Raw genomic sequence first — 288,358 nt, forward strand, 5'->3', positions numbered from 1 at the left:
AGTCGTATCAAAGAGTTCTTCTGAAGATTGTCATGGAAGGTTTGAATATTTGGAGAACACATACACTGAAAATGTTGCAGATGTCAACGGCGGAAAATCTTCTTTTTTTGGGGGGGGGGGGGGAAGTATGTTGTGAAAACTTTTAGACATTGGTTGTGTGATCATCTTCTCTATTTTGTGTCTTCAGTTCCACTGGTTGAAATGACAATATGCAGAATACAAGAGGAGTGTAAAGTATGTTTGCAGTCAATAGTCATTGGATGATATAATTTAATACACTTGTATTATATTGTACACAAAGCCCACAAGCCTTCCCCTGTACTTGCACAGCTCAGCATTGACTCACCCGTGTTTTGCATTGATAGATTCCTGTGTCTATATGAGTAATTAAGACAAGTGAGGTTGATGATAATTCATTAAATATCAATTAATCAACGTGAAGTAGGATCAATGTCCAGTGTTGTAATTTCTACACAAATGATGCACTTATTCAACTGTATGAAAGGTAAAGGTAGTGGTAACAATCGACCATAATTATTCTGCCTTGTTGTGCTTTTTCTGTTATACAGCTGGGCTCAGTATTTTCCTTCAGACTATTGCTAATTATGCTTTATACATATTCATCATAAGTAAAAGTTCTGATTGTTTACACTGATTTTTACCAAAAGAAATATCGTGTAAACCCATATCGTGATTTTTATGTCTGCATATACCCTCCATTGCTACACTGATGAATGTTCAGAGTCTGCATTTCAGTGAGATTATGCCCTTTTGTCACTTTAACGCATGTGCCCAGATTTTTTGTCCATAGTCCACGTTGCATATGGAATTGAAATGTCAGTGTGTATGGCCCCACAAACACCAAGGCCTCAATCTATGTTATTTTAGAACACATACCATTGTAGATATAAACTAATTACTGGAAAAGTGAAAAAGAACAAAGTTGATCCATGACACGATCATGTCTTGCTTGTCGCATGAACCCTCAGCGTTTGTTAAAAGTCCTTCATCTATCACGTTTGGTACTGCTTGCTGGGATTAAATGTACCATTTCTTATGTCATACCCAGTGTTCATAAGATGCAAGCCATGTACATGTGTCTATTAATCTCTTTTATTTTATTCTTCTTGATATTTTTTTTTTGATTTTTTGACATTGAAGTATTACCTAGGGTTTATTTTGATCAGTTTGGTTTCGCGCAATTCAATAGTTGAAAAGCACTGGGATTCTAGAGTCAACGTTCTCAGACTTTGGGGCTGGTTTTCTCTCCAATAACATTATTATGCAAAGCATAAACCTTTTACATTCATAAACAGAAGTGGAAAGTTGTGATGTTCTTAAAAAGCCTTGTGTATTGTTGGCGTAGACTTATGTACATGTATACAATGTATTGTGTAATTGTCAGGGTAAAATTGTTTCCATTCTTCGAATGCAACTTGACCGATGAATTTAAGGTAACGTAATTCAGGTTAAGTTGTATCTATTCCTCGTACAAATGATGTGTAAATTTCTTCAATGAAAGTTCTATGTGTGTATATCAGTGTTTTGCCTGAAAATAGCCAAGGGATAAATAATTTGTTGTGGCATTGTTTTGAGTTAAAAACATACAATGCTTTATTCTTCCAAACTTCTTACCAATGTAGATGGGCGTACCACCATGTGGTTCATATTCAACGTATGTGTTTGTAGCATGCGCTGGCATAAGGCAAGGATATCCTTGCTTTTATATTATCAAGGTAAAACCTAATGAGTTTTGTAATATTATTTTGTTTTCTTCAGATATTTCACGTACCAATTATTTTGTATATTTAGATATTTAGAGTCATTAAATTTATTGATCGGAAAAACAATGTCCATCTCTATGGTGTTGTACAAAGTCATGTGAATGTGTGTCTACTTTTTTTTTCCAGTCCATTTGATTTGCCCTCTGCATGGCTGTGTATAGAGTTTTTGGTATTATACATAAAAAGAGGAAAGTGAAAACAAGAGGAGCATCTGGAAAATTATGTCTCAGTCACTTTGCTGAAGTTATCCCTGTACCTCTGAACTTGGTTTTCTAAATAACAAAATTTACTATTATTCATTTAATGTGTATGGGTTATAATTATTAAATATTTGGATTTTTTTAATCTCTTAAGACGATACAATGGTACAGAAATTGATAAAATTTGATAAAACCATGGGTACATTGCCGCTCAAATAATGACTTATGGTAAAGATATGACTAACATACCACGCAGTGATGGCCATTAAGGTGTTTAATGAACCTAGTTTACCGAACTTTTGTCTAGACATTAAAAAAAAATGAAAGAAGAGAAAATTTCTTTTTTTTTAATTTTCGAAGGCATTTCCATAGGTTTTGTTAGGCCTAACAAATTTTTCATACTTTACTGATGCCACAAGCCGTGTATGCATCATTATCACAGTTGTGGTCATTTCCATTTATCGTATGTTTATTTAATAATCTTGTATTCTGTCCTTCATGTACTGGTTTATTCATTTGGTTATATATAAACATTTTCTCAGGACCTCAGATCAGCGAGTTAATGAATCTGTAAGTCCTATTGGGAAACTACCGTGATAATGATTGTCGCCAAAAGTCACCCAGCGTTGTTTCTCTTTCAGAATCGTACGAAAGGAGGCAACAAACATTGCAACTTTAAGTCAGTAGAGCATGTAAGTAAAAGGGTAAAGCCCACCTGCCCCCCCCCCCAAAAAAAAAAACACGCATTCCTAACATACCCTGCTTTCTTACTTAGCCTCACTTGTAGCCTTGTAGGTGCTTTTTCGTCCTTTACAAAGTTTTATTGAAGTTGTTGCAGTGTAGAAGAATAGAAATTTGTCGAGTTTGTTCCGAAAGTCAGTGTTGGATGTACAGTTACATGTATATTTTTATCATCTGAAAGTAAACTGTACACAGAGAAATATGAATTCATTTATACAAGTGTATAGATAGATAGATAGATAGATAGATAGATAGATAGATAGATCGATCGATCGATTGATTGATTGATTGATTGATTGATTGATTGATTGATTGATTGATTGATTGATTGATTGATTGATTGATTGATTGATTGATTGATTGATTGATTGATTGATTGATTGATTGAGATTGATTGATTGATTGAGAGATTGATTGATTGATTGAGGAGAGAGAGGAAAAGAAGCTATATAGAACTGCTGATACAGTCGGAGAAAATCACATAGAGCGACCTCATGTGACGAGAGGAGGAAAGGATCAACCTGAATAATGTAGAAAAGACCGAATGTTCCGCTGAGGACGGACGATATACAATGTATTGACATAATAATGATAGAGATAAACCAGGACAGAACGTCATGGAGAGCGATGAGGGGGAGACCGTACCACTCGTAAGGGGGGGGGGGGGGGGGGGGGAGGTTGGTCTGGGGATGAGATGACAATGAACGCTGCTCTCAAATCTGTAAAACTTATCAATCAGTTTAACAAAACGCGCATGTTCAGGTCTGAGAATAATATCTGCAGTGCATCATTTAATACTTCAGCCACATGAATACATTTGCAAATAATATATATCGACTGTAATATATGTACAATATACACAACATTAAAATTTTGATCTAGTACATTACACGTTGTTAGGAAGCGCACTCGCTCCTCACAGCTACTACATATTTTACAATAATCTCACAAAGTCAAATCCCTTAAAGAGTCACATTTTTAGTACTTTATAAAATGAAATATAATCATATCGTAATCTGATAGTAGAATCATATTTCAACTGCTTATGGTTATTTCTACCTTGAGATTTTTCGTCGTATTGCAGCCAGCCTCCCTGACGTACATCATACTTTCTTTTGACTTCCTTTAGTAGGTCATTTTATGATGTCAAAAACATTAATAGTAATCAGAATATTTGATCTTGTGGAATATTGCTTGACATATTGCGACATCCGGTTGAATTAGCAGGATTAATTGTCATCTTTATGCCAGAGGCTGCAATACGTTGTTGATGGTAAGCTTGTACAAATTTGTGAAAGTTCGGTCAAATTGATTTCATACTTTATCAACAATATACACCTGTATATTTTATTCTTTCTAATGGCATGCCGAAACTTGCGTGCCGTATTCACATAAGACGGTTTACCTGTCTTTGTTACTTCAGAATGTTCTCCCGCTTTGTAGTCTAAGAAGGAAAGAGAAATGTCTACCACCCCCCATTACAACAACTCTACAAAAATGATAACATTCACAGACTTGCAAAGGTATTTTGCAACTCACATAGTCTAAAAACCTTTCCTTAAAAAACATTTTAGCTATCAAATAGGTTTAACCCATTTCACATAAGAAATCATTAATGATGAATCATCATAACCAGTGGTATTGCCTCCGTCAGCACATGATTACCTTTCACAGTAATACATAATTATGTATTTCGAGTCAATTTGTTAAACTTATTTTCGTCAGAAAATACAGTGATGTCAAAAAACCGGAAGAAGTTAGCGAAAATAAAGATTCATACTTATGAAATCCCAGAATGCACTTGAGTAGTAACAATCATAAAATTCATTTCTCCACTCTGACGGCATATATCTCAAATTTATACAATTGTAATTGTTTTCACTCCTATACGCATTGAAAACACCGACATGCCTGTTTGGTCAAATATCCAACGAGAGAGAGAGAGAGAGAGAGAGAGAGAGAGAGAGAGAGAGAGAAAAGTGTTTTCCTTCTACCAAAATTTATATGTCATTACCAAAGAAGAAGCTTGTAGAACCAGATAGATTATACGAAATTTCTTTTGTCACAGACTTAACGAAAACTCACCGGACAACCTTACACACGAAGAATACTGCAATACATGAATACACCATGAACAGATTAGGTATCAGAACAAGATACACGGATATAAATGATATCTATTTACAAAGCTCATATACATATTACCACTATAAACACAGCTGATGCAGTCACGATTGTTGGTCATTTTCCCCCACAAAGTTCTAATCCATGTCAAGTTCCGTGTGATAGATATGCTTTCAAGCTCGCTGAAGGCCGATTTTCTTGCAAACAAGTCAAATGTCCAGTAAAGGTAGCAGCTCCCGCAGACGAAAAGTGATTCCTTGCGGTTACACAATATTTTCTGTCTGCGCGCAGTGATAGAAAGCATTGCGCATGCTCTGTCGCTATCCAGTGATTGGTTGGAAGAAAGAATTGCATGGATATTCATAATGTTCTGTGAAATGATAACGCGGTGTCATTGGTCCATTTCAGCAGCCCAAGAAATCTGCGGGAAAGCTGCGAGGGTATCCCTCCGCCACTTGACGGCTAAGAGAATCCACTTTGAAATATTCCCTGCCTAAAACGAAATATGAATCACCTGTAAAGAGAGAAAGAGAGGAAAAACGAACAGCAAGAGGGGTTAGAATAATTTTACAATCATTACACAAGTCAACTTCTTCAGGAAAGTGTCTTGAAGACATACGCTCGCATATTACAACAGATCGTAAATATGTACTGGCAAACATGCTGGCAAAATTGATAATGATTTCTTCCTTTTTTCATGATGCCATTGTATCCTTGATATCTAACGGTATTATTTGAATGTTCATCATCTGCTGAAAATACATCTATACACATTCTATTCATTGATGGTAATCTTGTACTCTTGTAGCATAAAAGACCCGGGAAATGTTTGCTCGACAACTTTATTTCCCACAATAACGAGAATTTATCCGGTCAGATCAATACAGCGTCCACTCCTATTTTCTACAATGAAGGATAATATGCACGGTTGCAATAAAAACGCGCCATTATTGTGGCTAATTCTTTGTAAACACTGACGTCACAATGATTCTATTTTTTTTTGTGCAAAAGTTAGCACAATGGTGTTTATGGATGACATTACAGTCAGACAAGTACGATAATACGCCAACGGTGGTCTGCACTTTACTGGAAGAAGAAGACGATTGTCCGTATCTCTCGTTTGTCTTTATTCGTTCGGCAAGCAGTCTTATTGAACAAAATTCTCAAAAATAACTGCAACTGTACAGACGAGAAATCGATCGCCATGACAGGGGTAATTATCTACGAGTTATTTACAGGACAGCCTACCTCTGTACGTGAAGGCAGCATCGAGTCTTTTCGGGAGGCCTTCCCATAGGTCCCGGGCCTGCAGCGGGCCAGGCATGGTCGTCTCGCTCTGGTCGCTGTAGTGCCACACTTTCCCGCGTTTCACCAGGTACGTGGACCCGGGCCATTCTTCGCACGGTAGTGCCACGTCCACGCTGCGCGGCAACCCGAGATCGCGCATTGATATGCGCGAATACGATGCGGTGGTCGATTCTTCGTTGAACTTCGGATGGACATCGTAGACCCACATAGAGCCACCTTCATCATACAAGAAACGAATCGTAGAGGGTAACAATAAAGTGAATTATAGTAGACATGTAAATCACTGCAATCGCCCTAACACTTAACGTCAATACCACGGCAATGATCTGTGATTACGACATATGAATTCAGTCTTTTCTAATATTGATTTCTATCATAATCTGATATAATCGCAAGCAATTACAGCATGACTACTAGTCTGTTTCTATTGTACCTCATGGCATGTAGGCCTATATAGTCTGTAACAGAATAATCCGACAGACGTATACGCCGCGTAAACTCAAAAGGATGATTCTATGTCATTTTCTATATCATATTCAATCAAAATTCGATAAAAAGAGAGAAACTCCAGATTTTCACAACAAACATGTAACGCTATAAGATCATCAGGACTTGTTTGGTTAATTTTTCAATTTTAGATGGTTGGATAGCCCACACTCAGCTACACTAGCTGGTCTTCCATGGGGTCCAGTCGGGTGTGAGGCTGGACCACTTCACCGGGCTATGCACCCTGCTCCTTGCGATGATTTTTGACGCGGGATTCTCCCACACATGGGACCTCCAGTTTTATGTCCTATCCGAGGGACAGAGTGCTTTGCCTCTTACTGGAAGGGACGGTATGATTACACACAACATTGCTGATATTAGTATACATTGATAATATTGTGGAAAATAGGTGATACACACCTTTAATGAAGACTGCCTTATTATCCGTGAGTCTCTGATAGACTGCACTAAGTCCAGACGGTAAATCAGGCCATCTTTGTGATATCGGAGTGCCAGAGACTGGCGATGCCAGACGGTTTGGCGCGCTAAACTGCCAAAATCGATTGCCCTGTGAAACAAACACAAAAGAAAACAAACATAAAAATGACAAGAAATGATGTGGTGGTTATTGTGGCGATCACACACCTCTGTTTGGAAGAATTCACTATTCATCTTCATGTACACTGGATTCTTTAACATCACACAAATAGGCCTACTATGGTTTTGTTGTTGTTGGTGTTGTTTTTTGAGGGGCTGGGGTGGCAAGACAGTCCGACGCTCCTCTCAGAAAGAAAAAAAAAATGATTTGGAGTAAATCTCACCCAAAGATAATCTTTCTCTTTTCATGCGACGCATTTATGTGTTGGGTTAATAATAATGCTTTGTTGACTCCTATTAGCCACCTCTAGGGGTCATTGACCTGTTTCCTGATGTGGGTGTGTGGGACGGAACATGGGGATCGTCGTCCCGAGCCTCTTTTAAGAATGAATATAAAAGACATTAATTTTTGTTGAATAGTCAGTTTTCGCTGAAACTTAACCAAATACCTATATTGTCTGCTGCAGTATCTTTCATCTTCCTGCCATAGTTTGCTCTTCTATCTTTTATCTCTCTATCTTAAAATGTAGGTATCTTAAAATGTAGGAACCCTACATATAATCTCAAGTAGGAGCCCAGTTGTAGAAAAGCCAGTGGCCTCTACTCGCTCCTCCATTTTCTCTCTTAGAATTCCATTGTTTATTTTTCTCTCTCAATGTGTTATATTTTTCTTTTTCTTGTATATTGTAATCCAATGTAATGTTGTTCCCACCTCTTTTTTTTTTTGCACTTTAATGGGAATTGGAAACAAACGAAATGAAATGAAATGAACAATACATCGGGATTGAACCCTGGTGTTGCGAGGAAGAGACGTTGGATGTTTTAGAGTCCCGACTCTCTCACACCCGAGACCTCCATTATACGTTCTTTATCCAAGGGACAGTGTTTTGCCTCTCACACGAGGAGAATGCATGGCTACACAGAAGTGTTCATTTAAACTCATTGTGACTCGAACCCGATCCATAATCCTAATAAATTATTATAATTACGAGGCAGAACGGCTGTCGCGACTAAGCCAGGAAGGACAATCAAGGCGATATTTAACAGTTTTGAATTGAATTAAATTATCTATTTCAATGGACAGGGTGAATAGACTTTTCAGTAAAAGACTGATTTTCAAAGGGGTCCATCAGTCAATGTTGCCATGTACATCATTATGATAAAATCAGATATGGATAAATCAGCTACGTATGATCAAAATATGGCTGTCGATCCACATAATCAGACAACTCACCTTAAAAACGTAGATTTGTCCTGCTAATACTGCCACTGCATCCAGCGGTCTCTCCTCGCAAAGGTACAGGGGTTCGCTGTGCTGGATGGGGCTGGGTGTGCGGAGAGGGCGGCTGGGTGAGGATGGCGGGTTGGGGGAACCTGATCAAAGTAAATATAACATTGAGATAACACATTTTAGTGACACATGGTGTCATTAAAGTACTGGAGAAGATTTATCGCCGGTTAGTCAGGTCTATCTACTCCCCCCCCCCCCCCCCCCCCATCCCCCCCCTCTCTCTCTAGCTATTCATATTTACCATCGCCCGCTAATGTCATGCTGAAGAAGAAATAATAAACTGTCGTTGAAGGTTACTCTATGAAAAGCAGCCACATTTTAAGTGATCTTGCGAACATGAATAATAGAGCGGAGGAATGCCTAACTATTGCAACATTTCCTTTTTTGGTTAAAAAAAAAGGGGGGAGTTATAGGTCACGTGACTCACGTAACACTTTTGATTAAGACAGTGTTGATAACGAGGCGAAAACTTTTGGTATATCACCTTTAGGGAGAAAAAAGAAAAAAATATTGGAGGGTAATCAAATAACAGTATGCCATGTTCATGATATTAATATTTCTAATGCGATTGGAATGTATTTTGAGAAGAACCCGGATTTACACACGAAGAGTGCAGCCAGATCTCATGAACTTACCATACAAGCCTTGTATACCGGAGATATCGGAAGGGGAGAGAGCAAAGTCGGCCATGTAGGGTTTGGTGCAAGGTGACATCACAGAGTCATGAGTGGACGAGTGACCGAGACCCAGGGCGTGGCCAATTTGATGAGCCATGACCTGGTAGAGATTTATGCCTGTAAGAAATACACACAAAAAAGATACGTCATTAAGAACGCAGTGAATTATAGTGCAGATAGCAGAACCGAAAGGCACGCCTAACAACAACAAACGCAGGTATAGAAGGGGATGAGGACAGTTTGCTACTCACTGAGATTTATACCAAGAATGTTGTAATAATATTTAGTAATTTGAGAAACTATCAAAACGAATAGGCCTATATATGTGGATTTTATGCAACGTGTTGATTGTGGTGTGTTCTCAAGAGTAATACAAGCATAAGGCTCTAAGGCTCGGTTTTAAAACGCAACAGCATGTGTCGATCACAACTTGAGGAGGGGGGTCCAAAATACGAAGAAAAGATGATTATAATGGCTTACGCAATGGCGCATCGCTATATCCATGTCAGTCCATAAATCAACTGTTGTTAGTCCTACCTGAAGCCCGCCCAGTTATGGCTGAAATAGATATTAACATAAAACCCAGCCTCTATACCGAACAGGCTTATACCATCATAACATAATAATGGACAGAGGGAATTGGGACGAATTTGAAAGGAATCGAATGTGGTCCATTCAACCATCTAAGTGATGGTACGTGTTTGTGTATGTGTGTGTTCGTTCGTTCGTTTGTTTGTTTGTTTGTATGGATGTCATGTTTCAATCGTAGGCGTGTACGTGACGGTCCAGTTATTCCTCCGATTAGTTTTCATAACTAATTAGACTACTCTACCCATATTTGCCGATGAGGGCATAACGACCTTGATCAATTTATCATTCGCAATTAGAAGTCATTCTGTCGAAAGGACACAAGCTCTGCTGAAATTCAAACACGAGAGCTGAGGATGACAAGAGTTTATGTTCACTAGTGATTACGACGCCCTTGGGGAATATTGCTTTAGGGACGGAAAACAATACCTGGATCAATTTGTCGCGCGAAATTTAAAAAAGTTTCTTTGACATAATAGTTTGGCAGATATTGCACCAGTGCGTCACAGAATACTGCATGAGGTATTGTCCTTCAAGGTGAAAATTTCACATATTCGCAAGAGAACCTATGTGAATGTTGATGGTGTTGCTGTCATCTTCCTAGAACGACAGTGTTTATCTTTACAATTTATTAAAGCGATGTAGGGCGTACAGATGGCTTAATGAAATTTGTGTATTATAGATTATGTGTAATATTAATCCAATTGTCCATGACTTTAGTAGATTGCTTGATACCATCAAATCGGACGAAATACGCGTGTAAATTGATAAATTCGTTATAATACTGACTCACTGCCTATCGTCAATGGGTGTGTTAAAATGCATTCTATGTCCAAACGAGCTTTGTTGAGTATAACATCAAATTAATAATGGAATAGTATCAGTTTGATAAAGTCTGACTTAAATCAGAAAGATATCGAATTCTAAAGTCGCTCAAATTTTCATTTAAAAAATATTACGAGTCACGATCATATTGCTCAGACAAGATTTGGTGACGCTTGATTTTAATTCATTTTCCAATGTTTACTTGAACAGAGAGTTACATTTTGTTCCAAGTGATGTGGGTTCAATGAAGATGAGGACTCTGCACTCAGAAACTGATGATGCTGAATTAGATACTTTCCCGATTCTTTAACCCTTTGAAGACTAGTCCCCGTTATACTCGGGCAGATGTCTATGGGAAATGCGTGTTGTAGCAAAATCAGTCCGTCCTCAACAGCTTAACCTTACATCGACTTCCAAGACCTACCTTCGTCGCTGCCGAAAGAGAAGTTTTCGTCCGCATCGACGTCCAGACGGACAACGTGTCTGCCTCCTTCGTCGGCCTGAACAGGGTGTCCGACCATTCTCCCCTCGTTATCGAACGGCATGGAGTCCATGTGGTATCCCGAGTAGAACCGGATGTCGATATCGGCAGGCGACTTCCGCTTGACCTCCCGGAAGTTCAGTGTGGTGACGTCACTCCAGAGTTGAAAGGCGCGCTCGATTGCAGATCGGAATTTGGTCTTCCTGGCGCCAGACGGAAACTTGAATATTCTGTGTGATTTCAGCAAATCAGAAATAAATATATACAGGTGAGAATGAGCTTAACCAACAAGATAGAGAAGAGAAAAAGGGAGAAAGTAGAGTTTCCATCATTCTATGCCAAAACGACCCCTTAAAAATAGCCCGCTCTCAAATTTCTATAATACGCATGTACCAACCTATTTTCTGACGTCAAGTTTCCTATTTTGGACATTGTCGCCACTGCGTTCATTTCCATCTGACGTCAAACATGAGGTCGAGATTTGAAACAAGTCATGACCGTGAACTCTATACAAAATACTTGCGACTTTGTCATATAATATGACAAATTCTTTCTCCCTACAAGACCGGACACTCGTGTCAAGAAAACACCTAAGATGACACAAGGGAAATCATGGTTCCAGGTTTTACAGTGCGTCGCGTCCAGGGGTAACCCCGATTTTCACCGGAGCTCATCGGAAAGGATCTCATGTCATGACGATGTTCATCATATCGCAGGCAGAAATCTAAATCCCAGTGTTTGTAATAAAGGGCGGATGTTTACAGTGTTATACAAAAATTACATGACAGGGTAAACCACTAGGCCCGAAGGCACACCCCAAAGTAGATGAAGTTTTTCATCTTGTTTTAGACGGGTGTCTTTTGTCAGGTTTATCAATTCCAGTGACAAGTCCTCAGGGGTTGTGACCAAAAGGATGTGGAAGATATCAGAGCGGTGTGTTTTTTCCTCAAAGTCCAGCTATCTTCTGGGGTTAGTGACCTTATTCCGGTATAAATCTTCCTTCTAGTCACGTGACGATGAATAGGAAGTATCAACACTCCGACAAGATGATGTTGCATCAGTAGGTCAAATGACCTTGACAATAACATACGTAAAACGTACCCATGCTATGAAAATGTCGACGGAAGGACAGCATTCAACACTCTTGTCCTGACAACCAGAATGTAATGACACTCCTAATTTCCTTCGCACTATCAAATTAAGTGTAAATTGTATAAATGAACTGTTCAATCAATGAGGGCATCTATATGATTCTGACTCATCTATTTTCCAATCCAAGATCATCACAACGACTCTATAATACCACATATTTTTTACTCACCAGACTGTGAAAACAACAAAACTGTTTTCTTATAATCGGGTGCTCTGTATACACCATCATGTATTTCTGTTCACATGGCAAACTCGAGAATCGACAAACAAATTCAAAACTTATGTGACAATGTACCATTTCGACTTAGTTCACTTTTCTTTCGGATGAATGACCTAGACTGAAGATTACTCCTTCCTTAAAACCAAGATTTCCCCTCAAAACTTTGTACAATAGAAACGAAACGAAAAGAATAGACACCGAACAACCGACCTGTGACGAGAACTAGTGAAGCGTACGGAGAATTATTCTAAAATAGCATCTTACTACGGATCACTGTTTTCTCAGCGTCTTCACAGCAACCACAATTTGCAGCAAATAGGTAGAAAGATTAGCACCTTTCACTGAAAATGGACAGATTATCTAAGAATAGCTGTTTAAAACAGCCAAGTTAAGGAGCTACAGTGGTCTTTTCACAAATAAATCAAGTGAATAATCTCATTCAATTGGGACTTTCGATTTTTCTTGGATGGTTCCGAGATGAGAGTTGGACCATTTCCGCTCCAAAGCTGGAGAGAGAAAAAGCAACGAGTTTGAGGGACATTGATACCCCTCTTTAAGTCAACGTCCATCTATCACATTGTTAGAACTACTATAAAATTTGTCAATCATCGCAATATTGTTGTTGTAATTGGAGTCATTAGGAGCAAAATAATGAACCTCGAAAGATGATGATATTATCATTTTGAGTTTGAGTTGAGATATGTACGAGTGGTGATTCTCTTGCACCCTTTTTGGTGGAAATTATAGGCCTATTTTACTGGCTAAAAGAGAGAAGAAAGAAGAGTTGGAGGAGGAGGAGGAAAAAAGAAGAAGAAGGAGGAGGAGGAGAAGAAGAAGAAGAAGAGATAATAAACAGTGATAAAGGAGGAGAAAGAAAATGCCGAAAGTTGAAAGAGACTTCGAGTCCTTGCAGTAAGCGCTGTATGAATCATGATCAGGATCACTCGGCACGGATAGTTCCATTGATTAAAGGACTTCCGGTTGACTCTCATGTCGCAATGTAGAGATGGATAGACGTGTTCTCGTCACGTGACTCTGAAGGTCTACCACCTGACAGTTGTTAGAGGGGAGACGTCAAAGTGCGGGAAGACCACAAAAATTCGCCGTAATACCATGTGCCATAGATACCTGCTAACGAAATTAAGATGTTCATGGATGCCAAATTTTACGTTAGAGATGATTGGTGAAATAAGCCAGCAATGGTTGGTGATATTATATCACTTCAGTGCGTGTCCACTATATAAAACCGTGCTTGCATCAGTGCAAACGCTTTTATCTTGTTGGAATCCATGACGACAGTGAATGATATTACATCGAGGAAATCAACAGAGCGGCAATTTCTTTCGTATAGCTAGAGGCTTCAAGGTTGAAGAACAGCTTTAAGAGTCTCGACATGAAGGTATGCATCCGCTAAACATTCTAATCTTCAGTGTCTGGCACTAACCACAAATAAGACACGACATTCCACACGATTCTGATATTCATCCTATAAATCCGTCCTGCATTCTATCCGCACCCTGCCTCACCCCTTACCATGAGATGCTCGGAAGATGGAGTTAATCTATGACCTTCGTGTGGGCGTCATGAACCCAGCCTATCACCTAAAGGTGCTGCAAAGTATAATGTCCACAGTCAAAGCGAAATTCGAAAGATATTATTTGGCGTGAGTTATGGCAATCATGTTTGCTTTGGCCGAGCGCAGGTCAGATTCTTTAAGCAAGGAGAGTTACAAACATGGAGTTATAAATCCTGGTATATTAAGGCTAGCATTTTCTCGCACTCCTCAATTTCAATCAAGTTCGTGTCAAAGTGGAATTCCATTTTGAAAGACATCCATGAGCCACATCTCAAAGGAAACTTTCATCTTGAGAATGAGTGGGAAAAAAGAAAAAGAAAAAAAACTATGGGATTTCCCCTCATTCTTATCTCATTCTGAGTATAGTTAGGTAAGAGGACCCTACGTGTTTTCCTGGGTCATAGCCTAAGATCTTGCTACTTCCTTCTTTCAGCCCCGTTGGTCCCTTCTCTTTTTCGAGATATCCCCATCTCATTGAAAGTACGGTGTATGTCCACAGGAAAAACCTGAAAAACACACTTTATAAACAATACTATTACAATCACGAAAGAATACTTTGAAATCAGCCAATGTACAAATACATCAAGTGGACAGTATTCGTTTTTGCCTTCATTTTTCTTGTAAAATGGATTACTGCGCAATGACTGCCTCAAATTAAGAGAAAGCTATTCCTTGTCAGTCCTTGAAGTAGCGAAGGTCGTTGGCCGAGCGGAGACGAACTTGTCATAGCCAGGAAAGTTTGGCGGTAAGCATAAGGCAGGGTTCTGTTAGGGTGGGGGCGGACAGACTACTGTTTATCTGGACATAATACAGAGCAATGGAGTACATTGTATTTCAAACGTAGTAGTAAAAAAAAGTAACAACTGGCCCTCTCCGCCACATAATTAACAGCATTGATTAAGGTTTTTAATTCCCTTGACACCCACACAAGTAATTCAATAGACATGGGATTAGAGAACAGCCAGCGGACCTATAGTTGTTACTTAGAAACAGACTAATCATTCCTCTCTGTATAGTATGTCTTTATATGACAGGTGTATTTATCTTAATTGATATACCAGGAACACTTTAATTCCTGCATCTAAAACTGGTTTCCCCACAAGGTCTGATTTCTGATGTGTGACTCTGTGTTCCATTGAGTGTGCTCGCCGTTTTGCGGGTTGGTGGAGGCAAAACTTTTAAGAAGCTCCATAGACACTGACTCATGTCGTTTTTTGGCTGCTTATCAATGATCTATACATCTTGTATACTTCAGAGCATCACATTAGGACGGATCTAATCATGCATACTGTACAGGTGGACAGCTGTGGTCTAGTGGTTTGCACGCTCGGCTGGTGAAGGCTGTTACCAACCGGGTCCTCGGTTCGAGCCGTAGCATGATTGTGTGACCATATAGCCGAGACACTATCTGCAACACTGCTATCTTGCCATGTGTATCTATCGGTCCTAACGGAAGTGTGAAAGTCTTGTTAAAGTATGGTGACCTAGTCCTCGCAATAATACACCCCCTTGAGTAAAGATATTGCACATTAGCAGTACAATTTTGGTCCATTTACAGTAAACCCCATATCTCACTGAAATATACAATCTTATTTCTTTTAATGTCATTTTCTTTATCTCCATTTCATGCTTTATAGTCACTTATAGACGAATTTCGAAAATTCGGTCGATATTGTTAGTGACACTCGTTGTCATAAAATAAAGTTAGCAGCAACACCTTGGAAAGAATCTAAGAACGTTATAAGGTCACAAACGGCGGGACATCTGAAGCTATAACGTCTTGAAACTTTCTAGATACAATAACTAAAAGAAAACGCCAATAGTCAGCTCTTTAATGAGGTATAACGGGCAATGACCCGGCGAATCGCCTTCTTGGGAAGTCCGGTTTCCATGGATACCGTCTTGAAGATAAGACTGTACATTATAATCAGGTCTGTCTGGTAGGTCTGAAGTAAACGTCATCGAACAATGACAAGACAATGACAGATGAAGCATCTGAGTGTCTTCTCCGCCGAAATGTTTATTTGTTGTTTCTTTTATCGAGGCTATTCCCCTTTGAAGAACTGGGAGGACTCCTGTTGGGCGATTTACGGCTTAGTGTCAGTTGCAATGAATCAGAAAGTACTTTCAATTGATGTTCTTACACAACACATTTCGTTATTTTCAAAAGCCTAGACTATCAAGAATGGGCGGTCCTTGGCCAACGATGTTTGGCTTCAGAAGACAGTTGTTGCTTACTGACTCACCGCAACCCGTGCATCAGTCTGATAAGTACGTCCATATTCCTGTATAACAGGAAGGGGCAACCTATATATTTCTCTTGCACAGTGTGTACCAGTATATTACTGCTTTCATGTACATGTATTTTCTTTTTAAGCACAAAGCTAACACACAAAGTGCTGTGCATTTGTTTCGAGGCTTAATTGATCTGACTCCGTTATGTAGCTACCAAAGTCATGGGAACATAATGCAGAATTTGTTTAGACATTATTGAATGGAGAAACTAGTAAGTTATATCATTCATTTGTTATCATGAAGAGAAAACTCTGAAGGCACTTTCGTTCGCTTGCCAAAAACGCAACTTACTATCGTTCGGTCTTGTACCCTCGCTCTTGTCAGTTTACCCAGTTTCAATGACGTAATAAAGGATTTGGCGTAAAAGCACGAACATGAGCCAAATCTAATGACTCAATGTAGTTTACAGACCACAAAGTTTATCTTGCCTTATCTAAGTTTGCCTTGTTTATTACCATGTATGGCAGACTCTCCGCCAACACTGTGATAGGTAATCTATAATTCGCCATGTACCGAATTCTCTCTGAAATAAATTGGTCCTAATAAGGTCCTATCAACTCAACAATTTTGACCAGCGTGTACTGACCGCCGTCCACGTGAACAATCCAAACAGAACACACTGGAAAGACGGACGACTGAGAACCTCGCTTCCCTATTTGGACCTAAACCCACTCCAGAAACAAATTACTTGCATCATGTTTTAATAATTATCGATCACTTAGCCAGGGTTTCAAACCATGACAACGTTCAGAAAATACTTTCCAAGTAGTGGTAAATGTATCGATAAAACCCAACTGATTACATCAGCTCGTTGAGGCGATTTCTTGTAGAAACAATACTGGTCGAATTATTTGCCCCTCCCCCACTCCCCGTTGAATGGTTGGTATCTTTCCATAAACCTCAAGCACTATAGTACTTCACCATCAGCATTGATCAGTATGCCGCTGTTTTAGCAGATGCGCCTCGGGAAAAGTGCAGAATCCAACCCATATCTGCGGCAAAGAGAAACTTTGAAATGTTTTGGTTGAGGCTTTGTAATGTGAAGTCGAGGCGCCAGGGGGTAGTCCCACCCTTCCAAAACTATAAAACAAATATCACCCAACCGTCACACCTTTGGAGATGCTCGCGTAGACACTTTCCGATTATCGTGCCACAGGACTATGGGGCGCCAGGTGTAGCAAGGTATATTTCGTTACAAGATCAGTCATCTTGTAACGAAATGAACATTTCGTCGCTGAAATGGCTATTTCGTAATGAGGTGACAATATTTCGTAACTAAATGAACATTTTGTCGACGATAGGACTAATTTCGTAACGAAATATACCATGCGACACGTGGTACCTCAGACAGGACCATTTGCTTTGGCAAGGTCGGTCTCCAACAATCTGCACAGTTGGCTGTATCCCGTCTATGAAATCCTCTGATCTTCTGGCTGGTTTCCCCACGGCGGATGTCACGACAATTCAGGTTTGATAAAAATTGTAAGCATGAGCAACACACCTGCGATTGATGGGTAGCGACCATATCACCTACACCCTTACACTCACGTCCCGCCATAATGCTGGTAACGAAGTATCATTAGTTCACTAAATACAACAGTCGTGTCGCTGATTGATATTTTAGTGACAACCTGCTTGCTCATGTTCAAGAGAGTAAACCGCAGTGATTACCACATGGAGTCAACTAATTGACCGACAAATTGGCCGTCCGCCCAAGTTTTGACCACAATAAAGTGTGAACGGCAAGCATATTGTGTATGGAGAACAATTACAATCAACTTGAGAATAGAGAAGCGATCGCCATTTCGAGTGCGTAATAGAAATGAAATCATATTGCGCAAAAATGGATCCACCCACGTGCGTACTGCTCAAGCCATTAGTGGTCTGTTGTTCTAAGCAGGGCAGTAAAACACTTACACGCATTCCTGACGTACTATTACGTATTACTCAGTGGTGTATAGAGGTACATAACTTGAAAAGCTGTTTCATTGAAAACATATGTAGAGAAACGCCCTGACAATTTCCCCATATACGAATTCGACAATGAACGCTTTACATGCTTTTTTTATTACCTTCATTTGAAGAAAACTTCAAAACACTGAACGTGACGCTTTAATTATTTCAAACAGTGATTAAACTGATGCATTCCAATAAAGCACTTATTCCTGTGATCACGGAGCTACAACATAACCCCATGTGATCTTGGGAGTGTGCACATGTGAATATCACTTAAAAAGAATGCTATTTTTTTTTATTTCATTAAAAACGTTTGAATTGGGAGTGGTATGTCGGGCATCACGTATCTCGATGGACACCAACCCTAGCTGACATCAACTCACTTGTAAGTCAAGTCCGTCTTGTTCCACCTGGGACCATAGTGTGTTGTCTCGGCCCCGCCCACCTCGTTGGTCATGCGACTCACTGGGTCCTTAAGGCCACATCGTGGCGTCCGCACCGTGTCCAGAGTCTTCTTGTTGACCACGCCCGTCGGGGCGATGTCCATAAAGGCTTGGAGGTCAGCCACGGCGGTCTGGACGGCCAGGGTGCTCGGGGCCTTGCCAGGACTGACCGATAAGTAGCCATACTTGGCCAGGTACTCCTGCCAGATTGGGAAGACAAATATGAAGTAAGTGACTACAGTGACAATAATAATAGGCCCTACAATGGTAGTACAGTGTACCAGTATCACACTGGCATTAATACTGACACTCGTCCTGCTAACAATATTAAGATAATACTATGTATAATGATAATCATAATGTGTGCATAGTTCGCCACGTACGTCATGATGATGTCACAGTCATGGGAACAGAGTCAGCAACCATCTAAAAGATTATTTGTCCAAATGCAATCGTTATCGAAATTAATAGTTTTTAGTTTGGATGTTATAAAACCGGGTAGTAGGATTTACAGCTTGTACGTAACTTTCTATACATCATTATCATGAAAACATAATTAGTATTATGTTTCGTTTGTCATTCGTATATTGTCGACTATTGACTGGTAGTCTGTTGGGGGGGGGGAGTTAATTGGTTGCTCAATATGGTTCACGACTTGGGTTGTCGAAACTTAGTCAGTTGTGAGTTTATTGGTTGAGATAAACAAGCTGTAGACCCGTCTAACTTGCATTGAATTGATTTTGATTATTTGCAACTTGGCCGTTACGAAAGGAATAATACATGCACCACAGGACAGATCATGGTTTGATATCCCCTCCTAAAGGGCTCGGCAACGAGAACCTAGTGGCCTGTCTGAGGGCAGCTTGGGTAATCGAACCAGGAATCTATTAATTGAGAGACCGTGGTGCTATTCACGGAGCCACAACGACTTTTTTTTTTCTCCATTGCTCAAATTTGATATTCAGTGCTAGCATATCTCAGCTTTGATGTAGCTACGAACCATGAGTAACGGTTAGATAGTGTCATGATAAACCCTGAGCAAACTTTGAAGGATGTAGTGTGCTCTACTAACACGTCGGCAGGATGCTACTGATTAAGCAGCAAATTCTGCTCAACATATAGGGGCAAACGAGTTCTATGAAGAATTATTCATCACTCACATCGATGACAGCTCATACATAAATAGTTCAGACGAGCCAGACACGACCCCCACATCACCCACCCCCTCCCCCCCCCAAAAAAAAAAAAGAAGAGAGAGAGAGAGTCGTTGAACGAGGACACGACAACCACACGTCAGCGTGAGCAAGAATTCGAAGTTGGCGGTTCTCGTTTCGTGAGAATAAAATTGTTCTCGAACGTAGAGGGCCAATCAATTTTGCAATGACTTTTTTGTCTGATGTTCCGTAACATTCAATTTGCGATCCAATGTGACTTTCACGTGATAAACTCGATACCTTTCTAGCCTAGGGGAATGGAATCACATTCGAGCAAAGCGAAATCCAATAAATGTGCTTCAGCAAAATATTGGAGCTTGCGTTTCCGAAATCAAATACCACCTTCAACCGGAAATTGATGAGGACAGCGAGGATTCACCATAACAGAAACTAAAACAACAACATAGTCTTAAGGAGTGAGATGTTTCAGAAGACGCTTCTCACAACACATAATACATTCGAACATAAACCATGATAAAACAGCGGCACAGTGAAAACCTAGTCAAAATACTGCAAGGTAAGCAAGAACAAGCTTTCAGCATCAGTGATGAAAAGATCAAAGTACATCAAGTGGGATGGCATCCCATTTATCATCAATCTATTACATATACACGCCTTCTCGTTACAGTCATTTTGCTGGTTTATTTACTTAATCCTGACCATTAGCTAATTATAATTGCCGAGATAGTATCATTGTGAAAAGGAGTATAGCAATATCGATAAGGATAACGAAAAGGTTGATGATGAAGATGATTACACGGACTTTATCGGATTCTATCGCCAATGAATACGATGATCCGTTGGTACCACTCCCCCGTGGTACCAACGGGTATCAGATAACCGATCTGGCTTCATTTCCGCCCGCGTGGGGGTTGGTCAATTCGAAATCGATTTACGCGATTACGTGTCCGGGTGTGTGGATAATTTCTCTTTTATTTTGGTCTTTATCAAAGGAATACATTTACCACAGGAAACAACCAGCATTAGTTTAACAATGTTGCAATGATCCTTGATATTATATCGTAGAACTGCTATCCAAAACTGCGTATTTTTTAAAGGAACTGTGATGAAAATAAAAAGTACAACGAACCACGCAATTTGTGTTTCTGTCAATCAACGTTCTGTTAAAGTACAAGCGACCTTCCTCCGCGTGTTAGGCGAATTAGCGCGTTGATTAGAATGAGAGTAATTCCATTTGTGCAGCGGCAATGACTTTCAATAAATCAATCTGTTGTACAATACGAAAGGGAACCAATGGTGGTCCTCTTCGTTAGACATCACTGATGGTCGTCATACTATATACAGGTGAGACAGCGAGAAAGTTGTTGACGTTGTTTGAAAATGGTAGATGTGAAAGCGATAATATTGTTTGCATTGTTGCATCGTCTGCGTCATCTCCTGTTGAAAAGGCGGTTACAATCGTGAGGCAGGAAAAGACGGCATTGATAAGTGATGGTGTCCGTTTCAAACATGTTTAATGAATTAACGCACGCATCAGAAGAGGAAGCGGAGACACGTTGTGTGAGCTCATTCCACATTGGCACATCAGCTTTTCCCTCCAATAAAATGACTTCACTTCAGATATTTTTGTGAATGTACAAGCATTGATGTGACGTCATAATAAGAGCTCAAAACACTCGTCATCTGGCTGACGCACATGTTATATACAACACGTGCTTCATGATGCCCTGATCATGTGACCTAATCTCATAGATGCAATACCTCAGTTGTGAGTTAGCATAGCGTGTTATAGAATAAAGTTCTTGACAATTTCAAGGAATTGTGTTTTGTGTTTAATCCTGTAGTTTTTGTAGATTCAAAGTTGAAAGTCTGCTTTTAGATAATGTAATTGTAATATCTCATTTCAACAGAATACCTCTTTCAGCTACTTTAAACTTAACTATGGATAACATCAGGTAAAAAACCCTGAAAACAAAAACAACTATGACAACATAGGCTTATGTGATTCATATTAAAACGCTCGGTTGATAAATTGGTAATGAAACAAATGCAAAGGAATTATTGAAGAGCCTTTCCTGCCATGGAGAGCATTAATTAATTAGAAGAACGGATACGACAGGGAAGGGAAAAGAAAACAGCCAAAGTACAATCACGGTAAAATGATATACACTTCTCACTGCCACGTGTCTTCAGTGATATAACATTCTATTACAGTAACAGCACTGACTTTGCAACTGATTGACAAATTGCCCTACATCGACGTAAATAAGCACTGAATTGATCAGTGTTTTTGGTAGTACCCATGATAATTTTTTTTTTTTTTTATCATGGCTACTACCAAAAACACTGATCAATTCAGTGCTTATTTACGTCGATGTATCAAGGGCAATTTGTCAATCAAAACATCTCGACGGAAGAATTTTCATGAATTTGAACAGCACTGACTTGTCTACCAAAACTGTTCAGAGCACATAACATATCTACATGATTGTACCCTCATGAAATAGGGTTGATCTATACAAGGAAATGCAGAGTTAGTCAACGAGGAAGCGCCGTTCATTCGGCTAAAACAGTCCTAAAAGTCCTTTAAACTACTGTTTATACGGCTCTACAGGGCGGTGGAACTCGAGGCTGGGCGCCACTTCGAGGGGCCTTCTAGCAAGTCAGGGGGTGAGGAGAAGGGTGTGCTGCTGGAATTTTGAGGTGGTTTTAGCGGTTAATCTGAGCCGAATTCCCGGACCGCACCACAGCTGAAGATGGCCTACCTACCTCCCATGTGATGATTGTTCGGACAAATTGCATTAGGGGCGTGGGTTGTTAATAAACTCGTCCCCCCTCAACTCAGGACATTGGGAAACATAGGCAGGTATAAGAGTGTTCAAACGGTCCGGCTGTTCCAGCAGGTGCAAGGCGAGAAAAGTGCTGATACACCTTGGATGTTTGGCGCCATAGTAGTCACGTGGTCTAGACTTTTATCCAATCACAGCCGTCCATTTAGAATGACTTACATTCAGTCATAAGAGTCATTCTGTGACCGACTTCTAGCCGCAACATATTTCCTCCCCACCCTCTCTCTCTCTTTCCACATATTTATTATACATAATTATCTTTCTCTGTCTCTAGTTTTTAGTTTTGATGATAAAAATATACCTTTGTCGTTGGAGGAACTCATAGCATTTTTTGTTTGTTTGGTTAATCTTGTTCATGCAATTCTAATAAATTTATATTTTGTCAAGAGATAGAGTGAAATAATTATCTTTCTTTGGAGCCCTTGTTTTTTTTCGTCGTTTGTTCCTGTTGCAGCAATTTCGCTAAAGTCATAACCGATCCTTATATGGCCAACTTTTTTTTATAAGATCCCGTTTTTATCTCTCAAAATTTGGAACTTCCTTAGATTTCTGTCTGATTCTGTGCAAATTATTCAATTTATCCAAAGAGGTACTAGGTAGTTGCTAGGCGAGCCTAGCACCTCTTTGATTTAACCAGGTCCGACAAAACTTTCTCGAACATGTCCAATGAAAGATATGCATTGACATTCAGAGTTGCCAGTTCGATGATGAGAAGAAGATGATTTGGAGGCAAAATTCTCTCCAGGACCTGGTGGGCTGACTGAAACATGAGTGATATAACAATCTCATTAATGCAAAGGCGTCATTAAGTACTCTTGTTCAGAATATGAAAAGCTCGCTTCCAAAAGGCACTAAATCCACCATTTTTTAATGGATTTAACGCCTTTTCGTTGCAAGCTCTTCATATAATCATCAGCTTCGAAAACGGAGGTCACTGTTGGCTCTCTTGATGATCGGAGAGCGGTTCACCTGTCATTTGGGTTTGGCGCCTTTTTCTCTCGGCTGATTCGTCATGATTGTGGCTTTCTTCTGGCATTCAGGGGAGCACCAAACTTTGTTCGCCTCTACAAAGATGTAGCGTATAATGACTGACCTTAAAACATGTACTCCAAAGGATCCAATGTAATAAAACAGGTGACTTGGCATACTAAATGCAGGCTATAGATTTTGATATGCCATCATCTTACACCGAGAGTCATTCCATTACATTTCGCAATGTAAAACACGTGACATTAATGCTGACACCTTCCCAAATCTCATGTTTTGTCATCATGGTTGAAGACACGGATGAACGTACTCTGTGTGCAAACTATATGTGCAATGACTGATCAACATAATTCTCATAATATTAGAATTGGTCTCATGAATCTTCGCATAAATCGCAATAAGAATCAATTAACAACGCGCAAAATGATGTTTACACAACTTCACCTGTTTTCGAGGATGTTAACGTTTATAGTCGCTTCCGATTTTGAGGAGCACGTACAACTTTATTTTACCGAGCATGCGCTCTTTATACGCATCCGTGTATATTTCTTTAACGCATGGATCATGACACTAAACGTTGACTCTCATAAAAACGGTACTGACCGTGACGCCTCGCAAGTAAACATTCTATTGTTGATTGTTATGATGTCAACAAACGATCTCCGCTCAAAGCTTGTATGAGGCCGTATAGTGTCGAGCTCAGTTTTTTTTTTTTTTTTTTTTTTTTGCTTATGTTCATACAACAAACGTTAATAGACAAACGCGCGGAGTTCACCTTGTCTGTTAAAGCTACCGTAATCCACTCGCGAGACGTGGCAAGGCTCTCACCTGTTCGCACAATATCTAGCTTTATCTGGACTGACACGATTTCTACGGTGTAAATTAGCAGGAAGAGAACTGCAGCTACTAATAATCTTGAGGCCACGGGCAGATGAGGCGCCTGTAGTGCAGTTTGACGCTCTGGTGGTGGAACGAAGCCAATTCAATTTGCATCCTATATGTTTTGTGTTGTACGATTATTGACATTCACCATTGCATTGATGGGTAGACAAAAACACACATAGATACATAATACATACATCTGTCTTTATGATAACCCCTCGCACAATCACACACACACACACACACACACACACACACACACACACACACACACAATCTCTCTCCCTCTCTCTCTATATATATATATATATTCAGTTCAAATTCAGTTCAAATTTATTTCATATTTCCATTTTCTCAATGATGACATTACAAAATTATTGACAACAAAACAAGAGTACAAAATATATACAATCATGTCTTTTGATTGTAGAAGAAAAAGAAAAAGAAAATATACTTGACACAAATGTACATGGTCACATCGTATGAAAATGTCACTAGTAAGTATAAGAAATATGATGGGGCCTACATAAAAGCTTTAAAGCTTGTAAAACTGTAGGTTCCCGAGTTCATAGGCATATAATTTCACACGGAGAACGGATATGTTTGTCTTGACCAACTAAAATTACACCAGTACAAAAAAATAGATGAGTAATAAACTAATGAACCACATAGATATCGCACAAACCAGACTGCATACTAATCTCGCAGTGTTTGAATAACAAAAATGCTGTATTATTAAAAGATGTATCGGTACCATGAAATCACTTAAGTAACTTGGTGCTGCGGACAAGGACAAAAGACTGGGAGCATAAAAAGGTTGCTAAAGGCTTGGTAGTGTGTATCCACTAAGTAATAACTGTTTTAATTTGCGTTTGAAGGTGAATAAAGATAAGGAAGAAGTGATATCTAGAGGGAGATCATTCCAATATCTGGGTCCAGTAAATATAATTGTCTTCTTTGCAAAAATAGTGCGAGTACGGGGAAGGTGATAGGCGTCACTCTGGCGAGTGGGATAACAGTGGACAGAACGATTCCTTTTGAACATGTGGATAAAAACAGATGGTAATTCATTAGTTGTTAGTTTATACATGAAAATTCCGAGATTATAATAAAATAAGTCTGAAATTTTCAGAATTCTGTTTTGATGGAAAAAACAATTGGTATGGGCAAAATATCCGGCGTGGTTTATGATTCTTATTGCACGCTTTTGAATACGGAGAAGGGAATCTAGTAATGAGTGAATTGCATTTCCCCACGCCAAAATTCCATAATTGAAGTGTGGAGATATTAAACAAGAATATATACTCTGCAAAATATGAACAGGAAAGAAATGTTTTAGCTTATTCAAAATCCTAATATTTCTAGACAAAATTTTACTTACAAAATTAACATGAGTTTTCCAGGATAATTCTTGGTCAATCCAAAGCCCTAAAAACTTTGTGTTATTAACCTGCTTTAAACATAAATCATTTATATTGATATCATATGGAACAACATTCAAAGAATTACTAAATACCATATAATGAGTTTTTTCTATGTTCAAGGACAATTTGTTCGCATAAATCCAGGATTGCACCGACCTGAGCTCAGTATTCATCATATTTATTAATGCATTAGGGTCTCGATGTGAAAAAAACAAGCTTGTGTCATCGGCGAAACAAATGAATGACAAAATTTGCGATGATTTTGGAAGATCGTTTATGTATACTATAAATAAAAGTGGGCCCAAGAGGGAGCCCTGCGGGACTCCACATGAAATAGGCTTTAATTGCGAATCATGGCTATTGATATTAACAAATTGCTTTCTTTCTGTTAAACAACTCTTAAACCATTCTAAGGGGGTACCGCGGATTCCATAGTGACACAATTTATAAAACAAGATTTTATATGTACATGTATATTACATATATATATCATAAATTATTACAAATATGAAAATGAATTTAAATTGAAAATCGAATGTAAATATATATATACATATATATATATATATATATATATATATATATATATATATATATATTGATTATGAAATTGATTGACCTATGTATTTATCAATCTATGAATAGATATGATATAGATATAAATAGTATAATTATGCTGATAAGCATCCAGCAATAATTGAGATCTAATGGATTGACAGTGAATCACCGAAATAACAAACCAAAGATTCATCAAAGTGAACAGAACGACTTTGCAACCAATAAAAATGGCCCTATACTTGACACTGAACGACTAAAACTCAAAGAATTTAGCTGATATCGAAAGTAGAGGCGTTGATGATGCATGTATGTATGTGGAAAACGGGTCCACTTGATGAAACTCTTCAAGTTGTCACACGGAAATTCAGGTTGCTCTTTGGATGAGCGGACGGAATTGTGTTAACTGAATAAAGTATACCGTATACAGAGATTTTGAAAAAACAAACAAACAAAAAAAAAGCATAAAACAGAGATTTTCCTCGATAAATGTGGTACCGACCTAGATAAATCAACCCAACATCTTGCTGACGCCAATTGCAATCTGTTGCTGGAAATTCAGGGAAGTTGGAGCAGGTTTCACAGAGGACTCCCAGTGACTTAGCACAAACACCTTGAGTGTGCAAAATTTCAATCCTATTCCTTTACAAAACTCGACAGCAAGCTTTCCGTAGGACGCCAGACAAGACAAAATATTCCAGAGAACAATTGCCCCGGAGGGTAGAATCCGGATATAAAGCACAGATATACCTGTCTTTCTTGGAAGGAGGAAGATAGTTGGGCAACAGGTGCAGCATTGGTTGCTGAAACTGGAAGAGAGTATGAAAGGGCAGATGGCCCTTGAGCTGAACATCACGAGGAACATGGATCGAGATAAACACTGGGATACACAACTAGCAGGTGGATTCTAACATTCTCATGAAAACGACTTCAGAGTGTAAATAAACTGACAGCCAGCGAGCGAAGAAAAGATGTCCAGCATCATCGAAGATGGAAAACAGGTGAGATTCCGGAGGTCCCCGTGATTCATTTATTTTACTTGGCAACGATGGTTGCTCTGCTCCGACACACTCTAATCCCTCATTTCGCACTACCACTGCTATCTGTTTTGGACAGCGCTTCGCTTGATCTTTACTGTCCTTCGGATAATCTGAACGAATTATAGCCGCTCTCGAGTCAGCTCGTGATGACACCTCCATAATTTAGACGAAATATTAAACAGACATTGATGTAGTTACCAGTGACCTTCACCCATTGCACCGCTCCCCTCCACTCGCAACCCCCCCCCCCCCAGAAAACCAAAAACAAATGAGAAAACGCATGGGATAAAAACTGAAACAACAATCTTGATATAATCATCGCCATGGCAACGGCAAATGATTTAACAGGATTTACAATAAGAAACATCTGAGTCTGACGAGGCGTGGCGACAATGGAAACCGGGTGCATATTCCTGAGAAATATAGAAACCACAGCAAAAAAATGAGCTAGAAACTAGCTGAAATTTTTTGTAACATGCAATTCTGAAAAGTGAAATTAAGAAAAGTGAAAAGTGAAACGTGACTCCGTCATTTGAAGAGAGAAAAATGCCAGAAAAGAGGGGAATACACTTTCGACAGACATTCTCGAATAACTCAACAAAACCATTTTTTTGACGGGTTTAAGTTTATTAGATGCCCAAGTTGACGAGAAGCTTAAATCCAACTCGTCTCCTGAATTTGTGACCCGTCTAGACCTAGTTACATATTTGGAAGTGGAGAGGTCAAGAGCTCTGTGATCTACTAATAGTTTGACCCTCCGGTGTATAATACACGGTTTTTATTGGCATCTCATCTTGCATGGTGTTGAAATTTATTTGTGGCTTGTGTTTCCAGATAATTTCTCAGCCAGCCTGACCTGCTAAATCAAGTATTTAGCACTTTCTTCGGATAGAGACAGACAGTGAAAGTTTAAAAGTCGCTGCAATGGCTCGTGCAGACTTGTGATTTTATTGTGCCACTTTCTTTTTTCTTTCAATACGAAAGACCAGGGGGTAAAATACCCCATTGGGGCGACATTGTAAGGTCCAAAGGCGATATTTTGCGGTCGGATGAAAGGTAATTTGGATTGTTGTTTGTGGCTTTCTACCAGAATCCCTCTTTCCTTATATCCCTCGCTCTCTCTTGCTGCTTTCATCGCTCTGCTTTGCGTTCGTTCGTTTATCATTCAGCGTTTCACGGTAAGTAGGCCAACTAAAATCGGAAGCCAGATAGTAGAGGGACGCGGACTTTGTCGACGTTTTTGTATTTTCAATTTCGAAATCAGCTCATTGTCATTCAAGAGAGGTCGAGTGGCATGGGGCTAGGCCTAGGCGGGCTTCAAATCTAAATAGATCATGATATTCTGGGTATCATTACCCAGACATTAGAACACTGAATTGAATAAGAAAAGCGGTGTTCATTCATGCACTTGGCTGTCTGCAAAGTCCTTCTCACACGAATATCATTAGCATCGTTTTTGTTCCTGTTTATATGACTTATTTGTCAGACCTGGATGTTCTGCCTCGTCTCACATTATTTTGACATGTCCTCGCATCGACCCTCTCGAACCCAGCGACTATAGACTACATTTTACAACAGCAGTGAAGTTTTCAATTTTAGTTCAACTTTTTTTTTCAAGAAAACAATTAACAGACAAAAATACAACAGCAACATAGAGATTTAATTCGAACAAGATTTTTTTTTTCCTAAGGAGCTTCAACTTTGACAAGCAAATTCAATAGAAAATGTAGATACAAAATACAGTAAATTGTTGCATTTTCTCTCCCATGATCTGATCCATGTTGCAGGGTTTGTCACAATTAACATATATGTAATGACACTTGATGAGAATACAGCCCTTTCCTCAGGACATAACGACTAAAAATCCATTTTCAAAATTCACTCACTAAGAGGGAGGGGTGGGAGGGATCACGAATGGCCTGGTTTGATTTTGCTTGAAAAAAAAAAATATGATTATGCTGAACGGCACCATGAATTAACATAACTATACAGTTCTGTTAGTTGTGGATATTTCACTATATTATTTCAATATATTTCTACATTTTATACAATCATTCATTGAAAAATAATATTTAGATATCACCATTAACTTCAACTTTTTTTCAAACAAGCTGTTTTTTAAAACCTGTTTTGAAACAGCTGTCCAGAGTTTATGGATATGGCAATACAGGACAGACATCCTCAACCTTCTTCCAGTGAAGGTCCGCTGTATTGTCATGGAAACGGGATAAAAATGGTGACTTTCCAGTTGCTAGACCTGATAACTAATGACCATAAAAAGAATGGCAGTTCTTTGCCTTCTGTTTTATCCCCGTGATATCCTGATTTCATTTGAAAATATAAATAAATCTTTTCTGAACGATAAAGGAGATGCTTGGGACTTTTAATTGGCGTGGAGCTTTGATGACGAAATAACACATCCGCTATTCAAGTCTAAACGTAAAGATATTATTCAAGAACCATGAAGTGGTATACCAATTGTATACGGTGGTATCCATGTATGACACAGTGACCTATGTATACATAACGCTAGTTAAAACAAAATAAGCAAAACAAACAAAAAGCTCAACATGACAAACTCCTCTTTCGGACGCTGAAAGGTAGTTCTTGTTACTGTGTCGCAGAACGTACTTTATCAACGTCATAGTATCTTTGAACAACATTCCGTGGCATGGAGCAACTTTGCGAACATTCTAAGAAACGCACACGAAGTTTCTCGTTATTCATAACAAAACCTTGCACAAACGTGATGGATTAGAAAACGTGAAGTTCCATTGAAAGGAAAACAGGACAGAAATTGGCACAAGAATGTTGATGGAAGTCAAGCAGACAGTAACCTTGTCACATTACTGTTATCCCGGACTTTGTCAACATTCGTAAGCCCTAGGCTACAAAGTGTGCTCCGACATCCAACAACGCATTGGTTACAACTAATAACCTCCATGAGCGGTTTTACACAAAAACTACAGCAGTAGTCTTGCAGCGACATGCAAATGAAGATGTCATGAAAACACTTTCCTGCCAAATCTTCCAGATACCCACATGACATGACAGCCTTCCTGTGGAGTTCACGGTGAATTGACGACGAGTCCAAAATACAACGTAATTTGTCAACGAGTTCATTGAGTGACGTCATAAAAAAGCAGTACCAGTATACTTTCAATACAAAACTTTGTCGCTCTCTTTCTCGTTGACGCACGAACACTTGTAAGTTGTAAGACATGTTTCCATGCGAACTTTTGATAGGTTACCATGGTAACATTTACCAGCTCTAGGTATTCGCCGTGGTGACTGTAGGCACAGGGCGAGTTCTGTTCTTTGGCCAAATCTGATACCACTCCTCTTTTCCTTCCTATGCCGCTCTCAGGTTTCCGTAAATGCACCTCAAAGTGTCACATTTACACTCATAAACCAAACCAGAAAAGTGTCGGATTGGCGATTTAGAGAACGTCTTAATAATCTTTATTGAACAATGCTGCCAAGAAACCTGTCTCATTGTTTATCTGCTGGTATTAAGTACAACATCTTGAGGATGATCCTGGAGAAAAATATCAACATTTCATGACAATCACACTTTCATGACACCTTCTGTAAAACCGTGTAAAATACTAGCACACCCTATTCTTTTTTTTTTTAAGGCACTTGTTTAACCTGGGACATTTCGAGGAAGTCTGAAGTGTGTGGTTGTTTTTTTTTTTTGAAGGAACTACAATTAAGATATAAATCTGGAGGCAAAATGAAATGTTGAACAGCACTATATTCATTTCGAGGTCTTGACCCATTTTTTCACCCCCCCCCCCCCCACAAAAAACAAACATAAGGCAAATTCGAAAATAGGATTTATCACCTTGGTCACGCTGAGCGACCTAACTATAGTCGCAAAAGTATATTATGACAAACGGCTGGGACCATTATTCTCATGAAATGATACAGTTTCCCATTGGTTATCGATACAGTTACTTTTCCGTTCTAATTCTGGACGTCCGACGGTGACTTCTTCTTGTACATGCACCTGTCGTGAGGTGGAATCAACTAGATGGTTGATTGCGTGGTAGAAAGTTCAACGTTAACTACTGGCCTTCATTAGAAATATGTGGGTAAACACAAATAAGCATCACGCACGCGCGCACACACACACAACATACATACACACACGAAAGCATAGTCTATTTACTTTTACTTCTACTGGGATATGAATGACTAGAATGCGGAGGAATCTAGAGAATCATTTGTTATTGTAGTTGCGTGAAAAGGAAATGAGACGTGATTTTCCCACACTTTGCTTGTTGGTGAAGATAAATAGTTATGTTCTTTCTCTCCCTCCCCATCCCACCCCCTCTCTCTCTCTTTAGATAGCACTGGCCTCTGATTTTAAAAAGCAAACAAAAACAAACAAAAACCTGTAAGCCAGCATCATGGACAACATTGCAACCCAACAAATACAGAATTATATTTGTTTGCCATAATCAACAAGAAAAACAGTAATCATAACTTCTATTCACCAATAGCTATAGCGTGTGGGTCACTTTACATTCTCTGAAAGGAAGATTTAAAGGGGATGGCTAGTAACTGATCAGTGGGAATGCTGGAGGGTGATTGTTCCGATCCTTGTGGGATTCATTTAAGAGTACATTATATATCTACTGTTGTGTGAAAGTTATTTGCTTCAGAATGGTCTCATATTCAAGTAATGTGCAGTTTAATGTTTCCAGGTTAGCGTGCCTGGTCAGTGACGGGGCATTAATCTGCACATAACTTGAATATGAGACCGTTCTGAATCAAATAATTTTCACACAACAGTAGATATGTATATGTACTCTTAAATGAATCTCACAAGGATTTGAACAATCATCCCTCAGCATTCCCACTGATTCCCACTGATCGGTTACTAGCCATCCCGAGCATGCCCAGTACCGCGCCCTATAAACCAGTGACAAAGAAAAAGTCGGAGAAACAAACGAATGCGGACCAGTCCTGTATACAATATACTTAGGAATCAGGTAACGAACAAACTCACTGAAAGTTCCCATGGCCGTTACACGTGGCTGCCGTTCCCAAACTAAGCAAGCTAAAACTAACTACCTGAGTATTCCAGACACAATGTAGGCCCTACTTTCGGGAATTTGGTTGCAACTTGGCCATTCAGTTCCCTTGGACACTTTTGTGATGTTAAATTTCGCGGTTACCGTAAGCCAATATAATGACGTTGAGCGTTGAAATTACCGATTCGCATTTGCTATGATTAATCAGTTTTTCACTCCCTTCGGTCGTAATGACTTTGGGCTCGGATAGCTTTCTCATGGTAGTCCCTGTGATATACGAGTCAGTAACAATGAAAACATGTGAAAGGGTGGGAATGCCAGAGCTAAGATCAAACATACTTTGTTGGGACAAATTTTTCCAGTTTGTCCCTTAATAATTCTCCTCGGGAAATTTCTTTCCTTGCAGTGTTTGTGGAAAGAAAAGTGCAGTTGGAGTTTCGTTTTGATTCTCAGTTTCAGCCTCCACCAGACATCGCAGCAGATTCTAATGTAGGCTACCAGATCTCTGTGAGGTGTGGCAAATCCTTACCAATCACTGGTGGATTTAGAAAGTAGGTTGTTTAGGCTTAAAGAGTGACTTTACCAGTTGTCATCTCTCACACCCGGTGAACCTTTTGTACATCGACCGATTACTGTGGAAATACCGGGAAAGAGCAGGGGACCTTTTCCACTGAACCAGGGCGAGATGTTAACTGTGACCAGCGGGCTTTTGTGTTTCTGACCCCGTACATCAACCACTCTTGAGACGCTGGTTTTAGGTTGTAGGTTTTAGGTTTTAGATTTTTTTTTTTTTTTGGCCACGTTTAATCACCTCTTGATAAAGCCTGCAGTGAAACTTGTTTGACGAGGTGACCCGGTGGACGTATTGTGGAGGTCCACGTTGTTGTGACCATTAGTGGCTAATATCATATCGGTATCAAACCTAACAAGTTATTCAAAAGCATGAAAAGAGACATACACATTCAAAAACACAACCTAAAGTTTGATCGAATGAGACTTGACATTATTATTACTGTTGCAATACGTCGGTATGTAGGTATACGGAAACTTCATTAAAATATCGATGTATTCGGATGGCATAAATGAATACAGGATTTATAAAGATGAGAAAACATTATGAACATTGAGGAATGGTCGTTGGTCTTTCGTCATTAGTCGACTCGTCAGCCTTTCCACACCCTTCAGCTGGGACATCACAAGTCCCGCAGCCCCCCCCCCCCCCTCACCCTTGCAGAATGTTGCCAATTTTTCCTATCATACGCTGTTCTGATTCCTACTTTGCTACGGATTTCTCCAAACGTTTAACAAAATCAGCCCCAGTTGTCCGCACGAAGTTCGTGCCGGAATGTTTAAGTCATTGTCAACACATAAAGAGAGACCATTTCACAACGCACAATACAAAACAAAGAGACCTTGGTTCGACCAGACTTGGGCACGTCTGTCTGGCAGAGATGAAAAGAGAGTAATAGTTATTGCTCCTTTGTAAATATTTCGCCCTTGATATGATATTTGCGATTTATGAACGCAGTACAGGTGATACCTTTATCTGGGAAAGTTCACGTTCGTGAGAATGTCTCAGCTGACCCCCTGCTAAGTTAGTGGTTAGGCATCAAGCTGTGATTCAGTGACACGGGACCAGCGAAATTACACCCGCACACTACGATTTCATATAGCCGCTAAACCTGTGTACGCAGTTATGTGTGTGCGTGTTTTTGTGTGCGTATGTGTGTGTGTGTGTGTGTGTGTGTGTGTGTGTGTGTGTGTGTGTGTCGAGGTGGGTGTTAGGAAGTTTCACTTTTTAGCGATTCTACATCCACACCTTCTCATCTTCGATTCCAGGTGAGACAACAAGCCTAAAAATCACAATCCGAAAGAATGACATTTCATTTAAGTTCTTACATCTAACACCACACTATATGGACTAAACCTCAACGTTTTGACAGTGTAGATCAGAAAGTGGAGATGAGTTATTTTCACACTAGGCATTCTAAGGTCTAGAAAAGAAATTGACTGTTTTCATTGTAAAATATGCATTCTTAATCAACGTATCATAACATATTATTGCTTCTCGCAATTGCCATCAACCATCAGAAATATATTAACTTTAGCCATTTTGATGGAAGCTGAAGACACCTTGGGATTTGAAGAAAAATTAAAGTCTAGAGTGCGGAGCAATGCCAATGTTCTAATCTGAACCTGCATCCTACTTCAATAAAACACTAAACAACCACTAATACTCAAATCAGTTGCGGTAACTCTGATGATGGCGCGTTGCTGTTAATCAAAAAGTTGTTGCTGTTTGAATACAAATCACTCATCTCCATTTACAGCTGATTTAAATCTGAAATTACACGCTCCATAATCTGAGAATGACATTCAAATGTGCAATGTTCGGAGAATTCTGAATGTTAGCTAAAGACGCTTACTTCTCTGTAGTCCATACGGAGGGGGGTGTCCAAAAACTTTATAGAAACAAAACAAACAAAACATACAGAGCAGAAACAGAAAAGGAGGAAATTTTTAAAATGCGTTTATTTCGTGATAGCGTGATATCTTTCAAGCAAAGAAAGCCGAGTACTGAGATGAATTTAGGGGAGAAATAGGGAAGAATGAAAAGAGAAAGTTAGAGGAGTGATGATAGTCGTTGTGTGATCTAATGACATCGGTTTAACCCCCCGGACAGTGCGGTTTGAGTCATGGAGCGATGCACCCTTGATCTCGCTGTAGGTAAACAGACGCCAATAAACACAGAAGGGACTATAGCGGGACCCCCTTGCCTATAAAGCACGAGTAACTGCGGCTGGTCCTTTCCTTCGACTTTTACTCTAGATAAACAATCAACTTGCGAGCATTCGACAAGTTCAAGGTTACTCTCTCAAGATGATCATTATCAACAAAGTCTTGAAAACTCTGGCATGCTGCGTAAGAGACAGACCTACCAACATTGCCGTCGCCATTTCAAAGTTTATGACGATTTAGACACACTCTTACGTTTCCTTTTGACGTGTGTTTTTAAACTAGTGGAACCAGAAGTGCAGTCAACATTTCGTGGAGGGGGTGTGACCACCGTTAGTAAAAACCGTAGGGCTCAAAAATACCGGACTTTGAGTCACGTCATGACATAGATCTACATGTACATACCGCAGCTCCAGCATGGTCCTGATTTTAAGGACCTCTTTAGTAACAAATCAACCAAACTGCAATAGATTTTAATAAATGGATGTATTATCATTGTTTTTTTTTCCATTAGCATGACACCATCTACAAGTTCTAAGGATTCTATGAGATCTTCCACTCTTATCATGAGACTCTTCAGTATGCCATTAGGCCTATGTTAGGGACGAGTCCCATTGAGGACGAGACCCAGTATACTGTACTCGGGCAGGGGTCTATGGGAAATGCGTGTTGTAGCAAAATCAGTCCGACCTCAACTGATTTTAAATATGAGATAACTTCATCGATGCTCTATCAATGGTTGCTATGGCACGCGATGAAGATTCGCATGTCGGGACCATTACACCTGTCACTTCTTTGTTTTTGCTGTATTTTTCAGACACCTGTTTGGTATGTCCAGTTTTCTGCCGAGGTGATGCTCGTGTGTTGAGTTCTAACATGGAGCTGCAACACAGAAGTGTGCGATAACTCCTCGGCTGTAATTATAAAGTACAGGTCTTGACCGTTGATGGTTCACATTATACAAAATTCCCGTTTGTGGATGCTCTGTTTAATTTCTTATCCCTGTGTTTGGTATGGATTCATTCTCTTCGTCTCTTTTTCTCCCTCCATCTTCTCTTCTCTCGGAGTCATCCTTCTCTCTCATCTGCAGCGTTTAACTCTCACACTGCCTCTGGTACCCACAGGAAGGACGATCCCGATGGTATTGTCACACAGTGATCTTAAAAAGGTTAAGTTCTGTAGGACTTATATTCCCTCGTGTTCTTGTTTCAAGGATGATCTGCAGCAGCGATGAGAGGACATTGTCATGCCATGAATGTGGACCGACGGAGAAGGGGGATGATTCGCTCTACATAGCATCGGCAACCCCAAGGAGCTATCGCAAACCCCCAAGGAGGTATCACAAACCCCAAGGTTTTCACTTCGTAGGGGGTGAAGCCGTGAAAGAAAATTCTTCACATCACTTTGTGTTTGCAGCCTTATAAAGATATATGCAATGTTTGACAACGCCTTGAAATAGAATTAAACTCATTCAATGAAGAAGCTCTACAAGCTTTCCAAGGTTTATAATAATCTTAACTCTTTTCAGTCATCCTACTCCCTCTAAACCATCTGAAAATAAATAGGTGAATGAGCAAAATCAAAGTGCATCCCCCATGTTCGGTTAACGACATTAAAACAAAGTGGAACAAATAAAACGCACAACGAAGAGTTTAGTCACACCGTGCTATTTCTAAACAGAAAACGAAATCATTGTGAATGACTGAATGAAACTGATGAATTGATTAAGCAATAAATCAATTACTTGGTGGTTTATGCAATCAACAGAATGTCTCTGACAAATCATAATCATTTAAAAAGTGATTCTGACCAACATATGTTTGCCGTATGTAGATCGGAAATGGTGTCACTTCTATATGAGCATGCACCAAAGCATGAAAACCACACTCTTCTGGTGCTAAATCCACTTTCATGGTGTGTGCATCAGTTTCCGGTTTTAATTCACATTACACAATCGTTATCGACCAGAATTTAATCGTAGCTTGATCCCAACAAAGAACAGGTTAACAAAACTGTGATGATTAGCATTCCATTCAATCCCATATACTTTTGAATGATGATTATATTTTGTAAAACCCTTCCAAATGTCATAAACTGTTATCTCTCGATGGCTATGGGTGGAAGGGTGTAGAACAAAGTGAACTTCGTATCCACTGTGGTCGAAATCCATCCGGTTTAGCAATCACAACGGATACATTTTAAAGATATTCATTTCACACATAAACTTGGTTGTATTCTGATGTCATTCTCGCATGCCTTCAGAAACAAATCAAGTGATCTATGTAGCCTAATAACACATGTTTATCTTAAGAAATGACAGTGGCAAGAAAGTTGCACTTTTTGTCTAATGAATGAGCGGACAAGTCACGCTCCAATGAACTCGTTTCCGGTCGGCACCCTCCTCGATGTTCCGCGAAAGAAAGCCGAAATCTTATACCTCATCCCTTGTCTAAATCGATCAAAATCTTCCTAACTGTTCTTTTCTTTTTGCTACTGAACTGAAAGATTCGTCGTCACCCTTGTGGACTATTGATTTTTTAAACTGATGTGACTGCTGTCACAACATGAGTATGTCATAACTTCTCTCGCTGCGGTTGGCTCCACATCACGTTTGAGTAATTAGGCGAGACGACATCTCGAAGTGTTCAAGAAAGTTAAGTTTCGTCTAATGCTGTCTTTAAAAGACCTTTTCCTGCTACAAAATCCATTCCATATCAAAAGGCAAATGTAATTTCAATGTAGTTTACCTTGATCTAGCTGAGAGAGAGAAACTGCTCGCTAAAACCTCTGATAAAATCGCCGAAGAAATTACACTTGTCACTCTCCAAATGCCATGCAGACAATCATGAATGAGCAATCTTGAAAAGCCGCCCGATGTTTGTTTCCATGGCAGCCTGTGTCTAGGTAGTCTCCGACAACTGACAGTAAGAATTTGTTGTTGTTGTTGTTGTTGTTGTTGTTGTTGTTGTTGTTGTTGTTGTTTCTATCGAATTTGGAAAGTTGAAAGACTGTGAAAGAGAAGGAGTCAGTTCCACGAGGAACAGGGACAGTGTAAGGGGAAACTTTTATTATGGAAGACGTCAGCTGACTCAAATGTCGATGTCAAACACGTGAAGTGACGGTGCACACTTCGATGTTACCGATTGCACGGTTAGTGCGGACATATTAGATCGGAATTGATTGCTGGACTACAATCAAAAGTATATGGTGACAAATATTTGCACATAGAATACAATTAATAATGGAGAAAGAATAAAATTATTCGTATGAAAAAGCACCGACACGCACGAACACACGCATCACAACACAACTAAACACATCGCAACTCATCTGAAGACACGTACATTTGTACTATCTAAACGCTAAGAGAACTTATGATGTGTTCTTCTGCATGACTTCAGTAGGATCCCTACATGTTCCCTTTCTCCACTCACGCTACATCAACTTTGTACTGCAAAGCAGTGAGATAAATCCTACAGGCCAGCATGTATGACCTCCTAGGGATGACGAAATGCACGTCCACATTTATTTATTTTTTTCTCCAACTGAGACACGATAAAGGGAAAGCGTAGAAGCACTGTAACCATGGAAACGGAGCCAAGTACGCGGAGTGTCAGTGACTTTTCTCCTTGCACCAAACTCGGCTCGGCGCTCCCGTTGGAGCGACAGAAATCCCCAAATATTCCCCGTTATGAATGCCATAAATCTTATCAAAATAAACATCCGGTTGACTCTAAATATATCAGAATTGTAAACTTACCAAAGTTTCTAGGAAACACTTGCCCTGATCTTCCGTGATCGAGGAGTCAACGGGGAGAACGAAAGCCGCTATCGACTTCAGCATCAACAAGGACAGTAGTAAGGAGATCGCAGTGTTCCTCGTCACTGGACACCTTGGAGCTATCCGGCAGTGAGCTGGTTTTGCAGTCATGGTGACGACTTCACACAAACAGATCACCGACTGAAAGTGCAAAGGGACGCTGAGGGAGAAATCGTCGCGATACGAAACCGAATTCCTCAACCGGTTTTAACTTTCAGATCCCATTAACCACTGCGCAGACGATATGCCACAACAACCGTTTCGCGTGTCGCGTTGGGTGTCTGACAGCCTCGCCTCGGATTCACTCCGCCAGCACACTCGGCACGTCGTCCCCGTTCGCTCGCTTGATGCGACTGACTGGCTGAAAGATCCGGCTTTTACTTTTATATACAACCTTCGTTTTATTGTAAGACGGGGAAAAGTTGTGCTGTATTATGAAATGGAGGGCGGTATATTCGTCACAAACTTACTCTCGCTGTCTCTATCTGCGGACTCTGAATCAAGTTCCGGAGCAGTTTAGAGAATGAAGTACTGTTGCGTCATGCACCCCCGGATATTCTGCTAAAAGCTTCTCATTCTGACAAAGTTGGGTCCATCCATGCAGCAAATACAGTGCTGTACTCGCGTCGATGCGATTGAAATGCGCGCGCATCCACTGGGGAGGGAGCAAAGAGATTTATAATCTCTTTTGGAGGGAGAAACCAGCTGGGCTCACTCGCATTAGTAGTTGCGATCGGTCGTAAATCGTTACGTCACGAAAAGAAATATTTCTCTCAGCCAATCAGAATAATGCGTTCGAATACTTTTTTTAATTCCAACTCGCCAATAATAGCTAATCTTTTGCTTTGGAGTAAACTTTAAAAAAAGGCTGAAGATTAACTTATTTCAATTCGGCACAGTCTTATAATATCAGGTATATAATAAGAAGGACAGCATAAGTTTTTTTTTTAATGTAGCTGCTGATCTTCATTGTTTGTCTATCAATAGATCTAAAAGAGTGTAGTATTAGGACATAGTGCGCATGTGGCCTAATCGCTGTGAAATTGCGAGGGAAACATTAAAGAAGTGTATCATATTGGACAATGGTTTACAAAGAACAAAGGTGTGCGTATTTCCAAAACTGAGTGTGATTAATGTCACGTCTTGACTATTTAAAAGACATTTACGTGTGACCTCGCTGAAAGGGAAGCCTATCATCAGACAATTCATCAAACCCTTGATGATCTCCACAGGAAGACAGCAAGAGGGCGACACAGTAAGACTTCGCGGTTCGAATTGAGTTCATCGTGGCCAGAATGCATGTAATCCTTCCGCAGCTCATAGAATTTACTTGAACTGAATTAAGGACACACTTCTCTTGTCTCAAAATGAGAGACCGATGTGTATATTGATCATATGACTACCAGTGGTTTGACTGCCGCTGCCGTTAACAGACATCTTTTCTTTTCTTCTTAATCAACAACTAGCCTTTCAATAAATTTTGATCAACGGAGATACTCCGCAAAACTAGAGTGGCCGTCTTCATCTAGCCTTTCGGAACCCTGCCACCCACCCTCCCCCGACAAATTGACAAATCAGAAATCAAATTTCCGTCATTTTAGATCAGGAATGTCATAACTGATTGATTTATTAACTCGATTAAATAAGGTGATCTGATTTTTCATCGTTTGCTTGCTTGCGCAATTCTATTCGATTTAATTTGATTTTTGCATTTTCCCCCCTCAAAGTGCAGAGAAAAAAAAGAAAAAAAAACTGACGAAGTGTCAATGCGTTATACATCCAGGCACAACAAAATATAGAGAAAATGGCATTTTGTAACTAATTTGAATGTAAGTCGTAAAACACACAGAGAAAATATGATATTGTAGTTTACTCGACGCCATTATGGTGTGGGAAACAGATGGAGATGACCTGAGCCGAGCTTGAGTATGATGGCAGTCACGGAAAGAAGAGATAAAAAAGTTTATTCACTTACCTATATAATTCATTTGGTAAAGAATAGAGTACATACAACGTATTCAAATATTCATAATTTCATCAATTTCAGTCTTGTTTTGATTTTGTTTTTCTCTTTAGTGACTATGAAAATTATACACTCATGTGCACTTTCCATCGGCAATGATAAAACATAGTAGTGTTGGCGTATTGTGTGTGTGTGTGTGTGTGTGTGTGTGTGTGTGTGTGTGTGTGTGTGTGTGTGTGTGTGTGTGAGTGTGTGTGTGTGTGTGTGTCATGTCATTTACGAACATTGACAAACAAAAACTATTCACACTTTGACGTCTGTCCGAAACCTCGTAATTCTTTGCAGCTACGCCCATAGTTCGTTTATGACGTGGATATAACACAACTTTTTCTTTTCAAATCAATCGGGCTCAATGGGAATTCTTGCCGCATTAAACTACGAGGTATATTCTCCAAGAATTTTTCTTGTGTAAAATTCACCTAGAATTTGCTGGCCATACAATAGGAGGGTACGGTTCGACGAGTCGAAGAAATAACGAGTATTATTTCCTTTCTCCGATTTCACCAAGATTCAAATACCTGTGCATCGCTGAACAGCTTGCATGCACCAATGACCACTCTGTACGGATTCAGTCCGCGCGAGAGAGAAACCCGTCAACCCGTCATGGTATTGGACGATGCGCGCTCAGTCGTTTAATGACGTAATCAAAAATACAAAGATGTTGCAGTTACGTCAAAAATGAGGTATGTAATGAATAGACAGATGTCATATACACCTTAGGAGTTCTCTTAAGTTTTCTTATAATATCAAAGATTTACCAGTTATTGTTCATGAAACTGGACGTTGCCATAGTCATGACCGCATTGAGACCAGGAGTGTGTATATTGATGTTCAGTACTACTAGGTATCTTTATTTTCATGAATGTAATCATTTTTATTTTAATCCATTAAAATGACGAATGAAGTAAATTAATAATCCTCAAATTATGAGAAGTATCTCAACTACACGTAGAGGACTGTTTCTGAACTACAATCATCTAAGATAGTTACTATTATGTCACTACAAACAGCATGATTGAATTACACCACAAAATTTCTTTTCGCTTTATTCAAAAAAAAAAATAGATGAGACCACCAAAGAGTCAGGTAAGAATACAAAGTAGGTCGACACGGCATGAGCTTCTTGAAACGTCTTGCGCATTTTCACCTACGCAGCATCGTAACAACAAACTCAGAACCCTAGTGTAAAGAGCACCCAAATGCTTTTGAATTCTATAGGCCTATGTAATAAACCTGCACCCTGAGTACGAAAGTTTGGTAGGAGTAAGATTCTATACCCATTTATCGCTTCACTGGTGACAAATCACTTGCTACACGAAAGCCAGGGCCCCAAATCCTTTCGACCACGATTTTTTTTTCCGATTTCGATAGAACTGTCTTACAAATTTCCCAGAATAACTATGCTGATCAACATTGAGTCCTGTCGTGTAAACGTAAAGATATCAGAATCTCAATACACGATGCGACGGAGACGAAATTTACTTCTTCTTTTTTTTTAAGTTTTGAAGCGAAATCGAAATGAAGTAGGCAAGTCATGGTTTGGCGGGCGTATCAGTGAAAGGTGTTAAGGTGTTAAACATCCTAGGTGGCGCTATTTATTTACATCAACAATGCGTTTCAGTGAAACTCTCTCTACGGCGTGTTTATCATAAGAAGTGACTGTCCAATGGTGACAGTGACGCAATGGATTTGTGTGTGTGTGTGTGTATGTGTGTGTGTGTGTGCAAACTATCGCTCATGACCTAATAATTCTCTCAATTATTCTCCCTGTGTATGGCCAGGGAGGTGCGAAGAGTCGTGTATACACGCATTGCTTACTTTATTACCTTATCGCCTCACTGGTGCTCACACTGAATGCAAACATTTTCCTTGCACGGGATGGAGCATCAATCCACTCGAGTTTTCTACATCATCATTATCATTTTATCCTAACCTTAAGGTTCACCATTGCAGAATAAATTTTTCGAGATCACAAACACAATATCGATATATATAATAATATAATATGATATAATGATATGATATGATATATATGATATGATATGATATGATATAATATAATATAATATAATATAATATAATATAATATAATATAATATAATATAATATAATATAATATAATATAATATAATATAATATGATATAATTTAATATAATATAATATAATATAATATGATATAATACAACATAATAAAAGGTAATATAATATGATATGATATGATAATAAATATAAATTATGTATATAATGTATGTATATGAAAGAACGTACATAATAATATACGTATATAATATATCTATACACAAGGGAAAAAAATATTGGTTACAGTAGAAATCCTCCAAAAGTATCACAGAGAGAAAAGTTTAACTTCGTGTTTTTCCCCTTCAAATAAGTATTAGAAACATTCTGGTCAATGCAACAAAAACAAATCTGGTATGAATGAAAATCAAATTAAGGGAGTTGCCGATTTCATACGCCTTCTTTTACTGGAGGAATACTAGAGCAAACATAACAGAGTAAGTTGATGTAATACTCTACGGTAAAAATCTACTTAGCCGTTTTTAAAGACCCTCTTCTGAAATAGTTCGAGAGAAGCGAGGCAGAGGGCGTCAGGCGAGAAAGAGTCAAGATACCATCTAGAGACAAGATATGATATCCTTGACTTTTCATAGCAAGCTCGACTTGAGCAGCGCTCTCTTCACCTCAAGTCGTCAGTGATAAAAGCATGAAGGCATTTGAAAAAGGCTAACATCTACACTCTGTTCCTCCCACCTCGCCCACCCTGGGAGAGGAGCAAAAGGTTAATTCGAGTCATGATCTATCGACCTTCCTAATTTTCTCCTTTTTTTTTTTCATTTAGGTACACCATACATTCCTTGAAGTAATGACGTCACGACGTACCCAGCGGAGCGCGCTGAAGCATGTGGATTTATAGCAAAGTAAACTTCCCCTCTGACGTAAACATACTGCAGTGTCGTAATAAGCGAAATTATCATTTGCAAAATCTCTGATTTGATATTATTTTGTATAAAATCAAAACATAGATGGGAGACGGATGAATAAGGATTGAAATATCATTTATCATAACTGACTTACACGAGATGTAGATGCCATTTCTACTCACCTGAAGGCTCGAGATTCGAATCTGCTCCGGTGACCAGGGTAGGGAGGACCAATGAGAAGATGAGGAATTGCCTATTTCCCCCTCACCTTGACCCCACCCTTAAAACTGTACCCCTCTTCACCTCCTCATGAGCGTAGATCCGTCTTGTGAAGAAATTCAGTAATGAAGCAGCAGGACCACTCAAACAACAACGAAATATTATTATTTGATGTTAAACGGTTGTTTTTTAATGAAAGGTTCGTTAAAGTCGTCTTTTGAGTCGGTTCGTGTTGCTTACTTTGCAATTTCGCCTTGGCTTTGTTCCAATGTGCAACAGTCTTCCCCTTCCCTGCTGCGGGCACTCTTAGAATGATTTATGATATTTATATTGATTCATCAGGAAATTCTCTTCTCTCTTTCAATATCGCTTTTTTTTCACACAGGGAATAGTTATCAAACTAATACATACCTTGCGTGAAGATGCAATACAATGTAGAATAAGTGTAAGTATTTCTTTTGTCGTTCAAACTTTAATCATTTCATTGCAGATAGCACCCATCCAATTTAGTGTTACGAAGTCCTTGAAGAGAGTGTATAGTTTTGGATGAGGCCTAACTTCAGGTTTTTAACATCTTTTGGTGAGATAATGAGAAACCTCCTCTGAAATATGAAAGGGCATGTAATTCCATGAAGAATTCAACATTTATTTGAAGAAAGTTGGTTTTAAAATGGCTGAGATATCCAAAACTGAGCGATTCTAATTAAGGCGGGACCCACTTTTATTACCTTCGCTTTGTTTTTCTTTGTTTTTGGATGTTTCAGCCATTCCAAATCTGATTTTCATCTAATAAACTTTGAATTCCTCTTAGAATGGTCTGCTCTGTACTATTTTATAAGTGTTTTCTTAGTATCTCTCAAAAAGTTAAAAGCCCAATTCTCATCTCCACCAATACTGTATAATCTGTCGAAAGCAAGGTGTCTCGCAACATCCTTTCCCATAACATAAATCTTCAATCTTCTTCTACTTTTGCCGAGAGGCAACAGAAATGTTATGATTTATCCCCCGGCGTGTATAAAGGTACTTGGCCGAGATGATACGAAAAACCTCACGGACTTTGCCCCTGACGCTTATGATGCGCTTCTCTGCCTAAAAATCACTGACCCGTTGAGGGCGTTGTTGCGCCATACTGTGCAGTGACGTTGACGATCACACCGGCGCGGCGTCACCCTTTTAGTCCCTGCCCTACTTTTTGAATGAAAAACTACTTGACGAGGGAAATTGCTTTAACTCTTTCGGTCCGTCAGCCACAAATTTAAATACAATGTTAATATGATACAGGGTGTTTGTGGCGAGAGGATGAAAGAGAGATATGAAATTAAAGCTACAACTAAGTGAAATCTTCGCTTAATCTGATCAAAAAGTAAGAGTGTTATCACAACTACCTCACATACACGATCCACTGACAGCCATACGTGTAATTCTGTATCTGGGTAGTCTGATCTTAGCTAGATTTGTGCTGACTATTTGCTGTTGCGTGTTCCTGTCTTTATTCAAAACTGTTACTCTCTTAATGGAGTAAATCAACTTTCAGTAAAATCTCATACCTCACAGTGAATTCAATACAATTCAAATGATTTTATTTCCATATAAAGTGATACAAAGTAATAAACCTAACGCTTACATGAGTACATAATAATTTCAGGAACTCTGAATCATATAAGTTTTAACAAAACATGGATACAATATCATTATAATATCAACTTTGGTTTTTAGATGAATAAACAAGTAAGCAATACAATCTTATTTAGTAACTCTACATGGAAAAGAGGAAATCACAAGAGAAGAATAGTTTGCAGATTTTGTGAAGTACTTTGGGAGATGAGGGCATCTCAAGATCCATCAAGGACTCCATGTATGAACATTTTGATATCATGACGTCAGGCGAAACAAACAGAGAGAAAGGACCATGACAAGGACAAGAACGAAAGAATGACTGATCAGAAAGGACTTTCATTTGCCCCACACACTAATCTTAAAAGATTCCGCAGTATATTATTACAATTTTCTCTCAGCCAGGTGAAAGTTACAAATATGAAATAATATCAGACCATTCTTTACCTTGGCTTTCATTGAAATCTTAGATATCCGGGGAACGAATGTGGAGAAACTAGTTTCCATCTAACGCATACACCTATACATGGGAACATTTGCTCTCAAGTGGTGCGAGACAACCTTTTGACAGTTATCAGCAAGCTACAATCATTCTCGATTTTCCCCGCTGACATTGCAACAGTAAGGTCTTTAAAAACCTGATGCTTTAAACTTCATGGCTGGTATCTTTATAGCCGTTGTCAGAGGAAGTTATGAGAATGATCCGAAAAGATCTTCATATGAAGCCTGACTAAAGTAGAGCTAAACTGGCTATGTCAGAGGTAAGAAGACCGTTCCATGTCCATTTTGTAAGTATCTAGACGTCTACAAACAATATCAATCACCATTCAGTTGTGCGTTTATATATGTAAAAAAAAAAAACCCGAAACGAAACAGAACTATCTGTATGAGTACGCATTAGTGTGAACACGCATGTCTTGATGTTTTGGTTATGGCGTTCGCCTGTGTGCACATGTACACACAGATTTTGTGTAGACTAGCATATCGAATTGTTTAAGAAATAAACATAATTCTCTCCAAAGGTTGAGAGCGCGCTACGTTTTCCTGCGCTGCGGCAGTGCTCAGGTTTAATGTAAGGGGAATTTATTTATGTTATAGCGACCTCTTGCGGGTGATTATTGCCAAGCTCGTCAACCGCACAAGCCAAGAGAGAGCATAGAGTGAGATTTCTGTCTACATGGCAAGCCTGCCTACTAGACATCAAACACGCCTACCGGCCGGACGAGATACACAGATGATGGGCAGTGTCCGTTCTATGTGCTGTTTGCCATCGGTCATTTAGAAGTCCGCAGAGTCTACGGACGGACTGTCTGCTTGTGTAGTGTTTCTCCTGTGTAGATTGTAGTGACTTTCTGTCAACTTTGTGTGTCTCATAAACTCCCTTCATCCTGATGGTTCGGTACTGTGGAATTATCATCTTCGACTGATTTTCATATCGTGCTGTTTACACTACTGCTGGAAACTCGCAGAGTTTGGAGCCGTGTGGTGGCAAGATGTGAGCCTGGCTTGGCAAGGAGCGGCCGTAGGGGTCCCATCTGGAATTGGAGCATAACATATGCACGCTTCATGCTGCATCGGGTGTCTTCATATTTTCCGTCTAGGAGAGGAGAGTTTCGTTCGAGGTAGTGACAGGTTCACCCCTTACTTTACGTGACCCCTCGGGTCATGGTGGCGTGGAGACACGAGAAAATACCAAACTACCAGGTGACATGGCTCTCTCATAAACATCAGTTAAAGGGTTAGAACGAAAATAATATTCAGACATCAGATATAATTAACTTCCATTGATAACAATGATAAATGCTGTAGATTTCTATGTTGATGGAGTGGCGTGTGATTGAGATGTACCTCACCGCATAATCACCGCTTCCTTGTTCAGTGTTATTCTCTGGAGATTTGGACGCGATCCAACGCGAGGTAGAATTGACCAGACCAAACACACTGGCTTGACTCCAAGAGAATTACGAGCTTACTGTGATTGCAGGATACACAGCTCATGTGTCGATTATATTGTCATTTCATATAGGCCTATACCATTTTGACCATACTTGCACGTTAATTAGTGGGAGAGCAAATCCTATATCATATACTACTCCATTCTACTATGTCTGTTATGTGCGAGGGTTGTAGTGGTTTGAAGTGGGAAAACTTACAAAGTCTTTCAAATAAAATGAATTCTTGTGTCGAGTTTTTTTTTTTTAATTGCGAGTGATTGAAAAAGAATCCCTCCATTGATGTACATGAGCATCAATTATTCAGTATTCTATTACTGCAATAGTAGCTGTAAAAAACACACACATGAGAATACATCCAACCTGAGTAAGAATGCCCATGATTTATATCATGAATTTAACTGAATAACCGGTGCTTGCTTGCGTCAATGAAGGGCAATTTGTCACTCTGTTGCCAAAAAAAAAGAGAGAAAAAATACAAAGTCATTGTTTGAACGCTGATTATTATGAGCTACTCAACCCCGTTATTGCGTTAGACTTGGCATTAAATAGTGATTGGCCATCAGAGAAAATTCGTATTCTTCAAACTTCTACCTCGGGATGAAATTCTGCAATCTTTCTGTCTACATAACATTATGTCTATCATGTGCTTTCAAGTGTATTATATCATCATATTTGTATATATGATATTATACACACAATCTACGTTTATATATTGCACCACATAGGCCCTAATGTATTATATGGAACAGCAGAACCTACACTTTTTCTCTCTCCCTGAAGAAATACGTGATGCTATTATAAGTAAAAACGACAACAAAAAGTTTACTCTGGTCTCTATATATCCACATAAATATGCACACATATGATATGAACGTAATCATAAATGAACATTGCGATTATTTTATTTTGCTGCGTTATGAATAGGCCTATACAATTTACATATATTTGTTTGTTATTACTGTATTGCATTGAATATTATTACATATAGGCGTATAATATTGCTTATGTCTACATCCTCGTTTGACATCCGTGAAGTGGTTAACGTGTTATGGTCTCTCTCTTTCCATTGAGCACCATAAAAGGAAATGATTTTCCCTTTGGCACGAAGGAATAAAGTTTGAACGGATCAAAGAGTAAGGCAAGGATGTATCCGGTGAATCCCATCATTGTGGTACCTTTAGAAGGGTTCGTCTCGGGTCATGGCTTTCTTCTTTCAGTCCCACTAATTCATTTCTTCCGCCATTGATTACCTCTTTCTGATCGACCACAATCACTCTCCATACCCAGACTCCACTTCACTGAATCCCAAGATTAAGGTAAATCAGGCGCTACCTATAATCCGGCGGAGAAAAGAAGAAGAGAATTTTATACTTGTCCTCTTTAAGGCGACACTGATAGTCTAAACACTCTTTTGTGACGTCATTAAATTCTTCAGAATGAAACACGGTCCACTAGACAGATAGATTCGACCCCGGGCACAGAGGTCTCTCGATATTCTTCTTCTTCTTTGATTCTTGTTTTGGCCATGAAAAACATTAAGAACTCACAGTAGCCCAAATCACATCTGGAACTCTGCATAAGATGGTGACCAACGTTTAGAAACGGTTTTACAACTCGCCTTTATTTAGGTACGCATAAAATCAGTCAGACGTATTTAAGTTTGGTAGTCCTGAATAAGACACTTTCTCCCCTCTCGAAAAATCCACAAACAAACCCACAATAAGATTTGTCTATTAACAGTCTTCTTCAAATGTAATCTGACCCTGAGGTAATGATATGCGTTTAATAGGACTCAGAATAAGGAGTTTTACAGAAATTTCTTAGGTTTAACGCGGCATCTTTCAGTAATGAAAGCATAAGTAGGTCTTTAGTCCTTTTCCTTCACAAACTGGTATGACCTGCTTTCGATTTCACATGTACATAGGAACGTAGACTCTAGAAGATGTTGTTATTGTTGTCGTTTTTTGTTTGTTCAATGGCATTTTCAGTCATCATTATATGACTATACAAAGGAGGTTCTTACCTCCTTGACTATAAATGCCATAAACGCAAGTAGACAGCTACTGGCTAGTCTTTGAAGTTTAAGCTAGGGAAGGGAGGTGGCTAGGGTATGCTGTCGGTGTACTAAATCCGCTTCTCGTGCCTGTGAAACAGCGATGGATGATGTCTGGCCGAGGGATTTAGATGACCTCTTGTCATAGCTGGCGCTGTGGTCCTCGGCTTGCCTCCCCTCCCCCCCCCAAAAAAAAAAAAAAAAAAAAAAAAACAACAACAACAACAACAACAGCGACAATTACAACTCCACGACAATTCGTGATGCTTTGACATGATGGGGCTACATCCATAGCCAGGGACGGATCCAGGAATTCCGTAAAGAGGGGGCACCTTTACAAAAATCAAAGGGGGGGGGGGGGGGGGGGGGTCATGCACCCCTCCCCACATTTTTTCTTTTTATTTCTTTTGTTTTAACACAAAAAAATAAAATAAAGAGGAGGCGCGCCCGGTGCGCAACCCCTGGATCCGCCAATGATAGCAGACCTATTATTTTCCACTTTATTTTTTTCGGGGTTTTGAAAGAGCCAGTTAAAGGGGGTAGTAATATGCCACTTATCCCTTGTCTCTTCGTCTGATGAATATCCATAGCTTGGGAAATAATTTAAATTTCATTGACAATGTTTCAATACTTACGGTTTATGTTGCGTTAAAATTTATGATTTCCTTCTCTTTTCTTTTACCTGTCCTCATGTGCAAAAAAAAAAAAACCCGCACACTACCAGTCCAGTTACTTTTTTGTTGTTTGTTTTTTCCAAGGAAGATGCGTGATTCGATTTTTATCAGCAGCAGTTGCAGTGATGGTATTGTTTCATCACAGAATTGTTTAGGCTGCAAGAATCAAAGCAATTTTAAAGTAATAGTACTAATAGACCATGTGACACACATAAAGCTTGATAGTGCAATGTACAATACTCTGTGACGTCATCATCGTCTTCTTTTTTTTTCAAGTTATAACATGTGCAAGTGTAGACGTTGGTCTTTTGGTCGAAGATGGCCGTACTAAAGAGGGCAGCACATGAATTAGTACACCAATTTACCCCTCGTTTATCTAAAAAGAAAGAAATATCTGGAGTGAAGATCAAAGTCAATCGAAAAAATTAAGTAGGCCTATTATTGACGATTTCCTTGTCGACAACATGCAGAATTGTCTGAGTCATATTTTCTATAATTTCTATTGTAATATTTGTCGATGGTCACGAAGGCAGATTTGCGTTCGATCCAGGCTTCAAACAAAACAAGTGGCAGAGATTTTTGGGTCGACGGCTCCACCCAAAAACCACCAGATTTGGCAAATCCACTTTCTCGCCAATTCGAGACCTCCGCGGTTGAGGTTTATGTCAAATTATGGGCATAAATCGTTTAAATCTGTTGTCTCTGCAAGGTTGTCGAAAAGCTGAATTTGTCCCCACCCCGAACTGTCGCTTGAACTTAATATAGGTCTATTGATATCTCGTGTGTGAAAACGACGGATGAATAGATTGTATCATACACGATAATGGTAAGGAATACGTGAGACTATAAGGCTTCTTTAATATCATATATTCAGATCCGAGTGAGATTTCAATAAAAGGCTAATATTACTGAATTATGCATGTTTGCCATGTGGTGTAACACGACGAATCTGTACAAATACACGCAACCATTGAGATTGAGTTTTGTCGTTGTTTTGATTGATTAATGTCTTGAATATCGATGCATGAAATACACATTATGATATCACACTCCATTTCGGTAATGGATATCCCATGTATATCATGGGTTCCGTACAATATTCAGCCATGCCTGATTTCATCATTTTATATGTCTAGCCGTTGCTTCAGTAGCATGTAAAGTCTTCTTGCCACTGAGGGAAAGACAGTCCCAGCGTGAAAGAAAGACAGTTGTTCCAATGACTAGGTATGAATCTTCTAAATTTGGCAACATTGTGTTCATGAGGCTTGCAAGTTGTAGTTCCTTACGACAACACGTGACAATGAATTCCAACACGTTTTTACATTTTGCCTCTCTCTCGTTTTTACCCCCAGGAACTTCAGACGATTTTGCCGTCGGACGGGGGAAGCCAAGTTCGCCGCACAATTTGGTTGACTCTGGCGATGATGAGTCGTCGAAAGTTCGTTGGGAAGGCTAGGTGACCATAGCAACCGAACTGAGCTCCGCCCCTTTACGCGACGCACGCTGAGAGCGCGTTCCACGCACAGAGTACCCGGTGAGTTTGCTGGGGGTAGGCTGATGAGTGCCAAGTCTGACTTGTCAACATTTATTGAAGTGTCACGCTCCGAGGTGGGCATAAAATCGTCTTCTTGAACGTTTGTGTGGAAAGGAAGCGCATTCTTCTCGTTCTACGAGATCTCTTCTTGTCAGGAAAGTAAACTTGCAGGAGTGGACAAGAGGCCCTTGGTCTGTGAGGATCTGCTCAAGCCTATTTGCTCAGAGTCTCTTTTGTTTCTATACATTGGTGGACTTAAAGTTTGACGTTGATCTTGGAGACTGTGTAGACGTTTTCATCCTGGAGTATTTGACCAGTTGTTCTCTTTTCGAATTGTTTTCGTTCTAATCCGTTCAGAGAGAAGGGAAACCACATTGAGGCTGCGAAGGGGTTTACTCAGGCCAGAGTGTGCTTTGGGAGCGCTCGTGCGTGGCGCTGGAACGAACCAACAAAAGCCCCATCGAGTCGAAAAAAAAGGGATAAATTCCACATTCCTGCGGGCAGCTGAGTTATTGAATGCTGTATCTATTGTGTCTTTGCTGGAGTTAAGCTGAACGAGGAAAACTCAAATTGAAACCGCCAGTAGCAGCTTTACGCCAGCTGAATAACTTCACACGAAATGCTGCATCCTCCAAACACATAGCTGACACACGCCGCTGACAAACCCACTTCTCGGCCGGGAAAGTATCGATGATCACTCCAGCGCCAAAGAGTTCTTCTTTCCTCGAATCCACCCACTTTATAAGGAATTTACATTGAATTAACGAGGAGCAATTTCATCGATTGACCCCTTTCTCGTGTGATTGATTTGTCTTTGAACGGATTCGATGCTTTGCCAACACATGTCACGCGGTGCTTTGGACTGTCCACATTGTTGTGCAACCAGGACGCAGATATAGTGGTCTTTATGTATACCATGTATACAAAGCACTCGTAATATTGTTATTCTCTTGGAATGATCCGAGTGTACCTGTGTGTGTTGCAGGTCGACCAAGAATGTACCAAAACATTTATTAACAAGTGTGTGTCGAGGAATTGTGGATTTTAATTATACTGTATATTGCTTTCAGAACTTGCGCGGCATATTCAGGATCCTAGTATATTTTTTCCCCGTTGGTACATGGTGCAATTAGACAATTGAGCGGACATGATCGAGAGTGCAGGTTAGGAAAGTTTTCCTATTTTTTTTCACGTAGTCGTGGAAGAAATCTAATTCATTCTCGATGGTAGCCATGGACGGTTTACAGTCCCTACGCGATGAGCGTGCGAGGTACAATGACCCTTACGACCAACGTTACAATTCGACTTGGGAGGGAGCGTCCCTCAAGCCATTTCGGACCAAAGACGAGTACCTCTACGCCATGCGGGAAGATCTGGCAGAGTGGCTGAGTAACCTCTACGATCTCGAGATCCTACCAGAGTCCTTCTTCGACCGACTGGAGAACGGGGCTCTGCTCTGTCAGCACGCCAACAATGTTCGTCGTTTCGCCATCGACTTCAAAGGGAGACATTTCCCCGACAACGGCGACATGGATATCGTGCACGGAATCTTCGTCAATAATGACGATCTCCGCTTCAAACGTGATGCCAAAGCGGGAACGTTCCTTGCCAGGGATAACGTGAGTAACTTTATTCACTGGTGTCGACACTCGTTGCGGATCAACGAAGTCCTCCTCTTCGAGTCCGACGATCTCGTCCTAAGGAAGAACGACAAGAGTTTCATTCTCTGTCTGCTGGAGGTCGCCCGACGAGGAGGTCCAATCGGTATGCCCGTTCCTATGCTTGTACAACTCGAACAGGAGATCGACCGCGAACTCAACGGTGGCACGCCTTCCGAACCGGACTCGTACACCTCGACGGAACCTGCCTCTCCGAGCTCGGCAACCACGACTGACGTCGAGCCCGAGTCGGAAGCCGATTCCGAGGGCAAACCTATGGATTATTCGTCGTCGCCGGAACCATCACCGCAAAGGAAAGGGTCGTTGATCCCAAGGACGATATGCAAACCGAGATCGCGGCATTCGTCATCAAAGAAAAAACAGGAGCCAGATCCTGAGGGGAATGTGGAACCACCAAAGAGGATTATGCTTACTGCTGAAGTTCTGAAGACACTTGACGAACTGGTAAGTCTCTGACATTCATGCTGAATGTATTTTCTTCTCTTTCTGCTTTCACTGAAGTTATGTATGATAATGGCTCGTGCTTGTGTTTATAAGTCATGATGTTTGTTTGATGACGGTGTCGACAGAGTTTGAATGTTTGTTTTTTATTTGATGATGAAACGTGAATTCAGCTTTGTCTTCTTGATTGTTTGTTTGTTTGCTTTTTGCCTGCTTGCTGATGTATGTGATTTATCTCTCGTTAAAACAAAACAACTGTCCTAAAACAATGAAAATGGTAACTGATCTGTCATGGCTAAACCTACGTGCATTTTCACCACATTTCCTAGTCAGTGAATGAAAAAAAAGAATAATATCAACCATATGTATGCCATACTCAACATGAAAATAATCTCTAGAAGATATAGCCTTTTACACGAGAGCAATTTGTCATTTTTGTGATAGATGACACGAGGGAGTGAGGCGAAAATCTCAGCGGGAGAGGAAGAGAATGAATGAAGCTCTTCTCATTGAATAGATTCACCTCAATTAGGTTAGCCTTATGGTTTGTATGATAATACTGGATGGCCAAAAGGCGGGATTGTGGGGGGAACACTCAATCATTTCAAGCAGGGTCAAATGTGGCTTAGGAAAAGCAATTCGCACACAATATGGGCATTATTCAAACAGGAAGCGCTTTGTGGTGAGAAAAGTAAGCAATGTTCAGAGATGCACCAGCATTTAGAAGATTCTTTGCTTATTTGGGCTAACTCCATTATCACTTGATATTGTACTACAAGCATTGATCGCGTAGCCAAACTGCCAGCTCGATCTTCTCTGTGTCGTAATATCAACGATCTTTACGTGCAGACCGTGTTTGTCTACGGTGTGTACATCCATCGAGCTTTGTGAGTACAAATGTATCATGTTTCTCGACCCTTCACGAACTCGGTGCCTCGTAACACCTTGTCTATCATGTTTTTGGCTCAGCATGAGTTATTTTCTTTAAAGAGTTGGGAGGTGTAAGGGTAGGATGACATTCTGGCTCGCATGAGAACATGGCAAAAAACGTACAAGCGACATTCTTTTCTCGGCTCCTTCTCGTGTTGCCGTGACCCAGTTGTGCGTTGTTTACCCTCACTCACTGAGGATAACTCACTGAGGATACGCCATACACCAAGTAACCATAGCAACGAGATGTCCAGTGGAGGGTATACCACCTGTTCGAGGTGTTTGATGACATCTTCGCCATCAAAGAAATGTCATATTCGGCATGTTTACTAGATAGGTTGGTTTAGGTTCAGGAGGAGGATTTCGTGCATCTTTTTGACACTGTCATATCACGAAAGAATACTCGAAAATCATCTCGTCCACCTGTTTTCCATTTCCACTTATATTGATGACTCAACCATAACACGCTCTTCCATTTCATCGTCGATACAATTAATAACAAACGGAGCAAAATATATTGATCTTTCCTCTTTGATGCGCAAATGACCATATAGCGAACATCAACACAAGACCATACAGAACTCGCCAGGCCATAGCACCTGTGAGACCCACTTACCAGTGAACTCTTGTTGGTGTCAAACTACTATTGATTAGACGGTGTTACTTACTTGATCAAGGCTTTTAGATAATTTAATTGACTTGCTCTACCATATAATAGCCGATGTCTTCCGGGAAAAAAAAAAAGATGGGCGTGGCTTGAGACTCCCCCCCCCCCCCCCATAACGGAGAATTTTCAGACTTTTGCGTTTTAGACACCGAATATTCTGATAAAATGATTCAAAGTATGATATCATTTTACACGGGGGATAACAGTACCATCTTGTTTAATATCGTTGTTTCATTCCATGTAATGACATTGTGTAGGCCTATCTATTAATCAAATTCTATTATATATAAAACCCAGAAAACTTAAGACCATTCTGAAATGTTTTGTATATAATAGCCTGAAGTAATAGCTAGTTCATCGTCATAAGTCAGAGACCATGATTTGTCAGTAATCCAAGGGATAGGAGACTTAGAGCAAAACACAAGTAAAGACCACTGTGAAACAAAGAGCATTATATTACAAACAAAACACACCGTAGCAAGTATTTTGTTATCTTGACTACGTAGCAGTCTCATCAAGAAGATAACACGTCCTCTGTTAGCGTTTCTTTCTCTTCTCGTATTTTCTGAACCCTAGTAATTTAGTCAGGGTCGTTCTTTTTTTGTGATGAGGACACGGCGTTAATTGGACATCAGCGGTCGGTGAAATCTAATTAGAGGGTGTTTTGAACACTTCATTAAGGGTTTACCCTGGACTAGCATGAATTTCTACTTCACGCGTCTAGTGAAGCCTCTATCGTGCGCGGCATCTGAGAAAAACAAAACAGACAGGTTGTGGCTGCCAGTTGAGTTGTGGTTCGCTCTCCGTGGAGCCCCCATTGGGTCGAGATTTTCACCGAAATTGGGCAATCCCAATTGTTTATGCCAAGTTTGAATTACCTAGTTGGACTTCAGAGCTATCAATCGTCAAAATGTTATCCCGTTATCACGTTGCCATATGCAATTCTCAGAGTCGTTATCAGTACAAAATCATAATTAATCGTAATGTCAAGGGTTTATAACTTGCTCCCTTTCCTTAACATGTGAACGGTAACTGCTGAAACATAGTTCGTTTGGTACTTTTATCATGTAATGAGAGTTGAAGTAGTTACACTTACTTTCTAAGGACAAAAGGGCGACATTTATTCTGATTGTCAGTGAGCAAAATTCACGGATGTTGTAGACTCGTGACTTCATTTACAGTCACTGTTATTCCGAGATCAGTTCAAAGATATTATATGTGTAATTATGTATGCATAATTATGTATTTATGTATGCATGCATACTAGGATATGGAGAGACAGAAAGACACAGATAAAGTGATGTTGATTCACAGATTAATAAACAACAAGAAGCTACCCTCAGTTAATTCGTTAAACTGAATGTTTATCATAAAATACATAAAACTCGTGCTATACGATAATACTTTGGAGTATAGGCCTATATTCCAAAGGCTATCGACGGAGACAGAACTCAGTCCTACTGTAAAATATTTCTCTCTCTGATAGGATGGCTTATCACGTTGTCAGGATGATCCGCTTTCTTGCTTTGCTCTGACTCGTCTTCTTTTCCAAATTTTTAAGACCTGCGTCATCCTTAAAATATTTTCTGCCCCGTAATGTTGTTTTTTCCTCTACACGTTCAGATTTAACCTTACTACTCCACCCCAAGGTCAACAAGGTGATCATTATTGATGCGATGATATTTAGGGTCAGATGATGAGGTCACTAGCCAAGATAAGTTATGTCTTTTTGAGGAAAGTGTGGAACACGGGCAAGGAAGATGTTTCCTATTTCGTCCAGCCATCACTTCGCGTGTTAATAAATCCTCTTTAAATCTTGGCACGCCGAAGAAGAAGATAAAGAAGAGATAGAAAACAAATATGGCACAAAAATGAATTAATGTGCCTCCTCGTGGAATCCGTGTCCTCTAAAGAGAAGGGGTGAGAAATTTTACCAGTTGGGAAACCAAGGTGATTTTTCATCACATTTTTTATGAAAGAAGTGATACAAGGCAAGAGAACTAGTCAAACTTACAAATATTATGCTTTGAAACTTCTGATCTTTTGGTGGTTGCGTATTTCCAGATGATTGTTTTGTTTATCTTAATGTAATTTAGTTCATCCTCCCCACTTGCTTTTCACACACACAGGAGAAGATGAAAACGTTTAGGAGGAAATTGACATTCGTTGTGTGGGATGTAGTGCCAGAACGTAATGGCTTCGTTATGTCTTGAGTGGAATACTGACGAAAACGGCCATTTCGAGAGAAAGCAAAATTAGTGTGAAGCTTACAGTCGCATCGAGGGACGCCGTCATGGTTGTCGAACCATGTGCTCCTCGTTGGCAGAGCGGGAAGCAGACGACTCCAGTTAAAAAATTTCTGATGGTTGCCAATTTACGCCTCTTCTAATCATCACTGATTACAGAAGTTCATGGCTGAGCCTTGGCTCTGCAATCTTCCTTCCTTTCTTGGTTACGCAGTCTCGGGAGAGACCGGGTACCAGATGCTTTGCTTCAAGAGTGTTTCGGTCGTCCTTTCCTCTTTGCGACGATCTTCCGTTTCTGCGGAGTCATGTGAATCTTGCTTATCATGATTTAAATAAAAGTGAGAAACTAGAGGTCAAAATACAGTAAAATTTTCGAGCTGTATAAGGAGCAAGGTTCCCTGTAAAAAGTTGGGAAACTTAAGAAAAGACCCGCACATATCTTCAGTACAGAGTGTACATCTGTATTGAGAGTCAAATTAAGAAGACATATGACATGACAGTGATGTAAACTGCCTAACAGAAACAATAGAATCCTCACCAAGATATCTGATTAATTATTTCCATACACCTGAAAGACATAGCCTCTACACATAAAACGTCGTATCTCATATCCACATTTGTGTCGGTTGATCATAATTGTTCCTTTTCAAAGAAGTGTCAGTGATGTTGTTGTTGATTGTTTACTTTTAGACGGACATCATAATCTAGAATGTGCATGATATTTGGAGTGTTTTAAAAGTGATTGAGTTAGATTTGGTCAAACATTTGTAGACAGTTTGACTTGACTTTAGAGCATTTCACTCGCACACGCACACACGTATACAGGGAAGAGGGTGCAATGACCGATGATGTTGACAGGCATTGCGAGCAGATGGCGATGACTTAAGATCATGTTGAGCCCCCCTGCGACGGACCGGCAGATGAGAGAGACTTCAAAGATAGCTTCACGAGACGATGACAACGAAGAGAACAAAGGAAGTGTGATCCAACCATCAGATGTCGAACATCCTTTCACAGGGTGGCTCTTGTTTTCTAGAGGAGAGTTTGGAGGTTATAGCTTCTTTCTCGAATGATGACTGGTGACTACATCAAAATAAGTTACGCGCTTCTTTTTTTTTTTTGGTGTATACGTATTTTGTTCCCTATACCTAGGCCTATATAGATCAAGGGATCAATGTAAGGGAGTGTATCCCAGCACAGTCTGTTTGTATACAGTGAGTCAGAAGTGTTGACTTAGATTCGCCCAACAGGATGAATACATCAGATTGAGGGTTACCGTCGAAATTAGCTCTAAATCTCTGACGAATAAAGGTACCTTCATCCCAGCTTATCGCAACTTGAATGGCATTTAATCATTTTACGCATGCAGGGCTGTGAAAGTCGTATTATATCTACTCGCATAGTCGTAATGACAAATCATTTAGCATTATTGTGATGAATTTCGTTGCCAGAATATCTTCACATTTACGACTACTGTTGTTTATATTTTTATCATTTATCATTCAAACATAGTTCTCATCACTAACATAGGAAGTAGAACTTATTTTGGTCGCAATATATTGAAGTCCGTTTATTGTTATTAACATCGCTGTCTTCATTTCCATTGTTATCCAAACTATTTTTTTGCTCAAATGCCGGAGAATGATATCGCTTTGCTCCGAGTAAAGTGAACAGTTATGACGCGAGTCTTTAAGAACCCCATTAATCCCCCGAAGTGGTGGTTATCATTACGGTGTTGTGATGCTGAAATGTGATTTCATGTCGCTGAGTGGATTATACCCCGACACGTGGTCAGAATACCACAAACATGAGAAGATTTCAGTCGTCTGGGAGAAGGGGAAGGTGGTTAAGTGATAAACCCGCTTCATGCTAACCACCGATGAATGCTTTCGTTATAGTTTTTGTCCTTATTCACCTAAAGAGATTCACTCGTCTTGACACAAGTCTAATTCTTGTTATGCTTTGTATTTAACTTCAAAAGTTGCAACATTCATCTTCAACAAGTTGTTGGTATCAACGCGAAATGGGTCTGCGTCAAACTTGAAATCAAGTTGTGAAATGATGGATCAGACTTATAGTTATTTCTACTCGCATTTCATTTCATTCTTGAATCATCGTCCAATCTATCGCAAAACGAAGAAGTCATCAAATGTTGTCAAGTGAAGATGATTGATGATAATGATATAAAAGTGTATGCTGTATAATATTTTCCGGCGATTGTCGTGATGGTAGTACGTAGTGACAATTCTATGGCAGTCATTATAACACCAGTAATAGCACGACAGGTGATTAAGAAAATGTTCGGTGATGACAGGTACTTAATTAATGATCGATGTTATAATTATGAAACTCAATAATGCAATGTTGAGCAAAGTAACATCATTATGGAATTACCAGAAACCGCGGTATCATAGTCAGCCGTAGGCCTATATGATAACAATATCAGAGAAGAGAAGAAGAGTGCGATATGAATACGTGCAGGTTGTGTAGTTTCGATCTGATTCAAGACTTGAGTAGAATGATACTGCTGCCTTTCTCCGATAAAAGGAAGCAAGTAACAGATGCTCCCACTCTGAGTTATTCATGTTTTTCTCTTGGACTTAGATATGCTCATATTCTAAAGTCAGCTTTTGAGCAGAAGCGTCTAGATACATCAGAGCCCAAACGTCGTTATATTGCACTGATTTTGATGATTTGTGACCCAACGGTAAAAAGGTAGATGCATTTAGTCTGATGACGAGAAATGACACTTAAGTCACTTACTTCCCTTTGTCATAGTAGGGCAGATTACCGCGTATCGAAACTAACCCTCGTCTGTTGAGTTCTGTGTACTTGACTGGGTTTGGGGGGAAAAATATGATGATCGTAGTCTAATTACAGCCACGAGTTCGATAAGGCTAAATTTCAGGGAGATTCTGGCCATAAGCAAGACACATTTGAAGACAATTCTATGCAATAACGACTGATGTACAACCTGTGACCATAGAGGTGATGTAACGTCGCTCTCATCATATTAGGCTATGTTCTTTAATGAGAATTTAGTGGCCAGAGCGCATGAAACGCACTTTACAACATGAAAATCAAGCTCATATCTCCACTGTTCCCTTTCTAACTCGCTGGCAGACCAGATTTGTGTGAATTGTATAATGACTTCCCATCACGCTTGCCCTCAAGAGCTGAAATAAGTCATACTGAGATGATTCAATTCTCGTTCAGTTATGAGTGTTAATAACTCTAACCCGGCGCACAGAAAATAAGATCCAGAAGAGGGGTAAGAGGAGCCCCTCTATGGGTTCGGGGGGGGGGGGGGGGGGGGGGGAGGGGGTGTAGACGAGAACCCTCAGGGTCAACTTGACGGTTGTCTGGTGTCGAGAGGGACAAGGGGACGCCTTTGTGACCAACTTGACTTTTGGGGGCTTTGGCATCATGGGAGATTTATGACTTTGATCATTGAATGGAACAAGTGGAATGGCGCAAGGCCAAAGAATAGCGCGTTTTCGATTTCATCAGATGGAGCAGGGAGGTGATACTCCTGTACTTTTCTCCTTTTTGGGGGTGGGGGTGGGTGGATATTTAAACAAACAGGTGGAGAGGTCATCGTTTACCATTCAACAAATAGTGCCTGGGTTCACCTTTTGCTCATAAATTTCCACAGATTGATGCCCGTTTGTGATATGAGGAGTTTATTTCACTGCTTAGCGAAAACTCAAAGCTAAAAATGAATTACATCTTGTTAGTTTGTTCGAATTGTCATAATTCGTCTTCTTCTTCATCATCCTCTTCTTGGTCTTGTCCTCCTCTTCTTTTGATGAACACAAAATGATATGAAGTTGAAAGTATCTGTGATTTGTTGTCTGACGTGGAAATCTTTCTACACTGTCCTTGCTTACTGCCTAGAAACTTGGTCAGTGTAAGTGCGAGTTTTGTTGACATTCTCCTTATTTCCCGCCTCGGAGTAAACAGACAGCCCATCAGCCTCTTTCTGTAAGGCGGTAACCGCGACTTATGGATTTTTGAGACGATAAGTCTTGAGACGATAATACTGATGACTGAAGACTGGCCTTGTTCGTTTGAAGTCTCGTCTGCTTTTTAATCCATGGCGATCTGAATGCTGAACTCACGCAATCACAGTCATAAGTTGTGCTCTATTTCGTATGTTGTCAATGTGTCGGACAGACTTTAGGGTCGTGCGTTAAGGGTATAATTCATAGGAGGGTAAATGAAACTGTAACATACTGTCTGTTCCCTTGCTGGAGTCCTTTCTATCTTTCCTTATCTCAGTCTAGTCCAATTTAGCGTGTAATTTCTTTTTCTTTCTGCCTGCTGATCTTTCGTCCCGTCTTTCACTCCTTTCCTGCTCATTCATTCACCAATTAATGTCTTTACAATCGTAACCCTTGATTGCACCTCACCCCAATACAACATGCATGGTGAACCATGCTTGATATGATATGTGATCATGTGGGTGAATGTAAAAGACTCGCAAGTTATTGCTCTTGTTTGGGAAGAGATGGTTCTAGGCTACGTACAATTGTAGCATTTACTGGACATTGTGTAACATCACGTTGTTATTCCAGATGACTTCTACTGCGAGAAATTGACATTGACATCAAGGAAACGTAGATTCTAAATCCCTTCGTGTTATTGTTCTTTCTTCAAAAGAAAGTGGAATGATCTCCCTATAATACTGGATGCGGAAGGCTACAGTGCATTCAAGATTAGCCCGATTTAACAGACATATATACAAACAACACACTGAAATCGACCTTTAGTTGGTATTGGAACAATAATTTAATGTTCAAAGACCTTATACATTCGCTGAGTCAGAGCCTCATGATACCAATTATAGATACTGTTACAAACAACGGCTAATGCACCGTCATAGTTTGGATGGAAAGTTTGGTTTAAATAAATGCTGGTACTCGAATAGTGTGAGCACACGGAGAGACCTATCATGTAAGTTGTCTTCACTATTAATCAATTTTAGCTCCGAAACTCTGGCTGGCATCAGTTCAAGTTAAACTGAGCACATAACACACGCAACCATACACCCAGACGAAGTGAAAACATTCTGGCAACAGTATGATGTTGTTGATATGTTTATAGGCATATATATATATATGATATATATATGTAAATATATCCGCCTATACATATATATATAATATGCATTATTTTCATCCATTGTGCTCGTGTGTTTCTTGTATTCATGTACATAACGACAATCAAGAGCTACAATTACACTTCTCCATGTAATAATCAGATTATAATACGTCTTATGCTGAATCATGACTGTTACATTCCATCAAATCATTTCACGAGCAGTCAAGTGAGACGTATATAACAAGACATTTTTTTTCAAATGAAAAGTTTAATCCACATCAGCTGCAGGAACCATTTGCTGAATTAATGTGCCCGTAAAGGACGTTTAATCTTTTTTGAAAGTCACCTTTGGGGCTTAATCTGTATGCTGGTTAAAACATACTCAGGACAAAGTTCACCATTGTATACCTTTTGTACCATGATCTGTTATTCTTTAATGGTTGTCAGAGGGGAAAGGTAAATGAGAGATAAGAAAAGATATATATATATATAGTTCATATATATATATTTAATCTTTAAAGCATTCAGTAGCAAGTTTACGACATTTAAAGGTGCAATTTTGTACATTTTGAGAAGAAAGTCCATTTGCGCAGGCTTTATCTCGTAACAATGGAAAATACAAATTAACGTGTTTTAACAAAACTCTCAGCGATGTTTATAGACCACCACAGACTTTTACCCATACTTAAGCTATGCTTCTGGTACCTGGATATCAATTGTCAATAAATTCATTGAACATGCATGTTGATACTATTGATAGTAATAAATGAAATCAAACTAATTAGAACTTTCAAATACTGTGCATGCTGGTCGACACTAAAATGAAGGCGTATGAATATATGCCTACCATGGTTGCTTTTTATGGAAGCTGATGCAGTGCTTCATTGCACGTAGCTGTCAGATAATGTCAATAGTTGTCAAGTTATAATCTAACAAAAGCGATAATAAAAAGATGCCATAATAATGCAGCGGTATATCAGCAATAATCTTAATGGCACACGTGTGTCGATGTCTATGTGTGTATTGTGTATATATGATATTATTTTGTATTGTGTGTGCTCTATGCAGTATGTGTAGTGTGTATGTGTGTGAGTTTACAGCAGCTATGAATTATACGTACGTTATATGATACGCGAATGAAATCAGCTGTCGCTACGCTACGAGGGGACTGAGTCATGCATTAAGAATACGACATTGAACTTTTAAGTAACAGGTGATTTGCTAATGGTGTGAGGGGTGGGTGATGGACTCACGGATTCCCCGGCACTCGTAGAGCTCTATGTACTTGTACAGGACACTGGGAGTGACGATCCTTGAAGCGTGTATACTCGGAATTCTTGCCCAACGACCCGCCGTTTGGTATTTTGAGTACAACCCATGGACCTACAACAATGTAGGTCCATGGTACAACTACATGTATGAATGTCAAGATCGCATTTTAACTCCTACAACTGTTGCGACCAACGCAAATGTTTTTTTTTTCTTCGATCACATTGTGCCCGACGCCTGTCTGAACTAGATGCGTTGTACACAGAAAAGAAGGGATGGGTCTGGAATATATAGGCCTAGCCTAATGATCGAGTATACTGACTATACAGTATGTATGAGGCGTAAATATTCACAACTGAATGACTCGCGCCTTAAAAAAAAATCAAAATAACAATAACAAGAAGAGTGCATGAATCATGCACGTTGCCCACGTGACTGAGGATTTATAGTAACATTACATTACTGTGTGGTCAGTCAGTTTATTGGCACTATACAGGGACATTAACAAATGTGAAACAATGAATCGAAAATGATGTAAAGATACCATGATATTTCAAAGATAAAGAGATATGCGAAGAATGCCGTGTCAGCTATTTGTAGCTTGAATTTGACAGTTGCAGTTCAAATACCAAACACATCTTTCATGATCTTTGGATGGAATTTGAGGGGGATGATTGAGTATAGTGCAAGCTACCAGGACACATCTACAGTATCCAGCTTTAACAAAAGAACATGAAGGACAAGAGATTAGCATTTATGGTAGCCATAGCAACGGAGCCTGGTCCCTTGTTATCCGCTCGTAGCGCTCGACGTTCAAATCGCCACCTTGTAAGATCACAATGGGACATGGAGAATAATAAGTGTATGCTCTAACAGCTAAAACCTGTTCGTTACATATGGCATACACCAGAATCCGATTACCTGGTAAGCCTTCTTGTCGCTATAGCAACGCAGCTTGTTTTTAGAGTGAAAGAGATAATCGTGACAGAAGGACGGATGGTTAGGGAAAGTGAAAGAGAGAGAGAGAGTGAGGGGGGGAAGAAAGAGGGAGGGTATATTTCCGATGATTCTTCCGTATTCATTTTGGCTGTCTTTGGTATACAGTCGTTTGATAATGCCCAGTAAGAGTTGTGACTGTTGTTCACATGGAGCAGAACTCGAACATTCGGCAACCGGTTACTGTGTTGGGTCATGACAGTGTGAAGGGGCTATGGAAAGCTAAACCACCAGGTCCACTGCAACGCTGCTTTTTATTGGACATTAACCCCTACGTTATTGTATTCATAATCGATCTTTTCACTCGTCTGACTGCATTCTAAACATCACGGGGTTCCCCCCTTGTAGCTCTAATTATTATACACGTCATGTTTCAGTAAAATGATTCAGGGCAGTGTTTGAGATGACCCCATTTTATTATCATTATTGTCATTATTATTATTATCTATTTATTTTTTATTCATCATCAATTATCATATAATTATTATTGACAGACGTATGCAGCCATAATCTGGCATATGCCGTCCACGTAGGGCTACACTGACTGTATAAGATAAAGACAGGCATTTTCGAGTCACATACTCTACATCGATATGAAAGAACCCGCATTTTAAGTCTTCAACAGATGATAAGTAAGTGAAAAATTTGAAATGCAGGCACATTCATCAGGAGTGAAATCGCATGCCTTTGTCAATTGTTTGTGTATAGGTTATATGGCGTTCACTAAGCAAAGCTTTTGTTAAAAATGATACACATGCGTGCATTCCCATCTTAGCGAGACCAAGCCATGTACAATTAATGCCAGTACACTGCATTGTGACCACGAGGACATCAAAAGAAGGTAAAATCTGAGAATTCGCAGGCTGATCTAGGCAATTAAGCACCTTTAGTTTCGCTTTTGAACTTACTTGTGGATGATATCCTCAAAGATGTGTGCTTTTTCGTGGTGCAAGCCGTGTCTAACTATTTAGTTGTATTGCAGGCTTTTTGTTTTTATCAAACAAGTTTGCACTGGTGGAGCGTGATTTATAACATCCCGTTTTCTCGTAGGCGTTGTGTCACAATGGTATTTGTTCTTTCTGTCAATGGAAGAGTGATTTCTCATTGAATGCAACCGTGATGTGGCCAAATCATGATGACTGATGAAATATGCGGAATTAGTTCAACCAGACTACATCCATGACGACACCACATTTACCAGACCATTTCCAGTTCAGTTTGCGAGTAACAATACCCGCTCATATGACAGACATTCTAACCTCACAATAGTTAATATCAAAGTGTCATTTTTCTTCCGGTCGTCACTCTTCGAGCACACCAAACCATGCTAAAACGATAGACTTGCAATATCGTATGCCAGCTATAAACTATGAATTGTCTGCGGAAGGAGCGAGCCACATTCTCATAAAATTAACACTGTAACAAAGTGATGGCAGGAGCAATTTTGACCTCTGTTCACAAACTTATTTGACTGAGGGTTGAGATAGCTTAAAACTATGTAAACTGTTCTGTTTTGATACACAGGGACAGCTAAGTTATTTTGATAACACCAAATATTTTATTGACTCTCAGGACACCAATAACGACCTCTGCTTGTCCAAATATTTGATCGCGGTAAAATGTAATTTTGTTTTTGAAAATATGCGTCAACATTGCCGAAGCTCTTGAAATTAGAAAACACAATGCCCCAGTTGCTTGGCGGTCATACAGTCCCTCCGTGTCGGCGCGCAAATATTTCCAAAGTATGTCGATTATCGATCTCAGTATCGCGATTGTAAAGCAGGTTGCGTCGCTGATAGTCTGCGCGGGGCGGCGATATTGTAATATCGATCAGCTGACCGTGAGTTCGGAGGTCTCCCTAAAGGCTAAATATTTAGATTACTGGAGGTAAACATCTTGTGGTCCTATCGTTGTGATCACAGCGTATTGTGACGGTCAATGCATGTCCGAGGTGCCCTGTTAGATTGTAAACGTTTCGAAGTGAAGTTGTAGGTCTAAGAATACTCCGGATTTCAAAGCTATAGATATGCGGAATCGATACACAGTTTTTTTTTTTAAAGAATAAACTTCAATCAATGGATATTGATATTCAAAGTTGGTTTAAATGAATGGTGAAAAGAAAGTGTTTTCGGGTTAGTGATTTAGATAGTAAATTCGTAATGTAATGAAGGAATAAAATTAAAAAGAGAATAAGGGGTTAATAGTATAAAAATAGTAAAAAAAAAAAAGAGGTGTGTATATGGATTGTGAAAAAATGTATCAGAGTGTATGAAAATGTATCAAATTGATGTTAAGTCTCGGTGTAAATTTTGTTTCCATTGATGAAAATGATTATGAAATTGATGTAAAGAGTTTTGTATAAATTTGTTTGTACATTGTGTTTCCCATTGATGAAGAATAAAATATTCTTTGAGACAAAAAAAAAAGTTAGCACAACAACTGTTAGCATAGCGAATGTTATGTTTTGGATCGTTCTAAGAATCGTGCTGTACTGGATACTCTGCCGTAAAGCGAGAATCCGGCTGTAAGCGTTGCTCTTTGTGTCGACAGTGAAAGCTCAATTAAAGGGATAGTACAGTATTGGTGGAGATGAGAATTGGGCTTTTAACTTTTTTGCAAGATACCAAGAAAACACATATGATACAGTACATATCATACCATTTTAAGAGGAATTCAAAGTTTATTTGATGAAAATCGGGTTTGGAATGACTGAAACATTCAAAAACAAAGTAAAAGAAAGCAATCGTAATAAAGTGTGGGTCCCACACTTTATTAGAATCGCTCTTTTTTGGATATCTCCGCCATTTCAAAACCAATTTTCATCAAATAAACGTTGAATTCCTCATAGAATTACATACTCTTTCATATTTCATAAGATGTTTCTCATGATCTCACCAAATAATGTTAGAACCTGAAATTAGGTCTCAAGCAAAACTATACGTTCCCTTTCAGTTTTGAAAGCTCATCAATGTGTCATATCAGTATATATCATTCTTCATCTGGGTGACATGCACTACGGGTGAGAAATATAAGAGAAGACAAATTTCCATTAAGGACATAATCACGTGTACATCAACGGTGAAAGCTACAAACAAAATCTGTTTTCAACATTCATTCTTCGAGGTCACCAAAGGTAAATGTCGACCATTATGGTCATTATTTGTAAGTTTGATACTTTCCCCGGACCAAAAGTTGACCCATGGCTTACATGCGGAAGGAACTTGTCAAACTAAGGGCCGAAAACTACACAAGATTGCGGATGATAGACAGTGATAGAGGTTGACAGATAGATAAGATTAGAAAGATGGATAGCCTGAAGGTAATGGGTCAATGAATATTCGATGCATAAATAGATTGGAATAGATGAGGATTGAATAATTAAATAAGATATAAAATGATTAATTGTGTGCGATTTGACCAAACAGTCAATAACTCATGTGATTAAGTAGTACAGTGTACTTGTATATTGATTTGATACACAAAACAAAATACGTCACAACAGAAAATCACGTTGTTCTATACTTCATTTTGGAGTTTATATTGTGACCTTATATGACCCAAGCAAGCATAGAATGGCACCATCACGAATAGACAGACAACTTTGGCTAGAGAGATGGTTCTACATTGGTGTGACCGACTATCTTATAAGTGTATGGTGTCCATTATGTGAAAATACATGAAGGCAAGCAAGGATATAAACTTATCCGTCTGGTGTAGAGCAAACCGGTGCCTATAAACGTTTAGGATGTATGGTTCTCTTTTATACGTTTGCGTCTTGCGAGCAGCCACCAAGTGGACTTTGGACAATGATTGTTTTAGCTGTGGACCTGCCGAGAGACCAAAACTACTGGTTCCGGGCTAATGAAATCAGGACGAATGTTTTACCAGCTCAACTCAGAGCTAGAGGGAGAAGAAACCGGAAGGAAGGACAAGAAGGATGAAACGTGCCGTGTTAACTTCCTTAACCAGACGTCCATGGTCCATTTAAGGCCGTTTACAAGTGTCTCCCATACACACGACAATTGCACGAAGAGTGTTTTGTCATTTTGTCCTATGTGTCACCAAATGTATGTTATAATCATTCTCATCTTTCTCAAGTCCATAATCAATACTGAAGGCAGCTCCACTGAGTAAAGTAAACTGGTCTGTTCAAAGCGCACACACATTGTGTATAAAAAATGTGCTATGTATCAACATTACGTGGCACATCATTTATTCTTGAACCTGCGTTAACGTTGTACATATACGCCGTCTGCCCTATCTGTATCTAGATTAGATCTGCTAGAGTAACACTGAATACAGAGCACAAACGAGGTTTAAAAATCAGAGTTAGAAATCAAAGCCCAAAAGAAATAGCCAAATATAGTTATATCTATAGTACCTGAACAATGTGCATTTTATTCACGGTAAGAAATAGTGTGTTGACTATCAGAGTCTTTGTGTACAACCACAATACTGCGTGCAATATTCCATCTATATTTTGATAGCCATCAACAGAACTGACCGTAAAAATTCAGTCAACGAGAGTGTTATTGTCTGCATTTGGTGAGGACGTAATCATTGTTTTGTCCTCTGTTTTTGTTCGTCACTGTAAAATATGCTCGATTACCCTCCAAGTCCTTCACCGTGTCCCTTTTAGCTTACCCTCAAAAATAATAAAACGTGCATATAACGTGATATTCAGGCCTGTGTACTTGAGGGTATGTGTGTACGGTGTACATGCCGTATAGTATCAGTAAGGACGAATAGGGAGCTTCCACCTGTATGATAACTCATTTATGCTGGTAGGTTATAGGCGCCACGGATTTTACTCTTGCGAGGATTGCTATTGTTACGTATTTATACGTAATTTGTCCATGGGCGATCAATAATGTTTACGTCGGTATCAGCTGGGGGATACACGTAGATGGCACAGCTGAAAACGATATGATTTCTTGTGTAATTTCTTTGCCTTAAACTTGATACTCTAGATTACTTTGCAAATGATCGTAGAGAGAATTTAAAGCATCAAAGGGTAAGGATCAATCTCATATTTTATGCAAAACAACCACATTTTAGTTCCAGCACTCAAACATTATCACTGATGTTCTACTCTGGGATATTATTTCATCTGTTTTGTCTTAATTGATGATAAGGGGTACACAAGTCTGTTCGATTTGGAAAGAAAAGAACAAAGCCAGCATGTAGGCTTATATCTATCTTGTGTTGACTTAACTTGAACACGCATTATAGGAGACGTTTCATGAACTTTTAAACCCATGGCTGCTGTTCAGCTTCACACACCACACAGAGACGTGTATATTTTGTCCTAACGGAGTGACTCGACGAAAGGTCGAACAGACACAGAAAGCAATGCATGGGGAAACGATTTTCATGCTTTGAAACAATGTCAGTCTACCGGCGGGTCACAAGTTCAACCCCCGTACTGACTGACGGGCTATCTGGGAAAATACTTCACTGTCGAAATCTGTCTGAATGAAGGGAAGTTGGCAAGTCATTGATGGAAAAGGAAGAGTTTTATTCACTCAAAAGGTACATGACTTTTGCTTTTTGTCATCGGGGAAATGTATCGCTAAATATGGATTTGACTTGAGGTGAGAGTACCAGCAAAATTTGCTTGATTGCTTCCAAATAAAGCAAGTCATAAGGAGTTCAATTCTACACAGCCTTTTCATATGAATGAATATAATCATTATGGCACGAGATTATCAGTTGTTATATTTTTAGTACTTAAGATATATTTAAACCTGATCTGTACTGGAAGTGCTCCGTAGCACACTGTTTGTACCTCAGATCCTTTTAGTGAAATGACGTATTGGTATTGTGTCATTTTATCTACACACGATCGCCTTGGTTACATGAATTTATTTTCATCTTCCATAATTGTTGCTTATGAATCACCGGAACAGGAATAGCGCGCAGCTTTCCCACACATTGATTCCATGGAAGATTTTCTATTTTTTTTTTAGATCCTGATGAGACGAAACGGGGATTTTCTGACGATTTATGTAATTTTTGAAAGTTTGGGCCAGTGCCAGTTAAAGTGAAAATATATACACATATGGAAACATGCTCCTTTGGCAAGCATTTCATCTATTACGCCAGAATAATTACAACAACGGTTGTGTTAACTTTTTTTTTTTTTTTTTTTTTTTTGGGGGGGGGGGGGCTTATACCCTTCCCACTTTAATGTACAAACCTTTCAAACCAGCAAAGTCAAAGACAGTCTCACTATTCCGTTAATCCAACGAAAAGGAAGCTCCGTAGCTCTTTTATTGCCCATGACTCACTAACAAAAGCATCATCAGTCATCTTAATAGGCCTATTATATGGAGTATAGACCAACGTCACTCGCTTCCTTGTCCTGATGGACGGACTACCCATCTCAGGGATCCGCTGCCATCTTTGTTGCCATATACCAACAGTACAGATTATTCATCAAATGAAGCTCGATATCTATCGGATACAACGCCTGTCTGGTAATAATCAGGAGATCGTTGGTTCGAGTCCAACCCGAGTGTGTATGCCCGTGATTTCTTGTCATGGCTATTACTCAGAACATTGATTAATCAGTGCTTATTTACGTCGATGAATGACAGTTAGTCAATCAGTCGATGCAACTATAAACGGAGTTATTCTTTGTTGGACATGTGCAAGTGAAAGCTATCAATCCTAGGCTATTTTAGTCAATGATGAACATGATGAAGTGTGTCTATCAAATGAGGCCTCTAGTGTCCTGGTGGCTGTCCCAGCTCCGGGATGGTGCCGGTCTGCTGACATCTCGGCCGCCGCTCCTCACCTGATCAGAGTCATGAGTGGAGAGAGGAAAGTCCCAAAGCCCGCCAATCAAGGCTTGATTCATGATCGTCTGTCTCTGATGATAAGTTCGCGAGGACAAACGTGAATCAGTTTCCGATGAACGACCGTTTAGACCTTCCGAAATGTCCACGCTGGACGCTTAGCCATCCACATAATCGTAATTCAATCTATTTTGGGCCGAAAATGATGCCCTCTCAAAAGAAGACATCCTGCCGTATATATGTAAATGAGAAGACACCCAAAATTGAACGTGATCTCATGCCCTATGGCTGATCAGCTGTATCCGAAGAACCACTCACACCTATCAGGTCATATCGCCTTTCTAAACTTAACTTCACTGATCCCTACTTTGCATTCCACCCCTTTTATTCAGGTCAAAAGTCTAAGGTGAAATCAGAAGCTGAAAACCAAGCATAAGGTGATATCGTCAGCTGTGATTATAATGATTATCACTCATCACAAACATGCTCCCTTGATAACGTACTAATACTGATTACATAACATGAAGACACTCACATTAGCGTCGCGAAAGCTGTGTTCGAATTCACTGTACGCAAGTTTCATAATCATATTTCAATACTTGGTTAGTACATGATTAATTTTTACTTTCTTTTACTGATTCACGAACATTTTAAGATCCATCCCAACCTGCTATGTGTCCGCATGTTTATAATGCTATATGGCGATTAAACACATGCTGCCTTTCTGTTGCTATGTGACGTTAAGTACTTTGTGCTCATTATTCGGAATGGTATATCAAAAGATGGTAAAGAGCTGAACAAAAATGTCAGCGTAACGTCACGGACAAGTTCAATTACAAAGGAAAGCGTGTCATTTATGTATCAACACAAATCAACATGAGCACAACGGTAGAAATCAGCACGCCTATATTGCGTGGGATAAGGTTAACATAACATTATTTTCACTCTGTAAATAAACATACATATTGTTTCCACCCTGTATGTATAAGGAGCACCTTACACGTCACACTCATATGGTTTAGAGACCCGCTTGGTAGTCAAGTAGAATCAATTCTCACACAAAAGAATCCTTGAAGCAATCAGTAACATTACATTTTTTTTCAAACCGTGGGAACGCACACACATACATGATAAACACATACAAATACACAATAAACAATGAAAAACACGTTTCTGCTCCGATAAGCACCATCCGGTTACTGTACAGATGTGCGCAATAACAATCATGTCTGAATGAAAACAAACCCCAGCCAGTACCGTGTACCTAATGAATGATTAGAGAGCCCCAAATGGGCAATTAGTGCACCCCTCCACCACCCCTCTACCAGCCCTCCACTGTGACCCATTTGACTCCCGTTGAGAATCCTCCCAGGGAAGCCTCCTCCTCCTGGGTAACCAAAGAGTTTAACCCACTGAGGACCAGTGTTACATAATTCTATTCATATTACACACGAAGACTTGTCTTTTTCGCACACAGTAACATTGACTGCGACACGTGGTCTGTGTACATTTCGGGAAGGGGGGGGGGGGGGGGCAGTGATGATGATGAGTGGAATCACGTGATGCAAATAATCATGTGATTCACGTAGAACCGCCTTTCCGGTCTTCAACATCTCACCCTGGTAGCCTCCTTTCACCTTCATCTACATCGTTGAGGTATCCCAATTCTCAAAAAAATATGAAGCTAAATAATACAGTACCATGGGCAAGAAGATCTCATCGAGTCTAAATATACATCACGGAGATTTTAGAAGAACTGCGGCCGTATTCTAGACTGAAATTTCACTATTGTCGACAATTGCAACGCTTGATTCATTGCCCTGGCGTAGTATCAGTCATATACCATGTGATTTCAAACGTATGATGTGAAGTGTTCCGCGTGGATGGTAAATTGATATCATTTGAAATCATCTCTCCTACGTTAGGTTCTACGTGCAGAATAGATCTAAAACTGACATGACGAATTCTGATGACAGGTGCCTCCTATATCAATGATGTTTAATTGGGGCCCGGTGGTTCGGGAATCTTCGAAAAAAATGACAGTTCTGCCTACATGACATGAGCAACTATATATTATCATAAAAAAGTGTCGTAACTGTATTGTTGTTTGCAGACGACTCGCTCGTCAAACAAACAGCAACCTATGAACTTTTTCGCGTTATCCTGTGTTTTCATTTCTCACTGCCCTGACGACAGGTTTTCGTTCTCACTATCCTCAGAGGTTTTGTCTTCTTCACAAACAGTACTTTTTTTTTTCTTTCCAGATTTATTTAGTGGGCGGAGAAATGAGGCAATACTGGACGGCTTTATGAAGACGCTGTCGGTAAACTTCTGGTCTCTGAAAAGCAAATTTAGTTTGTTCTGAACTCAGTGCGCTCTGAAGAAGGGGAGGGAGGCCCTAGTTTCCAGCTAACTTTTGAAGAATATTTGATGTGTGCGTTATAAGGATGGTATGACGTCACGGCGCAGTGTCATCATGAATATAGAAAGCTTGGCATACAATGATAATTGAGATATATAAAATATTTCGCTTATTTTGGATTTTACAGACATTGTGTATACCTATGTGTTAACCGAGTGTATTTTTACGTAATATGTGTAATGACGGTAATATTATTATCGTCATTAAAACGTACGATCAGGTGGGCGTGGTTACTGATCATCAGGCTGGACTTGTTTCAAAGTTATGATGAACACATTCATTCGAGGGAAGCCTCTAAATGAGATATGTCCTTTTCGTGAAAACGTGTTTCCCGTTAGCCAATGTCCTGAGGACGATCTTACTCGTGTAAGATGTGCAGTCTCCAGGGTTGGACAGACTCACTGTCCCGGATGTTGGGCTGAGTAGTGACTTCCACTCTTTCTTCTACCCCTGGGGGTGGGGAGGGGGAACGAGACGAAGAGGCGCCCAAGTTTGTTTGGCTTTACCGATAGTTACCATCCAATGATCATGTTCAGTTCAGTTCAGTTCAAATTTATTTCGTTTTTTTTACAATAAAATATTATATAAACGTAAATCTCACTTTCTTCAGTGACAAAATGATGCATGTAAATTTGTACAAAGAAAACAATTATTAAAGTGTTTCTAATGTATACAGAAGGAAAATGCGCAAGAGTGATTTTCTAAAAATTTTGGTTTAGTTATAGGTTTGGCTGAGTGACGTCACGAACAGGCTTACGGATGGCTGTACGGCAAGCCAAAGGTTTCGCTCTGCATACAAACATGAAAATAATGACGAAAAGAAAATCATACACAAACCCCATAATAATGTTTCGTTTGTAGTTTGTTGTAGTTGTTGTTTTTAACAACTGCAATAAATTAGTGCCTCGGGATTGTATTGTAGCTTTCAAGCTTTAATGTAGACTCGAAGCTTTGCTTTTGCGGGTAAATAGAGGAAATAATTCCTAGGCCCCCAAAGCGATGCTTTCTTTGCAGGAAATTTATTCTAGGGGTATTCTGCGATTTAATCACATTCCATTATTCTTCAATCCTAGGTGTTAGTAGTTTTTGCCGGGTTATCTGCTACAATTTGCCGGTTCTAAACGAACCAGAGCTGATTCTGTCGGGGTGGAGGATACAGCGACCTAGATAAACCCATTTCCCTATCATAACGACACCGGCCCTGCCACGTGGAACTCTATTGTTCTCTTCAAACAGAAAGCTAGAAAAGATGGTGATTATTGGCTCTATTTTGATGGTATTGGATTTGGTCTCATTCTGACACGCATTTTGACGAGATTCCCACGGTTTTCCGTCTTTTCACCAAGACAGAGGGTCTGCTTGTGCGTCGGTCAACCTGCAGGTCAAGGGGCATACGGGTTAATTTCTAAAGTCACGTTCATTACTCTTTCTCTCTCTTCGTACTCGGGAACCCGATTTAAAACGATACCATCTGCATTTCTCGAGTTTCACAGGGGCGGCATTATGATGACTTTTTAAGTCCTTTGCTTCTTTCTTTTTTTCCTATTCAGAGGAGCATTCAGTGCACGGCGATGGTCTCTGATAATCACAGGATTTTAGATTATTCCATTTTTATGAAAATTCAATTTGCAAGTAGGAAAAGATTACTGGTGTGAAACGTGTTTGATAGTGCGTGATATCACTGTCTGTTGAGTCTATATCGAACTGGTGATTGGTATATCGAGAGATTCGATTCTCGTCGATACCAAGATTAACCCCAAATTGATGTGCAATTTCCGTCCTGTTCGACGGATGAAAATTGCCTTGGCACTCTGTCTGCCATTAGTCTACTTTCAGACATTGAAGTGACCTCAGGCCACCTTTTAATTCCCATGATATATTCAAGCATACATTATAAAGCACACCTGTACAAGACTGCGTATAGAGATGTATAGTTGTGAGAATATTTTGTATCTAATCCAACTTGCCATTCATTTTTTCTTCAAAATTTGCTAATAATAAATAGTATGAAAAAAAGATATAAAGCGCTTAAGACGACAATGTTACTAAGCGCTTCAGTAGTACAATTAACAAAAGAGAACAAACATATGAATCGACTAAGAGTACAAATAATCCACACCATACTCATCGGTTCTGTTCTTGAAATAAATGGGGTTTGAGTTTCATTTTGTAAATGTAAATGGAATTTCATTGAACTAATAAGCCATGGTAAACCAAAGCGCCTGAAAAGAGTTCGTGCGGTCTAGACTAATGTAATCTAATGTTGCAACAATCTTTATATGGTAAAGTCATCCTCAGTACATTTTTTTTTAGAAGCGAGGAAAACACACGGGACAGATGAATGCACATTACGCATGCGCGTTACCACGATCAATGTGTATACAGTTAAATTTCTATGTTTTAGGTATGAGAAAGCAACCAAGGGGGCCAGGGCGTTAATGGCTTGGATACCATCCGTCGGAAAAGGTACTTTGTGGCTTGAGAGGAAACCATCGTAATTGAATTAAGTGTCGGTGATTTTTGTCGATTGTTCGGGGGCGACATTGGAAAAAAAAAATCATAACCACTAATTCAATTGTTAGTTGAAGGCATAATCTACTTTAACCGATCGCACACTTGCAGTTTGTCGTTGCAGTGAAAACAAAAATCATAATGCGTGTATATGATTATTTTGGTTATTATATGATTATTTTGGTTATTATTTTATCGCAGCAATAAGAGTTGACTGTTTGTTGACAAACCGAGTTTGCAGGCATTTTGAATGGTACCAAATTGGATTGTTGGTCACTACACAATGTTTACGACAGTTTCCTGTGTGATAACTTTCTTTGGAAGCTATAGAAAGGCAGGTGCATGCAGTAGGTGACGATGAATGATGTATTACAAAACGTGTGTGAAAGTAGACATGAATAGGAACAACGAAACACCGGTGACATCTTCAGCCCATCCATTTCATCATTCTTCCTGTACTAAAGCAGACAAACAAACAACAAACAAACAAACAGAACAGAAAAAGAAACAAACAGACAAGCAAACAGACGAGAGTGATATACAGTACATGGAATCCGTAACCCGTGTTTTACGTTAAGTCTGTTTGACATCGCGCTTTCCATCGGGGGCCTAATAACCCCGACTACTATTTCTATGTTTATCGTACCCCTATCGTCAAGAACTCGACCCCTGAATATGTCAAAGACAATTAAGATCCTCAATGTAGTATCGTACCTTCTGTGCTCTCAAGGCGAAACCAACCCGCAAGTCGCTTGATTCCGAGAATAAACAATTTGCCATCAGATTAAAGAAGATGATATATCATGCTAGTTGAATTCAACCACAACAGGCGAAAAAGTAACAAACAAACCAATTAAATCTAATAGTCAGAGTAAAAATACCAGTATAGGATATCATAATTACTGTACTTCTAAACGAGGGGTGTACTTTTTATAGGCAAAGTGTAATCCTATAGTGAAATTATGTGTGTGATGTTGCAGACATGGAGTAAATACTTGATTCATTATGAAAGAAGAAATATTTTTGTAAAGGAAATTGGCAATAAGTGTTGTTCTCATTCGTTGGTAGAATTTTCTCATGATTGTATGCACGGACTGTTCTTCCCCCTGGATCATAGCGATTATAGTGGGTTTTTTTTCTCTTTTGTTTTTATTTCAGCCCCTTTTTTTGTGTGTCGATCATGCTGGACATCTCTCATACTACAACAACCACTCTTAAACGTTTGTTTGAAACACAAAAAGGCGGGGGTGGAGGAGGGGGGGGGGGGGGGGGGGGGGGAGAGTGGAGAGTGATTCCAGGGAGGAAATTGCGTATTTTGCTGAGATGCAGACGTTGAAGAGATGATCAAAACCAGAAGGAAAAAGGGAGGAGGGGAGAGTTAGAGAAACTAGATTCAGGAAGACATCAATATTGGAGAAGAGTGTTGTATATTATGGGGAGACAAGATAGGTAAGGGAAGGGGCAGAGAGCAGAATGTTTTCAATATTGTCCTTATATTCAAACCTTTAAGGTCCTGATCTTCCAACCTTTAAGGTCCTTATCATTTATTATGGATGAATGTTTGTGTAAGGTTGGCAAGAAACGACACTTTGCGTTTGTCTGCTTTGGGGATAGGTAGAGGCAGCTGATTTTCGTGAATAATAGATTCATGTCAAGGGGGGTAAAAATGGCGCAGTGAATGTAACGAAATGTTCTACCCCGACTGGAAGCAGACCGAATGGAGTGTCACAGTAATGTAGTCAGCTTGGATCAGCCGAGCGTGTATGTGTTTTCGTTTCCACTGTCTGTGAGGTATATTCATTTGAGACTCTTGAGAAAGAAGAAAATACAAGAACAACTTATATACTCTACAAAAAGACTCAAAACAAAACGAAAAACAACCATGAATAATTGAAGAGATTGATGTGAGAGAATGTTTAAGATCAGGTCGTGCACATTACGGACGAATTGTGACGGGTAATTACATATTCATAGCATCTCATCATGATTCAGCTTTAATTACCCGAGATATTTTTAGATAAACACACTTCTTCCGTCATGATATAATAGTGAACACGTTATTTTTTGTCAAACCTGTGTAATGAGAAAGAAATGGCTGAGTTCACATTCAGTTTTCGATTCATCGGATCCTGTGAATGATCGCCTTGACTTTTTAAACCTTTTTTTTTCACACACATTATTTTGCCTACATCATTTCTGGAGGTGTTTTTATGTCGTTCTATAGGATTTGAAGGTTCTGTGGCACAAACGGATTGACGAGAGCAAACCTTGCGGTGATCAAATTTATGCAATCATCTAACACTTCGTGGAAGAGGAAATCCTCAACTTTTCCTGCGGATGTGCGCGCTTCATTGGTCAGAGGAAACAACGAAAGAAACCATTTATCTGTTTTCATGGTTCACATTATCTGCAGTCCCATTTGGCAAAGACATCGTGTACGATGTAAACAACAACATCAGCCTGTAAAATCGAGGTGATCACATTTACAACGCATTGAGTGTTTGCGCTGCATATAGCAGATAATGTGTTCAGAAACGCTTGGAGCATCAACACGGGCAGCGTACCAATGTGTCAGTTCCGTAAAACGTAAAACTGTGTATCCCCCGGAACAGGGAACGCCCCGCTACGGACAGGACTCAGAGCCGCACAGTCCCGGTCTAGTAATACTCACACACAGGCGAACATCATTTTCATTGGCCAAATTTCATATTCTTATTCACCTTGAAGACGATGGCCACACCCTTGTTTGTTTTCTTGCGTTGCAGGGTGTAGACCTTAAAACAAAGGAATATCAGTATATAAGTCATAAAAATACATGGTTTTACGGCTGTCATTCTTGAACCAAGGCTTAATCATGTCGAATGCATTACAAGCCGTGAATTCAGCAGTAAAAATTGAAGAGAAAGTAGGTCACAGTCATGAGTATTCGTGGATTTAGGGGAGATTAGCACAGCAGAGAAGATTGAAATGACCTGCTCCTCCCTGAGCACATTAATTCGATGCTTGTGTTTCAAGTCAGTCTTTAAAATGTTTCCATGAAACTCAGGACTTTCAAACAATAAACTGGCGTGCCTCATTCTATTTCTATTAAATTGTGTCCATCGCGGCAGTAATGTTATGTCCAAATTTTCTGCTCCAAGTTGTATCGAGATCAATGCATTCTCCATTAAAACAGATAAAACACACCAAAAAAAAAAATGGGGCACCTCTTCAGTTTTTTTTTTTTAAAGGGGGGGGGGGGGGGTTGATGGGTGTATACTTCTGAAAAAGGACATACTAATTTGACGTATGAACCTGTTTGATTATAATCTTCGCCAGGAAGAAATGTGCTTACTCACAGAGCGCCGTTTTGTTTCGACGATTCTGTTCCATCATTTATTATAGACAATTGGAAAGAAACAGCAAAACTGGACCACCTTCGTCTAGACCCTCGCATTCACATTTGCCTTCTCGCTATGTTTTCTGGAGCAATGAGTGGTTATAAAGAAGTAAAATGGGGGAAAACGCAAACATGGTATGATTTTAACCTTGCGGTGTCCATCAGAGTAAGTTCGGTTGAAATATTTCACACGTCTTTACTCCAGAGGCGTCACCAAAGAATGCTCCGCAAACATTTGCAAAATCAAGAACAGAGTTACAATTCCACCTTTCACTTCAGAATGACATGCTCGGACAGAAGAAATTTGTTTTGCGACGATGCGCTGGTGCGTACTCAGTTATATGCGCAGCAATTATAAGGGAAGAAAATATGGAACAGCAATCCATATGGCATCGACAACATTCAGGCGAAACTCATTATCTATATAATGTATGACTATCTATACGAAATGGAAGCGTGACAGGGAAAAAAAGTTTCCAACAAAGTTTGGTATGTATCTTACATGTGCTGTGTCATGTATATCCGTTTTCAACCAAGGCACTTCATTCGTCAATTATGAATTAATACCTTCATTCATCCCTTCCCTCGTTCATTCATCAAGTCAGTCAGTCAATCGGCCAATTATTTATTTGATCATTCATTAGCGATGGAATATTTTGGAAGTATTGTGCGTGTTTTTCTGTCGCGCTCTGAAGATGTATGTCTGATAGCTCAACATATCTTTTTTCGGAACCTTCGTAAGTTTGTGTCTTTTTTCTGTTCTAAATGACATTTTCTTCAAGATTTACTGTATACTTTGTTACAACTCGTATGAGATAAACCGGAAATCGTTCTCCTTATTAACATTCAAGGACAACATTCATGCCCAGTTAATGTTCTTTCTGCCATACAGGTGTTTCTACATAAGCCATAATAACTATGCCCAGTTAATGTTCTTTCTACCATACAGGTGTTTCTACATAAGCCATAATCTTGACATGTAATGCCAATGATGATACAATGTATATCAGCTTTCATATCATTAGTAAGGCAGAATTTTAGAATCACGAGGGCAAGGCGCCTAGAGTTTAGATAACCATATCGAGCGACATTCCAAAGCGTTTGAACAAACAACACCTTAGTGTCAAGGTTCTGTAGTCAGATTACGGTTTTTAAGACTATTAACCTTGTGGAATTCGTTCTCATAAAAAGTAAGAAACCTTTCCCCTCAGATTTATGACATTTCTGTCAACTCGCTGTGGCTCAAAATGTAGGTACCCAGGAATTCCACACCTTTGGACTTTGGGATATTTCTTGACAGCTATTGCATCTTTCAACATACCGATGGCTCGAGATAGATATCTTTCTCTGCGCTTGTTACACCTTGGTACTAAAGGTTTATCGATAGATTAAAAAGAATGTTAATTGTATAGAGAAGATGACCTGTTTGTGTTCATTTCATATGAATACTTAGTGACATTTGAACCCATGTGTGGGTCTAGTCATATTTAGCTAATAGACACTCGAGGGCCTCCCCAGGTCTGATGTGCCGTGCGAAGGTTAAGTAGAGTGTTATTAAATTATGTGCTAATATCGATAGTAATACGAGTGACTTTGGGGTTCATCATCGCTAACCCAAGCTGCCGCTTAACTTTGTCATTTCCCACATGAAACCCCAAAGACGCAGGAAGTTCACGGTCTTAAAAGGATTGTAGTCTTAACATTAAGAGGGTAAATTGAATTTCGCAGTAACTTTACGAGATATTAAACCCTGATTGCCATATTATATAATGACAAACCAGAGCACACACTTGTTTAAAAGTGCAACCACTCACTGACAAGCGTCGGATGTTCATTTCCTTGTCCTGTCTGAAGTAACACGTGTACTGATGAGCAACGTTATTGAAAAAGAATAAAAACCTGTTGGCTTTATCAAACGAGCATTCTGAACCGAGATGACGCAACAGCGTGATGAGAAAAGCAAAAGACTGCGTCGTCAGACTATAAATGGCCGTTTGATGAGCTAAATCTTATCGTGCCACAGCTTGTTGTCTTTGCGAGAGTGCATCTATGACAACAGATTTGATCTTCCCCCATCCATTCAATGAATCTAAACGATCTATATCGTGTGCTGTATCCCTCTAACCAACATGCACATCCCATAAAATTCTGATAGCAGAGTAGACACAATCGTGAGTCAAGTGGGAGGTCATTATTCTAACTTAAACTTGCGATAAAATACTTGTAGAGGACCTAACGGGCAACTCAATCCACTTGGGAGACAATAACCATCCTGTTTGTCTAACGTAAGGTAGGCCGGAGGAGGCGTTAATGAGCCAAGGAGGTTAGGAGACGCTCATGCGAACATGGGGCGCCAATAAGATGGAGTGGCCAGTAATTACACTGATACCCTTCACCCCATAAGACTCCTAAGGTTCATCTTGTGGAAAAACAGGAAGATGACATTGTAAACACGCAAACAGGTGGGGTCACCATAGAGACGAAAAGTGCGCGTATTTTTTTAAGGGCGTGGCTGTCGTATATGGCGGTCGTCTGGTCATACCGCTGTGACTTCAATCATGTAGATCTTTGGTTCAAACAAGGCCTAGAGTAATCTAACGTAGCGAAATGATAAGTCAACTTACTTAGTATATGATCTTTTTATTGCTTGCCTGTCGCATCATACATTACGTCATGATCTACGTAGACAATAAAACAACATCAACATTATCCTTTCGCTCTGACTCAAATAATCTCTCTCTGCTGTCTTTCCTCACCTCTTTTCGTCATATCTATATATATATATATACATGTACATATCTACATTTACATTATGTTATATGTATGTTTTATATAATATATATAACGTGTTTTTCATCTATTTATACATATATATGATTTAAAACTATAATCTCTTTCAATAAATATATAATACGAATGCCGATTTTTAAAAAGATTTTTTTGATATATAGATAGCATGCATTTTGTATACATTTAGTATTATTTTCCCCTCATGTCCAGAGATATACACTCAACACTCCATATGGCCATGCGAAGAACTAGAATTGCCTTCTTCCTCTTCATACATTAGCTGCTCTGCTTGTGTGTTTGTGTATGGACCAATGGTGCATAACATGCCTTTCAAAGTCCGAGTGGTGAGGAAGGCAGCGAAATGCCCATTATGCAGAATACGTGGATATGACGAAATGTTCTATTCTTGGCACTTCGAGAGCAGTGTAGGCCCTACTCTTGTGTTGTTAGTTGCCGTTTAAGCATTTTAGTGTTCTAATGTTCAGGTTTTAACTAGGCGTTTTCCTGTGTTTACTTTGCATGTGTATAATTTTAACAGAAATTTAAGAAATTATAAAAGTTTTTGGACTACATGAAAATGGCCTTGTGGTAAGATTCGGGTTCAAAGCCCATGCTTCTTTCCATTTCTGGTATTTATGGGGGGGGGAGGAAATTGTTTTTTTGTTAGTTTATTTGCTTCTTGTCCAATTCTAGCCAAAATTATAACATCGTTTAGTTTTAGAAAGGCAATACACCTATATTCAGTTATGTGTCAGCTCCCACTCACTGGTAAAATCATGTGTTGGAATTGACCTCAACCTGTAGATACTGGAGAGAACATCCCTTTTCCCCTTCTAATCTAGGAAACGTTGCTTGTTTTACGTCAAGTTGTTACTCAAGTCTTCTGCGTGTTTGCTACAAAATGTCACGTGCCTTCAGTCCCTCTGTGTACTCAGCTGCAAGAAGTAAATGGTTGGAGAAAACACGAAGAGGGTTCAGCCTATACCTTCAACCTGATTATGCTTCATCCATTCGTATATGCCTCACACTCTAGCCTGGCTCACGTACAACGCAGTCATGTAATATTCAACATTGGGGCCCCGCCGCGGTTAGCTCGCTAAGTCATATATAGTATTACACTGTCTGCGTTTTCCACAGAAAATCAATCGTGAAACTCTCCGACGTTGGGTATTTAGCTCCCTGCATCTTAAATGACATTCATTCTCACAAATGCATGATCTGTGGAAGATGTCCACTGCATTTTGAGCCCATAGACAGCGTGAGTTAAGTGTTCAATTATGTCTCGCAAATCTTAGATGAAAAGACACTGACAGTACACAATTATGTTAAACAGGAAAAGAGAAATAACTCAGTGTAGATTTATGCACATAGGTGTTCAAAACGACAATTTCTAATGTTCGGACTCAAACTCAGAAAATAAGATAATCGAATCTGAAGGACTCCATTATACTTTCGTTTACCAACCTGAGACGTAACTCTGATGTACAGTTCCTCTTTGCATAGATGACTCACCTGTGTGAGACTAGGCGCAAAATGTCACGGGGTAACATTTTGAACACGCCACTTTCCTCCTGTGGTCGTGCATTTTATTTGCATTCTAATGTACACGACGCTCGCATCCGGCTGGGATACATTGTGACGTCACTATTTTCGTCTACCGTAGATGTAGAGTTCGTACGTGACAAATGCTCAAGTTTGTCGTCAGCTTTTTGAGCCGCTTGAAAGGAACCAAACGAGAGCACAACGCTCTAATAATTGTCGACCCCAACCTCACCTCTCACCCCTGAACGGGGAAAATAACTATTTGGGTCAGATCTATCGGAATTTTTGTTGGTGAACGTATTCTTCTTTTAAGTCAGTGACAGATGATAACGGGAATGATGTCCTTCATCATGTATGATGCTTGTTGTTTTACTTTGAGTCATCATATTAGGCTTCTGTGTCCTCGTGATGATGAATGTGTAGCTAAACATGCCTCTCACAATGATCTCACTTCGGAGGCAGTCAAGTGTGTTGATGCGTGATGCTAAAGAGTGAGGCACCCACTGGGGACTGTGTTAGATTTTATGCCTATATAGGTTTCCCGTGTTTCGGTGCCTTGATCAGTGTATGTTATATGAAGACGTTTTGAGAATATTACGAATCCCGCTTTTTAGATTCTACACACACACACACACACACACACACACACACACACACACATATATATATATATATATATATATATATATATATACATACATGTATATAATGTATATGCATACATGAATGTATTTTTACACAATTATTCAATTATTAGTCTTACGGCTTTGAAGATTGTCACTTGTGCTTTCTGTAATTGAATAGATTAAAGAATGTGCATGAATGCGGATTTGTCTGTGACTGAGCAATTTCAGTAAAATGATAGATTTAAGAAGTGAAAGCTGTAACTTTAAATGGAGTTGCTTTAGTACAAGGAGAAGCCACTCTGGGCGGAAATGCCCGGATGTAAATTGACCGCTCGCTGTGGGATCTTCCTTCACGAAGAGCGAGCCACGTAGATGTAAAGGAATGCAGGGATGCACTTACTCTGACACAGCCCTCTAGTCATGTTCTATTAATGGCGTTACGTTGTCTGACATTCGACCCTTAGAGACAGCATCTTATTGGTCTTCTTTCCCTTCACCATCTTCACCATCTCTCTTCCTCCCCCTCTCCCCCATCTCCCATCTCCCCTCTCTGTTACCTCTTCTTACCAGCTCTATTTCTCTTCCGCTCCTCTTTTTTTCCCTTTTCTGTATCTCTTCCGATTCATGGCTGTCTCCCATTTTGTTCTAAATCCTGCCATACACACACATACACACACACGTCCACGCACACACTCACAGAGTACACAGACACGCGTACGCTCTATCTCTGATCTACTCCATCTCTCCATCTCTCATCTATCTTTCCTCGCTCTCTCTCCTTCTCTCCCCTCTCTATCTTTCTTTCTCCCCCTATGCTGTCTCTCAACTGTCTATTTCCTATCCTTCTATTCCCCTCCGTCGTCCAGGGAAGCTGGTAGACAGTACGCGTCTCCAAAGAGACCCTGATGTATGTCAGCTCTTCACGGTAAACCGGTAGTGGCGATGTAAGTGCACGAGTCTGAAAATAATGCTCTCGAATAACCCTCACTCCGAGGGTGTTTGTCTCAAAATGGCAGCGACACTATATACTCACAGGTCATAGATGATGATGATAATGATGATAATGATGATAATGATGATGATGATGATGATGATGATGAGGAGGAGGAGGAGGAGGAGGAGGAGGAGGAGGATGATGATGATGATGATAGTAATAATCATGAAGATAGTGGAGCTGATTTTGGTAGTTTTATTTGATAATCGACAACACTCAAAAAATATCCGGGATATCTATGGGCGAAGAAAAAACTCAACTGCATTTCCCCCAAATCTGTAAAGGATTATGATAAGATAATGATTTTATCTAGGCCTAAACTATACTATACTATACTATACTATACTATACTATACTATACTATACTATACTAGGGTAGTATCTTCATCGCCAGCACAGATAACACAAAAAGGACATACCAATGTTTAACATCCAACGTTGTCAAGTACCCGTTGCACAGCTGGGATGAGAGAGTAATTATTGTCAAACCATCTTCTCTTAGGGTGCGTGCATCCTGCGTTGATTCGAATTCATAATCTCTTGTTTAAGACTCCAAAACCTCGTCCACTAAACCGCCTTCATTCCATACAAGTATATTTTCAAACTTTGTGTTGTTAAGATCCTCAAGGCTCTACTGAATATCAATCTGTACCATGCATAAAAATCTGAAAAGGTCAACAAACACATACGATGTTGTTTGTAACAATGTAGATGTCCATCATCCAGGCATCCAAAGAATTTCGTTTCTTTCCTCTTTTCTGCCTACCACACAGCAACGCAGTCACCTGGTAGGCAGCAACCATGGTAATAGTCACACGACATTTATCACCCTGCCAGGATGGCTTTCACCAAGACAAATCTCTCATGAATGCTTCGACATAATCAATGCATCAAAACAATTTCGCAAATTGAATTCGAGTCGTTATTACTTTAATGGAGATGCGCACGGTGCCGCAAGCGCCAATACAATTTCGTGAAATGTGTCGGTATGTCTTTTCTCCATATTCCTCTTGTCGGTTGCCATGGCAATCACAAAGGAAGAGGGAAAGAAGAACGCGTATGGGATAAAAAGGAGAAGAAAACTGGAGATATGGCTATGATAGTCATTACAACTTGATTATCTCTGACGAAGTTGCTGTTTTAGAGAACAATGAAGTTGTTACAACAGATCATCATCTGGAGATGTAGAACTATAACCAAAAGCAGCATTTTGTTGTTGTCGGAGTGTACAGAGTTTTTTTCGTCATTGATATCATACTCACTTCCTTTTCCCCCTTTTTTCTTTTCATCCCCCATTTCTTCGGACTTCCTTTCTTCCCACAATTTTAATACGTTGTACCAAAATGTCAATGACTTCAGCCCTTCTTGATTTACAATATGAGAATTCGATTGCCCTAGACAACACACCGCATTGAAACTGGTAACACCATTACAGCTTTCAGCTAGCTTACCAAGCATATGTTATCAACATAACCCCAGATTTTTCCCTTATTCCTCGCTCGAACGAAGGTACTCGTGGTCTGTCATTCGTGGTTTCATCACCACGTAACGTGCGATTTCATTTTGTCGCACACAATCATGCGCACCATGCAGTGGCCATTGGGTATTCAAAATTACATTAGGGATATTATCATCGAATGGGCGACGCAGAACGTTCATATCATTGACCGATAGTGCGCATTTAAAGGGCAGTGTGTACACGTGTGTATTTACACCAATGTAGGACGTAACGTGTAGTCCATCGTGTGCCTTTTTGTGTTGGTCACCGAAGAGAGGGAATCAAGATTGCCAAGGATTTTAGTACCTACTTTGTTTCTAATGTGCCGTAACCTTAGGGTTTAGTGATACTATTGCAGAATTATTCTTTAAAAGCCAAAAAGTTATGTTCTGTGTTTTGTCCTTTTGAAAAAGTTGGGTATTTGAGTATCAGAAGGCTACATTCGTGAGAAGTAATATTGAATCAACGTTTTCGTATTTAAACGAATGTTCAGGTACCTCCTATAAAATCTAATGTCTTCGCGCCTGTCGACTAATCCATGCTGATATTTATCAGTATAAGCTCTACACAATGTAGTAACTATGTTCCTTACGGGCAGAAAAGAATTGGCGGGCATGTATCAGGCGAAATGTAAACAATAGTACATATAGAACAAGAAATCGAATGTACGCCAAGTAACTAATGTTTGCTACTCCCAGCATGGCCAGTGTATTTTTCTCATTAGTGAGATAAGGGCGCAGGGGTGGCGGAAGGCCGGAGGGAGGGGGTAGGGGAGGGTTAAGGATGGTCTTTGCTTCCTACTTACTCCCTATAGTGGCAGTGCGCTTTGGAAATCGCATTCTTAAAGGGCGTGATCCTCACTTAAATACAGTTCTCTCGGAGGATGGCGATGAACAACGACACTATGCAGCGATCACGTGCCTCTCTTCATGCGATTCAAATGGAAGACACCATGTGCACATGCAAGCAAAGAACATCTTTTAATCATCCTCATTATTTTCTCACCCCTTCACCATACAAATGTTGAATCGAAATTTTAGTGTCATGATATACAGATATCATTTTGCAGATTGTGTTTAAAATCAGGGTTTATAAGGAGAGGTGCAACCTTTAAGACGAAATGTTACTGACTTTCATGCAGAGAGTCGAATTGCCGGAGCCACACGACTTGAAAACCGTGGAAATGAAAGTGCCCCGCGTGTATGCAAAACACTCTAAATCAGACGGTGTAATACATTATCTTAATGGGGGACCCGCGATGTATGTCTGTGTTAGAGTATTGAACGGGTTGTGAATGTAGAATTCTTCTGCTATGTGTGTTGCGAGCTACCAGCAATAAACGGCGGCAGGTGTAACGAAACGACAAAGTTATACGAAACCATTCAAATTTTCATTTATCAACAATCCTTGCAACCTTAGGTGTAGTATGCTATCAGCCCTGGTATATTCGTGCATATTATAGTGCAGATTTACTTGGCAATCGTAAACGTGTGTAGTTTCATTGAGGCATGATGCTGAAATGCAAAAACTCGGCAGTACATAAGCTGTACGTGAATGCACAATCAATTGAATCATGGAGTTACAAGACATTGTAGCTCAAGATATGGTACAATGCAGAAGTGATTAGATACACACGGCAAGCACATGTATGTAATGGAACACACTCCATGTACTCGCCGAGTCTCCTCAGTGATTTAGCTCGTTTTCCCATGGAGGTAACATGCTAATATGTACAGAAAGTCAATGTGAAGTCATACAGACGCAATGTGGTGCAACCGAGCCGGTTGACATTAATCGTTAGCCAAGGTCGGAGGTCACGCAATTGACCCCTGCTGGAAATTCGCTTCGCACCGTATTTGGCGTTCGAGTCTGTCAATCGCAGTCTGGGTATGTTGCAGCTTAGTTCAGCGGACCCTTGTCATCGAAAGTTACTTGGTGCCGTGTCCCGCCTTCACCATGGAGACAGAGAAAGAAGGGGCATTGTCTGAACACATCTGGTTAACAGAGGATACATATGGTATTCCAATATTGCGACTTTTCTCTACTAATTTAAGTATTATATATATGTTTGAAGTTCCTGGCTACGCTTAAAGTAATATACCGAGTTACCGTAGGAAATTGCAGACACTAATTTCACAGGAAAAGAAGGGGGATGGGGGAGGAGAAAATTACGATCATGCGGTGGAAAAGGGGAAAATAACAGAAAATGAAGATGCTTAATGAAATTTCATAGCAATGTTATTCTGTAGGGAAGGAACTACCGAATTCCTTATATTTATTCCTAATTTCCGCATACTCATATGAAATCAATTTTGAGCGTGGGCAATCCAAACGTTCCTTGGCTTGATTTGTTAATGAAAACATGTTCTGCACGGGTGAATGCAATTTCCTTTGTTCCGAGAGTCTCATACGACAATCCCTGGCTTGTGGGAGCAAAAGTACAAGTAGTGGTCAGATAAATTACATAATGACTGGAACTCAATTTGATAGTACAAGCAGCGATTGTTGGACAACATTCGGTTCCTTTGAGGCTTGTCCTTTTCTACCGTCAGTATGCCTTCCCGGTGACAAGATGCGGTAGGAAACGGAAGACAATGAAATCCATTTCTGCATGAAAAGCTCGCTGGAACTTGTCATATATTTCAATATTGATAAGATATGATGCGCTTGCTTCGCGCATGTGTATCATGACAGATAAATGAATGTCCATCGCGTTCTCTCTTTCTCCGTGTATAGCCTCAGGCCACCGCCGCCCATTAATCATGAAATATGGAAGCCGTCCACGAAATATTGCGAAAATTTTCATACAAATGACATCATTTGTGGCTCGTTTTCCAGGATTTCAATTTGTCAACGAGCGACTCAGCTAATTCTGAAGACGGGAATAGCGCTTAGCATCCCCGCTCGACGAATTAGTGATACTACCTTATGTTGTCTGCCGTGTAGCCCCAAAAAGTGAATCTTTTTTCCCCTCCGGTCCTACACGGAGTAAATACAATAACAGAAGGGGAAGACTGTGTATAGCATATGACCTCAGTAGTGACTCACGGGGACCTTTAAAGCCATTAGTCCCCGGGTAGCGCTTACCGTGTCCTCTTCATTTGTTTAGCCACATTATTGTCATCGCTGAGACGGGGGAACACGTGCTTCCATCTTGTACTACAAGGCCGCCAGCACTCTGGGAGTTCATTAGGGGATGCCTTTGTCTCCATTCTGGGCTGGATGTTCTAAAGTCATCTGAGAAAAAAAAAGAAAGAAAGAGAAAGAAAGAGAAAGAAAGATAAACTTCAGGTCATGGATGATATTTGACTTTATGGAGAAGTGTGATAGATGGGTCAAACTAATTGCTGTACAGCTTAATCAAATAAAACAGCCTCAAGACCACGTCCAGGAATTCTATATTTTACAGTTACCATTTTGTTAACAAGTCTGCTAACCTATAACACAGTACCTTTATGCGGTCTTTTAGTGATTCAACTGTTGTGTACCTTGTAGCAGTGATACTGATATTGAATAAAAAAGTGCGTCGCAGTTGTGACGTAACCATGCACACTAACTTTTTGGGTCAGGAAAGCTACCTCTATTATGTCGGCTCGAGTGATCGGATCAATGATGGATTTTCTCTTCTCTCGAAAGTGTTAGCAGGAAACTTACAGATTAAAGCGGATATGGAATGGCCTGGAAAATATGACTCATCATTACTTTTGGAATTTGGATATGACAGATTCGTGAGATTTACATATGAATTGTTAGTTTAGAGATCATATTGTCAGAATTATAGGTCTTTCTTGTGGTTATGTCAATGACTGTCTCTTCCGAACGATTCATTTTCCAGTCATTGTTGTTTTTCCGCAACGCACTCTCCCGCAGAGGAAATCTTCTCTGTCTGCGAATTAAGCAGGCTCTAGATACTTGTGGCATACTTCAAAAAAAAAAAATGGGTTAGCATTAACCGAGCTCAGGAATGCCCAGCTTGAATGAGCACTGTCAAAAATCTTATACTGTCGTCTGATTTTGTCTGGCAATAACATGGTTAGCCTCTGCTTAAGACCTTTCTTTGACCGAACGCCGCAAATTTAAGAAACTTGCCGATTTTTTGCGTCTTCTATCCAGGGGCTGCATGGTAAACATCATTTTGCCGCTTTCGTCACGTGCGCGCGCGCACACACACGCACACTGAAGATAAATTTTGCGTTGATGTTGGTGATTTTTTAAATTTTTCCTAAATAATCAAGACATGTATTTTTTTTTTACCACGCGTCACCTTTTGAAGATGAGCTAATGTTGCCATATTGCCTACAATATGAGTTTGTAGTTGTAATGAAGAAAGAGACTAACGAATCAAGCGAAAACATGAAAGGGATTGCAAAAGAAGTCTCTTAAATACATGGGAATGTTGGCTTTGAGCAGTTATTACTCTGACCAAGCCAGCAATGACTCGTGTAAACAAAAAAACCAAAAGGAAAAAAAGAACAACAACAATCGCAGAGATACACAGACAAAATGCCTGACGAACTAATGAACCAACAAATGCCTAAATTGCTAAAGAAGGCGTTCATGCTCTCTGCAACACTTTACATTAACTTTTGATTCCAGCCATCCATCTTGTTGTTTGCTTTTCTCGAACCAGATTTCTTTGCAATTACAGAGTATGACTGGGTCTAAACACTTTCGCCAGACAACCCGATCAAAACATGGCTTCAGGATTACAAAGGACTTAACGTCAAGAGTTTGAACCATGACAAACACTTTCTTGAAGCAACGCCTTGCTGAAAACAATTTTCATTTCTTAAAGAGAGTGAGGTTGTTTTTGCCTAAATTGCACAGACACTTTAATCTGGGGCTTTACTTAAAAACCCTCTCAAAAACAAGAATACTCGCTGTGCTTGGATGCAAAGTGTCATACCAAGACTTCGATATGATGGAGGCCGAAAAGCCCTCGGGTGGAGATTGTGCCAAGCTTTTAGCGAAACGGAGACAATTTTGATTGATTAATCAGAGAAATACACAATGGGCGTCAGCAGGGCAACGTGTTTATTATGAAACCTTATATTAATTACACTCCCACTTTATAACAAATAAACATCAAGGGAAGTGCAGTATGATTTCGATGAAAATGATACACACACAAAATTGGTCTTGAGTTGGGTTATGCACATTTCAAAAAGCATAGCATTGTTTTGTTATGTTTTTTTCACAAATGATTGAATACATATCACCTAATAGATGTCATAATGTATTTGTATTGAACACCAGCTGCATCAGTTTGATCATAATTCTACACATTTATCCACCTTACATTTCCCCAACCATACAGAGCAATTGAAGGTATTTTTATACAGTCCATGTCGTCTAGATTATGTGAATTAACATTTCTCCGAGCAATTTACCAGAATGAGATCACAATAGTCCCACTCTATGCTTGTTCGTGTTGGGAATACCGATGCTTTAAATGACAGTGTACTGTATGTAGGCCTACACTTGAGCAATCTTCTGATATAGCCCCAGTAAGGGGCGAGTTCGTCAGTGAAGTTATTAAGACCTTGGATGACGCAGTATACAGTATAATATCTTAATACACCTGCCTGGATCGACTTTATAATTGGACGCCTGTGTACGCACCTAATGAGATTTTGGAACCCCACTTGTTTCAGGGGATCCCCGACAAGGTTAGAAGTCGAGTTCCTAATTACGGCAGATTTAAGCAATATCCCTCGCACAGACTTGAAAAGCAAGTGCTGCCATGTTTCTTGCCTAGATATTTTACAGAAGCGAATGGGCCCTTTGCACTGCTGAAATAAAATACAAGGTCATTGTTTATTATTCAGTTGCTCCTTCGAAGTAGTTCTCTCTTTGACTAAAGAAAGCTTGAGTCCATTACTCATGTTCATTATTGGTCCATCGAGTAGTATGAAATATGATAGTCCATCCATTCAGGATTCTAACGTCGTGCTATTATCTTGGTTAAAGGATAATACGAAGACGTATGCATGCTTACAGCACGCACACACACACGCACGCACACACACACACAGTCATGTACGCACAGAAACAGTCATATGTGTGTGTGTGTTTGTGTGTGTGTGTTTGTGTGTGTGTGTGTGTGTGTGTTGTATATTATAGCTATGTTTAGACTGACGAGCAGAAATAGGGTCTTCACTGTAATAACCACAAAAGAAGCCGCCAAATTTCACAAAGATAATATGGCCGCCTTGGTTGTAGCGGATCTAAGCTTTTAGTCACAGTAGTAAAATGAAGAAATATCCGGTCTCACTGTGAAACCGTCAGCTCGAATGACATTCTATAAATGCACGGTGCATGGCGTTCATGTATCGTAAAAAACCCAGGCGCCGTGGTTTATATTGCTATATTCAGAGAAGGGTGATGTTGTTAAAGTTCGATGCACTTTCCATGAGTACGGGGAATTTACTTATGCATTGATTGTGCCGCCATGACTTGTCATACACTTCAGTCTGTATTCGAGAGTAGGTCTATCAAAATTATGCACACCTACCAGACAATACAACATTTAAACTACAGTGATACTTATCAATGTTATCTTTGTAAACCACACCAACCTGTTAGTCGAATGACCAACACTTCATTCTACTTGACAATCATAGCAATGTTTCATCATCACATACGGATTCATAGAAATTCATGTCATATCAAAATTGTCTTTCTACGTTATGTAGTTTCACATTAATTACCCAGCGCATGACAACCTACTGCAATCGGCCATATCTCATAGACATACACGTTGTAGAATGTTACGTGTTAGTAACGGTGACCGCACACTGCTGAGAGGCGCCATTTCGCACGAAGATTGGTTGAAAGTGTCCACGACGTTATGTAAGTTGGGCGTATAGTCACACCTTTAGTCTGGAGTAGAGACTACATTATGTTTCTCCTGGTTGCAGAGCGTAGGTTTTTATAATCTTAAAGGCTTATCGTCCATTATGCTTCAAGGAAATAGAAGTGAAAAAAAAGGTCTTCTTGCTATTGGAGTCATGCTGCCTCCGTCTTCTATGCGTATTCTCATAAAGTCTTTCATGTGTGTAACCATCGCAATCTTTACACTCAAACAATGTTTGATCTGACTTAAGACATAATTTCAACAAATCAGTTCAATAAAAACCAACCAAATTAAGGTAAACTTTCATTCACAATCATATTAGCACTAGATGCACTAATGATGCATCAAAAAAGAAAAAGAAAAGAAAAGAAAAGAAAAACAAGGAAACCCTGCGAAGCTAAGATATCTGGCGAGTCTGTATCTGTTCATATCTCGTTCTTAAGGTTTTATTCCTCTCACGTGACAGTCGTTGTCATGGGAACGGAAATTGGAGCGGTTGGAAGAGAAGGATGCCATGGTGGAGTCTCTCATCTTCAATTCAGCAGCCTTGGGGTCCATGATGGTGCGGAATTTTTATGAGATACCGTATGATCACTGACGGTATAGTGCGTACGGAGAGGAGGATCCTCTATACCGACTGTTCATTGTAATGACCTTCTGTCCAAATGAGCGTATAATTAAACGATCATCGTGTTGGTAAACTCACGATGTAAACGACACGAAATAATTGATCAGGGCATCCTTATAACGTCCAGTACCGCGGCATTCAGCTGCATATATATCTGACTCACCAAGGATCAATGTCAGATATCTCCTAAGATATCACTTGTCATTCACTCTGATAGTAAATATCGTCATTGACGGCAACGCTGAGTTTACCCTGTGCTTATGCTTTATACATATTACACGTATGGGTTTATAAACACATCTTCCGTAGATAGCTAAACATACAAGGCGTCACACGTCTACTGGTACTGATGCGTAAAACTAATTGCTCTTATGCTCTGTCCATATTTGCCCCCCTCCCCCCCACCCCGTCTTCACTTGTTTCTCCACGAAGGGCATGGGGGAAGCCCTTTAAATGGTGGAGGGTATCACTTTCATGACCGGGGTGCTATAATTGGATTCATGACTCGATGCGTGCAGCATCTAATTGGACCCAGTGACTCCGACCCCCTCCTTCCAGGGCCCCGTGGGGTCCATCCGTGCGCGCGCGTGTGCGAAATCGCGCATTAACCTCACGGTAACTAGATACTGATGTAAGTGTATAAAGTGTATCGAAAGCTTCTAAATGCCCGTGCTCAAAGTCACATTGTTATGAAAGGAAATGTGCTGAGAGCTACCGTTTAGATGTTAACATAATTATGTAGGAAAAAAAGAACAAATGTTTGTGGTAAATGAACGTCAGTGTAATGACCTGAAATCTAATTTAGAATTGAGAGGAACCTGTCGTAACGTTTTGTAGCTAACGAGTTCAAATCAAAGACAACACCGTACCCAATCTGCATAAATTTATGATTTACATTATCATCCGTACAACAGGGTTTTCAATAATGGTCAATTTCAAATGCATTAGTATCTGCTACCAGTTCCTTTGATCTAGTTTGTTTGTCAAGAAGAATGCAGCTCTGTCGTTCGAGAGCCAAGCGAAACGATGTGCCAACGTTTACCGTAATTCAGGCGAAATAATGTGGATTTTTCCTTTAACGCTGGTTGGAGGCGATAGAGAGCCAAGGGAAACAAATTGCACCCAGGGCCTTAGGGAGTCTCCTGGAGGTGGTGAAGGGCTAAGAGCCAGTCTGTTCCCGATTTTTTGCCCCTAAGAACTGGAAGGATATTATTCTCATCTCCAAATTTCTGGTGCTGTATCTCCCTGTCACTCCCCCTCCCTCATCCCCCTTCTCTCTCTCTCTCTCTCTCTCTCTCTCTCTCTGCCCTTATATATATACTATATATATATATATATATATATATATATATATATATATATATATATATATAGGCCTATATATAATTATATACATGCATATATATATACACACACGCACAATAATATATATAATTATATACAATGTATATATTCATATACATTCATATACATTGTACAATATAGATAGATAGATAGACAGATAATTATATTACAATGTATTGCAATTGCGACAGTGATGTATTACCGTTGTATTCCTCATACGTCATTTACCGCTACGTATAGAAAGCGATTTATCAGTCGAGCGAAAAAAAAAATGTCAAACCCCCCTAATTTAACCTTTAAAAAAATCATCAAACGCCCAAAAGACTTTAACGAGGTGAATTGCTTTGCAAGCCATAATGGAGCATCAGCTAGATGCTTCTTGAGATGAAATTCATCCACGCCCCTCTCTATGCTATTATTACCGTCATTTTGATGTCACAATCAAATGCGTCATTCGAGATAGCAGCCTCGCTGTATTGTGACCTCTAGCTGCCAAGATCAATACGTCAAATCTTGCGCCAGATCTTGCGTCGATGAAATTTTGCGCTAATTGTGCGTGGTCATCAATTATGGGTTTTAATGTAGCTTTGTTATCTTAAGTTAAAGTCCTCATGTTTCAAGCAGATTAGGAAAAAACAACCCAACCTTCTTTTAGAATTAGTGGTACAGTGGCAATCCAGGAAAAGAGAATCGCTGTTTAGTCTTTTCTTTCTGATGGTTAATCCAGCAGAAAAGTTAAGGTGGAATTCATTGACTGTGCTCAAATTATCCTCCTAGATGATAAACCTGTACACGCGAATCGCAACAAAAGAAGTGGTATCATTTTGTCCACTCTCTCAGCCTTTGATCAGACTCATGTTAATCCATGTTGGCAATGAAAAACTTCTCATGCATAGTGATTGAAAACGGGCTTTTCAGCAAAATAATGGCGTGTTACTGTAAGCTCACTAACCTCAGGGCTTTCCGTGAGTTTCCGCTCTATGTAGCGTAACATTTTAATGAAAATAATGCGTGGGTTTGTGTAATGATACAGGTAAATATCTCATCCGATTTTCGTACTTCCCCGAAAAAGAATCAATTTGTGCAAATAAAGAAAGAAAGAAAAAAATCCGTGGATCTTCTATCCTCTTTCTCAAGGACGTTCGAATCTTTTGTCATGGCGGAAGGAGAAAAAGAAAAGTTTTGCCATCGGAACGTAATGGAATGATGGTTTCTTTTGAGCTGGTATGAACGTTGGCACAGTTTGAAAAATGTTCATATTCATGATGTAAAAATGACATTTAAAGGTATAGAGACAGAGAGAATGATAGAGATGTTATAGATATCTAGAGCGCCACCGCGTGGGAATTATGGCAAGAATGTTTCCAGTTTCCTGAGTGACAAACTCATCAGGCATTTCTACTTTTATACAGAACATTCCTTATTCCCAATTATGTATAAACTTATATACATTGTGTTTGTCAAGCCCTGATGAAATATTGTGTATTCAATAAAAAGAAAGTGTGCTCAGTTCGTTCAAAAACAATAATTCTGCATTATTGATGTTACATGCCGTAACATCCTTTTGAAAGTCCTCTTTTGACTCAACTTAAGAAATTATTCCAGCTTTCAATAATTTGGTTTTTATATTTTTCCGTTAGCCATTTAACTTTTCAACACTTGTAAATGGCGTCAACCAGTAAATCTTGCCGTGTTTTAGATTATACAAATTGATTTGTGCGTGTGTGTGTGTAAGCAAATTAGCCATTTTGTATATCCAGCGATAACCATGCATGCTGGTATGAGTAAGCGTTAAAAAGTTGAGACCCCTCACACTTACAGAGCTCTGACATTTGATCTCTAGATATCATGCACAGACTGGATTTGGTTTCATCTCATAATTATTTGACTCTTTAATGAAAGCATGAGTCACTGCTGTAGCCAAGTTAAGAGGGTATTGAATAAATCCCCGTCCATAACCAATTCTATTTTACATTAGCCCTATCTCGTTACACGTTGTACTTCACGCACAGCGGCGATACACTTGTTATTCCTGTTTGAGCTTTATAAATCCTTGTCTATCGCTTCCTTGAAGTTCAATTGTTGCCACACGTGATGGTCGTGAATCTGGCTGTGATAAGGTTAAGCCGTCTGAAATATTGTAATGTAAGAGCATGCGGAGTCGGTGATTTGGTAGTCTGGTGTGTTGTCTGATTCAGTAAGTTAGCTAGAATTGTAAAAGTTAACCCGTTCCGTACTGAATTGTGAAATTCCCATAGACCTAATACACAGGCCACCAGATTCCCGTATGGAATGGGTTAAGGAATAAGATTTGTGCGCGTAACATCTATATCTCCTTTGTCTGGTTCTAGAACGTAGTTGAATGGGTAACTTTTTCGTGACCAGCTTGAGTGCATAGTCACGCATGAGTTTAGAATGTTTGCGTGCGTGAGTGCATGGATGAGTTTAGAATGCTCGGACATCATTTTGAGCACTCATAGTCGTGGATGCCCTGTAGACGATATGAGTTACAGTATATCAAGGAGGTACGATATAGGTACCCCCTTTGTTATACGAAGTTTCGTTTTGATAAAGGTCTTGTGTTGTGTTACTTGTTTCTTTGGTTCTCTTCATAGAAGGAAAGATGAGAATGAAAATGGTGATGAATTTGAGGTCCTCCGAGTGAATCTGCTTGTGACACGGATGATCAGTAGTTTATGCACTGGCAATTAGGCGGGAAAATTGGCTATGTCATGAACTCCGTAATTAACATTAGACAGCAGGGCCTACTGTACGTTAGTCATCGTCGAAACACCCTGAACATAGTTTGGATCACTGATCGTATGTACTGATTACACTTCTACATAGAGTATAATTAGATGGCAGAGAGTTAAGCTGCCACACAGGGAGAAATTAGAAATCCAGTCGACATAACCTCCTCTCGTAATCACAGAATCATAAATTTTAACTTAGTATTTCGTTACTAACTTGTTCGTCATAGGCTTCCCAATAGAGGTGGAAGGTCTTCTGATCTGAGATCGCGTCGACATTAATTCATCTGTGTCTACAGCTGTAAAATCTTGGGCAATCATTCCATTGGTTATTTGCCACTATTTTTAGCTTCTACAGTAGCCATGGCGTAAAGACATGGGATTGCTATCGGCTTTTCTCCCATCGAGGTAGGAGTCCTCATACCGGTTTTCTGATTGCTCGCGTCAAATTTTAAATATTCAAACTCCCAGACGCTGTACGTGGATCGTACGTTCGATGAACCAGTCTCTTTTCTCTTCTTTTCTCTTCTCTTCTCTTCCCCTTATCCACACTTCCTCCGCTCCCCTCCCCTTAATATGTAAAATATTAATAACTCTTCATAGTTTTCCCAACGCCTTGTAGCGGCAGTTAATGCGTATCAATAGAATTCACGGATAATGTTTCAGCGCAATTCGGCGCTATCTATTTTTCACACGACCATGCCAATTCCAGCTTATGAGTTTAGTAAATTATGCATGTTTGTCTGACTTAAAGCTCTCTGGTCTACTAATTTGAAAGAATTTCACATTGTATATAAGCAACTAGTCTAAGCTGTGCAGGTAAAATTATTAGGTTATTTAATGATGCGCTACACATGTATTATGACTATGTGGAAAATTTTTATGCGTGCAGTGTTTACACTGGTCAAAACATTACTGTTTGATTCCAACTGCGTATAAAGGTCATTGTAATTCTAAGATTGTGACAGGAAGGTGCCTAAACGAAAGAACACGTTCGCAGGGTATCAATATCGGGGTTTTTTCCGTAAACTAACCTTTTCAGGAAACATATTCATGTGGAGTTTCAATATCGTCACAGATTATTCAAGAAAATTTGGTAATGATCTGAAGGATCATTATCCTCATTTTTTCGCCCTCTGTTCCTCTGTCTATTGACACTGGTCCCTCCTTTCACCTTGCGTCGTTTCCTTCTTTCTCTCTCTTTCCAAGCCCATTCGATTGAAATAATTCTCCCCCTCGAGTTCGTGTGATTGCTCGATAAATTTACTCTTTACTCCCCTCTCGGGCTTCTATCCCAGATTAGCAAGTTCAGACTCCGATCAGACTCTTAACCATACTCTCGTATCCACCACGGAGATGCAGAGTAATCGAGCAAATAGAACGGAAACCGCTTTAGTAAGATGATGATATCCTTTGTCCAAACAGGCGACGTACCCTTAATCACCGACATCATCACGAAATTTTGCGTCAATTCCAGTCGATTTCGGCGTAATTTGGTCTAAATTACTGGGAGGTGCGTTCGTGTGCGGCCATCCGTAATTGCGGACCCCTGCCAGACGAGAGCGGGCGATGCGTGTATGAGGTGTTTGCCTGCTACGGTGATTAGGTTAACCCTCTTAGAGCTAACCACCTCAATGTGTCATTGTCATAGTGTACGGACGGATGACCGTTGAGAATAACATGGTTAATGTCGTCTGATCCGCTCCACCCGCCTAGATGTCTTCCGAGACGAAACCCTCTCAATCCCACGTTGGTGACAAGACTTCCAATTTCCAGCTGTCCCCCCTCTGAGGATTCCCTCCTCAATCTGTAAAAGGTTTCCATGGGTTCTGTATATGACTCAGTGTCCTATCCCTCGCATACTATCCCCTAGGGACCAACGCTACCAAAATGTATCACATTTTCCATACTCACGAGAAGGAGGAAACCTAAGGCTCAATTTCAAGTTTTGGAATGAAGTGTCATGGATTACTGAGCAGCTGGTTTAGAATCGGCTAGAGCAAAGACGCGGAACATTTTTAACCAGTTCATCTCATCCCCGTGAGCTCACCGTTTCTTACGTTTTGGTCTTCTTCGAACGATTATTGTCGACACACACTTCGCAGTTGAACTTTTTAGAGTAGCGCTTTTCTATTTTCTAGTGAATTATCTTCAAAATGATAACACTCACTTACGTGTATAGTCTGGGCAAGGAGGTAGAACTACTACTCGCCTAGTACCTCCTGGTCTGGAGGCAGATTTTCGAGCGATATGACTCTGGATTTACCAAGCATCCTGGCACCTAGAACTTCTCAACCTTCGTCTTTCTCACCCTCTCTGGTTCCTGATCCTATTTATAATTTCCATTAGTTCAGATTCAGTTTGTTTCCTCTCATTGTACCAAAAATAATTCAAACTTCCCATAAAACTTTAAACACTGCCCACTTGCTCATATTCCTTTGATTTTACATTTGTTTGATTCTTCTTCTTCCCATACATGATTAGAGCTTTATTGGAGATCAAACCCTGTTTTGAAAGAATCTCCGCCTCACGTCGGTGACAGGATACTGCTGATTTTGAGCAACACTCATCTTCCGCGCTGTGCAAAACTCAGACTCTACATGCCCACCCACCGAGCGAGGCGTATGTTTGCATCCTGACAGAATTTTAGCGACTCGAAAGCCGAAAAATTAGGTACCAGAGCAGGGAGATGAGATGATATTAGGTCAGAGAATCCACTGGATTTATCGACATGTGCGGTAAATTCCATCTTATCCTCCTGATTAGTGGTAGGGAAACGAATATTGAACGAGATAACTGACACATTTCCTCTGCATATTAGTAATATTTGTAATTTCTGAGACATGAAACTCCTCTCATAGCAACAGTAAAGAGGCTTCTCAGACGAGTTTGATTTATGACTATCACATTATAATTGATACAGAATTTGAAAAGAATGGATATTACAAAGAATATTGATGTCTGCATTCCGTAACACTCACAATCAAAAAGAGACCAAGACACATTATTTTGTAACAACAATTGTCGCTTGATTTCATTCTGGTTGTCTGCTATAATGTTTAGCCATTACACGCACTAAAGATTGATTTTACCAGTTTTGTTAACGTAGGTCATGAGCAATCTATATTGCTATGTACAATGCTGTAGCGATCGATCATTCTATATCATAGAATGATGTATGTCTGAATAGAGTTATGTTACATGTGACTTGTCACGCACGTGGTTGACTGATTCATGATCTTTAATATGTAGTTCGGGCGCCCTCATTATTTAAGCTTGGGTCGATGAAAATGAACTGATACCGTTGTTTACAATTTGAGTCTGTGCCCGCCTATCGCTTATTTCCGTGCCCAGCCCACTCCTCGAAATATCGCAACAGGTATAATTGAAGTCATAATGCGATCGTGTTTCTAACTGCTGTAAAATATGCGGGCTAACGGTGTGGTCCTTTTAGTGTGCTATAGTTTAAAATTTGGACGAAAACAAACCTGAATACTTCAAATGCTGCGGGTCAAATTTCGGGCTTGATTTTGCCTGTACGTAAACTTTACTAAGAAAAAGCCGTTAGTACGAGAAGATCCACTCATACACTGCATAATTACAGGTGGTTGTTACTCTACGTCACGAGGTCAGGACGACGTTTGATGTGGGCGCTCTTGGCTTGATTTAACGTGGTCATCCTTTAATGTCGTATAGTTATACTTCCGATAGGTCAAATTTGATCTTCAGAAGGTGGGTACAGGTAGTGTGTGAAGTGAGAGTGAGTGCATGTGCTTTAAAGAACACATTGGATATTCGAGCACACTAATCAAAATCTATGAAAACAAATATCAAAGAGGGAAACATAAATGACTGACATCTTCTGCAAATGCAGGCTAATGACGGACATTTACTTTCACCATGCTCTTCAGGGACGCAGTAACCATGGTAACAATGATAGATGATGCTCGCCTGGTGGCAGCAGACAAGGGAACAAAATGTCGCCACAGTGCGAGATGTCATTCGGACAACATCTTCTCCCTTCTCTCTCTTATCCCATCGTCATTGCGATTCACGATTGAAGCTCGTGATATGGAATCGGACGAAACAACCGTGATGTACTACAGATGTATTTCATTTGATTAGCATACAGTATTACCTCGTAATAACGCCAATTTGTCAAAGCGTAAGTATCGTTCATGAAATATAAATGTTATTACCTTCCGGGCAAATGTCGGAGATAGCCTGAGCTTCATTCGTTCACAATGATTACAATGTCTGATTAGACTCGTAGTGATAGGATTAAACAATCAGATATTGGAACGTAGGGGACCACCGCGTATTCATGGCGCCTCTAACACGTCTATGTGCTAGGAAAATGTTATTGTAATTGAGAAATATGGAAAAGTGGAGTGATGCTACCGAAACATGCGCATAACACATGCAGCCTAGTGAAAATATGATGTCAGTGTGAAAAAAAAAACTTCGTTTTTACACAGACTTGGAAGAAGGCTAAAAAAAGATCGAAGCGCAGAGATGTCATGTCTTATGCATAAGTAAAATGGAATTGGGCGTGCGAAATTTGCGTTAACACACGGCCGCATAGCAGCAGGAGACGACGAGTGAGAGGTGTTTGGGCGGAATAACGTGCCCCATTCTCCCTGAATATTATTATCGCTCTTCCAAATCAGAACCAGCAGGTGTAATCGATTCAGACTTTCATGTTTCTAGCACTCTCATCCATCCATGAAAATTACATAATGCGTTTGGACGGCATCATCCGTGGTCAATAATTATGTCCTCAAACAAGGCCGAGCCAGTATAATTATACTAGTACTCCGTAGTTTTCGAGGGTCGATCTATACAGTGGCGCGCCACATTATGACATTCATTCTCAGTCACTCGTTTATTCGTCCGTTTTCACTATTGATTTTAACGCGCTGACTGTCATGCTGTAATGGCGTCTACGATTACTTAAAGGCCCATCGAAAAACGTAGGAAAATAAAAATATTCAGTTTGTAAAGAATCACAGAACCACTGTAATTGTGCAATCACCTTAATGAACACATGCTGGTAGAAGAAACATTAATTTAAAACAAAACGAAATAAGGAAAAACAATTGTATATCACATGTTGATAGCAGAATACCGGTACATAACAAATAACTTTCATCTCGTGAAAAATATTACTCTTCAAAGGTACTAAGATATTCTTCTCTCTACACAGCAAATGCTGTAGATACCATTGTAAGAAATACAAATGCATGATGAATACAACGATATAAATGTATGAATCCGGTGAATTTCCTTGCTTAATCGACGGCCAAAATGACAAAAGGGAGATAAATCATTGTCTCAGCATGTGTTGGTCCACAGACGAGTATAAAATTTTTAATTTCTTCTCTGAATTATTTTTTTTCTTTGTGGTTAATCCAGAAAAAATTATGTTATCTTTCGGCAAGATAGACATCGTGTAGTTTTCCCCTTGTGTGAAAGGATCATTCCTTGTCATTAATTTTCATTTCCCTACAAATTACTTCCGTCAGACAAACTTATCTAGCCAAAATTAGCCACCACTAATGATTATATTGAAAACGAAAAACTTTTCCCTGCCTGCTGTATGCATTTTTGCGTGCAAACACGTAATATTGATAAAAATGAGAACAAGTTACGCAAAACAACGTGTGACTATATTTGACCTCGAGTACTTATTCGCTCTTGTTCTATTTTTATCACACTTTTATAACGCTCACTTGCCAGATATCTCTCTTTCTTATAATAGCACATTGATCCCCCTAACCTCTGTTGTTTTCTTTGAATATATATCCCGTATTTGAACAGGATGATGACAGTGCGTGATTGCACAGTGGTTTGGATGTATTTGATGTCAGGATCCACAAATAAAACGACCAAAATTAGTGACAGGCGTGTTGTCACTCTGTCCATCAAGCATTTAATGGGATTGTTAAATGACCATAGCTTTAAATACTCGGACCTTAGGGCCCTCACAGCAAATATTTAACCATTGTGCGAACATGAGTCATATTACTTTCTGTTATCAACGTCTTAGAACACGGGAAGATTTCATAGTCAATGGAGTAATATCGCATGTCTTTGCACACGTCCAAAACAGGGTAGCTAAAGGAAGCTATGATAGACGCAGAACAATAAGGTCCGTGGTGTGACTGGGATGATATTGCAATATATTCATCAAAACCGAAAAACAAGAAGACAGATCGAAAGCGAAAGAAAAAGAGCAATATCATGCAGACCTCATTTAGGGAGCTCAAACCAAAACTGCCGGGTTGTTGTTTTCTGTCACCTAGCGACATTTCAACACTTATCGTGTAAACAGAAGTCAGAGAGGAATTCTCCGTCAAACCCGTCTTCTCCCGAACGAATCTTGAATTAATCATGATTATTACTTGCCTTGCTTGTATGAATGTATTCATGATATCATGACAAAGTGAGACATCTTTGAGCCGGTTTTGATTGGTTAAAAATTTATACTGATTTTGCTATAATGCCCCCTAAAAACATTTTGATTTTATGACCCTGAAATGATAACGTGCAGCGGTCAGACTATGGAGGTACTTACTATTCGTGATTGCCGTAATTCAACATACAACATGTAATTTGTCCCTTTCTCAATTGCTGCTCATGTCGGTGACAAAGGATGTTTTGTGAACGTATAATCACAAAAAAGTACAGTTTTCCCCCAAATCTGACTTGTAGTGATTCAGTTGGTCGATGTCAGGTTTCGTATTGTGCCGAGTCGAATCGCGTGATGCCTGTATTGTGGGTGAATGATGGCTTCGGAATCTCATAAAAGCGCATTTGCCATAGAGACTAACTAAGGATGTGAGTAGCTTCGGTTCAAGGGTTTGGGTAACTAGAGTTCCACATTATACCGTGAATCAACTCGTGTGTATGCATCGGCTGTATCAATGAATGCATGTTCATGAATCTTAAGGTGATACTACAAAAATTATACATATCATAAAATAACCGCCACAGCAACAAGACAAGAAAAAACTAAAAGAGGTTTGACATGCAATATAATTATGAGATAGTCTTCGCACCTGGGACTGACGCAATGGATTGGACTCAATGAAGGAAAAGTGTAGCCTGGAAAGAAGACTAGCAAACCAAAGTCTCTCTCATGGTCATTTCCGCCAGGTCGCCAAACGTCGCAGGGGGTCATTAGAACAACCGGAGGTCTCACTTCGGGTTTGAAGCGAATCGTCTTGTTTTGACCACCGCCAGCTATTAATGTGACGGCGTCTTGGTACGAGAACAGCTAATATCCCTCATACACGGTTTACGCTCTACAAGCTATAGGAGTGTAGGACATGTTTTGTTGATCTCAAAAGTTTTGTATTGTTCCATTCGAGCTAATTATCGAGGTGAGACCACGCGAAAATGGAGAGAAATCACAAACAAGGATAACACTTCTTCTTAGCGTCAAATGATAAAGATAGAAGAGAGAAAGAAACCGAGACAGACCCACAGATACAGACAGACAGACAACAGATTTAGATGTGCCATCAAGAATATTGGTTCTGACGAGTTACTAATCTGACATTTAATGCTCGCCTCCAGCCACAGTATGCCAGCAAGGGGCGAATTCATTCATGATACTTATCAACGAGAATAGAGACATCTTACTCCGTTGTCCGCTGTACAACTGTCATAGCTCATCTAGAATCGATACTGGTCAGCGGGTCGTACAAGAGCAGTGACAAGCCGTGTCCGCTTCGCCACTCGAAGCCCGCACCCTGCTAGCATTCCAGTCATACCGCGTATTTTTAGTCCTAACTAACATGTCCTCGAGATAGGGACAGCGACTGTCTTTGAAAAGATGTCCTATCGTAGAGGGGACTACACAATTATAATTGTAACCCATTCGTTATACACTAACATCTTGTATTGTGATCTTTGCTTTGTTGATTTGTCAAGTAGATACCCAATGGATTGCATATCTAGTGAACAAAGTACGCTTGTGTATCTTGGTCGTCAGCAGTTACAAGGAAATCAAACTGGGTCATTGCCGTCTCGGGTCAAGAGTAGTGCTAGTCTTTGTAAAACAATCTTCACATCATTCGAATCACTAAAAATTGGAATTAAGCGTCCCAAACTGTCTTATTTTCTCATTGTAAACAGTAGCACAGCACACACTCACAGCTTATACACGGACCACTATAGTGTTTCTATAGTGACTGTGTGTATCAGCAAAGGTCTGATATCAAATAAACAGATTCTATTCGGTCTCTCGAGTATACGGCTTTCTGCATTCTCCTAAATCCCTTGCCGTGTGCAGGGAACATCACATCAATCAAGATTCCATTTTTGGCCTGCTCGGAGAAACTGAGATATTATTACGATCGCCATTCCCGAGCCATGCCGAGGAAAGAAGAGTCCAAAATCTGGTCTGCAAAAATTGCGAAGTTGATGCCCTGTTTATTATTTTGTGTCGTGCGGTTTGTCTATGTTAGATGTCAGCTGATCGAAAAGAAATTGACATTTTCAAGGCACAATAACTAAACTATTTGTAGTCTGTGTATCAATCTACAATGATATGTCTTAGATGGCGTAGACTCATGATGGAAGCATGTCATGATGTCATTGCATATGTAATATAATTGTCTGGTTATAACAATAATGATTTGCTCTATTGATAGCTTGTGTCTTGAAGGCTCACATGAAAGTGACTGTAACTGATTTTGCCAAGTTCCCATATTGATAGAATCGAGATGTCTTTTTCTTGTCTCAGACACAATGCGACGAAGAATTTGACAAATTCGTAAATGCCCCCATAAAAGAAATGCTCTCTACAAAATCAACGGAAACAGAACGAGAGAATGTGTACTCTTGGAAGTCACTTTGTTTCTGAGTGATTATGTTGCTCTGCAGTTTTTTTCTGTCCGAATTTCTTGGCATTTATTCATAACGAACGATTGTTATTTCCTTCCCTGTTATTGTTGGAATTGTTGAAACTCGCGTCCTTCACCGATAAAACAGAACTAAAATTCTGTGGCAGCGAGAGAGTTAGGTACAACGTTTAGCTCTCAGTTGGGTTTACCTCAAGGAGAAGCCGCTATCTCTACCCAACCTCTTTTGGCATCAGATAACCCCTTGGTCATCTCGGACAATTTTTCAATCGGAGAGATGTCATCACCCGGCAGACGACCAAGATGGCGGCTGGGAATCAGTGTATACAAACAACATCTGTCCCGCCTTTTTTTTTTCTTCCCTAGAATCAGCAATCACGGAGCAGACGGCATTGTCCACAGTAAAGTGACGAGAAGTGTGATTTATATTTGGATGTGATGAAGAGGTGAAGCTTTTGATGGAAAACAGGAGATTCCCTTTGTCTCATTTTGTGACGTCACACGAGTGTTTCTTAGCGGACAGAGGTAAATTGTTTACGTGAATAACAAAATATTTCGGCGTGTGTATAAAGAACTACGAGGACAGACGTATTTTCGTCATCCATTGTCCAACGTCACAACGTCACAATCGCAATATCACAGCTGGAGAAATGCGATAGTATCTCTGGCAGACGTGCAAATGTTTCCTCACTCGTTTTAAATAGATTTGTCTCTATTTTCAGTCATTTTAGTCACCAATGTATGTAATTTTATGTGCATTTGATGGTATCAGACTGATGAATCACAACATAGTTCGACATCGTGCGCAAAGAGCACCCTGCGCACCTCCTTGCTCTTACTCACGGAAAACTAAGGACGCAGAATGTCGTACAGGTGAAGAAAGTATGATTGATGCTCGTGCTACCCGAAATTGCCCTTAATTAACAAAGCCGTATATCTATTCATGGTTTTCGTATGGGGGAAATGAATGAAAAGCAATAACAACAGCAACAAACAACCGTAGATGAGAAGATTACCCATGTATTGCTTGGATGCGATGTCGCATCGCTCCGGGGAGCTACGGAGAGCGATGATGGATGTTGCGCGCTCGAGTAATTGCTTCTCTAAGACAATAAGGGGCGTGGCTGCCGCATCACCACTCGGTCGCGCATCGGTGGTAGAGTGTAGCGGGCGAAACGGACGGCTATCGCGTTGCATATTTCAATCCACTTTCACTTCGCCTTGACGGACTGTAAAGTGACCCGAGCTGGTTAAAATCAGACCCGGTGATGGCCAGAAGACTAATTGAGAAAACGACACAATCTTAGATTTACAGCCTTGTCTGTGTACTATCAGAGATGATTGAATTTGACAGTCTCTTGACATTACTCTTGATTATCGTCACCATTTTGATGTTCCAATATGATAATTATTTCAGTACATCACCATAGATTTACAAACAGGATTATTGCGTCTACTGGTGTTATCATGTTTACAAATGAATTTATGAATCGTAATGTTATTTCATTTCTGCATATCTAGTATAGTCCAGTTCTGTAGTTGTGATAGTGGTGGCGATTTAAGAGTAGATTGCATTATCCATAGTAGTTAGTAGTAGTAGTAGTAGTTTTAGTAGTAGTAGTAGTAGTAGTAGTAAGAGTGTAGTAGTAGTAGTAGAGTGGCAGTAGTAGTCAATATACAAGCCAATGCAAGGCAATGCCATTGACGACTGAAAGATGATAGTGAAAGATGCCTACACTCGACTGTTAAATGATATGTCTGCATCTTGCTTTTACTTGTTTGGAATCCCTTGGAAACGTCATAATCGGTTGCTATGACGACTGTAAGACGACATGAGAGAATGGACGTTCCTATGACATGACGTCTTGGTAGACTAATATACCCTGCATCCATCAACACCAGTGATGGTCTCGTCTCAGCAACCATCCCGCTATCAGCTCTGGTATGTCTTGAGCATCTCCCTCACTGAATGATGGGTTCATCTTATCTCCCTCGCAGTCTTGTTCGAATGCGTTAGCAGTTTTTGTTCTTCTTCAAGATCCATTTTCTTCTCCATGAGATCAGTAGAGAGTTGATGCCACATATTGTGATTCAGTAATCAAAGTGATACCTAAAGAGCAAAATATCATGATGATGTGAATGCTCGTTTAGATGTGGCATAGTGGATAAGACTCCCAACTCCCGATCGGAGGACCCGAGTTCGAATCCCGCCCAGTGCTTACGTCCTTGGACAAGATGCTTTTACTCACCATGTCTCTCTTGACCCAGGTGTATATGGGTACCTGGCAACGCTAGGGTAATAATAATGGCGGTGCCCTCTGGTAGAGCAGTGGTAACACTGAAGAGGCTACCCTGGGTAAATAAGACATTATTATTATTATTATTATTATTATTATTATTATTATTATTATTATTATTATTATTATCATTATTATCATTATTTATTATCAAGTGCCATACCGAATGACGACGTGGAAAATGTCTTTCTAAAGACTTGATTATAGGCTAATGGGATTTGCGACATACGAGCAATGCTGTTGAGTGTGTGATTGCTGCAAAGTTGGCTCTATACACTATACACAGCTATGAAAAAATGTGACGTACATTGTGATGGTGAGGATTATTGAAAAAATGCCATTAACCGATGGAAACCTTGTAGGCCTTGATTGGAAAACGGGGCAATTTCATTGACCTGATTAATCTGAAAATCAGATTTATTCAGACTTTGAATTCAATTAGCATGCAATAATGGGCAACATGCACGACAACTCTTGCACTGTAAATGCACATTCAGCCGATTTGTTATCGGATCACGCGAGATTTAGATCGACGCGTTTGAAAATTGGTACGAGATTCTTGCATGGGTGTAATTGGCAAACCTTCAGTATTGATACGACTGAGCAGCGTCAGTAAAGCACAATGGCTCCCTACAATATAGTTATGCTGCACAACATTCGTCACTTCGTCGTAGAAATCAGCACTTGCCTGTAACGAACCTAATTGTGTCTTAGTTCAAAATGTTATTGATACGATTCAGTCTGATCCGCAGAATCTGACAACTTCTCTGGGAACTCCCCAATGTTCTCATTTCAGGCGCTGTGAGGATTTATTCGTTCTGTGACGGCAACATTACAAAATAAGTTTAACACCAGATTGTGAACAAGGTTTTATTGTTGTTTTTGTTGTGTTGTTGTCGTCGTTGTTATTGTTGTTTAACTTTGCTACTACGTCACTCGTGTGGTTTCTAGTTCCACATGGGATAATGGCGATGGTGAATAACTAATGCGCCCTCATTACATACACATAAAGATTCAGGAAGATTATGGGGGTACTGCAAGACTAGTGAATGAGTGAAAAGGGACAACTGTCTGTCGTCTGCAAATAGGCTAAACTAGGCGGGTAAGTACAGAAGCTGTCATTTCCGCGTCTGGCGGATCAGCATATTTGACACCATTCCCAGATCAATCCTATTTGAAGTTTCCTCGACAGACCGAGGGCAGTCAAGTCTCGACCCCGAAGCGACGCGACAGAGGGATATCAGTAAGGGCGATACGTTAAGACTGTCACGCAAAGTCTATAACATCACCAGCCGTATTTCCTGAACTTAAATAGTGCTTTATTTTAGATGTCATCAAATCTATCAAATTTAACTCGACCCTAGGATGGCATTACACTCTGAATTTAGTTATGTTGGACGCTGGCTACTTATAACTGATAACAGAATTCAACGCTTAAATGATGATTGAATCGTACTTTATAAAGACCGGTAAAGTGTTGATTCATTTCTTCGTACAAGTAGAACATTCAATCACGCACACTCATAAATGTATATTAATTACATCATGAATAATTGCTACTTCTATTGATATGATGATGATGATGACGACGACGACGACGATGATGATGATGATGATGATGGTGGTGGTGGTGGTGATGGTGGTGGTGGTGGTGATGATTGTTATTATTTTCATCATCATCATCACTGTCATCATCATCATCATCATCATCGTCATTATTATCATCATTATTATACAAATAAAAATTGGCAGAAATAGGCGTCGACTATCATACGAGACCGCAGGGCTTGCATTATGTAACTGCCATGGCTACAAAATTAATAGTGTTTTCTACCATATCGTGTCTATTTATGGTTAACTCTCTCTTGATCTGTAGACAAGGCAGAGGGGGCCATGGGAGAAACCTTATACCATGGAGCTAAGGTTAGTAGCTCCATGCTTATACCAAGAGCCAGTTCCCTCCTCTCACCTCTTTTGATGGCAGATATTCCAGCTTGTTAAGGGTCCCTCTCCGGCCGAGGAAATCCAATTTTGTGTCGTAAATGCGAGAGAATAGGATTCAGGTGTTTGCATTGGTGCTGCCAATCTGGAACGAAATCCTTTTAAGAATTGTAACCGTTAGCAAGAGCCGGGAGTCTAATTCTCCCCGTAATACCTTATTGAATTCAAATTGATGTAAGATATTAGCGAAGGCGCTTGGTGCTGAGTCATTTTTGGATTGGTAAGAATTAATTATTCCCTTGTTCGAGTGTCCATCTTGTCACCTTTAGTCTTAGCTCTAAACATAAGTCTTGCTTCAGCCTCTTCAAAGCGGATTGGTTTGCGAGCAGTTTATAATGAATCGATTTTTCTCCTTTTCTTCATTTTTTCTTAATCTGACACAGTCTGTTTTTACACCCTGAATCTGATTAGATTGTATTCATATACGTTCATATTAGCATGAAGTCAAATTAATGCAATTCATAGATTAATTTTATAAAAGGAGCACTGGCACATATTGAGTATGCGTACAGTCGTACTTAACTAATCGAAAAAAATCACTAAACAGCCAATGGCTTTTAAAGTCCCTTGAAAGGATTATGTCCAAGAGTGCGAAGTGACAAACTGGCTCATGACGATCATGGCTATAATCACACTAATAATATGAAATATAATATGTCTGTATACTTGCAATGTAGAGAAAGGAAAATATATCGTTGTATATCTTTCATTCGATATTCGTCTGGAAGACAGACTACGTATCTTCAGCATTTGAGACTAAACCCTGGTATCTTCCCTTCGAATCCTTTCTCCTTTCCTTCTCCACAAATCGTCGTTTCTCGACTCGTCGCGTTGTGCAATAAATCCTCAACTTACATCCTCATCGCATTAGAGACTGGCATACGGCCATCTGGCCAAGAATTTATGAAAACAAACGACAGAACGCTTTCCCCTCGCATCTGTATGACTCGCTGTTTTCCCGATTTAATCCCATTCCTCTATTTTCATTAAAGGTATGAAGCACATGCAGGTCCTCTTCTACTATTCGTGTAACGTCCACGGAGTGTTTTCAGAGGTATATCTGGTAGTATACAGTATATGAATACCAATTTGCCTGGTCTCTTTCATCTCACCGCCTGTGAACGAGGACAAGATCTCCATCTTCTATTACGCATTGAACTAAGCATTTTTATGTATTTAAATGAATACCCTGCAAGTTAATCAACGCATCATGGGGGGGGGGGGGGGGGGTTGTTGATGGTCCCCATAGAGCCATTCAATAATTCATAGATTGAGTATATTCTCTCTTACGTTATTCTTGTAGTATTATAATTCGCCTCCGTTGGTCTTGTAACTGTTATCCTTGTCACACGTTTTGCAAAACGAAATTGTCGTGTGACCATCCTGATAACAATGTGAAGTAAACCGCGAGCTAGTTTTGATGACGAATGGTTATGATACACTTTTTGTTTCTGTTTGACAATACTCTAGATAATAGAACTGTGACTCTGCTGGTTTTAGAAAATGATCGCTTGTGAAGACAAAGAGACATTAATGTCTTAGTGCTGTTAATGCCATAAAGGCCAGACGGATTCAAACATCGTTCTCAGATTTCTTGCTGGTGATTACGTACTGACGGCCACCATACTCCAGAACAATCTTAGTTAGGGATTAGATGGAGCGACATATAACTGTATCTTGTCATCTTTGCTGGCTCCTCATATCAGCTTCATCGTCTATTAGCATCCGGGCTCTTAAGAATGAAAGTCTACATTAGTCAAAATCATGTGCATTTGTTGACAGTAACATTTGCAGTTGCCACACTGCGGCATAAACTTCGTAAAGACGACCCTTCAATTTTTCGTCATTTCCTATTACGAAGGAAATGAATCTTAAAAACAACAACACAATAATCTCGTAGGATGATAATACATGTAGACTGTTTTGTGAAATCAGCATGTTTGCAGTGTATGCACAGTGTTACACTTTGGTAATGTTTCGTTTACTCTAATGGTAACAGTGTACTTTATACACCACAATCATCTCTATTGCCACGCTCTGTGGTCACCGTGTGATCACGGTCACACTTTGACACTTTGATTTGGATGCCACTCATTCACACAGTGCAAAGTGTGATTGTGTGCAAAGACTGAACACTACGTCATCAGTGTGGGAAGACTACTGGTATGTGCCAGCTGCTTTGAACAAGGACTGTCACTTCATTCAGATGTCGTACTTACTAAAGACTGTAGTCTTTTCTTACGGCATGATTCATCTGTCCTGTTAAAGACATAATTTATGATATGCATGTAATTTAAGATTTGATTTTCTCCCTATTTCGATTTTTATGCGCTTTTTTATCTCGTTTAAATAGAAAACTCCCGGCGAGAAAAACTGTGCGTGAATTATCGAAGCAATCATCGAATATGTCAGAGTAGTTTAAGATCCACCGAAGATAGCTGGTACAAACTGATTCAATCCATCGCGTTCTGTGGTGTGGTTCAATGTGATTAGAGCTCTCAGCACTGATTCGTAGGGATCGTCTGCAAGGGTAGCGCTATAGAGTAAGTCTGCCCTTTTATATTTTCGTCCACCATAGTTGTGTATCTCATGAGTTCCAGTTTTTCCCCCGCTGTTGCCTTGATATGGTTTGTACAAACGCGCCGTTTGTTTGCGACATCCCATCCCGCCAAGTGAGGTGATACTCTGCGTACGGTGAGCAATGGCAGATAGCAGCACTGACAAACCCCCTCTGTCCAACATTGTTTATTCGCAGATACAAATATAGCGGTAATGGCGGTGTACATGGCGAAAAGGGGTTTGATCCCCGCCGGAGGAATGCCTCTGATGAAGAGTCTCAATGACGTCACAATTTGTTGAAAGACATGGAGTGTTTTGCGAGTCGTCTGCTAAATTTGTCCGAGCAGGGCCTGGGACATGCACGACTCCCATATCATACCAGCGAGGATTTGAAGGATCGCACTGATTCAGGGGCTCGAGATGAGAGCAGACAACTCTCTAGACAGACTGCAAAGTGCTTTTAAAGGTCGCAGGACGGTTTTAGGAAACTCTAGGAAAACATTTCATTGCTATTTGTCATAACAAAGAAAATAAATGTAGCGTTATAGCGTTTATAACTTTTGTCTGTTTCATACACTGCAAAAGAGCAAAACCTCAACTGCAAAATTCCAAATTACTTTTTCCCTCGACGAATACTCAACATTCCTTACATTATGTGTCGTATACTCGTCTTATGAAATGGTGTCATGTTTGTCAGTATCGTACTGTTTGGTTTCAAGTCGCATATTTCCCAATTACTTTTCAGCGTCAAGTTACAAAAGAAACAATATTCCTTGGGTTTGAAATTCTGCTTCCAGTTGGCCTAATTGGAATCGAAAGACTTAAAAAGAATCACCATAAAGACTAATGGATTGTGTGTCTTTGAAAAGTGCTTCCTGCCAAGTCACGACAGAGAGGTTTGTTTGACTGGAATGATGTTGTCTCTGCAGTTGTTTTTGGAGAGGATCCAACAATAATGATATCATAGTCCTTGCCCAAGCCTGACGGGTATGGAATTATTGTTGGCTGAGCACGTTAGCACTATTGAGATTATATCAATAGAATACTTAATTAAAGAGGAAATCTACGATTACGTCAAAGTGTCGGGCATTGCTGGCTTTAGAATGACAAAATCGCACTACCACGATCATAATGGCGCTTGCAATGGCGCTGTCCGATGCAAAGTATGACAACCCTTAATAACGTAACACAAGAGCGGTATCTCGAAACGAAAAGAAAGCCGACAGAAGACCTTCAAGTAGAGAGATAAGTAAGCGTCCTGTAGCACTTTCACTGTTTTCTGAGTGCGCATATACCTGTGTGCTGTCTTAAGCAATACATTATTTTCAAATCGCTTCAAATGTGCAGACTCGAATAATCTCAATCTGTCATTTCCCAGGCACCCTCCATTATGTAGTTGAAGGAACCGTGGAAGCAAAAGCGTACTGTAATGAAGCAAGACTGCATGGGATACTTGTCACCGTAGAGGGAGTGGTTTAGCAACAGTAATTGTCCTCTTTTTAGGTTGACCATATCATTTTGGTGGCTTTTCATGACTAGTCAACTTATTACATTAAAACTGTCATTTGTCGCAATTATATTGTCATAATTGGAGTCAAACTCTACATGCACTTTCCTTGTTCAATTGGTTCTACGATTTGCTGTAAGGTTTCCAGTTAGTTAGAGCATGGAGCTACTCCATGGTTAGAGAGAGACAAAGACAAGTCTCTTTTGAATGACCATTACGCTGAACTTTTGAATTCATGTGATTTGTAACAAGAAGACATTATTTTTACAGTGTAAGGACGCTGTCATGATATAACCTTTAACGGGAAGGCACATTTTCATTAAACCAGTCTGCGGACTCGAGGTACCTGGTGTTGCGGTGATTGTCGACCGAGAGAAGGAGGAGGGGAGGAGATTTGGGAGGGGGTGTGCAGGTGCCTGATCTTGCAAGAATCCATTACTCGCATGTCCCCTTCTCCCAGCCAGTAAGCCCTGCGCGCCTCCAAGCCCCGCCGGTCAGCTGCAAGCGATGCGAGGAGAACCTTGATGTCGTCTGCTGATGGTGCGAGAGATGTTGATAGCAGACATCACGTGACCAGAAATCCTCCTTCCATTTTTGTAACCGACTTTAGAACCCTGGAAGCACGGATATGAAGAAACTCTCCTGGTCGGAGCACCAGAATGAAGAAGTCAGAAATCGTGTTCATAGGCCTACATGGCATACATATTCCGTGAAATTGAGCGTGCACAGATATACAACACATCGAAGTTATTTTATGCTGTGATTCGTGAAATCGCATTGGAAATGAAGAACAGCACTAATATCATAGTGGGAAAGCACGACAATTTTCCTTTATCATACCACATATTATTGTTGTTGAGCGCAAGTGGTATACATATATATATAAAGTGAGAAGAGGCTTGTGAGGATTTACTGTAGATACATACTTCTCTAATCTTTATCATATAAAAAGAACACGTGGTTTTGGGTGCATATCGTGTACGACATGAATATTTATCTACCTTCTACTTAGCTCTTAGGCGGGTGACGAAAAATTGGCTTTTTTTTTCCATTTTTGTACATTTTCAAATGACGAGTGACACCGTAAATTTACATGTCGTCTCTGCGTTTGAACCTGTAACCCCTAATGAACACCAGCCAACACCCCCCCCCTTTCATCCCGAACTGAGGGATTTGTGATTTATTATCTTGGTTATCATATGAAATAATCACGATATATGATATATTATAACGTGAGTCGGCAACAGCCATCTGTGCGTGTAGCACCAGCTGTATAACCGACAGCCTGATCGATCGCTGTGCAATGGAGCAGCGAGAGAGCTCCCTAGCGCCGGGTGTCTCGGATAATATCGAGTTTCCAATAGGTGTCATGTGATGTATGTAGTCATGTGACACACATAAATAGGCCTATAGTCCCACAAGAGTGAGCGATGATCATGACACCACATTTTGTGCAAACCACGCAGTAATTCAACAACTGAAACAGCATGCACAACCAAACGAAATCCATGAGCTGAACTCAATTGTGTTTCTTTTTTTTTTTTGGTCAAAGTTACGATGATATAACAAAGAACCATCAGATTCTCAAGCTGTATTGGTTCATTGTGGCTGATTATGGCGACATATTTGAGTGAAAATAAACGACCCAAACAAGTTATTCTCTGTCTGGAGATTAAATGACTCGAGAAATTGATCGTTTTGTCTGAGAACGACTTTAAAAGACGCGCCGATGTTTAACCAGGCAGTAATTAATTTGATCTTTACTTGACACGTCCTATATCCTCAAAAGAGTCATCATCTATTTCTTAAGTTTTCCTGAAATTTGAGGTCATACAAACAAAGGATGCTGCGAAATATTGACGTAACTGATAATTCTGCCAGATTAGATTGTCATTGCAGACAACAGCATGAATGAAAACGCAGTCTTGCATTGATTAAAGTTAGATGTTTGAAAAGAATGATGGGTTGACGGCATGGACCTTAACATCCTTCACCATGTTCACCACACTGTCAATTTCAGTCTCGTCCATCACGATTTTCTTCAACAGACAGACCTGGGGCGTGCTTTGGCTATTAAGTTGATGACCAGTTACTCACGTGACCATAAGACGTCACGACTTGCAGCGGTTGGCCCAGCTAAGAGTCACTCAACTTCCCCTTGTGAGATTTAAAAGCTTAACACTTCTGTGATTCAGCAAATTGATTGAGTCTAGGACTGTGAAAGCGAGAGAGGTCTAACTTAATTGCTCCCGAGCGTCCGTAGAATTAGTCCACCTGCCCTGTTCTTGGGAAGGATTGATCAGTTTAAGTGGTTGAATTTGGGCGGGAAATATTCGAGGTGAAGTTTGTCGTCTGCAGTAATCAGCGGACGTGACGCTCCGATGAGAAGTCAAATCGAAAGTTCTCGGTTTGCTGTTTTCATGTACATTTGGGTAGAGGCTATAGGCAAGGTTGCACTCACACATACACACAAGTTTCACAGAAAGGCAGACAGACACAAGCACACACACATACACACACTCGCAGAATAATCATATACTTTTCTTTTAAACCTTGTTCAGTCCAGCTTTGCTTGAACATTAAATGGACACGTTTCCCTGCAAAGCCTACGACAGATAGAATATTCACCACTATCATTTCTTGAGTACAGTTGCATATCTAAAGGAGACATCACAAAATCATAAACCATATTACCAAATCAAAAGTTTTGAAATATATCAAATATTCAGAAACCGAGATCTTCTGACATTGACGTGCTCAGCTTGTTTGAATACCAGGTTCGCTGATGTCAGTTTTGACTCGAGCACCAACGCAGAAATGCACGAGCGGGACCATTGTAAAAGAAGCCACTCCGCAAACAACCGCAGTAACACAAAAACTTTAATGAATGTTACTTGACTTCTTTTTTTCAGGTAACCCCAAAGACAAACATTTACATTCTCGAGGGACTGAGTGAGAACGAGTATTTTTGATTGAGTTTTATGTGTGTATTTGTCTTTATCTCCCATGAGGAAATGAAGGTTCCCATTGGGATTGAAGTGTTGAACGTTCAATATTTTGATAATCGATGATCAAACACAGAAAAAGTAAGGTGACATCAAACGTCATACTCTAGCTCCCTTCCTTCAACAAGACTTATTTCAACAATTGACAGACAGAGAAAGATCTGTTAACTGTGGCAAACGATTTTTCGTGATAGTTAGCTGACCACTAGGCGTTTTTGAAGCTGATCTCACTGTCTAAATCTTTCAAATTTGCGTGGCGATGCACTTCTGCACGCAAACATTCTCTTTAGTTTATTTTGATTTTCAGATTCTTTATTTTTTGTTACGCGTATCCTCCTGGCAAATTTCCCTTGTCCATTTTCTCTCCCGTGAACAATTTCGATTTTTATTTCTAAATGATTACAAACTCTGCCATGTATAAACAAACAATTACTTTTTCGAATATCAAGGCTTAGCGATATATTTGAAAATCTGTTTATTACCTAGTCTTTCTCAAGCCACAATTTGATGGGTTTTTTTTTTCACATCTAGTACTGGATATCCATTCCTCTCTCCAAGCTAACTTGAAATAATTATTAGGTCTTTCTTTTTGTGTTCAAGGAAATGAAGGAAATGTTGTTGTGGAAATATGATTCCCATTTGAAGCAGACAAGATCATGGTGTTCGGTTTACGGACATTGAAATACTAATTACCCCCAGAGATATTTCTCTCATTTAGTTCAAATTCACACGTGTTTATATCTTATCACTTATATTCCCAATAGGAATGAATTTTCATGTAACAATTTAGGCCAACGTTTGTAATGGCGGTATGGTTAGAGTAACAATATCCTTTCCGCCATAGGTCCAGCTAAATTCACAATTGATCCAGAAGGGCAATTAACTGCATGAATTAAACAAATCGATGATTTCGTAGTCCGTCCTGGCCCCCGGGGTACACTAATGGCTGGTCAGAAGAGAGTTGGTCACAGCAACTTACCCAGCATTAGGGTTATTGCGTAATCGCTATCGATTCAATTAGGAGAGGACACTAAAGTACATCTCGAGGCCACCAAGCACATTGTCAATGCTAGAAATGAAGTGTGGAATTTGATTTGCAAACCGAAGACATGTCATGATATAGGTCAAAATGAAAACGGGTTATACATGCACGACGAAGAAAAAAAAAATGAAATCACGTATTTACTCTTTTACTTGAAGTGTTATAAATTTTTTGACAATCTTTTTGAATAAGTGAGTAAACTAGATATGTCATGTTTACACTGCGCCCAATGCAGTGTGCTTGCTGCTAGGTAAATGTTAGCACTAGCTTCCTCCTCTAATAAATGTTTATTATTCCGATGATTCTTTTTTTCTATTCATAGCGTGTGAGGATTTTTTCAAGATAAATATTGAAATATTTCTTCTGTCTCCCGAATGCAAACAGATCCTATGATCTTGCGTGTTCAGATTAGCTGAATCACGCCTAGAACATTGCAAAGTGAGAGAGAGAGAGAGATTTGCAGTGAAAGACGAACATACATGAATCATAATTGACGATTTTTGGCTGTGACCTTTACTTTGTCATATTTTCAAAGTGATTTTGAGCTCAACGAGCTCTTCAAGGTGTATTCACGGATTTTTTTTTCACTTATAGATATCGTCAACATGTCTCAAACAATAAAACTCGTGCATGTATATACTATTTGTTAATTGATTAATTGATTTAGTTATTTATTTATTTATCTATATATCCATTTATCAATTTATTCACATGTATGTCCTAGTATGAGTGTTTGTGTTTGTGTGTGTGTGTGTGTGTGTGTGTGTGTGTGTGTGTGTGTGTATGTGTGTGTGTGTGTCTTTGTATGTGTGTGTGTCGTACTTGATTAGAAAAATAATTTTGTATGCATAAATGTGTGTTGGACTAGTCATGCGATCTTTGTCATGTGTGTGTTTAGTGACTTCATATTCGTATTGGAGCACCATTTCTTGTGATCAAATTCGTCCCTTGTACAAAACTTAAAGTTACAGTACGTATAGTATATTCTCCTTTTGCTCTCCTTCCCATGAACAACGAAATTCCATCAGTAGGGCCTACTCGCTCATTAGAACAAGCATGATTATCTTCCAATCGTACTTTAATATCTATCCAGTTCTGTAAAGAGCAATCAATGCATATCATTGCAAACTCTTGCTGCATTTTACTTCATTCTCTGAAATTTTAAGACATATTACATTGACTTTACAAAGAAGGTCTGGTCTCTGAATGTAATAGTGTTTTGCAAACTAAATTAAAAACAGAAACTCGTTAGTTCATCAGGCTAAAGATCATATAGCGTATTTTGGTTTATGATTCCCAAAAAGAAGGGGTCTATTAGCCTTCCATCAGATGTTTTCGTTAATTGTTGTCACTAAACCGTCTTCTATCTGTCTGGCTCTTCTTATCTGCAGGTGCGAGACGAGCTTCAACGCTGCTCCTGCCCCGTCCAATTCCCCATGATTCGAGAAGCCGAGGGGAAGTACCGCATTGGGGATTCCAACACTCTCATCTTCGTTAGGGTAAGTCCCTCTGACGTCATCACCTTAGAGATGTGACAATTAGATTTACAGCATTGGAGATGCGCAACTCATCACCTTGAAAGTGACGCCATGGTTTCAAATTTTAAGTAGATAAGCCTTTTCAGATACCACTAAAAGTTGCATTCTGTTCTTGAGCTTCAAAGTCGTGATGAGTTGGACTGAGAAAGAAGGCAAAAGTGTAAGGTAGTCATCGAAATCATTTCTTTATGAATTCCTTTAAGTGCTACGAAGTTTGTTTATACAGTGCACTTCCGTTTTAAAGAAGTCTTCGGGAGTGGCGATTTTCTTTCATTATATCTAAATGTTGCTATAGCCGAACAGTAAAGTACATAGATGAATAGAGGTGATAATCTTTTGACCTGAATTTTTACTTTGTCGTAACGAGCATCTCGTTATAACCGTGTTCGTCATAACGGGTGTGCACTGTACTTCTTTTTCTTCTAATCACTGCTGATCACGCTCATCATCACTTCTCGTCATTGCTGACAATTTTTTATGTCACATCTCCTGTCATCTTATTCTCCATTAACATTTGGGTCAGCTAGGAGCATTCGAGGGGGAATGTTTTGTTTTGTTCATGCATGTTCCTCATGATATTCATTCAATATTTGGAAGCCTCGTTCACCAATAGTTCTAGACTACTATGAGTAGCGGGAATGAATAAATATTCTCTAATCGAGGTATGTCACTTATATCTCTCACCTCCCATCTCCCCCTCTCTCCCTCCCTCTCTCTCTCCCTCTCTCTCTCTCTCTTTCTCTCTTTTTTATCTATTCATCTGTCTCTATCTTTTTTTCCGTTTATTATCTATACGTATTTGTATAATATCAAAATCAAAGCGAGTCTCTGCACAATTCATAGCCACGATGTAGCCACGAGTGTAACCACGAACATAGCCACGAGTAGAGCCACGAGTAGAGCCACGATGCTTCCTATGGTTTAACCAGGGAGTTGAGAGGAAAACTGAATAATTCTCTTTGTGTAAGAGTCGTTATTCCTTATTTGTCCATCAGCCGAACCCCAAAGCATGGAAATATTTTTTCTCGTTTCTCCGTTATTCATTGATTACTTTACGCGTTGTATTTATGTTTATTTGGTCCTCCCCGGGATATATTACCATTCGACGGATGGAGGTTGTTTCGCTTAATCACGCTTTCCTGTCCCTTTCAATTATTCACCTCCTAAAACTTCTTTTATCATTCGGACTCTACGTCTGCGAACCATTGGAAGCATCCGCCAGGGAATATAAAAAGAATGCTTGTGCCTGCCTCTGGCTTACCGTCTGCCAGCTATAGTTTCGCCAAATTTAAACCCTTTCCCGCCCAGCCATCGTTGTTACTGGTTTCCATTTCTTACTCACAGGCCCAGGGAAGTAGGTATATTGTTGACGAATTCTAGGGTTTACCTCAGCACAGCGAAATTGCAATTCACGACGGTTTGATTGTCTGCAGCTGTTCCCCACAAGAAACTTGTGAGCAATCATGAAATATGCTCAGTCATAATGCGCCTCTGTTCCTTGTGTTAAGTAATAATGTATTATGTTCCTGAGATCTGGGCACAGTAATGACCACTTTCTTAACCCTGTGTCATGGTACACAACTCTGGATTTGGAGCACAAGGTCAAGGGTTCGAATCCCACCTAGTGCGTTCAGCATTAGCCAAGACGTTTGCCCCTAATGTCCCTCTTGACCCAGGTTTATAAATGGGTAAATGGTAGTGCTTAGGTGATAACAATGACTGGTCTCTCTCCTGACATCATTTCGTTGTTATGATTATCACATAACATGTCATCATTATTTCACGTAATAATTCTAATCCGCGGTCGTGAGAAAATATCGCAATGCGACTGTACATCAATCTGTGACTTATGTTAGTGTTTCATCCTACTTTTGTATCACCGAGCTGTATCAGTTGATACAACAATGCTTACAGTACTAAGTTAAGTAGGCCTTGAGTTTCGCTTTGCATAATTATGCTTATACAGCAGGCACCAGTTCAGTTAAACGCCCCGGAAGTAATTTAAGCGCAGTAATGAGAGGTCAGCCTCTCGAGTCCAGAGGACGTTCACGAACATCCGCTTAATCCTTTGTCCAATTCTAATGGGCGTAATAGGTTACACACAGGCTGTAACAGACGGAAAGAGAGAGAGAGAAAAATCAACAACAAATAAACAAACAAACAAACTGCTTACCAATTCACGAACGAGACTTTCATGCTAGTGCTACTTGATTTCGAAATTAGCGGCTGCAAAGAGAATACTTACGCATACATGCCACATACATGTGTCGTTTATAAAGGTTATAAAAAGAAAAAACACGAAGAAATAGCTCTAAAGTCAACTAAAGAAGGTAATGAAAACACTGTAACTTGAAACACGTGAATTGGAGTCACTTATCCGTTTTCGTCAAATTAGAATGGTGTAAAAACAGGAATAGCATATACCACCAGTAAATCAAGGTGAAACGAACGGTGGTTTTCATGAAGCTAATTATGCTCACCATACTGCCATATCGGTCCGATGGTTTCTTCGAATTTCACACCTTGTGAAGCACAGAGTGATGCGTCACGTGGTATGGAACTGTGCCAATGACATGCAAGTAGATGCATCAACTTTTTTATTCTTTATTTTAGAAGATATCTCTTGTTTTTTCGTCTTCCACTCACGTCAAGAAAGAGTTAAGATAATCACACATGACTCAATTTTGACGATGCGCTGGTGATACGTTTATCGCGGCTTCGTCACTGTCCTATCATAACTCGATTACAACTACTTTGTACCATCAACCGGTGACGTATACACTGATGGCTGATTCTTTGATTACTGATCCGTCTTCGGAGACAACTCAGAAAAAAAAAGTCAAACCCAATCCTCTCAACCCATCACATCCAAGAATATGACAACCCTCGTAGAATCAGTACATGACATCTAAGGTTCGCGTACGCGGTGGGTTTATACAAATCTCAATAACAAGTGCAGGTAGGGGGATTTTGTTTTCTATTTGAATTGCAGATTGCAGTGCTGCACAGAAAGAGTCATACACAACTAATAGAGAGGTGCACTTACCCGCAACTTTATCCCAATAACTTTGCTCACGTCTTGTGAAATCATCTTTGTTCGGAGAAATACTCTCAGCGTATATATACTAGAAGAAAACAAGTCATAGCTATTAAGCCACAGCTAATACAAAATAGGGAAGAATAGTGAGAATACCATACAGGTAGCTTGCTTCATGTGTGATATGTGTGCTTTTTGATCATCTTGTCTCCCAACAACTCCCATCCCCCCCCCCCCCCCCCTAAGAAGAGAGTACAAGATATATAATGTGTTGACGTAAATTATAGAATGCGATAACTATCTAACGCATTCATTACTTATGAAACATTCAATTTAAATGACATTCCATTTGTCCTTCCTTAAGATAATTGCTATCGTGCCTACGTGTCTGTCCCTGATGAATTACTTCTTTCTTGTTATTTTTCCTCAGCACATTTTGCCCGCTTTCAGGACAGAGCACAATCATTGTGATTCAAAATGCTTGTAAAGTCACCACATGATGGCGCTCTAATCAATTCTGCGCCAGCACTCCGTCCAACCTCTGCAGTCGATAAAATCACAGCAAAATCGTGTAGATAACACACCATCCCTTGTCCCATAACATACGAATCAAACCTAAACTAAGACAAAAAAGATGCATGCGAGTTGTTGCAAACCCGCACCCATGTGATACCTTAACATAATAATATGTTCAGTAGGAATATTTAAATGTAAGATTATTGTCACAATGTTTCATTAAACACTGAACGATTATAATCTTATACACAAACGTGACTTCTGCTCATTATCCATAACTATTATGAAGAAAAAAATCTGGTTGCACCTCAGACAGTTTTTGTTTATCATCTCTGCTACATGTGTGTGTCTATCCATCCTTAGAGTGAGTAGGTCAAAGAAGATGTAGCTTTCATAATGAAATTATTCTTCCTTTGAAGTAAACTTTCCACAGACTGAAGCTGGTGATGATAACACCTATTAAGTTGCTCGTCATCGCTTGGTTCTATAGTCACCAAGCTGAAAGGCCAGACTTCGTCCTTTCGCCTTTGATTCACTGTCCCCTTCCCGTGATTGAATTATCTCGCATGCTGGCTTTAGACGCATCTCCCAGTCCGATTGGCGTAGTTACTGAGTCACTGTTCCGCCCAGATTCTTGCCCCTTGAGTGTATTGATGCCGGCGATAGTGACTGGGCAACCTCTAGCCACGAGAAAATACTGACACTTTGAATCCATCTTATCATCAAATTCATGAGCTATCTACGAGTTTGACGCGCGTACAAGAAATTCTGTTTGACGAAGAAAATTATACAATAACAAAATGATATGAAAAGGGCATGGATTTTTTTTTTTATCGATTAGCACATTTTGTTATATCAAATTTTGTCTGTTTTGCAAATTCGAGAGAAATCAAATTCACCGAGGACTGACAACGTTCCTCAAAGCATGTAGTCTAGCAAAAACGTCTTACTCGTAAGTTGCCCTGTAGACTTGAGGTACAGTTAAGTTAAATTCAACTGCATCTGAATGTAAACATCAAACTGGTATCATTTTACTTTTCTCAATGATTTTATTCTAATACTCTAATGCTTTGATATTTAACTGAACGTCTCTTCCAAGGATTTATATTAGCTCTTTCTTCTTTCTGATATTGTCAATACAAACTATTGTACTCGTAGGTGGTTAGTAAAGCTTTAGGAATAGCAATCACTGAATTTGTCGCAAACTCGTTTGTTTAAGGTTTGATGATTCCGATCTTCCCGGTGTTTAGTTCTGAGTTTCTATAGTTTGATATTAAGTCGTCTTTACATAGCTCAACCAATGTTATTGTAGTCTAGTCTGTCAAAGAAACGAAGCCAAAATAATAACAGGCATTGGCAGAAACTATCATCGTCCAAGAAACTTCAAACAACTCTCTCTTGTGACCCAATGATTGCCACTGTCACTTTAAGTAGAACACTATCCATGGGGAGAGATATATGTTTGCCGGAGAAAAATAATCAGCACAATGTTGAGAAGTGAAAGAGTATGTTACACATTATTGAGTAATTTCTCCATCTCGCCAATCATTCTTCTCACATGTTCACTATCAAACCTTCTAATGACTACATTATGGAGCCAACAGTATTTTCTCTCTAGATTTTTCTGCCCTGAATACCGCCGACTATCCCGCAGGGTATGTTATTTGGGTTATGGAGCTAAGGATGTCAATCAAGGTCCTGACGGTCAGAGACGGTTTAGAGAACATGACAGATGACTGCCTCACCAAGTATTCAGCAACTTACGCTCTGTTCGAATAGGAACAGACTGAGGCAATATCATTCTATCCTCCTCCCCTCCTCCTCTCTCTCTATCTTTCTCCCTCTCGGCATCCCTGTCTGTCTGTCTGCCTGTCAGTATGTCTGTCAGTCTCTCCTAAGGTATTCAACTAACTCTCCCTCTCTGTATATACCTGAAGATGTATGTATGTATGTGTGTGTCTGTCTCTCTCTCCCAATATATTAGAAGTAAAATACACATCTCTCACTCCTTCTGTCTGTCTCTCTGCTCCTCCCTTACCTTCCTCTCAGTTTTCTATGTCGTTTTATCCCTCTCTTCACACCTCACTATCTGTCTGTCTGTCTGTCTGTCTACGCTGTCTCTCTATTTCTTTCTCCAAATCTCTCCGTCTGTATTTTTTCCTTGTCCGCATCGTCATAACATTTCAAGGCATTTGCCAAACCGCGGTGCATAAGTTATGAAACTCTCCGGAGGTTGCCTAATGTATGTGTCGTTGAACTCCTAGTAGACTGATAATGCAAACAGACGTCAAGGTTCTGAACGTCAAATATTGCATGCCCCAACTGTCGTCCTAAATATTGAAACGCTGAATGAAAGCTTAATTAATTTGCTGTCGTTGTTTGTTCCTCCCTGTTCAGATTCTTCGTAAGCACGTCATGGTCCGTGTCGGTGGCGGCTGGGACACGCTAACTCATTACCTGGACAAGCACGACCCCTGCAGGTGTGACGGTGAGTATGCAAGCACAATGGTCGTACCGACACTCCCATTTCTATGGCTTTTCACAAGGGCGTTGGCTTCTTATTCGGTGTCATTACCCCGTGACGCTCCTTAACCCTTTTAGATCCAAAATCTATGACTGCCTTTTGACACTGTGTAAAATCAGGTTGTTAGTGATAGTGACAGGATTAAGCAGCCACCACGTGGGAGATTACTGTCATCTTAATCCTCACTGCATTTCCCTCCCAGTTAGCTCTGTCCTTGGAACCTTCTCCTTGCTGGTTTGTTTGCTTGTTTTAAGGGGTAGGGGATTGGGGAAGAGGGTCGGATCAACTCTCATGGATCAGAAGCCTGTTATTTCTCCATCATTGTGTATTTCTGTTTTGTTAGTTTATTACTACCGTCTTTAGGTTTCATAATATCATGCTACTTATTGCATTTATGATTAAGCCACTCGTTTTGCGTAACCCTGTTAAACAAGGGAATCTTTGACTTTGCCAGTATTTCAGTTGCCTGTCATTTCCGCCTTCCATGGTTCTTCAAAGATGAACGCAGGAAAACGTAATCGTTTTAAGAAGCCCTTGAGAACTTGCCAGAGCAATGACTATGCAGAGCGATCTCTCGATTATTAGGTATCCCCCAGACAGCCTGATCTCTGGCTCACATCAAAAGCTAGTTATGAGAGGTTAATGAAAAGCATGCCAACTTTATGGCCGACAAGGCGACGGGGCTCGCTCGAACTTGAAGACAATTAGTGTCCTTCCCTCTTTATGGAGCTAATGCATCATGGGAAGATGTGTATCGAAAAAAAAAATGATCATGCAGTTTTCACAACATCCCTTGCTAACAACGTTTTCTATTCCCGTCCTCCCTTCCTCCCCCCCCCCCCACCACTTTCTTCTGTATTCTTTGTGGAATGACATCTTCCTTTATGCCTCCGTCGTGAGGACGACAAAGAAATTTCAGCTCAGCTACACACGCACACAAGCAAACATGCACACGTACATACATACGCACAAACATACATACATAATACATACATACATACATATAAAACACGTACATACATGTATACATGCTTACATACGTACATACATATATACATACATGTTTACAAAATGTATAATACAGACACACATACATATCCACTAATGACTTTGAAATGCATTTGTAAATACTGCATAGTTCTAATGTTATAATTTCTCTTGTTTTTGCAGTGCACAAGAAGGGAAGTCGGCGAAGTACGGCCGGGGCAGACTTTGGTCCCAGAAGCCCCAAGAGGAGGTGAGTAACTGATTTATATAACAACAACAATAGTAATGATAATAATAATAATAATAATAATAATAATAATAATAATGATAATAATAAGGTCTTCTTTACCCAGGGTAGCATCTTCAGAGTTGCCACTGCTCTACCAGAGGGCCGTGCCATTATTGTTACCCTAGCGTTGCCAGGTACCCATTTATACTCCTGAGTCGAGAGGGACATGGTGGGTAAAGCATCTTATCCAAGGACGTAAGCACTGGGCGGCATTCGAACTCGGGTCCTCCGATCCGGAGTCGGGGGTCTTATTGACTATACCACAGCACCCTCCTTAATAATTCCACCCGTCATGGAACTTGTGTTAGAATGTTTAAGAACGTTTATAAACTATGGATTCAATCAGACGACCAGGATAAGATATAACTCGTATTCTGTTTTCATGCAAATGATATACATATAAATAGATAGAAAGATTAAGGGTAGAAAGAGAGATAGTAAACCCTATAAGATCTGTGTTCCTTTCTAATGATTGATACATTTTAACTCTTTTGCAGAAGTTCGGTCAACCCGTCAGATGTACGCGACGCCCTCAACGGTGAGAGCTCTCCTACAGAGAATGGTTCCAGTAAATCCAACTCTCCGTCGGTATCTCCCAGACACAGCCTCAGCCTCGACGTCCGACCACGAAGCGCCATCCTATCGCCATCGCGACGACAGAGTACCGGAGATACGTCCCGCCCTAACAGCCTAAACCTCAGTGTCAGAAACAGTCCACGGCCGCTACGGAGGGGGAATAGTTTCGACACATCTCCGCGGGTCGTCACCTCACCAGATTCAAGCGACACGTACAGCAACCCCGACGTGGGAGAGTTACCGGTCACTCCTACCAAAGAATCCACGCTGAAGAGGAGCCATGGTCGTGTCATGTCGGCCACGCGGAAAATCTCACCAGACTCCGATAGCACGACGTGCAGCGAGCCGGTAACCCGACTCTCCTCCACTCGTAGGAGAAATTCTGCCAAGAATGTGCCGACTGGAAGCAACAGGACATCTCAGACTGCTACAGAAGAGTTCCTCAGGCGGAAGCGGCAGCAAGCACAGAGCCATGAGGCGGTGGTGCGGAGCGCCCCCACAAGCCCGACTCGACGACGTAATGCGCCACACTTCGGCAACCAGCGGTCTTCAGGGAGATCGCGGGATCTAGCGCGTCGTGCGGTTGCTGGTGCTGCCGAAGAGAGGAGGAGCGAAGGTGAACGAGCACGGGAATCACGCTCTCTGTCTCTGGCCGGAACGAGGTTGCCAATGTCCAGAGACTTAAGCATGAGTCCCAGTTTGAATCGCAGAAGCTCAACTCCAGGTGGACTTACTCGTAAAGCTCGCCCTCAATCAGCCAAGGCGGGAGAAGACCGAAGGCGATTGAGTAAAACGACAGAACCTGTTCTCATGATTACCCGCAACGATAATGGGCGACATCGGCTTGACAGCACCAGCAGTTGTGAGTCCAACGACAGCAGCGTCAAGTCTGGCTCCAGGAGCCTCACCGGAGCACCAATGTCAAAGATACCAGAATCCAACTTCAACAGCAAGAGCCGAGTAAGAAGCGTCTCGGTTGATCGAACAAAGGGAACATCTGAAAAACTTGGTGCTGCAGGTGAACGAAGACGCAGTCTCTTTGATCGTGCACAAACTGATCGAAAGAAGCCCATAGAACGATCTTCCAGCAATCGCAGGAAACCTTCCATAGAACGACCCGTTGTAAATGTTCAGAAAGAACGAGTCCGTTCTGACAAGGTACAAACTAGATCGCGATCGTTGTCACGTGACTGGCAGACAGGTAGTCTAAAACTTCCCAGGACCGGAAGCTCCAAACGAGCGCCCTCTGGGGCCAGTGCATCCGCTTCATCCAGTCCAGTCCGCCGAAGACGTTCAGACATTCCACCCTCTGTGCATATCTTTCCCGACGCCTACGATCGCCTTGAGGATGGGTCGATCAGCAGCGGGGCGAGTTCACCGAGAGGAGGCGCTTCGTCGCGGTCACGTCTAAAACCCCCAACAGCCATTCCGCCCCATCTGAAACCAGACCATTCTGCCATGACCTCCATACGAAAGGACAACCGAGATGGTCCTCCAACAAGAATTCCCCTTCCAACCAGCCACAAGCGCCTGCTGGAGACCCAGGAGAGATCGCGATCCAATTCCTTGCCCAGCATCCTCGCCGATCTCCTGGAAGCTTGGCAAAGCGTCCAGAACAGTACGAACGAACTGACCGCCATGGACCCCTTCGACATGTCACCTTGTCTCAGCAGCGGAGGGGAGTCGGTCTCGCCTACCTCTTCGATCCGCACAGCTCCGGAACTCCAGAACGACTCGGGCTACGAGGACAACGCCAACATGAAGCTTTCACCAAACTTTGTGAACCATCTTCCAGTGCTGCCGTCTCCTGATCCTGACAACTAGGAAGTGGTGAATGTGGAAGGTCAAACGTACCTCGAACTCTAAAGGTGTTCTCCTTACTTTGTGCTGTATGAAGATGCTATTCTCAATATTCCATTCTCAGTCGCAAAAGCTTTAAAAGAGGTGTATTGTAATGTAAACATAGAGATTATTATTTATTTTGGAAACGTGTAATAATGTGATCCTAGAGTGATGTATGTCTGTTTGTCATATTCCTGCTGAATACTCGGTGTAGTCCAGCTGTACTCATGTAGCCTACTCTGTCGTGACAATTCACTCGTGTTTGTTGCTCAATGACCTTGTTCTCACTGTTACTCCTGTTTCTCGCTGTGATACTGAATCATACATGAACGGTTCTTACAACAACAACAACAAAAGAGAGAGAAAGCACGAAAGAGATGCTTTTCATGTGTATATACGTTAGAATATAGGAAGTAAATCTGAGCGTACATAGTTTTATGGCTCTTTCGAACTGAAGTCGCCATGGATACTAGGCCCTATGAAAAGAAAGAGAAGAGAAAAGATATAAAGAGAGAGAAAGAATGAAGACACGGACCCTGAAGAAAGTCAAGTGGAAGTATGCGGTTAGAAATTTAAGGTAATTTTGCCCCAGCTCGTTTGTGCCTTGATCTTTGATCTTGAGGCATGACGTATGAAAGTAAAAGTAGTCCTAAAATTTGTCTTACCCTGCATCGATTCCCCAAACCTTGAATAGGTGGCGCCCTTTCCTCCGAACAGGCTAGGAGATAGGAATTCCGCGAGATTAAGGTACATAGGAAAAGAAGATTGCTCTTTCGGACTCCAGCTACAAACTGAAAACCAACCAGGATAACTGAATATTTAAGTCATTACTTAATCTATAGGAATATCGCGAGAACTGTACTTATTATTCACCAGGTTGAAACCTGCTTCGACAAAAAAAAAGATAAAACGACAAAAGTCTTGTATTCCTTTTTCATCATGATCATTCCTCGTCATCATAGTAGATAATTCTTCCCAGAGCGATATTGCACTTCATCATTGTTCGCATCCGCAGTAGAAAGCACATGATATAACATTCTGTCATTGAAATCACTAGTGTGCATGTAATCAAAGAAATCATTCATTCATTGATAAAATTTTTATATCAGTATCATTAAATTAAAAAAATTTAAAAAGAGGAAATGTCAGTAGTACTATTAGTATTAAGTAAGATATCCTCTAATTGATACCTATAAAGTGAAACTGACAAATCTACCCTAATTCAGCCTTTCAGAACTCCATCGCTTATTGGGTAGGCAAAGCAACAATGAAGCATATACTGTAAAACAAAAGAAATCAGTAAGCTTGAAATAATGTCTTCATGTACTTTTTTTAAAAAAATAAACAAACAAAGAAATAAACGTGACATCTGGACTACGAAGTGACGTGTAAATATAATAACGATATTTAAAGAATTGGAGTGTAGGTGACTTTGCGATATTAAGTGAACATGTCGAAGAAAGTGTTAAGCATTTTAATCAGGCAACGAACTAGATTTTACCATCAAGGCTTGTATTTATAAGCGGTATATAGTGTATCTATCACAATGTGTCCGTGTAAGACTTGTATGCATAAGTCGATCGTAAAGTGCTTGATATCGATAGAAAGAGATTTTTTTTTAAGCTGGAATTGTAATTGCTATAACGTCCACAGATAGTTCTCATAGTAGATTGTTAACGCCTGTGATTGCCATTCTGTCGTGTCTGCATCATATAGGTATACATTTGTGGAATAAAGAGGAATTTTATGTAGGATAATTGTTCACGTGAATGTATTATACTAAGTCCTGATTTTGCGATGGAATGTACATTGCTGCTAAATGCAAATAATTGACAAGGCTGGCACCAAATATAGAATTCCACTAGTGGATTAACGTATAGATAGGAATGTAAGTGGCATTTTAAAAGATATAAGTACATTTTTATCGCAGTGAATTCAGCGATGCAATATAGCTTAAGCTTAACATACTATAGCCTACTTTGTTTCACATTCCACGTAGATAAACCATGCTAGAAATGACCACGTAATTATTTATGAAAATGAATTATCATAGCGGCAATGCATCATTGGCAAGTTGATCGTGGTGATGAAGAATTCTATGCAAATGAATTATGAAATAAGTGCCTCCAAAGTAAATATTGGAGCTATTTTTTATTTCAGTCCTAGCTTTGCTGTTTTTGTTTTTTTTTTTTCCTTCTGACTTCCTGTCTTATAGACAAGTGCAGGTTCTACACTCTGGCTTCGAGATATATCGAAGATTTTGCCGTTTTCGTTATTCAGTGTTCCTTTCTTCATTCTCCTATTTCATGAGACAGACTGATTATGGTGTAGTATTGACAATGTGTCATAGTGTGAATTTTGGCGATCAGTAAAGATATAAATGGAAACAGATCCCAATTATTGGAAAAAAAAAAACCTGATTGTCAGAATGTTGTAAAAATGTATATACCACATGAAATTATTATATTACAAATAACCACGACATGGACAAGACTTATCGTGCTTAGGATACCAAGACACCGAGACTGATAATTTTTCTTCTTTTTTTAACTATTTGTTTGTAATGACATTGTTAAATATGTAGATATTCGATTCAGTTTGTATGTTTAACGTCTTGTCATTATCATATTGTTTACTTCAAGTTTTACTTTGCTGTTTTGGTTTCATGTAATGTTTGATATTAATAGTATTTCAAGTTACGTGCAGTGATTTTTTTAATGAAATCTTTGTTGGACAATGATATTGTCCGTCCGTTTTGATACAACAGTGATGAATTGATTTATAATGTATTTATGAAAGTGATTGCTGAAATTCAATAAAGGAATCCAAGACGGTCATTATGTCTGGTCTAAAAGGGTGGAAGGCGGCCCATTTTGAAAGCAACAGATTTTAAAGTGGTAATTGACTATCCTATTCCATTTTCCCGTGGAAAAAAAATGAGTGTTTGGATGTTTTGTATGACCTAAACTGAAGTAGTGAATGTTTGTGTCATTATACTCAGCTATAGCAAACAAAAGGTCGATGGTGAGATACATGTTGTCCGTTAAACTGAAACCATCTGTGTATTCTAAAGCTAAACATGTCCTTTAATGTTGAATATGAGATGTAATCTATGGATGCGCGTGACGTCATAATTTGTCGACAAAATGGTCATCTGTGGAAGGAAGTCTGACTTCTGAATGTTTGTCCTCGTTTTCGTGACTTAAAATATTTTCCCGTGAGCATTAATGTCTGAAATAAATATGCTGGCAAATGATAACTCAATACCATTGTGTCAGTCGTTTTTTTTTTCTAGGTGTCGTCATGGTGACATACATGTGTTTATAATTTATGTAGAGCATCATATATTTGTATGATATAGATAGATAGATAATACATTGATGTATACATATATATATATATATACATATATATATATATATATATATATATATATATATATATATGTATATATATATTGATAGAAATAATGATGAAGTAGGGTAGTAATGCATTTTAGTCCAACAGTGCTATTTATAGCTATAATGAATAGCATTGTTGGACTAAAATGCATTACCACCCTACTTCGTCATCTTTTCTGTACTCTTACCAACACGCGGGCTACAAACATCATTATATACCGGTATATATATATATATATATATATATATATATATATATATATATATATATATATATATGTGTGTGTGTGTGTGTGCGTGTGTGTGTGTGTGTGTGTGTGTACGGACCCAGCTTTAGGGAGACACTATGTAGCCATAATTAGTACATATCAATAAGACACTCCACTCGATCAGACAATTTGTATCTCATTAATGTTATCAACTATATTTTATCCAATTCAATCGCGTGTTTTACTACTGACATAAGTAAACATTTCCCACACACTGCCATCCTAAAGCTGGATTCAGAGTTATATGATTATACAATGTTTTATACCATGTGTTTGTGTGTGTAGGCCTTCATAGACAGATAATCATAAAACAGGCATGTGTTTATGTGCGTGAGTCTGTAAACAAGGTCTCACACCAGTGGAAAATAGAAATCTCTCATACATGTCTTTATGAAAGACAGTAAGCAGAAATTATATTATATTACATTACATTATATATATATATATATATATATATATATATATATATATATATATATATATATATATAGTTCTTAATGGTATTTGTTACGGAGCCATTAAATAAGACTATATTGCATTAACACAACAATAAAAACACGCCATGTTACTTTGTTTTAGTTCATGTTATGTTAGTATCTTTGTGAAAGGGAGACGATACCCTTATTGTTCCACGGTGGCTTTTGTGATGTATGTTCCCCCTCTCAGTAGAAGTTCAATTTCGGTCGAAATAAGCTGAGCTGGTATTAGTGGGCCGTTTATGACGGGCTGATTTTGCTACAACACGTATTTCCCATAGACACTTGCCCGAGTATACTCGGAACTCGTCCTCAACGGAGAGGAAATTTTACTGGTAAGCAATGTGCTTTGCGCAACATGCCTCGTAGGGTGGAAAGCTATTTCAATCATGTCTTGTTTTTCAGCCTTGATGTCTTCCTGTCTCCATGCCATTACATTCTCCTTGGTTACGAGTGGCTGGTCACGTGATTAGTCAAGACGCGCCAAAAGAAATCATCTTGTGAAGGGGAGACATCGTGTTCGTGCATGGGGAAATCGTCTGGCTGTGTTGTGATCAAAATTTAATGGATGAGAATAGGGCAGCGACGCGGCGGGAAGAAAATAACATCGTGGTAGTTATGGCACGCTCTCGCCAACATAGGAAAATAAAACAAACAAAATGAATAGGGAGAGTAAAGGAGACAGTGTGAGTGAGAGAGAAAGATAGAGAGATGGAGGGGGCTGATAGGTTAATACATTTTGAAGCACGAAAGGGACGCAATAACAATATTTTATTTATACATTTATTTATTCATTTCTTACATTTGAGAAAATCGCTCATCACTCAGAACACATACCGCAATTAAAATGTGGTTGTTGTTTTTTTTTACATTTGAGAAAATCGCTCAGCACATACCGCAATTAAAATTAAAATGGTTAGCAATTATTGTAATTTGCAATAATTGCAGTTTCTATGATTATGAGTCAGGAAGCAATCTATCAGCTGGGAACATTTACGTTGTTGCTATGGTAACCGCAATAATTGCAGCTTAAATATCAATTGCAAATGGCTATATTATGAAATGATAATGAGATAATGATAATGACAATCTATGAAGTATTTTTGCCATGTTTATATCTGTCATGGATGCTATACCGACTTGAAAGGTGACAACTTCTAGGAAAGAAAGGGTGACAGATTATATGATGGAAATCACAAGCAGCTATTTAAAAAGAGTGAGAGAATAACAGCCAAATCTCATCCTATTGATTACGGTCATAGGATTTGGAGCGGAGACACTGACATCTTGGAGGGAAATTGTACAGTTGCGTCATTGACGTAAGTATAGTAATTATGGTAAAGAGCTTAAGACACTTGACTCATTTCTTCAGAGAATGACAGCGATTTTCACTCAGATTTTCTTTGATATTAACAATATTTTATTGGCAGTATACAATATCACTTGACTACATGAACTTACTTCTTTCCATGTAGCAAAGAATAGTAAAAACTCAAATCAATTGAACTAATTATCTATAGTAATAATAATATTCTAGACGTGTATGAAGCAATTTTGATAGTGGCAGTTGTATGTTCGTCTTTTTCCTGGTGTATAGATACAAAAAAAAAAAACCCAGCAAACATCTTCGTTAGCCTCATTAGTTCTAGCCTTCGTCAAAGGCCCTCTCGCTTTATTATAATAATTGCAAAAGATGCGCGACAGCGTCAAGCCACCAGCTATGGGCAAACCTCAGCTCCCGACTGCGGCTTAAGCGGCTCTCTTTGCTCGCGATGATAGGAGTCGGCGCTATCGACATCAGCGTGAGGGTCTTTGAAAAAAAGACTATATTATTTGTTCGTAATTATTATAATAGGCGATGTTTCAACATTTGGAATGATAGCCCTTTTACAGCAATTCACACACAACCAGAGTGTTCCATGCCATAAGGTCATTATTAATCTCTTATCCTTTTTATTTACTGTGCACAGAGTAACGACTATCATATATACGGCATTACAACAAATTAATAGTGTAGAGAAATGACATGGCTACGAATGATATGGATTATCATTCTGTATAACTTGCAAGAAACGCAATGATGATAAATTATCTTTGATTCCATTTCATGTTGATCGGTTTGACATGGCCATTAAAGGTCTAAGTGAATCAATACACATTTCTTGGCATACACAATGTTAAACTGAGTGCAACTCGTCGCACAAAGTGTAACTCGAATTTGGATGACTGTTCACACACTCAGAAGCATACTAGAAGAGTACATCCTATAGCGCTTTCTGCTTTTCGGTATGACAGAAGGCTGCAGTGTGAACTTGCCCATTTATTTGGAGGTGTCAATTTGGCCGGTGACAATCTATTCGTGTATGTGCATGTATAAATGTTTGTGTCTAGGTTTTTGTGAGTATTTGTTGTTTGTGTGTGTGACCTGTGCATGTGCATTAGTGTGCCACGAGAAGGTAGAAAAAATATTTTGCGGTATTTTGCAGCAAGATTGAGTACATACCATATATGTAGTAGGCTAGATTACCCTGCACTATTTTGAAGAACATAATCAATTGCATAGTTACGGTGATTTGAGACATTCACAGTACATTTAGGTGTACCTAATCCTGGTATGTGATGTCTGTATAACACTCTGTATCTACATTTGTTATCTTGTCACTCACTGCGTGGACGACACATACACAGAAAAGCTTGAAGAGTAATCCGCATACAGAACTTTCACAACTACGCGGAGAAGGTGCGTACTCAGGAGTTGTAAAATCAACTCTAAAGCCCATACGTTTTAGCACCACGTAACATCGTTGATTGAAGTAAAAGGAACGTATTTATTAACATTTGAAAGTGATTGCTATTTTTTTTAAAAACAGAAAATAAAACAAAACAAAAGCGAAACAAAACAACAGAGTCATGAAAGTCGTGACCGATTTCAGCAGTACGGAGCACTCGATTTTAGGGTGCCGCCGGATGGGGGCGCTGGACGGGAAAACCGAATCAAACGGTACGGTCGTGTGGCTTGAGGGCCGGGCTACACTGTCATGCACCACAATTGATTCTATAGTAAACTGGTTATTAAACATATCGATTAACATTTTGTATTCACGATGGACATTTGAGGTACTTAACTGGTTAATCGTATCCAAGTAACAGACAAAAAAGAAGAATATCTGCGGTGATTTATGTAGTAATAAGTACCTACAGCATAAATATGGGGACTCCGTCTGGTCGGGATATGAGAATCTTGCAACATAAAACATGTATTATACAACATGACAATACGAGTCCGGTACATGTACATGTATTACCATTGCTAGTCTCCGTCCAAGACATTTGATTTTCATTAACTTATGATTTATCCCAACGACATCGACGGCTCTCGTTAAAAATAAGCCAGTTCGAAGTTTAATTCTGCACATGCGCAGATAGAGGTCATATAAAAAAAACAACAATCAAACAAACAAAAAACGACATAATGACACGTAGAGTTGCAAAAAGTAACATCATAGACAGCACCAGAACGGTTTCTTTACGTTGCAGTGCAAGAAAATTCCAGACATTTAAGGAGAGAATAAGCTATGGAATGCTAATAAGGAAATTGGGGTGTCTGTAGAACCACAATCGGGTCATAACCCTACAGCCCACTGGATTTGGTGCAAAATTTTGTTTGCGTCCCAATGCTATAGCTCGATTTAAACATTATCATGTTACAAATCGAGGTATTTTCAATGTACCAAATCATTTTGGTGTGGTTTGAAACAAATCTTAATATATTCCTCTTGAGGTTATTTCAGATTCGTGAAAAATGATTTAACGGGCAACAATAATAAACGTTGATCAACGTGTTTTTCTTTGTGTTTCTCCTTGTTTTGTTTTTCTTTACCTCAGATAAAATAAGCATATTACGAGAGGCTATCGTAAAAAAAAAAGAAGCCAAAACTACGAAATTAACTTGCTATAATCTTTAGTCAATTAAGGTCGGGAACCAGAGACTACCTACCACAACATAAACCTGTCTCACTTCTTTACGACCTCTTCAACATAATATTATTTCTGTAAATCTGATATTTCCTTATATCTCCTCTATTAATATTTACTGCTGATAAATAATAGTCCCATTCAGCGGTTGAATATCTACATCGTATCCAAAGTATACAAAGTTGGAAAATTAACATTTCTATCTACAATTTCAAGAATCGTTGTTTATGTATATACATTATTCATATATAACTGTATATTCCTGAAACTAGACATGTGAGAATTTCGATCCTAATCTGTACATGAGCAGGAGACATTAAAGGGAAGGGCCCCCCTCTGGATGAGAGATCATACTTCCACTGTACTTGAGCGTCTGTCATCGTACTTCAGGTTGTCGTTTCCTGTCGAGTGCCGCTGCTGTACCGCCATCTCGCGTTGCATTCGCAACAGCATCTCCTGCATTCGTTTCAGTTCGGCGTCCTTCTGTTCGAGCATTCGGTCTTTTTCGGCAACCTCGTCGAAGACTCCCGAGTCTCGCTTGAGCTTGCTGTTTCAGAGGCGGAAAACCACACAGAAGACGACGTCATAAAGGAAGATTGATCAAAAGTGAGGTTGTGCAAGTTCATGTGAGTTACGGCCTTTTGTAATACGTGTGATCATAACTTTGCATCAAATATGATTGGTCAAATCATTTCACTGAATATCAATTAATTGACAGATCTGGGTTGCAACGCACATGTCTGTCACGCGGCAGTAGAAACGTTGCAATCCGAGGGGGATCGACGCCTTGGTCAGGTAACATTAAAACGATGTTCAACTTCATCTTCATCGATAACAAGGATAAAATAAATCAAACAGACCAGTGACAATTATGTCGGTTTGTCTGTCTATCTGTTTACTTTGTCCGCCATTCGTCGATAGGTTTTTGTGCCAGATTTTTTTTTCACACTGTCTGCCACCATATTCTAACTGTTTGTTCGGTGGAAGTCTGCCACACTTTAACGTCTGTCGATGGACTGTACAAGAACTCATTGGTGTAACTATTAATATAATAGGTCAAAAAAATAACAACAGAAAGACTCGAGAACAAATAAATTAGTCACGTAAATTATAACGTCAAACGTTGGCGGACTATAACTGACTACTTATGCCAGAGTAGAGGAAGTGGTTAGTGTAATGAAGACATACAATTCTAAGTTTGTTGTTAATGATCTACAGAAGCAAAACTCCAGTACGAGTAAGATATAGAAAGGACATTGACATAACAATGGTCGGACATCGGTTGAATGCATATAATTATTCATATATATATATCAGTAATAATATCATATGTATTCATAGATATATATTTTTATAATGGATAATGCTACAGGCTGGTTTCTCTTTTCGCCATCTTTGTGATGACGTAACTTTTATCAAGCAGCAAATATCGCATGCTTTTGCAGCAACAAAACAGCACGTGTGTTGTCCGTTAACATTTCTACAAAAGTGAACTGACTAGCATGTTACAAAATAAGAGCTTGATCTTGTTAGTTTTTTTTATTCGATTCAAGCTGCAGAGACCTACTAATGCACTAAGAATTGCTACACTGAAACTAAAACTTTTTTTTTTTAAACTCAGCTACTGAACGCATGTTTTGACAAAGAAAATGGAGGGAAATGTGCCAAATATTCCGGAGGGAAAAAGAGTTCCTCAGTCCACCAAACCACAAACAAGAAAAGTTGGGAAGTTGAAATAGATGCACAGAGATGATGGATTATAGGATAGTAACAGGATCCAATGAGTCTAAACAACGACGAAAACATTTTGATGGAGTCAATCATCTTCTTAACCCTTTCTTCTTATCGATCGATATGCATTTTACATACATTAATAAAACATTAATAATCTCTTTGTTTTATACATTTCATCTTGTAACTTTATGTTTGGTATTTTGATACCTTTTTTCCTTCTTTTTGTTCTCATTACTGTAATCATAACTATCTTTGTCATTCTTATACTACTGCCATAATCACTATCAAAGCCACCATTATCATATATCAATTATCATAGTATTATCTTCTCATCCTCCTCATTTTTTCTTCACTCCTCATTTTTAGTCTTCCGGTTTTTTCCTCCGTCGCAAAAATACAAACATGCTCCCCCACTTAAAGGATTACGTGACAGAGAAATCCTCATGAATAGATGACTGGTTGAAACACGAAAATGAGTGAACTAATGTAGATAGATAGATAGATAGCCTTCTTATCATTACTTAACATGTGCGTATATTGTTGTAGTAACATATCTACATTGCATGATAAAAGTCATGAGTTTATACAAGACGAAAGACATTTGAAAGGCTATAAGACTGTACCGTAGAGAAGGGATAAACAGGATAAGATTTCATTGTTTTGATTAGCCAAAGATATATCTGATCGGTTTATTGTACTTCAGCCTCATCAATAATAGCGTATTACATGATAATTCGCATTCGCATAAATAAAATAATGTATAATAAAGTACGTTTACAACGAAATAAAGGATGCCAAGCTAGACAAGCTTCATAATAAAATTTGCTTTTTATGCATTCAGCCAAAAGTAAATAATGTAAAAGAATGGTATAACCTGATTGATTGCATGCTTAACCTGTAAATCCAGTAGCTGTGACCTTTACCCATAAATGAAGAACTTTTTGACTATCGTAACAAATAAGCATTTCGACAATATTTGCCTTTTAACCAAGTTTCTTCACTGGCTCGTTAATCAAAAAAGCCATTGATAGAACTATTCAAAACTATTTTTTAAATGAATTTTAAATCGTGATGTTTCTCGTCTGGCGGCAGACCAAACGTAGACGGAAAAAAGAAGAAGAAATCTTGACACATATACATTGTATAGAGGTGATAAGATGGAATACTAATCGTGAGTGTATAATACTGTTATGATCTAGGTAAGATAGTGTGGACATGACAGTATGATAAAATTGATAGTGAGAGTTGTAGAAATACTAAGAGTAAAATGTACACACACAGAAGAGGTAAAAACATAACGACGCAGCAACGAAAAGACAAACAGATATTGACAGGGATTAACATACAATGCTAGAAAAATATCGTCAATAGCAAAAATTAAAAGATAAATACCTTTCCTCGTCACTGCAATGCGAAAATTATGAAATGTAAATTCTGATTACTTTGTGAAGTTTATTCTTTTTCCTGAACTTTTTTCTTTCTGTATAACGAGCGCTTAAAACATTATCCACAAGAAAAATGGCATGAAAACTTTGCTAGGAAAAAAAAATGTCCTAAACTATGTCACAAGTGGGGAAAAAGGGTCTCATTGCTATCGATATTAGATTAAATATCAATCCAAAAACCCTGATGTATTTGATGTCTCTGTCCAAAAAAAAAAAAAAAAAAAATCTTATACTGGAAGGAAAAAGTAATATAAAGAATCCCTTCCAGGTTTCTCCTTCTTTTTTTTCTTCTTTTTTTTAGGTTCTCCAAAATCGAAGTAACGAAATCATCATTCGGTTACATAATATTGTACATCTGTAAACGAGTGTATTTGTAAGAATTACATACATACTAGACCACAGATAAGTAAAATGTTGGTTCACTTGACGAATCGAGATCAATACCTTTTATACACAAGGATGTTCATTGAACAAAACTTTTTCAGTGTCTTGACTATCTTCAAACAGACAATAAAAACTTCTGAAATATCGGTGAGCTCTCATACTATAAAGTTCTTAATCCTCTCATGTGTATTAGCTTATCTATTCACATTTTACAGTTTCTTCGTTCGTTGTGATGTCTATTCAAAATATCAGAATATACGTCTGTAGTCATTAATAATTGATGTTCTTCTATAAATCACTAGTTTTCCACTTCATTTCTTTCTTCATTCTTCTGTTATTTTTCTTCTGATTCGCAAGTTCATTATTCACTTTATTTCCTTGCGTTTTCACTTTATAAGGCGTTGGTTTGAAGAGTTTTTATTTTTGTATTTTTTATGTATGAATACATGAATACATGAATACATGAATACATGAATACATGAATATTTGAATGAATCAATAAGTCCCCAATAAGTAACCCACCTCCTTTCCCTGACTGGAAGGTGACCGCCTCGCTGAATCCTGCTCAGTCTGTAGTTCTCGTAATGTATGTCACGTGTCACATCCTTCAGGTCCTGCATATGCGTCCTGTATGGTGGCCAAAAAGAGTCCAGAATGCATGATATCTAATTTTGTACACTGTTGTACCAGCTTTGATGTGTCAAGGCAAAGAAATTTTGCGTGTTATGCAATTATCCAGGTAGGAAATTTCGTTACAACGATTGTCCTGCAAGACTTTCAATTAGTCTATTTCAAACTGTTCACTGTTGGCGCATAATTATCAGGCATTGTGATCATTCCAATAGCTAACTTGATTAAACAGAGCTTTATCATATTGTTGATGATAATCCTACATACATTTTTTCAAGGATACGTCGAAACACTTTTGAAGTATCCTTGTTCTTTTTTTTTTCTTTTTTTATCCTTGTTCTTCTTTTTTAATCCAGAAAGTTTCAAATCCAGATCAAAATCCGGATCAAAACTCAGCATTACATAGTTCCAAACGTCTAACCTGTTGATGAAAAATGATATTTTCATTTTTTTTTTGCTTCTCTTCACCGAGTATGGCCTCATAATTATGATGTCCTTCCATGATTTGATGTAATACATGTTATATTTCTATTCCTTTTTTACCCAGTTTCATTGAAAGCGACTCAGCTTACCTGATGAGCATGTTCCTAAGTTTGACAAAGTCACAATGCTTGGGATTTTCGACTGCACAGAAAAGAAACAAAATAGAAAGAGGAAAGTGAGAAAATGTGGACAAAATGACGTAACAGTCTGAATTAATGTTTGAACTCTTATAAGTGTACACTGTACAATTGCTATAGACAAAATAGTTTAGTGTACGGTAATCTTTATTATTCGGGTTGTGATTACTTCTGAGTTACCTCTTCTGGCTGTATGAATTTCTGCGAATTTACACACTTTTTCCTATTTTTGTGAACGTTACCAAAGTGGACCGTGTTCACTCCAAACTAGCAAAAATAATATATGATTATCATCTGGAATGACTTTGCATCACTGAAGTAAAATTTGCAACCTTTTGAATGATTTCATGTATTAAAACTAAATGCTATTTCATATTCCATGTCTCGTTGTACACGTTCGTTATAAGATCCTTTTCTGGTTTAACCTTAATGACAGACTCCAGTATGTTAACAGCATGGCATAACAATAGTCAAGGTCCATGCACTTTATGCGTATCTTTGTGAAGTTCATGTTAACAGATGTAAGAATTGGGTATACATAAACAAAGTTGTATTTATGATAGTTTATCAAACTCTGAAGTAGATACAGACGCTTTCATTGTCCTAGGCCCATGGCAGACATGTCTAGGCACAATATTTCATACTGCCATCGGAAGGGTTTATGCTTGTGATTTTTACCCAAAATTAATGATAAAACACTGAGCACTCGGTACATATCAATGTAAAAGTGATTGTCTACTAGAGGAGAAGCTTAACTCATGTTGTCTGAGGTCGGGACTTACCTTCTGTGATACCCCATGGGTAGAGTCTGCCCCGGACTCTCCTCCCGTTCACTTCAACTACCGTGTTGCTGCCGATCACTGCGAAGGGAATACTCGCCTGTTTGAAAGAGTGAAAAAAAAAATCCTGTATTTTTTTTTCCAGATCACACGAGTCGTGGGGTGAAAATGTAAATAAGCACAAATGAATACAAATATTTGGGAGCAAAGTCTATGGTGGCTGATTGTTTGGAAAATTTGATGTGATCAGTAAACATCAATAAGGTGCATTATATGACGCAACTATGTTGCAATAACATTCGTGTACCAACGACTTGATCGAGGCTAATCCTCTAGCATACAAGTCAGGATGGCCGAGCGGTCTAAGGCGCTGCGCTCAAGACGTGGTCTACTCTGTAGGCGTGGGTTCGAATCCCACTCCTGACATAAATTTTGCAATTCCACATAGCATTTTACTTGCATGTCATCACATTAAGATTAACAATGACATAAAGTGTCGTTAGTTACATAATCAATATTAGAAGATAATGATATCAACGTCTGTAAGTGACTTTGTTTACGCATTTTTTTTTTTTTTGGGGGGGGGGGGGAATATTGCCTGATTTTTATGCAGCCAATATTGCTACCACATAATCATAGAGCCTACTATAATTACACAAACATTTTATTCATTGACTTAGCTTTTTTAAGCAAAATTTTCTGTTAATTCACTACACTAGTCTGTGTATAGTAATGGCAATCATTGCACCAGAAGTGCCCCACACTTGTTAGTGATATGCATTTACAAATTATGACAACAACGAAATAGATTATTATCATTTACGTTAATTATGTAAGATGCATTGATATCAGACATTGAGAAATTATTTGCAGAGACATGCGTTTGACGCGACTTGACAGGTTGCTACCCAATAAAAAATTGACTGTTTGAACTATAGTCCTACGTCATTTTAAAACTAAAAATAGAAATGTGATGGTGCAATACACTCATGCATCAAACAAGACAGCTTAATGATTGGCATATTTATAACGTCAGGATGGCCGAGCGGTCTAAGGCGCTGTGCTTAAGACACGGTCTACTCTGCAGTCGTGGGTTCGAATCCCACTCCTGACATAACTTTTACAATTTCATGAAGTAACATTATTCTTATTGTCACATCAGAGTCAACCAGGCCGTAAAGTGATTTTTGTCACTTAATTTTAATGAGGAGATATCAAAGTCTGAAATTGACTTTTGACACCAAACTGAATAAGCATTGCTGCTACTATACTACAGTCATGAAAATTTCATTCATTGACACGAAATTTGCTTCCACTACGTTTTGTTCATTTTACCACACTTGTTCAAGTATTGCTATAGGGCAAGCATTGCAGCGATTTATTATTATAATGACACAACTGCGCCGCACTTGTCTGTGATAATATAAGATATGATAACAGTAAAATATAAGTAAATTGATATCATATATATAGGCTATAGCTTCATTAAGATACATTAATTTCAGACATTGACAAATTACTGGTAAAGACATACAGGTACGTTTGAAGAGACGTGCCATGTTACTACAAAAAAAAAATTAGACTGTTTTAACTTCCTGATTCAAAAACGCAATAATATAAAAACAAACATTCGCTGTCAATCATCCAGAGAGTATGATGCATCTATGGCGCAATAACGCTACTGTAAGAAACGATTTGATCGAGGCTAATAACCTGATATCAAAGTCAGGATGGCCGAGCGGTCTAAGGCGCTACGCTAAGGACGTGGTCTACTCTGTAGGCGTGGGTTCGAATCCCACTCCTGACAAAACTTTTTTTCCATATTTGGAAATAACGCTATTCTTGTCAGTGCAAGTGGACCTATCATGTCTGTGTGATGCTGGTAACGTATTTTTGAAGGGATATGATGCGGAGGATAAGTAAATATTGTCCCTATAATTACTGGTACTTTTTTCTATTTGTTCGATTTTTAAAGACCCTAGGGGCATTACATCAAGCATTCTGTCAGGATTTTTTTTTTCTGACAAACTGTTTTAAGCCACTGAAATCCTTGCATCTGATTGGCGAGAGTAGATCTGTTTGAAAAAAAAAATGGCTGACAAAACGCCAATAAAATATGCCCCTGAACTACATGATTCATATTGGTCTGTGTTTTATCGTGGAAAAACACGAAACAAACTTTTCTTTGATCTGCTCCATAATCCACATGTTCCCAATCAATTGACAAGGTACTCCCACTGTACACTGTGTACTAGTGTAATATGATGTACCGATTGCGCAATTACACTAGTGTATCGAATAATTAGATTAAGGCTACCCCCAGAAACAAGCAAGTCAGGATGGCCGAGCGGTCTAAGGCGCTACGTTCAGGTCGTAGTCTACTCTGTAGGCGTGGGTTCGAATCCCACTCCTGACAAGATAGTTTTCTTTTATTTTGTTTAGTAAACTCTTTTTAAAAATTATTTAAGAGCAGATTTTTCTCGAACTGCCTCCTAAATTGGCATTTTCAACACGAAACTTTTTGATGATCATTTCGCCGACTTGGACAGCTCGTAGTCGCTTTAAAGTTCATGCATTAAATCAGTATGTGTAATTTGACTTGTGATATGATTACAGGAAAAAGGTTGAAGAAGAAATAGGAATCGGCAATTGTGGTAAATAACAGCAATAGACAACAGACGAACAGAGTCATACATCTTTGGTCATACATATTATACCATATTATATATGTATATGTATATAAACATAAATATAATATGGGGAAGAGAAGTTTCTTTTTTTACATTTTTTAATTGTATGTTTATATATTCATCCATTTATATATTTATTTATTCAATCATTCATTTTCATTCACTTCGTTCCTTCCTTCCTTCATTCTTTCTTTCTTCATTCATTCATTCATTCATTCATTCATTCATTCATTTTTCTTTTTTCTGGTCATACCTTGAGTTCCGAGTCTTGCCTCTTGAAATCGTCATCTTCGTCTGATTCGCAATCTGGGAAGGCGTAGATGCAGATTTCATTCTCAGAGATCTCTCGTAACACCTGTGACGGTAACCAGGCAACAGAAATACAGGTGATCATTTAATATCTTTATTATCTATTCAATATCTTAATCATTTATCATTTAGGCCTATTAATGATCAGCATGCTGTAAAGACAGAGTCTTGCAAGTTTCTTTTTTTTTCTCTTCTCCATCTGCTCCTCCTCCTCTCTCTCTCTCCTCCTTCTCTTTAGGTTTTTTTTACAAATGTTTGTTTTGTTTTTGGTTTTGTAGTTGTTTTTTGCAATCGCCACGAAAATCGGAGGAAATCTAAAGCCGTCATACAATTTAACTGTATTTTCGAGTTGTAATTTCACAATCAAACAACAACGCTGTTTTATTTTCGATTAGTATAGCATTACAAAAGGTGACAGTCAATAACGTGATATCATGGAATTACACTAACTATTAAGAACAAAAATTAACAGCAAGCTAAATATCGGCTGTTTGCATAATACCAAAGACGTTTTTATACTGTCTTCTAATACTAATGTTTTTTTCCATGTGTGATGACATAATGATCAGGAAATTTGCACAAATTCTAATTTGTTAAATCCTTGTAGGATTCATTTAAGATACCTGAGTACATTCATAGATCTACTGTTGTATGAAAAAGCGTCAGAATCTCATATTCAACAAAATGTGCAGATTTGCCCCGTCACTGACCAGGCACGCTAACCTGAAAACATTAAACTGAATCTCGACTTTTATATGGATTTATACAGAGCTAGTATGATTACAGCAAATGATTTACAATGTAGTCACGATTAATGCTTCCACGAGCGAGATATCGGCTGTATTTGTAGGAAACATTGATTATAACGCATGTCCCACTTGGATAACCTACTACACTGATCACTGTAGGTTCTTGTTCCTATCTTTTAAACCAGACTAAAAGAAAGAAGGGAAAATAAGTCATATGAGACACCCACCCTGTCTTTCATCCGACGAACCTCGGTCTGAGTGAGGCAGTCAGACTTGGCGATGACGGGGACGATGTTGACCTTATCGTGGAGACGTTTCATGAACTCGATGTCGATTGGTCTCAACCTGCACAGCGCCATCACCGGGAGTATTGAAATATTCCGAAAAGTTCATAAACAGATTTCATTCATAAAGATGCAGAGCATTTAGGATGTGCAAAATTCATACATGTGTGTTTGTGTATGTTTTGTGTGTGTGTGTGTGTGTGTGTGTGTGTGTGTGCGTGTGTGTGTGCGTGTGTAATTTCCCACCTGGATGACAATTGCTAATTCAAATGCACAATGAATGCTCTTTTTGAAAAAAGAAATCATTTACGAATTGTCCGTTTCAGTTAAAGGGAGAACCAGTTTATCTTTCCCTTGAGTTGTTTTCTTTTCAGAGATTTTATTGTGTCATGTACGGCACAGTATGCTTTCGACTTGCTTTGATTACTTCCGTTGTCTCCTATATTTGGCGATTACTTCCGGTTCCTAAGCCAGAGAAAACACGTGGTAACTTAAAAAAAAAAAAAAAACACTATCCTTCGCAATTCAGCCAAAGAGAAACACGAGGATATCCACTGTCCCTTATGTCAATTTCGGTGAAGGAAAAACCAACACAGAGATCCCGTCGGTATCTCCACTTAGCATCACCGTATTGTAATCCTAGCTTTATACATTCTGTGTTCTCATCAAGTTATCAAAAATGTTAAGATGATGTACTCAGCAATTCTCTTTCATTTGCCTTTGAGTCAAGTATTTTTGAAAAGTGTAGATAAGTCATTTAGGAGAAATTGAGCACAGTATTATTTTCTAACAGTGAAACAGAAGATGAAATTCAAATATAACAATCATGGAAGCATACATTCATCGACAGACATTGATTTTTATAACTGCTATCGACAAAATGAAGTTTAAAAAACTGAAAACGGAAACCCAGCAGAGGAACACAACAATTCTAAAGTTCCTAAAGATGACCTTGTCATAGCTAACGGTTTTATTATGAGAAAACAAATACCCTATTATTCGTACATTTCCACTGAACCAAATATGCATTGTATAAATCTTTATTCTCAGAAAAGTGCACTATTTTGGTGAAAATCATATCACAATCTTTGTTTTTGTTGTTGTAAAGACTTGTGACATAAGCAAATCATCAATTCTTCATTGAAAAGTTTAATCATTGAATCGAAGCATAAGCTCATTTTTTGGATACCAAGCATGAAACACGATGAATCTATATTTATATTTATATTGTATATACTCTACTATACAATACTTTCATCAATTATTATCTCTGATATATCTCTTTACAAAATCACTAAGACGTGTAACACCTGTAGTACAATCACGTTGTGACGTCACAAACGCACTTACCCGTGGCCGTAGGGGGATATAAAGTAGAGACAACAATGGACCCGATCATCTATGAGGTTTTTTCGATTGAGTCCGCTCTCATCCCGATAATATTGGTAGAACTTGCTCTCGATATACGATATGATCGGTCCCCAACTGCCAAATGAGATAATGATGATGGTGCATAAATCATTGAGTGAATTAATTTTCAATGTCGCCATAGTGATGAAATTGACTACGCTGTAAAGCTACACGATACACGGGTCTATAAGAACTCATGCGGAGGGAAATAATTCATAAAAGTGAATTGTAAAGACGTTCGTAAATCTTACCTGTCACAAAGCGACTACGCATGAGAAATCATTGGAAAATAACGTGTGCGCGTAAAGACATGAGTTGAAATGAAATATTAACGAAACCTAGTTTATTCTATAACTGCATTTTTTCACTGTTTTTTTTAAAATCAATACAAACACGTACTCGGGGATGGGCTCACTGCTAACACAGTGATTCCACAGTGATGTAATATAGTAAATTAGTTACTAAGAATAATTTTACATTAGTAATAACGCAAATTAAATCGAAATGTGTAGTGTAGAAAACTTTGGATAATAAACATGTGATAAAACGGTTATATTTCGACAGCGACCAATCAGAAACCTAAGTGACGATATTATTGAACGAATTCATAGATAATTCGCTGATCCAGTCAGTTAAGAAGTTTCAAATTGTGCCTGAAACAGTGAATCCTTGTTGTTTGATGACGCATTGTTTTCAAAACTTAACGTATTTGCTTTTAAAGCTTTATTATATTCACATACTTATTACTAGGCTAATTTTCAGTTGGTTCAACCTGTACACTATCATCTTGTTCATCACATTGTCGGAAACACGTGTCTTTATTGCGTCCTTTTTACCTTGTGGTAATCAGATTTGGTCAACTGCGGACAGATTATAGTGACCACAGTAGTGACCAAAGCATTGTCACTGATTTTATTTGGTCGACATTGACTGGGGGATGTCAATTCATCGGATATTTTCCTTTCCCGTCTTGTCGGCTATAAAATAAATTTCCTGTGATAACGACAGTCCAAGTAGAGGGTTAAAGGCTCGTGGTAATGCAATGACGTATTTACTATTCAATCAGAGGTCACCATGCGTGCAAAGGTGCGTGCAAAGATGGGTGCTTATAAACACGATCAAATCTTGCTAATTGCTTGAAAGAAAACAAACGCTGGTTCTCTGAACATTGGATATATTACGTCACTTCCTCACTGTAACGATGCGACAAAACAGCTATGTACGACAGACGAGGCTTTTCGACCACCTGTACCTGGAAGTATAACAATCTATTTTGCTTATCGTCGAAACCTTTAGTGATATTTCTTTCTGATATTCTACCTGTTTGTGTAAATACGTTTATGGAGATATGATAGATATAGAAGCCTGATGTCTAAAACAGTACGAGATAACGCGGGATTATCAGAAGTTCTCATTAATCATGATATCAAAGACTAAGACAGAAACAGGTCTCAACTTTGCCTGCAGTCTAGTGTAAATCACATGGTATTGAGTCTATGACATAAATTGCAAGGCTGAGGCAACTGAATGACCCCTTTTGGGCATTAAAAGAAAATACCGTAAGTGCAAACTTCAGAAATTTACTTATTTCTCACTACGTGACTAATCCTATGATAGTTTGAAATGCAAATGACCACTCAGCTGCGAAATGCCATCTTCGGACAAGATTTAGCAAAATTGGAAAAGCTGACATGAAAATATGAGTATAGGCTATACATTGAAAATCTGCAACTCTTGTAAATCCATATAGATTAAAACACGTAATCCCATTTCAAAGTTTAGGTTGGCTCGCTAAGTTCTTTTCGAAATCTTCTTGAGAATCTAAGAACTACAAAGTTAATGTTTTTAACATATTACTTTATAACCTTTGGACTCTCGCTATTAGGAAAGTTAGTCATGTTTGGTCCATTGTTTGGGAGAGTTCCGCAAAGATGTTCAAGGAAGTGATTCTATCGGGGGCTTACATAAATATTATCATTTCTATATAGCGCGACCTCAGTTGCCGGAAGGTAGCCTAGACTTAGCACATACGGCGCCCATAAAGAGTCTTATAATAGTCGTTTTTGGTAAATCCCGTCAGATTGTAGTCTGGATTTGTCGAGGTACAGTTCCTGGTTTGGGGTTGAGCAATGTTATCATTTCTGTCCCATGACATCTGATGGACTTCCAAATCGCCACCAACAGGGCAAACTCTGTCTTCTTCAGACTTCTTGAATTTATAGGATGATTATGAATCAAACTAATTTGCTCTTTAAGCAACTTGACCCCAAGTTGATAAGAAATTTTTACGACAAATTAAGCAAAGAATCACAGTTCATAAAACAAGCACCAAATGTCAAAGATGGTATATTGCTTCGTCCTGTATCAACATAATGATTGTCCCATCACTTCCCGCTATCAATGATTTAATAGGGGAAAATTGCTTTGAAAATTTCAACTATATTTCCAACAGGTGTCAGCTTGTATGAAACAACTTTTGACTTTTGATAAGAAAAATAGCATTAATTTCATTTCCACTATCATAATATGTCTTATCGAATGCAATTTCATACATCTATTTTCAGTTTCATTATTTCATAGTATGATTTTATTTCTGCGTTTTCCGTGAAAATCATGTGTCATTGGGGGTACATTTATTTTGAAGAATATGTACACATAATAGATTCAAAGTGTAATAAAAACGGTCAATTTTTAAAGTATTTGGACATTGAACATTTCAGTGCAGCACTTCGACTAACGTGTGCAAAATACCACCAAGCACGGGCTTCTGTTTGACAACAGGATTAAAAAGTACATATCAGTTGCGAATATCTATTTCGTACGATAGAATCAGATGAAGTCACTGAGGTTATAAAACTTACATTTTTGGACAGTGAGGTGCCACGAGAGGCAGAAAAAAAAGTACTGTCGCTCCATTTTGCTTCGTGGCACAAGCGGAAATGTATGGCGTGTTGCAAATTTGTCAGCCATCGAAGTTAGAAAATAAAGAAAGGGAAACACAAATCAAATTCCCCCAACTACAAACCTTCTTTCATTCAAGGGACATGTAGCTTATTTCGCAGAGGACATTGTGAAATCTGTGTTGCAGAATACATTTTGATATAGCTTCCTTGCGACATGACGGAAATAGGTTTTATTTCCTCCACGTCTACATAGAGATGTATAGTGACAGATTTATTGCAAACCACTCTACAGTCTCTCGTTTGGGGTGTGCTCAAGAATCCTCAAACACTGACTATCTGTCAGACAGTCACTGGCTACAAATACTCATTCAAGAACTGTTATGTTGATATTTTCTGTTTTTCTGTTTATTTGACTGTTTTTTTTAGATAAAGACTATTGAATTGTGGCGATATCAAAATAATTATGACGGAAGTCGAAATTCTGCCGATTTGATTCGCATTGTTCGACAGGAATTCTCTGACTTGTAAGATGTTGTTTTACGACCTTCTATCACAGTGCATCCACCAATATACCTATAGTCTAGAGCTAAGTGCTTCTTCTTCCCAAGGATGCCATGGTAATGCTCAAATGCACTTTTCCACGATAGCTTTCAGCGCTCTCCCGCTAAAAGCGACCATATCAAGACGTCGATGTTCAACTTCAAACAGGAATTTCAGCTATATTATGGAAGACATTTATCGCATCGACGCGGACTACAATATTGAACGTGACAGTGCGAATAATGTCTTCAGGAATTCGTTACATTGCATTTCACACATGTCGTAAGCTGTCTGTCTGTAAACATATTGGACTTGTCAATTGCGTCGGTGGTTCGAACAGTGCAGTGGCTTCCGAGTTCATGCGCATAAGCAGCGATGGATTTTATATCTGTCTTTTTTAGATGGATTTTATATCTCTCTTTTTCATATGTATTTATCTGTTAGTCATCCACATCTCGCTGGACTGTCTGTTGAACAAATTTCTTCCGATTCTATCTCTGTACTTGAACTTTCGTCGTTTACATCGAATTAGTTGTTCGTTGTTAGGTTCGTTCTTTGAGTGTTTACTGACTAAATAAGCAGACAGTTATCAATAAATTTGAAATGTTATACATGACAGGGAACTGTTTGCAGGTGAAAATCACTATCCACATTCACCAGCGATACAAATAAACAAGGAGGTACAAAATAAAGCAATAGTGTCGCTAGACGCCCGGTCCTGGCACATTACCAATGACGGAATTTAAAAAAAAAAAAAATCTGGCCAATCAGACACTTCTTTTCAAGTGCTCCAAACTATTCTAACTTTGAACACTGTGTTGAAATGAAGAAACACACACACACACACACACACACACACACACACACACACACACATCCGTTTACATATAAGTCATACGTGAGTTCAACTAACATGCCCAACATACAACAAGTAATGCCCGCAAACTGGATTCAAAATATTCAAAGGTATTTTTTTTTCAGTAGGGATAGGTTAATTGCACACACACACTCACACACAAAGTGATAACTCGCTTACTCGGTCGTCAGGAAATTCGTGAATATCCGCAGGTGTGCACACGTTCATAATACAAAAGCATACTTATTTGGAAACAGCATTCTATGAAGTTTGAATATATATAACAAGAACTGATATGAGGGAGAAAGATTTGCGGTGACACCATGTGTATGTAGTCCTTAACCGGATTGTTGTTTGGCAGAAGAGCCTAGAAAGAGGAGAATTGAAGAGGGAAGCGACATATGGGGGTTGTAAGGAGGGCAAAAAGTGAAGGGTGGGGGACAGTGGGCTAGAAGTTGAAGTTGCACTAGTGGAGACGGTAGAGAAAGGAACAGATAGAGTGGTAAGGAAGAACAGAGTGAGAATCAAGTAAGATGTTCGGACATCGTTAGATTTAGAAGGGGAAATATGAAATAGAAGGGAAGAGGAAGAGGAGGAGTTGAATGTTGAAGAATCATGGAGATAGGAGAGAGAAGTGAAGATTCATGAAACCAAGAGAAGAACGAAATCGGCAAAAACAGTGTTTAGTATGGAATGAGGAATCAATGGAGAAAGGACGAATAATCCCGTGAAGGAAAGGTAAGTAGAGGAGAGATGAGACTATGTTGAGAGAACTAAAAAGACCTGATATTATATCCACCTGTCTTCATTGTTCACGGAGTCACCGAAGCCAGGTGTATCGACCACGGTGAGTCGAAGTCTCACGCCCTGCTCCTCGATGTCGATCGAAGATCGCTCGATCTCCACCGTCTTGTGAATACGTTCTGCAAATTGTGAATCGAATAGGAAATAACCGAAAGTCAGATAGAGATAGATGTGTCAAGTTACTGTCATGGCTCCTTGTATGAATCTTGTACGAAAAAATAAACCACACAACCCCAACATAAACACTTTCAACCACTTCCATGCTTTCAATGCACTCACTTTAGAACCCTCAGGATTACGTAATAATCATCATAATGGAATATTTTATTTGATTTCATTTCATTTGTTGGTTCCTGCATTACCATTGCACATGCAGATACATACACATGTATATTTACATTGTTGGTGCCATACATATACATAAATATTAGTTGTTAACTAAGTAAGTTTCTTCATTGCCTTTAATACAGTTTCTTTATTGCCTTTACTATATGTACAACAAAATATATCAGCGATAGTAATACAATGAATAATACAGAAGTGCTACAGCTTAAGCGTTGCTGGATTTGCATGTAGCCCTCGTACAAGCATAACACATAACATAATACTACATACAATATAATATAATTATGTCATGTATAACCATATTGACTATAATCAATGGCCACGCATTCCAATAGTAAGAACGGTTCCATAACAGGCCTACACTATCCACTGTCTGCTACCCTCTCTGCTAGTATCTTTCACATAGTGTAAAATGATTTATAATCATCTAATATTAATTGACCGGTATTTATTTAAAGTTCGTATGGATGAGGAATGGCCATGCAATTTCTAATACTTGCCTGAGCATAATCAAAAACATTTATTTCCCTAAATATTATCATCATAGTGTAGTGAAGGGGCATGGCTTGCACATTGCATGGCACATGACACTGAGTGTGGAACATAGCATTTATATGGCATCAAAGCAGGTATGACTTTTGCGCAAGCGAGTCAATGCGAAAATATTATGGCAGCGGTGGTACTGCTAATTATTTTGTTATATTGCCCTTATTATATACATGTACTATCAATTCGCAATGCGGACTGACATAGTTATGTGTAACGGGAGTCGAGACAAAAGGTGCAGGCAGCGCCATCTGAGGCGGTTAAAGTACTCTTCCTTGAAACGAGAGCAGATGTGGAGCTGCGAAAAGCTATCATCCAAGTAATGGGAGAACGAAGGGAGGCGAAAGAAGGGAGAGGGGTCGCCATGGTAACCAATGATCCGATAGGAGTACCAGGAGATACCATCAGCGCGACCCTGTCGTCCTGACAGCGAGAATGGATGTTAATCCTACATCGCGGATCTTTGATATCAGTCACAGATCCGGAGATATATGCTGTCACTCCGAGAAGAGTTAATTCCTGCATTATATACATCATCCATGTAGCCATGAAAAAGATAAAAGGCCTGTTTGTAGACGCTCAATCCCTTTTGAGACACTATTTTCCTCTCTAGTGGTAATTATTGTGACTCGTGACGCGTATTATAGAGCTTTTGAGCAGCGAACTTTTAACCCCGTTCAGTTTCTTGATAACATTATTATAACAGACATGAGAAGCATCGATGAAAGAACGTTGCATATAGGAAACTATACTGTAGCAACTCGCTTGCTAAATATAGTCTATTGTCATACACACGCACAAACATAAGTATTTTTCTGCTCACTTTTAAAGATTTTTTTTTGATAATCAAAGATGTTTCCGCATAAGTTCACGTCACCTCAAGTAGATCTTTCTTGATACACATGCTCATTTTATACACAAGGAAAATACACATTATTGTGAAACAACCACTGAATAACAAGATGGCGCATACCTCTGAACAAAGAATCAATTCAATTTTGTAATTATTGCTGCTACATATCGCGATGCAGCAGATATCAATGGGAGTTTCAACGTAATTCATCGACGACCAATCGTATCTTTTCTTAGCCCGCAGTAAGATACCAGGACGTTTTTGTTTGTTTAACACAACTTGTTTTACATTAGCAATTATTCAGTATGTGTGTCGACTAGATGGAGAAAGATAAGCCACATTTCTTGGCCTCAGCTATATAGGGGCCTCTGTACAAACACAGCTACACGCACATCCACATTCTATATCATTTGTTGCTGGCGTATGTTCTTTACAGGGAGGTGAGAAGAAACTCATCATCTCCTTGGTTTTTATTATATCCAGAATTTACGGACGTTTCGACAATCCAGACAACAACACATAATATGATTATCCAGTATCTTATTATGGATGGTCTGTCCTAGTTGTTTGAATTAGAAATTTGTATTTAAACCTTAAGGTATTCGTTTGGCGAGTAGTGATGCTATATATATATCAATATGTGAAAGTGATTTTTTTTTAAAAGGCATGGCATCAAAACCGTCCATATATGTACATTTCTTTGCTCATTAGACATACTCAATTATACCTCCCTGCATCTATATGCGACTATTGTTACTTAACACATTTCATGCATTTTGATACAGTAATACAGGAATAGACATCTTCAACAGTAAATATGTGTTTGCTGTCTTTATGTGATTTTGGCTACGTTAATATCAAAGAGGATCTACAAAAACTAACAAACAAACTAATGACTATGACAAAGTTTGCCTTCACTAAATGTTTCAACCAATAACATTTTGGTAATATCGTACAATCACGCCTGCACATCAAAGAGCAAACCCTGCACTGTTGAATGTGTACCCATGTTCTAGTTATGACTGTTTGGATCATTAGTCCTTGTGATTGACATTGATATGAATGTCAGGTTGTTATAATAGTCCTCACTCCAGACGACAGTATGTTATGCTGGTCCTTCTTTAAACATGAAAAGCAATACAATAGAATGCCAGGTTGCCTCTGTTCTTGTAGGTTTTGTAGTAATGTCTTCTGTTTAAGTTTTTATGATGTGTGTTTTGTCTTTTAGCTGATTGATAGGCTAAGCCTATGTTGATTCCTCCACTTGCTGTAGACGCAGTATATTTTTTATTTTGCCTTTATGATGTCCGATGCTGTCATGTACGATGTAATTACCCCTTTTATCAGATGGATATATTGAATTGAATTGAATTGAATTGAATTGAATATATGGTGACGAGTCGCTCAGTCTATCTGCTGCTTTTCATTTTGATTCCGTGGCTGATATTCAATTTTGGGGGAATTTGTTCACGCCACAGGCAAAATTTTGAAACGTAATGAATGATTTTCCCAAAATATGTGCGGAATTCCTCGACAATAGAACACACTCATCAAAGCTTAACTCAAGATTGTCTTGTGAAGCGACAACTTATGAATAAAAGCTGCATTCCGAGCACTTTGTATTCAACAGCTACAGGAGCCAGTGAATTACAGAATATTTGGTGGTCTCTGCGGGAAATATTTACCAGAAATATGAACACTATTATATACAGTCAACTTGCTGTTGTCATTGTTGATTGTTCGCACTGAGAGCATGCTCCTTTTGAGCTGCATGAACCAGAGTTTTTGGATGTTTTTGGTAGTTGCTCTGCGGGAAATCACATCCGGAGTGAAACATGAGGACACCGAGGTCAACTTGATGTCATCGCACTGAGAACCATGCTTCTTTCTTTTATTTCATTTTCCTTTTTATCTGTATTGATTTCATTCAGATGATACTTGGATTAACCCATTATGGGTGTAACATGAAAAAGAAGGCAATACAAATACAATTAAAGCAAATAAAAATCAATTCTCAATATAGACTGAAATAATATCTCACTTCAACATCTGCAATAACAATGAATCAGTTACAATCACAACTAATGAATACTAATGAGAAAATATTGATAAATACACTCATGAATATGTTGGATCATATGAATCACATCCTACATATGAGAAAATGTTTACATGTAAAAAAAATCATTGTGCAAGATAAGAATGAAGTTGTTTTATAAAAACATAATCAGCCCTCCTCCTTCCAAACAAAACACATCTTCATCTATCGTTATCCTAAATAATTAATCATACCAAATAATCTTATCACAATTTATAACTCAGATATTCCATTTCAAATCAAATCCAAGTCCCACCAACCATCCCCGATTCACCGTTCACCCCAAACCCAAACACGCCTACACCCACCCCTCCCCCCTCCCACACACACACACATCCAACCCACGCCGGAGCCCCTTAATGCCAGTTTGGCGTACAAATGCGATTATGGATATACATAAAACATAAATGATACATAATAATGCCTACAGCGATAATGAATATATCAGGAGAATAACGGTTAGACCCTTGCTTCAAAAACATTTTCCCATTTTACAAGCGTAATCCCAACTTATTTCCTTTTTAAAGCAATTTCTTTTGCTTCATCCCGATGTCCCATTATCTTCTTATGAATTTCCTCAGGAGTAGGGATTTCACCTTCCGACCTAGATCGAAAAATGATATATTTCAAAATAAAGATTATTGTAGTATCACATTTGTGAATTTTTATATGGTTAGGGTCCTTTCCAATAGCCCCAATATGAATGTCTTTCTACTCTACATTTCGAAGATTCATCAATTCAAATCTATCACTTTCTGCCACAAAGGTTAAACATACACACAATCCCAGAATAATGTTCACATGTTTCTACCGTTTGCTTACAAAAAGAACACTATCTTCAATAAAGCCAAACTTGAAAAGATTTTCTTTTTTAAAAAACAACTCCATGTAATAATCGATACTGGATTCATACTGAAATTATACTGAAAACATACAGACACACACACACACATACACAAACAGAAAACCACAAATTCTTGAAAGATAAATGCTTATCATATTATCATGAGAGTTTGCCATTTTTCTGCCAAGTCAATTGGCTCAAAAAAACGTAACTGTATATGCACTTGGACTATCATAATATTTCCTGATAAACTGCCAAACCTGCATGCCAAAGGAAAAGATGACGTGTATGCAGTATCCTCTAACTCAGGCTACCAACGTGCGTACATTCAGAGAACATACATGGTCCTAGCCGTGTGGATATATACATGAATGTATCACCTGAAGGATTTAAAGCTCCCAAATATTTGACCAAGCAGCACTAAGTGTACACTAGAAAAAAGGAAACTCCCAACTGTACACATAGGTATGCATACACGCCGATCAAAGTGCATTCCAGCAGTGAGTCTCGATACAGAACCAGGAACAGTTGTCTTTTTTTTTCTTGATTCACGCTCAAAAAAATCAGTGAATCAGTGAACTAAAAAACCTTTGAAACATAATTATGTACAGTTATCTTTGTTTGTTTGTCGTGGCCCTATCCAAATCAAGGTTTACTTTAGACTCTGTATTCAAAAGAAAAATACAGAAATTAACCCAAACCACACAAAACGATACACGCAAGTCGTCTATACATGTATTCAAAATCGAGGATGACAAATATAATAACGCTTTAAAATGCAATTACCGGTTTCATTTTCTGATTAAAGAAGATTTCAGGAAGAGACGTGTTTCTCTTTCATATACCCCTATATACATTGACATTCCTATCAACATGGACATTGAATTTTTCGATTACTTGGAAAACAGTTGGAAATATGCCACGATAGTCTTTGACTTTCATGCAGTGGTTTCGTGACGTCATGTATCGTGCTACGAAACATCATTAACAAGTCAAACAAAAATATGAACTTCAGTAGGAGTTGTGGTCGTTTGGCTCCGCGTGGCAGCGGTAAAATGAGGGTTGGGTAGAAGGGCAAACAAATAACAAGACAACAATAACGAGACAGGTATGCAATCACTGGAACTACAGTTCTTTGTAATGTTTCTGAACAACCATACATCAAAACGACGATTTCACGCGTAGACTAAGGAATAAATACCACAACATACGTCTCGCCCACATTTTATTGTCATGCAAATTTTAACCAAATTATGAAATGGGTGAGTTAAGAGAGGCACAGAACTTCCGTTCGTCTCTATTCCTCTGCAATTCAAATGGAAGATTGGCGGGTTTTTTTTAAACTCCAATATCATAATATCGTCTATAGCATTATTACTAGTTATGAATCGAATCAGATTAAAATACAGTATAGTATGAGATCAAAATATTTCAAAGAAATCATATAACTTTCAACGAATAAGAACATCAAAGAGAATCATGCGGCCAGTTTGTCACAAAGCAATATAAGGAAAGAACTTTATCAGTCAGTGTTCAATTATGTTTGTTGTGTAAGATTATACATTGCACTCTGATTTATTGACATTCATTTGGCTCTCATTTCTTTCCTCTGATTTTGTTAATGCATTCATTAATTCATTCTTCTTTTGTGTGCGTGTGTTATGATTATTATTATCATTATTATTTAATAGGGGAATCAACTGCAAGTCAGAGTAACTCCACTTGAAGTACTTGTTGAAGGTTTTCGCATAGTGAATACACATGGTAATTAAGCATACCGTAAGATTTGAGAAAGACTTTCTGAAGAACGCCCTCAAATCCAACCAAGTCAGGATGGCCGAGCGGTCTAAGGCGCTACGTTCAGGTCGTAGTCTACTCTGTAGGCGTGGGTTCGAATCCCACTCCTGACAAAGTTTTTTTTTTTTTTTAAACCTTTTCCAATTTCCACTGGTAAAATTGAATTAGATACTCAATGATTGTGTAATTTGATCTAAATTCATAATTTTGGAAGAATTAATACTTGAAATAAAACAAATCATCATAATGTGTGGCACTTATCAACACGCGCACAATGGATATATACGAAAGCGAAGCTTCAAACCATCCTACCATAAAATTCATTTCCTCACAAACTTATGAGTGATCCAATCTGCACAACATATATACATATATATATATATATATATATATATATATATATGGGTGTGTGTGTGTGTGTGTGTGTGTGCGCGCGCGGTGGATTGGATCATTCGGGAGTTTGTACTTAAATGAATTTATATCTACACACACAAACACACACACGCATATATAAATAAATATATATATATATATATATATATATATATATATATATATATATATACACTGTATATCAATTTCATTAAAAGTATTCGTTCATTCTTACCTTCTGCGTTTAATGCAGCTTTCTCCTTATATAGGTCTGTGAGGAAGAGACTGTTGACCAACGTTGATTTACCCAGGCCAGTTTCACCTGTTAGTGGACGAAACAAGAAAAAAAAATAGTCAGTCTTTCTCAAAGGCTCAGATGACGTAGGTGACAATATGATGATAACGGCAACATAGTGACAATGTAATCATGATAACAATGATGACGTAATGATGACGTCCCTATACCAGCTTTCATTCTGTATATTTTTACTTCCTCTTCAGACAACAGAGGGAAGTTACATCATCAAAATTATTTTTAAGCATAAAGGGTATTGATAATTGGAAATGCTGTTTCGAAGTTCCAACAAGATGCCGAAATTCTGAATTCATCAATTATCTATTCATCGCCAAACGATTTTCTCTTTGAGGCAAAGTTCTCTGACATCTACAAAACATCAGCAAAATCGGAATCGAAACCTAGTAAAGTTGAAATAATTCATGCAAACTGCCAACATGGAGGTTTCCAAAGTTGACAATGGTTGATGCGAAAGTTGAAAATGCTTTCAATTAAAATATTTCACCTTATCTTAAAATATACTTGCGCTGTTCTATAAGAAATAGACAATTACTATTCATTCATCTTCAGTGAAGTAGGCATATCTATCCACTCTGGCACTTTCGTTACCTATACAGTAACGAACAGATTTTATCATGTTATTTGAATCGATACAAACTTTCAAGTTTCGATTTGGTGACCTCGTCTACATTTTCAGATTATAAATGAAATTTGTGACGTGTGGACATTGATTGGCGCGTTATGATGGCTGTTTTTTTCTTTCCCTCTTTCACTTTTTCTCTCTCTCAGTAAATCTTCGGACTGAAGTATGTGCCGTGTATAAATAGATAAATGAAATGAAACGAAATGAAATAATAATGATAATAACATTATTATAATAACAATAATTATTATTATTAGTAGTAGTAGTAGCAGTAACAGTAGTAATAGTATGGTATAGTAGTAGTAGTGGTAGCAGTAGTAGTATCATCATCATCATCATCATCATCATCATCATCATCATCATCATTATCATCCCTGTTAGTACCACGTGTACAATCCTAGGGTAATGACATTTTGATATTGTAGTCCGGCAAGGTTATTCTCCCGGATCTGGATGAAATCCTTGCATCAAAAGAATCCGAAGAGGTGAAAACAAAAATCCTTCTCTGTTTGCAGCGTCAACACAGACAGGGACAGATCAACTCTACAGCAACCTTTGGCATCCTTCCTTGTGTTGGGATGTCCTCCATTCACCGTGCTCTTTGTCATGACCATTTAAAGCCACCATACACTGCTGGAGTAGGCAGTGACTTATTGTACGTTTTTCCCCTCTCTCCTTGAATTTGTATCAACAAAAATGTGGTATTGGAAAAAAAAATCTCATTTGAATTGAAAATTTAATTACATTGTCATAGAGCTAGAAATTGGCCCAAGAATAGCAGAAACAGAATCATTCGTATTTCTCTAGATTTTTTAATGCTTATCCAGACATATATATTTATGCTCTACATACACACACACACACACACACACACTCACACATGTACATGTGTATACATTTATGTACTCGCATGCTATACTGCTGACATTTTTTATCTACGTAATATAAATATAGATATAGATAGATAAATATATATGGAGTATATAATTTTATATATACATATACAGTAAATGTATATATATATATATATATTCCTACAAATATTTATATTTCTATCAATATGTGTATGTATACCAGTATAATTATAATCAACATGCCATTCAACACACCATGACATATCTACAGGATAAAACAGTGCACTGTTCGTTATTTTAGATTTTTTGATTACGAGAAGTATCCTATATGTGTCAAATTTCTTTCTCCAACTACATTATGTCACAATCAATTAAACAAAGTAGAATTAAAAGGGTGCCCATCTCACCCCTTTTATAATTCTGTGTAGGGCCTACCGGCGGAATCTCATAAAGCCTGATGTGATTTTAGCACTAGGCGTCAGTAATAATGCGGGCATATTTTTCCCCGTATATGCGGGTTCCCTCATATCTGGCTATAGTAAAGTTCACCTTTGTTCATTCTGCATGGGAATCTGTTGATAATGGAGGCTTTTTTCCCTCTCTCTCTCTCTCTCTCTCTTTTTTATTTTGCATTCTATCCAATGCTTACCAAAGCATTCAATTCCAGAAATGATGCATGGCAAATACCACCTCCTTGACATTTCTATTCTTAACGCTTTTATTCAAGTTTCTATTCACTTCCTTTCAGGGATCATTGCCGACCATAAAGAGCTTGAATTAAAGGGCCTCATGGCATGGCAGGGCATGGAAATAGGAAATCCAACTAACTCGTCCCGTATTGTAATCATTTATTTTTCTTAAACCATATGGTTGATTATTTCCAGGCGTCTTATTTACGCCCATTCAATCTCGACTTTCATGTGGTAGTCACGGTGTCAAGTACGCACAGTATAAGTTTGACGAAACTGGGTTTGTTGCTTTGTCAAAATCTTAATATTTCTCTTTTGATCTGAAGGAAGCGTGACTCTTATATTTAATTGTGTAGTTCATCTTTCAAAACTTCCCTCTCTTTCTCCCTGTCTTTATGTCTAGGCCTATCTATAAGTATATCTTTCATTTGAAAGCTATAACTTTGGGGAACAGTTAGTTCTTGGTTATCCCACCATCCATTATTTTCCCTTACGTGAGCCACCATGTAATGTTTAAACAAATGCTGAAGTACCTTTGCTGTTCTTCATTTCATATTCTGGTGATGAAATTCTATTTCTTATAATATTCAGCCTGTAATCTATAGTGCCTCCTTACTTGATGGGTTCAATGATAAAGCCCCTAACAACATGCCTAAACCTTTCAAAATCATCTACTATTGAAAGCATAATCTCTTTACGTTGTCTATATAGTGATAATTTTCGTGATGTTTTGACTGTCTGCAAGGTTCAATTAATTTACCGATGTCATCATTTAGGGTCATGAGGGATATTGCTTTATATGCTATAATGTAAAATGTCTATTTAGATATGACTTATGCTATGATTGTTCAGATTTAACTTGCACCCTCGCTAGAACATCACGTTGCACTGATCTAAATACTGAGCTATCCATTTGTATTGTATAGTGATCACGTATCACATATTGTTAAACTGCTGATCTTATGTACTCTTCGTGCGAAAATACTTTTGATGTTTTAAATTGTAATTTGCTTATCTAGACTAACAAGGAAGCATTTAATACTTGTAAGGAACCTCCGAAGGACTAGGTAAAAGTGAAGATAAAGTATCTATTAAATAAGTATAAATGACCAATATTTCATTCATTTACAAAACGAAAATCCTAACTTATTTCACAGGGTTTGATATTCCTTCGCTATAGAAAATACAAAACCTCCTCCATATTCTGCGATGTATTATACATTTCTTTAAGAATTCACGGAATAACGGTTTGGGCACAATCCTACCTCAGTCTCGCAAAGTGATTTTCAACTTCTGCCAAAGCATAAATAGACATTTTGAAGCACACTGTATATACAGTCATGAGCAATTTTAACTGTTACAATATTGTCAAGTCAATCATTCGTAATTTCCGGCAATAAAATTCACTGCAATTTTATCCCTTTGTCTACCTCTAGTGTCGGTGACCTCCTTTGACCAAATATAACCCTCCAAATACCAACAATATTTGCAGACAAACATTTCCTACAAATATACATATTTGACGAGGTAAGCGAGGGCTTTTAGGGTCACAATATTTATACAGCTTATAGCTAATATCCCGAGTTCTGGAGTTAGATGAATAACCTTTGGAGTTGATTGCGCAAGAGAAGAAAAAAAAATTGGAACATGTGACTTACATGTAAGAGGACGTAAGAATAGATATTGACGTAAAATTGTATTAACGTCGTTAAATCCGCCTTGTAGCACCCATATCATGTGACTTTTTACAGTCGCATTCAGTTTCTGCTGATATAACGAGATTTTCTCCTTTCAAGTCGGAGACACTTCTTTCAAATTGAAATCATACACGAGATATGATACGGCCAAAACATGCAATTCACTTCCTTGCAAAGTGAAAAAAAATAAATTTCGACTTTTTAGTTCACTCGTGATTCTGACTCAGTATGACTAATAGAGAATGACTTGAATCAGGGTTAAATTACTTAAATTGATGCATATCTTTTCAAACATTGCCCAAAGGCCCGCTGTTTACTAGGCGACGATAGCGAACACAGAGGCGAGATATGAACTAGTGAGACTGAACCTCGCAGTCTCGCAGGTTACCCGCGAATACTGAAATGAAAATTGGAAGGTTGAGAAAATTGCTTTTGCGGAATAAACTCTTGAAAACCTCATCTAGTGCGGACACAGTTTTTTTTTTTTTGTGTGTGTGTGTGTGTGTGTGTGTGTGTGTGTGTGTGTGTGTGTGAGTGGTATGTGTGTGCATTACGATCGAGATTTTTCAAATTGAAAAAAAAAATATTAATGATAATTGTGTCTGAATGCAGAGAATATTCATTCTTATTCACTGATTTGCCTTCACAGTCGCACATACGAGATCCCACACATACATACATAGATACATACGTACATTTGACACATACAGTTATCATTCTTCATGTTATGATACTAGACAGACTCAACGCATGAAACCTATAGCTGCTTCCAGGGACTTCACATAAATTTTAATTCAGAGCAGTAAATTTCAAAGGAGGAATTAATATCACTTAACCTAATGTCATTGTGGGTCATGTGCCACTAAAGTATCTATTAGTATTAACACCTAAGCCTCTGACTTCTATTCATTCATGTACTTATGCAGGGAGGAATTTATCTATCTATGTATAGATCAATAATCAACAGCCATATATTGTAATTGTCACTGAAAGTTGTTGTTTTTGCTGCTTTCTTTCTTTCTTTCTTTTTTTTTTTTTTTGGGGGGGGGGGGGGGGGGGTAATGATTGTCATCACGATCGGTCTCTGTATCACTAGGCGTGGCTTCGCCAGGGACCTGAAACGGTTGCTAAGGTGACGAGATGAAACTTACCGACCACCATGAGCGTGAACTCGAATCCCCTCTTGACCGACTTTCTCTGCATCTGTTCGGGCAGGGTGGCGAAACCGACATACTCACGGCTGGAGTGAGACTACGGTTGAAAAGAGGAGAAAGATATTGGGAATTAATCACAGGTCACTCATCTAACAACAATGTTATCGGTCAACCATACTATAATCATAATGTGTTGTTTCAAAACCACATGGATTATCATGAAACCAAATGGTGGCAACACAGATGGTGTCGGTTGCCATAGTGACTGTTACGAGTAATGCAGAGCATGGTGTCGATGAACTCTTTGACAATTCTGTTGATTATGATGACATGACTTTGAATGACAGCAAATTCGAAACCTTGCTACGCGAATCAAAACTTCCCGAGACTCGAGACTCCGATGCGAACACAGGAGTCAGCCGACGGGATGCGCATGGCGACAGCCAAACTAAAACCCCGACCTTTCTCGGTCGGTGGTTTCATACGACCAAATATAGATGTTTTTTTCATGGTCAGTACACCCTTTTGACGAGCAAATGAATTCGTCTGAAAAGTAAATGGATTTACTGGAGCAAAAGTCCCTTTCCTACGAGACTTTGCACCTTTCCATGTCTATCAAAAATAAGGCTCGATGTATAGAGCACTGTTCGACGGGTGATAATGGTGAATTTGATGCATTCAGAGTCAAACACTGACAGACAGGCACAGAAGTACAATGAACCGAACTCCGGCTGATACACTCACTGTACGAATTGATGGAGACATTTCTTACTGTACCTCTTACGTCACTTATTTGATGTCACCATCTTTCTACTCCTCCTTGAAGGAGACCTCCGGATGATTTTCAGATTTTTACATTTGAACAACTATGAATTAGTTAGGCCTATACTGAGGACAGAGTTTCAGAATTTGTGATAATTTGGATGAAGAATAAGAATATTTTCAAAATTTAGAACAAATTGCAATGAACAAGGATGATGACATGGCAGAGTCACCATAAGAATGCATGAGTTGGGGCTCAAGGAAGCAGAAAAAAAAAAAGAAGAAGGCATGCATAGATTATGCACAGTTGAACTCGCAAAGTAATGGAATTACACTGCTACATTTCTGAAATATGTGAACCTCCTATGTCATCATCCTTGTTCAGTGTAATTTGTTTAAGGTTTTTCAAAGTACTGTTTCTCTGCTAAAGAACCACAATAAATTCTACAAATCCGTACATGGAGTTGTCGACTTATGTACTAACACGATGTGAAATTATGAAAATCGTCTGGAATGTCCCTTTAATATCACCACCCTCACTAACACCATTCCCAAACAACCGTACTCTAGCAAAGTCTATCCGTACAGGGCAATGTCTTCGTTTCTGTTCTCTTTTTATTGCAACAATCACCAAACAATAAGGTGGAGGCGAATATACAGGAATACAAACTACATTTGGAGGAGGAAAAGCCAGACTCAGAAATAGCGCGAGTTATTCATTAGGTGCAGTTCTCTGATACACACAAAAAAAGATCAATATTGAATATGGACATCAGACAAACAGAATGAAACACACACACACACACAAACACATACACACAGACACACAGACACACACACACACACACACACACACACACACACACACACACACACACTCAGTAAAGTCTAAACATTGAGTTTTTGTTATGAGTACGGAAAAAGAAATTCATATGCCTTGTTTTTGACCTCTGGACGAATATGACAGTCTGAATACAAGCAGTAAAGTACACAATCATGCAGACATAACAAGGTGTGCATGATAAAAGATGAGATAAACACGTGTGCTAAATAAATACGTGTTTGAACATGACCGAGAGTCATGATCTTGACGCACTTTATTTCAATATTAAATGTAAATGATAGTAATGATTCTAATCAAATGGATTTTTCTCATCACGCTCAGGAAATTCAAATGATATGGGATGTGATTATAATTGACATTTACCATAATTTTTTTGTCGATGACAAATCGTTATGTCCGCGAGACAAGATAAGTAGTGAAACTTACAGGTGCCAGCTTAATGATTAGAATATTGTAGAAGATGAAGATTTCTGCAACAAAATTCCCAAGGACTTGACAGTTTAAATCGATGAGGAACTAGTAGCGCGTTTGTCATTCTAGAGTTAAGCACCGCGCGTAATCATACTGACGTCTGTGACAGTAAAATAATGTAAGTCTACAGATGTACTGTCTTGAAACACGTGATACCTGCACCTGCGAAAGCGGAGACAACTGACTGGGAGAAAAGGAATTGAATCTCTTATCCGATTTGTCTGAATAAAGGCAATTTCGTCACTCAATCCACGGGGAGACAACATTCATTCTGAACAACTGTGATGCTCTCTGCCACTCGCCAACCAATTTTCACACAGATTGATCGTTTTCTAGACATATTGTTTGGACGTTTCACTTCTTTTCGTGAGCATCGATTAACTACTCGCGCACATATACTATACTTTTCACTTTGCTTCCCAGAGAGCATGAGAGAAAAATCACTGAAAATTCCCATTTCACAAAATCTTACATTGAGTAGATAGATAGATAGATAGATAGATAGATAGATAGATAGAGAGAGAGAGAAAGATACCGATAGAGAGATGGATTACGATGTTGCAGGGTAATGAAAGGAGACATCTCCCTGTCCTTTCGAGGACATCATCTTCTGGCTTTAGAACCCTCAGGTATTTATTCTCCTCTTCTAAGCTCTTCATAGCCATCACAAGGTCGTTGACACATGATTACGTAATAATCACCACACCCTTCAGGGGACCACCCCTTCCCTCTTTCCTTTCCTCCTTAGTCACTCACCTCTTTCTATCTATTCGTCTTTTATATCTTTTAAGTCAGAAGAGGTACATACGAAGTGTGTAATCCACCTCTTTGACTAGTAGCTGTCATTTCCTTCTATTGGATGATTCATTAACTCTCATAACATTGTCATTTTAAAACCCTATGCACTTTGTGTGTAAAAATGTCACCGACAGGACTGAGAGACTTAAAATCTCTCGTCCTCGAGCTATCTGGATAATCTGATAATTTACGGAGTGCTATTTGTTTTTCCTTCTAAGGGAAGAGGAAGTTTCTGCTGAAATTTGACGAAATTACCTCACCATGCAGTAATGATGTGCATTTGTCTATACCAACATGTGACGAGGATTTTACATAGGGTTTGTTGGAGCTCCAAGGGGGACTGATTCCCTTTAAGCTTTCTCATGCACCTTTTGTCTAAGAATTTAATGCGACTTTTATTTTGTACTTCTCGGTATTTGTTTCAAACTTGTTCCTGCGCGTTGACAAACTCCAAATGAATTGTCATGACTGTACACACTCCCCCAAATAAATTCTGTGTTGAGATAGTAATCCCAAATTTCATTGTTCTCAGTAGAGCATCCTTCATCTGCGATCACCACACTCGCGTCGACTATAGCCGTGGCCTGACCGGTACAAATAGATCACACTGACCTGACAGTGAACTCATTTTCCCATACGGGACATGTACTGAAACTCATTGGCCACTGAAACAAACCGTTGCCATGGTAACACCTCTATCGGCGCAATCAGAGAAGTGTCAAGGTGGTTTGTGGTCTGGTTCTGGGACAGTTGACCGTCACCGCATTGCATAGCTAAACCTGTGCCATTTCAAGTGGTATACATGAAGTGGTGAACGGAACAAGCTGAAAATGGGAAAACAACAACCCGACTATCATTACATCTCAAAGAAGAATGTTCGAGCTAAAGTGCATGTACTTTAGATATAGTCAATAACAAATATGGCTCATTTTCTTGAGTGTTGGTAAGACACAGTCCTATTTCAATCAAATATGAATTATCAGTTTCGTCATTTCAGTTCGAATTCAATAAAATCCATGGTTTAGATTTACATTAGTTCAAGGACTGAAACAAGCCGCGTGTAGTAGGCTTGGAGGTTTGTTGTTGGAGGCGCTGTGTTACGCACATTGACCATTGTTGACAAAATCAAAATTTGGGTATCCGGTAATCTACAAGTATATCGGCATACGGGCGAGATTTAAATTACTCATTGCTACCTTTGTGTATTCGGAGCCTGATGTACTGATGTGAAGGATCATCTTCCACTGATATACATGTTATTTTTGTCATATATACATAGACTGCACTTTTGTATTGCTCCTTTGTTATTTGGTTATATTTTGTTTGAAATTTTTCACAACCATGTGAGTTATTTTGATTTGATTTGCGAAGCAGAATAAATACGAACGAACGAACGAACGAACATACAAACATGTTGCTGATGGTCGTGGCGAAGTTAAAGAGAGCACGAAGGCCGTCAAAAAAGGAACAGTGTCTTCTGCGTACAGAAGACGCCATGCATGATACTTGGATTTCAAAGTCATTTACAGACGCCAGTTTTAGCATAGACCTCCAGAAAACAATGCGTATTCAGCCATGTGCAATTACAGGGTCGGGGAAGTTTTGGAAATCATTCACTCGTGTCAATTCTCTCGACGCACTCGTCTCGCACCCACGCAAATAAAGAGGTGAATATTGGCACACTTTGCATACCTGCACCATTTCGCGCAGTCAATGCCATTTTGATTGATACAGTGCATGGTACATTGCTTCTCTGATGACACGGTGCTGTCTTTTCTCTTTCATAAACAACAATCAGTATCAGGATCACACTGGGACAAACTGTGCTCAGAAAACTATGTGTAGCGATATATTTTTGTTTGTCTGCTCGTGTCTTTCATCCATGTTGCAAAAAAAAATAATCAAAGTTCACGATAAAACTTATTGTATTCCACCTACATGTATTTTATAATAGCTTTGTGAGCGTTTTTTTTTTTTGTGGGTTAGATTTATATTCCACATTCTGTAGGCTTTAAAAATCCCGTACTACGTGCCTAGTAATTAGGGCCTACCAAGGAGGAACCTCCTTGGGCCTAGGTATACATACTATAGAATATACCATACACCAACTCGCTTTGACACTATTTCAGGATAGATCGTTTTTCAGTGATTGTCCGCAAATCCATTGTCTGGTACTGGTATTATCAACTATGCCTGGTATTTTAATAGTTTTGATTGAATGCGATTTGATTTGTTCCCTGAATTTGTCAGGCAGAATCCATCAAAGGCGATGATTAACGTGACCACGAATGTTTCATGACCCAACCCCTCCCCCATGAAGACGCTTTTGCAAAAAAGTGCACCATAAAACAAGACACAAAGTCTGTGTAACGTAGTGTGTTTCTCACGGCTGTAATTCTGTAACTCCAAAACGGCAGCGATATAGACCTACGTTCCAAGACGATCATCCAACAGCGTTATGACAACAGTACAGCTATCAATGATTATGTGAGAAGAATTATTACTACTACATAGTGACGCTGAGGTAAGTTACGTTAAAAAAAAAAACTGCCTTTTTGTTTTCCTTCTCAAAGTCGGGTGCTCGTTGATGCAATTCGGCCTTGTTGTTACAAATTTGTCTCATGCACTGGCAAATAAAGCCTGTGACACTATACTTGGTACCCTTCTTGAATAGGACCTATTCATTCGCATTAGTGTCTGGTACTATTATTTCGTGTCTTTGTATTTTGCGAATGTGTAGGCGGTATTGGGATCTCAAGCTTATCAGGGAAACAATGGCCGCAATCTGCTCGCTTTTGAGCGTGTCTATTGTAGACCGAGAGTTGTGCTGGTAAAGTTAATTAAGTTCGGAATTGAGTCGTACCTTTACCACAGATGAACTACCTCGATTCATAGTCAATTAATGCTTACAGAGTGTGTGTAGTTCTGGAAAGGATGAAATGCTGCAAAGTGTGTTGAGGTCGAATCACGTGCGAATATTTGTTCAGTAGCTAATTGCATACAGCCATATACGTGGTTGGGGCTGGCTGGCAACACACATCCTAAGAAACCTTACACTATATTGAATATCAGTTTCCTGTAATCATTCTTCATGTCTGAGTCTTGCCAACACTTAATTGTTGTCAGGAGATTTATACTGAATTATAAGAAATATAGTAGGGAATAATAATGTGTATGTTAATTATCATTTATATTCCAGGTAGTTTTCCAAATCTTTAAAGATTAAATCCAGTCCAAATATAAGTTAGTCTGATAAAAAAGAGTAAAATTTTACAAGTTCAGTTGTCAAAATTTGACTGAAATCGGATGAAAAATAAGGAAGTTATGAAATTTTGAAGCTTTGATAATTTCTCCAAAACATTTCTTGTGCAGTGGGTATGAATAATCAAATGAGTGAGCTAACCGTGTCATACCCTCACAATTTTCCATTGATCGTGTACAAAAAATGACGAAAAATTCAATGTTTCTCTCATTGAAGTCTGAAACATGACGTTATTCTTGGTTGAATAACTTCAGAATAGTAATCAGTTAGATATATGAGGATTTGAGCCTCGGGCATAATTGCGTTTGAATGAAAAACTGGAAATTTCAAAATTTTATGTACAAACTATATGGTAAGTTGTGAGGGAATGACATGCTCACTTTGCCATTTGCATAGTCATATTGACTGTTCAAGAACTGTTTCCCCCCAAAATGAAACTTCAAAATGTCATAACTTCCTTATTTTCCATCCAATTTCAATCAAATTTATACCGTTGAACTCGTAATGTTTTACTCTTTCTTATCACAATAACTTATATTTGGACTGGATTTCCCCTTTAAAAGGACATGAATTGCAAACTCCTGCGCAAAAATGTTATGATCTATAATGCTATCATTACGTATTTTGCTATCATATTTTGTGTTATGCAAAGCCTAATTGTCAGCCATGAACGTAAAACGAATCGTCTTACGATACAACTGGGTCTCTGGCATCCACCGAAGTTGCATTTATACTCCATGCTTTTGGGAGTAAGCCAGCCAAGCTACTGGTACCAGTTTCGGGTGCGCATATATAACCTATGTTAATTTCAATCACATTAAATTTCATCTTCGCTTCAATGGATTCAGCAGGTTCAGGCTATGATAAAAAAAAAAGGTGACATTTACAAGATTAATCAGGAGACTGGAAGATGCCGAAGGCACGGGAACAGGAAAATCATTCGCGAGAAAACCCGGGAAAAAAAATCATACCCCGACGAAAGGTCAAACACAAAGCACGATGGGTAGCCATGCATGGTGTCAATGACCTCACTGAGGGGTCATGGGAGAAGAGGTGGTGGTCGAATATATGCCATGGAGGGTTCGAACTGTGAACCTTTAGCCTTAGGGATTCCAGATGGTCGATCACAGTGATTGTATGCCACGCAGGATGAATCCATCCATTTCGTATAAATTATTCTGTACTCTTTTGTATCTCAAAACTCTCTCTCCCTCTCATACTTCTATTTATGTCTCTATCTATCTGTCTATCTACCATTCTATCTATCTTTCTATCTTTCTACCCATCCATCCTTCCTCCTGTCTATCTACAACATATTTGCATCAATTCGTCTATAGCGTATTTATCAGTCTATCTGTATTGTCTTTGTCCATTTATCTTCTACTCTATCTTTCTGTGTATTCATCCATTCCTGGCCTCCTATCTAGCTACCCATGTATATCTATCTCTGTATCATTCTACATTCCCTTTTCTCTCGCTGAACCGGTGAGCACAGAGCTTTGAAGCAATCGTATCTTGAACCCATTGCATATACATGAACCTGCTTGGTGAATCTGATTAGAAAGTCCACGGGGAGTCATGAGTATCTCATCAAGTTTCATGTTAGAGAGATTTTAGAATACGAACGGGAGACAGTCTCAGTATCGCTATAATAGCAGTAGAAAACCTGTACAATCATTATCACTAGCATAATGTACGCAGATATTTCTTACCGTGTCCTACCTTCTGTGACCATTGCAGGGCATAGGACAGAGCTGACATTCACTTAACATCAAAGTGATGACATGGAGGCAAAAGCTATAGCGAAAATTGGGGCGGCTAATCTCATATGTTCAGTTTTACCTTGGGCAACAGAAGTGCCGCCAACGTGTCATGACGTCACAACATCTGATCAATTTGGGGAAAATTAAAAGGTCGCAACGGATCATAATAAGGTTGGCCTTTAATACAATTAATCAACTGCTGTGTTCATGCCTCAAATTATTTTGAGTTTGTTCAATTATGAGGAAGCTATCATGTCATCTTAATGATCACTATATGCCATTTTGATTAATGAACGAAGTGAGCTGAAATGTGTTCAGTGCGTGCCGCTTTGCTGTAAAGATAAGCTTTGGTTTTTGTCTATGTTTTATTGAAAATAAATATTATGATTAAATTGAATTGTATGAAATTGACTTTAGATTCAGGCTATTGATACTCTACCCCACTCCAACCCCCCCCCCCCCGAAAAATACAACTAACCTCCATAAGTCACTGTATGTTACAGTTCTCACACACTGAAAAAAAAAATGACAAAAAGAAGAAACCAGAATCGGGGTCATTCAATCATTTCTATTTGTTACTCGCTTTTATGTTTACATGTAACAATATCACAACCATAAAAAGGAAGAAGTGGTCATGAAGGTCGTATATACGGATAGCGTGGGAAATGTTCCATTTTAGTTTTGTTGTGCTACCTGATGTAGATACTCCGATTAACGCTAACTATAAGGTGTGGATAACATTGCGGGTTAATCGATTAATTAGTTAATGGTTTTATGAGCTTGCAATCTCTTGTTCGGAGAGGACCATGATAAGGGACACCAGTGGTTCCCATCGTTACGGCCTTACCGAGGTCATCGATCACGAGGAGTGGATTCGATAATATTGAGCCCTCAGAGGAAAGAGACGTGCACTTTATAAACTACAGGTCAAGATTGTCGTTTCATACATCACATGTTCACGTGAGAATGTTGGTTTGCCATTTTCAGCCGTGCAATTATTGTATGAACATGTTCTACTTATTTTTTCATTCGAAAACAACAAATCAAATCTAAGCAAATCATAAGAGTCACAGAGACGTCACCATTTTACTCTTTTTATATGGTAACCTCTACAAGCGTTTGATTTCCCTGTGTAAGTAAGTAACGTAGTTGAAACAAAAATAATCCAGGGTGCATACCAGGGTACAGTTCTAACAGGAGATCTATCAGGAACAAAATCTATTTGACGACATATTGATATAACATTACGACCTATGCGAAGTCACACAATGCGTAATATTGATACTATCCAGTTTTGTCGAGCGCAGATGATCACGGGAAACAGTATAACGGTTTCATCCAAAACAACTGTATTATACGAACATGTAGCAGGCACAGTGCCCCTGAGTTGCCACGAGGACAAAGGTAACAAAATGGAACCATATTTTAGAATGGCTGTTGAGGGTCCGTGAATGTGAAGAATATCTGGAGTCATGTCCAGTATTTTTGTTTTTTCCACCATACCTAAAGGAATTATTCTAGATATTCAGCCCCGTGACGCTTGCTTCCTGTGTCCCTTTATTTTCACACCGCAGACGATGCATCATGGGATGTTTTGATATCGGTATTTAAAGTACATTCACGTCTTCGTACAAGGTCTGCTTGCCTCGGTGTGCTTGCGAACAGGACACTGAGGATTTCCACACAGATGACGTTAATGTCACGTGACTGAAGGACAGATATTGCAAGGTTCCGGCGAAAGACGCCATGTAAGATGACTTTCAAACTATTACGGCTTATCCATGAATTATGTCTTGTATGGATCCAAACATTTTGGCTGGTCAGTTGAATAGATTGTATGCTCCACGTAACATCTTCTTCTTTGAGATAATTTTTCCTTGAAGACTTCAAGATTTCTTTTCTTTCATTATTACCTATCTCTTTCTTTGGGCGAGGGGATGGTGGGGAGATGAGTGGTGACAATATACTCTAGAGAGCCCATGTAACGAGTATCAGTCGATTCGGCAAATGGTTTTGTTATTCGGCAAATGGTTTTGTACTTCTGGTATTCATGATCATCGTGCTGCTTGTAGAGCGCGGTGAGTCAAACTACAGGTGACTGTCGAATTTCCAAATAAGCTTGAAGCTAATCTTTCTACTTTTCATGCTCTCGCCTTCCTATTACAGCGCAATTTTGAAAGAACTTTCGCTTCTATAGTCACCATCCGTGTTCACATTTCGCAAGTCTTCAAGCTATTCAAGCCATATAAAGATCCAATGTCTCTTCTCGATTACATTCTGCATGTTCGTCGACAAAACAACAGTCTGGGACCTCTGTTAAACGATTTATCAATACCTTATATGGCCAACTGTTGAGTCATGACATTTTCGATAATCACCGAAAAAAGATATGCTGAATCTTGTGTAGTACTAGTCTTGTATCCTATTAGTTATGTGTCGTACAGTTTGATTAGAATTTCGGAGCACTCTTTTTTAGATATTTTATTATTCCGCTGGTTGTTGTTGTTTTTTAACATGTAAAAGAACGGACATTTATGTAAGAATCTAAGATGATGTTAGCTCAGGTGGCAGTACTTCAGAATGACCGTTCGTGTGAGAAGACTTAAAAGTGAAGATTCACAGACATTATTTTGTGTATGTGTACTTTTCTGGTCTACAGCACAAATGCCATCGGCAAATTGAGTGTTTGTTCGCGTCGATAAATCGGTCGATAAATTATGCGGGTATTTTGGATGGGATGAAAATGGACAAAAACTCCACAGTCATATTCCCGTACCATATACGGTTATTTAGGTCGCCACCATGTCCTCTTAATCGACATCAGCTAGTGAGAAAAAGGTAAAGGTTTCGTAATGAGTGATAAAAATTTCTGGTCATAATTCAATTATGTTTTGCTGCTGTTATAAGTAGTAGTATATAGTAGTATAGTAGTATAGTAGTTTAGTAGTATAGTAGTATAGTAGTAGTAGTAGTAGTAGTAGTAGTAGTAGTAGTAGTAGTAGTAGTAGTAGTAGTAGTAGTAATTGTAGTAGTATAGTAGTAGTAATAGTAATAGTAGTAGTTGTTGATGATGTTGTTTTTGTTTGTTTGTTCGTATCGAAGGATTCCAGCCATATTGCCCGCCCTGGCTGAATATATTATAACCTACTTTGATTACGGCAAACACAATTATTGGAAAGTCATGTTAATGAACATGCTATATTTACCGGCTGAACTCTTCCTCCCTCATTATACTACACTTCACACTCGACATAATTAGTATAGTCTGTGCATCAAGACCTGATAACCTACAGTAAAAGTTTGAGGTTGGTGACGTGACTATATAGATACAGCAGTGTCCAGTGGCTTTTAGATGAAACAGTCTTGCTAACTCTGCTACAACTACTGATATAATGGCGAATACAATAACACACGGTAAAATAACTACAGCAAAATATATAATACTAATTTGTAATTTAGAGTATTCATGATAGTATACCTATATACGTAGTTTATCTTGGACAGGGACTCTGAATCTATTATCATATTCACAAATAAACAGACGTATATAAACAGACATGCAATTTTAAAAACATAATGAGGTAAAGAGGGATGTTTTAAATCATTAATATAACATTCATACGAGTCTGCCTATAATTTCTTTCTTTGGTTTCCTTAATGTAATTCTGAAGTTCAGACATTTTCGACCATATCTGGGGACTGTTGCTCTATATTCGTTCCCTTTGTTTTAACAGTGAATCTATGAAAATAAACAGAGAATGTACTCTCTCTCTCTCTCTCTCTCTCTCTCTCTCTCAAACACACATCTACACACACACAAACACACACACATAGTCTATCTGTATGTGTCCATACCGATTTCCTAGAGGATGACTCTTTAGAAAGGAATAACTGAATAATTCTAGTGCGGCCATCAGGCTGATTAGAATATTCATTGTGCTAACAACAATTCAATCGGGTTCTTACGAGGGAACCAAGAAGTATCTTTCCAACCATTCCCACACGGATTTGAAGCTTACGAGCAAACAGTGGCATAATGGTGAACAGAATCCATTATCGCGTTCCCTCGCCGGGCAACCAAAAATATGCAGGACAATGAATTGAGACAAACAGTAGCACTCTGCGTGGAGCTGTTACACTTTTTTTTCCTCATCCGCGATATTATGACGGAGACCGTGGATTCAGATGCCAATTTCCAGCTCATATACAAAGTATGTGCGTAAGTGTACCATCAGATCTTGTGTAAAGTACATTTGTATGCAACACAACTCCTACATGATCATAGAGAGCAGTCATTTGATACAGTCTTGGTGGAGATGAGGATTGGGCTTTGAACTTTTTGCGAGATACCCAGAAACCACTTGCGAAATAGTACAGAGCATACCTTTCATAGAGGAATTCAAAGTTTATTTGATGAAAATCGGTTTGGGAATGACTGAGACATCCAAAAATAAGGTAAAGCAAAGTGATCCTGATAAAAGTCGGGTCCCATCTTTTATTAGGGTCGCTCTGTTTTGGACATCTCAACCATTTCAAGGCCTGTTTTCATCAAATAAACGTTGAATCCTTCTTGAAATTACATGGTCTTTCATATTTCATAACAGGTTTCTCATTATCTCACCGAAAAATGTTATAAACCTAAATCCTCACCTCAACCAGTACTGTACAGTCCCTTTAACGTATAAGTCGAGCGTATTTACAATACAATGCAAATCGAATGGATTGCATTACAAGCCTACATGTACAGAAATCGTGAATCCCAAAGAAGAAATTTAGATGTTTGCTCTATGAAGGAATACGTGTAGGCCTATTTTCGTTTTAAAATAGGCCTACGTCAAAACGTTGCTTCGTCAAAGGACGACATAATATGACTTGTTTGCATTGCAACAATACGTTATGGAGTATCCAATCACATAGAATTCTCACGTTAAAGTTGACACGGCGCAGTCTTGAAGTATACTCGGTGAGGGAATAGGACGGAGCGAGAGAAGGCATGCTCTGAAGGCAACATTAAAATGATATTAAAATGTTGAGTTTCTATGCCAAGAAGAATGGGAAAGGGGAAAGAATGGGGAAGGGTGCGCATCACGCCCCCATGGATTGTGTAGTGTGTGACGTAATAGAATAGACTGAGAAGTCAGTGTGAGACTGTCACGACAGGTGGTTTTAAGACATCTAATGACCAATTGAGTATACTGTCGATAATCATGATTATCTCTTATCGGTAACGGGATATTATAAACTTGTTCAATGAACATTCATTCATCCTCTTTCATTAGTGTTTCGAGGATCTTTCAGTGTCCTTCAGATAGAAATATTCACTGCATCTTGCGAGGACCATTTATTTTAATCTCATATCAATGACAAAGTGCTCGTTAGGGGTGTGAGCCTTTGCAACCATGGACACCATTTCCATAGAGCATTTAACAACTACTCTATGATGCAATGATTGCAGTTTCTACGGCAACCATGCAGCAACCAATCAGATGTGAGCATTGAGTTCGTTACCACGGTAACTTAAACATTGCAAACCCCTCTGTAAATTAATTGGGCACCTGGTCTATTTGACCACGTCTTATAAAAGCTATTTCAGGGTATAATTCCTATAATGGTCATTAGGATGAGTCTATACTTCGTCAATCACTGACGACAATGATATGGATTTGAGCATTGTTAAGACACATACATGTACTCTCTAGCGACTTCCCTCCACCCCCCCCCCCCCCTTGCCTCTGTTGACACCCCCTTTCCTTCTCCCATCGTCCATCAGAAGAGTCTTGGAAGACAACCGCAAGCCGGAAGCGTTTAATTCATGACAGACATCCGGTCTATATGACGTTGGGAAGAGTACATGGCGCAATGTTCTGCAACCCTGACTAAACCCTAACACCGCCAAAGACAAGTGCATCACGCACGGCAGCAATATCATTACACACACTGCGAATCTGAAAGGGTTAACGTATACATTTCTCCGTTTCCTTTTGATTCGACTTTAACAAGATCGGCTGTATATATGAAGAGTTTGTTCGCAAAAACCGATAAGTCCATTTTTGAAGATTTTGGAGTACGGTCTCTGTCATAAAGTACAAAATAATACCTTTTAAATGATATATTGGTCACTACATATAAAGGTACATTTTTGAAGTCATGGTCAAAAGAAGCAAAAATGTTCTTATTATTCTCTTTATTTTTCTTGACCTTTAATCGCAAATATCTCCATTTGGCAATTATGGACTTATCGGTTTTTGCGAACAAACTCTTCATATATATATATATATATATATATATATATATATATATATATATATGATTATTATTATGATTATTATTGTTGTTATTATCATTATCATTATTATTATTATTATTATCATTATCATTATATGTTTTTACATAGGACCTAGAGATACAAAATGATATGCCAGTTGTGTTTGTATGTCTCCATATATATCATGCATACATACATGTTGTATATATACATATTAAATATACTATATAATATATGTACATATACATATACATATTAAATATACTATATAATATATGTACATATACACGCATATATACGTATATGTGCGTGTTTGTGAGAGCATGTGTGATACCAATCATGAGGAAATGCAAACTCTATTGATTCTCGATAATGTTTGGTGATGGTAACACGATTTCATTAATTGTCAGTACCAATTAAAAGATTTGTGCGCTTACGCGAATATCAGCACGTTGGGCTATCACATGAATTGTATAATACTGGGAAAGATTGTGTTTTGTAACCCAGAGAAAGGTCATTTGCAGTACTTTGATGAAAGAAATTGTATAAAATAGTCATTGCATCAGGTTGTATCTTTTGAAAATATCATTGTCGCATTAATGCTTAGAAAGCTACCGAAGATGTTTAGTCAGTTTTAAATCACGCAAATAGACCTGATTGGTCTAACATGGAAAAGTGCTACTTCAAAGACCACAATAAGTAAAGTTGATACCCGCAATAGAAATCAGCAATCTTTGCACTTATCCGAAGGACATCAAGTCAACATTTGAACAAACATAACATGACCGTGAATACAGGGACAAGTCACGCTCTGATCCGCCTATCTTCTTCAGATGTGCGTGAGATGGAATAAATGGATTATTGCCACATAATCCAGTGGTCCATGTTTTTTTTTTTTTTCTGTCTTGGAGAATCACATGACATCAAAAATAATAAACGTTCACCTATGGCTGCCGTCTGCCGTGATAGTATCTAATAGGCAGCAGTGATTTTAGTTGCACGAGAAACCTGTCGTGTGCAATTAACCGTAAACTGAAGTATTCTTTTCAACTATAGGCACGCCAAAATTAGCCTACTCAATGAGAGTGCGATTCGTTTTTCCCCTCTCGTCAGATATGAGTCTGCTCGTTACATCTCGAAAGGTAAACACAAGTCAGCATAACAATGCCCGTCAACGCTTGACCTCCCCTAGCAAATATAACCGCTTTTCGCAGAGAATGAGGGCTGTTATTCTCCGTGTTCGAACATCCTCGATCGTAGGATGTCCTATTAGGCGTATTACGCCGCAGGAGGACCGTCAAATTACCCAGCTACCAGCTACGCATACCCAGTACACGTATCGGTACCATTATTTTAGCATAGTACCCCTATGCGGGTATATACACATCGATGTTACACAACTTGCGTATTGCACACGCAATATAATAACTATTAATGAGGGTGCGTGACACCAAATCGAATTTAGGGAGGTGGTGTATACGGCCAGAATTGAGGGAGACGTACTTTTTTCGACCTGGTCCAATACGCACAACCTGCCCTGTGTAATCATCTCGAACCGTTGTCTGCATTTATCGAACGGATATTTTTAGACTATCATATAGCATACTAACACATGAGAGCAAGCTTGTTTAGCCTCGCAAATAGTATTGTCAATAGAACCAGAGCACTCAGCATAAATACGAATAACTACCATTTTGCAGGGCGACACTATTTGCGAGATATTCACAAATCTACAGAAAGTGTGACAAGCAATCATGATAATATATGGAAAAGAGTATCTTGTTCATCGACGGCAGAATTTATGTAAATTTGCAAAATGTCGAATACAAAATTTTTGACTGACTGTACGACATCATGGATTATATGGATGGCTGAAAGCGGTTTCTGCTCTTAGGCCTATTATTCAAGCATTTAAATGTTGCTACTCGTGTTTATTTAATCACGTAGAGCACAGTGGCAGACATTGACTGTATACCAATATCCATATAACCGCAATGTGTTACGTTACGATGAGAATACTGGCTCCAGTAATTTTTTAACACGTAAACCAGTCTGTACAATGAATATCCCATATCAACATTTTTTTAAAGCAAAACGAGGTGTGTGTGTGTGTGTGTGTGTGTGTGTGTGTGTGTTCGTGTGTGTTTGTGTGTGTGTGTGTGTGTTTGTTCGTTTGTTTGTTTAAGATATGATCAAAACAGCGAATGCAACCAACAAGCTTGATATATAACGGTATATTATGGTATATCATGCATGATATACCATATTATACCGTTATATACGCCACTCTTGACTATCAAGCTGTACCTCAATCAAGTATTGACGAACGCTACGAGTACGATAAATTCAACGCATGATGAAAACTAACCTCCATCGTGGCTGCGTGGCAGATGGCGAAGTGGTTTTGGAGACAGCACTGAATATATTCCAAAGTGATATCCAATCTTCCCTAGATCAAGCCGTGTGCTCCTCGCTGAGTAGCTCCCAAGGTACAGGTGGATGCGCTACATCAATATAAACACGAGCAGACGTGGGGTGCTTTGGCACGCGCGAAGATCCACCATCCAAAACAAGAAGAAAAAAAAAATGACTGCTCTAAGTGTGAGAAAGAATATAGAGCGCTATATAATGAAGATAAAACGTACAGCGGTGAACCTGTCCACGGGAAATTGAATTTAGTGGGAGTTCCAAAGAGTCATCCGGAAAAATGGCTTGTCAGAGGAGGGGAAGTAATAACTCTTCAAAGTTTTGACGCCGGTATTTGGTTCCCTTCGTCCTCCTAAAGTCAGTCCTTCTCCGTCTTACCTCCAAAGATCCAGCACGCTATGGTTGTCTGGATGTCACAGGAATGACACTGTACGCATTTAAAATGCTTTTTTTTTAAATATTCCGTCACCGTTTGTTGCTTGTTTTCTTATGCGACCTCCTGGCGTCCCAGCGGTGGCGGAGAGTGTCGTCTGCGGGAGACGCTACGGAATCTACACTCTATGGGACGTGCTGAACGGAGTCTGTGAGCGCGAATAGGCGATGTCAGTTCCACACACACACACTCATGGATTGCAACGAACTGTGCAGTTGAGCGAACGAGGCATATGGTAATACACTGAATTCATCATACTCAACCGCGGAGTACGCGAAGCATGTATTTATGTGCAAACACAATGTAGAGTGCCTACAGGATTATTTCCTCCTATCCTCCCACGCCTCCAAAATACTATACAGTCACAGTATTTGCTATTTCTGGCAAATACGACTGATGTTTAGTTATGTGGTTTATCAACTTTTTTTTTGTTGCTTTGCACCATTAACTCTACCTTTTGGTATCGTCTGACAAAACAATTGTAAGGTCTCCACTTATTAAAGTGAACTTCATACCATGTCAGTCTACGATGACATATCGAAAAGGTGTGTGAACCTGTTTCAAGAAAGTGCTCAAAATGCTCTGTTTCGCTGACTCGCGACATCACTACACAACATTTTCGCTACATCCCTGACAAATCTTAACTGAAATATACCATAAAGCAGTAAACAGCATTATTTTTTTCATACAAGCCCTATAGCATAATTTTATTTTAAGCTAGAAAATGGATATGCAGCCCTTTATCAAACCTAGCCGGTAAAGATTCATGATGGCAGAATGCCACGGTGATGTGAAACTGTCAGAATTTAAAGTTTACAATGATGACTTGAAAGATAAAGATAATGCGTCACATCTACGTGAGTATTTCTGGATTGCCTTCAATGCGATAATGAGTTCACCGAATCCTCCATCGGAGTCTATACTGACACAAAAAGGATGAAAAGAAAAGGAATACTGACTGGTTAAGTTTGTAAGAGTATAGCATCTCTATCTGTCGATCTATCAATCAAACTAATATATCTATTACATAAAATGTATGTCTATAATGCATAAACATAATAAAAATAGACAGGCATAGAGAGACGAACAGACTCTGACAGATAGATAGATAGATAGATAGATGGATAGATAGATATATATAGATAGATAGATAGATAGATAGATAGATAGATAGATATAGATAGATAGATAGATAGATAGATAGATAGATAGATAGATAGATAGACAGATAGATAGATAGATAGATAGATAGGTAGATAGACAGATAGATGGATAGATAGATAGAGAGAGAGATAGATAGACAGATAGATAGACAGATAGATAGATGGATAGGTAAATAGATAGATGGATAGATAGATAGATAAATAGATTGATAGATAGATAGACAGACAGATAGATAGATAGACAGATAGATAGATAGATAGATAGATAGACAGATAGATAGATAGATAGACAGACAGATAGATAGATAGATAGATTGATAGACAGATAGATAGATAGATAGACAGATAGATAGATAGATAGATAGAGAGAGAGATAGATAGACAGAAAGATAGACAGATAGATAGATGGATAGATAAATAGATAGATGGATAGATAGATAGATAGATTGATAGATAGATAGAGAGAGAGAGATAGATAGATAGATAGATAGATAGACAGATAGATAGATAGATAAATAAATAGAAGATAGATAGACAGATGATAGATAGATAGATAGATAAATAAATAAATAAATAGATAGATAGATGATAGATAAACAGATAGATAGATAGATAAACAGATAGATAGATAGATAGGATAGATAGATAGGTAGATAGATAGATAGACATGTGCGCCTGTGTATGTGCGTGTCTGTGCCTGTGTCTGTTTCTGTGTGCGCAGGTACATGTATGTATGTTATAACATTGAGAGCACAATGAAAACCAGCCTCCGAAAAATTGGAATACCAGTAATTGGAGCGTGTAAAGAATGAAAAATGAGTATCATTTTGGTGCGCTGCAGTTTTCAGAGCATTCCAGTACTGCCCTGTTTCAACTTGACACTACGTATGCTGATATATACAATATGCTCTTCTGCCATAATGATTCTGTTCCAGATCTATCGAAAAATGATCAAACGGAGACAACTAAAAAAAAGAAAGATTAATCATTTCCTATTCATCCAAAAGAGGTTCGTCAAAATTCAGACAATGTGCATTGTTATACTCTAAAATCAATCATCCAAAACGCAGTGGATATAACGGACTAAGCTTCCTCCCTCTTCTTCTCTCCCTCCCTTCCCCCCCCCCCCCAACTTTTCTCTCTCATTTCAAGTTTTTCGCGACGTCGAAAAGGTGTTCTGTATGCAGGAGAGATAAAGAGACAAAACAGACGAAAGACAATCAGAGTATAGAAGTAATGAAATAGAGACATTGGATAGACAGGGAGAGACAGATGAAGAAATAGAGAGAAGGGGAGAGGGATGGGAGCCGGGGGGGGGGGGGGAGATAAGTTGAAACACATAAGGATTACAGCAAGAGGCCACGTCTTGTCACCCCAAGACAGGAACACGTACAGGTGTGATCCCCTGGAGGTTTTCCGTCAAACCATCGAGGTGCGACCCGCGTCTTGCGGCGTCTACATCCTCAGCTAAACAACACTTCCCGGCTACTATAGTATATGTCAGAAACTTTAACAATACTGAAGTACTACGTGAACCATAGATGGCGAAAACGAATAGAGGCTTTGATCTGTTTGTCCATGGAGCTACTGTAGTCACATCTTGGTCTGTCCTTGCTGATGAGCAATGCCGTTGTCCTGCCATGGGTATTTCAGGGGCAACGTACTCCAGCATGGAGAGTACTAGTATAGGGATTCGTTCAGCCAGGTGTGACGGGACAGAAAGGGGTACCTGAATCCCCATTGTTGTTGCGTTACACTTTTCACTACACTACGGCATTGTCCTGCCAAAAGCTATTATTATTATGATGAAAAAATATCTTCTCCGTGATATCATTCATATCGTTCCAGATATTCTTATTCTCTGTACAAGGTTATATTGCAGTCACCTCGTCAGGTAATGAAGCGTGTATGGCCATCAATCGAGAAGGCTTGGGGCAGTCTTTTGCAGTCAACTGACTTCCTTTACTTGATTGTGAGAACCCCCCCCCCCCCTTCAAAACAAAACAAAACAAAACAAAAGAAAACAAAAAAATCTGCGATGCTTTTGGCTGTACAGTCGTATTGTGTTAGACGTCAGGCATTGTCAAACCTCTGCTGCCTGAGCGGTACTGTAATGACTTTCACATCTATGGGAGAAAAACTCCTACATACAACAGTTATGAGACTTGTGCTATCAATATATCGAGGGAGCTATGAACATTAATATGCTGGTAGTGTTTAAAATGTTTACTGAATGATTTCTTCAAACATGTTTTTGGGCTATATTATGGAATAATATGGTGTCTCCGGTCCCTCACAATATAGTATTCCGCCTTTGAACCATTCAAAGTTTGTTTCTTACTCTAATTTTGTCATAACCCGAAATTTACATAATATCAGAGACTCTCTGGTATTACGTAGGAGCCTGTAGCTGAGACCTTTGAAACTGGAATGTGGTCTAACAATGACTCTTGAGTTAGATTCAGTCAGCAATGTCTGATGTGTCAGACATTGTTCATGCTCTATTCACTAAAAGAATCTACGATTAAAATGACGTCTGTAAGAACTAATTATACACATGACCAAATTAGTCATAATGTATCCTGATCCTAAAGATACTTTCGATTTATGAATATTGTTTTGGACGATTACAAAATAATGATGCATAAACATTTTCATACTTCACGCTAAAAAAAATCCCATTAATATATATGAAGTTTGTTCGCAAAAACCGATAAGTCCATTTTTGAAGATTTTGAAGTACGGTCTCTATCATATAGTACAAAATAATACCTTTAAAATGATATATTGGTCACTGCATAATATAAAGGTTCATTTTTGCAGTTATGGTCAAAAGAAGCAAAAGAAATTCTTATTATTCTCTTTATTTTTCTTGACCTTCAATCGCAGATATCTCCATTTGACAAATATGGACTTATCGGTTTTTGCGAACAAACTCTTCATATCCTTCCGAACGCAGAAATAGCCTAACCATGAAAGTACTGCTCTGCGAAATGAACAAGCATGCAAGAAGTTAGATTCGTATAACCCTACGTTACTTGTCCGAAATACATTTGCAAAATACACGCTGCTTATAAGGGTTGGAAATGGATTGGTACGTTTTGACATGATTATAGGACTAGTTCCGTCTTGATGAATTCCGGCATGTGGCTGAGCATACAATGTCACTGTCAAAATATCACATGATTGGAATTGTGCGCACAGATGTATGATTATCTTCTCACTGGACAATCTGTGGATAGTTGTAGAGTGTGAAGATATGCTTATAAAATAGTATAAGTAAAATCAGAGAGGTGGTTTAGGAAACAAACATATCCTCTTTCAGATATTCGTATACCTACTTGCCGTAAACTGACTTGCTGCCTCAAATCTCTAACCTCTTTCAATGATGAAAGGATTGAACGAATCTCATCTTTTATGCACAAGCTAAAGCATGATAAGAAGTTTCTCATTAAAACTTTTTTTTTTAATTATGGAAAATTATTTTCTTATTCGTCTATGCGAAGGGTAGGGAGACAATTGGTCTCGATGAAGCAATTTTATTGTTAGGAGTGTGTGTGGAGGGATACATAGCAGAGTTACCAACGATAGATGGCGCACTTACATTTCTTCAGAGAGTACGCATTGTCTCCATTCGACAGTGCCCCATTAGCTGCACTGTCAATGTGCGGATTAAAGGTACAACCAGTGATTTTAAAAATGTTCAAGAAATCACATTTGATGCATGTATGTAGGTCAGTTGTATCACAAAACATCCTACCTTATAAAATTTTCGCAATAAAGCCTGAAATATAAGGAGATATCAGTCATTTTGTCAATAAACCGTAACTGTAGACGATTCAGTCTGGAAGCATTTTTATTATATCTATTATTCACATTTTGTGTATTCAACAATACTTAACATCGATAAAACAGATTCAGATTTTTACAGTGGTTGTTTCTATCCCTAATTCACATTTTAGAACTATTTTAAAGCACTAATGTTGGGATTTTGTTTTATCTGCAAAAATGGTAAATTATGCCCATTGAGGACGGGCTGATTTTGCTAAAGCACGCATTTCCCATAGACACTTGCCCGAGTATACTCGGGACTCGTCCTCAACGGGCAAAACCATGTCGGTAGGCTACATACTAAGTACGCTATACACAAACACAGATACACTACACTCCACAAAATAATGACTACCCTCACTACATAGCGTAATATTTGATTTCAGACAATGACGTACCACAGAGTAAGTTACAAGGTGGAATATTATTTTTGAATACTTTTCGAGTGAGAAAGGAAAAATGAAATCAATTACACAAGTTTATGATCATTGAAATGTTCAAAACATAGTTTGGTATAAATTACTATCATTTAGGTCTAAACAATGAGTATGTCTTCAAGAGCAGTAAATAGGTAGAAGATGTCAGAATGATACAATCATTCAGCACAATCGCTTTGTCTATAATGCTCACAGAAAAAAAAATGATATGAAGATCTATAAAAAAAGACAATTCTCTGTTCATGGTCAGATAGCCTGTCGTCTGTATGTATCGGGGAAATTTGAACTAGACGTTTATGGGAGAAATATATTATTCAAGATTATGCAGGTATTGCGAGTAGGCCTATTAAAACGTTAATGAAAATAAAGAGTGAAATGTTTTTGATAGTTTGTGTTCAGTTACGTGTATCGTGTTTCTCGGGATTGAATAGATGTGAATGTTATCGCTTTCAATCATGTATGCTAGCAAATACTGCCCATGAAAAGTATGGCAGACAGAAACTTGACATTTTATTTTGTGAGGTATGGTCTATGCTTGTATTATCGGGTGGAAACCACTCTGTATTATTATTGCATCCAGTGCCACTATATTTACCGAGCGTTCGATCGTGTACAGGCGAATCAATGGTCGCACTATTCACTGCGTAATTCACGGTGCGTGACGTCATCGTGTACGCACGCCCTCAATGTTATAGCATGATTTTGCGTCCCTGCAGGGGCGTCGCCTCCTTAGCTCAGTGGTTAGAGCACTGGTCTTGTAAACCAGGGGTCGAGAGTTCAAATCTCTCAGGGGGCTTGGGCGGCAAGAATAATTTTTTTACCACTAATTTTCCATAGTAATCAATGGCACAATGACGTTTGCTCGCTTCAGTGAGCATATGGTATGGCTTCCTCGCGGATTATTCGCTTCGCCTTTGTCACTAATATAACCGTATTTGACCACGCGGCGTGCAGCAAAGCCTCCTTAGCTCAGGGGTTAGAGCACTGGTCTTGTAAACCAGGGGTCGAGAGTTCAAATCTCTCAGGGGGCTATTTCTTTTAGCCTAAAATATTTCTTTTATTTTAAGTTCAATAGCGACAGACAGATATATAAAACGATACGGTAATGCAAGACAGGAAAATTAAACAAAAAATAAGAAGAATTTGACGCACGGTGGTTGTACTATATAGCTACCAAGCTTCATTGCTGTATCCTCGCATGTTCTGTTTTTATGCACATTGTCACTTAAGAAGTTTCACAAATCATTTCACAAGTTTGTTGAATAAAAATGACAATGAATTGAGTTCTGAGATGTGCGATATTGAATTTTTGTTAGCTGTCAGAACTTTTAACACACGATGTATGTCTTGTTTGTGACTATTATTTTGCAAAATATATATATATTGTTTTCTGCTTGTTTTTATTATAATAATCATTACTCACTATCATCATAATCATCACTGAGTCTTATACAGCCACTTCAGTGAATTGAGCACTGTTCTCCCAGTGGGTTCTCCCAGTGGGGACCTTAGAAACAATAAAAATACAAATCCAAAAAAAAAAAATAGAATTTTGCAAGTGCTAGTGAGTATGATCTAATTAGAACATTAAGGTGCAAAATGACATCATTAGACTACTGGACTTATACTAACTTAATTTCGATAGCGGTTTCACTTTCGATTACTTGAGTAACTTGAACTCACCGTTTTGATTGTTTACACAAGAGAGGCTGTTATCTTAATCCTATTAGGAAGTGACCACCATCCAGATAAGAAAGGGATTAGCTTTCTCATGACAGAGACCCCCCCCCCCTATTTTTTTTTTTTAAATCTCAGTCTGGAGTGAAATGACTACATGCATGGGTGCATGTACACATGTGTGCTTTGCAGCACATTGTTGTTTTACTATGTTGTCATGAGTATTCTCTCTGCCAGGGAGGTGGGAAGAGACTTTCAGGTCATGATCAACATATTTATACAATTCGGGTTTAGACCTTACAATCCCCTAAATCAGTGTGGAATTAATCTCCGGACCCGAGTGGTTCAGAAGAGCTTTGATGTGCCTTGGCAAAGAAAATATTTTTCCTGTATAAACGAAGATTGCCCTTTCTTTAATACTAAAAACAATCCTGCAACGTGTGTTTGCTGGGAAATTACCACAATATTCAGAATGCACACATCATGATCATGCAACAAGAAGTTATTTGGCCATCAACAACGCATCTCCACTGCCGCAAAAGTATGAGAGTGTCTTTGATGGAGACTACACGTCTCCATGAAACTGGTGCTGAAATAATCCTCAAACCCGAGTTGGAGGAGAAGTGGCCCCAGCTCGGGTTTGGAGATGTTTTCTGGATAAGGGTATACCTATTCAACAGCCTTCCCCAATTTGCCACCCTTCTGACAGTGAAACTGGACTGGACTAGATCCTGGTTTTCATCTTTCAAAGGAAAAGATCAAAGGATTCAAAGGAGTATCTTCTTCTGTTGTAGTTCAATATTTGTACAAAGGATTAACTGTGCAGATAAGAAGATTGGCTGCTGAGACAAAACGGTGACGAAAACCACTCATCTGTATTCCTAATGACATGTTTTATAGACTCTACAAAAACTTGTCTAAGTACACTTGAAATGAAATGATTTTCTAATGGACAGCATTATTGATTGAAATTGAAATTGAAATTGGAATTGGAATTTCATTACTTGCTGCTTGGTTTAAAGGGGAATTTCAGACCAGTTAAAATTCAGCCTTAAAAGAGAGAGTAAAATTTGATCGAAATCGGATTAAAGGAAGTTATAAGACTTAGAATATAGCTTTTTTTTTTTTGCAAAACAGTTCTCCAGTGTCGTCACCTCACAATATTTTCTAATGATCGTGTACATTTACAAAAAAAAAACTACGAAAATTTAAGTCTTTTGCAAATGTGCAAAACGCAATGATATTCATGGCTGAATACCTTAAAAAATAATGAAATCAGTCAGATTAGGATTTGAGACTGAGTAAAATTACGTTTGAAAAATATATGGAAATTTCAAGATCTTCTTTACAAACTATAATAGCAAATTATTGCAAATTGAGAGGTGATGGCACTACTAACTCCTATTTCGAAGACATGTATCTATACTGACTTTTCAAGAAATTTTGGAATAAAAATTGGGAAATCTTCACATATGTTTATAAATTTCCCTATCTTTATCCTATTTAATCAAATTTTCACTGTTGTGCTTGTGAAACTATACTCTTTCTTTACAAACTAACATTTAACTGGTCCGGAACTTCTCTTTAATTCCACTCCCTGTCCGTCTGTCTGTTTCTCAGTACTTGTATCTGTCTCTGTGTCTGATTAATTATTTTTTATCCATTTATTCATTACATGTTTATATACATTTTTATTCTTCCATCCATTTCTTGTTTGCAATCATCTAAACTAATAAAAAATATTTCTTTAGTGTTCATCTATTTATCATAGTTACATATCTCTTTCTTATGCATTACCCTTGCTCTTTCTCTCTCTCTCTCTCTCTCTTTCTCTCTCTGCCGTTCGCTCACATCGTCTATTCATTTCATTTCTATTCCTTTCTTCATCTTTAATTGTGCATCCGCAGTCGATCTCACACTTTCAAGAATAAAGAAGATAGATGCAAAATTCTTTAGCGTATGAACAATCATTGCAGAGTATGAAATTTGTTGAGCCTCATTATAGGTGCTATTATACAAATATTGACTGCTCATGAGGATGATGGTGGAAATTATCATTCCCGAGGTGCTTTTCATACCGATCCTTCTATCACCCCGAGGCGTTAGCCGAGGGGTGATGGAAGGGTCGGTATGAAAAGCACCGAGGGAGTGATAATTTCCACCACCATCCGAATACAGAGCAGTTAATATTTGTTTTATATACCTCATCGTTTAAGACTTAACCAAGATCTAGGGCTAGGCAAATACGAAGTTAATTCTAACTGTTACTCAGTGTTAGGCCTAAACGTTAGCCCTAAAATCAGGCCACAGCCTGCGCTTGCTTGCATGGTTTTCGTGCATTTCGTACACTACCCAGTACGCACGGTACATTGTACTCACTCACAGTCACACGGCCTTCGGCGAGCTCCTGCATAAAATCTTGGCAGAAGATTACAGTATAGGCCCTACATCCAGTTTCCCGTCGCTCGTGTTTCAATTCGATATTTCCAACATGCTGAGATTTGTCTCTGCTTCGGGATCCTAAGAAATTCTAATTGCAAAGAGGTTGAAAGTGTACGATCTTTGATCCAGCTCACTTCAAATCACGGAGGAGCGCTCGATCACCATGCCACGTACGTTGAAACATGCCTGCTGTGCGCTAGTGCGATGATTTTGCATGTGTTTATACGATGCGCGTAGTTTGAACGTCCTTGGGTGGAGCTAAGGAGGAATTGCGGACACCGCGCGCGAAGTCTAGTGTACTTGTTATGTGTACAAAAGTCGCGGAGGGTTTACGAATTCTATCACGAGGGTTTTGCCTTTCTATCACGAGGGGTTTGCCTTTCTATCACGAGGGTTTTGCCTTTCTATCACTTACATGAAAACCCTAAGGCAAGATAGACGGGACTACACCTTGTCACGTGATATACTTTTGACCAATCAGTGATACGAAACTCACTTATGAGGTATATAAACATTTCTATGCGAGACGATCAGAGTGTGCGCAGCTGCGAACTCCATTACAATGGCGTAAATGTTCACGCCCATACCCACACATCTCATCAATTGGTGTGTTTTGCCATTAATCGCACCAGCAGGCTGCATAGTTTGTATCGTAGGAATATCTACTGAATATATTTCTATGGGTTGTAGGTTCATCTGTGAGTAAGCAACTTGCTTGACAAGCGGGACTGGTTTTCCTGACATGCCCGGTCCCCCTTTAACTGTAAACTAATTGAAATGCAATAGATGTTCTGAATTGTATGTCAAATACCGAATTAAAGTTGTCGAAGTGGAGAGGACTGTTCAAAAACCAGGCCTGTAGTTTGCAGTCTCCTTATAGAGGATAACTGATTGCTAAGCTAGCAATATTATCGTGATATGATATTTGTCATTTTATTTAATAATAAATTATATATACTATATACTATATTACGTCATATTATATCATATTATATATATTTGAATCATTGTCTACATCTACATCTACATCTCAATTTCAATTCAATTCAATTCATTTATTTCCATACTTCTCATTTATGGACATTATAACAGAAATCAAACAAGTTCTTTCACCTTGTAACAATGTGCAAAACACAAACAATATACATGGTGATAACACAGTAATTATATGTAATGATAACTGGTCAAAATCGAAATCGAGATGGGGTTGATCAAAGAAAAGTATGACGGGACCTACATGAAAGCAAGCTTGTTTGGCTGTAAGCCCCGAGTAATCAGTGTTTGTGAAAAAGAAACGGAGAACGGATAGAAGATAAGACCAGATGATGTAATGGTGCCAAATAAGAAAAAAAATACTAAAATGTGAACCATTGCTGTGACCGAGCCATCATTGGTTTCAGGAGTACAACATGATTTGCATAATCATAAAGCCTACTTTGGTATATACACTATAAACTGTTGTTGCATTAAAACTATCGCCAGGATATGATCAGTAAGACACAAAAAGTAACATGTACAGCTATTGAGCCATTTGGTGCCTGCCGTTAAAGGACAAGTTCACCTTCATAAACATAAGGATTGAGAGAATGTAGCAATATTAGTAGAACACATCATTGAAAGTTTGAGGAAAATCAGACAATCCGTTCAAAAGTTATGAATTTTTGAAGTTTTTGTGCAGTACCCGCTGGATGAGAAGACTACTGCAGTGTATGAATAACTTAGATGTCACATGCGTACAACAATATAAGGAAAATATAAAGAGAATTTCACAAAATTCCATCTTTTGAAAAAAGTACACATTCCCCTGACTCGTTAACGATAAATGTTATGGGTAATATTATTCCCCCTGCCTTTAGAAAGAGGCAAGTCAATTGCTCTTTTATTATGCGAAAAAAGTGAAAATATGTTGAATTTTCTTTTATATTTTCTCTATACTGTTGTGCGCATATGACTCACAAGCTGTAGTAGTCTCCTCATCCAGCGGTTCCAACACAAAAATTTAAAAAATTCATAACTTTTGCATCGATTGTCTAATTTTCCTCAAACTTTCACTGATGTGTTCTACTAATATTGTTGCATTTTCTCAATCCTTATGTTTATGAAGGTGAACTTGTCCTTTAAGCTCTGTATAGAAAGTTAGATCTATACGGATGGGCTAAAAGCAATTCACGACTGCACGGAGTAATATCAGCATGATCAACGACCTCTGGTAACCTTTCAGCACTAGTCCCACCCATCCACCTGTGAAGCCAATCAAGATGGCTTGGTCCATCCTGCTGTTTCCTTCTTTAGATCAACATCCACCTTAAAAATGCATTATTTACCATTTTGCAGATGAAACAAAAACCCAGCTTTAGTGCTTAAAAATAATTCTAAAATGTGAGTTAGGGATAGAAACAACCAGTGTGAAAAACAAATAATAATAATAGTTAGTATAATAAATGTTAGGTGTTGTTAAATATGCGAAATGTGAGCCATAGTTATAATGAAATTGTCTTTAGACTAAACCATCTACAGTTATGGTATAGTGAGAAAAAAAGGTGATATCTCCGTATATCTTAGGCTTTAGTGCAAAATGTTTATATGGTGGGATGTTTTGTGATACAACTGACCTACAAATTATGCATTGATAACTCAAACTTTTTTTTTAATCGCTGCTCCCAAAGGTAAACTGTACCTTTAAATTATTCTCTACAGAATGTCTCGCTCCTCAAAGCTTAGCACAGCGGGTCTTCTCAGTTTCCACCAAGATACTATTTAGCATTGGGTTATCTTTGCGGTATATTTTCCCTCAAACAGAGCAGTACAATACCGCTTGAATCCCTTCCCTCAGTGCTTTTTACACAAAAACATAGAATTAAATGTACAGTATTTTTCAAAAAATAACAGAGATCATTGAATGCATGCAGGAGACCACCATCGTAAGCGATTAAGCTTTTGAGTGCTTAAAGCACTCTTTAGTTGTACCTTAATGAAAGAAAATTAATGTTGAATTTGAGTTATAATCTTACGTCTGATTGTGTGGTGTACGTTTGATTTCTAGACACAGAGAACGAAAGTTATTGTCTAAAAACGCTGGTTCGCGCCAACTTCGCAACAATGAGCACTTGAGAAAACAAACTTATTCTGGCGGTGTTATTGAACACAACTGAAAGAATTGTGTGTATGTGTCGCTCCCATCTAAGGCGAACGATGTAACAAACATCCCATCCTCACATATTCTATATAGTACCACTGCTATATATACAAGAAACCGTTCATCTTCTTAAGGTATGAAAATCAACAAACTGGAACACTCACCGAATGTTCGTCACGTGACCTGTCCCTGCCATCAAACCTGTCGCCGATGGATCCTAATCGAGAAGATTCAATGAGAAAAAACACAAATATAATACCGCGTGAATTACCTAAGAATTCATCCGGCCCGGTTTGGTATGAGTTCATTATCAGGCCTTTGTAGTGATTTCCTTTCTCATTACCATTTTTTGTGTTATTTCATTGTCGCATCATTTCTTTTGGCAATAGTTTTTCTTCAAACAGAAAGTGGCGCAAATTTAATCATAACATAGGACAACGGTGTAGAGGAAATCATACAAAATAGTAAGAAAGCAGGAAAAAGGAAGCTATCTCATCTATATGAAAAAGTAGTTTATGGCACGAGCAAAAACTAAATGACATTAAGATGTTTAAAAAGAATATTCGAATTAATCAAAGGACTATAATCATTGGCAGATTGTTTTCAGATTGTATATTAAATTTCACTAGCTTATTACACGAATTCTTGTATCAAGGCGCAGTGCCTTTCCTACAGTAAAATTGAGGCAATTATGTGTCAAAGTTTTCAATTAATGGATATCTTATTTGTGAATTTTCCAATATCCAAGACAGGTCTAGTTAAAAGTGGCGCAAGAAATTGTGTTTGTATGTGTGTGCGTGTGGGGGGGGGGGGGAGGGTGTGCGTGTGTACACATTTTCAGCTTGTAGTTGTTTAAAAAAATCATAGGTCGATATCACTACTTTGGAGGACTGGGAACAGTTAAGAAACAATGAAAATATTCTCTTTCTTCAAAGAGAAACTCGATCCATAATCAATCATTTTTGTCAAATTCCCAAACCGGACAGATGGCATGATCATAATCCCGTGAAGATCTTTGAACTTTTAGTCCTCTCGTGTCTTTCCTTTCTTAACGTGACATTTTTTTGAGCAAAATTTCTTAATCGAAAAGGGATTTGATGTCAACTTGCACATAAAAAAAAATGCTAAGTTCAGCGACAAACAAATGAGATGCGCTGTATTAAGCACTAAAATAAAGATGTTGCTGCTTGAATATCGACTCATATCGATTATTGAAGGTGATTTCAAAACGTACATTTCGATGTTTTGTGTCAGCGGGTCAATAAGTTCGTCGAACGTGGCGGACAACTATATTTACTGGTGACAAGCAAACTCATTTGGTGTTTTCCCTTTTAGAAGGAATTATACAATTCAGTGCATGAATAACATTATATGAATTATCAAAAAAAATGACACAAATATTTTCTTTCAATCGATTTTGTTTTTGTGACATATCAACTTGATTTTACTCCTTGCAGTTCCTTGCAATTTACTCACCATTTATCTTCATCGCGGGCGTTTGTTTTTGTCTCATTGTATCTCTGTCTTTATAGGAGTATGGTCCCCCCCCCCCCCTTCCCTGAGCATTCATGATCTGCACAGTATAGGATATTTTCAATTAAGTAGTCACTGTGTGTTCCGTGCTCCTGAACAAATTCCTATTTGATATATTTCTTTGTGACTGTTTTATAATCTACTATATAAAAAGAATTAAAACTACATATAAAATTAACTTTAAAATAAAACCAAATTACAATTTACACATGACTCAGTCACATTTATTACTTATCAAAATTGATGACATTAGTAGCAAGGCATGGTCGGAAACTCAGTAGGTACGAAATGATCGAAGTATAAAAACATACATATATGAAATATGTGATGGCAAATGCCTAACATCTTTCGGTAGCAAATTTAATGAGCAGTGGAAAAAAAAAAGAAAAGAAATGAGACTCATGTCTTCTTTAACGCATTGACATTTGACATTTCATGGATTATTTGTGTGGGGATCGGTCATTAAACTATCCAAAAAGATATTGATAATTCACGTGTATAATTGAAGAATGATGTGAACTCGTTTGACAGTTCTATCTGACAGACTCGAGATAAATCTAGTCTTTGACAAAAAAAAAAACACAAAAAAACAACACATGAGTTTTGATTATTATCGTGCACAACACACTAACCATGTTAAAGCCAGTCCTCAAATAGGCCTCTTGTCAATGCCAAACTGTCTACACCAGTGTATCGCAGATCATACAATACAGGAGGCTTGCAAAATGATTATAGATTTATGTGTTGTTTGAAGGTTTGCATGGTGAAGTAAATGAGGGAGAAAGATTTGCGGTGACACCATGTGTATGTAGTCCTTAACCGGATCGTTGTTTGGCAGAAGAGCCTAGAAAGAGGAGAAACGAAGAGGGAAGCGACATAGGGGTTGTGAAGAGGGCAAGAAGTGAAGAGTGGGGGACAGTAATGGGCTAGAAGTTGAAGTTGCACTAGTGGAGACGGTAGAGAAAGGAACACAGAGAGTGGCAAGGAAGAATAGTGTGAGAATCAAGTAAGATGTTCGGACATCGTTAGAAGGGGAAAGATGAAATAGAAGGGAAGAGGAAGAGGAAGGAGTTGAATGTTGGAGAATCATGGAGATAGAGGAGAGCAGTGAAGATTCATGAAACCAAGAGAAGAACGAAGTCGGCGAACAGTGTGGCTATGGAAAGCGGAATCAGTGGAAAAAGGACGAATAATCCTTCAAAGGAAGGGTAAGTAGAGGAGAGATGAGAATATGTTGAGAGAAGGGAGAGAGAGAGAGAGAGAGAGAGGGGGGGACAAAGAAAAGAAGAAGAAAAGAACCAATTGAAATTCAAGACGTAAATTAGAGGGAGCTAGTGTGGATCCTAGAAATAAATGCTGCGGAGGAGAAAAAAAATGGAGAGGAAAATTGATGAAAGTTAAATCCTGAAAAGGTTCCCGTGGGAGAAATGCAAAAATGAGAAATTAAAATAAGGTTGAAGTGTAGACCTGAGGAGAGAAGACAAAAGAAATAACCTGTAAATAAATGTGTAAATCAATACTAGATTTTCATCAAATAAAAAAAGGAAAATCTGAGGTGCTGCAGTCGTCTAAAGTTTTAGTGGCAAACTCCCAACATAAAATGTCAGGTGGCAATGTACTTCGAAGGACATTAGAATGAATGACGCAGAAAGAAGACAGCTATCTGCGATATGATAGAATGACACTTTTGGCACTTGACGGTTGTTAACATATGCCCAAACCTGTTGTACAGCTTGTATGCCTCAGTCTATGAGAATGGATTAAGGTGAATCTCTCTTTTTTATATACAATTATATTATGTAAAGTATTATCTGCAAGTATTTAAACTGGCGGAAGTGTAAAGTAAGTTTTGATAATCACGTTGACTTATTATACTAGGTGGGGACTCTAACAAATTGCTCAAGTTATGGGTCGACTCTTTGAGGTCTTTAGAGAAAAACAATTCGATACACAGTGTTCAATGACGACAGATACAGTGTAGCTAATTGATGATAATGTACTCTTATTCATTGATAATAACTCGATTCCTCAGTGTTGGCACTGTACTCCTAGAAGATCCTGACAATGTGATCATCCCAGCATTGTCAAGTACCACTGGGTCAAGAGGAACCATGGGTGATGGAGTCACATTGTCCATGAATGAATGAATCGTGTAGAAATCGAACCTACGTCCTTCTGTTTTGGGTCCAAATCCCTATGCATGATGTCACAGCGCCCCCAATAGATGTACACCGAGTGCCAAGAATCTTCTGCCGTTTTAATAGTGGAGCAAACTCACTAGCTTAGTCTTTTGAAGCATGCTAGGAGATCAACCTTTGTGCCAGATCGTTGATGACAATTTACCTGAAATTTGGAGAGATTGCCGGACAGAAAAACTCCAGCAATGTCAGATATAGGACGTTTATACGAAGGAGGCTCCATTACCCCGGCTTGTGATGTAGGCACGCGAGCTGATACGTCAGTACAGTGCGTGTGTCAGTGTTACATCAACTGTGACTCAAGGTACTTGGCAAGAAAGAATGATATGTAGTGTAGTGGGTATTGCTCCAGCAATTGTTTTGTCGATTTCTTTGTCAGTAATACCGAATAAATCTCCCACATTTCCCCAAAGACAAAATATTGATCTCTCTTTCACTTTTTCCATGTGGTTTGCGCAGATTATTATTATGGAAATTATGTCTGTTGTGTGTGTGTGTATATATATATATATATATATATACCGGTATATATATATATATACATATTATATGGCTATATCCAACACTCTTCGAACTCTTTGTTTTGAAGATTGAAAGTTACTCATACCAGCGTTAGTCACGATTTCGTATTTGAAATCCTCTGATATCCCTTCTCATCCGCAAACTGAGCCGCTTGACGTCGCTTACTCCTTACCACAAGAAAAAAAAATGTAAACACACATATATATATATATGTATGTATTCTGAACTTCACTCTTTCTTCTCCGTTTCTGACGCCCTACTTTGAAAGACAGTACGGAAGTAAACAGTTCGCCACACGTCAAGCGTCTTTCTGTAGGAGCATAATTTAGTATAACATAAGAACAAAAAAAGAAAAAGAAGCCCATATTGCAGGCAACGTTCTTCGGGATGGCAAGGCAGGTGAACCGGAGTAGATCCGGGGGGATAGACGGCATCCACGGTGGTGATGAATCACGGTTTATTTGTAGGTTTTCGGGACGGAAAGACAAGCTCGATTCCTGCGCTACGCCCTAACCTGACACCGTATGAACTATCATCACTCATATTATTATGTCTGACAGCTATTAAAGCTGAATGCTTAGATCGGCAATAATTTTTGAGTGAATATAATATAGGCCTGATTTGATGTGTGTATATAGGTGTGTATATGTCCCCCTTTCTGTTTGTCTGTCGATCTGTGTGTGTGTGTGTGTGTGTGTGTGTGTGTGTGTGTGTGTGTGTGTGTGTGTGTGTGTGTGTGTGTGTGTGTGTTTGTGTGCGCGCGTGATGGCATAATACAATTTCGGGATACACATTCTTGCTTTATTTGTAAATTCCTGTATGTTATACCAAGAAGTATACAGTATAGTGACATACAGAAACGTCTCTGAGTACGAAAGACAGTTAAAAATCGTGACGAATAATCTATATTTGAATACGCGTCAACTGAACGAGGTATATATAGGCTTACCATATCAACATAAGTACCACTAAAACATCGACCTGTTTCTTTAGAAGGCGTGGTTTCTTGTCATTCTTACAGTGTAGTAGCGTTAGTTACAGACTTTGGTTGTGTATTGTGTGGCTGCGGGACGCATCTGGCTCTTAGCAAGACGCACAGGACCATTGTCTTGCGTTATAATAATGAGACAGTCTGCAACTTCACACGAAGTGAGACATATGTCATGAATCAGGGCTTATCAGTTAAATAATAATATTAAAAAAAAACCCAGACATGACATTGTTTACTATCGCTCTCATCTTAAAGGGGCATTCCGGACGATTTTCATAATTTCACATCATGAAGTACATAAATCAACAGCTCCATGTATAGATTCGTGGAATTTATTGTGGTCCTTGAGCAGAGAAACCAATAAATTGAAAATCTTAAACAAATTACACTGAACAGTGTTGATGACATCAGAGCCTCATATACTTCATAAATGTAGCAGTGTAATTCCATTACAATACCACTTGCTCAACAAGTTCACCTGTGAAAAATCTATGCATGCCTTCTTCTTTTGTTCTGCTTCCTTGAGCCCCAACTCATGCATTCTTATCATGCTTATGGTGAGGCTGGCATGTCATCATCCTTGTTCATTGCAATTTGTTATAAATTTTGAAAACATTCTCATTCCTTATCCCAATCACTATAAATTCTGAAACTCTGTACTCAGTTTAACTGATTTATAGCTGTTCAAATGTAAAAGTCTGAAAATCATCCGGAGGTACCCTTTAACTGCAAACCCTTTCCATAAAGGTTGTTTCACAGAAAGTATGAACAAAAAGGCTTACCCGACATAGCGCCAACTAACTAGAATGCGAACTGGATTACAGGTATCGAAACGTTCTCGGCATACCGGGGGTGAATCAGTATAGCTGTCTACTACGTTCCTACAGAAAACTACGCATAAGTTTTAACACATAATTTTATATCATTTGCCTGTTGGAATGAGACCCTACCTGTGGATAGCCTTGGCGAAACAGTTGCCTCTCTGATGGGTCTGGATGGAACCCAAGAGGACCGATATCCGGACTGCGATCGATTGTAGGTCGTCATCTTGACACGAAATTGATGTGTGTTAACTTTTCACAGAGTTACGAACACTTTGTCGTTCACGTCTGGCAAACTGGGCACAGGTTTTCACGAAACACAGTTGCAGTCGTGTGATCCAAAAAGAACCGCGGTTGACAAATTGTTCGGTGACATTAATTCACTCTCCAAAACGAGGGATCAGTCAGGGGAATTCGCGCGAATTAAACTCGGTCTAAATTAATCCGTGTGATAATCGGCAAATCTTCCGACAGAAGGGATAGAAATGCGGGTTTCCACAATCTGATCACGTATTGATACGTCAGCATACATCACTCATGTTTGTCAGGAAATATCACCAACTTCCCCCCTTGATTTTTGGCCCCAAAAAACTTTCCTTTCTTCGAGAATCACTGCGATCGCACAAAGCGAACTTACTCAGTTGGGGTGATTCAGCGCAACCGGTTTCGTTTGATGGAACAGAAATAGAACAACCCTGGAGTGAGTATCGGAACACTGAGAACAATCGCAGGAAAAAAAAAAGAAGAGTATCTCAAGACCTCACTGCTTGCTCTGAACCACAAGTCTTTTTTTAGTTATCATTTACAGAGGCGAGCGTCAAACCTGTAAGAGAACGTTGCAGACAAAGAAGAGTTGACTATTTTGTCGTGGGTATGTAGTCCACTAAGGTCGTAAGATGGAACATCCAACACGCCATCGTCTAAAATCTTTCGCTTCTGAACACTTCGAAAGAGGCGTCCGCACGGTGCCGCATGAAACGGGCGAAGCGCGAAACGACGGACACACGCACGGATGATTCACTCGTAAGAGTTCTGCGTCGTAAACACGTTTTCGGGACTCCGAAAAAGTTCCCGGACGTATTTCGTTGTTACGGGAGGCGCTCGGAGCAAGCGAGAGCGCTCTAGGATGTCATGCAGGACACTGGGGATACTAATGATGATGTTCCTGCTTTGGGTCACGAAGATATTCATCAAGGAGAATTATCCACTTGAAGGTTAATCCAGTTTGCCCTCTTACACAGGAGCGAATGTACTTTGGCTAAAGGCAATCCCTCAACATCGCCACAAATTACGCCGAGTTGAACAGACGTGGTGCGCATGACGTGTTACAACAGCCGTTCAATTGGCACGTGGACAATTATCATTGCATTCCGAAAGATAAACAACTTCTTCTAACTGGAAGATGAGCAGTGGAAAAACATGTCCTTATCTTGCTATAAACATTCAAATTAATTCATGTCCTTCCCTTTTCTCTTCGTTGGCTATGTCACAGGTGTGCCGTCGCTTTTCAGCATCTCATGCAGTCTGTGTTTTTTCTTTGTTTTTGTAGTTGTTGTTCTTTGTTTTTGTTGGTGTTTAATTTTGTGGAAGGAGGTTCAGGAAGGGACTTTCGGTTTTATAATTATTGTTAGGAAGTAAAAATCATTGTGTCACAGTCTAACCAATGCCAATGAAGAGTCAGGTGCTAACACATAGCACGTATTATAAAACACATGTAGCTTGTAGCGAATCTTACATTGATTTCATATTTTGCTATGCATGAGATGAGGAAACTTGAAACTTACTTGTTGTCGATCAAGATGATTATGATGACGAATATGTTGACGATCAAACTGTTATTGTTCAGCTGGATCTATATTAAATTTTGAAGAGCTTGCACCCAAAAGGCACTCAATCCATTGAAAAATGATAGATTTAGCGCCTTTTGGAAGCGAGCTTTTCATTTATGTAAATAACGAAGAATTCAAAAGAAAGCATTACCGAGAGAGAAGAATAGAAATCACTTACATCGACACCATTACAAAGTTGAGGAAATGGGTCAAATTTGACGACAATTTGCCATTTCACTTCTCCTCGCTGTACTGTTTTCTCATCCCCTCCAAACTTTTGCAAATTGTCAGAATCCGCCGAGGGAAATCCATGCTATTAGTGAGCAAATTTGAGTAACATGAAACCAAACAAAGTTTGTCAGTGACGCAACAGAGTACTTGCTGGTCTCCTCATTACACTGATTCACTGTTTGAGCCCTACAAATGACCTCTTGACCTAGGTCATTAAACTATTCATCACCTTAACATATTCCTTGAAACATTTTCAATCGTTCAGTTATGTGCAATGATTATTTCTTTTACAACTCTAAACCATTTATTTATTAACCCATTGAGGACGAGTCCCGAGTATACTCGGGCAAGTGTCTATGGGATATGCGTGTTGTTTAAGGGCAAAGAGAATTCCAGCGACATGTGTGAATTTGCTTCTGAAACTGCATCAGTAAACACAATAGGACGTTCGTTTATCTACAAGGAGATCATGCTGTGTCAAAATCATCAACTTCAATCATGTTGATAGTGATACCAGTGATGATGATGACGAGAGATATTATCAATAACATCAACAATAGAAGTAGTCATCATCATCATTTTCGTCATCTTTATTAGCATTGTAATCCGGTAGTTTGCTTTCATTATCGTTAGTATAATAGTTGTAGTACCAGTAGGTCCTAGTAGGCAATAGTAGTAGTAGTATAGTAGTAGTAGTAGTAGTAGTAGTAGTAGTAGTAGTAGTAGTAGTAGTAGTAGTAGTAGTAGTAGTAGTAGTAGTAGTAGTAGTAGTAGTAGTAGTAGTGGTAGTAGTAGTAGTAGTAGTAGTAGCAGTAGTAGTAGTAAAAGTAGTAGTAATAGTATTTTTCCTGATTTATCAGAGAAACTCATGAACCGGTCTGTCAACAATGTACCGCAGATGTGATACTTTCCCCAAGTCTTACTCACTTAGATAATAAAATGATCGATGTAGCACGACAGAGAAAAACAAAGGCAAGGGGAATTAATGCCTTGATAGTGCCTAGTTTATTTCTTTGGGAAAAACAAAAAAGGATAGACGCGCGGGGAAAAAAAAAGTCTGATCTGCGTTTTGTTTATGGGATTGTAGCGCCCTCAGACGGACAATAGAGAGATCATTCGGACAATGAGCTGGTACAATAAACTTCTTCTGGAAACTTTGTCGAAATTCATCTCTTATGTTTAAAACATGATTAGACGTTTTTGTTCTACCTACGTCCAGTCAGCATAGCAACGACCTCGTGGTGTGTTCGTTTGATCGCATCTCAATTAATGAAAAGAGATCGTTTGGCGTCCTTGAGTGAAGTTTGTTCCACTATGTTTGCATAAGGAGCAACATCAGTTCATTTCCGAGTTCTACTTTTGTTGTTGATGTTGAATCATGTATGAATGCTGAAAATATTATTACCATGGTTAAAAATCAACGAACAAACAAACAAACATATCCACAATTACGAGTATGAGACTCGGTTGAGATTTGTTGATAAAAAGAACAACCAGCCAAGCTAAGAAACAAACAAACAAACAAACCCTATAACATGTATTTGTGTCAAATGAAATTATCATAGTTCCCAGAACAGTTTTGTGTAGTAGTGCCACAGCTCACCCCGGGGTCCCTACCTCCAGTTGACCAGGGAGGTGGGAGAAACCCCCATCCCCATGTCACCCCACCCCAGCACCCCCTCCCTCTTCCCGATAATACCAGGTACCACATTATCAACTTCTGGGCCGATAACTTTTGGGTATACTCGAGTAATCCCTAAATTAGTGGAATAACTCATTGGGTATCCATTCAAGTTCTTTTGGGTTTGTTCTTTACAGATGACTATCCACTAAACCACGTGACATTGCTCTAATAAATTTTCTCTGTTTCACACACACACACACACACACACACACACACACACACACATACACTTTTGGTTACATTTGTTTTTCTTCTGATTTTAGATGATCAGATGCAAATAAAAATTTACAAAATGACTTTGAATGTTAGAAAAATTAAACTAGTTATGGATTTTACCCCCTACACACACACACACACACACACACACACACACACACACACATACACACACACACTCCTCTTTATTTCATTCTTTCATTCATTCTTTCTCCTTTTTTTTTCATCAAATTTATCTTTCCCTAGAAGAAAAAATCACAGAGTGACAAAACAGTGGAATAGAATATACTCATAGGACTTTATTTTTTGCTTCCACATCCTACATTGCAGATATACCAAGTATCATTTTCAAAGACAATATACACTCAACAGACAAAAACTGGTCAACACATGTTGCCATGGTAACAGAAGAATAAGACATCAAATGTTACATGCTTGAATTACAGAAACACACTTGGAGTGATAAATGAGAATAGCTATGTCTCCTGAAGTTAGCTTGGAGCCGTTAATAAATGGATAATGCAGTTATTGTCATACAAGTCTCCTACACAGAATGTGATAACTGTCAGATAAGTTACTGATTTTATACAGCTTATTTTTACTCTGTTTTTTTTTTCACCACTGTATAATACATTGTATATTGCATACCAATGTTTCAGAATAATCGCAAGAATTTATCAAGATGTTGTAGGTGGTATAGCCTCAGTGAGAAAGGGTATAATGGATCATAATAAATAAAACACATTCCAAAACATTTCCTTCACTATCTCTCTTTTTGTTACAATAGACGTATACAGGAAGCATTGAGACACAGCAGGCATAAAAATCAGCCAAAAGAACATTCATAATACAGAGGAACCTCGGTATGATGAGAACCTTAAGAACCATGACAATTATCTTGTTCTATCATGCCCCTCACTATGTTGAGGTATAAAATATACAAATGGAAGAGATGGGACCTGCAAAGTCACCTAGCTAAAATAGTATTTTGTTACATATGCAGGGATGCCAAGTTCAAATAATTTTTATGAGTGAGATTTTCATGACTCAGCAACTTGGCGTGCGAATGTGCGCACGAGCTAGGGTGTGGGAGGGGTTTTTTCCCCCTGTGGCCTCCCACGGTAGGGAGCTTTTTCAATTTTTCAAATTTTGATGCGGCCAGGTGCATACTTAAAGTGACTATTTTCTTCTTATTTTGAAAGACAAAAGGAAAATATACCTTCAATTGCAACTATCATCTTAATCTTTTGAGCTATGCTCATTATTATAGGCCCAAGTTGCAGACTTCGCCCAATGCATGAGAAAAATGGGTGCCATGCGCGAGATCGTGAGACGGCCCCTAAATGCTTGAGTCTCACGCAGAATGCGTGAGACTTGGTAGCTCTGCATATGCCCTATCTTCAACGAGGTTTCCACTCTATATCTCTCCTATCATTGAAGGATCAATTCACCACACATGACACGGTGGCAGCCCAAACATGATATCTCCGACATAGTGTACTAGCGTGCCCGTCACTTAGCAACCAGCAATGCCATGCTGCACACATCCATCTCAGTGCACAGTTTACTATGCTTGGGTCTGTGGTAGAGCGAGTCAAAATGGTGCCTGAGCCAAAGTGAATTGATGGAGCTTGTACTATGAATATTTAAAAATAATAGTTACTAATGGGGAAGTCTTTTTTTTTTTATTGTGTGAATAAAAGTAAATGAATTAGAGAAACAGGACATTGAAAATTTGAGAAAATTTTGATGAAAACTAAGAAACTTGTGAATTTTTTAAGTTGTGATAAATCAAACACAAATTGGCAACTCTGAGAGAGAATATGAGCTCACTTTCCATATGCCGCATGCATACAACTCCATAAAATCTACCTTTTTACAGTTAAAGATGACAGAATAAATTTTCATGCAAAGGTTGTACACAGAAATATTTATAATGATTGGGTGCATGTGCGATTGGTAATTTACTTGACGGGGGAAATGAAAATTTCTGATCTTATACATGTAGTACATTAAAGAGCAAATGGGGGTGAGCTCGTACAAGGCATTGCACCATTACTGCTTTGGTCATTTGTGTTTGACTGATCATAACTTCAAGAAATCGTTATATTCTCAGTTTTTATCAGAATTTGATTATACTTTCATTGTCCTGTTCAATGTTTTCGGCTGCTACTCACACAAACTAATTTTCAGGATAGCCTCCACAGATGTGATTTCTGCAGAGCTAACTGGAGTTGGCTGTGGGGTGACATGCATGAGGGCCAGAAGGCTGTCTATGACCAAACACCCTCTACGGAATTATCGCCCTTTTAGTTCTCAAGCAGCGGTAAGTGAATGAAGACTCTATGCCGATATAAAGCAAAGCTCACTTCACTAATACATCAGATGATTGCACAAGATTGTTGAGATCCTGAACGGTGTAAGGTTGAGGCAAACTATTTGCCAAACAAGATATTAAATGCATGATCCAGTTTGCATGATCCAGTTTACGGGAAATGAAAGCATCCTTTACTTAACCATCTCTTAGTACAAGGCTTGGCCTTTAATCTTTGCATTCATTAGCCGCTCTTCAACCAACACAAATACCAGTAGCTTCCTTTGTTCATTACAGAGATACAATTCTAAAAAAATTGTCTGGATACCTTCAAAGTCTTGATGTCAGCAGTTCTGTATACCATTTTTCTAAAGAGTTCCAACCATGAATCTATATGATTTCAAGAAAACTTGTCCTCCTTAATCAAAACAGGCCTATCATCCTGTAGAGGACATATTTGCAACAGCACACATAATTCAATCAAATATGTCCTCCACCTTTTAGACTGCATAATCTAGCCTTAAATAATTTCTAAAGGACTTTCATGAAGTGAAAAATAAGATACCGTTCACACATTTGTAAGCAAAATAGTTTGTAAGAAGACTGATTCTGTCTAAAATAGAAACTATCAAACTTATGTACACATCTCATGTGACCTGCTTTCATAGGAATATTCAACAAATCTGTGCATACCAACTTTTTTTTTTTCTAAGTTTGACAAGTACAAGAAAAAAAGTATAAAAGATCGGTACATGTTAAGTCTTTATATTCTGGTTCTCTCATTTGCTTCATCAAGCGACAGCATATTTCACAACAGATATCTGCCACGACTGCAAGTTGCATAATCATCGTAACCACAGCAACAGCTACCATGCTCTTCTGCTGCCCGGCGGCTGTAGCCCAGCAGCAGCTGCCAGGGTAACTAAAGGTTTGTGGAAAATGCAACTGTTGTGCATGCTTCATGAAGTGGGTCTTGGGAGCAAAAACCCTGTCATTCTAACCTCCAAGGTGCTACGCTATGGCTATACTGGGATAAGCACAAGCAGAATGAAGTTAATAAGGGTTGAATACAGTAACAGGAACACAAATATTGTACAAAATGATAGGAATGCATCGATCAAGGCACACAATGAAGTCACATACCTATACTTTGATAATCACACCACCCTCCACCTACCAACCCAGCTCATTTTCTGGACAGGATGCAACAGTAATACATGTCTGACTTCCAAATGTCTACTCCTTTCTGGTAATAATTTCTGGAACAGCAAAATATCAGCCTCTCTGTACACAGTTAAAGTATCACAATACTGTTCGAAACCAACTTAATAATGAATTCACATGAAAACGATATACAGTTTCATGTATGTTGACGTAAACGATATTGTATTCGTCTATGATCAAGAATAATATGGAGAGTCTGACCCAAAGCAACCAAATGGAGGGAGAAGCGAAGTGAATTAGTCTTGAAATTTAACCTACCCATAACGTGACCTTATCATTTTCAGAACTACACTTGGCCTTGTGAAGAGATCCACAGGCAGACTATTATGATAATATATGAAACAAATTATAGATATAATACTTAGAAGAGCTACACCTGAATATTACCATGCTGCTGAATAATACTACACTTTGCAGGCGGCATATCGCTACATTGTCATTCTACCTTCAACCTGATAATATATAAAGCACTGTAAGACTGGCCATGGTAAACTTTGAACTTGAAGCAGTAATCCTTAGGGTGACTTTCAACTCTTCATTACCAGAGATTTCTTAAAGTCACATGATTGGGCTTTGGGGAATTTATTCACCTTTTCCACATAGACTATTTCTTTTTCTTTCCTGCAACATGCTCAAACTCATAAAAGTAACACCACACATGTGCCAACAGACATGAAATAATAAACACACACTACCATACGCATGTCTACTAAAAGTAAGTTGACTGGGTGCGTATTTTACTCCACGGACTTTATAAACAGCAATCCAGCCATTGGGCCAGTATTCTACTCGATTTCTCTAACCACATCTCTGAAGACACTACAAATTAGACTCTTCTTAAAGTATTGTGATAAAATTACGATGTGATTTAGATAACATGATGTATCAATCAATACTCTGCTGTTAGCGAGCTCTATCTAGATTTGTGATGTGAACACTACAACGTCACTATTAGGCTATCTTCTGGACATGCGCAAGACATGTTTCCATTGTCTAAACTGGTAGGATGTGTCGTTGTAGTGCTCGCATAGCAGATCTAAAGCTCTCTACTGGCTCAAGTTGAATTTCTATTGAATTCCTACAGACTTGAAGTATCTTAAACAGTCTTCTATATGCATCTGAATCAGGGTTAACTACTAAACAATACCTTTAATGTCTTACACTGGGTAAGCATGGACATCATCACAACATCTTCAGATCACACACAGGTTCTTAGAACATATTACAAACAAAAATTATCCCTGAAAACTTCCAACACATCCTTTTAGATAATACTTAAGATGCCCTCACAGTACATCAAGTTCTTAAATTTATGCTTTAAAGCAAATAAACCATAACATACTTTTTATATAATTCTTTTTTTTTTCATCCTTGCTTCTTAAAGAAGACATGGTTGGCACACAAAATCTGGGACCACAAAAGGATCAAACAAGATGTTGGGATTTGCGATGAATAGACAGGATGACTATCTCTTTGTTATGATGTACAAACAAAAAACCAGTTTCATAACATGGGCAGGTTAGATCTTTGGTTTAAAGCCAAATTTTTGTGAATAAAGAAGGCTTTCTGTTACCATCACAAGTTCTTGTAGCTCTCTCTCTCTCTCTCTGAGGATCAGATTATGGGAAAGTAGCTTACTGTGGTCTGGGGGAAAAATACATCAAGGTGCATTCTGAAATACATTAGAATTACTGGAAACTAAAATAAGGATTACATTAATAGAATACTCCTGTGCATGAAAAAAAAAGAAGGGGGGGGGGGGGGGCCTCCAAATTCATTCACCTAAAGCGATTACCTTCGACAGTTCTTCAGACGTAACACACAACAGCTTCCTTACAAACCCTACAAAAAATCTCCTATAGCCAAAAGTGTTTATACTGCACGTCTCTCAGAGAGAACCACAATATTATCGAAGCACAAGCATTCCACATGAGTCAGAAAAGTTCAATTGACAGTCTTGGGCAACATAACATGGAAAGCAAGAGCACACCAGATATGAAGATAAGGCATAGTGAAGTAGTGTTAGACATACCTGATCATATAATGAAAGTTACCGGGTATGTTCTTCAGTAAGTTAGTATCCACACATGAAGATAATACAGACTGGATACATATACTTGTAGGAATTACCGGTACGTTATCTACACACCTTTGCGGAGTAACACCGCCCTCATGTGACAATGTTTAGGGGTTTTCCCCCCATGCCAGGCTTGTACATTCCTCTTCTGAAGAATCATCCACTGTGATGCCTAACCAGCATCTCTCCAAAACATTGGGGTAGGCATCCGCTGTGACGTTCAAAGCACTGCCGGGATTCCACCACACCCGCTCGCCGAGCTCCCTACCATGCGAAGAACACACGATGATGCCCAATATCACACACAGCATAGTCGGTACAGCACAGGGCGGGGCATCTTCTTATTGCCATGGTTACCATCCACACACGACAAAAGCAAACTTGGTCTGCACCAGGACTGGACAGCAATGTTTGATATTCAAATCATCTCAAAATACAGACAGTCACAATGCACTTGTCCTTACTCAATATTTTTTTTTCTTTCACACATACTCTCTTTCTCAAATCACAGTATCTCTCTCTCTCTCCCTCTCTAACTCTCTCTCTTTCTCACACTCACTCTTTCTCATCATATAAATATATATCTATATCATCCCCTTTCCCTCTTCCTTGAATATTAATGTCATTCACCCGTCCAATGTCTGTTTTATCTCTCCTTTCACTATGTCCATCTCTCTTTTTTTTCTTTCCATGTGTCATCTCCTCCAAGGCTTCAGAGTTCCTCCTGCTAGTCCTCGCTCCCGATTTCGGTGGGGAGGTTTCTGTAGGAGATGAAGGCGCGCAAAACCTTGGGCAGGGTAATCTGGGAGAGCTTGGAGGAGTCGGGGAAGGAGCGACGGAAGGCCAGGCGGCACAGGTGCCTGAGACTTTTGACGCTGCGGGGGATGGCGATGAACTGAACCGAGCCTTTCCTGGTCCTGTTGAGGAAACAGACAACTATGGGCAATAAGGACAGACCTTGTGAGAATGGGTGATCAGGAAATACATGACCTTAACGGGAAGCAGTGAGATTTTCACTGTACTGATAATCAAGAAGAGTAAAAAATATACCCTTTCACCAATTTATTGGACATCAAAATTGTCTCACGCGATTTTTTCAAAATAATTCCTGCAAGCGATCGTGTAAGATCCTGCCAAAAGGTGCAAATTGATGTCCCAAGTTAAAGCTCAATGAAAACTAAATCTGCACCAGTATTCAATAAAATACTTACATCAGAAACTGGAAAGAGGAAGGTAACTTAATGTAACCGAAATTACGAGCTTTTTGGTGATTTGAAAGTTTGTTTTTTTTAGTTCATTGGTACATGTATTCCAAAATCTGATAAATAACTTAATGTTTTTTTTTAAATTTTTTTATTTGACTTACATTTGACTTACAACTTTACTTTGGATTAACAAATTACTGAAGTGAAATACCAAGCAATCTATTGAACAGCCTAGCAAAATACAGAGATAAGGCTTTGCCTTCTCAAGTAATGATATAAATACTGGCCCTGGGTCATTGAAAAAAGAGAATTTTCTAAAAATTCGTCTCGAGACAAGTCTGTGATGAACTTTACCAGCTGAGCTGATTTACTCGTTTCAAGGCATGAGCAGTTTTAAGCCTATGATGTCCTTGAACAATTGGACTGAGATACTTATGAATGTTAAAAGGCAATATTTGCAGAACCCATTTTTCATGAACGTGCTCATATATACAAACTACACAACAAAAAGAGCTATAATCTCAGGCAAACAACGTGCTTAGTCCAACATATCTACACTGGTGTGTAAATACTCCAGTGCACATTGTCATAAATTTACGATGTTTTAGTTGATATTCGGTGTACACAACATAATAATGCTGTGTAAAAGAAATTTACTGCTCGGCAAACCCATAGAAGCAAACATACTGTAAAACCTAGTTCTAACAATAAGCACCGCTACCCAAACTAACAAGGACCTGTGAGACCTGTTCCTGTCAAAATTTGGGCAGTGCTCTCACATATTGGTCTTGATCACCATAATAGCAGAATACGAACAGTTTGAGCTTCTTTTTCTTTGAGCTTCCTTGCGGAGACTTCCAATGTGAGCTCCCTTGTGGAGACGTTATGAGCTCCCTCGTGGAGACATTTGGGATATATTCTTGTCTAATATCTTTAAGATTTATTATGTTTGGTTTATGTCAGTATTGTCTGGGGCAAATTATTTGTTTCATAGGGCCCCAATTTTTTTCTCTCTTCATTCTTTATAGCACAACAACATCTTCTTCTTAATCAGTATCCTCTCATTTTTTAAGCAATGAGCAAAACAACCTGTTCATATTCTCAGCGATACACTGAGATCTCCTTACCACATACAATAGCAAACAATTTAAGCAGAGCATATATCTTCTCTTTTTCTGTTTTGTGTGTTTGCGCTTTATTTATCTTTTCTTGCACTCTTTGATTCGCAAATAAATTTGTGACTGGTACAAACATCTCGACAAGCTGTATTAGAACAAGAGACATGACATAGAGCGGAAGCTCTAGTTTGAGAGTAATCTCAAATATTTCCTGATACATCTGTTGATATCTAGCGAAAACTGGTGACTGGTCACATGTAAATGTTGTGATGTCCTCTTACTGGGACCAGACCACACTGACCATGAGTGGGTCCTATCCAAGCACACAGCAAAGTGTTTTTCTCTCTTACCCTGCGGCCAGAACTGACCCATCGGGAGAGAAGGAACAGCTGATGGCGTCCGAGAGAGGGGACACTAGGACCGGGTCAGAGTTGTCCTCCAATAACCACACCCGAACATAGCTGCACATTGCAAGAAAAGGAAAGTGAGGGAAGACAATGAGAGTAGGTAACGCCAATAAGTTTAGATAACACTAGATAATTCTGAGTACCACCAATATGCAAAGCACCATTGTAGAGCCCAGTTACAGCTTGTTATTCCAAAGGTTCGTTATTCCGAAGGCTCTTTATTCCTAAGATTCGTTATTCTGAAGGTTCATTGTTCCGAATTTCATTTTCGGATTAACCAATCTTCGGAATAACGAACCTTCGGAATAACGACACAAATTTTCGGATTAACGAACCCTATTTCATTTTCGGATTAACGAACCTGTAGGTATAGGGAATTTGCGTGTTTCGGATTAACGACCCTTCGGAATAGCGAACCTTCGGAATAACAAACAGCACCTGTAGAGCCCTGCAACAGATGCACTGTGGGATAGCTCTGTAGCCTTGTCACTGCTTGTCGTCTGGCTTGCTTCTTCATCCACATACAAAGCAATGCAATCAACGCTTGCATGTCACACACTACTACTGTTTTACCCAATTTCCACAAATTCCACAAAAGTTCATTTTTCATGAAAATTACACATTCCATCAACTTGATACTGACATATGTTAAGGGCAGCTATTTTACCCCCACCTGCTTTCTGAAGGCAGTCAGTTAAGTGCTCTTTTATTATGCTAGAAAAGTGAATTTTTGTGGAATTCCCTTATATTTTCTTTATACTGTTGTCCACACATACGTCATAACCTCTTGTAGTCTCCTCATCCAGCAGTTCCAACACCAAAACTTTAAAAATTCATAACTTTTGCACATCGATCATCCAATTTTCCACAAACTTTCACTGATGTGTTCCCCTAATGCTACTGCTTTCACTCAATCCATATTTCTCTTTGGGTTTTGGTTTCCTTCTGAAGTGTGGGGCAATGTTAGATGTAACCTTCTGACAAGGCCTCGTGGCTGAGGAATGAGACTAAAATGCCACACTGAGCACGGCGAGACCCAGTGTCGGCTGTGCCACTCAGTCTCGCATTCGCTCATTCCCTCGCAGATAGTCTCTTCTCCAAACCTCAGCCACGAGGCCTTGACAAAAAGCTACATCATAAGAGACAAGATTTCTACAGGGCATAAAAGTTGCCCAAAAGGAGCTATCTATGGGACCCTAGGGAAGGTCAAAGTGGGGTTAGTCTTATCTTCAGCTTCATGATTCTTACTGGGAGGAAATGGTAAGTCCACAGCTTTGAGTCACACTGTAAATTACTTTCAGGAAAAGTTCCTAGCCTTGGTGTGTCGGTGGAAAATGGAGTGTCCTTCTGGTGCCATCGAAAGAAAAAAAAAATCCACTGAGCTACAAAGAAACTGTTCTGAGGAAGAGTCCTGTTCTGGCTGCTCAGAAACCGGACCACACTATTTAAAGGGACTGTACAGTACTGGTTGAGGTGGGGATTCATGTTTTGAACATTCTTAAGTGAGATAATAAGAAACCTCTTATGAAATATGAAAGAGCATGTAATTCTAAGAAGGATTCAACGTTAATTTGATGAAAATTGGTTTTCAAATGGCTGAGATATCCAAAATAGTTTTAATAATAAAAGGCGACAGGTCACAACTTTATTAGGATCTCTTTGTTTCACCTTGTTTTTGGATATCTCAGCCATTTCAAAACCGATTTTCATAAAATAAACTATTGATACCCCTTAGAATTGCATGCTCTTTGACATCTCACAGAGTGGTTTCTGAATATCTTGCAAAATGTTAAAAGCTAAATCCTCACCTCGACCAAAGCTGTAAACACCCTTTAAAGTAGGACAGATGCCAGACAACTGGTCAAAACCAAAAGGTCGTAGGTACTCACTTGTCATCACACACAGTAGCAAAGTGGAGTCCGTCGGAGGAGAAGGCGATATCTCGGATGTAGTGACTGTTTGATCCCCCGGCATAGATCGGACTCAAGGCTGGGAAGATGTGGCTGGAACAAAGATGAATGCAAGAAAAAAAACAAATATGCCACATAAGCATCATTTAACATCAAATCTAAGATACTGTTTCTTTCTTTTAAGGCAAAGCAGAGCTTGTACAAACATGCTAAATTGCTAGCAGGTTCTTGTATACACAATGTACCACACTTACTGAGTCTGCAAGGACACCAGACGGTAAATAGAGTCAGATTACTGGCTAGTTAGGACAATACACTGCAATGCATTCATTAGTTTGTTTGTTTTCTTACAAACATAGGTGTCTTTGAGAAATTATCTTTGGCATTCCTAACTTTTATCACACAAAGGATAAGATGCCCAAAAATTTTCACAAAAAGGCATTTGAAACAAAAGTGCATATGCCTGATTTAAAAATCATCAGAAATGTTGAGAAATTCAAGCAGATGTTGAAAATACTTTTGTGTCCATGCGTGCATGTTCTTAATGAAAAACAAGCAATGACAACAAAAACTGGTGAATATTTCCTGAACATAATAGTGTCACTTGAAACATATGGCACTAGCAAAGTCCATGTGCTATGCCTCTCATACAGACCTCATTAATGAACGAGGTCAATCAAACATTAAGATAACATCCAACAACGCAGCATCTTATGTTGCCCTGATGTGCCAGGTTGTCACACTGACAAGATCCAAGTAAATGTAATGTGTACTTTTCACCTGAAGTAAACATTGCGCAATAACTCCTGATTCAAATAATGATTAAATGGTAGATTAAACTTCAATGCTGTTTTGTTTGATCTCCATGTGTCTATCAGGGAAATCATGTCAGGGTTGATGTGGTTCCAGGCACTAAGGTGGCTTAAAAAATATAACAAAGAAAGCAAATAAGATAGGCACAAAAAAAAAAAAATTGTTATCAGCCTTGTAGGCATATCTATTACTGATACACTGTCTCTGATAAAAGCTTAACAAGGCTTTCCGCCAAAGAAATTTGCACTTCATTCTGCAGAGATTATTAAAGTAATATGCTTCCTGTTTTGCATTCACTTTTCTAAATTGTTCACGGATTGCATACGGATCGCCGGATTGCCACTAGGAGGACCTTGAAAAATATGCACCCTACTCGACCCCAGTTTGTTCTTTTATTCAATGTTTTTGAGTGATCACAGAAAGACTGTCCGAGAGATAGACTGTGCATCTCTTGAGCAGTACCTACCATCAAACCACAACTAATTTTTCTCTTTGTTCACCCCAGGGTAGAAGAAAGACTCTTTATCAATTGCACAAAAAGTATTTTTTGCAAGTGCAATATTTCATCTTTCTATCATTCAATCATTTTTCCATTTCCATTTATCTATTTTCAACATTTTTTTTCCTATAGTTTTTTCTATAGGTTATACGGTTGTCTTGTCCGTGATGGACTTCACAAACTGGATGGAACTGCATTCGCACTTGCAAAAGTAAAGATTGTGGATTATGCAAGCTCTTATCAAGCGGGACAATATTCTTTCTAGAACATTTCCTCACGCATGAATGCTGCCCAAAACACAACTGGTCCAAAACCTGAAGCCAACTGATGATGCTGGAGCCACACTTCCTTTCAGCCCACATTAGGTTAGAGATGGTAAGGCATGCATGGCGTATTAAGATTATATACGCTTGAGCATTCTCAAGAATGCTATTACGGGGAGGGGGACTTCTGGGCCCATTGAGTCCTTGATTTGGAATTTTACAGATGGGTAATTTGGTCTACACCAGAAGTTTCCAAAAATGTTGAGGGTTTCGAGAAAAAGACAACCTAAAGTTGCTGTTTTTTTCCACCTCAACATACTCCAACTCTTGATCCTGGTGGTGATTTATGTAGCAATCTGTCAAACCTGTGACTGATCTCAGTCAGAGCCGGATGGGATCGGTGATAGTTACAACAGAAAGGAAGCACTTTACCACTACTCACGGAATCAAGGTTAAAACTTTCCTAACCGCTCGTTTAACCCTGACCACACTTCCTTCACATGGTCTACAGAATCCCTCGTATTCATTCTTTGTCAGGTTTTTGTTTTTCTTGCATTACGTGCAAGCTGGCTTATCTACGAAACATGGTGATGTCATTTGTTTCCCTTCTCACATATTTCCAGTAGAGCAGTTCTACTTGATAATTTACGAGGTAAAAGTCGTCCCCCCATTAGCCCAGGCAATTAGCACAGGACATTTGCTGCCCCAAGTACTGGATTTGTCCTCTTTCAGCAGAATTAAAGCCTATTTGGGGGTCAAATGACAATTTGCATTTCATACACAATGATGACCATGATATGATGCTGATCATAACTTTTCAAGCAGTTAGTCTGCCGTACATACACATCTTGTACAAAGAATCGGTTAATCTTCAAAACCATAGCATACTCTTCACTTTTGTAATACCCATATCTCTTTAACAGATTTCATGTCCTACAAAGTGTACACTACGAATCAACTTGCCCAGTTCATTCTATGCTGCAAGAAATTTACTGCACGAAATCACACAACGGAGCAGTAAAAAATTTGTCTGTCGCCCTATATCTTACCTATATTGGCTCAGCATCTCTCCTGTGTATGGGTCCCACAGAATGACTCGGGTGTCATACGACGCTGTGGCCAGACAGGCCCCATCGACAGAGAACTCGCATGACGTTACGTTGTTGTGATGGCCTTGAAGCTTACGCAGCATTTTGTGCGTCTTAAGGTTCCAGATGATCACCTACATGCAGGAAAGATGGCAAGTTTAGTATTAAAAGATCTCAGCTCTTCTACCTAGACATGGAGTCATATGAGTATTATTATATCAGTAGGCAGTGATGATCATATGTGAAGCAGGATTCAAATAAGGCATTCAAAAGTTGATATCATGATGCACATTGTCATATCAGACTTGATACTTACACTGTATCATTCTGTCATACCACACTTTTCACAACTTCACATGAAAAATCAAATAAATAGATGTTGTTGAATTCCTACTGCTGCACTAGCAGGCAAAACATCAACAACTTTGTACACAGCACTGCAGCATTCAGAGGCTGAAAATGCCTATTTTTGATGAAATTTTCATTTCCTCCTATAGGCAGTTAATACAATTAAGGGAAAACAGCACTTTTCTTTAAACCTGTAGCATTTTGGGGGAAAAAAGACAGTATAAAATACTGCAAAAATAGTAACATTTGGCATCCCTAAACTAGGATGCTCTTTACAGATCATGTGATCTACCCCCAGCAATGCCTTGCACAGATAACATTGGTGACAGTAAATGCTTGCTACACACAGGCAACGGTTTCAACCTACTCAGGGAATACTTTTCCTTGTATCACATCACAATTTGCTATGCATTTTTAAACCACTGCTACACAAACTAACTTTTGTGGAGCAATTTTCTTCCATAGAAGTGTACATGATATTATTTGAAATATTGTTAATCAGCTGAAATTGCTAATCAAATTTGAGTTGGACAATTGTTCCCTGCTACTCAACCTGCTATGTCCTATGCAGTCACTGTGTCTGTAACACTTTATTAAAGAAATGACATGTCACCGTAAGATGGCAGACCACATCCTGGGGCCTTGGGCAGTGAAAGGAAAACCACAAAATGTTTCTTGCGCTTTGCGCTGGCATCAGCAGAACATACAGGAAGTGAATGGTCCACACTTTGAGGCCAGCTAATTTTTTCCCAACCCACCATCTACAGGTAAAATTCTGTGGAATTTAGTCCTTCAAGCAATAGAAGGCTGCTGTCTTATACAAACAAAACACCTTGTATAAAATATGTCAACAGTATAAACGGAGCTGCTGTACACATCAATTACAAGACAGTCTAGCTTCACAAACAACCTCACATAAGACTATTTTGCTATTTTTTTTCGGGGGGGGGATAGATTCTTTTTTTGTTGTTATTTCACCACAGATGAGCACATTGAGAGGATGAATCACTGACCCCTAATATTTATCTGTTTGAAATATCTCAACCACAACACCATAATCTCCGTTGTATAATAGCTGCAGTCTGCAAGGATATGAATTGTATTAACAAAAACCAGCGTCTGTCAAAACAGACTTACTGGTAACTCTCACACATGTTTAACTCTTTCCTTACCACGTGTAATTACTACTGCATTACATCTAAACGGCTTTTTGTAAAGATGAAGGTGGAAGTGTTAAACAACTCACCGAGCGCTGCTCCCCCACAGAGGCGAGGATGCTGGCGTCGGGCGATATGGCACACCCCTGGACGCCGTGTGGATGACCTTTGAGGGTGGCCACCATGTTACCATCGTCCTTGAGGTCCCAGATCTTGAGGGTACCATCCTGGCTGGCCGAGACCAGGTTCAGGCTGCCGTCTGGTGAGAACTGGATGTCCCGCACCAGTCCCCTGTGATCCATTAACAGCAGGTTCTCGCCTGGCCAATGACAAATCACATGTATCAAGATATTCCTCATTCATTAAAAATGCACAAATTATGCACCGCATACAAATGAATGTTTAAATCATGTACGAAAGCCTGCAAATTAAGCTCATTTAAATATTCTCACAGCTTTCCTTTAATGAGTACTGTGATTCTAACAAAATTTCTTCACTGAACTATTAGTATAATGGTAAGAATTTCATAGACTGCTAGCTCACTTCTTAAAAAAGAGATGTATATCCAGTCTCAAGCTTTACTTACTAGTTAAACTTATTCACGTGAGGATGTACCTATTTATACTTAAATAATTATATCAGGCAATGCTAAACACTGGTGCCACTCCGACTGTCCCACAAATGTTTCTGGTTTTACAGCATCTAAGCATGATGGCGGAAGAAGAGTTACTGTGAAAGTGGATATTTTCGCGCGACCCAATTTTTTTCGCGCTCCGCCGGGTAAGAAGAGTTTCGCCTGTTTCTGATTTTGTGGAATCAAGACCTCAACTACTGGAACATATGGCAAGCAAAAATATTCATGTGCTTTTATTTTCGCGCTAGTTTCAAGTTGCACGAAATGTGTGAAAATTTCCATTTTTACAGTAACTCTTCTTCAGCCATCATCCTATGCTGTAAAACCAGAACATTTGTAGCATGAAACTTTAGCGAAATGGAGCCAGCTGCCTTTTTCACGGCATGAAACTTTCACAAAATGCCACTGGCATTCCATGCATTGTGTAGACAAGAACTTTTGCATGCATTTTCTTTTCCCAAATCATGGCTCCACATGAAATTAGCGAAAGTTTCATACGAAAAAAGAAAAAAAAAATTCTGGTCTTACAGTATTTCATATCCTACCTTTCCTGACATTGTACGTCTTGATGTGTCCACTCTTGAGTCCGATGGCTAGGACGAGGTCATCGTCCTGCTCGAGGTAGCCGAAGAGCCGGTAGGAGTGGCTGCTGCGCTGCGACTTCTTCTCCGGTACAGACCAGCCAAAGGCCAGGGACCAGACCAGGTCCTTACAGTTGATGGTCACCGTCTTTCGGAGGATCTCGGGCTGACTGTGGGAATGGTTGTGTGGAGGTTGATCTGGGTTGCCATGATGCCCATTGTTATCTGACTGGACAGTATTAGCTCTGCATTGCCCATGGAGGAAAGGAAGGAAAGAAAGACACAGATTATCCACAGCACATTGTAAATAACATGGTGCAACAAAAGCAGTACAAGGCCACTTACACTGTACATGTGATACGTCGCATTTTCCCCCTGAGGACTTTACCACTTACCATTACCCCAGCATTGCCACAGGCAAGAGTTGAATCCTAAACCTTCTGTCCAGGGTGTCATCTACTGCACCACAGTACTACATGTAAGTGTCATTACACTATAACCTCCCGAAGCTATCACAGTACCTGCCTACCACTAAATCTCTCACACAAAATGTTAAATGTCTATGACCAGGATTGCTACAAGCAAGGTTTCACAACAATGAAATACAAAGTCAGCTTTAATTACAGCGCTCAGCAAAAATTTGAAAGCTGCAATGGAAAAGAAAAAAAAAGAGGAAGTGTTGTTTTATTTGCCCACTCATATCAAGGACATGAAGTGCAATGATAAATCAGTCAAATTGTCACACAGCTTTTTCACTGGTTAAAACTTATGGTTACTACACTGATTTTACAGCAACATGTCTCCATTTTGCTTGGCATTTATCATATTATCGCAAGTACTAGTGAAATCACACAATACGATAAAATTGACTTACAAGGCTCATATAAAACTTTGTAATAGTGAGTTTTCACTTTTCTCTTTTTTTTTTCACACACAAAAAAGGAATGTCATGAGAGCCAAACTCTTCCTCTTTTTTCTTTTTTTTTTTGCTTAATCAAAGAATAAGCCAGCCAGTGATGCTCATGAAAAGTGTATTTTGTTCACATGTGACACAGACACTACACGTAACATACTGTACAAGACATGTGTTTTCTTTAATGACTCAGCATTTTATCACCAGGGTGGTGGATCCCATCCCACCCCCCCCCCCCACCCCCATCACAGAACACTACATGAACAACGCACATGCTACATACACGTAGACGGCCTGGCATGCTGCCAAGGGACAAGGATATATTCCTTACAAAATTGTATGGGATATCACACAAAGAGTAGATTAAGTTCACAAATGCAAATAATCTTAGAAAAGATAGAAACTATGTAATTGCCACATGTTGTTTGAGCAAATTAAAACCAAAGTGAAAAAAAAAAACCTGATGACAAGTATTTCCCAAATTTAATACTATCCTCAGCATAATCATCAAACCCACTACATGTACATCATGTACAGACTATTAGACACACACATTGTCATGCATTTAATAACGTGACACTGACTTGATAACCACAAATAGATGTACAGAGTGCTTGTACACAACATGAGAATGTTTACAATGTACTTGCACATAAAGTCTGATTAAAGAAAAGGAAACAGAATTTCAAATTCTGGGTAGAGATTGTTTTGGAGTGTAGCCAAAGTCCAGTGCGATAATGAAATCTACAAGGTATTACCTGTGAGCTTCATACTAATAAATATCAATAAAGGTTGTATAGGGATTACTACTACAACTGTAGATTCCTGAAAGCAATGGGGTAAAAAGACCAGTGGCCCGTTGCATAAAAGTTACCATTATGGTAACTTTGTCATCCAATGGTAACTACCATGGCAATGGAATTGGCAACAATAATCAACAGCCAATCAAAATCAAGAATTCCATGGTAGTTACATGTACCATTGGATGGCAAAGTTACCATAATAGTAACTTTTATGTAACGGGCCCCAGGTAAAACCAAGGAGGTACATGCCTAGTACCTCCTTGGTAAAACACAATGCAGTGTGCATCAACAATGTATGGTGGTCATGACTGACTGGTTTCCAACTCAGGGGGGCTTCATGGCCTGTCAGTTTTTTAATTCATAGCATTTCCAGTTGGTCTCTTTTTGGTTCCCTTTCCTTTCCCAATATCCTTTCAATCTTATCTATTCAGCCATCACTCTGATTCTCTTATGATATTTCAATTGTCAACTCTACATCCACTTGTGTCGCACACACATAGGAAGTAAAAAGCGTATCGAGGTAATTTAATGATTAATTTAGCATGAACAGTGCTGGCTAAAAATGAAATACAATGTAGCAGAACATACATGTAAAACAATTAAAGGTAATAAGGTATAAATGAGAATTTACTTCTTTGAAAGAAAAGACTTGAAGCACATTGATTGAATTACGAGTTGCACAGTTGAGAGACTACGGGTTCAGACAACCTTCTTGAATCTTGATGAAATCCATCTCAGATACATGGTAGTATTGGTACAATTTGTAATTACTGCACAGCAAGTACCGGTAGGCCTACAAGTACCTGTACATACCAATGTGCAGTTGTACTTTTCAGAAATAGACTAGAAAATGTAATTTTATTATCAAGTCAGCATCATTCACTATTGTTCATCAGTTTGCAGAGCTTGACATTGGGAGTCGACATCCCCTGTATCAACATTTTGATCAGTGCAATCAACTCATTTTGACTTGCCAGGGATTGGCAACGATTCATTTGGCCCTAAACAAGTGACAGCCTTGAACAACATCCATGCTTCATTCATTCAGTTGTTCTGTTTTTTATGCTTATACAGACTGTGTACATGTACATGTACATGTAAATTCCTTGTACTACATGTTTTAGTGGGGTGGGGTACTTTCTTTCTTTTTATTTATTTTTTTTTTTGCGTGTATACATTGAGGCCCGAATTCAGAAAGGTGGTACAATTGAAGCCACGGTTTAAACCATGGACAATTTGCATGGAGCACCAAGTGTCACATGGCCTATTTTGTTATGAAATCAGTCATTTCGTCGACGAAGAAATGTTCATTTCACTTGTCGCTCCACACAAATTATCCATGGTTTAAACCATGGTGAGTGTTCAGAATATTAGTACGTGTGCTTGATTCAATTTGCATTACAAGTTGATGTCACTCTAAAAAAATCATCTTACTGTATACATGGTGTAGTTCAGTATGTCTGACATTGTTGTATGTGTAGTCTGTTTATCTTTGAATGGTTGCACAGTAGACTACTACTATGCAAAGCTTCGGCATTTTACGAAATATTACTTTCTCACTAATACACTAAACGGAGCAAAGGCTGAAAAAGAAGAGGCAAATGAAAGAATGAGACTGATTGACAAGTTTTCAAGTGTAATGTTTGCTACACCGATCCAAGTCTGAGGTGGAATTACACTGTGTACATGAGTGGGCATATATTGCCTTGCAATATGAAAGTACCTCTGCTACAAAATGTTGTATCATGTACTTTTGAGATGATTTGTTCATCTACAGGCTGACTTAAGAAGGTTGACTGTACATATACATACTATAGGTAAAAGCTACTTACTTTGCCCCATTGGAGACATTTCAATGGGATCGCATTCCAATGTGTGCAGTGAAATGGATGGAAGTTATACAGGAAATAGTATGGTACGATATGGCAACTCCCCACCGTATTGTATCGGTGATACCAAGCACAACCATGTATGTAATAAATCTCCAAAGTTTGCATTAGTGTGGATGGTTGATCACTCAAATGTATAAAAGAAGAGGTAAACAACAACAGTCTCCTGTACACGAGAAATGACCAGTGGGGATTTTAATTTTTTTTTTTTTTTGGAACAATGCACATAGGCCTCGATATGCAGTTTTAAAGGAAACCATTTTGACCACTCAAAAATGCAAGGTCTTTGTAGTTCCACAATTTACAAAATACTGGATGCGATGTTCATGGCGTTAGGACCACTATAATTCCAGCACACTATAAAGGAGGACATTTGACAATGGGCCCTGCATAAATGATAATCTACACATGACAGACTCTACATGCATCTACATGTACACTCTGACTATGTAGTACACTCAATGGGGTCCAATAATGACTTGGTCATGTGACCAGTCATTCCACTCTGACAAAATGCAGCAGATGAGACAGATAAGATAAACACGAGGATCTTGTTTGTTTCATGGAAAAGTTTGCAACAACTACAATGCTACAATAAACACAGTTTCTTAAGCATGACTATTTAGAACACCATGACTTTCATGCAATGATAAGCATACTAACTACGGTAAAACCGGAAATATTTTATGACATGAAACTTCCACAAATTTAAGCCAACATCCTTTTTTAATCACATGAATCTTTCACAAACTGCCTCTGGCATTCAATGCACTGTATAGAGAAATGGTTTTGAGTGCATTTCACTTTCGTGAATCTTTGCTCCTCGCCAAATTTACATAAGTTTCGGTCACATGATAATTTCTGGTTTTACAATATGATGCAGTTTGTCAGACATCAAAACAAATACCATCCAGATTTCGTATCACTATCAAAATCATGCTGTAAACATGTGCACACGGATCAAAATGTGACACGCTTCCCAACATGTGATTTCATAAACCAAAGTGCGCTGTCGGCGAAAAATATCTTGCTTTGTAACTGATTGGGTCTTGAAGAGTTTACACACAACTGTTTACACCACTCACTTGCTAAAAGCTTTGAGCAATACTCCAATACCTGAGGTTATCAAATACATCATTAAATTCATTACTCATTGACAGAAATGAAGAACATTGTACTGTGAAGGACGTTTACTCTGTCAGAGCATCATAACAAAATTCTAGATACACGTTGCTCAGCATGATTCAGAACAAAACTGACAAGTTTACTCAGACGGTCCATAAGTTCAAATGAGCTTAAAGTACATATTATGTACAGATGACAAGACTACATATATTTGCAAATTCTCCTTTCAGATAATTAGTAAAAATTGTTTAGGTACCGGTACCTACATTTGTATACGATACTATGTCTGTACCATTAGTAGTCTGAGCAATTTTTCCTTGCAATCTGCATCAATTGTCCCTAAACAGCAATATTATATTTCATCAAGTGTCATGCCCTTTTATTTACCATGCTCAGAAAAGAATAACATAATCATTACGTGTCCCGTAATAGTGTACATGTACATTGTATTTTGTCTTTGGCTCAACAGGAAATAAGAAGTGTTGATAGTGATACTGTAAAACACAATATTTTCGCGGCATGAAATTTTTGCGAATTGGAGCGGACGACTTTTTTCGCGGCATGACATTTTCGCGAGTTGCCTCTAACATTCAATGCGTATAGTGTAGACAAGAACTTTCACATAGTATGCATTTCAATTTTGCCAATCTTGGCTCTCACGAAATTCGCGAAATTAAAATGCATGCGAACATTCCTCGTTTTACAGTACCTTGAAAGGTATGCTAACAATGCACAGCACAAATTAGAATACACAGATACAGTCCTAGACGACAGAAACTTGTTTCCTCGCAAGTGATGTGGGGTGAAATAAAAAGTACTCACAGAGTTCTCTTTTCCTTGTCCCAGGGAACGAGCTTCACAACACGGTTGCCACAGGACCAGGCAAAGTAGGAGAAGTCGGGAGCGAAGGCCACTGCCCAGGTCTCGGGACTGGCTGATATGGTGCTGAAGGAGGGCAGGACTTCACGCTGTGTCTGAGTCTGCAGCTCAGTAATCACAGATGCCTTGGCTGCAGGGTGGAGGAGGGGGAACAAAATATGAAAATATGTATGACAATAACATTTGGGCTAATTTACATGCAAGAATCATTATTTTTGGAGGATCACACTGCAAAGTAGATTTTATTTGCAGCCACTCACTGCACAAGTTGCCTTACAGTAGCTAAAAAGTAAATGAAAAATCAGAATTGGTTAGCTGCGAAAAAAAAAAAATCTCAACTGCACACACATCAACTGTACCCATCGACTATAGCATGGGGGTGGCTCAGCCCCCCCCCCCCCCCCCCCCCCCCACAACACTTTTTTTGCATTTAATACATATTAAAAGAATACATAGGGTCTCAGCACTGGGGCCCCTACTTTTTTTTCACCCCGGAAGTGACTTTTAAAAAGATAGCACCAGCCCTACATTATCCCAGGCACCCTCACCATGGGAATATCATGGTGATTTGTATCATTACTATCCAATCTTTACAAAAATTGATCATTCATTTGTGTGCTGGTCATAACACTCTGTGAGGTATCAAGGAGAAAAAAACAATCAAGCTGGATTATTCTTGCACCACTGTGCAGATTACGATAGTTAAGCGACTACTTGTTCCACAAATAGCATTTTGCTTCAAATGCTCTCACACAGTACACATGTTTCATTATTCCTCGAAGTGATAAACATAAATATTTCTAGTGCCATCTTTTGTTGCTGATTTGTGTAAAGTTTAAAGTTTCTACGCTTATTTAATAGCACATGTACTGTATGTGTATATAAAAGTATGTGTGTACTGTGTCCAAGTACTGTACAATGTATCTGCCTAAAATTACAAACACTGATAGTGTGGTTTGCTATAGTTTCATTTTCCCAATTTAATGTGTGTGCATCATTCTTTTTGTTTGGAAGTAGTCACATAGGCCTACTTTCTAGTCTTGGTTGTCACATGCCCTGTGGGTGAACAAAAAAGGGGTAGGGATATTTTCTAAAGTTTACAATAGTTACACAGACAAACACAGTGTATGCCACATATACAGGTAATCAGTTCACGAGTAACTTACTGATTGCGCTTTCAGACACATCGAGTTATCATATATTCACACGATGTATGGATATAATACACCACATTTCGATATGAGAGCATTCACACAGCACCCCGTAAAACTAGAAATATCATTCCCACCAAGACTATTGTGTGTGCCACATTTCATAAGCTTTTGTCAAAAACTGAGGAAGTAGTTCAATCCACAAGATCTTTCCTTGATCTTCCGCCATTAATATGCCGTTACCATGGCAACACAGCTTCCGACACGTCCAAAAAATATGTCTTGCACATCTTCCCACCAAGACCAATGTGTGTGCCACATTTCATGAGCTTCAGTGGAATACAGAGGAAGTAGTTCAATCCGCAAGATCTTTCCTTGATCTTCTGCCATTTATATGCCGTTACCATGGCAACGCAGCTTCCGACACGTCCGAAAAATATGTCTTCCACATCTTCCCACCAAGATCAAGGTGTGTGCCACATTTCATAAGCTTTGGTCAAAAAACTGAGGAAGTAGTTAAATCCGCAAGATCTTTCCTTGATCTTCTGCCATTAATATGCCGTTACCATGGCAACGTACTTTCGGGTACTGTCAAAAAATGCGTCTTGCACATCTACAACCAAAGGCACACATCTGTACCAAGTTTCATGGAAATTGGGCAAAAACTGAGGAAGTAGTTTGCAACACAAAATTTTCCATCATTTTGGCTCATAATATGTGAGCTGTTACCATGGCAACATACTTTTTGTCACTGTCAAGAAATGTGTCATGCTGACCTATATCCTAAGACAAACATTCAATATAAATTCCATGAGAATTGGAAGAACACTGATGAAGCAGTTTTGCCATGAAGCATTTTGCCCTATATTTTACCAATAACATGCCGTTACCATGGCAACGCACTTTTTGCCACTGCGGAAATATGTGTCTTGCACATTAACATATTCAGATGAACATCTGTACCTAATTTCATAAAAATTGATCAAAAACTGTGGGAGGAGTTCGCGACGCAAGATTTGTACCCATTTTTGCCCATAATATGCCGTTACCATGGCAACGTACTTTTGGGTACTGTCAAAAAATACGTCTTGCACATCTACAACCCAAGGCACACATCTGTGCCAAGTTTTATGGGAATCGGTTGAAAACTGAGGAAGTAGTTTGCGACGCAAGATTTGCAACGGACCGACCGCCCGACCGACCGACCGCCCGACCGACCGCCCGACCGTCCGCTGGTTCCTATATACCCCCTTCAAACTTCGTTTGGCGGGGGTATAACAATAATCACATCAGAGCATTGAGACCGAGCGCACAAGCGTTATTTTTTGAGTAGACGTGAATCTCTTCCATGCACAGTGGTACGTAAAATGCAGGCTTTGCGCATAGTGTTTACACTCTGCCTTGGATTCATCTGGTAGTTCACTAGTTCACGCCAGATCATTATTACGTCACAATCAATCTGTCAGCGGCCTGTTATAAGTACGCACCGCGGACATGTGAGCTTGGCGCGCGCTGCGAATAAGCCCCACCTTCCCATACGATGTACGAGTATGAGTAGGCCTATACTCATACCATACCATAAGGCTGCTCCTATTGGTACAACTACACTGTAGCCAGGGCTCGACACTAACGGTGGCCCAGTGGCCCGGGGCCACCAAAAATGAAGGTCCGGCCACCAAATTTCAAAAAAGTTCAAATTTGGTGACCTGCCTCGGGCCCTCAAAATTTTTTGAAAAGTAGGGGCCTATGTCAATAAATCTGTAACTTTTTGAGCCGTAAATGCATAAATGCATGCAGTGAGTGTGTGACTCATTAAAAAAAAACAGGACTTTTAATGTTTTTTAATTGTTTTTTTTCAGGCCACCAAATTTTTCTCTCGGGCCACCAACAATTTGAAATTGATGATTTTGGTGGCCCCATCGGGCCACCAAAAAAAAAAGTTAGTGTGGAGCCCTGGTGTAGCAGTCGGAAGTGCTCTCTTCTACATGTGGATACAGAGTGAATGTTTCTTCTATAGAAGTTCTAATAAGCCTGGTCATATTACAATTTGAGCACATTGTGTGCTGATTGGTCACTGCAGATCGTCCCTAGAAATACAAACATTATACAATTTTTGTATGTACATGAAAACCTCTAGGTTCTTCAACAAAACTAAAGTTGTAAATACATCATTGTATGATTGAACTATATTTGTAGGGACTTTGCTATTGGGATGTACAATGTACAACATATTGTATGCATAAATGTATTCTTTGCAACCAAATTAGCTACCCGGTATATATAGCCATTCATGCAGTACTTCCATGTGAATATGAATACCACTTTCCACTTCGCTCTTTACTGTAGAGCAGAGGCCACTGCTAAATTGTGAAATGGCTTACATACTATGTGTACCATCAAGGAGTACTCCTTGGTCTAACCACATACATATACTTCTGACTGCAGGGTTCTGGGACACCTGTAGTGCATTCTAATCCAGTGTACATTTTAATCCAGTGTACCTACTATATACAGTACAAACATGCTTTGAAGATTGGGAAAGGCATTTGTTCATTTATATAAACCACTGGTATCGCATCCATTTTGTTTGCATAACTCTAGATAATGTGGTCCTACATTAATTGGCTGTGAGCCAAACAGTCACATTTGTCGGCAAGTGAAAGCAGTACAATGTGTACCTTCCCTACACTTCCCTACAGTAGTACAGGGCACCCCATCACACAAAGGATACACACAATCGGACTTCTTACAAACACGCTAGAAGTCACGTACCCTACACGTGCACATGCCACAACATGTGGACCTGCAATTGTAGGAATGCTCCAATCGGGCTGGGGGGGGGGGGGGGGGGCGGGATGGTGGAAAGGGGCTCTTTGTACTTCCCTCCTTGAACATCGACCATCACACACCATGGATGTGCATAGCACCGGCCTGTAAGCCACTATGCAGTGGGCCTGTACTTTAGCATCTGGGACTAGTGCATCTTCAAGATACTAGTAATATGCTAACACTATTCACGCCTGTGATGTCATCAGTCTTCATACAGTTGTTGAAGTACTAAAAGTTTGGTTCTTACGTGCTAGCATGACAATGTTCAACATGATGTATAGTTAATGGGGTACATAATATATGTTGTCCTCTAAAACAGGGGTCATTTGTTCCAACTTACTACCCTCAAACTAAAGTAATAGGGCCTACATGCAACTGGCTGAATGTTGAAACAATAGCAAAGGTAACAGGAAAAATCTATTCCAATATTAAAGATCCTGTTTACCTTTTGGAGCAGTGATTAAAAAAATATTAAAGATATTGCAATTGATGCATATGTGTACATGTAGGTCAGTTGTAGCACAAAACATCCTAGATTCCTACCATATAACATTTTTGCAATACAGCCTAAAATATTTGTACTAAGGAGATATCATTATTCTTCTCAATTAACCATACACTTAATATAGGGTAGATACAAGGTACCTCACTGGAGGGTACAAAATACAATGCTGCATTGCCGTTGATCTTCCCTATGTGTACTGAGACCATGACCTTTCTGTGTACAGTGACCTCTGACAAAAGTGGGTTCAACAAAGACTCTGCCTGGGCTGGGGGAACATCTCCGCGGCAGCGCAGAGAGCAGATGCTCACACACGTGACGGAACAAACGGGGAATGTGTACGCACGGAGTCTGGAATGGGAGTGCCATGCTACTGCTAGGGCAACGTGAGAGCTCACTTTTTATGGAGCTAGCGGAAGGATAGCCCTTTATATGCAAGATGGCTGCCACGCATCATCTTCAGCGTGTACTGTAAACAACTGCAAGAATTTATAAAGAATGGAGCAAGCTCAATCTCTGACTCCGTGCATTTCTAATATAAAAAAAATCTCACTGTGCATGTCATCTCATCATTAAAGTGGGGGGGGGGGGGATGTTCAGTCCAGGGTCAAGGACTTACAAGCTACTTGTACAAATTGTATCTCTACCATCCTTTTCTCTCAACCAAGAGATTTCGTGTCCTTGGGTCTGGTAGGGGCAAACTACCTTCCATATGTTGTAGGGTGGGACATCCAATTACCGGACGCTTTTTTTCGTGGCTTTGATTTCCGTACTCAGTGGATGAAATTTCGGCTAAAAATAACACCACTTATTCACAGACTCCTGGAAATCACGAATTCAGCCAACTTATGTCAATTCTTCGTTCCAGTTTTTAGAAAATATGCTTCAAACATACCCCTCTAAAAATAGTTGTTTTTTGCGCGGTGCTAAATCGCATTGTATTACCGGACGCGATTTTCGTAATCGAATAATCGAGGTCTTTCGCACCTAGTCCTTGCACCAGAATCATAATTCATCCCACAAATCACCGTACACATTCTCACCGAGCGGATGACAAAGAAAAAATCGGCAAATGAGGCTCAAATTTCGTATTTTACGGTAAAATGTCCGTCTTGAACATTTCGAACAGTTCACGCAATAAAACCTTGTGAGAAATCGACAACTGGTTAGACTCTATACTTCTAGTTTACGTGCTTTGTCTATAGGTAGGAGCTGCACGCGCGGGTGATGAGCTGCGGGCCCCTTAGCGCACAACTATTCCGCATCGTTCGCGTTTGAGGACGATAGCTACAAATTTCCGATATCGATCAGTGAACTTTTGGTTTTATTGGAATCTTCAGCATTTTTCCTGTATGTGAGTGGGATTACATAGAATTTCAGTCGTGAAATGTGATTCAAACATGCATAAATATTAACTATGAAGAGGTGCGGGTCTCTCAAGTATAAATTTGACGTAAAATGTGATTTTTTTTTGTGATTTTACATTTTTATGTGGCGTTTTTTGCGATTTCGGTCCACACAAAGTTCTGTGAGGCTAATCTACGAAGTCTCGCGCGTACAGAATGTCATTAGTACGCAAAAATGTGCGTGTCCGGTAATACAATGCGTCCGGTAATACCATGCTTGCCCCTACCATGACCATGTAGTGGGTGCAGATGTCTGCACACGTGAGGGAGCAAAGGATAAATTGTTGGAACCATGAAGCTACAAGCTACAAGCTTCATGGTTGGAACCACTGTACTAGTGCTGTGTTTCATGTAATTCCTGGAGTCTGGTCCTTGGAGGAATTGTGCAGTGTGGAGGAAGAGGACCTTTACCATTCAGGAAGCCAATGTGGCTGTTACATGCATTGCAGCCAGCTTGTCACCTGATAAAAGCATATATGTAAACAACACTGCAGCTGGCAGGATGCCATGTGTACAATGTACATGTACAATAGATACATGGGTACCACCCTTTTTTTTTTCCCAGCTTTTTTTTTTTTGTATTTGTTTTTTCTTATGTTTCATGAACGTACTGTACATTAAAGCCTTATCAGTTAACATAATTTCCAATTCCATGCCTATTCCAGCAAACCCTTCACATGCCAGAGTTTTTGATAGTAACAACTAAGAAGTTTGGGGAATTAATTTTGGATAGATTGCTAAACTGGCAAGAACTATTCAGCTGCAATCGCAGAGGATGAATCCTCCGGCATATCAAACCATCAGGGAGATTGGACATTCTTTCAGTCAATTGATTGCCTGTTTGTGACTTTCAGCATGAAAGATTAAAATTTACTAGATAACAGAGTAAGAAAATTATACCTCAATTATACCTCACCTCACGTACTTAGGAGTGAAGTATGGGTAGGGCCTCCACCCCACTATGTCCACCCCCCCCCCCCAAAAAAAAAAAAAAAAATCCAGAAAAGGAGACAAACTGATTTACCTTGATACCAGATATTGTATCTTTTATGATTAATATGAACCTATAGGGATTTTTCTTTTCATTTTTAATTTTAAAAACATGTTTCTGAAGGGTGATATGCTGACTTGCTGTTCATTTGAATGCTGGACAAGTTAAGTATTAAAGGGGAAGTCCGGACGATTATCAGCCGTTTCGTGTGTAAAGAACAATATTTCATGAACCTATTACCCTTTTCCCGACGAGAAAAGACCATCAGATACATTTACTATGATTTTTTTTTTAAATAAGGTAATTCTTCATGTTCGAATCCGTCGCGAGCTGCCCTTCGTACTATCTGTCCCAGGATGCATTGCGCGTGACGTATCAGGCGCAGTTTCCTCAGCTGAGAGCACCGCGAGCGAAGCCCAGCTACACATCGATCTCCCATTGCACTGCTGACTGCGGGCGGTATCTGCATGCCTGCATAGGTGTGCCTTGTCGGCGCTACTGCAGGAGACCGTACACCGATTTAGGAGTGCTGTTGCCAAACGCTGTATTCCTTTATTCAAATAATCTTTGTTATATATCTATATAAAATCTTCAAATATTGATGTAAAATAGTTGCAATGCTATAACATTTTCGTTTAAATTGAAATATGTATGTATTATAATACTGCCGTACTTATTAGTGTCCACCCCATCACTTACAATGCATTAGCTGTTGTCGGGCTGTTCAGGCATACATTTACGTCTGCTACTGCCAAGTGCTATCACAATCCGCGATCGTTTTTTCGACTTCTGAGTGTGAACAATCTGAAATCAGTCTGTCAATGTCAGAATTATTGCCTCTTTTGTTGTCCGAGACTGTTGAAAAGTGTGTCTGACGGTGATAAAATACGACAGTATATGTAACTTGAACCGCGGAAGAAACGCCAGCGCCAGCTTGGTACCGCCGCCGCGCCGCGCCGGTAACTACGACCAGCAGCCCAATACACACAGCGTAATCGGGCTGCGTGTTGTAGCATTCAGGATCATGTAAAGGTAGTATCGTGGATAAATATCAATTTAAAATCGAAATATTTCTTCAATTTGAAGACTTACTAGTAAAGTTGAAGTATTGACAACACCCTAACACTTGACACATCGGCATTTTTTTAATGAAGCAATAGATCATGCCGCGTGCATCCGCTGTGTGGTCAGAGACTGTTGAGCGGTACGCTACTACCGCTTGCTTGGCCCGTATCACCGTTGCTCAAGCAGGGCTCCCCCGAGCCAGCTGACGCTCCAAGCAAAAAGCAATGTGAGGATGATACGTCACGCTGTCACGTGATCTTTCTCGCCGGCGTACAGAAATCGAACGGTTACAATTCAAAATTAGTGATGCTAAAAAATCGATTGTGGCGAGTTGGGAGGGTCTTTTTCAATGAAACTTAGTCATTATGGTCCTTTATTTATGTAGATTTTGGTTAATTTTTTTCAAAATCGTCCGGACTTCTCCTTTAAGTGGCCGCTGACCTTTAGATATGGAACGTTGCCCAAAACCCATTCCATCAAGAAGAGGAAAGTTGTAAAGGCCACCCCTGGCAATTGCGTAACCACAGGTGAGGTACTTTCAAGGGTGTTTCAGAAAGAGTAATTTTAGGATGAAAGAGAAAGAGGCATCTTTGAGGCTTCCAACCAGGGGCCCGTTGCATATGCAAGTTTTATGGTAATGCCATCCAATGGTAACTTCCAGAATTCTTGATTTTGATTGGCTGTTGAGTATTGTTACCTTACTATGGGATGGCAAAGTTACCATAATTGTAACTTTTGTGCAACAGGCCCCTGGAGTCTCTACTTCACTCAACATTGATGTTTGGTGAGTTTTCTGACCAATGGGGGCAGTGTTTAGTTCCGTGCAGCCTTTTTGGAAATTTGGTGAACTCTGTGGGGATGGCAAAAAAAATATATTTGTTTTAAACTTTTCGTGGTTGAATCTATCAGTCTTCAGGGCACATCACACATACTGCTGTATAATGATGAATCATACATTGTTGAACAGCAGGAATCACTTCATTACAAAGTTCTTGTTCCCACATAGGAGCACAAATGGCATTTAGCCAAGATGTTTTCTACAAATCAACACATTGGAAACTGTTACATGTACCAACTGAGCTACTACCCTGGGAGCACTGAACCCAGTACCTGTCTGTAGAGTGTTTGTTTATGACACCATCCTGCTGACAACTCAAGGACAATTGTCGGGGTACATAGAAGGTGACTCTAATGGGCTTTTTACAATTGCAAATTTTTGCTCAGCCCCACCGTTGGTACCGGACTTTCCTTAGCCCACTTTCTGTCTACACTTGTTTTTGCCAAAGTGGGCTAGCCCCATCAATAATCCTGTACTATCTGGGCCTGCAAAAAAGCAGGGTTAGCACCGCAATTCCGATGCTAACCCAATTGCGGTGCCAAGCAAGCGAGTGTAAACAGAACGAAGAAATAATCCGGGGCTAAGCAACGGAGACGAAGTCGGACCTCCACTGACCAATCAGAAACGAGGTAATCAAGTGCTGGCAGTGCGTGCATGTACTTGTACAGTGCACAGCGTAATCATGAATATTCATATGGTTTGGAAGTACGGGACTAAGAAATACGAGTGTAAAAAGGTCAGTTTTCTCTTTAGCCCAGGACAAGAGCTTAGTACGGGATTTATTGGCGAGTGTAAAAAGCTGATAATTTGGTACGGGATTAACAATAGTCCTGGGTCAGAGAAAGTACAGGGTTAAGAAACACAAGTGAAAAAAGGGCCTTTATAGTAAGTATACTGGCAAGATGAACCAAAAACAGCCAAAATTTCACTGACTTTATTTTTATTACCGGTAATACTTTTCTTGTTGTTTTCAATATTGGACTTAAGTTCTATGCAGAGTTTGTATCTTTTTCTCTCTGAGATTAAGACGAACACAGGTCGGTACTGTATACAAAATATGAATTGTAAAGTACATGTAACATCCCTGATTTTTTAAGTACAATTTTGTAATCTAAACTGTGTTTTAATGTATTCAGCATCTTTCATTAGATTTATGGCTGGGTCCAAGAAGTCCATGAATTCTTACCTATGAGCCCTACCAAAATTACTGGATATGGGGTGTAGCCTACACTGAAACATGTACAGAAGAAATGAGTAAACAGTACAATGTGCATCATCCCTCTGCATCCCCAGCATGCCTCAGGGAGGTGGGATACTAGTAATCCAAGGAGGTATGAGAGAGCCTCATACCTCCTTGGGATAATCCCACCTCCCTGCAAGCAAGCATCCTGGTAGACCTGCAAACTGCAGGGAGGCCACCTTTCTTCTCAGAGATGTATCCTCAAAATATTAGTTAGAAGGTGAGCATAGTAAGGGAACACTTGGGAACCAGAAGGGATCAAGGACAGACCTTCACCACTCCCCTCCAAATGGACCAATCAGCAAGCAGGATTCTCCCATTCACAGCTTGGGAGTGTGTGAAGCCACAGTGAGGGTGCCATGCTAACATCATGCTCCAGTGCACGACTGCACTACTCACTGTCTGCTCACACACAAGCACACGCAAAGTGAACGTGCAATACTACACGCAGCATGGCATCATGTAAACACAATAGGTTCCTGTGGTATTCATTCCTCAATTTTGTGGTTGTACAGTGGTACTAATGTATTTGTGTATTCTACCCTTCACTTTGCTCTGACATTCTTAGTTACCACTGTTCAAATCTATGCTCAAAATAATCGATGTGAATGACACAATGCACAAATTGATACTACAAAGCATGTATACGTACCTTGGAAATCTTGAGGTTATCCTTATCCTAACCACCTCCCTGTCCCAACATATCACACACCACTGGTGTACATGATGTACAAGAATTGTCAGAATACATTGTGCATTGTTGGAGTTACGTATGCTTTCTTGTAGCGTTACTCCACGGAAAATCCTTCCGATGACAATTAAGCCTACTCTTTCCCTGCAGGGACATTTTCCAGGATGGATACACTTGATTTTTGAAGTCTGATGTCTATCTTCAAAAGTTCTTGTTCAAACCAAAATACAGTTGAACCTCTCTTTAATATCCGGCCTCCCTTTATCCGGATCTCTCTATTAAACGGATGCAATCTCGGGGTGATTTTTAAAAAAATAATTACGGGAGGAAAGGGGGATTCCCAACTCCTTGAGAACTCCTACACAAACACACATGAATTACATATTACTTCCAACATGATTAACATACATTACATCAAATTTCCTTCCAAATTGCTTACCTTCAGACATTTTAACATCCCCAAACATCCCCAAATGTAACACTGAAAAGGTTGCAGTATAGGCCTACACATTGCTACATGTGGTAATGGGCTACATCAGTACATGTGTACATGTATGTAGTATGTACATAAAGCATTGAGTCTCCCATATTCGGCCAAATCCCTTATCCGGATGAGCCCCGGTCCCGACTTGTCCGGATACGAGAGGTTCAACTGTACTGACAAACCTTTGGAATGAAAGTGACCCCCCCCCCCCCCCCCCCTTGACAGCTCAATAAACTGTCAAAAGACACTAATCTGGGAAGATGAATGCAAAATGCAACAAAACAAAACAAATGCAACAAAACAAAACAAAACAAGAAAAGCACATAATTTGCACAGGCTAACTGGTAGCAAGGCTGACTGCCCTTGCTGTGAAGGCAGAAACATGGACACAATGCTTGCCAGGGAGGGACTCATGTTTTTACATGTGATAGACTTAGGCCTACCTGTTTTCACAACGCTTTGTTGACCAATGATTACAGGCATGGCAAAATGTGTCAGTGAAAACAAACAACATTCAGCTCCATCGACCTACCGTAAGTATGGGTTATTTTAACCAATAGTGGAATACCATCTGAAAGGGACCTTGTCAACATTCAAAATCCCAAAGTTCCAAAATAATGCCTGATTCTGTCACTCAAAGTTTACTGCCTCTGGGTTCAATCCTTTCAAGTTCTTTCCTTCACATCTTTTCTCCTCTGAGGGAGACATCTCCAGTATGAAGGCCTAATTAATTTGTACAGCGTATACAGATATACACATTTGAGAGCTCTCGACAGTAAAGAAAGCTTCCAACTCCATCCCTACATTAATGGCTTTGGGGAACAGCTGAGCAATCCCGCTGTCCTGTATTTAAACTCCAGTCACCTTTTGACTCCACACATATATTTTTTTTCATGTCCTACAATGTATGATGTCATCATTGGATGGTAATAAGAGTTTTGAAAGAGACCCCCCCCCCCAAAAAAAAAAAAAAAAATGCACATTATATTAATCACAGCTACAGGTAGTTTACCTATCAAATTATTGGGATGCAAGTAAGCTTCTTATGCTAGTTTTTGATGGAAGTAATGGTAAGTTAAGGACTGAGACAGAAATGTTTGTACAAGATTCCTGCATCATGGCAGTGAGCTCATTACAGAAATGTTGTGGTGAATCTGTGCTAGAAGATCCTTACACGATCTGCCCATTTGCTTTATGCCTTTAGAGCACAGGCGCAGGCCTTAGCCCTTAAAATACCTCATTTGAAGTGAACATTAACCTTCTTTACAATGATGGATTACAGCACACTACAACGTTTGTATAACCTTGTTTTGGAAAGTACGGTTGTACGTACACTGTACAACTGTACACAGTAAGTCTCCAGTTTTTATTCTTACAACTGTACATAACGATACAGAGTATGACTTACATTTCACAGTACCATAGGTACTGACATTACTATACACACTAGGAAGAATATCAAGATATAATGGAGAAAGTCATTTCAAACAAGAGCAGTAAAAAAAGAAGATAAGAATCTAAATAGTTGAGTAAAAAACTGGATTAAAAAAAAAAGAAATCACTGATCAGTGATAAAGGCAAGTGAAAAGAAAATGGCTTCCTAGTCCAAACATTCCTACAGTACACTGCATACGTTTACAGACATACATTTGTACTGTAGCCCCTCATTGATCACCTCCATGCAGACACAAAGTCTACACTTTACTTAGTTTAATTAGCTGACAACCTTTGGACCTTCTGACGTTGACGAGTCCCCATGATGAGGCAGATTACACATACGAATGTAGAATGTCATAACTAATAAGGCATGTTGTCAATGTGAAATTTATGCATGTACCTCGACAGAAGGCAAAGGGGGGAAAATGCTAGGCTACCAATCTTCCAATTAACCCATGCTGAATCTTGTACTTGTACGTTGTAGGGACACAACATTTCATTTGGATCAAAGTTGAGGGATAAACACGTTTAACAAACACTTTACTGAGGGAGAGTGGTACTGCACTGGATTCTCAAGACAATGCAACAGCCAACAAATTTCCCTTGAAATTAGCATTCATGTTACTTAATACTTCATTCACTCAAAAAGGATTCTTCTGAGAGCTTTTGTGGCAAGAGTTCCTACATGAATGTACAACTCCCACTATCAAAATTTTAAATAAACAGTAAAAGTGTGTCTACACAGATCATCATAGTAAATTTAAATTTACAGTCTGAACAGAATAAACACTCGACATGTTGGGGAAAATTTCCGTCACAGCCGGCTTACCAATGCTTTCGATGGTAGCGTTCTGGAAGCTACCCATTCCAGATATCCAAGAGACACTAAAAACGGTTCGAATACTGGTAGAACCAGCACAAAGAAGAGTTTCTTAGACACAATTCCAAGCCGGGCAAAGTTCACACGGTTCGGCCAGCCCTGCCTGCGCCTCTGCCTGGTGACGGTCGACCACCACGCACGTCCACCATGCACGAAGCACGTCGTAGGTTGTAGGCACCTCACTCACTACGGCACCCGCCGTGAAGCTATGCCTTTTTGGTATGCGAGCAGATGATAAACTCTCACTTGAAATAAGCTGGAAAGGTTGATTTATTCCAGTAAAGCGTTCTTGAATCACCGCCCTTACGCTTACAGTAGAATTCTGACTGAACAGAATGACGACTAGATTCTAAATAGATGTGTTGGAGGGGTTTTTTTCCACCACGAAAGATCTCTCACAGCTTGATGGTCATAGTACTCGTTCGTTTTTGTTGCGCGGATCTCAGATACAGCGCTACGCTACTTTTACCCTAGCTACTAGCTAGCTTCGTGTGATTTGTTTCTGAGTCGGCGCGCGGTGGTGGTGCACCGTGGTGCGATATGCGATGCATGGATCACTCGCTTATTACGTGGGGTACGGGTACGAACCGGATAAGCCAGAATTGAATGTAAACAGTACGCTGGAACTCACATCCCTGATTGTGTAGTGCCAGTACACGCTGGATGCTGCGTGCGCGGTGTGTGTGCCAATTTTGATCGTCATCAAACGACAACACAAATACGAACACACAGCAAAATACGGAGTGCGCATGCGCACGCACACTAGTTTGTCTCACTTCTTGTAAGTATGTAATCCTAATTTAATTTTTCTGAGAAAACGACTGTTCGTGTTTTATAGAACAGTGAATTCATTAAAAGAACGGCTAGAAATAACCGACAATCAACAATTTTATCCCAACGTCTTTCAGAGATTACATGATAACGGCAAATCAATGAAAGCCCGTGGAACTACATGCAAGAGAGCACAAAGATTGCAGGATATAATTATACCTCTGCTCTCTTGAAAGCAGTTTCATAACCACAAAAACTATTTGCATTACTGATTGTTTTCATTTTGTATGTATCCGAACCCTCAATTAGGGCCTACTTTTTTGAAGGTAGTGAATTTATAATGACCACAGACTGAGACATGATGATTGACATAGCACAAAGAAAATACTGTCCATTTCATTTCTATCCATTTCACCAATTTACATTATTACTGAACTGAATTTAGGCCTACAGCATAATATCTATAGACGGCATTCTTCGCTGGCCAGCAAGTTTCACTATATGATCAATGATTCTTTTTCTAATACAGGGAGACGCTGAAATCATGCAGCAGTCATTGTATTTCTTCCCTTATACTCCAGCGACTTGTCATTGATAAAACTTTTACAGGCAGGGGCGGATCCAGGAATTCTGTAAAATGGAGGGGGGGCAACTAATATTTCTGATGCCACTTCCGGGTTTCATTTCATTTTCCTTTTCTTTTGTTTTTAATGACAAATAAAGGGGGGCGTGCGCCGGTTGCGCCCCCTCTGGATCCGCCACTGCCATAGGGGACCTCAACCAGCAAAGCAGGGTCCTATGAAGTCTGCAGGCAACAGAAGACTAGATTCTAAATGGACTCGCACCTCCTAGGAATAGTTTTGGCAAAAGAACTCGTGGATGTTAAAGGACAATTAAGTTCATAAGTTTATGTCTGTGGATTGCGTGAGTGCAGCAATATCCAGAGAACAATGTCTCTCTAAAGCGAAAGTTTGAGGGAAATTAGACAATCAGTTCAAAAGTTATGAATTTTTGAAGTTTCTGTGAAGTGACTGCTGGATGAGAAGACTACTACAATTTATGATGTCATATGCGTAGGTCGATATTACTATTAGAGAAGTTCACAAACTTTCTTCTTTCATCATTCATACGACTTGTCACTGAAATAGGCCCTGTATTATGGATATCAGCGAAATATTATTCAGGCTGTCTTCTGAAAGAGCCTGGCACGTCAACTGCTCTTTCACATGCGAGAAAAGTGAAAATATGTTGCATTTTAAATTCTTTTTTACTTTCTTCAAATTGTTCTGCACATAAATTTCAGTTACACCTTTGCTCATCTAAATTATGTGTTCATGGCACGCCTATAAAAATTCTGACTTAATGATAAACAGCCTCACGCCACCATGCAATTTTTATCCATAGTTGTTTGGACACCAGGTATAAGGCCTTATCGCTTGGTTCATTTGGTCACCAGAACATTTCAGGACAATGTGAATGCGGTACTTCCCATGACCGAATTATCGTGAACCAGGCATTGCATATAAAGATAATGTAGACAAACCAAGGAGGTACTTAGTACCATGCTCGCCTTCTTGGACAAACTCCTTGGACAAACATTGCACACGAGAAGGTAAGGAGATCAGTCTAGCTTCTGGTCATTTCTGTTTTTTATGTGATGTAGCGCGACCCTATACTCTTCATCAAAATAATATGATGGCGGATACTGAAAACAATCCAGGTTGATTCCTCCCCGATGTACCCTGCATAGCCTGAGACAAGACAGATTCGCGCCATCATTGCTTGACGCATGTATACTCCCAAGGAAAAGCAATGCAGGCTTACAATTTAGACTACTGTAGGTGAAGATAGGCAATCGTGGGAGCTTATGACGTCACATTCTTTTCATTCGGGCTTTTCTTCTTTGAGCGCTTCAGCAGCGTCTTCTGATTGGTTAGATCATGCAGGGAGGTGGGACCGTGGGGCGTGGACCCACCTCCTTTATAGCCCTTGGTTAGATCAATACCTGCTGCAATTATTGTACATCTTTGTTCACGAAGAGATTTCTAAAACCAAACACTTTGAGTTGTAGGTTGTACTGTTATAGTAATATAACGGTCCTTTAAATGGGCCGTCTATACTTTGTCTTGACCATTGTCAATCAAAGAAGTCTTTGAATAGCTGACTGGGATTTTGTCAATAGTTCCTAAGGCTTTCGCGAGGGTCGCTGCATATAACGGTGCGACGCTCTAATCTCCTATCAAGTTAGTCGGCTGTTAGTTCTTTTCCGACAAGTCACCAAAGACTTTATAATCGGAACACGTGAACTTTAAAGAAAAAAAAAGCAGCATCGGAAAACAACCCAACATAAGTCTCTTTACGGGGTAAACGAAACATACTCTCTGAAAAAAAAAAATCGAGTGAAAATATTCACTCTTGAAAGGGTGAATGCAAAAAAGAGTGACTTTTGAGTGAAAATGTTCATTTTCACTCATTTCCGAGAGACCTCAGGGATCACTCGAAGATTCACTCTTTTTTTGTATTCACTCCTTCAAGAGTGAATATTTTCACTCGACCTTTTTTTTTTTAGAGAGAGTAGAGCATAGAAATAGATGTCGTTTGCATAAGATGGTGATTACACCTAGGAATTACACCGAAAGTGGAGATACCCTGTGTAAGAGAAGCGAGGAAAGTTTATTACTATATATTTGCCCTTTGTAAAAATGCAAGTTGTGCAATATTACGTAACACGGTCATGTACGTCTATATAGGGACGTGGGAACCCTCCCTGGTCTATATACTACAGACACAGGATAACTCGACGTGGTCTATATTATTCAGTTCAATCAAAATCAGTTCAATTCAATTCAATTCAATTCAATTCAATTCCTTTCATTTCATTTCAAATTCATTTTTTTTTCGAAAAGAACAGACATTTCACTTTCCTCGGGAACAGAGAATAAGGTTATCAAAACAAAAATTAACTGAGTATAATAGAGTATAAAATGGAACCTTGATGTAGTAATAATACGTTGTCATGAGAACTGAAGTGATAAAGACGATAAACTTCGAAAAATGGAGGGAAAAAGACGCCCTCTCTGATGAATTGCTGATGTATTGTCGGGAGGTGAAAATTTTGATTTGATTTGATTTAATTTATTTCTGCTTAAGAATGAGTTGATAAAGATATGCTTCTCCCCGTGATGAGCTATTTATTGGTCGGAATGTTGTTGTTTTTTCTCTTCTATCTCAACAAAACCCAAATTGGATCTGATTTGCATGTTCTGTGTGTTTATTGCACAATAACTATGTTTATCTATTTGTGTGATGTCATGTTATCATTTGTAAATCATTACACTTGTTATTTGTCTTTGTCACTTCGAAATTTATATTGAATTTTTATTTGATATAATAATGAATGCGGAAATAAATCAAAGCAATCCAAAACCAAAGTCATGAGCTTTTCCATTAATACCTTTTTTTTTCTTCCAAGTAGTATAGTGTACGTTGATTTTTTTTTTTTTTTTTTTTTTTTTTTGGGGGGGGGGGGGCTATTCAATGAAATTGTGTGTATGATTTATTATTCTCCATAATACTTTTATAATATATTTTCTAGCAAATGATAAGATAATGATTGTGTAATGATACTTCGTATTTTGTTACGGTTTTTGACGAAGGGAATTAAATCTTTTAATCAAACTGAAAATTGAAGTAAAAAGTGACGGTTAGTTAACGATCGCCCCGTCACTGTACAGGTATGCTAACGTGGCACATTACTTGGATGTGAGACCATTCTGAAGCAAATAATTTTCACACAACAATGGATCAAGGATTGGAACAATCATCCCCAAGCATTCCCACTGATTCCCATTGATCAGTTACTCGCCACCCCCTTTAAACACCGAGGGGCACTATACAGGGATGTAATAGCATTTAAATCTTAGACAGCCAAAGCTGCGTGTAGCACCCAAGTCGTTGTTTTTATCATCATTATTATTCTTTCCTCTTTCTGTTTTCAGTTTGCCTAGCAAAATTACGTCTCTTGATTTATTTGACTTAAATGCTCCGCTGAGTCGAAGGTTATACGCTTCTCCGCATCAATTTTCACATTATGTGGTTTCAAGCATGACATGGAACTGTTGTGCAGGGTCACACGTATTCCAAGGGAGGGCTATATTGCAGCAAACAAACAAAAGAAATAGTTTGAAGATATACGACAGCCTTGAAAGAGAAGAAAAAAGAAAATGTGCAAAACAAACATCATGTTTACTTATCGAAAGCAAAAGAAAAAAAAACTGAGTTATTCTGGCATCTTGCACTGCGACAACAAAAATTGCATAGACACTATAATGTACAGGGAATGAGGTGAATGCTGTTGCAAGCAGGGAGGTGATCACCTCCCTGGTTGCAAGTGAATGAGCCCAGCAGGCGCGCGGTACTAGGGGCCTTTTAAGGTAACAGAACTTAAATATATTTATTTAATAATTTGATGTATACATGGAGAATAGGGCGGGAGGGGGAGGTATCAAAACATTGAAATTAATCTGTTTTGTTTTTAGTTACAATAGTTTGATATAATTTGATAGAATTTGATATAATGTGCTTTTTCATGTTTCCTTTAAAAGAAAAAAAAAGTGATGTGCAATTTATAGAGACTGGTCGAATCCGGGGTAGAATGTCATGAGTCAACTGCCAACAGGGCTTTTAATATGTTTAGGTTAGTCCATCAAAAAATAATACTCCAACAAAGACAAGCATCATTAGTAGAAAACTCTGGACAACTAAATCTAATACAATCAATAAACACTCCCGGATGATACACCACACAAATCCGCTTTATAAGTACGTACAATGAAATCATATCAGCTTCCCAATATGACACAAGAAACAAACGGACTACATTACGTCTCTCTCAAAAATTATTCCTATCACTCTCGGGAACAAGAATGAAAAAGAACAAAATAAACGCTCTCTGGCATACTGTGAATAAAATTCAATTTTTCACAATTTTCAAAATTTCAAAATGTCAAAATTTTGAAAATTAGATTTTCAAGATATTCAAAAGAATAATACAAAACGCTCTTAGGCATACTGTTAATAATATTCAAAATTTCAACTTTTTTAAAATTAGATTTTCAATATATTCAAAGAATAATACAAAACGCTCTTAGGCATACTATAAATAATATTATGAATCAAAATTTTATTTTCAAATTTCAAAATTTCAAAATTTTCAAAATTTTCAAAATTAGATTTTCAAGATATTCAATGTAAACGTTCTTTGACATACTGTGAATAATATTCAATTTCATAGAAAAATCCTAAATACTAGACAGTAAATTTTCACAATAATGATGTACAAGAATTCAGCACGTTCTTTGTTGTGTTGAGTCCTCCATCACAGATGGCAGGCAATGACAATATTACTAAGAATTTACCCATATCATTCAAAAGTTCCTTATTTCTTACCCCTACCAGTTGTCATGAAACCATTAAATGAATCATATAAGGAACTCAAACTAAGCAAATCAATTTATGAAGGGTTAAGCGTAAATCTTGTATGAAAGCAGATAATTCATTACTTATCATGACCCATTGTCTCATGTTCTAAAATTATCTCCTTTATCGGGACAATGTAGACTCACGACGAATAGACAAGGTTACTGGCTTTACTGGTCAGCAATTAACGAAGAAGAGGACCCATCGCAGATAAAGAATTATCACCCAATTTCTTTTACAAGGCATTCCTTACGCTATATTACCTATATACGTTCGGACGAGGCCTTGTTTTTTTTTCTATTTGTCATAAAATGTAATTCATTTGTACAAGTTTTTAAAAAATAAATATATCGAACCGGAAATGAAACTTGTGTAGTCAGTCGGATTAGTAAATCATTAATCCCTAATCAAGGTGATGGTCACACACTATGATTTGTCGCATGCTTTATGGGAAGTTCTGCAAACAAGGAAATCATTCATAATTACATGTAAAAACTTGACTTGACACCCCCCCCCCCAAAAAAAAAAAAATATATATATATATATATATATATATATATTGTATTACACTGGTGTATAAGTTGGGTATTGTACCTCATCGTACTCATGGTAAATGACAGGTATTCTGGACACGTGATTCGGTCGCACATGTTTGGGATCAATCTTGGGCCCCGCTACAGAACAACATGTGCATGATTTCTACTGTGGTATGGGAAATAAGTCATGACAACGTGTGCATATTGTGTAACATGTGTCGCCAAGGCGTTCCTGCCGACATACGGTACGTGCCACTGTTACTTGCACTGCTTCACCTATTCAAGTTCCAGTTTATTTTTTCCCTCTATCTCCAACACAATGGAAAGCACATTCCTAATGTGAATAAAAGCAGAGAAATGTCAACAAGTCAAAATGTCAATCAAAAAGCAGGGTACATTGTACTTTCGATGACATATTAGTGTAAAGAAGTAAAACATTGGTATTTGGATATTAGAAAATTTGGAGGATGTGGGGGAGCCACTAAAAAGCAAAGCCTGCGTATAGATTGAGGGTCCCACACGTTATAATCGATATACATACTACAATAAAATGATGTGGTCACCAAATACAGCACATTATTAGGACCAAATTAAACATAATCCCTATAGCAAGTACGTCATATCGTTTAGGGGTTGATAAATCTAGATAAAGTAATTATCTAGCAAAGACGAAACTAGCAAGCAGTATAGTAGATACAGGGCCTATGACAAGGCTTGGTAAGCTTACACACACACACACACACACACACACACACACACAAACTGAGCCTATTTTTTCCATGTCATCACATGGTCTAAAGGTGGCACATGTATAGGCCTACACTAGCACCTCCTTGGTGGGTGTGTGTGTGTGTGTGTGTGTGTGTGTGCGTGCGTGTGTGTGTATGTGTCTGTGTATATCTATGGTAAAAATATTATGTTCCCCTTGCTTTCTAAAAAGGGAAAGTCAAGTGCTCTTTCATTTTGTTAGAAATTTGAAAACCTGTTGAATTCCTTTTATATTTTCTTCGTATTGTCGTACATACAAGACATCACAAAGCGGTGTAGTCTTCTCATCCAGCGATGGAATTATGTAGGCCTTGTCACTCTCACAGAACTCGGCAGTTCTGTGTGTGAGGGTTCCATGACACTATTGCTCCTGCGACAATATTGCTCCCATGAAATACCTGCACGCTTAGGTAAACATAAATTATACCCATAAACATAACACTAATCCTAATCCTAACATCAAACTAAACCTAATATCCTATCACATCCCTATCGACCCTAATTCTATAAGTCCTTGGAGAAATAAGACCGGAACAATAAGCCAGTTCGTAATTAGCTCATGTGCACGTTGGTACAAATGACCTTTCTATTTTCTTAGTTGGTTAGGCACTTTACTCATATTCAAAATTCGCACCCCTGGTTCTGGCAGCACTGATTTTATACATAATTATCTACTAGTGCAAGTGTATTCTATACAGTGTTGACTATATACGTAGATTTTGGACATCCTTCCCATACTTGGTCACTTCGACGCCACCTCGCTGGTCATACCTCCCCCAGTCATGAACATAAACCGACACCCTTGATTACCAGTGGCGGATCCAGGGGGAGGGGCGCACCGGCCGTCTCCGCCCCCTCTTAATTTCCAAAGCGAAAAAGTATAGCTATACAAACGGCAGTTTTTTGACTGTAAAATGTCAAAATTTTCAAGCTTGCTCGCTGGCATTTAGTCGTAATGCCATTCTCCTGAAGTTGCTGCCAGTAATTGCCGGCAGTTCCACCCGGTGCCCCCCCCCCCTTACTGCAAAAAATATAGCTACAAACGGCAGTTTTGGGACTGTAAAATGTCACAATTTTCAAGCTCGCTCGCTCCGCTCGCTCGCATTTAAATTCTCCTAATATTGCTGCCAGTAATTGCCAGCAGTTGCGTCCGGTGCGCCCCCTCAATTTCGAAAGCAAAAAAAGATATAGCATCAAACGGCAGTTTTGGGACTGTAAAATGTCAAAATTTTCAAGCTCGCTCGCATTTAATCTTTATGCAATTCCCCTGATGTTACTGCCAGTAATCGTCCAGTTGCGCCCGGTGCGCCCCCCCCCCCTTAATTTCCAAAGCGAAAAAATATAGCTACAAACGGCAGTTTTTCTACTGTAAAATGTCAAAATTTTCAAGCTCGCTCTCTTCGCTCGCTCGCACTGACTCGTTATGCAATTCACCTTATGTTGCTGCCAGTAATTGCCAGCAGTTGCGCCCGGTGGCATGCGCTCCACCCCCCCCCCCCCTTAATTTCCAAAGCGAAAAAATATGGCTAGGAACGGCAGTTTTTGGACTGTAAAATGTAAAATTTTCAAGCTCGCTCGCATTTAATCGTTATGCAATTCACCTGATGTTGCTGCCAGTAATTGCCAGCAGTTCCGCCCGGTGCGCCCCCTCCCTTAATTTCCAAAGCGAAAAAAATATGGCTAAGAATTGCAGTTTTTGGACTGTAAGATATAAAATTTTCAAGCTCGCTCTCTTCGCTCGCTCGCATTTAATCTTTATGCAATTCCCCTGATGTTACTGCCAGTAATTGTCTGCAGTTGCGCCCGGCGCGGCCCCCCCCCCCTTAATTTCCAAAGCGAAAAAATATAGCTACAAACGGCAGTTTTTCTACTGTAAAATGTCAAAAATTTTAAGCTCGCTCTCTTTGCTCGCTCGCATTGGATCGTTATGCAATTCACCTGATGTTGCTGCCAGTAATTGCCAGCAGTTGCGCCCGGTGGCATGCGCTCCACCCCCCCCCCCCCCCTTAATTTCCAAAGCGAAAAAATATGGCTAAGAATGGCAGTTTTTGGACTGTAAAATGTAAAATTTTCAAGCTCGCTCGCATTTAATCGTTATGCAATTCACCTGATGTTGCTGCCAGTAATTGCCAGCAGTTCCGCCCGGTGCGCCCTCTCCCTTAATTTCCAAAGCGAAAAAAATATGGCTAAGAACGGCAGTTTTTGGACTGTAAAATGTGAAATTTTCAAGCTCGCTCTCTTCACTCGCTCGCATTTAATCTTTATGCAATTCCCCTGATGTTACTGCCAGTAATTGTCTGCAGTTGCGCCCGGTGCGCCCCCCCCCCCTTAATTTCCAAAGCGAAAAAATATAGCTACAAACGGCAGTTTTTCTACTGTAAAATGTCCAAATTTTCAAGCTCGCTCTCATCGCTCGCTCGCATTGAATCGTTATTCAATTCACCTGATGTTGCTGCCAGTGCCAGTAATTGCCAGCAGTTGCGCTCGGTGGCATGCGCTCCCCCCCCCCCCCTTAATTTCCAAAGCGAAAAAATATGGCTAAGAACGGCAGTTTTGGGACTGTAAAATGTAAAATTTTCAAGCTCGCTCTCTTCGCTCGCTCGCATTGACTCGTTATGCAATTCACCTTATGTTGCTGCCAGTAATTGCCAGCAGTTGCGCCCGGTGGCATGCGCTCCACCCCCCCCCCCCTTAATTTCCAAAGCGAAAAAATATGGCTAGGAACGGCAGTTTTTGGACTGTAAAATGTAAAATTTTCAAGCTCGCTCGCATTTAATCGTTATGCAATTCACCTGATGTTGCTGCCAGTAATTGCCAGCAGTTCCGCCCGGTGCGCCCCCTCCCTTAATTTCCAAAGCGAAAAAAATATAGCTAAGAACGGCAGTTTTTGGACTGTAAGATATAAAATTTTCAAGCTCGCTCTCTTCGCTCGCTTGCATTTAATCTTTATGCAATTCCCCTGATGTTACTGCCAGTAATTGTCTGCAGTTGCGCCCGGCGCGGCCCCCCCCCCCTTAATTTCCAAAGCGAAAAAATATAGCTACAAACGGCAGTTTTTCTACTGTAAAATGTCAAAAATTTTAAGCTCGCTCTCTTTGCTCGCTCGCATTGGATCGTTATGCAATTCACCTGATGTTGCTGCCAGTAATTGCCAGCAGGTGCGCCCGGTGGCATGCGCTCCACCCCCCCCCTTAATTTCCAAAGCGAAAAAATATGGCTAAGAATGGCAGTTTTTGGACTGTAAAATGTAAAATTTTCAAGCTCGCTCGCATTTAATCGTTATGCAATTCACCTGATGTTGCTGCCAGTAATTGCCAGCAGTTCCGCCCGGTGCGCCCCCTCCCTTAATTTCCAAAGCGAAAAAAATATGGCTAAGAACGGCAGTTTTTGGACTGTAAAATGTGAAATTTTCAAGCTCGCTCTCTTCGCTCGCTCGCATTTAATCTTTATGCAATTCCCCTGATGTTACTGCCAGTAATTGTCTGCAGTTGCGCCCGGTGCGCCCCCCCCCCCTTAATTTCCAAAGCGAAAAAATATAGCTACAAACGGCAGTTTTTCTACTGTAAAATGTCCAAATTTTCAAGCTCGCTCTCTTCGCTCGCTCGCATTGAATCGTTATTCAATTCACCTGATGTTGCTGCCAGTGCCAGTAATTGCCAGCAGTTGCGCTCCGTGGCATGCGCTCCCCCCCCCCCCTTAATTTCCAAAGCGAAAAAATATGGCTAAGAACGGCAGTTTTGGGACTGTAAAATGTAAAATTTTCAAGCTCGCTCTCTTTGCTCGCTCGCATTTAATCGTTATGCAATTCACCTGATGTTGCTGCTAGTAATTGCCAGCAGTTCCGCCCGGTGCGCCCCCCTCCCTTGATTTCCAAAGCGAAAAAATATGGCTAAGAACGGCAGCTTTTTGACTGTAAAATGTAAAATTTTCAAGCTCGCTCGCATTTAATCGTTATGCAATTCACCTGATAATGCTGCCAGTAAATGCCTGCAGTTCCGCCCGGTGCGCCCCCTCCCTTTATTTCCAAAGCGAAAAAATATACCAACAAACGGCAGGTTTTTTTTTTTATTGTAAAATGTCAAAATATTCAAGCTCGCTCGCTCCGCTCGCTCGCATTTAATTGTTATGCCTTTCTCCTGATGTTGCTGCCATTAATTGCAGGCAGCTGCGCCCGGTGCGCCCTCCCCCCTTTATTTCCAAAGCGAAAAAATATAGCTCCAAATGGTAGTTTTTTTACTGTAAAAGATGAAATCCTAGCTACGCCGGTGCCGTTTCCCCGCTTGGTTTCCCTCAACAACAGTGAAAGTCTAGGGATTGAGAGCTTCCTATATTCCAAATGTCTGTCCCCCCAAAAAATCTCGTTACATTAGGGTCAAAACGCACCCCCCTTGAAAAAAAGCTGGTGACGCCCCTGTTCAAAGCAACATAAATGCATACCGGTAAGTTTGCCCAGCGTAACGACTTATGGAATTCGCGTTAAACAAGAAATGATTACTATAGCGAGACCAGGGGGGCGTTTCATCAACGAGTTCGTCGGAGGTTTTCACCGACAAATTTGCTATCAGCCAATCAGACGCAAGGATTTCAGTAGCTTTTAACAGTTGTTAGTATAAATCACTGACAAAAAGTTTCATGAAACGGTCCCCAGGTGACCAGAATGGTTCGTCAAACAATCCTAGGGGGAAGGATCTATTTCCTTGTTTTGTATGGAATGCATTAAAACGTGTTTATATTCGTATTGTCAAATACCAGGTTTGCAGTCAGGTAGATGTAATGGGAAGTATCATGTACAATGATTGCAGGAATAATCATTCTATGACAGATGTTTATCTCCGTGAATTTGAAAACCATCATGCCAGTTGGCACCAATGTCCTTTTCCTGCTCATGCGCAAAGTAGAACACCACGAACTGGCTTATTGCAGCAGGGGGTAATGCTGTCCTGATACGTACGGATGAGCAAAATGTAATGTCGTGTCACCTTGTTGTGAGACAGCATTCCTTGTGTCCAGCTATAGAGGGCGACATTTCGTTTCCTTTATGTTGCTTACATCAAGTCGAGTTACTGCCTGTGGTGTTGCACTATTATAGTATTCATTTTACTGAAGTCTTGACACGAATAAGGGAGATCTTAACATCTTAACATGAGTCTGATTCTTCCAAGTTTAGCACTTACATGCTCTTGGAACTGCAAACTAATGTGTAAACACAATAGACAGAACTTGGAAGGAAGAAATTCCTGATATGCTTTATACAAAATTTCTCGTTTCTCTTTGACCACAATGTGAGGCAAATCGAATGGGGTTTTCTGTAAGATGTGGACAATGAGATATAGTTTCCTATCCTGAAATTGTATTCGGATCGATTCACTATCTTAAAGTCATCATTGCGGAGGGTCCCATTTATTTATTTATTCATTTTTATTTTTCTTATTTTTATTTTTTTTATTTTTTTTTTTTGGGGGGGGGGGGGGGGGGCGGGGGGACATACACGGTATTGTTTTCTTCGTGTCAGGTGAGTTATCTGGAAGCACAATTCTGCGGTTACCTGATTTCTTTTTGTGGAAGGTTGCGAAACAGAGAATCGCTGAGATCCGGACGGGACAAAATAAGAGCATGTATCATTTTTTTTTTCTGCAGCTGATGTAGTTCAATATTTTCAAATTGAACCCAGGCTAAGCAAATGAAATTTGACAGATTGGGACATACATGTAATTATATTAAATATTATGGTCTTTGAATGAAAGAGTTTTATTTTGCATCGGGTTGTTATCAGTAGGTTTTGTAAGCACCAGGATGCTACTGATTTTTCATAGGCATGTTAGGTCGCGTCTTTCGCGGAATTCCACGTCGCACCCCCTGTTTTTCTTATTGCAAACTTGTATATCATTACACGTGCCTTCACAGAACAGATAATATGTTCTGCTATCAGCAATTCTATACAATTGTATATATCACTTTCTCGCCGCTTTCAACGCTCTACACTTCTAATATAGCTAATAGTCTCTATTGGTTTGATCTTGAATGTATCGATTGATCTAGGCTTTTTGTTTTTAGTTGTCTCGTCTCTTTGCTTGTATTTCTATTTCTTCCCTTTCCCCTTTGCCACTTCTTTTTTCATCCCGCACACTTGTAGTTAAGTTTCCACCTTTTTTTCCTCCTGTGAGGTGCCCACGTTGTACAAGCATAGTCTTTTGAATGGGTACCTCCACTTTTTTTCGCAGAATGTATATGTCTGTATGAAAAATGCCTAATTTTGTAATGACTATTGACAAATGTTATTCTTTGCTATCTATGTATCATTCCTTCAAACGCATGTCGAATCTATATTTTTTTTTGTACATTCTGTTGAAAGAAGTGAAAATAAAACCTTTGAATTGAATCGAATACAACAATAAGATTGCGGATGTATCAGATTCACTTTGGACAACAGTGTTGTTTGGAGCCTATCAAAATAAATTCTGACATGAATATTACTGTCACTGAGATTCAGACCAAGTCCATCCATCTCTTAACTTCATCAAAATATGATTTCTACTTGTTTTGAAGCTACAGATCGAATTGTCTAATCCTTGTTGGACCTCGAAGATTAATCGCATTTCGTTTTGACGTTTCTAAGATTTACATCAAGCCATATTAGGACAGCATTACAAAGCATATATAGAATTTACAATGTACGACTTCAGTTTTACGAAGTGTTCCCTCGACATGATAAGTATTGTCGGTGTTACATGGATGATAATTACATTCTCGACAGCACTGCTAGACAGAAGAGACGGAGCTGTAGAGGGCGACATTCCGTTTCCTTGATGTTGCTCACATCAGGGGCCCGTTGCATAAAACTTACCATTGAATTTCAATGGTAACTACCGTCAAAATTAGGCGTCACAGCCAATCAGCATCAGGGATTATTAAATTTACCACTAATTTGAAGACTTACCGCTGGAAAGGAGCGGTAAGTCCAGCGGTAAGGGTTTTATACAACAGGGCACAGGTCGAATTACTGCAGCTGGTGGTGTTGCAGTATTCAACTAAAGTCTTGAACATGCAAAGTATTGTCACACCTTAGTATATTTGATGTCAGTGCTACATGGATGATAATTATATTCTCGACAGATAGACAGCAGAGACGGAGATACAGATTCATATACAGTATCCAGGGGCCTGTCTTGTAAAGACTTGTGATAGAAATCAATCACAAGTTTCTTGTGAGCTGCAATGCAAGTTGCGATTGATTTGGAGACTTGTGATTGATTTGAAGGCTTTATAAGACGGGGCACAGTTCAGTGTGCTATATTTATTCCAACTGAATATTTTGCTCCAAAGTCATATATCAATGATAAAAATTGCAGAACACGTAATGAAATATTCCAGGCTAAGGTGAGGTGTATAAGATTTAATAGATATTGGATATATCAGGAACTCCCCATCTAACGGCCATGTATTTTCCCTAAATAGGGATGGCAAGGGAGACCAACGCCAGTCTTCGCCCGAAGAGGGTGAAAGAGAGAATTCGACTCTTCTATCAAGCGCATGCCTGGTCACCTCTGTATCTATACTATAGAGGGAGGGGCTTAGCCGCAGTATTCAAAATACTCAGTAAAGGATTCAAATTAGAATGAAACGGAGGCGTAAGTTGCTACAGACCACGATTATTCCACAGGTCACTGCTTGACACTAGTGATTTCCATATCAACTGACATATTGACATTTTCTTGATAGTGGTGAGAGGTACGGGAAGATGCTGATGATGGGGAAAACTTAGCAGTGGTACAGACAACAGGGAAACTTACCCAGACAGGTTTACGAGGAAGGTTAGGCAACTAGGACGTAGGGTGTAAGTTACTAACCACTTAGAACAACCAATTTTCAGTACATTGTGTAGCCATTAGGGACTTCTCCCCACTAGCCACAGTCTGTGGTTGAAGCTTTTGGTTTGTACCAAAACATTCCTACTTTTCATATATCAGAGAATATATCATAAAAATCATAAACCACGACGGATATTTTGCTTACCAATTGCTTTTTTTCGCCAAAACAGAATTCTGAAAATTCCTGACCTACATGCTTGTATTTTACTATATAATCTCGGAATTTTCATGTATAAACTAACAACGAATGAATTACCATCTGTATTTATCCACATGTTAAAAAGAAATTGCTCTGTTCACTGTTATGCCAATTGCCAGAGTGACGCCTATCACCTTCCCCGTACTCTCACTATTTTTGCAGAGAATACAATTATGTTTATTGGACCCACATACTGGAATGACCTCCCTCAAGATATTGCTTCTTCCTTATCCCTATTCACATTCAAACGCAAATTCAAACAGCTATTACCTAGTGGATACACTCTTTTTTATAATCCCAGTCTTTTGTCTTTGTCTGCAGCACCAAGTTATTTCATAGTACCATCAATTATATTAAACATAATAGCATTCTTTTTTCAAACATGGCGAGATCTGTATAACAGTCTGGTTTGAGCGATATTCATGGGGTTCATTAGATCATTCTTTATATTGATCTTCGTACTGGTGTAACTTTAATTAGTCAAGATAAACATATCCGTTCTCCGTACAATTTCATGCCTATGAATTCGGGAACCTATACAGTTTTACAAGCGTTATAGCTTTTTTGTAGGCCCAATCATATGTTCTGTTATACTTGTGACATCCTCACATGATGTGACCATATTTGTGTAAAGGGGTTTTTTTTCTTCTTTTTTCTTCAATCAAAAGACATGGTTGTATATATTTTGTATTCTTGGTTTACTCTCAATCATTTTATAATCTCATCATTGAGAACGTAGAAATACGCGTATGAAAGTAAATTCAAACTTGAATTCGAACTATTATTAAGTGTGAACGCATCTATGGACCGGGAGGTGGCGTGCTGCTTGGATAAGAAATTGTTTTTTCTTGAATGAGTTGTAATTTTCGGCTGTTATCGGTCTTACATCAGCTGGGAATTTATATATGGGCATCGTGATTATACTGTTGCAATTTCAGGGTTAAAATCTTACGATGAAAGAATAAAGCCGAAAAGGGTCGCTGGGGGTGACTAAATTAAACAGAATGACCATTTCTCCATAATATATCAGCAGTAAGTAACAAGCTGTTTCCCTGTTAGCCTGTTGCGCACAGACTATTGTATTAGTCGGCAAGTGACGTGGAATTCGCTTTTGTGTAATGTCGCCCCTTGTCATTTCAGTATAAAACATCACTGACTCACAGCACTGCTTCCAATCGATTTACCTGGATAGACTTAGTCTACATTCCTAGTCCTTATTTGCTGGTAATGGTCATCAGACTGCAGACGGTCGCTCGGGATACATAACATAACATAACATAACATAACATAACATAACAAAACATAACACAACATAACATAACATAACATAACATCACATCACATAACATAACATAACATAACATAACATAACGTAACGTAACGTAACAACATAACATAACATAACATAACATAACATAAGTAACATAACATCATAACATAATATAATCACCTGCAAACGGGGAAAAAAAGACTGGAGCATCTGAGCCTTCGATACACACAGGAAACTGATTTTCTTCAGATATCGAAGATGGAATACACCTATTCGCCCAGTAAGCTTTATCATAATAGGCCTATTTTGTTTGTTTCAATCTTTCGCACTTATTAGAGAGCATCATTCATGATTTTCATCGTGAACTGAAATCATGCAGCGATGTAAGGGGGAGGGGAGGGACGGTGGGGGGGGGGGGTGGACGGTGAAGGGGTTACAAATTATTAGCAGCATGCTATCAACCATGAAGGCAATATGACGGGATACAGGTAGAGGAAGTGACTGTTGGACTAAATACAAGAATTCCCAGAATGTCTCTAAACAATTAAAGTGCTTGTGAACTCTATCAGTGGTCACCCATGCACGGAAGAAAAAAGAAAAAAAAACGGTAAATAAAGCGTGGGCTAATTTCTTCATTATTCATAAATGTACACTTCATCAGACGTTGCAGTTCACAAGCCTGTTTGGTTGTTAGCAGACCCTGGAGATTACTATGTTATATTACATGAAAAAAATTCCTACATTTACTCCGCATGTTGTGAGAACAGGACAAGAAGAAGAATCCGTTGTATTTTAAGTCTAGATAGTAGACTAGTAAATAGAGTATTGCGACGGTTCTGTGCAATATACCATATACCAAGGAGGTACTAGGCAAGTACCTCCTTGCATATACGTTGCATCCTCTCACGTAATCTCTATGTGCAATTCATTTTCTACTGACCGAACGCATAAAAGGCAAGCTCATTGCTCAGCGTTGATCAGTTGGCTTCCTGAGTGCCTACTCGTTTTGCACAGAACCTCCTGTTTGATTTCCCCTCCACATCTCTCTTGTCTACCCTTTGAAGCGACTCAATCACGACCTCAATATGTCGGACAGCATGGTCGCACTCCTCGGATCGACGCTGCAGGGTCAAGATGGGTCCTCCGTGGACACCCAGACTCTGGTCGGAGAAGGCAGGTACGTGGGCCTCTACTTCTCGGCCCATTGGTGCCCGCCTTGCCGAGCTTTCACTCCAAACCTCGCAGAATTTTACAAGAAATTCAAAGCGAAACCCGAGAAGAAAGATCAGTTTGAGATCGTCTTCATCAGTTCGGACCAGACCGAGGACCAGTGTAAGATGTACTTCGCTGATATGCCCTGGCTGATGGTACCGTTTGCAGACAGGGCCAAGAAGGTAAGCTGGAGTTATAAGTACTAACTGTTTACCATTGGGAACAGTGATATAGAAAATGTTCGAGTTATCACAATTTATACACATGTGTAGGTCAGTTGTATCACAAAACATCCTACCATCTGAAGAATTCACAATAAAGCCTAAAATGTAAGGAGATATCACTATTTTTCTCAATAAACCATAACTGTAGATGGTTTATTCTAGAAACGGTTTGTTTACATTTCTTATATTTAACAATATTTAACATTAATTATACTGATTAACAATTAATATTAGTTGTTTCTATCCCTAACTCACATTATAAAACTATATTTTGACGCACTAAAGCTGGGTTTTTTTTCATCTGCAAATGGTAAATAATACCTTTAATCTTTCCCCTGACGGTTGGACCTTAACAGAATACCACACCTTCTAAGAAGAACACGAATGATTGAAAGAAGAAGGTTGATAACAATGTACCTGTTTTTGTGTGAGTGTGGTGGTGGTGTGTATGCTTGGGCCTGTGTCAAATAGAGTGAGGGAAAATGAAGAGAGCGAGAGGGTGTGTGTGTGAGAGCAGAGAGGTGGGACCTGGTGAGAGGTGGTGGAAAGGTGAGAGTTCATTTCAGTTTATTTCTGCATTCCGTTTTTAATACAATATATAGCAAAACTTGACGATATTCCATAAATTATATGAATTGTTCCAATGCATTGATCCACATTAGAGTACGAAAGTAAAAAAAAAAACAACAATGTCAAGTTGAAGGTACACTGTACGATAAGGAACACTTCGAATTAAATTTAAAGAGAAAATGTGTATATATACATATATACATAAATTATCATATAGCAATAATAAAGTCACAACAGAGGAATGCAGGGAATGCATTAATAGCCAATCTTGATTTAATGAATAATCCGAATTTTCGAGGAACCTTCCTCTTCTTCAGGGATGACAGTGCGAATATTCACAATGATTATTAAGAGAGTGAGGTGTTACTACCCTGCTAGCGCGCGCAATAAGTGTAACCAAAACAAAAAAATAATAGATAATAACAACAAACGCATGTTGTGCGCTTATGAGTGTCATACTACACGTCATAATAGATAAGACGTCACACTAGGATTGCGCGCGCTGCACAAAAAGATCATGAGACAATAATAGCAATAATAGAAACGTCATAAAGGCAATGAAGTTAACATGATACAATGAAGGTGCCAATGGATTTTCACAGTGATATGTCAATATCCCACCAGCGCGCGTAGTCTCAGTGTAACCAAAACAAAGGATATACATATATACCGGGTGTCCCAAAAAAAGCGGAACGGTGGATTTTAAGTACCTTGCAGTCTAAAAGTTATATATCTTTTGACATCATTAGAAAGAGCATCTTTCGCAGAAGACTATGATACCAAAATCATTAAATTTGGTTCGGTACTTTTTATTCTACGCTAAAATCTGAAAATGCAGTCATTGTCAAATTTCGCCGGATTTTTGCGACTTATGAGATAATAATTTGAGTGCGACACGCGATCCATACGGTGACTATTGTGTAAGCTCGGTGATCCATGTCAACAAAAGATACAGCTTTCACAGTGGGCACGGGCCAGGAAAAAAGAGTGTGTGTGTGTGTGTGTGTGTGTGTGTGTGTGTGTGTCTGTGTGTGTGTTTGTGCGCGCGCCCAATATGAAAGCGTTATCTTTTGTTGACATGGATCAACGAGCTTACACAATTCACCGTATGGAACGCGTGTCGCACCCAAGTTATTATCTCATAAGTCGCAAAAAATTGAAAATGACTGCATTTACAGAAATTGGCGTAGAATAAAAAGTAGTGAACCAAATTTAATGATTTTGATATCATGGTCTTCTGCGGAAGATGCTCTTTCTAATGATGTCAAAAAATATATCACTTTTAGAACGCAAGGTACTGAAAATCCACCGTTCCGCTTTTTTTGGGACACCCGGTATATATACATATATATATATATATATATATATATATATATATATATATATGTGTGTGTGTGTGTGTGTGTGTGTAATGAGTATTATATATATATATATTATATGTATATACGTGCATATATACGTATATGTACGTACTAGATAAAAGCAGTGCAGAGGGTGAAAAGTGCTGTGAGTGAATATCGACCCTTATCACCTGTCAGTAGCTTTGTTACTGCTTGCCCAGTCAATATATCCTCTGCGAAAAGACCTCGTTTTATTTTTATGTGTATGTACTTTACTCTTTCTTTGATATCAATACCTGTTTTTATAACCATTGTGGTCTTGTTATGATGTTATTCTTTGTGCAATGCAGTCTAATGACTACCAGACATGAATATCTCAATAAAATACCATTGACATAAGAAGGGAGAGAGAGAGAGAGAGAGAGAGTATCAGTGTGCGAATTGGTTCACTGATGCTTAGCCCTATATGCTTTGACTACTGATTGGCACAGGACACCCCATAGCATTGTACACACTGTCTAACGTTTCTGGCACAGAAAGGGTTAAATGTTTCGACCTTTAATTTTTAGACTATCAAGTACAATTGCATGCAATTGGTAAAGCTCCTCCACAGTAAAGCTTCACTCCAGGAACACGTTATATAAGTTGATTTGAAAGAAAAATAAGAAGTAGAAATTAGAACGAAATAAAACCACCAGAAAAGTGAAAGCAGCATTGAAATCCGACCCCCCCCCCATAAAAAAAAAAAACCAATTCACAGTTTTGTTTAATTCTGATATTTGGAGTGTTTTCACAAACCATGGATATTATTCAGAATCACACTATGCAAATTAGAGGAAGTGATTTTCGTATTACCACTGACGTCAGTCTTCTTTTCTAATTCATCACGAAATGACATTTGCAACTGATTCGCAAATTGCCCTTAAAAACACCAACTATTCAGTGTTTTGAGTTATAGTCATAAAAATCATGGGCATACATGTACATGACGCTTGTCTAGTAATTAAGAGATCATGGGTTCGAATAACACCCGAGTGTAGTACATATGCCATGATTTTTTTATTATGGCTATTACTCAAAACACTTAATTATTGGTATTTATCTACGTCGATGATGAAGAGCGATTCGTCAATCAGTTGCAATAAAAACAACTCGACGCAAGAATCATTAAATGGAATAAAATTACAGTTGTTGAAAAAGTATCAATGATAATTGTAATAGTGATACATGTATATTATATCTTAAACTGTGTACAGTATTCACACACAACCACGAGATATTATGAATATAATATATGTATGTATATCATCCTCTTCCTTCGTCACGACTATACCTAGATATACATGTATTTGTATATATATATATATATATATATATATACATATATACATATATATATTAGTGTAGTGTTGTGTGTATTCCCTGTACCTGAGTGTGTCGAGTAAGTTTTGAGTTGATTTTTAAGTTATTTGAAACTCATCGCATTAATTTATTATCTCTGTGTACTCATTGCATTGGCAGGCGGAGCTGGGCACAAAGTTTGGCGTCTCAGGTATTCCAACGCTTGTCATTCTCAACAGCACTGACGGAAAGGTTGTGAACAAACAGGGCAGGCAAGCCGTCATGGCTGACCCGGAAGGTGAAGACTTCCCCTGGGGCAACTAATTCCGAAGTGACCTCTTGCGGAATGGCCTGATGTCAAAGGAACACGCTGATGACATTCTTTATAACATGTCAATACGCCATGATGTTGAAGAAGGATTTCGCACAAGAAGAGAGAGACTTACACAACCAAGGGAAAATGACCGAATTTCAGGTGTTTTTGTTCAGTTCGGGACGAACATTCCAGATGTCTTCATTTCTTCCTCAGTTATATTGGTCATGGGTGAAGCTGAGATTTAAGATTTATTCAAGTCCTATACTTTTATGCTGTAGATTGAGAGAACCTTGAGACTGCTCATGGAAAACCCGTCAGGATAGCGTTGTCCATTTCTGTGAAGCAATGCATGCATCAACTTTGGCTTTTGGTTTAACTGGTTTATGGGAACGCGTTAAAACGCGTGTGAATCATGAATTGATATGGCTATATATAGGCAATATATTTGACACACAGTTCTATAGATCGTATATACATTCGATGTAGAATCTAGAGTTGGGCCCAAAATCTACATACGTCTGGAAGGAAAACAATTTTCACAACTTCTGTCAATATCTATCAGCTTACATTTTCATGGGACAGGCAAGTTGTATCATCGCTTAAATGTATACACAGTACATAATCTACTCAAGCACTCAGAAGCGCTTGTCAAAATGGATCTATTTGTAGGTATGGTAGAGGCCTGTAAGAGGCTGATGTACAGCTGCCCATCGCGACTACGGACAGTCAAAGAAAATAGAAGTTTTAGGGTCGATATTTGTAAACATTAACCCCTTGATTATCTGCGAATATTTGCTATTATAAACAATGTATGCCTCTGAGTGTTTTTGACACGTTATGGGCTATGACGATTAAGCAGAGAAATATCTTGTCTATCGTGAAAATATGATAACAGGGGTGAGAAAAGTTATGACAAATTGAGGAAAATCGCTTTCTTTCCAGATGTATGTAAGCTTTTAGCCCCAACTTGTATGGCAATGTACATCAACGCTTTACAGAATGAAAACAAAATCACCTTACAATATCACAGGATGTGTAAACTTCAGTATCTGTCTGGCATAACAGAGGAAGAATCAGTGTTTTATAGTTAAAGGATAAGATGTTAATGATGGTTAGTTGATGGTGCCTTCACTGCAAAAGGTCCGGTGTTAAATAGTGAACACCGAGCTGGTGTTAAATTTTCGGTGCTCATTTATGGTGTTAAATTAACACCTCCTGGTGTCATTTCCAAATTTTATACTGTTTTTAGAAGAGTTTCTTAGTAACTGCACTTCTTGTTGATATTTAATTTAAACAAGACGATCAAGAATTTTACATTAAAATACTAGATTTTTGAAAAAATGTGAAAATAAATTTACACCACAGTAACACCAGCTGGTGTGGTCTCTTATTGAAGCTGGACGGGTGTTAAACCATTGATATTAACACCAACAAATATCAAATCAACACCATGTGGTGTCATTTTTTAATTAACACCAGAACAGTGTCAAAATAACACCAGGTACAGTGTCAAATTAACACCACGAAGTGTCAGGTGAACACTTTTCAACACCATCACAGTGCATTTTCAACACCTGTGGGTGTGGTCCTTTATTGAAGTTTGACCGGTGTTAGATTTAACACCCGTGGTGTTAAATCTAACACCGATGTTTTTACAGTGTTTTGTTGATAAGACGTGCTCCGAGATTTTGATGGAGACTTTAGTTTTAACATGTTGAAGATATGCGCTGTAACAAGATATTTCTCATCACCCAAGAAAGCTTCATTCCTATCGGAAAAGGAGAGAAAAGTTAAGTGCATTATACATGATTTTACACCACTCTAAATCTGCTGTAATACCTGGTAAAATAGTGGTATCATAGTGTCCAACTGCAATTTCGGCAAAATGAGAGAACACTATTAACTATAAGCTGTGCGTCGTATGTGAACGGAATTTCTAAAAATTCTGAAACGATTTTGACCAAATAATCCTAGATCTATATACACGTATGCGGAAAGCTTTCAATCTTTAGTTACTCAGGTATTCGAAGCTTTGTATAAAATGCAGCTGTACAATCACTGGGAAGTCACTGCGACTGTTTACAGGCAATATTTGATGTGTTACATGTGTATCTTTGTTGTTGGTTTTTACTTACTTTATTAAATCTTTGAATGATGTGCTTTGTAAAATATCATTTGTGTAATTTGTTTTCTTGATATATATTTGATTCAGAAAGTAACTGTAAACAAGTATGAAGAGAAAATCCACCGTCAGATGACTATAACAGTCAAGTCAATCAATTATTGTTGCTCTTGTTTTACTGATGATGAAATTACGAAGAAGAATCTTCCATGCACTAGCACCAAGCTGAAATCAATCATTGTCTTTTACACATAATTATCACAGGCATATAAAGAGTGCAGATCATATAGCATGAACATATTCACAAAGCACCTAAACTTTATTGAAACAGGTGCATCATAAACCCGTAGTTAAAACTTCAAAATACTGCTGATATGACCACCGAATTTCAGCTCAGTTGATGTACAGTTCGACCTCGATTATCCGGCCTGCTTTTATCCGGAAATCTCTATCATCCGGACGCATTCACGCAGTGAAGGACTTTTTTTCATCCAAAAATTGAAAAAAAAAAAAAAAACAGTGACTTTAACATTTTTTCATGGATCTATTTCACTAATTTCATAAGATGTGCATGATAGGTTTCTCAATATCTAATGAGGTAAAACATGTATAATGTTCACATAAAGATATACTTTATTTTTGTGAAGAAGGGACTACAAATTTTCGCAGGCTAGCATAGATTACACCACTGTTGCGGGGTACGCTACCTGTCCAGTGCACTTGGACGGCAGCTATGTACATTAACATTGTGTCTCCCATATCCGGCCAATTCGCTTATCCGGATGAGCGCCGGTCCCAACATGGTCGGATAATCGAGGTCGAACTGTATTCCATATTCAACTATTCATATCAAAAAGTTGCACTTACACCTTGATAACACCAGCACAAAAGTTCGAACACCTTGATAACACCAGCACGAAAATTCGACCTGTAAGCGTTACACATAACCACAGGGGTAAACACACCCTCGGTCAGAAAATACTAGTACGTCAACCACTATTCACTAAAATATTTCCCGAATTCACGAAGGTGGTACAATCTTTGTCCCTTGTTTAAACCGTGGTAAAGACCGTATAGTTTTGTATGGGGCGCCAAGTGTCGATTGGTCAATTTCACTATGAAATCAGTCATTTCGCTACGAAATGTTACAAATTTCGTCGACGCAATTGATTTCGTAACGAAATAGGCCATGCAACACTTGGCGCCCCATACAAAACTACGGTCTTTGTCCCTGTTTTAAACCATGGACAAGATTGTACCACCTTCGGGAATAAATTCGGGCCATGTCTTTCACAAGCACCCTACTTGAAGTGGGTCCAGAGTGGCACATGGTGTATCTGCGGAACTGAAATAGAAATTTAGAAATTTCCAAAAGTATCGATTATCCTTGTAGGACAAAGTTTATATATTTTCATTCTCAAAATACAGTTTCAATGACAAACTGACTACAATAACAACAATGATATAATGATAATGATTTAATTGCATTTATATGTCGCTTTATACGGGCGTTTCTAAGCGCACTGGTGATGTCTTCAATGAATACTATTACATGTAATGCGAGAAAACTATGTATAAGCACGATAACATCAGGGTAATGCAAAACCAAAGTAACAATAACAAAATAAGATTGATGAAATAGTAAAAACAACAACAACAACAACAACAACAACCAAGGATCAAAATGATATCCAAGACAAGTTTCAGAAAGAAGCAAAATGTACTCTAGGTGGTGAGACAGCATGGACAGTATGCTGATTGCGGGAGAGATAGAGGTTAATGTCAGGACAGGAGACATGGTATAGAAAAGGAAAGCCGAGAGAAAATATTCGTTTGTGATGCAGAGGAATTAAGAACCAGAATATCAAAAAATGAAACATACGAGCACACACATGTTTACAATGCATGGTACAATGTACAAGATTCCACACATAGCTAGAAGTTGGTAAAACTATTGCTTAGGAATTTCCCCTAAATCCCCCATATGAGCAAACAGAAGAAAATCACCAGACCGACAATATCAACAATATTATATCTGGTTATTTTGAAAAACAAACCTGGATTTGTAGGCCTAAAGCTTTGTAGTGTTTCGCCTTCGCTGTATTGTTGATTAAATCTGCTTCAATCATATCATTTTCACCTTGGTCATTGTTGGCACCCGGATCTGAATGAATCATGTATTATAATGCTTTTCTTTCTTTCTTTCTTTCTTTCTTTCTTTCTTTCTTTCTTCACACAACGTGCGTTCGATGGAAGCTTCAGTTTGAAAATGTTAAAGATATAAACATGATACCCTTTTATTACCTGACAAGGCTTCAATCCTGTCAAGAAAGTCAAACAAACAAACAAAAACAAACAATCCTGGCACACAGTCAGTGGAATTGTGCGCGATCTACATACATTATATGCAAAGTCAAAATCACATACCTTTAGAGGCACGAGTATAGCCCTAACACTTTCACTTCCACAATCCCCATGCGTACACAGCACAGGGACGGATCTTGCTTCTTGCTGGGGGAGGGGGGGGGGGGTAAATGAATGGTATATAGTTATATATATATATAGTTTAGTTAGAGATATACAATGTTAGAGATATATATATATATATATATATATATATATAGTTTAGTTAGAGATATACAATGTATATATATATAAAGAGAGAGAGAGCGAGAGAGAGAGAGAGAGAGAGAGAGAAATACTTATGAAATGGAAAAGAGCCAACAATTCTAAGAGGGATTTAACGTTTATTGATGAGAATCGGTTATGAAATGGCAGAGATATCCAGAACGAAGTGGTCCTAATAAAAGGGTGAACCCAACTCTAATTTGGACCACAAACAAAGTCTTCACTTTTTTGGTGCTTCTTCTCTCCCAAAATCGGCTGTCAAGCAAAAAACAAAAACAAAACAAAAGGAGAAGAAGAAATAGAATAGAAAACAAGGGGGAGGGTTTTTGAATCGTACAACCCAAAAATAAAAACCTAAAGAAAACAAAACAATAGTAGCGAGAGGGGAGGGGCAGTTGAATAAACTCCCGAATCCCCCCCCCCCCCCCCCTCCATCCGCCACTGCAATAAATAGGTTCACACTCGTCATCGCTCGTGCATTGCATTCTCATTTATCTCATGTGCAGTTTGTTAAAGGGATGGTACAGTATTGGTGGAAATGAGAATTGGGCTTTTAACTTTTTGCGAGATACCAAGAAAACACTTATGAAATAGTACAGAGCATACCACTCTAAGAGAAATTCAAAGTTTATTTGATGAAAATCGGGTTTGGAATGACTGAAACATCCAAAGGCAAAGTAAAACAAAGCTATCGTAAAAAAGTGTGGGTCCCACACTTTATTAGAATCGCTCTGTTTTGGATATCTCAGCCATTTCAAAACCAATTTTCATCAAATAAACGTTGAATTCCTCATGGAATTACATGCTCTTTCATATTTCATAAGAGATTTCTCATTATCTCACCAAAAAATGTTAGAAACCTGTAATTAGGTCTCAACCAAAACTATATGTAAGCACATTTTGAATTGCACTCAATTCACTTCATTCACCACTCTGCACATAACTCTCTCGCGTTGCTTCTTTTCTTTTTTCTTTTCTTTCCCACTCACTTCAAATTGTTGAATCAATTTCAACTTTTAATGGCAATTGCCTATCTCTGTTTATGTTTCTTTTATCAAGCATCTACTTAAGATGGCGGCTTTAATTCTGTATTCTTTTTCTCTCTGTAACTGGAAATAAATGTATTGCTGATTTCTTTGAAGGGATCATACAGTATCTTCTGGTTGAGACCTAATTTCAGGTTTCTAACATTTTTTGGTGAGATAACGAGAAACCTCTTATGAAATATGAAAGAGCATGTAATTTCATGAGGAATTCAACAATTATTTGATGAAAATTGGTTTTGAAATGGCTGAGATATCCAAAACAGAGCGATTCTAATAAAGTGTGGGACCCATATTTTATTTTTTTTTACTTTGTTTTTCGATGTTTCAGTCATTCCAAACCCGATTTTCAACAAATAAACTTTGAATTCCTCTTAAAACGGTATGCTCTGTACTATTTCATAAGTGTTTTCTTGATATCTCGCAAAAAGTTAAATGCCCAATTCTCATCTCCACCAATATTGTACCATACCTTTAATTTCATCGTATTTTATCAAAATACTTTAAACATCATCATGATTATTGCACTGTGAATTTATTATGCCCCTTTTTTAATACACTGTACAGGCATGTACTATAACTTATGCATGATTTTCGTGAAAAATGCAGAAATAGAATCAAACTGAAACTGAAACTAATTCTGCTCTAAATATCAGCAAACACACACACACACTCACACACATATATACACACACAAACACTCTCATGCACACACACACACACACATACACACACACACACACACACACACACACACACACACACACACATACGCACAAATCACCAAGCGACAAGTTAAAAAATCACATATAATTATTTTAAAATGCAGACCCGGATATGCACTGCCAACGCTTTGCAATGTTCCATAACGTCACTTGTCGCAGTTGATTAAATCTGTTATTATCACATGTTCACCCTGGTGCCAGGATCTAAACGAAATTAATTATTTGATAGTTTTTTCTTCTTGCACAAAACATGCATCCGATTACGTATCGTGCCAATGTACGACTTTCACAATACATTTCGCATTCAATTAATATTGGCGGTTACATCCTGACAACCAAGGCAACGAGTAGGGCCTACTTCCACACTGTCAACACACTCGTCATATAATCGGCCGGAATGCGTGCAGTATACAGGAGTTGTTGCTAAGTCGGTAAAGCCTCTGTAAATGCTATGCATTTGAATATATATATATATATATATATATATATATATATACTTATATATCATCAAAAAAGAAACTTAAACAAAGTTCATGCTGTATTCACCAAGTTTATTTCGGCACAAAAATTTTTGTGTGCCGAAATAAACTGTTGGTGAATACAGCATGAACTTTGTTTCAGTTTTGTTTTCGATGATATCATCACGCCAACACGTGGACAACTCACTCAATATATATATATACATTGTATATATATATATATATATATATATATATATATATATATAGAGAGAGAGAGAGAGAGAGAGAGAGAGAGAGAGAGAGATGAAAATGAATGTTTAAATACCACATCATTCTGTCTTCTGCCAGATTTTATCAAGCATTTCCTTCGAATGAATTTCCTTTTTTTTCTCTATACAATACCTGTTATGCAGTAAAAGTGAATAATATTCACATTCAAACGAAAATTGAAGCAATATCTTCCTAGCAGCTACAATGTACCGCATGCATATATAGTGCATAGTACCTGTTGCTCTTTATTTTATCCCTTGTCTATCCCTTATTAGTAGTCCGGCGGGATCCTAACCATGAACACTATTTTTGATCAGTCTGCCTGTTGCGCTCTTCGTGCACCTATTGTTCAACTCGATTATCGAAATCCTCGCGCGTGACAGCTGTCGGTTACCATGGTCACACTGCCTGCGTGGTTTTAGGACCCATGCTGAAATGTCACTCCTGAGCTTTATTGATCTAGTACACGGTATTGTTTACATACGTACGGAAGCTTTAAAGTGCCATTCGACTTGGAGACTTGGCGAGATAATTTATCTTGTCAAGTCAACATAATAGCTCTATCATGTCGACCTATCAACTTTATAAGTTGACATGGAGACAAAAATTATCATGTCAAGTCGACTTCTAAAAAGTTACATGTCGTCATGGTGAGATAAGGTATCTTGCCAAGTCAACATCGAAAAAAGTTACATGTCGTCATAGTGACATAATGTATCTTGCCAAGTCGACATCTAAAAGTTTACATGTCGTCATGGTGACATAAGGTATCTTGCCAAGTTGACTTACAAAAAAATGCATGTTGTCATGGTGCATGGGTCATCAAGTCTCCATTGCATTCTATGTACATAAGAATTTCCCATTTTCTAAATTTTCTTGAAAGCTACATTTTTCTACCCTATACTCTAAGGAGTTGTTTGACAAAGAGTGACAACTGTTCTAAATATACTCAGAGTTTAAGATGTGAAAATACATACTCTGGAAAATGAGAAATTTTGTGTAAGATGTGAATCATGGAGAACTACTCCTAAAAATACTGTGATTTCATCAGCATTGCCATTTTGCATAACTGACAATGAAGTACTAGATAATGTTAATGATTGTAGTTTCCTTATTCACTCATAATTGGAACAATTATTTTTTTTAATTCATCGTCTTCCATACAGTGTGTTCCTAAAAAGGAAAGGCAAATTCAAAAGTCAACTGAACAATACATAGGGTTTTTTTCTTGTAATTTGTATAATGGAATAAAAAGTAGCTCTCCAGCTTTAATTTGACACCTTGCTTGCGTCAACGTTGACATGAGTTAGAGAGTTGGGGTTCTTTGAAACTTGGAAAAAGTAGATGTTGTATCATTTTCCTTCAAAGAAACCTTACTCGATCTGTAACAAAACCCATGGCAATGTTGACGCAAGCAAGGTGTCAAATCTAACTTAATGAGCTACTTTTTAATCCAGCACACAAATTACAAATATATATATATATATATGCATTTGTGATTTACCTTTGAGGTTTGGTTTCCCTTTTTTAGGAACACACTGTAGAAACACTGGACTGACTTGGGTGGAATTCCCCTTTTATCGAGGGCTGCCACATAGGCATGAACTGGGAGATCATTATGCATTAATGCACCCCTTTCAGACACAAACTAAGGGTCTAAGGTAGCTAATAATACAAACTGCGAACAGACTGTATTTTCTGCTTGCAAAATGGGCAATCTCTTCCTTCATTCTCTTCAAAGAATGTGCTGCATGGAAGGCAGAGTGTGTGCCCACATGGAATGAAAAAGCTGTCTTTCTTTCTATCACAGCATATCCCACACAATCCTTGTGATTCTTGCTTGATCAGGACCTATAAAAAGGGTGAGAGAAGGAGGAGGAAGATGATCAAAATACCATGGTGTATATCTTACCAAAAATTATGTTTACTGGACCCAGATACCCAGATACTGGAATGACCTCCCTCAAGATATTACTTCTTCCTTATCCTTATTCACCTTCAAACGCAAACTAAAACGGCTATTACTTAGTGGATACACACTACCCGGCTCTTAGCAACATTCTCTTTTTTAATACCCCCAGTCTTTTGTCTTTGTCTGCAGCTCCAAGTTACTTCACGATACCGTTATAGCACTTTGTGTGTGTGTGTGTGTAAACACGGCGAAATATGTACAGTCTCGTTTAAGCGATACTAAAGTATTCATGTGGTTCGATAGTTCGTTTTTAATACTGATTTTGCACTGGTACAATTTAAGTTGGTCGAGATAAACATGTCCGTTCTCCGTATAATTTCACGCCTATAAATTCGGGAACCTACAGTTTTTACAAGCGTCATTGCTTTTATGTAGGCCCCATCATATTTCTGACATTTATTTGTGATATCCTCAGATGAAAATGACCATTTATATTTGTGTGTAATGTTAGTTTGTCTTTTTTTCTTCAAACATAAGATATGGTTGTATATGTTTTGTACTTTTGTTTTATTGTCAATCATTTTGTGATCCCATCACTGAGAAATGGAAATATGAAATAAACTTGAAACTTGAAACTTGAAAAAATGAAATCAAACCCATCAAATATAACAAGTGAATGCGTGTGTGTGTGTGTCCATCCATGCGTCCGTGCGTCTGTCCGTGTGTGCCCAAATGTTAGAAAATGCTACTTCTCCGTCATTTCATGGCCGATTTTGATTTTGATTGTTTTATCTGATAGGGCTTGGTGAGGGCATCCAAACTTCTACACGAAATAGTGAAATTCATTGATTATGCAAATTCATGCAAATTTATTCAGCTTGGATAGATAACTTATGTCACCATGATGACATGTAACTTTTCAGATGTCGACTTGGCAAGATACGTTATGTAGGCATGACGACATGTAACTTTTTAGATGTCGACTTGGCAAGATACATTATGTCACCATGACGACATGTAACTTTTTTCGATGTTGACTTGGCAAGATACCTTATCTCACCATGACGACATGTAACTTTTTAGATGTCGACTTGGCAAGGTACATTATGTCACCATGATGACATGTAATTTTTTAGATGTCGACTTGGCAAGATACATTATCACACCATGACGACATGTAACTTTTCAGATGTCGAATTGCAAGATACCTTATCTCACCATGGCGACATGTAACTTTTTAGATGTGACTTGGCAAGATATTTTATGTTGCCATGACGACACTTAAATTTTTAAAAATCGACTTGACATAATAATTTTTGTCTGTATGTCAACTTATAAAGTTGATAAGTCGAAATGATAGAGCTATTATGTTGACTTGACAAGATAAATTATCTCGCTAAGTCTCCAAGTCGAATGGCACTTTAAAGCTTCCGTATTTACATTCTCGACAAATCATAACATTTTTCCACCTACTACTTATGTATTTATGCCATATTGTTACGTCATTTTCTATACTTCACACCCCTTGAATCTATGCAATCCCAGTTGTTGTTCTACCAATGTCCTTACTTGTAGTAGGTTATATTACTGCAACATGTGACCTTTCTGTATTTTATTTAGTAACACTTATTTAATTGGATTTTTTGTTTTGTCTGTTTTAATCGGTTCCCTCAGTTATAGTTGGTTAAAAAAAAAAAATCTGCATTTTAAGCTTCCCCTAATCTGATTTATCATATTTTTCGCACCGTGACCACAGTTCAATTCGCATGTATACAGACCTTGTGTTTATACCAAATCAGACTTTTCATTGCGATGAAGTCTCATCTAAATGTTGTTTTGTATAATTTTCGTATTTATATACTTTATTGTGATATATGTGAGAAATATGAAAATAAATTGAAATGAAATGAAATGAAATATGGATTTTCTTTATTCTCTTCACGTAATGCATGCTTCTACGCTGTTATAAACCCAACTCCAGGTTCATACACATGATGATTTGGGAGACTGTATGCGCGTGTGATGTGTTTTGCCCGAAAAATATCAACAACATGATAATCATATTTATATCCAGTCTTGACGCAATTACACGCTTATCCTCTCTGTAAATATACTGCGATGGCAAGTCATCAGATAACCTTTACTAATAAGTGATCAATCAGTTTTAATAACAGATCTTAATCATTAACAATTAATGATTGTCCCTTTACATTAGTGCGTAATCACAAAGCATAACCATGCCCAGCTGTATATATATACGTATATATAACGTGTGCAAAATTGATGAGGGTGCATGACACATCAAGTTGACGTCATGTGTCGAGTTACGTAATCAACACTCCCGGCCAAGTGTATATAATGAAGACATCGGATTCAGTTTCCTCTTGGTTCGATTGTTGTTGTTGTTGATGATGTTGTTGTTGCTGTTGTTGTCGTCGTCGTCGTCGTTGTTGCTGTCGTTGTCGTGTTATTATCATTATTATTATTATCATTATTATTATTATTATTATTATTATTATTATTATTATTATTATTGTTATTATTATTATCATTATTGTTATTATTATCATTATCATTATTATTCAATTCAATTCAATTCAATTCGTTTATTTCCATTTCAGTCACAATAAAAACAACATGAAGCATTCAGTGTTACAGATGAACATAAAAAACAATGACATATAAAAGGAACCACAACGACATGAGAATTACAGTCATAAATTGTTACAGATTACAGCAGGCAAAAAGTAAAATGGAAAATGGTGTACACATAAAAAGCCAATGAGGCCTGTAGGCGCGCATACACCGTTGTTACAAATCATATAGAATTGAAATCTAAGTAATCATTATTATTATTATTATTATTATTATTATTATTATTATTATTATCATTATCATTGTTGTTGTTGTTGTTATTGTTGTTGTTGTTGTTGTTGTTGTTGTTGTTGTTGTTGTTGTTGTTGTTGTTGTTGTTGAGGTGTCGGATAGCTCTTCTATATCGGCAACATGATTATGGATATAGTAAATGTAGCAAGACAACACAGCCGTGAGCCTTAAATTCAAGTATGGAGCTATAATGAAGATGTAGCTCCATGATTGAAGAAACCCAATGACAAGTTCTATCTGAAATTATGAATTCTCTTGGACAGCTGTAAAGTCCTGCTTTCTACAAAGGAGTATAGCCGAAAATACACTATATTTACGAAGGAAATCCAAAATGTTATACAGTTGCCTATTAGTGAATGTGGGGCGCTTGACTCAAAGCCTTCATGTCATAATGAATACGCCTCAACTGTCAGGTATATATACTGATTGTGAAATATGTCACCTCTGGACAGACGATACCGTCTGAATTGATTAATTTACCTCAAGTTAAATGGAAAATAAAACAGTTGACATTCCATAACATTCCAATGTACAATCATGTCTGATCAATGTAAAGAAAGCACTGGTGTATTTGTGTTAGTGTTAGATGTTTTACATGCATTAACATTGTATACCATGGACTGACGCACACAAATAATATAAATGCAATGTAACACGGCTGCAGGGTGATGAAAAAATGAATAATTAGTGACGTAATTCTACGTCAGTAGCTGTCATGGAAATTAATTATCACGTATATCCACTGGCCACTGCTAATCGGCAGTGGCATATACATGATATTAACCAAACCCTGCAGAGGATTTTTGAAATATTTTCCTTTCTTTGGGAGGCATATCATACGCACACTGATTTTTTTTTTTTGATGAAAATGTGAAGTATTTGTTTAGAATATAGAACCAATCTTATTTTCTTTCCGATGTGTATTATGTACGGGGGCTGCACGAAATCAAGCTGTGCGCTTCGCTGTAGCCCCACTGTATCATTCATTGTTGTATTGCTGATACGTTTTGCCGTACGTTATGTAAAGTCAATGAAGAAAAAATATTTTGGTAACAACTTATGTTTATGTATACATGTATGGCACGAACAATGTATGTATATATACATGTACATGCATATGATAATACAGGAACCAATAAATCAAATCAAATCAAATCAAATCAATCTCACTGCGAGCCGAAGGTTTCTCTATCTTAACTGCGCAATTAAGAAATAACGATCATAATGATAAGAATGATCATTATGACGATGATGAAAATAATGATGGTAATAATAATGATCATAATGATAATGATAATAATGATAATAATGATAATAATGATAATAATAATAATAATAATAATAATAATAATAATAATAATAATGGGTCTAGGGCAATTACCCCCTGGGCAATTACCCCGCACCCTTCCCCTGGCCCTAATCCTAATCCTAATCCTAATCCTGAACCTAACCCTAACCCTAACCCAAACTCCTAACCCTAAACCTAACCCTAACCCTAATCTTTACTCTAACCTTACCACTAACCAGTATTTGGCCGGGGGGTAATTGCCCTCCGGGGGTAATTGCCCGGATACGAATAATAATAGTAATAATAATAATAATAATAATAATAATAAGAAGAAGAAGAAGAAGAAGAAGAAGAAGAATCACAGCTGCCCAAGCAAACGTCAGTGTTGATCAATCTTTCTCTCATATTTTCTTATCGGACTTTAGTGAATAGACTAAATCAGATGAAAAGAATTAGTATATAGCAAATTGAAAATAAATTTGATATGAGAAACTTATGGATAATTTCCACATCGTAAAAGGACCTCGTAAAATCACTTCGATGTAATTTGCATATCAGCAAGCAAACTCAGAGTTTTATGAAAACAATTTGAAACTCGCAGACCCCTAAGCCCTCGTATTTCCCGTCCGATTTCACTGAAAGCGCAAGCTGAAAACTTCGCTCTAATCTATATGCTGTTATAGCTTATCATACTCTGTAGAATATGAAAGTAGCTATTCACAATGAAAGGCAGTGCTAGAACACGCAAGGTGCGCACCAAGAACTTGGACGAGCGCACAGTGCAGACGAGAAGGAAGAACAGTGCGGAAGACAGCTGCCAGCTTCCTTTCCTGTCTGTCCATGGCTTGTCGATTATGGGACTGCATTAAGTCTTTCGCTACCAGTAACAACTCTTAGTGCTTGATGGTCCCATGACGTTTTAAATCAACCCTTCTTGAGCGAGTTAATCTCTTCTGCGAAACTTTGCTGGGGACACTGAAAAGAATTAATGAGCTCGTTGTCCTGGTTGTGGTGGAGGTGGCAACTCATGTGGTTTTTACACTATTTCTATGGCATGAAATGATATGCACGTAATGCCTTATACATGATGATCTCTTTTATTCCCTTTAACAGATGCCATTGTTTAAGCTGTACACAGCAATAACAATGGCAAAATTACTAATACTACATCGATGTCTTTTTCTGCTTTAATCTATATATATATATATATATATGTATTTTATTTTTTTGTAAGTGTTACCTTTACAATACTGCAGATATTGTTATTTGTGTAGCACTTAGAATATAGTTGTCATAGTTTAGAAGTACATTAACCGAATATCAAAATAATTTGCATGTATGTATGTGCATGTATACTGTAGTATGCAGTTTATATGTATTATGTATACGTATATACATATAAATTAGATTTTTTGGCATTTATTTTGTGTAGAGCCTACATGTTCTTTGTATCATTATTATAATCTTAATATGCCTCCTCACTTGTTTGTTTAAATGACTAGCGCTACTTTGCAGTAATCTTTTATTAGTTGGACGTGGTAAATAAAATCAAATGAAAATGAAACAAACGTAAGAGTGGCAGTAATAGCAGTAGTAGTAGTGGCAGTAGTAATACGGGCTGTGTCTGATGTAAAGATGAGTGAGAAATAAAGCGTATTTATAGACCAGCACTTCTTCGGATTCCAGGAAAATGTGAAACACAATACAAAATGGCTGTGACAACAATGACATGTTATATTCTTTATTCCGTGGTATCATCACATCAAACAACAGCGAAACATATTCAGTCAATGTAGATCTGCAGGCTCTCAAAGGCATGGAGAGAAATGTTAAGAAAACTATACAAGATTCGAGTTTACCACAATGGTATATATAGGTAAATATAACCCATTACACTCCTGGTGCAATTAGTGCTGCAGAAATCGTCTTCTTTTTTGCTCATTCAGTTTGGCAACTCTGAATTTTACTTCATACTTCATTTTTGAACAACAAAAAGCTAAAAATTAAATAAAAGATATGTTTCTATGCCCCACTTTACTAGTAAACTCTAACAATGAATATAATAATGTATAGTTGAAATCATGATAAAAACATACTGCACCAAACATGAAAATTTTTCTACCATAATTATGTTTGTTTACTTTTATACGTGAGTAGGCCCTAAATGTAGATTTAAATGGAGAGAACGGTAGAAGTTCACCATTATCGCACTTTAGAACAGGAAACTTACTGAATATTAATTTTCTACTGTTTTTACTAAAACAGTGATAATATAGCCATTATTGGTCCCAAACATTCTGGTAGAATACAAATAAAGTATATTTGGTTTTAATGTCATCAACTCAAAACTTTTTGTGCAATAAAATACGATGCTCATACTATTGCAATGCAACTAAACTTTTATGTGACGGTCACATGTTTTTATTTTCATATAATTTCATAAAACGGAAACGTGAGCAGTGTAGTTTTGTATGAAGATCAGTGGGAGGTTTGTGAGGTTATGACAAACTTTTATGTGAGGGTAACAAGTTTTCATTTTTATATCAGTTTCATAAAACGGAAACGTGAACAGTGTAGTTTTGTATGAAGATCCGTGGGGGATTTGTGAGATTATGACGTCATTATTTAAACTACTAGTAGTTTGCATAAAGTATAGGGTTGATCGCTCATATCTGTGGTTTGCAAAAACACGTGAAACTTTTAAATTCGGTAACAGTCTCATTTCAGGTTCTGATTTCACCCGTTCTCTGCCAATGAGTTGAATGTGCACAAGTTTCACCCATATACATATGAAAAAGAAAATTATGTGATGGCATGCATGGAGGATGAATAGATTTTATTGGATTGTCTCTGTTCAATTCAACGTTATCGAGTATAGGCCAATTTGAGCTTGAGGAAATCGCCTGGTCTTAAAGGGATGGTATAGTTTGGGTTGAGATGGAGCTTTACTCTACTGGAAAGAACACAGTGTCCCACAGTGTGTTCACAGTGTGGTCACAATAGTCAACTACATGATAACGCTCAAATTTAACAGCGTGGAGATGATTTCACACTGTGGTTTGGTTTTTGCAGAGTGTTCACATGGTACTGTTCTGTGTCACACTGTGAATTGATGATTCACAATGTGTTCACACTGTTAAAACACTGGAATTTTGCGTTGTGAAGAGATTTCACACTGTGTTCACATTGTGTTCACACTGTGTTTCTCATACTGTGGGACACTGTGATTTTTCAAGCAGGGTAGGTTTTCAACTTTTTTTGTGAGATAATGAGAAACATGAATATGAAAGAGCAAACAATCCTAAGTGAATAAGTTTATTTGATATAAATTGGTTTTGAAATGGCTGATACATTACAAAACAAAGAAGTGATGGTGAGTTTCATGACAAAACAATCTTTTAAGAAACATTTTTGTCAATCTATGATTTGCGATGTCATCTATATTGACAATCTGCTAATGATATACTGTATCAGTATCACATTGCCTCTATACTTGAGACCGACATATCCAACACGAGCATCAGTCAATAAACCGGGTGTTCGTGTCATCAGATCCTTTGGCCCATACTAGTCCAGTCAAAATATGAAATGACCCACAACTAATTGCAACAGAAACGATTCCACTTGCATTTGACCCGGAAGAGCTATCAAAATAACATATTAAAAGTTCCCTAAAATTCGAGTGGTGGATCAGTGTCTAATTTGCATAAATTCAAAATGGCCGCCATACAACCTATTTATGCCTATATCTGGGGATATGTAACCCACAGAAAGTAAATTCCGGTGTCTAATCCTATGTTTTTTAGGTCAAGGAATACAAATATGTTATGTATAGCAACTTTCAAACATCCTTTTATATAGTTTTTGCATATATTTGCATATAATTACATGCAAAATGGCCGCCATATTGCCTGCGCAAGCCCGTATCTTCGTATATCATTAATGTAGTACACTCAGGAATAAGTCGCTATATATCTGGTCATAAAACCGCAGAAAATAAATTCTGGTGTCTAAACCTATAGATGTTTTTTAGGTCAGGGAATACAATTATGATATAAGCAGTAACTTTCAAACTTCCCTTTATACATTTTTTTGCATATATTTCCATTCAATTAAATGCAAAATGACCGCCGTAGTGCCACTACAGGCTTATATTTCTATCTGTAAAAGGTACCTAGTGATGGTGTCTGTGGTCTTAATTTTACTACTGAGAATCACTGATGTAGAATACGTTCCACTCAGCAATAGTTACCTATATTTCACTAAAAATTTGCATATATTTATACATAAATCTATTCAAATTACTACCGTGAATATGATTTCAGATATACGAATACAAGCTGCAGAAGGTTGATTGTACTGTAATGTCTCATCCAAGATATCAAGGGAAAATTGTTATACCATTTAAAACCTTGATGATTATCCTACACCTAGTGTGTATATTCTTGCATTTATTAAAAGTATTGTATTACATTGTACTCACATTTTCTTGAGATACAGCCTCAAAACAGAGAACAACTGTAAGTAGCATCGAATAGAACATATCTTTATTAACTGTAGATTCAACTTATCTTCCAAAGTGTGCTCAATAGGTACACAAATATTAAAGTCTAAAATTATGTAGTAGGAATCGTTAAAATATTTCATGATTGCATGATATCTAATGTATTATGTTTTGTAATTTGCCCTCATGTTTACTGCTTATTACTTGTGTCTATGTTGCAATTCTTTATTTCTTCTCTCTTTTTTTTTTTGCCAAGGGGGGGGGGGGGCATGTCATCAAGTTCATGATTATCCATAAGCTACTCTACAAAAGTTTAATGAGTTTGGACATATCTCATATAGCTTTCAAAGTGTGCTTACGGTACACAAAAATTGGTCTTAAATCATTCAGCAGGGTTTTTTTTTTTCAAACATCTTTTTTCTTACCTACAATGATTTACATCCATGTTTAGTTGATACTTGTGTCCTTTGTTGCAAAACTTTTGGTAAAGGCATGTTTATCAATGAGCAACATATAACCGTGATAATTTGTATGGAAGTGGATTTTGTCATATTTTTGCACGGTTTCACCCAGTGACTCACTGAAAATGTAAAACATTGTGATTTACAGCCAGATACAAAGAAAAAGAAAAAAAAGGAAATGCCTTAACATTTCTATTACTAGTACTCTGGATTCATCAGTCGATCAATACAAACAGCATCCTTCTCATTGGCTTCAAGCTCATACAACACATATAAATTCTTATACGTCTTACTTTCACCATTTTTCATGTTGTATCTGCAGCTTTATTAAAAGAAATGTTTCCTATTGCATTGAGGCTTCGCACTAATAACATTTTCACCAACACACAGTTGTTGTTTTTTAGAAATGCGAGCAGCATGAAGGCTGAATTCAATTTTGCTGGCGAAAAAGCAGTCTTAAGTCAGATAAAAAACAAAATACATAACATCATTTTCTGTTCCTAACCCTTCCAAAAGGTCCCTTCCCTCCAGCTTTTCTTCACGTTAAACAGTGGAAGGGAAATGACATACAATCATTGGAATTGGGACGATTTTAGGAAGATGTTTAATCAAAAATATGTTCTGATCACTACAGAAAAAGCTGCAGCTATTAAGGAACTCCTGAAGAAAGTCTGATGCAACTGCAAGACAGGATGTTAGCAACTGGCAGTGTATAGTTGCAGGGCAAGCAGATTTGACTGCACACAACCCATACCAGTGTCAGATGCGGGCCATTATATATCAGACACTTGTAATGTTGTATTTCTAAAATATGTGAGGAGTGAGATTATGCTGTTCTAATTGGTGACTAGGAATAAGAAGCATTCTCGAAAGACATCGACACAGTTTACAACAAACGTGAGACTTACCACGCTTCAGTATGAAATGGAGCCGAGATCCTGTTTGCGTTAAATTAATCAACTGCAATTTCACACCATCCTAGTCCAGAATTTGTGGTAAACACATAAAACACTGTGAGTGTAAGCTATAGTTTTGTATACTCGTGTTTCTATTTTGAGAGATCACATTACATACCTTAGTATCTGTATTATCACAAGCTAGAAAATGAAAATGATGTACAGGAAACGAAAGTTTTCTTGAAATCAAGTGACTTTGATCCATTAGATTTTAAACTCATCTTAGCCAAAGGTTCAAGACAGCAAAAAAGATTCAAGCTAATATTGCAAATAGCCATCATTTATATTCTACTGTCCGGTCGTCGGTCATGCATACATTTTCAAAAACCATTTCCAGCTAGGTTCTCTTTAAAAAAAACCCATGTAATGACAGATTTTCAACAAACTAGGCAAGTAGCATCCCAAGGATGATAGGCTTTCAAGGTGTTCAAATAGACACCATATTCCGAAAGGTCCCAGAACCCCGAAATTAAGGAATGTATTATAAAAAAAAAACTCCCGTCGCACACACACACCCTCACACACACACACACACAAAAGTAGAACCAAGTGTAACAGAGCTAGGTATAATGTACAAAGTTGAATATCTTGGAGATTGCATATAGATTTAAGTTTACTTTCACAGTTTAACTTATTTTCGAAATATTACACATTATATATATATATATATATATATATATATATATATATATATATATATATATATATATATATTGACAGCAAATCTTGCACATATAGACGTGGCTGGTGTTGGGTAGCACCCCTTTAATCATCGAGTGTGGTCTTGTAGTGTTGTCTGTGTACAGACAACACTACAAGACCACACTCAGCACCAACACAATCCTGAAGAAGGGCTTTTCGCCTGAAAGCTCGATGATTAAAGGGGTGCTACCCAACACCAGCCACGTCTATATATGCAAGACTTGCTGTCAATAGATTTACTGTCCTTGCACCGCCCCGCCATGTTGTGGTTAAGTCCTTTGATGTCAGTATATATATATATATATATATATATATATATATATATATATATATAATGATACTTGTAATCAATGTGTTGGTACCAGTACAGAAAGATGACGAATCAGGGTGGTAATGCATTTCAGTCCAACAGTGCTATTTAGTCAGACCAAATTTTCGACGCAAACATTCGTCTTTCTTCACAATTGTCATTGTCGATCCTGAGGAAGATGAATGTATCCGTCGAAAATTTGGTCTGAATAAATAGCACTGTTGAACTGAAATGCATTGCCACCATACTTCGTATGTATATATATATATATATATATATATATATATATATATATATATACATATATCACGGGTACCATCTACCCCAACCCCCCCCCCCCCCCTCCACTCCAGGCCACAGGATGCCCAAAGGCACCTTAAATATTACCTATAGGTGCGGATGCCTTGGGGCTGGGACCAGTTATTGGGGGCCACTTTTGATTTTTGATCCTCTTTTTGAAAACATATGGTCAAATTTTCAACAAACTTAGTACTGTAGGTGCATTTATCGCTAGTGTCATGAATATATGAACATCATGCCTCCCTGGGCCATGGAGGTCCCTAAAGGCTTGTAGAAATGGCCCTTCCCAAAGTCTTCCAATTTCCTCTCTCCCAAGTAATAGTCTGTAAGAATGCATGGAAGGTGAACTTGAGATACTCGAGTGAGGGCTGGACCCCTGGGTCTTTTATTCAGAAAGTGAGTGAGCAGTCAGGGAGACTACCTATTTTGAGGGAAGATTGAAATCCCCCCAAAGAGGGAACATTGAACCGCGAGTAGATGTTACGTAACGGAGCGACGCGATATGGTCAGAGCGAACCGTTACAGATGTTCTTTTTCCAGTCGCTATGAGAATAATTCACCGAGAGGGAGAGAGAGAAACACGTACACACACGCGAGCGTACACACACGGAGGGTCATCCGCATCGAGTTGGAGGACGGATCGTTGTGTGTAGCTATTTTTAGCGCTCCTCTCTCTCCCCCTCTCTCCCTCTCTCTCCTCCATCGTTCTGTTGCTGCGTACCCGTGATCAGTGATGATGCTGATAAGCAAAATCCCCAATCACTTACCTTTCGCGACCCCCATGGCAGAAAAAACAAAACAGCAAGTGAATTGACCATGCACATCGACATTGTGTTGTTGGAAGGCGGAGCATGATCGTGCAGACCTATGTTTTGATCGAAGTTAGAGCACGAGGAAGAGACATGCAAGTTTGAAGAACAACAAAAACCTTCACAAGACAAGACTAATAGTGAGAGGTAATTATCATCTATTAACTCTATTTCAATTTCAGCTATTTTAGTTAAAAGCATATGTGATTGTGACGTGCTGATCAAACACTTCTAGAGACAAAGTGAGGGTGGATGTCGCAATATAGTTCCCTGGTTCATTACCGTGATAGTGTACGTGTGATGTTGCGATGATCTAGATGAGGTAACCTTGTGGTTGCATGAGGCTTGTAACTTTTGTGTGCCTAACTTTTAACCCAGTGAGCATGATCGCAAGAGAGCAAGAAAGTATGAGGACACTGATGGTCATGTAGCAAAAGAAAGAACCCCGGAGCTCCGGCGGTACGCAGTTGACGTTCGACGGCTGTGCGAGAGCTCCAGCGTCATGCAACCTATTAGAACACCTACGGTGGCGGTCCTCTCTTGCTCTTTTCATTCGGACATTCCACAGAAATACGGGCAAACCAGGAGTTTAGGGGACCGGACTATCTAAGTACAATACCAGTTCTCACCAATTCTTGATCATTTGACGAAAAAATAACTGAATTGTTGATAGAAATATCGGCAAAAGCATGACAGGCTACCACAATTCCCATAGACGTTGAAGCTCAGCGGTAACAGCGCTCACGTACGCACGGTACGTGCGTGCACTGTGTTAACGCGATTCATGCATAGCGCATTGCCATAGAGATGTATACTAATAATATACTAGAGCGCGGACTGCGTGTGGCACGTACGTAGTGTTCGTGTGCCGAGATGAAGAGGCCGCGCGCCATCTTTGTCCGGGCAAGAACAAGCATCGCGTCCGGGCAGCGCAGTAGTGGTGGACACGTGAACACGTATACAACAAGCGCTCAAACACGTATTGCCTTTCACAAAAAGATGAGGGGGTCGGAGATGAGAGAAGGAAACAACTCAAAAATTTAAGTTGCTAGCAATCTCTTATTATGAGTGGTAAAGAAAATGAAAAAAAAATTACTTTATTCTCAACGAGGTAATACTTTCAAGCCGACCAACATGACCATGGTCCATGCAATACAAAGGGTTCTCTTGGTCTCGAGACTGCCGGATGCCCCTTGTGATACAGTATACTGCGTCAATTTTTGTATTTTTTTTTTTGCAGTTATATTTTTTTTTTCTGTATGAGGGGACTGCATTCTATAGTCCTATCTGTGTATACGAGTGTTTAATTGTATTTCTTTTTTTTTTCTGGTGGTGGTGGAAATGAAATAAATCATTTTTATAAGTACGTGTAGGCATATTGGTTCCATGACATATTGATGTTCAAGCTCGAAATGCTAATGTTGAAGCTTACATAAATCCTAACCCAAATCATAACACCCACGGTGACCCTAATCCTAATCCTCACCCTGCCTTTCTTACAAGAACCAAAAGCCCAATCAGACCCATGATGGTAATTCTATTTTCAGAAAGATATCAATGCCGGAGCATCCTGTAACCAGGCATATATTACGTATTCTGAGCTTTTCTCACACTGTCTTAGTGAAATTAACTGCTGGTATAGCAAAGGGTGGAGGGGGGGGGGGGCTCAAGGGCCAAATAGGGCACTTAGAAATGAGCACTTTTTAACTTAAAAAGGGGAGTTTTTGTTTTGTTTTGTTTTTTGAAATGGGGCAAATGCCCCTTCCCCCGTTCCGCCGACCTTGCATATCTGCATATAGTTATGTACTGTATTAGCTAT

The 288,358-nt window shown here is 38.9% G+C and overlaps 5 protein-coding genes and 7 non-coding genes across 14 annotated transcripts; 9 read left to right on the forward strand and 3 right to left on the reverse strand.

The window, feature by feature from the left end:
• Window positions 1-4,780: 4,780 nt before the first annotated feature.
• LOC139735031 (interstitial collagenase-like) lies at window positions 4,781-39,400 on the reverse strand. Its single transcript, XM_071645806.1, has 8 exons — window positions 39,195-39,400; window positions 18,685-18,944; window positions 11,046-11,332; window positions 9,167-9,325; window positions 8,475-8,614; window positions 7,064-7,211; window positions 6,098-6,373; window positions 4,781-5,363 (listed from the first exon to the last, which is right to left on the reverse strand). The coding sequence occupies exons 1-8, from the start codon at window positions 39,363-39,365 to the stop codon at window positions 5,254-5,256; spliced, it is 1,551 nt and encodes a 516-aa protein (XP_071501907.1). The 5' UTR covers window positions 39,366-39,400; the 3' UTR covers window positions 4,781-5,253.
• A 7,863-nt stretch (window positions 39,401-47,263) lies between these two features.
• LOC139735045 (uncharacterized) lies at window positions 47,264-133,047 on the forward strand. Of its 3 annotated transcripts, XM_071645822.1 has the most exons (7): window positions 47,264-47,788; window positions 52,085-52,266; window positions 52,624-54,389; window positions 122,410-122,517; window positions 128,507-128,597; window positions 129,804-129,870; window positions 130,407-133,047. In XM_071645822.1, exons 3-7 carry the CDS (start codon window positions 53,490-53,492, stop codon window positions 132,307-132,309), a joined length of 3,069 nt encoding a protein of 1,022 aa, XP_071501923.1. In that variant the 5' UTR covers window positions 47,264-47,788; window positions 52,085-52,266; window positions 52,624-53,489; the 3' UTR covers window positions 132,310-133,047. The 3 variants fall into 3 exon arrangements, with proteins under 3 accessions (XP_071501923.1, XP_071501921.1, XP_071501922.1); XM_071645820.1 differs by having other exon boundaries at window positions 52,085-54,389; XM_071645821.1 differs by having other exon boundaries at window positions 47,264-47,754; window positions 52,085-54,389.
• A 5,048-nt stretch (window positions 133,048-138,095) lies between these two features.
• On the reverse strand, window positions 138,096-185,974 carry LOC139735047 (septin-2-like). Its single transcript, XM_071645824.1, has 12 exons — window positions 185,306-185,974; window positions 168,770-168,869; window positions 163,676-163,762; window positions 156,581-156,704; window positions 151,423-151,557; window positions 150,016-150,133; window positions 148,984-149,085; window positions 146,044-146,140; window positions 145,214-145,265; window positions 144,534-144,638; window positions 143,575-143,586; window positions 138,096-140,995 (listed from the first exon to the last, which is right to left on the reverse strand). The coding sequence occupies exons 1-12, from the start codon at window positions 185,309-185,311 to the stop codon at window positions 140,797-140,799; spliced, it is 1,137 nt and encodes a 378-aa protein (XP_071501925.1). The 5' UTR covers window positions 185,312-185,974; the 3' UTR covers window positions 138,096-140,796.
• Trnal-caa (transfer RNA leucine (anticodon CAA)) lies at window positions 146,384-146,466 on the forward strand. Its single transcript has one exon. It is a non-coding gene; the product is annotated as a tRNA-Leu (tRNA).
• On the forward strand, window positions 147,072-147,154 carry Trnal-uaa (transfer RNA leucine (anticodon UAA)). Its single transcript has one exon. It is a non-coding gene; the product is annotated as a tRNA-Leu (tRNA).
• Trnal-aag (transfer RNA leucine (anticodon AAG)) lies at window positions 147,765-147,847 on the forward strand. The gene has a single exon. It is a non-coding gene; the product is annotated as a tRNA-Leu (tRNA).
• Window positions 148,374-148,456, forward strand: Trnal-cag (transfer RNA leucine (anticodon CAG)). The gene has a single exon. It is a non-coding gene; the product is annotated as a tRNA-Leu (tRNA).
• On the forward strand, window positions 163,099-163,181 carry Trnal-cag (transfer RNA leucine (anticodon CAG)). Its single transcript has one exon. It is a non-coding gene; the product is annotated as a tRNA-Leu (tRNA).
• A 5,977-nt stretch (window positions 185,975-191,951) lies between the features above and the next one.
• Trnat-ugu (transfer RNA threonine (anticodon UGU)) lies at window positions 191,952-192,024 on the forward strand. The gene has a single exon. It is a non-coding gene; the product is annotated as a tRNA-Thr (tRNA).
• A 162-nt stretch (window positions 192,025-192,186) lies between these two features.
• Window positions 192,187-192,259, forward strand: Trnat-ugu (transfer RNA threonine (anticodon UGU)). Its single transcript has one exon. It is a non-coding gene; the product is annotated as a tRNA-Thr (tRNA).
• A 21,571-nt stretch (window positions 192,260-213,830) lies between these two features.
• On the reverse strand, window positions 213,831-243,693 carry LOC139735048 (WD repeat and SOCS box-containing protein 1-like). Its single transcript, XM_071645825.1, has 8 exons — window positions 243,219-243,693; window positions 229,699-229,885; window positions 224,111-224,391; window positions 223,021-223,250; window positions 221,388-221,560; window positions 218,743-218,856; window positions 216,797-216,907; window positions 213,831-215,040 (listed from the first exon to the last, which is right to left on the reverse strand). The coding sequence occupies exons 1-8, from the start codon at window positions 243,253-243,255 to the stop codon at window positions 214,851-214,853; spliced, it is 1,323 nt and encodes a 440-aa protein (XP_071501926.1). The 5' UTR covers window positions 243,256-243,693; the 3' UTR covers window positions 213,831-214,850.
• A 17,462-nt stretch (window positions 243,694-261,155) lies between these two features.
• Window positions 261,156-265,898, forward strand: LOC139735032 (tryparedoxin-like). Its single transcript, XM_071645807.1, has 2 exons — window positions 261,156-261,553; window positions 265,027-265,898. Exons 1-2 carry the CDS (start codon window positions 261,245-261,247, stop codon window positions 265,168-265,170), a joined length of 453 nt encoding a protein of 150 aa, XP_071501908.1. The 5' UTR covers window positions 261,156-261,244; the 3' UTR covers window positions 265,171-265,898.
• Window positions 265,899-288,358: the final 22,460 nt, after the last annotated feature.

The sequence above is a fragment of the Diadema antillarum genome, unplaced genomic scaffold (assembly GCF_040938485.1).
Source record: "Diadema antillarum isolate AM-2024a unplaced genomic scaffold, OU_Dant_1.0 seq00000562_RagTag, whole genome shotgun sequence".
Lineage (NCBI taxonomy): Eukaryota > Metazoa > Echinodermata > Echinoidea > Diadematoida > Diadematidae > Diadema > Diadema antillarum.

Bases quoted from the DNA above. Each gene is read 5' to 3' on its own strand.
- LOC139735031 (XM_071645806.1), bottom strand. From the start codon at position 39,365: ATGACTGCAAAACCAGCTCACTGCCGGATAGCTCCAAGGTGTCCAGTG. The intron at 8,615-9,166 runs GTAAGTTCATGA...TACTTTGATCAG, and splicing joins CGGTATACAAGGCTTGTATG to GTTCCCCCAACCCGCCATCC. The intron at 6,374-7,063 runs GTGTGTATCACC...TGTATGATGAAG, and splicing joins TAAGGCAGTCTTCATTAAAG to GTGGCTCTATGTGGGTCTAC.
- LOC139735045 (XM_071645820.1), top strand. From the start codon at position 53,490: ATGGTAGCCATGGACGGTTTACAGTCCCTACGCGATGAGCGTGCGAGG. The intron at 128,598-129,803 runs GTGAGTATGCAA...TTGTTTTTGCAG, and splicing joins CGACCCCTGCAGGTGTGACG to TGCACAAGAAGGGAAGTCGG. The intron at 129,871-130,406 runs GTGAGTAACTGA...ACTCTTTTGCAG, and splicing joins CCCAGAAGCCCCAAGAGGAG to AAGTTCGGTCAACCCGTCAG.
- LOC139735047 (XM_071645824.1), bottom strand. The intron at 156,705-163,675 runs GTAAGAATGAAC...CACAATTTGCAG, and splicing joins AGCTGCATTAAACGCAGAAG to AACGTATTCACAAGACGGTG. The intron at 151,558-156,580 runs GTGGATATAATA...CTCATTTGGCAG, and splicing joins TCCGTGAACAATGAAGACAG to TTGGGGACCGATCATATCGT.
- LOC139735048 (XM_071645825.1), bottom strand. From the start codon at position 243,255: ATGGGTAGCTTCCAGAACGCTACCATCGAAAGCATTG. The intron at 229,886-243,218 runs GTAAGCCGGCTG...TCCACCCTGCAG, and splicing joins CGCTACCATCGAAAGCATTG to CCAAGGCATCTGTGATTACT. The intron at 218,857-221,387 runs GTAAGATATAGG...TCTTTGTTCCAG, and splicing joins GAGATGCTGAGCCAATATAG to CCACATCTTCCCAGCCTTGA.
- LOC139735032 (XM_071645807.1), top strand. From the start codon at position 261,245: ATGTCGGACAGCATGGTCGCACTCCTCGGATCGACGCTGCAGGGTCAA. The intron at 261,554-265,026 runs GTAAGCTGGAGT...TTGCATTGGCAG, and splicing joins TTGCAGACAGGGCCAAGAAG to GCGGAGCTGGGCACAAAGTT.